This window comes from Bactrocera tryoni, chromosome 3, assembly GCF_016617805.1.
Source record: "Bactrocera tryoni isolate S06 chromosome 3, CSIRO_BtryS06_freeze2, whole genome shotgun sequence".
NCBI classification, from domain to species: Eukaryota; Metazoa; Arthropoda; class Insecta; order Diptera; family Tephritidae; genus Bactrocera; species Bactrocera tryoni.
The window spans coordinates 2,984,894-3,212,832 of NC_052501.1; the positions used below are offsets into that span (position 1 = coordinate 2,984,894).

The 227,939-nt window shown below is 38.8% G+C and overlaps 6 protein-coding genes across 12 annotated transcripts; 2 read left to right on the forward strand and 4 right to left on the reverse strand.

The window, feature by feature from the left end:
* Positions 1–61,839: 61,839 nt before the first annotated feature.
* LOC120771793 lies at positions 61,840–208,821 on the reverse strand. 2 transcript variants are annotated; one of them, XM_040099991.1, is made up of 4 exons: positions 208,757–208,821; positions 66,814–67,225; positions 64,631–66,703; positions 61,840–63,376 (listed from the first exon to the last, which is right to left on the reverse strand). In XM_040099991.1, the coding sequence occupies exons 2-4, from the start codon at positions 67,162–67,164 to the stop codon at positions 62,816–62,818; spliced, it is 2,985 nt and encodes a 994-aa protein (XP_039955925.1). In that variant the 5' UTR covers positions 67,165–67,225; positions 208,757–208,821; the 3' UTR covers positions 61,840–62,815. The 2 variants fall into 2 exon arrangements, with proteins under 2 accessions (XP_039955925.1, XP_039955924.1); XM_040099990.1 differs by lacking the exon at positions 208,757–208,821 and adding an exon at positions 94,959–95,604.
* Positions 77,815–212,114, forward strand: LOC120771796 (inositol-pentakisphosphate 2-kinase). 4 transcript variants are annotated; one of them, XM_040099996.1, is made up of 12 exons: positions 77,815–77,887; positions 88,980–89,034; positions 93,622–93,939; positions 196,813–197,809; positions 198,294–198,440; positions 200,719–200,819; positions 204,539–204,781; positions 205,368–205,426; positions 205,666–205,806; positions 209,561–210,050; positions 211,453–211,676; positions 211,762–212,114. In XM_040099996.1, exons 4-12 carry the CDS (start codon positions 197,179–197,181, stop codon positions 211,937–211,939), a joined length of 2,214 nt encoding a protein of 737 aa, XP_039955930.1. In that variant the 5' UTR covers positions 77,815–77,887; positions 88,980–89,034; positions 93,622–93,939; positions 196,813–197,178; the 3' UTR covers positions 211,940–212,114. The 4 variants fall into 4 exon arrangements, with proteins under 4 accessions (XP_039955930.1, XP_039955928.1, XP_039955931.1 ...); XM_040099994.1 differs by lacking the exons at positions 77,815–77,887; positions 88,980–89,034; positions 93,622–93,939 and adding exons at positions 195,520–195,735; positions 195,922–196,664; XM_040099997.1 differs by lacking the exons at positions 77,815–77,887; positions 88,980–89,034; positions 93,622–93,939 and adding an exon at positions 195,520–195,735 and having other exon boundaries at positions 196,800–197,809.
* LOC120771794 (phosphatidylinositol 4-phosphate 5-kinase type-1 alpha) lies at positions 80,950–86,545 on the reverse strand. 2 transcript variants are annotated; one of them, XM_040099993.1, is made up of 3 exons: positions 86,439–86,545; positions 86,106–86,376; positions 80,950–84,271 (listed from the first exon to the last, which is right to left on the reverse strand). In XM_040099993.1, the coding sequence occupies exon 3, from the start codon at positions 84,197–84,199 to the stop codon at positions 81,866–81,868; it is 2,334 nt and encodes a 777-aa protein (XP_039955927.1). In that variant the 5' UTR covers positions 84,200–84,271; positions 86,106–86,376; positions 86,439–86,545; the 3' UTR covers positions 80,950–81,865. The 2 variants fall into 2 exon arrangements, with proteins under 2 accessions (XP_039955927.1, XP_039955926.1); XM_040099992.1 differs by having other exon boundaries at positions 86,106–86,545.
* LOC120771799 lies at positions 116,821–117,414 on the reverse strand (the record flags this gene model as incomplete). Its single annotated transcript, XM_040100002.1, has 1 exon — positions 116,821–117,414. A coding segment is annotated over one exon (594 nt), but the record flags the coding sequence as incomplete, so codon positions are not given.
* Positions 118,291–118,849, reverse strand: LOC120771798. The gene has a single exon (XM_040100001.1). It carries the CDS (start codon positions 118,840–118,842, stop codon positions 118,291–118,293), a length of 552 nt encoding a protein of 183 aa, XP_039955935.1. The 5' UTR covers positions 118,843–118,849.
* On the forward strand, positions 211,942–224,906 carry LOC120771797 (calcium and integrin-binding family member 2). 2 transcript variants are annotated; one of them, XM_040099999.1, is made up of 4 exons: positions 211,942–212,056; positions 214,816–214,850; positions 217,762–218,027; positions 224,631–224,906. In XM_040099999.1, the coding sequence occupies exons 1-4, from the start codon at positions 211,964–211,966 to the stop codon at positions 224,846–224,848; spliced, it is 612 nt and encodes a 203-aa protein (XP_039955933.1). In that variant the 5' UTR covers positions 211,942–211,963; the 3' UTR covers positions 224,849–224,906. The 2 variants fall into 2 exon arrangements, with proteins under 2 accessions (XP_039955933.1, XP_039955934.1); XM_040100000.1 differs by lacking the exon at positions 211,942–212,056 and adding an exon at positions 214,495–214,719.
* Positions 224,907–227,939: the final 3,033 nt, after the last annotated feature.

Here is a 227,939-nt window from a genome sequence, read left to right on the forward strand (position 1 = left end):
CAAGAATACGACTGGAACAATGCAGAATAGTGAATTATTATTTATACACAACACTTTTTTTTCAATTGTCTTTCAAAAAATCATTGAAGACGGGCAACTCTTTTTCACGACAATCCGAGCAGTTGTTGACGTTGTTAAAACGGTTGTCTGGTCCTTGTTAGAGTCATCAAACGGTAGGCTCAGTAAACGTGCTGTTTCAACGGCGGAAACTCGTTGCATGCTGGATATATATTTGATATGTCGGTGTTGAGGCCAGATAAGTAGAAGTTACCCTTCTACGAAGCTGTGTAAGAGTCAGTCTCGATTCTCGCGGCAACTTAAGCTATACGTCCAAAAAGGGTGATGGCTTGATTTCAAGCACGCCAATCACTGAGAGGTAGTCGATGAAGGTGTTTATAGCGCCACTGTGCTTGGCTGAAGTAACTTGCGTCCGAAGTCTGGTGTTTTCGACGTAGATGAGGAAGAACATCTAGAAGGCGGTTCCATTTCAAGCAGGTGACTGCAGGGATAATTGGTACTAAAACATGGCAGCAGAAACTGCTTGGAGAGCAGTTTATTATGCTCCTTAGCTGGGAGCATTCGGGCCTCACTGTAAAGATGTTCTATAGAAGACATCAAGAGGCAATTCCCACTGCTGCCGGTTCTACGGAATTGAGCGCATTTTATTCGGCCAAGGGCAGTTTTTTCGGCTGAAACACTTGCATTTTTGAGCACTTTTCGACTTTTTTCATTCCAGTATTAAGAGATCAACGTTTTTCGGCACTCGAAGAGGCGGTTGATGCATTCAGAAAGCACAGCTTTGGAGATACCTCAATGGGGGTGGCAAAAGTGCTATTGTCGAATATATTTCATGTATATTCCATGCCTGAAAACTATTCTTTGCTATATTTATTTCCTTTTCAAATGGGTTTTGTCCCATTATGTAGCTCTTTGTTATGAAATGCAATATATCTTTCTATATGTTCTTTATGAGACATAATAATTTTTAAAATGAAAGAAGCAGTTTTAATGTCAATATCAGATTCGGCGGACATTCCATGTTATGGGCAATAAAAATCGAAGTTGCACGCCGCTGATATTCCCACAACGGACGTGTGTCACAGTTAAAACTGACAAAGAACAAACACAACGCGATAAGGCGGCAGTAAAACTTGCGGATGTGCTCGGACATAAATGTGGCGGAGAGTGGCGTAGAAAAAAGCGATGGATATATTTAGGAATTTAGTTAAAAATACGCAAATGAATATGTGCTCATCTGTTTTTGGAACCGAAAATAGGGAAAAATGCGAGAAAAATTTGTTGATTAAAAGCTCAGCGGCGCATTTTTGCAAATATTTACAAAATGGCATTTTTAGCGATTTTAAAGCGATGCAATCTACGCCCTAAATAAAATAGCAAAATAGGCGCAAGTGAGTTGCATGCGAAGTGCATATGTGTGCGTGACAGTGTGTGGGTATGTGTATGCGGCAGAGATTTCTAATAATCTTTTCAGTTGTCATTTGCATTCCAACCGAAGGGCAAAAACGAAGCAACAGGACACTACGCCACATGCGAACACCCACACACGCACAGGCATATGTGCATGTAAACGCTGCTGCACTGGTCATGAAATATCAGTTGCTGGCTAATAAAACACTCACAAGAACAACAAAACATTTAGTTACGAAACCATCAATAAAATTGCCAGGCCTCGCTCTCGCATTCATTGGCATAAAGGGCGAGTTAAAGCGGGAGGAGCAGGCGCGCTGGACTTGGCGCAACACAAACTATAAACACATGACATCAAACCAGTTATATCTACAACGGCTAGCTCACGCACACGCGCACACACACACACACAAAGAATTGCGGACATGGCCGAGGCTGCTTTCGTGTGCGCTTCTCTGACTTGAAAATGGCGTAAAATGATGTGACAGTAGCCGCTTGCTGGCGCACAAACAAAAACAACAAGAGGCTGAAGGTGGCGCTCCACCAGGTTGGTGGATGTTACAGTGTGGTCGCTCACCAGTGGGCCACAGCGAACATTATGCTACCAATGTGCAGGCATTTACAACGAAACACTAAAAATACAAGCATTTTACTGTATGCGCCTCTTTGTGTGCGTGCGAGCGTGTGTGTGAATTTGCTCGTCAGTCTGGCGTGGGCTAAATTGATTTGTGAAGTACACACACGTGTATATATTTGGCAAACACACAAGCACACATTCTCTTTGTGCTAAACTGGCCGGTGAACAGCATTTAATGGCAGACAATCATGGCAGTCGGTGGAATATGATGCGATGCATGAACATTGATGAAGATTGGCATTGACTTTGCAGTTGTGAGTCTCACAATATGATATAGAGCGGCACGGTATTCATGGGAAATGTTGTAACATGTCGATAATATTGAAATAATCGATTACAGGCATTGGCTTTTTAATGGATTTAGTTGTTCGTAATGTTGACCAGAACTGGCCTTCTGCAGAAAATCAAACGTTGGAGTCAGTTTTAATGACCGGTGTTTCTGGAACAAAAAATTCTGGCAAGTCGGAACACATCCTACTCAATGAGATAAGTTGTTTTGTTTATGTAACGGAATCGAAATATTGGGTAGCCGAAAAAGGCGTTTTGTATTTTATCAATAGATGTCGTTGCAGTCGTATATCTACAGTGCTACCAATAACATTGTAAGTGTTGATAAATAAGGGAAGAATGCCACGCAAACCACCAACAAAATTTAAGAATTTTACGGAGACAATGTTGCTCGTGTCGCATAACAATGGTTCGATCGCTTCAGTTCTGGAAATTTCGATGTGAAAGATGCACTTCGCTCTGGCCGACCTATCGTTGAAAAAATCGATGAATTTATGGAAAAGATTGACCAGAACCTTCACATAAGCAGCCATGACATCGCTAAGGAACTTAACATTCACCACCAAACGGTCTTCAACATTTTAAGATAGGCTGGCTACAAAAATAAGCTCGATATTTGGGTACCACATGAATTGTCTGTGAAAAATTCCGAAGCGAATGTTAACAGGAGACGAAAAGTGGAACAAATCCGACAATAATGTGCGAAAAAGATCAAGGTCCAAGCATGGTGAGGCTCAACAAATGGTCGCAAAGCCAGGATTGACGCCTCGAAGAGTTATGCTGAGTGTTTTGTGGGATTGGAAAGGAATCATCCACTATGAGCTGCTCCACCCTGGTCGAACGATTCATTCTACATTTTACTGTCAACAACTGATGAGATTGTAGCAAGCAGTCAACAGAAAGGGCTACGTCTTCCATCAGGACAACGCTAGACCACACACATCTTTGATGACTCGGCAAAAACTGGGAGAGCTTGGCTGGGAAGTTTTGATGCATCCACCATATAGCCTTGACCTAGCCCCATTGGACTATCATTTGTTTCAATCAATGCAGAACTCCCTTAATGGAGTAAAGTTGGCTTCAAGAGAAGCCCGTATAAATTACTTACTCGGCGCAGTTTTTCGCCGAGAAACCAAAAAAGTCATACGCTGACGGAATAATGACTCTAGCCGAAAAATGGCAAAAAGAAGTCGACGAAAATGGCATATATTTGGTTCATTAAAGTTCATTATAAATATAAAAAACAATATGTTGAATGAAAGAACAAGGTATCTTAAAAGCTAGCTCATTACCAAACTCTGGTGCCGCTAAGTAAGCCAACCGACATTATTTTACCTAAGACCGTCGCGTATTCAAAGCATGCAGAAGTGCGTGTAAGTATGTAAAAAAACATATAAATTAGCGGTACTTTATTAGTTTAGGGCTACATTTAAAAATAAATAACGGTGTCAATTACTGAAATATTGGATTGCACGCAAAATGCGATAATGAGAAAGCCCAATTTAAGCAATATTTAACAATGCCGCGGTTGCCTATCAACTGCCATGGATATAGCCAATAAAGAAAAGCTCCTAAAAGTATGCTCTTCCTGTTTGGTATTTGTATATTATGTTTCAGTTTACTTACGCAGGATTACATCCCTCCCACATTACATCATAATGTATTTTTAAAAGGTTCCGCACATAAAAAGTTTCATAAATATGCCGAAAGAGGCTTGTTCTAAGCTATTTGATGTTGTATTTTTGAGGAAGTAATGATAACGGTAATATCTCGCAAATATTTTCTGTATAGTGGTACGTGAGTTTATTTATTATAAATCAGCCGGCGAATACGAGAAAAAGAAATTAAAAAATATTTACACTCGCACCTTTCTGCAGCAATAGGCTCTTAGGCACTCGCTTGTTGCAATTTGTTTACTTGAATAAGGAAGTTGCCCTCATTTAACCCTTTTGGTAATCAATGAGTTTCAAGAAATTATATTTGAATTTGCTTGAATAAAGACGTTGCTGCACAGTATCAAAATTAAAAAAAATATTTACTTATGAAAATTAGAGTTCGGAAATGGTTTTTTTGGTAATTGTAGGATGATACCCATTAGAAAAGGAAAATAATGTAACAAAACTGAAAGGAGAAATGGAAGAAAAAAGAATTATTTTTCGGAAAACTGCAAGTCCGAAGAAAAAAAAATTACTTGCCAAATTTGTAGGCGATAAAAAATTCTACCACTTTTGAGGTAACATTTCTTTAACATAATCTCTTAACGAAATTTGGGGCAAAATAGGGGTATCAAACACATTGTAACTTTCCTTACCCTTACTTTGACTTAATATTAAAATATACCCTATTTTTCGGAAATTCTCAAAACATCAATATTTTTAAGTCGGAAGGCTTTTTTGACAGCTGCTTCTAAGAAATATCAGATGAGTGAAATAAAGAAGCAGCTTTGGAGCTATTCGTGGGCTATTTTTCCCTTTTTTTGGATTTACAGAAACCATTGTTAGGTTTAGTTCTTTCAGCATCAAAGAGATTTCAACCAAGAAAAATGGTTTTTAATGTTGAAATTTTGTTGCTGCATTTTCACAACAGTTTTCTCAAGAAAAATTAAGGAATATTCATCGAAAATAGAAAGTGGGATCTTATCTCATTACCATTTTACCTACAACTACGACATCTTGCCGACGGTGTGTGTGCTTCATAATATTTGGTCGGTGCTCTTCAATCATCATTATTTCAACACACACGCATACATACGTTGGTGTGAGAATACTGCTATTCCCAGTTAGTCATATCCAACGTCAATGCCGAATATTGTCAGTCGCTCGTTTGTTCCAGGCGCTTCCCTGCATTTGGTAACGAGCCATTTAAGCTCATCTATCAGCAACTACGCACGTTAAGTCACTTTCGCCCGTTTTGTGCAATATCGGCCATGGGCCAAGAGCTCTGCGGTTCAAGTCCGAAGGCATTAAAACACAAATACAAGCATACACTTGTAAATATTTCATATATCCCCAAGATCCCTACAGTCAAGTGAACTACTTAGTTATGAACAACTTTGTAACTAGTAGATAGTTACAGAGATAGGAACTAGACTGCTTAAGAGTTGGAAGTAGTAAGATTTTGGAGAGAAATTTAACAATATGACAGTACCCACTATTTACAAAGAAAAAGGTTTTTGAAACGATTATGGTGTAATTGATATAAAGTAGCACTCCTTATAGAATATATTTATGCATAATTAAAGAAGATCTAGTAATTTTTCAGTCTAGTTTAATTTTTTAAAACTGGTAAATCTTTCGACAAGTTTGAGGTTTCACTATGTATACACGAATAGTTTACTCCTAGTTTCTATGGTTGATCGTCAAAATTGCAGAAAAAGAGCTAAGGATCGTTTTTTGTGTAATTAGGAAGCTGCTGCAATTCGAGTCATTTATCGAAAAAGCGCCTTAAACAGCACAAACCCGATTATAATAAATACTGAACCATAGTTTTAGATGCGGATTCGAAGAAAATGGGCTTCTATTATTTTTATGTCCTCGTAGATCAAGAGTAATTAACGAGTGGTGAATCAATTGTCGCTTTGAGCGCGGCTGTTCAGTGTTTGGCTATTTTTATTTTGTTACTTGTTGGAAAACCTCTTTATAACCGGAAATTGAAAGCTTTCAACTATTTGAGTTTCCTCTTCACCACTTCTTGTCTAAGGTTTCGTAGTGGCGACCTCATAGTTTTGTAATCTCACAAGGCATTTGATCTTGGAATGTGGCAGTGCTCACAGGTAAGGTTTAATGCCTAATATTGGGTAGTAAAAAAAGTCTTTTCGTATTTCTAATCAAATTTCAAGCTCTTTTTTTATATTTATAATGAACTTTATTGAACCAAATATGTACTATATGTACTTTTTGCCATTTTTCCGCTAGAGACATTATTCCATAAGTGTAAAACGTTTCAGGTTTCTCGGCGAAAAACTGTGACAAGTAGTTTTCACAGGCTTCTCTTGAAGCCAATTTTACTCCAAAGAGGGAGTTTTGCATTGATCGAAACAAAGGGTAGTTCGATGGCGCAAGGTCAGGGCTATGTGGTGGATGCATCAAAGGTTCCCGGCCAAGCTCTCCCAGTTTTTGCCGAGTCATCAAGGATGTGAGTGGTCTAGCGTTGTCCTGATGAAAGACGAACGCCTTTCTATTGATCAGTTCTGCCCGTTTTTTTTCGATTGCTTCCTTCAAACTCTCCTCAGTTGTTGACAAAAAAATAAAATGTAGAATCAATTGTTCAACCAGACTAGAGCAGCTCATAGTAAATCCCACCAAACACTCAGCATAAGATTTCGAGGCGTCAATCCTGGCTTTACGACCATTTGTTGAGCATTACCACCCTTCGATCATGATCTTTTCGCCACATGATTGTCATATTTGATCCACTTTTCGCCTCCGGTTACCGTTCGCTTCAGCAATGGTTCAATTTCATTTCGTTTCAGCAAATAATTGCAGATGTTGAGCTTCTTTTTGTAGCCAGCCTATGTTAAATGGTTGAAAACCGTTTGATGGTGAATGTTATGTTCCTTAGCGATGTCATGGCTGCTTATGTAGCGGTCCTGGTCCATCTTTTCCATAGTTTCATCGACGTTTTCAACGATAGGCGACCAGAGCGGGGTGCATCCTTCTCATCATAATTTTCAGAACGGAAGCAACCGAAACATTGTTGTGCTACACGAACTGATACAGTATCGTCTCCGTAAACTTCTTCCCTTTTCTTTACAAAGTTTCAAAATATATCGAATTTCTTCTATATTTTCACTCACTTTTAAACAGTTTTTCTTCAACCTCCCCGAATTTAAAGCTTAAAATCTTACCTTTCCAAGTATATGGTATGGTGCAATGCGATTGGTAGCACTGGAGATATATGACTGCAACGACATCTATTGACAAAATACGAAAAGACTTTTTCGACTACCCATTGTTTTCCGTGGAGACTTCAGACAACTAGTCTAAGACACATCTTTAAAAGGTCGGATATTACGGATATTATTAAAAACTGATGGTTCCAGCATATCAAATAAATCCTCTTCAATTTTAAATTGTAATGGAGCTATGCATCTCTAACATAGCAATCAAATATCTTCGTATGAAATTCTCTGCATTTTAAATATCAGCAAAAGTACTCCTCCGGGGCATTAGTCGGCGACAGCTTTTGCACTTGTTGTTATTATTAAATCGAAGGCGTTGTTTATTTACTTTAACAGCGCCAACGGGTAGCTCTGCTGCTGTCCTTGTGTTCGGCTCATTTCCTTATTTGCGCTTCGGCCTTTGCTTTCACTTATTACGCATTTTTCCTTCATTTCGCTGCTGGCAGATAAACAGCAGACCATTTGCTTTCGCTTCATTTCGTTATCAAAAGCTCGAGCTTCGCATCAGTTAAGCCAACAGCTACGCAATACCATGTTGCTATCACATAGCATTTGAACGAGCGGTGCAGACACACTCACATATATATTCACTCATATATTCATAGAAAGCTAGCAGGGAAAGGATAATATTTTTGGGAGTGATTTTGCTCGAGTCTACTTGGAGCGTTTGCTTCCTTAGCCACGTGCTCGTTGCGGCATATATATGCATATGTGACATGTTTATGATCCATTCTGTATGCCGGCAACGGGTTCCACGTCGCGTCTACCATATTTCACGGTCACTGCCGCCTTCATTACCGTGGGCTTGTTAAATAAATGTAGCATGTAATGAGGGTTAATGCCACTTACCAATCGCATGTTGCATGTTGCGTGTCAGCTTAAGCTTTTTCTCATGTTTCTGTACCCATCTACACGCGGCCATTTAACGCTTCTCACTTCTTGAGCTCGAATTTCCTCAGACATATATCGCTTCCTGTTCCTGCTCCTTTCTTCAACTCGCTTTTTGGCATTAACTACGCCAATAAAATTTCTGTTACTCACCCTTTAAACTTTTGGCCACGTGGACATTGCCTTGCTTTTCTTGTGGCATTCAGGCCCCGCACGCTTATCGGCTAGCAAATCTAAGTCCACAAACCAGCTGTCAATTAAAAGGGATAATTTCCATGATACTCATCATTCAGACGGCAACAAAATCAGATGCGGAAAGGCACACGCCGCACAGAGCAGAGACAAATGTACGAGCCACCCGACACCCGCACACCGCAACCCTTCGTCACACACTACTGCTGGACACGGCACGCCCACAACGAACGCACGCACAAACATACACGCATTTGGAGCTGCCTTATGGTTGCCTCATTTATTCTTCTTACCTCTCCACCCTCCCACCCCGCGCTGTCAGATTAAACCGGCTGTGAGTTATGGCAGACAAATTAAAGTGGATTAGCGCCGCTGAGTGTGAATTAAATTCATGAGGATTTTATAAATTTTTCGCTTCGTTTAAGGGGATTCGCCGCGAGCCACTGCGTAGCTGGCCTGCCTGCTGTTGGGCAACTTACTTTCGTGATGTGTCGAGCTTGGTTCGAATAGCTGTCTCCTGTCCGTTACACTTACATAGAGGGCAGGACAAGAGTGAGGTGTGAATTATGCTAAGTTGCTTTGGAATATTTCCGTATATTTACAAGTCAGACACATAAGAAGTGATTTGGTCTTAATTTGACGTAATTTCACGCAAATTGAAAGGAACAGCTTTCAACTAGGAATATTTGAAGAAAATTTGAGAGAATGTCTTTTTGTTGTATGTAGATATGTTTTTCAGGCAGTATAAAGAGAGGTAAAAGTGCTATATCGTTATTCAAATATAAAAATCTCGATTAGAGATTTAGTTGCTTTCTAGAGTGGTGTTAAGATGAAATTTTTTATGAAATATTATTCACAGTTTTACTTATACATTTGAATTATTAGACGACGTTATTATGTCGATCCTAACAGGAATCACACTTGGGCAGCTTATAACGCCGTTTCCATTGTCTTACCCAAAACTCCTATATCTATAACAGACCATAAGACACTTATAAATCGAAAATCGTCAGTTCATGCTACGTCCCCTGGTTCATCGTTGGAAAGACTACCGTAATGCTTCAACCTCAGTCCTATGAAGGCTGGACAATGGAATAGAAAATGTCAATACGGCAAGATGAATTTTGCTAATGCCGTAGATTAATCGAAACCTGTGGATGTGGCCGTTCGATGTATATGTCGAATTTCTATCTACCACAACCTTCACAGGCTGCTATTAATTGCTATATCCGCCGAATGGCTTGAATGCGTTGCGTATTTGCACATACGATGTTACTCATACGCCTCAGTGAGCACCATATAATGTATTATGATGACATCCTTTATATTGGGTAGTCGAAAAACTCTGATCTATATCGTATATCACCAGTGTCACATTGTATGGTAGACACAGTGATAGTGTGAGAAAGTTGAAAAAAAGTTGCAGCTGTTCAAAAATGACTGAAAATAATGAAGAAATTCGATATATTTTGAAATTTTTGTATAAAAAAGGGAAGAATGCCACGCAATCGCCAATGAAGTTTGTGACGGAGACGATGCTGTGTCAGCTCGTGTAGCTCAACAATGGTTTGCTCGTTTCCGTTCTGGAAGTTTCGATGTGAAAGATGCACCTCGCTCAGGGTTTTGAACCATTTAAAAAAGGCTGGTTACCAAAAGAAGCTCGATGTTTGGGTTCCACATGAATTGTCTGTGAAAAATTTGATGGACCGCATTGACATCTGCGATTTTTTGCTGAAACGAAATCAAATCGAACCATTTCTGAAGCGAATGGTAACAGGGGGCGAAAAGTGGATCAAATACGACAATAATGTGTGTAAAAGATCATGGTCCAAATGTGGTGAAGCTCAACAAATGGCGGCAAAAGCACGATTGATGCCTCGCAAGGTTTATGCCGAGTGTTGGTGGGATCGGAAAGTAATCATTCACTGTGAGCTGCTCTAATCTAGTTAAAGGATTGATTCTACATTTTACTGTCAACAACTGAGGAGAGTTTGAAGCAAGCAATCGAAAAAAATGGCCAAAACTGATCAACAGAAAGGGCTTCGTCTTCCATCAGGACAACGCCAGATCACACACATCTTTGATAACTCGGCAAAAGTTTTGATACATACACCATATAGCCTTGACCTTGCCCCATTGGACTACCATTTGTTTCAATCAATGCACAACTCCCTTAATGGAGTAAAATTGGCTTCAAGAGAAGCCTGTGAAAATTAATTGTCGCAGTTTTTCGCCGAGAAACCAGAAAAGTTTTACACTGATTGAATAATGTCTCTAGCGGAAAAATGCCAAAAAAATGGTCCACCAAAATGGTACGTATTTGACTCATTAAAGAAATAAGTTGAAGTTTGATTAGAAATATGAAAATACTACCAACAGTACTCACGTCGGAAGGCAATAAGAGAATTCCGAACACACTTATGTCATCAAAGAAGCTTCATAACTCTTCCAAATTGGTACCAATAAAGTCGAGCACCACTGTTTATGCCAATATTCCATAATCATAGGTGTGTTTTTTAGTAATATAAGATAATACTAATACGTGCGTCTTCATATTTGAGGGTAAATCAAGTCAAATACGCACTTTCTTTTACTGGGGTGTGTTTGCGGCCAAACTCAAGTGAGTTGAACTAAAGTATCCGATTCTTAAGACATGAGCAAATTGCTAAAAACTACTACTGTGGTGCCGCAAGCAGTTTCCAACACAACTGCTTTCGCCAGCTGCCGCCCGCCCGCCCAACTTCAGCATATTCTCTTCATTATGTTTCGTTGCACATCTCTGCGCTCATCTGTTTTATGGCGCCGCGTGCAGACACTTAAAAGGTTCTAAAATTTCCAGCGCACATTTACGCGTTGTGAATACTTCATGCGCAGCGCCAGCACATTGCGCGAGCGTTTTTGCTCCTAACTATCCTTACTAGGAGTCCAACAGCACGCATTTTTTGCTTTCGTTCGCTATGTTGCAAGCGCATGTTTTTCTGTATGCTGGTATGTGTCTGTGTAAAAAAGGCGAACAAATCAGGGAGCAAGTATCAGGAACAACATAGCACGCTTAGGACTGCCAGCTTTCGCTTGCTTCTTGTGTTCATTTTCGCTCCAGCTTAATGTTCTGCGAAACAATAGATTCTTGTTGCTTTGTAGTTTTTGCAGCAATTTGCAACATGAAAAATATTTTCCAATTAAGCTTAATTGAAAATGGATTATTGCTACCACGCTAACAGTGTTTTTGTAGAAAATTTGTCGCAGCGCAGAAATTCGCAAGCAAAACTGCTGCAGGCACCGGGTTGCATGCAACAATGCAATAATAGGTATATTAGTGGAGAGATGCCACGAAATTAATTAGTGATTTGTTTTACAATGAACCTACTTGTAGAACATAGACGGTCTTAGACAAAAATAATGCCAAAGAAATTAGATCGACGAGAGTTTATTAAAGCATTCGGATTGCTTCGATCTGATTAATTAAACTTAAGCGATATACTCACTATTTATACCCTGAACTTGGGACAGTTTACCACGAAGATTTTAACACCCAAAAATAAACGTCAGACACCCTATGAAGTATACCTTTATATATAAAAAGTACGTGTCACGTTGTTTGTCCGCGATGGACTCCGAAACTGCTGAACCGATTTTAGTAAAAATTTAGCACACTATGTCCAGTTTGAAGCAACTTGGAGGATAGAATAGTCAAAACTATTCATAAATAAGAAATGCAGTGAAAGCTGTACTAAATGGACGTCCCTATTATTGTTGCCGCTCTATTAAGCGGACAACTCCAATAACTGGACAGAAAGGCTGGTTAGTCAGTATCTATATATGGGAGATTTCACTATATATATTTCTAAATAAACGCATGTGTTCACAATGCCCGAATATATTACAGTTGAACTTCCATAACTCAAACTTCTTTCTTTCTATTCTCAAAGTTCAATTTTCATTTTATTGAATAGATTATTATCCAAATAATAGTATAAAATGTATAGTAAAATAATATGTATACCGTGCTGTGGTATAATATGTCTACCACACAAACCCGTGGTCGGATCCACTAGTATACATATATATGAATGATCAACGTGACGAGCCGATCTGATTGCATGAACCCCGTCCTTCTGTATACAAGCGAACTACTCCTAGTCTAGTTTTAGAGATAACGATCTGATATTTTGCATACTTACTTTTCTCTCCAAGAAGCTGCTTATTTGTTGTTTTAGAACCGCTGATATCGGACCACTTTAGGATATAGCTAACATACAAATTGATCGGTTAAACTCAGGATAAAGATTTTTTATATCTTAACCGTAAGAAAATACCTTGTGCGGGGTATTATAACTTCTATGCATCCGAATTTTCTTTCGGGCTTACTTTATATTCTGCTTATTTGTCAATTATCTGCCCACGTCTTCTCTCAAATAAAAGGTCCTTTCGTTCTCTTTGGTATCACAAAATGTAAAGGTAACCCAATTTGATATTGTTTGAGCTTCAGGTATTATTGCCAATCTCATACCATCATTTAAAACTAATTTTGCTTTGGTCTTGCCTATTCTATTAATTAAAAATCTTTACTATATAGTCCAAAGTTCTTATAACAGAGGTCGTTTGCCACTTAACAAATAATTCCTTGTGATTTAACCTCATTTAGTTATTAATAAACTGATCTGAATAAGAATTGGTGCCAAAATTTTGATATGGGTAAAATTATGTTACTCATACGCACCAACGGTCACTTTTTGTACATTCTTTTGTATTGACTGATATTAATGAACATTTATTTTTTTCTTTACGAAATTTTCAATTATGATGTAATATGCAGTTAGAAGCCCGAAAATAAGCGATTTTTTTTAAGAAAACTGTTAAATTTATTGAACCAAAAATTTGCACACACATTAAAAACCAAATAGATTTCGTTAATTTGAAGGAATAAGCAAAATAAAAGTTTTTAACAAAATTGCAGTTTCACAAAAAAAAATTGCATTTTGACCAAAATTTCGCCCTTAAATTGTTTAGAAAAAATATTTATCGGTGAAAAAATATCTTCTATATTTACTAAAAAATATATTTGAAAGTTCGTGCTTAAATTTAAAATGCTATTTTGAGGGTAACGTGCTTACAGTTTGGAATGCTCTTCCAAGCACTCACCTCAATATTCACCTAAACGATATGAAATGTTCTGTGTGTATTTTTAAATATACGTACATTAAGAAAATGAAATAAAAAATTATATTTTTTTTAATTTTATTTGTATATAAGCCCTTAAGCTGTTTTAGTACACGAGAGATTTGTGTTTGAGCAACTGATTTAAAACTATTCTGATTTTCTATTTTTCGAACCTTTTATATACCGTTTCAATTGCAAACTCTCGATATTTAAATATAAAGTCGAATATGATTAAAATATGAGCAACAGAGAACAAAATCCGATGCAAACATTTCACATAAAACTCTGGTGGGAGGCATTGTATATAAACCTAACTGTCCATACTTTAAATTTCACCGAATGCCTATGAAATAACATGTCCAAATCAATTGCTACTTCACCAAACCGCACATTATGCTCTAAGTAACTACAAATACAACATAAATAGCATTGTGCGACCAACAGTGAATTGTGGAAAAGTTCACACACGAATTAGGAGCACAAATAAAACGAAATGCAATTTCGAGAATTCCACAAAAGTTGTGCTAAAATGTTTTGTAAATGAGGGAGCGTCCAAAAGCGAAACATAATTTTCCAATTTGACAAAACACAAAAACAAAAAAAATACAAACAAACAGACACTCAAATAAAAAAGCAAATAAAACACGTTAATGCAAAACTTTTAAATGAGGATACATAATTATGAAGAAGGTCAGCGCATGGGCCGCAAATAAGCGCCACGCAAGAAGAGAAGCGAAAGTACAAAAACAAGACAACACAGTCATTACTACAACAACTGCGGCGCGCTGTGGCGCCACATGCCGCATACGCTTCCGGCTGCCAGCGCCGCCGTCGCTAATGTGGGCCGCGCTCGCCGAACATTACCGCTATGTCTGTTACTACATGCCGCATTTTTGCTGTTTTTCGCTTATTTCCATTCAAATTATTTTGCTCTTTTAATGATGAAAGTTTTTATTTTTTTACTCATCCCCACCGTTTGTTGTTTGTTCACTTTTATGCTACATCGCTCGCACATCGCCGCCGGCTGCTGGCTTAAGTCTGCCCTGCTGTAAATTGAACAAGTTGGCGGTCGGCGATAGATTTGCTATAACTATTCTACTTCCTAAAGTGACTTACTTCATTGAATCGGAATCGGTTTGGACTAAGACCTAAAAGTGGCAACGAATAACTTTTTTGTGGGGGTCAACCAGTTGCGATATATATTACATATATACACATATATCAGCAGAGCTCTACTGATGAGCGCTCCATAATCAAGTATTCATCTTGAGAGGTTCAAGAAAATAATCCAGATTTTCTCAAACATCCATATACATATATGCTGCTGACATTCTGGCTTATTTCATAAGTTGTTCTTTGTTAGGTTTTGGTGGATCTGAAAAAGCAGTATGAGAGGAAGTGAAGTCAAAAAGAGTTTTATTTTTTGTTTCTTTTTTTTGTTTTTCCAAAGATCTATTAATTCTTTTAGATTAACTAAGTAAGGCATTAGGTAAGAATGCTTTATGCTATGCCAGAGACGAGCTTCAAAATTTAAGAAAAAACACTTTTCTTCTATAGAGCTTCAACTAAGCTAAGCGGCCTTGTTCCTACATGAACACATCTTCTTTCCCGTATATATGAGTGTGTGTGCACTATAATTCACATTTTAAATATGCTAAATTCATAGGGAAACTCGGAAAGTTTTGCGGCGCTAATGCTCTGTGGTCCGCCGCTGTTGGTACTGATTGCAACAATTGCTGCCGTCGCTATAGCCCCAGTGGTGCTGGCGCGGCGCTTTGTTGCGCGCACTTGCTGCTGGTTGCCAACATCATTACGTCCAACCACACGCACAAATTAAGTTATATACTTTGCGAGCGGCAAATGTGGGAAAACGTGCCAACAAGTATTACAATTTTATTATAAATATGAGAAAATCATAAAATTATGCAATGAGTAAGGACGCTGCGGAACGGCTCGGACTTTGTTAATATATACAACTACATACAGAAGAATTTCTCATAAATCAAACAAGAACAAACGTTAGCTTCGGTTGCACCAAAGCATAAGATGAGAACTATAATCGGTCAGTTTATACGGCAGCTATATGCTATAGTGACTTGATCTGAATAATTTCATGGGAGATTGCAGCGTAGCCTTGGACATTAATCCCTACCAAATTTCTTGAAGATATCTCATCAAATGAAAAAGCTCCGATACCGGCTGTACCGACAAATTTGCAGCTTCTTAAAGAAAAGAGGTCGGTTAGATGCATAAAGTTATAATACCATTGTGCAACATGTTGCTCGTGACCACAACAAGCGGCATTTGGCTGTCCCTTCGGACAAACACTAATGCAAAAATAGTATATACTCATATATAAGCACACATCAGATTTGACTGAGCAGCTCTGGGCACACGTGCCTTCATAGACCCATCTACACATGCTCACACAGGCGCGAGTTGGAACTTGTTGCATTTTAGTTTCCCAAAAATAAAGTCGCACTTGAAATTGTCTATGCAAATGCACGAAGCGCCGAGGCACTAACAAGTTTTTCCACTTAAAATGACGCCTACGAGCAAACATAACGAATTAAAATAAAACTTTTGGGTTTTTTTTGGTCTATTAAGCTCCTCAAACACACGCACATACACACACACACAGGCAGGCCTATATGATTCGCCTTACATTTGCTTAGTTGGTTTATTTTTGTTGTTGTTCTCATTCGCATTTATAAATGTGCTGTCCGCTACCTGTTTTATGGTGTTCATAAATCATGCAACAAGCATTCATTTGTTTTCACGTTGCTTGCCACATCCAATAATCAAATGCGGCATTGACTGAATAGTCAACTGTATTTGTGTTTGTTTGTTTGTGTGTGTTTGGCCGCACTTTTCTATTTTATTGACCTCTCCTCCGTGCGCAGTCATCAGCATTTCATGATCTCCTTTCAATTTTTGATTTTGATTAGTTAACATTTTTCGTGTGTTAGTGCTGCGAGCGTGCGGCATGTTCATTTTTTCGCTGCCTAGCTTGTTTAGTAGCGATGTAATATTTCAATTTCACAAATCGATTTCCCACCAAAGCGTCCATCCATCAATTTTCGGTGCGTGCAACAGCGGCCAGTAGCCAGTTGCCAGCCGCGAACCCCGACAAATCGATGTATATGTATATTGGTACGTACGTATGTATGTGTGTGAGACTTTATGGTATGTATTTCAGACTCTTTCCTTTGATCCTTCTTGATTTCCTCCTGATGTAGGCGTGAATGGGTTGTGTGGAAAGTTTGCACAAATTTGATTAAATCCAGTAAATAAGCGGTCCGCTGCGATAAATTTTTATATAGATGCATTCAACTAGAATCGAACCTCTACTTTTTCCTCAAATTTTATTTTGGTTTAAAAAAAGATATTTGCACCAATGTAAGCCAGATTTTCTGAAGTAAGTAACCAAAACTTTAATCTCCCCTTTACTATGTTACAGTCTGCCGCATATGCTAATTTAACGCATCATTGGTGCTCTTCATCGACTGACAGACACTTCGCACGGGTTCCGAACTGTGACGAGCTTAGCAAAGAATGAATTTAACGAACTCAATGGAATTTTGGCAAACTTCTATAAATCCAAGAAATCATATGATATTTACCGCACATCTGCCGAACCAGAGCGGACAAGTGCACTTTAACTAGAAACATCTACCACTGGCTGAATGAGCAGAATCGTTGAAATCGGCTAAAATTGACAAAAATGTCATATGAACTCATGTACCATCTGATCAAATTTGACTCGGACCAGTCCATTTCAACTATGCGCGCTAAACGACTCCATTAAAATTTGTTCCCGACCCCTGGTAATGAGGACAACATCGAAAAACTTAAAGAAACAGTGCTTGAAAATCTCCGGGTTGTTATCAGAGTAATAGTGGAAGATCTCAACAACACTTATTACTCGACTCAACATATTTCGGAAAACGTTTTAGGTAAAAAGAGTTAGAGTTAGCCTCGCAACAAAAGACCTAAATCTTAAAAAAAATACGTCAAGTAGAGATCTTCATCAAACGCATCATTTCTGGTGAGGCGACGTTGGCTTATGCACATATCGTCGAAATTGTCAAACCAAAATTCAATGAAGGCTCTGAGGACTATCTCAGACAAGTTGGCTCAGAGGCCATTTTGAAGGCGATATTAAGGGGTTGTATCAAATTACGTGAAAATGTACTTTTTTCTCAGTCCAAGGCAAGTTTCATCATATTTTTCCACCTAATCAATCAGTGTCACTCTTTGCAGCTGCAGTCGAGCATAAGCTTTACTTCCTAAGTTTGTTGTTATTGTCCTGTTCAGACATGTTAATCTCCGAAACTTCTCACTCCGAAGCAACTTTTCATACCTAACCATTTGACAAACCATGTCCAGGACCACCAAGGGAGGATCAACAAGTAAATAAAGGAATTGGTGCTTGAGAATCGGCGGTTAACAGTAAGAAATCAGATCTTATTGGCATCGTTGGAATATCGGAAGAATCGTGAAAACCATTTTGAAAGATCACTTGGGCCTCAGAAAAGTAAAAGCACGATTGGTTCCAAAATCACTAAATTTTTTCGAAAAACAGCGTCGCTTAATGTCTATGAAACAATGATTTCCGACTTCCACAATGTCATGAAACGTATTATTACTGCCGATGAGTCTTGGATCTAGGCTTATAATTGGAAAAGCGGCGATTAATCCGCCAAATTTCGTAGTAAAGGTGAGCCGAAACCGAAAATACCACGTCAAAGCAGGTCAAAAATCAAGATAATCTTGACAGCTTTTTTAGAATATCGTGTCGTATTGATGTGCGTCGTTTGCGCGAAGCTATTCGTCAAATGATGGCGGAATTATGAGCTGAGAACTTTTGGGTTTTGTGCCACGATAATGCACCGTTGGACGCTGCATTGATTCTTCGTGAGTTGTTCGCCAAATTTCGAACCAATATCCTGCCGCAACCATCGTATTCAGCTAATTTAGCTCTGCGAGACTTCTGGCATATCAGCAAACTCAGACGACCGCTACGAGAAACCGTTTTGAGTCTATTCAAGACATTAAACGTGAATAACTGCGCGCATTGTAGATTGGAAACAACGTTGACACAAGTGTCTTAAGGTAAAGGGGGATGGACTTAGAAGAATAGATCTTACTATTTCTTGCTCATGGTAGTATTTGTATAGGTATACATATTAAAGCTCTCTTAAGTTCAGGGTCACTTAAGACGGTTAATAAACCGAAACCGAAACCGATTCCACTCAGTGCCATCTTAACCTTTCTACAATTACTTAATAGAGACTCAACTTCCTCGGCAAACAACATTTTAAGTGCAAATGATTTTATTACCTAATCGAATATCCATAAGCAGTACCACTGTCTCAACATTAAAGACTGCCAACGCTGCTCTATGACCTTGAAATTCAACACCAGCACCATAACCCAGCAACATAATAATACAGTGGAGTCACATGCCACGCACTTTTCCATAAGCAGCTCGACTTGAGTGCCAATCAATTCAGTTGCTTATGTACACACATGCTTATAGATGGTGTCAGACAAACACATGCATGCTTGTAAGTGGCTTAGTGAAATATAAGCAAGAATAAACGTGGCAATGTCAATCTATCAGCAACTTGATTGCGGCAATTCAGAATGAGCATCATACACAGACAACACACCACCAGCATAACGGTAAAATACAAATTTTCCATTTACGTTTAGGAACACTCATATTTGCGAAGATATCACATGACCTCGACAAATTATTAGAAGCGAACCTTAACGGCAACTCGTTTTTCATAGCCAAGTAAACTTAACTCTACACACACACATATACAAAAATATAGATATATGTTCATATATAAGCATCTGACTGCTCATTGAAATCGGAATGTCTGTGTGTCGGCGTGTATGTGTAAATTTGGAGAAGATAGAAAATATTGCATGACGAAAAATTGAAAGAGGCTGAACAAATCTTTCTTTCTTTTGCGCAAAGTGATGAAGAAAAGTAGACGGAGCTTGTATTTGTTGTAGGTTTTCTTTATATGAAAGCATATACGGCGCACTGCTGCAACAACAATGCCAACATAATTTATAGAAGAGTTTTACAAATTGCCCAAATAAATTTTACACACGCCACATTTACCTAAGGCTTGCAAATACATGCAACAACAACCGCTACAACAACAGCAATGAGCAGCAAAAGAGGTAACAAGCAACAGCAACACTTTAGGAAACATTGGCAAACAGGAAGAGCAGCAGTAACATTAACAGGAGCATGTATGCGGATGCGAGCAAAAGTGCGCGTGTGTGTGTGTGAGCGTGCAAGTGCATGCTCAAATGTCAAAGCAGTTAACTGTTTGTTTACTGCTTGAACACCGTATTCATAAGCCACTTGGCAGCAGAACACAGTATAAGAGAGGCATAGAGAGAGAGAGCGCGCAAAAGCATAGCGGAGTGCCAATTCACCACGAAAACGTCAAACTGCAAAGAGCGTTGAAAAACACGAGCGGCCAGCAAGAGCACGCTTCTTACAGCTAGTGTTGCTCTGAATCACAAGAAGCGTGTCAGATTGTCCACACAGCAAAGCCGGAAGGTAAATTCGTCCTGCGAATGCTAACGAAGCAAGCAACTCACTCTCTTTGTACCCTACATTTGCTCTTTGTTACTTCGAAGGCTCTTCGCGGCTCATCTGCAGCGCTTTTCCAACAGCGAATTATCGCTGCAAGGCCAGTGAAAACACCTAAACAGTTCGTTAAAGTGTTGCGTGCCAACGATTAGAGACGATGACAGCGACGGCGGTGTTGCGGCGCACAAGCGTGAAGGGTGACTGTTTGTAATGACTGTAATACCCTTGAAAAGGTGTAGTGCAACTAATCTTAATTACAATTAAAATGAAGTGTTGCAAAGTAATTTAAAATAGACATAAATTAGCCGCGCGCCACGGCAACTGCCACAGAGCCGCAGTTGAGTACAATCATTTTGCGGTTTTGGCGATTTGTAAGCGCCGCGGTCGGCCCAACCACAAGCATATATACATATATATATATTTTTTCTATTCTGTAAGGTGAGTTCAACAGCTTTCAAGTACATAGGCTCAGTAAGAGACAACTGAACTGACATTAGTTACTTGTGGTATCTGCAGCAAAAGAAGGTTAAGGGAGGCGCCCATACCAACGCTAGTGGACAGGAAATAATAAAAAAATTACCGAAATCCGAAACAATTGTCTTAACAGTCGAATAAGCAATGCTGTCCATATAATCTGAAGCTTTTGCTCATAATCCGTGCCTGAGAAAAGAAGGTTCATATGGCTTATAGTTCGAGGAATTCTTATAATGAATATGAAAACAAAATTTTTCTCTTTCATTAGTAACCAGAAAATTGTAATTCCTCCGGGCGAATGAATCACTTTCCTTCTTTGACACGTGAAAGAAGCTTCCTCTCTCTTAGTCTGAGTTTTTTCCTAATGTCTTCATCTTTAAAGATTGGCTTATCAATTAACTGTAATATATATTATAATCTGTCTATGAGTCATAACAAAGCTTAAAACTACTTTCAACTAGCTGCGATTGACATCTGATCAAATTTGATCCAGACTGACAACAAAACTACATTTTCAAGTTAACACTAATATTTATCATCGCCTGCAAAGTGGCTTCTGAGCCAATAAAAGCATTCCAACGCTAAATCTAACTTATTCATTTCATTTTTGCGGCGCCATTCGCCCGACTGTTTGACAGTTTCGACGTCATATTCATAAACCTGCGTCTCTCATCACCAGTATTGCTGCGTTTGAAGAATGTAAGGTCTCAGGTACATTATCAAGCACATCTTTTATTACTTCTACTCGAAGTATTTTTGCAAGGGTTCAGATCTTAGGTGTGAGCTTAGCATTGACTCACTTCATTCCTAAAACATGAACCACAATGTGTTGAGTCGCTTCCTCATAGATGTTGGGGTCCTTTGCTATCTCGGCGGTAGAAGAACGACTCAAATTAGGCAAGTTGAAATGGGCCAGTCCGGGTCAAATTTGATCAGATGTTATTTTTAAGAAATTTTGTCAAATCTGACTTGCTAGTGGAAATATAGCCTAATAAAAGACGTTTCTGCCCTCTTTTTCGCAAGACTTATCTAAAATATTTGTAAGCTATTAAATCAGATTTTTTTCTTGAAAAAACTGAAGAAAAGATAATTTTGTGTAAATTTCTTCGATCATCAAAATCGACTTCAAAATGGAAATTGATGTGAACTTCGAAAAGTAATTGCTATTCGTATAACGAGCTTTCCTCTCTCTCTCACTCCCTCTTTTATACTCACTACTACTAACTTGACAAAAGATTAAGTTTTATACGCCCTGTATGTCATTTAATTACAGTTCTTTATAAAGCTTAGTACGCAGCTCCCAAGAAACGTAAAAACTTCATATAAAAAATGCTTAAGAAACGGACAAGAAACTTTCCTGCGATAAATTTACTTGTGCTAGTACGCAGCTCTCAAGAAATCTAGTACTAATTTTTGATACTTTTTTTCAGTAAAATGTGAATATGGCAAACCTGGTTTTGCGAAGAAACATCAAATCAACAATTGTTTCTTGAAGGAAATTCGAAGTAATCGTCAAATTCATCCTAAATTAGTTGAAATCATTATTATGAAGTATATTCCATTTTGAAATGTTGTATAAAACCTACCAATCATCAACAACATTTCTTAAATCTCAATGAAAATATTTATGTTACCATACACATACATATTACGCACAAAGTTTGTTTTCTTTGTTTATTCTCTCTTGCTCTTTTAATGTAGATCATTCACAATGCGTAACCAGCTGTCAAAATTACTTGAGAAATAATGTATTTTTTTTCTTGAGCAATTACTTGAGAGCTGCGTACCAACCTTAAGAGTGAAGACAATTATTTTATCTATAATTCGAAATCGAACATATTTTCATGTTGGAAACGCTCGACCCAAATATTTATCACCTGCGTTATTTAAAATATCCTTATAAAATTGGAATTTTATGTTCTACACGAGTGAAGCCTGTCAATGGACAAATAAGTTCTACGAAGCCGTTCAAAGTAAGTATCACACAAGAACTATTCACTCAAAATTACAGCGAAAACTTGTGGTAGTTCGAAAAGTTCGACACTTACAGCAGCCGACTTGCGAGGTCACCAAATGGCCACATGCGGTCGACTGAAGGTGTTGGCATTTAATTGCCGTTGGCTTCTTCCGTTGCGCGTAAATTTAAATTAACGGACCTGCGGCCATTTGGCGCTGTGTGTGAGCATGAATATACATGTATGCATACAGACACACACTCACATACAGCGACACATATGACACAGCTACTGCCGCTGCGCCTTTTGACCTTAAACGTTAATTCATTTTAGCAGTTTTTGTAATTCGTGCAGCGAACTTTTCCCGGCCGGGTCCCTCACAGCTGCCGCGCCCACCCCGGTTCCAGCCAAACTTTATTAGCCATTCTCACTTTTTCACTCTTGTAAAATTGCAAAAACGTGCACCGCACACACTCACCCGCACACACCAGGCTGCCACCACAAAAATGCTGAAAACTATGCGAAAGCAAGGTAACAGAATTTTGAAAATAAATTAAAACAAAAATCGAAAAAATAAAAATCAAAAGAGAAATTATTAAAAAACACAGAAAAAATCGCACGAAACATTCGAAACGTGTCCTTTTAATGAGTTCCACACCAACGAACCAACACACACACACACCGACTTTTAGCTTTGAAATATATTAATTTCGGTTATGAGGCAAATACACATCGATTGGTTGTTTTTGCTTTTGCTTTTCCTAGTCGCTCCATAAGTCGGTCAGCGCTTCGACTTGTTGGTGTGTGTGTGTGTGTGTGTGCGCCCTGCATTTAGTTGCACGAGTGCTTTTAATACCTCGCATGATTTATGTAACGAATTTTTAATCAATGTACAATGTTCAGGTACATTTCTTGTTTCAAACTTATTTCTCATAATTTGTTTTATACTTTTTTCTATTTTCTTTTTACTTTTTAAAGTCTCACCAAACTGTTGGCCGGCTCAGTTCGAAGGATATTCATTGAACTGCTGTGGCAAACGGCAGTTATGTCAGTGTGGCCAAGTTGTGCAAATTGTGAAATATTGCGAAAGATTGTAACGGCTACGTGGTCGTCTTTCTGATGGCTGTTGAAAAGCGTAAATTTACTTTGAATCCATGCAGGTGCAGCGACTGCTTAATTGCAATCATTTATTGCTGCTATTTGAAAGGGAAAATGAAAGCAGAAGGGTTTGGAGGAATTAATCTCTCTACTATTACATATTTTTAATAACTAAACACAGCTATTAACCAAAATCGTCAATTTTTTCGGTAACTTGAAAACTTTTCCTGCAAAAGGGTTCCAAAACGGACATTCAACAACCATCTCAAAGACCAAAAACATCCCCCAAACCCAATGAAGCGTACTCACTAGAGACCGAAATGGTTCCAAGAACCTTAAAAAATACCGAAATTATGTTGAATGACAATTTTCAGTTTATAGTTTTCACTAGCCTGTTCGAAGTTTTTCAAGCTGCGCCAACGTTCAAACCCTTAAAAGTTCATGTAGTTATATGTCACATATCATGTATATACATAAGATCTATTTGCTTGTGCAAATTTGTAGTTTTTCTATCACAAATAATATTCTCGCCGACCACAAGTTACTCCGTGACCAAAACAAAAAGAAATAACTTCACCAATAATTACAGATTGATTTTCACTTAGAAACTAATCTCTTGAGGGTTGTCGTTCATAAAGATTTTTTTCTTTTATTGGAATTTCCAAGCCATTGTTAACTTTCCAAACTGCTTCTGCAATGTTTTCCAATAAAATTATATGATTTCTTAAAAAACGCACTAATTGTTAAGGAAATTCAAATGGCTTTTAGTTAATGTGAAGTACAATCAATACAATTCAGTCTTGAACATAACATCATCCACAATTTCTTTTTCAGAAACGAATTTGATGAACCCATTTCTCGAGTACCTTTTTCCCTTAATTAAGTCACATGTCAGGAATTGCAAGTTCAATATTTACTTCTAAGGCTTGAAGAGAGTCTGGTTTACTCCTAAAGGCCAATGACTTCAAATAGTTCTATAGGAAGTAGTCTAATGGTGTTAAATCATAACTTCTTGTAGGCCATTAAATGTCAAATAATCGAATCTCCAAACCTTTCCAGCAATAATTCGGTTGTTGTACGCGCTGTGTTGCAAGTAAACTCATTTAGTTGGAAACAGATGTTATCAAGATCAACTCCTTCCAATTGCAGCCATAAAAAGTTGGTTATTATCCATATGTACCGCTCTTTATTGACAGTAACGCTTTTATCAGCAATATTTAAGTAAGAAGTACGAGCCGATGATTCCACCAAGACCAAAAACTACACCAAATTGTCAATTTCGGTGAATGTAATAGTTGTACGTGAATAATTTGTGGACTTTCTTCGCATTAGAATCGATCATTTTGCTTATTTATCGCAATACTTTGATAAAAGTGAACTTCATCGGAGATAATTATTATTCTTTTTTAAATTTTTATCGTTTTCAAGTAGTTCTACGACAAAATAAACAAATTTACGACCTTTATAGCGGTTCAATGGCTTCAGTTCTTGAGTGAGAAAATTGTATAAGGATACAAGCCCAAATCATTTCTCAAAATCCGCCAGGTTGTGGTTTGAAGCAGCCTCAATTCTTGAGAACGTTTTGGAATCGATAAATTGAGAACTTCTGCAACACTTGCCTGAACGGCAGACATATTTTCATACTGCGAGCGGTTCTTTGTCATATTGGCGCTTGAACATTATGTATAGAAAATTTTTCAACAACTCGACGAAAAGCGAGAACAGGCGGGCGGTTTTTATGACTTTAAAGTGGCAAAATCACGCAAAAAATTGCAATTGAAGAGCGATTATTTGACAATAACATTTAACAATTTTTAAAAGTTGTAAAAGTTGTTCTTGCGTATATCTTCACATTTAAATTTTAAACATTACTGAATACAAAGAAACAAAATTACAGATCATGACATATTAAAAATGACCGAAACGACACTTAGAAATCATATCATTAACTATTAGAAATCCCGGTATAACAAATCTTTTTGACTTGATACAATTTCAATTATTTTCCTTGTAGCATGATAGAATTTCCCAACATGTCCAGGTAACCCAAACTCATAGAATTTTGTATATAAAAAATTAATATCGAAAAAAAAACATACCAATTTCCATAATAAACTCTCGCGTCGAAATTTCAGTTTTTTGAAGATCAGTAGGCTCCTCTCCGTTTAAATCTCTACATGATGATATGATGATATGATGATATAAGGAAGGTAGGTAGGAGGCTGCCTTCATGGGCCCAATTACTTTTAGATGCGCCATTTTGATGTGCTAGTATTTCAAAATATGCATTTTCACAAATACCAAACTAAGGGATTTAAAGCTACTTTTCCAAAGAGTTTTTTCTTCTTATAACTTTTTTACCATTTTAAAACGTTTCAATTTTGTTCAATAAATTGAAAATACTCAGAGTATTCTATGCACTCTGTATACGTTAGACAGTACGGACTAAGGCCGTGATGGAACCGGAACAGATAGCTTCTAAAGCATCCATGTTCATGTTGGGCTAGATGTTGTCTATTTATCTACGAATGGATGTTGAGATTAGATTGTGGGTCCACCGTCCTTTGGGTGAAATTTACTACCGTTGCTGCCACATTGTGATGCTTTTGGTTCTCTCCTGTTTTTTGTATACCTACAGACGGCTTTGACAGCTGGTCCAATCGCTTGTCTCCCTAGGTGTCAATGAGCGGCATACTAGCTAGAACTGTAAAATTAACCTTCTATGCCTAATTTTATTCTCGATAAGCCACTTCACCGAAGACTTTAAATTCTAAAACAGCATTCTCCTCCGGTATTCCTCCTGTTTTTTTGCCGTTAGTAACTTTGTACCTGCCAAATTTTGAGAAGTCAATGAGGTCAAGAAATTTAAAGTAACAAATTTTAAAGTGACAAATTGGCACGCTTCATAATTCCGTGTCCTTGTTTTCAATGAAATTTTCCATTGCTTACAGAGCGTTCATCTTAAAACTTTCCACACGCACTATTTATATACCAGTTAGGCTTCACTACACTCACCAGCTGAAAATAACACTTCTCTCTTATGAGATTAGGATGCGTTATTTAGCCGAGCGGATTTTAACACCCAAATTAGGTATCATTGAAGGAAGGTCAAATGCACAATACAATCCAATTTACAATTGTCATTTTCCGTATGAAAGCCGACACTTCCTGCATACCTCCACACAAACAGATGGGCTCATAACAATATAGACAGCTGCTATTGCTTCATTTCCAAAATAAGGTACAAAAATAACATTATCATAAACGCATTACTATGCCCAAGGTACGGCCGAGTAGATAGTTGGCAGGACGACGACAGTGACAAAAGTCAACGATCAAAGAGGAAGAACAAAACACAGAATATCGAAAAGCCAGCAGCGGGCACAAAAATGCGGGCAGGTGGGCAAAATAGACGACAATCAGCGCCAAATCAAAATCGATAAAGCCAATCGTCAACGAATAATGTAGAGCAAACTCAAGAGGTCTAAGGAAAAAGTGGACACATTCATGCTTGTGCCGTTATGTGCAGTGCGCTTTGGGTAGAAACGGTGGAAGTCATTTGGATAGCAACAGCACTCAACCTTTATTAGTGTCAAACGAAAAAGGGCGCGCAACCTTCGACCCTCATCTTGAGAGTACACTTGTAGATTTGTGCATAATGTCTTAATATTGAAAAATAGATATGACATACAATTTTGGTAGGGATTGGGTACATTTGGTATATACTTCAGTTGTTGTGTGCAGAAGTTGAAGTGGTGTATAAAGTAGTGATCAGTGTCATATTAGCAAGTGATTTTACTTTTATGCCTTTTTTGTTTTTGGTCTTTTGTCTGCCCACTCACTTGGTTGACATGAAATATTAAGTGAAAATTAACAACATTTTTAACAGCAAATTTCTGAAAAGCTGGGAGGAAGTCCTTATGAAGTGTTCTCACTGTTCTTTAACTGAAGATCCCGTGCAACTATCGGAACGCATCAAAAACATTTGTGATTTGTACCAAGATTTCTTATGCTCAAGCTGAAACACTTACTTTCGTAGCCTTAAATCCAAATACTTGGAAAATCCGAAATATCTGACAAATGCTGGGTTATTGCAGTGCTTCCAAAGAAAGTTTCTGAAAAAAATTACGGGGTTATAAAGGAAAACTTTTCTACTCCTATGAAAGGTACTCCCTATTGATATCAAGCAAATCGATGGAGAAGTTCTCGAGTTAGGTGAGGTAGGTTTTGAGAAGGACAAACGCGTATTTATTATTTAAAGTTCTACTGCCCTTGCCAAATTCAACATTATAATACCTTGAGTTTTATAAAATCACCTTAGAAGATGTAGCCGAGCCAAGCAACTAACGGACCATTACCCTCAGACAACTGTAAAGTCTTGAAACTTTTACATTTTGCAATTTACTCAAAGATTTTGGTCTAAGTTATGATTCCTGTGCAGTTGTATGCCTCGTTTCTTCGCCTATTTGCGCACATTCAAATTTATGCGCCAAATATTATGCAACAAATTTTTCCCACTTAACTCTATTTGAGCAACTGCCGCTGGAGCTCGTGAATTTTGCATTTCACTACGTTCATAACTGCGCTTAGGTACGTACATATGTACGTCCCGCTACATATTTATGTAATCGTCGTACGGCTAAGTAGGTATGCGAGAGTTTTTATTATGCAAATATCGTGATATCAAGTATTTCGCTCGTCGATTCGACAATAAAATGAGTAAAATGTACAAAGAAAAATTTTACCTTTGCTGCAGTGCCCACACGGCCCAAAAAAGCTTTGCGCCACACCTGATCGCCCCTTGCTTACCTAGCAGCGCCGCTAGATGACTCACTCGTGCCGCCAATGGCAGATTTAGCACAGCAACTCAGCTAGTGCTAGTACTTCTGCACGAACTATTCATAATGTGACTTACTTAGTTACCCACTAAGCTGCCACTTTCGGCCGCCTTTTGTGGCTCCAGCGTCGGCTGCTGCGCGCGCTTACCTTTTTCAGTCATTTTATTTACCCTGCGGAATTCACTAAGCAGCTGAGAAAGGGAAATATTTGCAATAGTCGAAAAAAATTCTAGAAAAATGGTGAAGCCAAGTTGTAGGTGCCAACACTTTGATATGAAATATGCATGTGTATTGGTAATAATGGTGCAGTTGTGCGTGTGCCGTGGCATTTTTCCACTTTTATGTACTTTTTCACTTACTCGCTCACGGTCGCTTTCGAAAATTTCTTGAATAACATAGATTTTCAAGTCAATGAAAGACACAGACGCACACACACACTAGTTGATATGCATATTTCTTCTTTAATATATGTGTGTGCATACATCTCGCTTAGGTATGATATAGATATAGGCGGATGCTTACCAGCCAGCCAACTTTACGACTATTTCATAGTGCTGACAAAAATGAGATTCTCTCCCTTTTTTATTTCTACCATTTCTTTACGAGTGTGCGTGCGTGTATGTGTGTTCCAGGTATAGCTGTAAGTCTTACTTTGCCGGGCGACGGAAGAAGTTGGAATTTGTGCTAGAAATTTGCATACGGCTTGCCTCAGCCGCTGCACGAGGCAGCCTTTGAGGCGCGCGCACTTGCTACGCCCACTGGCATCTTAGAGCGAGTATTGCCCGTATTATTGCGCAAGTATATATCCAATTTAGCTGTCGCCCCTTCCCTGCGCACGTATGTGTGTGCACTCACACATGCATGCACTCCCCATCAATTGTGTATATATTTACGAATTATTTGCATTTTATTTGTGCATAGTTTCTTTGCTTTGGCCTCGTGCAACATATTTGCATGCCTGCAACGCCTACATTTTCACACCGAGCATGGTGCCCAGTGAGCATGAAGTGTCTGTATGAGCCCTTATGCTTAAGAGTGCAGTATCAGCCCTTATGCTTTCTTGTCTCACAATGTTGCCACAAATAACGGAGAGTAATGATTTTGGGCGCTTTTCATAAATTCCAAAACCTCAAAATCAATCAGATGCTTAACCAGAAACAAAACAAGAAAAACCGTTGACCTCGGCTGCACCGAAGCTTACCCTTCACGGGAGCGTTTGAGAGTATTACAAGTTTTTATATTAATTTTGATCGGACAGTTTATATGGCATAATCGTAGTACATATGTATATGACCCCTTGGTGATATTATAACAAGAATATGAAACGTTCCAAGAAGATCCGACGTTTTCGAGCCAAGTTTTGTTTCCGCGCTGAGACCCATTTCTGCTCAATGGATATGAAAACAAGCAAAATTTACACATTTGAGACAAAAAGCAACCTGAAAAGATCCAAGAACTGTCATTTCATCCAGAAAACAAACACTTTGGTTTTGTTTTTGAGCCGGTGGAGTTCTTTAAAAACTTTCAAAATAGGCTCCTTCTGCGAAATGCAGCGATTTCCAAGCATTGAAGGCGTCACGGAAGACATTCTCCTGAATAGCCTTGAGAGCCGAGGTGCATGCTGCTTGTATCCCCTTTGTCGTCTCAAAATTCTTGCCTTTCCGATTTTCCGACAAGGTAATAAAAAAGGGCAGAGGGTCAACATCTGGGCTGTAGACGTCCGGCTCTCCAAAAAGGCCTGATGCCACCGAAACACACCACCTCTTGCTAAAGCAACATCTGGGTAAGCCTGCTTGATCATATCAAAAGTCTCTGTGAGCCGGGGCTTTGTCCTGGTGCAATTTCCAATCGGCTGCGATGTCTTGCCAGACCACATTGACCCTCGAAAATGTTTATCCTGACTCTCCAGGTGCTCGGAGACTTGCTGCTCGTTCATTAGCAAGGAACGCTCTCTACCGAATCCAGTCGGTGCGTGCATCCTCCGAAGTACAGTAGTGGCTGAAGAAAATCAGTCCTATTACTTTTCGGACAAACCGTGTGTACTATATGTTACAAGCTTCGTGACAAAGAGAAAAGCTGAACATTTCGGTTTGCTGGGTGATCCGCACTGCACCGCCCTACTAGTCTAATGCAAAATTTATGCACATCCGAAACTTTCGACATGAAATTCGATATATTTTTCTTTGCTGAGATATATGCGATATTCAACTTCCACTTCAAGCTACAACAACAACAAAAACAGCAATGACAAGCATATAACTCAACGGTCCTGCCAATACTTGCCAGAAGTCGTACTCGCAACTTTGCCCTTCCCCACTACTTTAATCGACTTTTCGTTTTATGAGTTGGCGCTGGCGCTTGCTTCGGCTGCACAGCATCAATACTCAGTTTTATTTCATTAAATCCACTGGCTCGTGTTGTCGTTGTTAGTTTGTCGCAACTAATTTGCATTTCTTCATTTGCGCCGTGCAACAATTAGAACAGCGCTGCAACAACTAAAATCAGCAACTACTTGGCGTGGCACGGCAACCAATTACACACGCATTACCCAGTACTTGCTTGCAGTTGGTGATGAATGCTGCAAGTTCGCCTGCAGTTGGTGGCCGGGCGGCAGCAGAATAAGCTGCGTTCGGGAAGTGTAGCGCGCCGCGACAGTTGACTGTATTGAAAAGTAACAGTTAATTTCATGGGAAAATTTCTGCTGCAACTTTTCGCTCGCATCAAATAATTACAATTAAAATAAATGCTATTCCAGAACTTTGACTGGGTTTGCGCACATTTCAGATATTCGCGGGCGTCTCGAGAGTCCAGAGGTAGGTGAAAATACGGCTGTGCAGGATGTTGCAAGTTTTATAACTAATTTATTGCTGTGAATTTATTTACTTGCAGCAATAAAATACATGTAATTGGCTAAATATTTGTTGGTAAGTACTCGAACTAATAAAACAAAACTAAAGGGGGAGACGTGGACACCTGCTAGAGTGAAGGAGCAAGGATAAGTGTGGACCACGTACAAGCAGATATAAGCCTTAAATTTCTAAAGTTCTGTGGTTAAGCAAAATAATAACAAGATAGCAATGTGTCTGGAAATGGTTGTTCAGTGTAAACTAAACTTCCCACCACCAAAGTCAGCCAATTTTTTCTAAACAGTTTGAAAGCACTTTGAGAATTATAGAGAAGGCAAGATTTTTTCAAATAGCCAGGCGTGCAAGTAATACTGCTTCACAAGCAGCAAAGGGATGGAAAATACTGTTTGTTTCAATAAATGGCTCCAGCAGTTAGTGGTGACCGATTTTGATACATCTAAAACGTGAAAAACTTAATCTCTTATTTTTCTTTACTGGTGTAGACGCCGCTTACCCGGTTATAGCCGAGTTAACAATAGCACGCCAGTCGTTTCTTCTTTGCATAAGGTGGCGCCAATTGGAAATTCCAAACGAAACCAGGGGGCTTCTCTGTAACTCGATTCGAAAAAAAATTTACTCAAATTCGGAATTTTTATTTTCTATAACTCGATTTTCGGATTTTCAAGCCAATTTTCGAATAACTAATAGCTAACGAATATAGCTTCTGAGTTGTAGAAAGCAAAAACGAAAATTGTACGTATTTATTCTGGCACAGGGTGGTACAGCTTTCGCATAATGATAAAATAGATCCGAATTTCGAATAGAATACATTCACGAATTGAGATACAGAATAGGGCCCCAGGTCCTGCTTCACCGGACCTTTCCAACGGAATGAAAGTCTTCCTCTTTCTCCGCTCCTTCTGGCGGATATTGCGTCGAATACTTTCAGAGCTGGTTGTGCCAAAGATATCTTCCATGCCCATCCCATCCATCGCCAAGCACGATTTTGATATCGCGGCGGGGGAACTCTCATTAGTGCACTCCAAGCGCTCATAGAAAGCATCTTTGGTCATATCGTACTTCTCTTACGTCGGGGAGTGGGCAATATCAGTCAGTCAGAAATCAAATCAGTGATATGTTGAAGAACTTCGCTTTGATGTAGACGTTCATCCATCGGGGTGAATCACAGTACTTGGCGGCGGAGTCTATCTCCCACCACAAATCCCACACCGAAGTAGCGCTCTTTTATGTGGTCCCTGCAATAAATGCCACAAGGACCTATTCGCCTTAGTCCTTGTCCCATCCATTGCATTTCTTGGACGGCGGTTATGACAGCCTTTATTCTCACAGGTACATCAACCAGCTGGGCAGCGGCACCTGCCCAATCAAAGGACCGGGTCGTCTTCAAAGGGGAGGTCTCTCATCCGAGGCTGTTTATGCTTTTTAATTGGTATTGTTTTTTTACGTGGAGGGTCCAAACCCAGCGCACAACCCTGTGGAGGGGATGTTTCGCCTTCCAACTTTAGCTCGCCTTCAAACGGATTTTAACGGCTACAAAGAATACTTGGTCAAAGATCGAAAGTTGTGAGCTGCTTAAGTCATATGTAATCATAAAACATGACTCCATCCTCCATAAACTTAACCTAACCATATGAAAAAGAAACTGCATTTCCACATAAGAGACTTTGTTTATGTGTCATTTTAGTTGTGCGAATATACACAAGACGAACTGGCTTTAACTTTGGGAGTCAATCCATTTCAAAGTGACTACCCACACTGGGATTGTTTTAGAAACTAGGAATTTCGCATTATATTTAGGACATTCATATTAGGAAAGGCACGAAAAAGTGAGTCTGCTGTATGACAACACTCGGCGTCACGTTGCCGAACCCGTTAAAACATACCTGGAAAAGTTTAAATGGGAAGTTCTACTGCACCCCGACATTGATCGATATATTACTATTTTTATGTATTCCGTTCGATGCAGTTGGTCTGGCTCCTAAGTAGCTCTACTCACAAGACGACATTGAAAAATGGCTTGATTCTTTAATAGCATCACAAGATGAGTAGTTTCACCGTAATGACATCCGAGCTCTGCCAGACATATGTTAAAAAGTTGTGACTGATGATGGACAATATTCTGAATAACTCACTTGTAACCATTTCAGTCATCCATGCAGCCATCTTTACGCGGTAAGAGCAACTTACGTTATATTCAATACTTTCTCTTTTGAAAAATACTTCATGAAAAGACCTATACTTTCAAAATCCCAGCCCACCGTTATATCTCTGAGACATCTTTGTTAACAACTCTCCTTATAACCGACAAAACTTAACAAGTTCTTCCTTACAAACTCCACTGCGAGTCCCACACAGCTCTACTAGCAAACCAAACAAAGTCAACTGTAATTGTAATTTCAATTACTCTACTAGAGCACTCAACTCGACTCCACCGTCGCGCACTTCATTACAAATCCGATAATACCAGTGAGCGAGCTTTAGCTGAGCTGAGCAAACAGCGCCGGTGAGCCTCAATACTCCAGCCTGTCGCCTACAAAGCTGGATTATTAGACGATGCAGCACCCGCTTACCTTCGGCTCACCCCGAGGCATGGGGGCATTGTCGCTGTCTGTCATTAATTTCAATTCAATTTATCTTCGTCGGTGTGTCCTTTATACTCCGGATACTGCAAATGTTGTTGCTACCCAAAAAAACACAAGCAACGGCAGTGGTAACGGCAATTGTTGCTTTGCATTTGCTGTTGCTCGCTCGCTTCTTTGCCTTTTGCAAACCGAATGAGCAATCGTCTGTTCCGGGTGCCGTTATATGCGAACGCAGACGCGTGCAATCGCCGGCATTGATTCGCTTCCGACGCCAAAGGTGACTGTGTTCGATGCAGTTTGGCGAGGTGGATGGGCAGCTGCAGCCAAGTGGAAATCGCATTGTGTGTGCGGCTGAGATTTTCGACGTGACTAAGCAGCAGGTGGCGGCAACTCTAGTTTTGGCAAACTTGGCCGCTGCGCACTTCGCTTCACGCTGCTCACTACAGCTGACTGCTCATTGTCCATTGCTCATTGCTGTCTGCTCAAAACCAAAGTCAATTGTGTACAGCGCAAACATGCGAACAATTAATCAAGTCAACCTTTGCCCCAAACACTTCAACATTTCCACTGCCAATTTCAAAGCGACCAACCAGCATTCCGACCCGGCAACCAAGCAACCAACTCGCCGACCGACCGAGCAGACAGCCAGACAAGCAGTCAGACAGGGGAGCAAGCAAACGAAATCGGGCACTTTAACTCTGCTCGCTCGCCTGTTTGTCTTGCTGTGAACTACTTCCATCTCTCTCGCTCTTTTCACCTTTCACTATGTCTCTACTTGTACTTCGCTCCTTCATTGCTCAGACCGCAGCGGAAGTGCGAGTGTGGCGCTCTGCTAAGGCAATGATTTGAATCGCCTTTACGATTCGATCAGCTGCAGAAGTGCTTTGTGTTGTTGTTGTCACTATTGTTTTTGTGTTTGTTAAGTAGCACTTAGTTCTAGTTGTTGTTATTACAATTAAAACATACAACAAACACTCAACATGACAGCTAACAGCAAATTCAAATAATGCAACGGCGATGGAGTTGAAAACTGTACGGAGGACCATAGAAGGTAAAGACAGTTAGAGTTACCAAATCGATAGAACGTTTTTCATGTATAGATTTTGCCAAGCACTTAATGCTTTCACCTAAAGCCACTGCTGGAACCGTAAGTGGTACACGTCTAGCTTGACAACGTAGGTTTAAGAGGTCGATCCTAGCAGCGATCTCACTTTGACAACTTCGAGCTCTTATGACTGTGGCAAGATGAACAAGTGGCGTCAAAAAAGCAACTCGATCTTCTGATCCCGTTATGACCGGGTACCCAAACGAGTCTGATGATGGACTAGCTCGATGCTGTTTCTAGACAAGGCGGACACTGTTCGATACGCTTTGAGAGCACAGTTAGCGAGCTCTGCGTCACTCTACTGTAGGAGAGAATGCTCACCTCCATGTTTAATATCATCTTATTGGCACACTTCTGCCTGAAAAACACTAGAGTGGTCAAAGCTAAGATTGAAGGAGAGCTTCTTACAGAAAGCCTAAACAAACGGTGACTTTTAATACTAAAAAGACACTGTCTCAATCGTTTTAAATTTTGGGAGCACATTTATTTCAGGAATAAGCAGAAACGGAAATTACACGCTATCTCTGGCGGCGCAAAAAAAAGACCTTAAGTATTCAGGAAAAATTGTATACTAATCGAATCATTAATCACCGATTAATTACTCAACGATATTTAAAAAATATAGTCTGAGAGAAAGGACTTTAAAGATAAGCTGATGAATCTGATTGAAATAAGAGGTTTCACTTAAGATATCACATAACCCAGCATGATCCCCTTAAGCACAGCAAAAGGTGAAACTTATTTTTGGTTCTTTAGCATAACGGGATAAGTTATAACAAACGATAAAAGAGAGGGTACCAGGATGGCTAAAATCTCATATGCCCAGCGTATAAGTTTTTAGTGCACGAAATAAATTAAAATAAATGAGTCTAACAGTTTTTTGACAACAATTATTTTCAGCTATTTAGCCACTCCAGACTTCTCTTGTAGTCATACAGAGTTTTTCAGACACTCTGTCAACCCTGCTAACGACACAGTTAGTGTTCGGGCCCAATCGTCCCACGCACAATCATTAATTTGTTAGCAAATTGTGTGCGTATCTGTTCGATTGCAACTCGAGATTTCCATTGTTTTTCCGAGCAACCAACTCAACTAACCGACGGCACGTGTACGCTTGTATTGAACGTTGGGAGCTACAACTACTATACACTCGCACACATAACTGCAGGCATGAGCGCGTGGTGTGTGCTAGCGTGCAATCAGCTTTGCTCGCCTTACCGCAAAACCCGAACGCCAGAATGCCCGAGCTGCAAGTGTGCATGTGTGTATGTGACGGAGTTTCTCTGCAAGAAGGTCTTAGTTTTTATTTGCCCTCACATTGTTTTTGCCGTTCTCCCTCGGGCGCCTTGCAAAGGCATTTGGTGAAGTGATTTTCCTTGTTTACTATCAACTCGCTTTTGTTTATTCTTTGCCGTATTTGTTGCAATGTACTTAAGTGTTTGCTGCGCGCTCGCCACATTTATAAGCATAATTGACAATTGAAATTAATTAGTTCGTTTTTGTTGCAGCTTATATTGTACTTCAGCTGCATTCTCCCCGCAGCATCGCTCTAGAGCTGGAGTCGCACTTTTTGTTGCCTACTTTTAAGCGCCTTAACTCCGTACTCTGTGCTGGGGTTTCCGCTGAGACTGAAGTTTTTGTTTATTGCTCTGCTTTAACCGGCTTTGTTTTTCGTGTTGAATTTTTCTGGTTTTTATTGCCGTCGCTTTGTCGTTTTTGGTCTTCTGCCACTCCCCTAGAGGTTTCGCATTGTTAATCATTTATAACGTCTGCATGTCTTCTCACTAATAGCTAAGCACTCATTAGATAAAACTAAAGAAAGAAATTAATTGAGAAAATGGTGCAGATTCTTTCTTCTTCTGTTATTTTTTTCATTTCAACGGAACCCGCATATTTTTCATTAATTAACTCATAAGAAAAAAGCTTTCAAATAAATGAAGTAAAGATGCACACGCTTTTTGCACAGTTATTTATAATTTGGCAACTCTTTTTACTAAAAGTGTGAGATAAACTTTTCAGCAGACTAACAAAGCCAACTTCCCTTAATCCATACTATTATGATATCTTTAAAAATAAGCAGTTTCCACTTGCCCCGATTCTTCGAAGATCATCGAGTTGACTCCCTCAGCCAGAGAACCAATTTAAATTTTTTTTCCTAAGAAGATGCTCGAAGTTTTCTTCATGAGCTCATTGAGAGGTAAGAAGATGTTTAGATATTTATTTATTAACGTGAACGTTTATTTAAAAATGTCTATCTTTCTTCAAGTATTTCCAATATGAAGCTTTAAAATTGTCCCATCTTTCAGGCAGTTTGCGGGTTCTATATCAAAAGAACTACGTCGACTTGGTGGCCAAGATTATCAAGGCAATCTTTGCTACGCTGTTCTGATGACCGCTTTTCCAGAGAGGGCGCTCTGCATCGACCGAAGTAAATGGTAGTTATAAAATGCATGGTTACAGTTTGCTTCACTCTCCAGCATGACGCTGATAAAATTATCTACATTTATTGGGTCAACCAGGTCTTCTACGAATTCAAAGAATGAGTCACCTCTTCGACTTTTCCCATTCTGTGATGGTACTTTTGAAGTACCCGTGACCGGATAACAGCTGGGTTGTATTAAATTCGACTTCTGCGAAGTTACAGCTTGTCTTCTACTTTGGTACAGCAATTTTCTGTTATTACGATAGCTTCGCACCACAGCTCTGAGGTAGTCGGGGATTTTAAAGCTTTTTTTGAGAGCGTCGATCATATTCACCCATTTAGCGCTGTTGAAGGTGTTTCAGACATTTAAAGTCACAACACTTTAATTTGTACTTATGCTATTTACGCTGTACGGCTTCTATACTTTCAATGACGCATTTTATAGCTGCTAGAGTTGAGCTGCCGGGTCTAAAGACGTGTTGTTAAGGTTTGTTTGGTTAAGTAGCCTTTCATAGAGTTTTCCCGCTGTGTAAAGCATACATAGTGGACGGTATGCTGATGGTGATCTTCTTGTCACTTACTGATCAGCACCAGCCGTTGCTTTTACATGGGTTCAGGGTACATTTCGGCTTCGATTCAGGCGTTGTAGATATTCAATAGTACCACCGAACGCTCTGAACCGATTATTTTCAGAATATCTGCTGGGATCACACCCGGAAATCTTAAACTCTGTTCTGGATCACTGACCCTCTTTTCGTGTGTGGAAAAGAGTGCGTTTACAATGTGATCCATTTTGGCAATAATTAATTCAGGTGGCTTCGCTCGAAGACCGAGTTTCTTCACCACTATTTTATACCCAAGTCCCCAACAGTTTTTGCTCGCGTAATTCCTACAATTTTTTCTTTTTGCTAGCATCGATGGCATGCTTCAGCTCCTTTTTAACTGCTTGGTATTGCTCGGCTAGTCTCCGCACGTTCTCCATAAACTTCCATCAAAAAAACAGATTGTTGTTTAGGCATCAATTAATGACTTATACTGAAAAAGACACAGAAGGAAAGTAACTTTATAAACAATGTTGGAAATGTTGAAAGGAAAGGACGAATATAATTATAGACGTTGTAGATGCAAGAAGCAGCTATGGGTAAAGGGGATCTCAACCATGCCAAGCCCAGGCTGCTTGGAAAACTATGTATCCAAATGCACATGTTGCTTCATCTAATCTACCCAAATTTACTTTCGAGCATTTTATTTAGAAAAATAAGAAATGGATCGACTTACCGGTCGAGGCTGTCTTACATTACCAGATTTGGGACTTATTTTTTATTACTGATGCTCACTACAAATCTTATGATGTTATGGAATGGGAGAATCTTAAGTGTCATACTTCATAATCTGGTTATTTTAATTTGTATTTAAGAAGGTTCTCTTTTACAAACGATTGTATCTTAAACATGTGCCCCAAGCGCTTAGCCTCAAGCATATGTGCTGACTTAAGTTTATACTCCCACACCACTAGTAACTCAGATAACTCATACGTCACGTTGTACTTATACTATTTGCATGTACATACATACATGCAAATGAGGAAAAACTTTCCAATGCTTGCAAATCATTTCGGTGCTCACGTGTAACTGAGCCGTGCGTGAGTCACGTGAGCACAAAACTTCCACTCAAACACTCCTCACAGAATTAATACCCAAAGCGTGACTAAACATACAAATGGAGTAGAAGTACAGGTGTTCACACACACACACACATACACACACACGAACAAAGGTATGTTTTGCTAAATATATGCGTATGTGTGTGTGACAGCAGCAGCCAGAGCCCGACAACGAGCAGAATTAAATTATACTTGAAGTAATTCGCTTGCAAAGATAAATTTTGTATATCACCTCCCATTTGTTGAGCACCTTCCGGCGGATATTAGCAAATACAACATTTATTTAATCAAATTTAGAAGCGTCGTCTCTGCCAAGTCAACTTCGTTTGTCAAACAGCATGCAGCATTCGAGTACACTTGCCGCACAAGTGTGTGTTAGCACTTGGAAACACACACACGCACACTAGTATTAGACGTATGCATGACATATGTGCCACTAACAGACTACATATGCTTGTGTGTATGTGTATGTGCGTTTGTAGGGAGCAGCCTTACAGAGAGTTCGACACTTGAATATCGTGATTTGCTCTTTCAGCTTGCAGTTGAAGCTGTGTCTTATGGAAAATCAAGCATAAAGCGAAATTAAGTGTGGAAGCTGTCTTCAAAGACTTTCTTTGCAAGGAAAGAATGCTTTCAAAATAACAGTTAAGCCCTTAAGCGCCCATTTGTAGAGACCATTTTGGCATGAGAGCACACGCTAGTAACAAAATCTTAGAATTTTCCTACATGGTTTCAAATAAATGATGCATTTGTGTTGATGTGTGTATATGTGTGAGTGTTTGTGAGCTGCCGATGTAAGTTATTTGCATTTGCATTCGATTTGAACACGCCTTTCAATTTGAGAATCACTCAGACGTGTCCTGTCACCCAATCGTTGACTCTGCCACTACGTGCATCACAGTCGTAGAGTAGCTGCCATAACAACAACAACAATAACAATAACAATACCGACATTAATAATACGAATTGCAGCGAAAACATCGTGCATACCAATGCAAAATGCAAAAACACTCCGCACACACACATGCTTAACACAGCAAGGCTTCCCTGCCACTCACACACACACAGACAAGAGTTGCACAGCCAAACACACCATCACGTTCCCCTAACTGTGTTTGCATGCAAATTTGTTTGCGATATTGCGAGTGCGGCAGTCATTATCAGTAAAGTTATGAATTCTCTCCAGCATTTCGCTCTTCTTTGCCGGAGTTACAGCTATTTGTCCTCTAAAGCCGCTCTCATATACAAGCATGTTGTGTGTGACGCCATCTTTTGAATATTTTGTGCCTGTATCGATATCGGCTTGCCTGCTGTCAGCGATAATGATTGCTCCTGCCGAAATTTAATGATTTCGCGCGAAACGTGCAACATTATGAGGCACTAAAAGTAATTCGAACGCACACGCACACACATGCACGCACATTCACTGTAGGCATAAAACACTCATTATACTAAATACTTAATGGCCGGCGGTGTAATTTCTTTGTTGCCAACCCCAGAGTTGATTCTCAAATGACGCACGAAAGTCATAAAAAGCATCTAAGAATTTATGGAAATATTGCTGAATGCAGGCGCATACCGGGCGCTGAAGAGCCCACACCCTCGAAAGTGTGCGCTCATTTAAATAGCTGCTCTCACGTCGAAAGCGCGCCGCTGGCGTATAAATAAGTGCAGTAATGCCACATAATGTTGGCACTGACCGTTAAATTGCAAATTATTGACGATTAATGGTTGTGACTACACACAAACACACACACACGCATAGATGGATTGTGCTGTTGTGTGGTTGTTAATTCGCCGCATTTCATACTAAGGCCGATTGTGTGGTCCATTAAGCGACCTCCAACGCTTAGCCGAGTATCGCATTTTGGGCTCCACACACACATAAATATTATTAGTTGTAATTGTTAGTCGTTAAAAATTTGGAATGTGAAATCGCTAAAAATGCGCTATTAAGAAATTTTTAATGGCACTTGCCACATAAATGACGTTCCACAAAATGTATGCGGGCATTCACTACACGGCTGCCACCTTGATTGTCTTTGCATAAACCGCGGTAACAGCTGGAGTAATTTGGAAAGCGAGAAGCGTAGTAAATAATATTATTTTATACACAAGCAGGCGACTTTTATTTCCAAGCACTTGGAAAATAATTAAATTTTAACAGAATTGTCTGTTAAAATGTTGCAAAGAATTAATTAAGCATACCGTTAATTTCCCAGCATTCAATTGAATATCATGTGGCGAAAATATTAAGCGCACTATATTTTATATTCAACGCATTTTGCCTTTTCAAGGTTCGCCATAACGGAAGCCACATAAATCTTCACTGCTGTGTGTTAACCTTCGTGTTTGTTGGTAGACACGAAGACAGATAGAGACGCCCATAAGCGCGCTGAGAACAGTGGACGCGCTCAAGATAAAGTTTGAAACTTTAAAAGAGATATTCTAATTCTTTCTATATATGCATGAAGGAACTTGCTTTCAGCATGAGAGTCTTAGAGAGTGGAGAATATATAATTAATTATTTTATGTAGTAAATGAGTTAATTCATTACAACTTTGGAGCATATAAAGGCGCTACGCTTGAGTAATGTTTTGTCAAATTTTCATATATTTTTTTTTTAGAAATTCATACATTCAAAAACGTCTGCTTAAACTTCATAGATACGTAGATGAGATTAGCCGTGATTAATCCAAGGATTTAAAAAAAAAATAAAACGAATTTTTGTTAATATGCAACTAAAAAATTGCCTTGAAAAAATTAGTTGTAATCGAAAAAAAATCCTTTGATCAATCATGAGGTCATATTTAGAAGAACCGTGCAAGTTTTCAGTAAGAGCGCTTCACTAGTTTCTGAGGAATCGTGACTACGAGCTTTGAAAAGGGTGTTTCAGAAAAACACGATCAAAGATTGAAGTCGCCGACCGGTTTAGTCTGACGGGTCGCTGTTCCAAAGACTCTATCTCCCACATTTTATTGCGATTGCCTTGAGACTTATGTTCCAGACATATCATAGCATTAAGAATAGAATAAAAAATCTAAAAGCCACGTTAAAGGGTTTCGTTGTATTTACCTTCAAAAAGTGCTTCTAAAACGGTATCCAATTCAAAATTTTTTCACTGGAAACATGAGCGTTTCTATTACAATTCCGCAAGAAAGTTTCCAGCCTGCAAAGAGTCGAAAACGATCTTTCACTAGATGTACCTGATAATGGTAAAGTTGCAGCGATTCGCAGACACCGATGCACATATTCATCATTAAAATAAAATATGCGTCTAACTTGTCGAATGGACGAGAGCCGAGGCGTTCGAGTAACGTTTTGCAGGAAGGAAAGCACAGAAGATAAGATTGAATTCACGACAGTCATCATTTCAGTGTCAGAATGACAATTCTATAATATCTTCAGAATAATAGTTGTCTCGATTAGCCACATTTTATAGTTGTCCAAAATCAATTTGTGGAGATCGTCATTCATCTCCTCCGGTATTTTTATAACTTGCTGTCGGTTCGTCTGGAGGGGAGTTTTTGCGATACTCAATAAGCTTCCTTTAAGCAAATCAAATGTGCAAAAAAATAGTGCGACTTTCTTCATAATTTTAGAATTCTTAATTTATTCGTTAAAATCTATGCAGTCTCCCTTGACTACAATACACTTGCGCCAACCTTTTTTACAATCCTTGAAACAGTTGTTAAAGTCAATTTCCGGAATAGTCTTCAAAGCGCGTAGCGATTCAGGTTTAATGTCTTCAACAGACAAAAAAGGGTTTCCCCGAAATGGTCGTTTGAATTTTCTGAATAGCCACAAGTCATACGAAGCTAAATCAGGCAAATACGGTGGTTACGCACTATACGAGTATTAGTTCACAATTTGGCGAAAAACTCACAAAGAATCAAAGCAGTAGGCGACGGTGTATTATCGTGGTGCAAAACCAAGAGTTGTCGGCCCATAGTTTCGACCTCTTTTTACATATAGCTTCACGAAAATGACGCATGACACTCTAATAGTATTCCTTGCTGACAGTTTGGCTGGTCGGAACGAATTCGGAGTGCACCACATCTCGTTAATCGAAGAAAATTGTCAACATACCTTGATTTTTGACCTACTCTGACGTAGCTTTTTCGGCTTCGGCTCAGCTTCGCCACGATATTCGTCCGATTGATCATCTGTTTCTAGGTCGTAAACAAAGATCCAAGACTCACCGCCAGCTATAATATATTTCATGACATCCTAGTGGTCAGAAAACATTGTTTCACAGACGTTAACGCGACGCTGTTTCTCCAAAAAAACATTAGTAATTTTGAAACCAATCGTGCTTTCACTTTTCGTAGGCCCAAATGATCTTTCAAACAGGCTTCCACTGTTCCTTCCGATATTACAACGATGCCAGTAAGATCTCTGACTATTAATCGTCAATCCTCAAGCATCATAGACGTGGTTCGTCGTCAACGCGTTCTCGACCCTCTTTAAATAATTTGTACTAATCAAAAACACTTACTCGGGAGAAACAATTACCACCGAAGGCCTTTTCCAACATTCTGAATGTTTCGACATCATAAATTTAATTCCGCACACAAAATTTAATGGAACTTCTTTCCTGAATAATTTCACTCATCGTGTACTCCAGAAAGACAAGCGTATACTAAACACTAATGATTATTTTGATGTGACATTTGGCACAGATGCCACTAACAGTCAAACCAATGTAGACCATTTCTTAAACCATCTTTGTGAAGTACCTTTTTCAATTGAAAATTAGGTTCCTCTTTTAATATTACATCGAAATAAGATAAAAACAAATATTCCCATATTCCGTTTAATTTGTTTTCGTTTGCTGTTCGCCTTGAGCCCACTGTGCAGCGCGTTTAAACATAACATTGCTGTTGCAATAAAGGAGCTGATGTGCCAGCAAATTTATATTCTAACGAAACGCAACTCAATTTAGCAGAACCTTCGCCAAATAAGACACACAACATTCTTCGCAAAAACACACAAACGCTACACATACACAAACACACACGCGCGCGGCAGCATGTGTGCGTGCAACATCGACAAAGACCAACGAAATAAGAATAGAAATTAAGCTGCAACTGCACATGCAACGGTAAATTTGGCTACTTTGCTTGCTTTGTCGGTGTACCTTGGAGATTTTCATTTCAGCGAGCAAATGAAATGCGATGTGCAGGCGAAGTAAGAAAGCGACCAAGAAGACTGGAGGTAGTCTTTGTGGGATTTAACGGTAAAGCACGAAATTTATTTGAGCAAATCCTTATCGCAGTTTGTATCAATGAAACCACGCTCCTCAGCAGAGTTCAGCAAATAATCGGGAGACGCAAAAAAGTCGCCATCAGTGGAGCGTGAAAATAATTGTGAAACCTTTTGTTTTGCTTCTGCCGGCATGAGCTCAAGGAGACCAAACGAAAGCGCCAATAAAATATCACAAAGTGTTACTGTTAACGATATTTCTGCTGAAAAAAAGAGTTCACATTGACCTTCGCGTTATTGTTTCATTTTCCTTTTGAAATTTCTGTCTTCGCTTTCATTTTTATCTGCAGCTGTTGGGTGTTGCAGGCGATTATGGCGGCAGCGAACTCTGTGGTAGGTGTTAAGCAGCTTGGTGCAAGGGTGTATCAGCAAGTGTGAGCTTGAAGGCCACAAATCGAAGCGTTTGATTTATGATGCGCGGCGAATTAAGCGCATCATTGCACGAAAGTAATGCAATAAGGACTTAGCGCCTTGGAAGCAAAAGCTGCATTGTGCCCTTGGGTTCAGTTGATACAACAGCGATAGTTTGTAGACTCATTTTTATAGCAAAATACCACTGCAAAAGACATTCGCTTAAACAATAAACGTAAACAGGATAAACTTTTTTTGTGATCGAAAATGGAATGGCGGGCCCAGAATATATTTGGTGGTATTTAGTATGATTTTTTATTAAATGATTGCTATACCTTCGTGATCTCATTTTTACAAATATATGCCCAAACTTTTCAACGAAGACAACTATATACCATTAGCTCAAATTTGACATGGGAGAAAATGCATTTACAGTATTTTAGAACAAATCTTTATTATCGCCTTCAAAATAGGCTACTTTTGAGCTACTACAAACACACCAATGCTTAATCCAATTTTACGTACACCTGTTATAAGCCTATTGTTATTGTTGTAACGGTTATCTAGTTATCGGTTATTTATCGGTTACCTTGTTATAAGCCTCGGTTGGGACGGCATTCAGTGTCTTCAGCGCATTACGGTTCACATGTGCTAGTTTTTAGATCTTATAAATGAGGTCTAGCAACACCTGAACCTTTCTACATATATCTAAACACACCAAAACTGAAAATCGAAATTCAGAAGAATTTACGAAGTAAGATCAATATTAAGGGCGTTCTCTGGTCTAGAAGTATGATCTTCAGGTAATTTTTAAAAAGTCGTAAAAAAAGGCAATTAATATTTTTAGTATCCATTTTTTTATGAGTTATTTGTTAATTTTAGAAGAGTACAGAAAAAAATTAAAAACTAAAAAAGTAAAAAATTCCAAAAATTATGAGCTGACGAAGTGGAGGGTCTCTAAAAATTTCCACGTGACCATACCCATGTTCTCAACCCTTCTAGTTATCTGAAACCAAAAAAAAAGATTATTAATCTAGAATAATGTCGCAATGGCCGGAACTACGGAAATGTGGAAAAACAATTTTTTCACAAAATGGTGACTGCCTGAAAAAAAAAAGTTGTTTTGGATCAATTTTTCTGACTATTTCGAATTTTTTAAAAATAATAGAAATAAAAATTTGGGGATGGGGCTAGTTCCAACCATAGACAAGCCTATAAAGAAGACTCTGTAAAACTTTCAAGTTAATCGGTCCAGTAGAACCTGAGAAATCGTGGGTATCGTTCCGAAAAAGTCAGTTTTGAGAAAAACGCGTTTAAAGTTTCGCATAAAGTCTTTTGTTCGATTCGAATTAATAATAATAATTTGAATTTTGAAAAATCCTCTTGTACACATATTCTTGAATAGTTAAGTTTTGAAAATATAAAAAAAAAATCGATTTTTTTAAATTTCTAGACCAGAATACCCCCTTAAAAATATGTTTGGAAGAAAAAACTTCCCAGAAACAATTTATGTAATATCCATCACCGGTGTCATGGTCATGAAAGGATTTAACCTTAATTTTGATCGGTAAGATAGTAGTAGTGTATACTATAGTGCCTCGTTCTGAACAAATTCTTGGCAGATTGTAACTCTGCCTTAAAGAAAAATATATGCCGAACTTCGTGAGTATATTTTGGCAAATATAAGAGTTGATCAAGAACTTCATTTTGAACAATCAGTTAGTATATGCTATAATGGTTCGATATCGGTGATTCCAACAAGCGAGCATCTTCAATTTGGGGAGCAATGTGTACAAAATTTCAGAGCGATATCTCAAGAACTGAAGGGTTTGTTCGCGTATATACAGACAGACAAACAGACAAATGTGAAGACGGGCATGAGTAAATCGGCTCAGCTTTTTACACTTAGCAATTATATATTTACTTTATAGGGTCTCCGGCGTTAACTTCTGTATATTTAAAATTTGGTAGTAAACTTAATACTCCTTATATAGAGTACAAATTTAGAGTGTTTTTGGACTATGCTCTATGATTTCAACCTATCCTACCATTTTATTTAATCGAATAATACTCTGAGCACAGAGGGCGTGCTTACAGTGAGTCTAAAAAAATGTAAATAGGCAAAGGCAATTTGCCCCCTTTCTTTATCGAAATATCGAATATATAAGATTCGCAGTACAATTTATTATTTTCGATTGTGTGGAACCCTAATTAAAATTAATTTCCACCGATTAGACACAAAATCACGCCAATCAGCCATTAGGTGAATCAACCAGAAACTTACACACACACACACAAATGTAGACAAAGGAACGCCCTTGCGTATTAGTAACCGCGACCATCTTACTTAGCAAGGCAACGAGCTTCTCTTGGCAAAAATGCAAAAAATAAACGGAATTAACGGTGGAAAAGGTGAAAGAAAATAAATTCTCGTCCACCTTCGCTGTAAGAAACTTGCTTAGTAATGGCCAAATAACATGGGATAATGTGTGCTCATATTTATAAGGCTGTTGCATATGTATGTGTGCTAAGATATACACACCCTCGTATGTGCCGAGCGAGAGCGAAATAAAATACTGCTTAATAATAACCACAATTCACCGAACAGTTCATACTTTCGAAACAAATACTACATATTTGGGCCATTGATTGTGCAATAAACAAATTTTAAGCAGTTCAAGCATAGATACAAACGTATTTGTGTGTGTGGAAATGTGACAGCACATGTATGAACATATGTGTATGGCAGCTTTAGCAGCTAAATGTGGCACCGTGATATCCTTGCTCCGTGCAGCAACGTCTTGTCGTACTGCATTATTTACTGCTGCTGCCACTGTTGCTCCCACACACACACACACAACCCTACGTAGGCACACAGATACACAAACACACACAAGTTCACTAGAAAACCGAAATAACAGCAGTAAGTTGTTACTGGTGGTTAGTAGTATTATGCAGACGTTGGCGTTTGTCGGCTCCTCTGTGTAACGGTGTGTGTGGCAACAATCCACACGCAATGTGGCCATTATATGCTCATTTTATACGTCTTATTACATACGATTATGCCGCAATGGCGCTGGCAAGACAAAACGGACGCAGTTATATAACATCATTTGGGGGCCAAGGGATGACCAATAAGGCTTATGATGACGCTGCAAATGGATTTCGGTAAGCACTGCCCCAACAAACATACAAACACCTAAACACATACACTTACACATGCACATGTGGCAAGTAGCAAAGTCTAGAGTGCAAGCGCATAATCCTTGTGTGGCCGCCATCCTTCCCTTGGCTTTCCCCATTTGGGTCGTTCGCAAGATGCCCAATAAATAATCCTTTTGCGGCTAAATGGCGCTACTGCCTCCGCCCCCCACCCGCACGCCAGTCACATACGCCACTGTGTGTCACAGCTGCCGTTCGCCCTGCTTTCGATTTCTTTCGGTGAAATTCGTTTTACGCATTTTTCGATCATTTCAGTATTGATACGACAATTGTTATGGTTGTTGTTACTGTTGTATTATTATGCGATTATTGCGTGCGGGTGGCTATGAGCTGTAACATCTCGCACAGCCAAACCAACACTTGCTCACACACACATTTGCACATCCGCAATATTTTTTCGCTGCAACTACGCTTGTTTGTTTGTGTGTATGAGTGAGCTCTGAAGATTCTTAGCACAAGCATTTGCCGTATTTGCAGCTCTTGCGTAATAAATTTTTATTTTTACACAAATGTCCTTGTTAATCCGCTTGCCAAAGAGCATGTGACTCTCGACTTTGTGTATGCGTACATGAGTGTGTGTGTATGCATGTATTTATATGTGTGTGTGTTAGTGTAGTTTTGGGTACGTTCATGGTATCAACTGATTTTTATTTCGCCACACACACATTTGCAGCAACAGCTGGTTATGCCACTACTTTGTCGCTGACTCAGTTAACTTAGTGCGTACGTGGGTGTGTACTGTATGCTATGTATCTATGTTGGAGCCAAATTAACTAGTATTCCACGTCATAAATTTACATTATATTTTTATAACCCGAACAGATTAGTTTTTAACTCTCAGAATAAACTTCGGAGACCCTACATATACATAGATGTAGGGTCTCCGCGCAATGTGATGAGCTGAGTCGATTTAGACATGTTCATCTGTCCGTCTGTACATATGCAAACTACTCCCTCTGTCTTCGAGATGTCGAACAGAAAACATGCACGCGTTCTTTTTTTACCAAGATGCTGATCATTTGTCGGAGCCCCCGATATCGGATGACTACAGCAAATAGATTAGGTAAAGCTAAACTGGTAAGCCAATAATCCACGCATTGCCAGTTTTGGTTCTTTGGAATACCAGATGGAGTTCGGTCCCTAGGTCCAAGAGAGGTAGTCGTCCTTTAGGACCTCTCTTTTGCTTTCAACCCCTCCTAGCTTGGCTTCTTCCGGGGACTTCTCTTGCTGTTCGAGTTGGAACCATCGCTCGCCTGCACAGGAGAGCGAAGGCTTAGAGGGCTTTTTTATTCCGAGTCTTAGTGAACAGTGGCACCTGTGCGCTGTAAAGCTGGTTTGGTAGTAATACTACAACCATCGCAACCTGCTCCCGTTACAGTGGAGATGTGGTCGCTGGCGACCTAGCTCCTAAATTCGCTATGCCCGCCAGTGGTAGCAGCTTCGTCTCCCACCGACTTTTGGACTGATACTCGAATCCGCTTCGTTCCTTTTTAGTCCTCCATGCTGAGTTATATATTCCGGGGTCTCTACCTCTAGCGTTTTATACCTACCGCTAGGTAACTCATTAGCAATGGCCATTGTATTACCCATTCTCCTACTTCTGAGGATGCATGTAAAGCACTCCAATATAAGGGTTTGACTGGGTCTGATTGATCGTCTGCCTACAATGTAATAACTCTGCTAGGAGCCAGCTTGAGATCATTACATTGTAAGCCGCGACCCCAATTGCCCAATCGACACCCGCGCGCAGGATACAATTTCATGCATATCAATACCAAGCTTTTCAAAGTACCCAGAAATGTCTGTATCAAGTTTCATCTGGCTACTTTGATTTCTTATGAATTAAGTCAATCTTCTACAAATAACCGGTATGTAAAAAATATTACAAATAACTCAGCGAAACTTCGCACTCAAAATTAGTTGAACAGCGTCTCACCAATGAGTGCAACGTGCGTTTAGCAGCGCTCACAAAAACCATAAACGCGCCGCCACATCTTAGGAGTGTTTAGGAAGTAACCCTAAACGCCGAGTATCAATGGTGGTAGTTGCAGTGCCAAAAACAGCAAAGCTGCTGACCGCAACATCAAAACATTTCACAGCGATACAAGCCAAACCAGCGCCGCTGACAAAGCCAAGCCACCAACCAAGTCAGCGTGGCGTATACGTAACCTCAGTTTTCTTGTGGAATCGCCGTTGCTGTCACCAGCACTTGGACGCACACAAACACACACGCGCGTCACACATTCATTCGGCTGTGTAGAGCGTAGTGCGAACGCATTTGGGTCCTTCCCGCACACGCACACACACACGCGTGCAGTTGGCAATGGCGCGCACGCAAAAAGGAAAGTGCGCAGACGGCATTCCGCACTTGGGCCGAGTTAGATGAGCAGCTGAGCGCGCGCCATTTGTTGCAGCTGTCAACGCTGTGCAGACTGCGAGCATTCCCATGCGGTTTACAGCTGTGGTGATCGTGCATATGTGTGCCGCCGTATTGCTGTTGGCAAAATCATGAGGTCAAGAATGCCATCAAACATGGCACTTACACATGCACCTATGTGTGTTTGTGTACATGGATTTATTTGGTAAACATTGTGCGCATGTTTGTACATCACCGCACGCTTACATCCACACCAACAACACTAAAACACACATATGCCATAAATTCTTGAAAGTGTCAACATGCCGTGTGTCTGTGCAGTTGTTGCTGTTTTACGAAGGATTTTATTAAGCTGCAACAACACGCCTTGTTTCTTGTTTAATGTTTCTGTTGCTTCGGTGCACCGCTATTACAAACGGACTTGTCACTTCGCCATTATATCTTGAGTTTTATTCGCGTGCAGTTACATAATTCTTCCTGGAACCCGTTGGTGCTGCGCGGCCCTTCTCAATATAAAATATTTTTCCTCTACAACAAATGTTGTGAGTTTAATTTCTAGCTAGCACAGAATTTTACTTTCTGATCCAATCCTTTCTTACACATTAAAGGACATTCTCTATATCCACCTCCTCAAATGAAGACACCGAAACAAGCTTGGTTAAGCCCAGAACCCTGCGCTTTCGTTCTATTATCGCTTAGATATGGTGGAAGTAGATTCCATACTACGACTGAATGGTTTTGAGTAGCTTGTCTTCTCAGACCAATTTATATTCAGTCGAAAAATATTTCTACACAATGTAGTCCGGTTATCTTACCTCTAAAATAAGTGGTAACAATATATATCAGCAATAGGTCAATTCAAAACACACATGCCTACCATAATAAAACACTTTGCTTTTATTTAACATAGCTTCCTTCAAGGGTCATGCACTCCTTATAGCGACTCTGCGACTTTCGATACCATTTTTCTACTACGATTTGTCCTTTGCTTCAAAGTAGACCTCAGTTTCGGCGTTCACCTCTTTATTATTTTTTCCCAGCTAGCATTGTTTTGGGATCTGAGGACAAGGAATACTCGCTGTGAGCTAGATCTGAAGAACACGATGAACGCGGAAGCAAATCGAAGCCTAACTCATGAATTTCTTTTTCTTAAAATGCGCCTGTGTAACAGTTTCATCTTTCAAGGGGACCAACAATGCTATGTAATAGTCGCTGTTTATAGTCCTTCCCTTTTTATGATAATCGATAAAAAATGTTTCATAGGCATCCCAAAATACAGACATCATAGTCTTGTCAGCGGACAGTTGCGTTTTTCAACTCTTTGGAACGGGTTCAACGTGTGTACTTCACTCGGATGGCTGTCGGTTGGACTTTCAAAATTGGTGAAATTTTGCACCCATGTTTCTTCGATTGTCACATAGCGATGCAAAAGGTTGGGTTTATTGCGTTTTAACATCACCAAACGCTACTCCGAATATTCAACTCGTCATTATTTTTGGTCAAAAATGAGCTTACACGGCGTCCACTTTGCACCGAACTTTCGCATACCCAAATATTCATAAACAATAAATTAAATAAATTTCTTTGGTATCTTTAGAGTCTCAGCTCTCTCGGAGAACTGCTCTATATGGGCATCCCAAATGATTTTACGAACTTTTTTGATATTTTCCTTATTATTAACCTCTTTTGGGCGTCCACTGCCTTCATCAATTTCATCGTTTTTTATAGCAGGAGGAAGCATCAAAAGCCAAAGTCCGCTAAACCTAACACCTATTACATGTCTCTGCCACGAGGCCACTGGATAAAGTAAGGATTACCTCATGCAAGAGAAGGAGCCATTGGGGTCTCTTCTATTCTACGGACTAAATGACGCCTAATCTATTGTAAAAGTCTCAATATTGTCATAATTAGAGCTGCCGCTTCGCTATCAGCTTTCTATTTTACAGAGGACTCGCTCAAATTATCCATCCTGAGGCTATTTCCAAGGGTGATTTTCGGTTTTTCTTTTCTACTTGAACAACGAGGGCAATAAAAGAGTACGTGTTCAGAGTCTTCTAGTCACTTTGAGTTCGTCGGTCAATATGGACTAAAATCATAACACTAGACTAAAGTCCACAGCACCCATGCCCACTGAGTATTTGGGTCAGGTGGAAATCCAAGTCCTCATGTTGTCTATCTATCCACGAATGTATGTCCGGAATAGATTTAATAGATAAGACAGCTTCGCACCTGTCCTGAACGCAATAAAAGTTGAGCTAAAGCGGTAGGGTGAACAATATACGAAGAGCTATGGGAGCAGGTTGATATTTAATTATAGTTGGCAGCTCATCTAAGTTTTCCCGCCGAACTATCGCAAAATGCATTACTAATTATTCCCCTGTTCAATATAATAAGTTTATTAATATACTAAATATATGGATGTATAAACTTCACGTCAAAGCCTCTTTGCCTTCAGATGTCGTCTCCAATTGTCGCCACAAAAAGTTCTACAGATTTTACGGACACATCGTACTGGTTCATTTTGAATGCGCGCTGAAAAGCAGACAACAACTTTTTGTGTCAGTACTTGTTACTTCCGAGAATATGTAATCATTATGCATTCACTCGAGTGAACAAAAAAGTCGCTGCTACAAGCAAATTAGAGTAGCCTCTTAAAACACATCCACATGTATGAAAATATAAAAACCTGTAATGCGACAAATGAACGGAAAATTTTGAGATGATATCTAAAAGGCTTTCACTTTAAAAATGAGTAGAACTTCAGTAACTGAAATAAGTCTTAACACCGCTCTCGGCAGGCGCTTCGGCAGTGCGTGCATCAAATGACCAAGAGCTTAAAAGTCAAAATTGACTGTCAACATGTAAACTCTTTTAAAACTTTAACACTTTGCTTTCTGCCAAAAGCAAAAATGTGACAAGCAAAACTAAAGCGAAGAGGAAAGCGAAAGTGATTGTGAGCATGGAATGTCACACCCAAGCCAAATTCGACAAAAGCAAACGAGAGTACTTGCCTGAAGGTCACAGAAGCTTGCGAGGAGTGAAGAAAGCAAGTGAATTTTTGAAATATCAAACGAACTAATCACTTTATCGAAAAGTTTTGCTCTTAAAGCGTATCACAAACAAGTCCATAAACAAGCACAGAAAAGGAGCACACGCAAAACGAGCAAGAGAGGCGTAGACAACAAGTTGTTAGTGTGAATTTGACTTTTAGTCGTTTCGAAAGTAAGGTGAGAGGAGACAACAACAGCGGAAATACTATCACCTTACTTTCGAAACGGAGTAAACGGACTATAAAACAAGCTCAGAATATACAGAAGTGGATAATGCTGGAGATTTAGGATATTCGTAAAATTCTAGAATAAATAAACTCACCAACCGCTGAGAAGGTACAAACGTTAGGTGCATGAAGTTCTTTAGACACCGTCAGGTCTCAAAATAGAAATGAGTATACCTTGAAATGCTCAAATGAACTCAATTCTTATAAGGTATTTTCTGACTGGTGTGTAAACTCTTTCAAAAAATTACTGCCAACACAATCGAGCAAAGTTTTCAAAGCAACGGAAGCCATCTTTCCACATGCAATGCCGTCTACAATATAAAAACCCTTTTCAAACGAACAGCCGACCATGCCTCGGGCCTGCTACCTCATATGACCTATGAACCGCTTTGTCGTCGCCACGCAAATGTACTTTTAAGTGGTATAGTAACTCAAGCAAAAGGCAACAAAAATGTGACACATGAAATAAGCAGAAAAGAACAGAGCATATGAGCCCACAACAGCCGACGGCCACTGTTTTTGCTTTGCATTATTTGCTCTGAATTACTCGCCGAGGAAATTAAAAGTAAAACACATAAACATAGTCCCACAATTGGTGGGAGGTGTGTAAGCCGGCAGGGGCGTGTGAAGGTCAAGCGAGATATGATTTCGTGCGATTGTGTGCGTGCGTAACACGCGCTGATGGGTCACAGCTGATGCAGACGCTGATGACGGACGTGACATTCGCAAAATGAACGAAAATGAAAGCACGACCTCTTCAGCGCCGACCAGCAACCGAATAATTGGGTTGCAGACAAATACTTGTGATGTACTGCATGTAAGGGTGCATCGCTTTGGACTTCTAAAAAGGAATTTGTGGACGTACTCGAATGCTTTTGGGCACATGCGAAGTTGCATTTCTATGGCATGGAAAATGAGTCCATCGATTTCGGAAGTACATAATTGACCAAGTCAAAAACTACAGGTGCTACCAGTTTATACAATTATAATCGGTATTTGTTTTGGCTTCCACTACCCGCTCTCTATCAACTTCAGTTCCAGACTTCTTAAGTATTGCAGTATTTTTCGAGCCGAGGTTGCTGCCATTAAAGGCAGCTCCTTCAAGGAAGTGTCGAGCTCGTTTGAACTCACTAACCGTGCGATCAAGGGTGGTTAAGGAACGCCTAATCTCGGAATCGAAGGACCGCCGGCAGTAGAATGGAAACGTATCGGTTCTTTCTTGTCCTCTTTATTTCGAGAACAAGATAGCTGGGCTTCGCGAAACTTGAACAAGACTGGGCTGCCATCAGTTCATGTGCCATCGCAAGATCCTTTTGGCCCAATATCTATCGTAAGCAATCTATAGTGGTTCTAACAGGTCCTTACCATAATGCAGTCCATGCTGTAGGGTTGAGTATCTTACCCGACGCCAGCTGCAGGATCTTTAGAAGAACATCTCAACATTTTATTCTTGATTGTCCCGAGTTTGCGAGATCAAGACTTAAATTCTTGTGAGCTTCACCTTCACATCACCTTCAGATGTCCCACTGGACTGATGGGAATAGAAATTGTGCAAATTTTTATTGGTCATTAGTTCGAAGGAGGAGTTCTAATTTTATGACATCACCAAGGACTGACATCAAAGGTAACCTAAAATAAACCGCTTGTTCTAATATCTCTAAGTTTAGATACGATTAGAGGGGCGACGAAATGGAAAGAAAATAAGATTTTTCTGCGCACAATGAGAATTATCGGCAAACCCTGAGAATACTGCATTTAACACCCTCGACATATCTAAGTATATACCTACCATTTTATCGACGGAATTGGTAGTAGAACCCTGCGATTTGACGAAAGACTGCGGCGTATGGTAGGCAGCAGTTGCCGGTAGTGGTTAACCAAATGATTTTATTTGAATGTGATACACCACTCGCCGAATGTTGTTGGATCTCGGCTTGTGCGCTCTCATTATATACATATGGCACTTTTGTTGACTGCGTGCGTACATCCGTTTGCCCCGTTCCTATTCCCCACTTCGTACTTTTTGTACTTTTTCCCTTTCTACACCCAACATCGGCTGGACAGTGTAACACATTTCGTGTGAGTTAACTTTTCCCGAGCAACGGCAGGTTCACAGTTTTTTTCGTTTTTCGTTTCGCATGTTTTCGGTGTGGCCCATTTGAAGTTTTTGCCCTGTGCAAGGACCACAGGTGGTCATGGCGAATTGATGTCAAGAATTACAATTACCGAAAGTCAAGACCGTACAGTGGAAATTAATGAAAACGGCACATGAGCACAGTGCATGATTAATGAAATTCCCGCTGGAAGGGGCGTTGGTGTTTCGCTGTGGAACGAATTTGACAGGTTATGCAAGGCAAATCATGTTTCACGTTTCAAGAGCAAACAAGCAAATGGCGAAGTGTGTTTTTGCATTCTGACAGCCGTCGTTTGTCTAACGACATTTAAATCTTTTTTTCATAATTTCTAAAATATGGAAGGACATAACCAAATGACTATAATATTAAGTCGTAGATGCTCACACACCTGTTTTGATTGCCGTTATTATTTTCTAGTTTTTAAGAGCTTACGACTTTTTAATTCACGTGCACTTGAGAAGGGAGAGAACGGAAGGAAGTTTAATGTGTTTTTAAACTAGACAAGAGTGGCTTTCAATTACAGCTGTATATATTTACACACATACACGTGCACTGGCAGCTGTCCTTGGATCAACAGCCTGTAAAAAACCTTTTGGATCTGCAGCTTGTAAAATATTTTCGTATTTTAACGAGTGAAGAGCATTTCATTGTCGGAGATCCAATCAAAGTTTGTTCGTCTACAGTATGTTGGTTAAAGTGATGCGTGTGAAATTGCCTTGAGAAACAAGTGGGTCATCTTGCCGATAACATGTTTAAAAATGAGCTAGCAATGTGTTGAGGACCTCGAACATAAAGGAACAGTGTGAAACCTGAAAATATGTAACCACGAAAATGTTATTGTCATCTTTCCACTGTGATATTACAATATTTAAAAACCACCGCCACTGATTGGAACTTAGTTGTACTATTCTGCATTCCCAACCAACTGATTGGACTTAATCAAGCTAGTTTTAGACAATTAATTCAATATCATCAGCTCAATCATAATCATATCAACTCTGCTGCTCGACTGCTCTCCGTATGAGTCTAAAGTAGTCAAATTTTGCAAACAAACTATTAATCGTTAGATTGAATACAAATAATTGTAAAAAAATAAGACCTGCAACTTCAACAAACACCGACAATGTGACTCGTGTCCGCAAAGTTTTGAACACTGACCGTCGACTAAGCATTCGTTTGTTTGCCCAGATGTTAAATTTATCAAAATCTGTGGTTCATGAAATTGCGACGGAGCACTTGAACATATGCAAGGTGTGTGTGAAAATGGTCGCAAAAGTGCTCACTGACGACCACAAAGGTGTGAAGTGTGCCAAGAAAAGTTAAACGTGTGTGAAAGTGATCCCAAATTTATGAGTAAAGCCACCGTACAGCCCAGATGTAGCCCCTCACCTTTGGTTTATTTCCTCGCTTGAACAGGCCGATGAAAGACAAACATTTTGAGATGACAGCGGAGATCCAATCAGCATGCACCACGGCTCTCAAGGCTATTCCGGAGAATGCCTTCCGTGACGCCTTAAATGCTTGGAAATCGCGCTGGCAGCGCTGCATCGGCGCCGAAGGAGCCTATTTTGAAAGTTTTTAAAAAATTTTAAAGATTGGTTCAATAATTTTTTTAATCGACTCAATCCTACTACTTTCCGGACAAATCTGTAAGATCATTAGTTTGTGAATTAAATCATTTATGTGAAGCAACCTTTGTTATTGTGAAAACAAGGGATTAAAAAAAATTTAGCGTGTTGATAAAACTTTTCTAAAGAATAATCAACCATCAAGATTTGATATCCTAAGTTTAGGCGTGGTCAAACGAGAATCGAAGGCGGGGAACGTAATGGACATTCACAAAATTATTTTGAATAACCGGAAAGTGAAGTATTCGAGATAGCAGACACTGTAAAGATATCAACTGAACTTCTACAATTTATGATTCACGAACACTTGGGTATGAGAATGCTCTATGCAAAGGGGTGGGACTAATAAACCCAAGCTTTTACGTCGATATGTGAAACTGGATGAAACATAGCGACAGTCATCCGAGTGAACTTCACATGATGAACACGGTCCATAACGTGGAACACAACAATCGGCTGACAAGATTATATTCTCTGCATTTTGATATATGCTGGAATAATTTTTATTGACTATCTTGAAAAGTGAAGAAGGATCAACAGCGACTATTTCATAGCGTTATTAGGCACTTTGAAGGACGAAATTGTCAAAAAACGACTTCACTTAAAGAAAAAGAAAAAGCTGTTTGACCAAGTCAATACACCGTGTCACAAATCCGTGAAAACCATGACAAAAATTCATGTATTGAGCTTCGAGTTGTTTCCGCATCTAACGTATCCTTAAGATCTGGCCTCCAGTGGCTATTTCCTGCTCGCAGATCTCAAAAAATGATCGCCGAAACTGAGGTCTATTTCGAAGCAAAGAACGAATTTTGCTACAAAAATGGCATTGAACAGTTGAAGGTCGCTATAATCAGTATATCACCCTTGAAAAGAACTATGTTGGCCAAAAAAAATGATTGATAAAAAGTGTTTAACTATGGTAGGCCGGGGCTTTTCAATTGCGCTGTTATTTACATATGTTTCTGTCATTGATTTTCGCATTTATATTCCGCTATGTACATACTGTTATTTAAACTCGTCACTTAGCCGATTATTTAGTTTGATTGCAGCATTATTAAAAATGTGGAAAATTGCCAGTGTTTCATTGAATGATAAGCGTATAAATTTGTATGTATGTAGATATGTACGATATTCTATTAAAATGGTCGTATAACCCAAAAGCTATAACACGAGTGGCTAATTGTTTTTAATATTTTCATTTATTTTAATTTTTGGTTCATATGCTAATCTGTACTGGTCCATATTTTTTATTTATTGGCTGTTATTAATCAATAAAGATAACTGTATGTTTAGCTGTGACGCGTATTTATTAATAAAAATAACTGTCATTTTTAAATGAAAGTGAGTTATCACAATAATTATTTTTTTTGTAAAAAAACTGCAAAGATTTGCACTGTAAATTTACTTTTTAAGAAACTTTCTTTGACAACCCATTATTTTGGGTAGTGCGTTAACTTCTGTGCGAGTTTCACTCTTCTCAGTTTCGTCAGGATATTTCGGGACGGTTGTGAGCCAATTTATCTTTGTATCTGGAGAGATTTGGGCCTTTTTTTAAATCATTTCGATACTGTTTCACGGGCCACTTTGTTTATTATTAATATTTTATCTTAATTAGAAGTTTTAAAATTTCATTCCGCCACCGTGTAATATTTTCCAACAAAACACGATTCTTAAACTGAGAGTGATCTCAGCTGGACCGTTAGCTCTAACTTTAATAGCTATTAGCGCCGTAGCAAATATTTTCCACCATTAAATGGAATTATAGATACATACATATCAGATATTACAAAGTATCATTTCAGCAAGTCAGACATATGGTTAGGTAATAGTTTTCACTCCGAAAATGTGGTCACTTTTCGAAATTCACATGCTCATAACAACTTTCTTGCGAGGCGAACTTCCATTCGCTTTAAATAAATTCTCGATTTATCTCGTTTAATGACATAAATTGCGCTTTATTTTCGCTTTCACTTACCAAATATGAAAACACACACATTTACGACACCTATGTAATTGTGTGTTTGCACCAACATGTGTGGATATGTCGATTTCACTGGCATCAAATTTCTTCACAACGCGTTATTTAAGAAAAAATGCAATCGTTCGATTTTTCTACTTCTAAAAAACTCCTTTCGCTCCCCGCCTCCAAACTGACTTCGTATTTTGTGCCAGTGTGTGCAATGTAAATTGATGTGGTGCCCATTTGGCGCACTGCAGCCATTAGTCACCAGCCACACGCGCATGCAAATAACCCTTCCATATACATATGTAGGCAAGTAGTTTAGCACCCACACACACATACGCGAGGGATTTTGCCAACGTGTTAGAGCTGCTTTTCTGCTCCGCACACGTCTGGCCGGCTGAGCGCAAGCAAATTCAAACGCTAATATTTCAACTCAGCAACCACAAATCGACTGAGTGCCGATGTCTGATAGAAGTAGTATTTTCGGAAATTGGGAAAGTACTTAGGAGTGACAACAGCCATTTCGACTGTTTGGCTCAATAAAGGATTTGCGAATAAATACGAATCTATTTCATATGTTTTCCTTTTCTCTGCGAGTCATCAGAATATTTACTTTCGAGATGTAACTTAAATTTTTTTTGACAAAAAATATGGCTTTATCCTGCGACAGATTATGTCCATACACGAGTAGAAGAATGCTTTTGTTTCAAAAGAAAGACTAAAATATAGACAACGTTTCTGAAGTGCTTACTTCGAGGCTTTCAAAATAAGTGTTTAGATAAAGATGGAATTATCTCCTAATTTGATTGAAGCCACAAATTCAAGTTACTAATCTTGGCGGTATGAACTCCAACGTTTTCTTAAAAATGGTGCTTGTATCCCCTCTTCTGTGTCGAATTTTTTAGCATTATAGTGGTTATGTTTCTAAGCCAATTCCACCTTCTAAGGCGTTTCCAAAGTACACAGAGTAAATTATTGTTTGACGAGGAACAAGACCTTTTTGATTGCGGGAAAAGGCCTTCGAACGAGTGCCTTACGAAGAGGCGACGCAAACCTTTATTTCAGTTTATTAGCTCGGCTACTATCCACATTCTTTTGCAAAGGGTGTTCGCTCCAAGAAATACAAATATTTTCAGTTATGTTGTATTAAGCATAACAGGAGCTGTAAGAACCACTCAAATGATGACTCTTGATCTAGTGCTAAACCCGCCACCTATAGATCTCTTTATTGAAAGCTGAGCAGCAAAATCGGTGGGCAATTATCGGCTGTAGGAGAATTTACACATAGAACCTTCAGGCATAGCTCAGTGGGTAATGGCGGTTCGGCAAGCAGAGACTATACTATATGTTTCCACATTTCAAATGTAAAGGAAGTTTCAGAGTAAACATAGAAAAAGGTGCTTGGCGTAAAGGCATGTTAGCTGCGCACAACAAATTAAACTGTTATACGGACGGCTCGAAAATGGCGGACAGAGTTGATGCGGAGATATACTATCGGGAGTTAGGCATAATGCTTCCTTTTAAGCAGCCGGATCACTACAATATATTTCAAGCGAAGGTGTTTGCTGTTAGGAAATCCGCAGATCTAACACTAATGCATCAGCAGACAAGTCTAAAGCTAACTTGACATCGTCATCGACAGCCAAGCAGTAGTTAAAGCTTTAACCTCGTTTCGCATTTCAGCCTGAAGTGTCTTGGAAAGAAGAGCAACAGCGAAAGTGTTGCCAGAACCAAGCAAAATCGCTTCTACTGGACGGCAGGTCACGAAGGCATCCAAGACAATGTCTGACAATGTGTCAAGACGAAATTGCCAAGAGACATGTACTGCTGTCACCCGAAAACATATTCTGCATAGGAAAACCCATGCAATGTCTCAGGTCTGGACGGCAGCCTGACAAGGAAACTCAAAACGCGATGGAACGATCTATCTGGGTGCAAAACTGCAAAGTCATGTGTAAAGCGATTGATCGATAATATACAAAATTTCTACTGGCACTCGAATACTCACTGGTTACACATTGGCGGTGGCACATCCCTCAGCATAAGGCTAAAAGGCCGAGAAGATTGCAGGAAATGTCAAGAGCAAGGCATTTGTAACGCATAAGCAAGGCTACGATTTAAGAATTTGGGGTCCTCACGGTAGACGGCCAATGAGTGTGCTGAAATAAGCGTCAAGCGCAGGCATTCTAAGGATTTACTACACCTCATGGACTTCGTAACGGAACTTTATCTGACATCGCAATGGACAAAATCGGTCTGTGCGTGGCTCATTTGTCTACCAAACTAGCCTAACCTAACCTAGTATTATGTCTGTGATTCGAACCCAAAATCAACTGAGTGTTATTAACGCACTCGGCTACCTTGAGTTTCGTTTACTTACGTGAATTATTTATTTCAAAAATATTAGAACACCAAACTGACTCATAATTTGTATTTGATTTGTTTTTTTTTATTACATTCTTTCAATAATAATGCGAAAAAAGACAAAGCTACGAAAAAACTTAATTGTATGAATAAAGTTCGTGAATTAATTATTAATAAATTTGTCTGCATAAAACAGGACGCTATAAATATTATATACAAATATATAAACATAAATATATGTATTACATTTTTTGAGTAGCAAAATTATTGCGTGTCATTTGTGATTTATAAAGCGAGAGCAGCAAGCAGCAAAAAAACGGCTCACACGCAATTAATACAAACACACACACTCGTTGCCATTCTATAGTGATAATATCGGTCACACAGCGACACACATAAATTTTAACGATTTTTGGCACATAACTGACTACGTTACTCCGTTGAGTTCGCACATTCGATGTGGAAATGGTTTGTACATAATTAATTTAATTACAAGCGCTGTCAAAAAGCAATGCGCGAATTATGGCATGTTTTCAAAATCACGCGTAAATCATTAGCGCACTACATACATACATGCTTACTAGTTTATATTTAATTTTTAATTAATAAAAAAATTATGCTAATTTATAAACATTTTTACAGATTAATTTATTTACAACATTTTTCGCTCAAAAGCGCGCTTTTCGACGCACACAACAAAAATAAAACCATAAAGTAATATATGCATATATTTACTTTTAAATAAATAATACACATATACACAAAAATATCAATTTTATTTTTCAAATTCTTAAAGAGTCTTTGCGCACACTTTTAGCAAGTAAAAGTGGCAAAAACTCGTTTACACTGCGAGCGTCAGCGGCAGTTCCTTTTTTATGCCGGAAAGCGCCTCATGTCAGCCCCACGATGAGCGCATACGCGACGCAACAAGCGCGACTGGCTGGTAAGTAAGTCTGAGGCGAGAGAAAACAAGCGGTAATCGTATTTACGGGACTAGCAGCTGACTGACCGCCGTGACGACGATTGCAGAAATCTAATGACCCAAGGCGCTCAACGCACAACGCGCAACATACATTTGCAGCTGTGTTGCATGCCATCCAGCAACAGCCACTCAGACGAAACTCTCCTGACGCGTCAAATTGAATTTGAAATTGCCTCTGCCACTGCCACTGCCACTACCACTGCCGCTACCGCCAACTGCGCCCGCCATCGCTTGCGCGCCAACACCATTTCCAGTAGCGGTAGTCAGCGCGCCATCACAGCCGGCCTGCGCGGCAGTTTGCTCCTGTTTTTGCGCCTGCAGCAATTGGCGCGCCAACGCCGAAATGTCTCTGCCATGGCTACCGTCCAGGGACCATACCTCCATGCCAGCACCAGCGCCACCACCACCACCAGCGCTGCCAATTGACAGCGCCTGCCGGAAGAAGGCGGGCACGCGATGCTGCTCCAGCAGTTCAATGCCCAGACTGGACTCGTGCACCAAGTGTGTCAATGTATGCAGAATCGCTTTAATAGTTCGGCGCTGTGCATCGCTCTCGGCGCGCGATTCGTAGCACTTGTAGAATTCCGTTTGGTATGCGCACGTGATGAAATTTATGATGCTGCCATTGGCCAAGTGACTGTGGCATTTCTTGTTCATCGACATATTGTGCAACATCGCAACGATTTGTTCCTACAATGGAGAAGAAAAAAACAGGCTACGAATTAGCATAAGTCGAAATTTGATTGCTAATATTCCGAAATGAATGTGCCTCATGGCAATTGAATAGGCATACGCTTTCACACACACACACACGCACAGAAGGCTCGGTGCCTCTGTCGCAGAAACACAGAAAGTGAAGAATTAGGTTGTGCCACTAAAACAAAATGAGAAATACATTTTACTCTAAAAGAAACAGAAAAGAGAAAAATTGCTTTACAAATTTGGAAATAAATTTCACCAGCTCTCATCCCCTCCCCGCACAGATTTGGCAACCGGAAGTAGCTGCCGCCAACCACCAAACTGCTTTAGTGCTCATAGACGTCCGTACAAAGCTTAAGCATTTTGTCATTTGAAAACCCTGTCATGGGATGAGTGCATTTGCTTACCAACTCGTGCATTCATCCCTCTCGCCCACAGTCGTTTGCTTTTGGTTGCTCTCTTCATCCAACAGCCACTTTAATATACCATTTGAGCGAATGTTACTTGAAAAGCTTTCAATAAAATTAGAAATTGCTTTTTAGTAGCGATTGACTGAGTGATTTATATACTCCAGCGGCCATCCGGCGCAGCCTACAGCAGTACCCCTCAAATACTCAAAATGGCTCGGCATCGATTCATGTCATTCGTCAGTTCAATGTCCACACACAGCACAGTTGGCTCGGAGTGTTGGTCGATTTACGAGATTTTTAGTTCCTTCTTGTATGCCATTTCTCATTCGGATCTCACACTACTCTCCTTTCTTATGGCATTTGGGCCGCATACTCATCCCTACTTACATCAGTTTAGTGGCTCATAAAATACACATTCTAATATAAAATTGATTTTCCTTTCTGGTTTAGGTTTAGTTTTACTTTGAACTTGTGTTCTTTCTGAAGATAATATATGATGGCTTGTCCTGTTGAATTGGGTGTTTTATAAGTCACTTCGTGCCTTCGAAATTGGGACAGTTGGGGGAAAGAGACTTAGAATGGCTATTTATTTTTCAATTGACAATTGAATCTCAAATATTTCTTACTAATGGGAATGAAGAATATCCTTTTACGTTAGAACTCTATTAGAAGGTTGCCTTAGAGAAACTTTTCTTTTTCGAAAATATCGAATGAGATCTGGAAATGAAATATATAGAGACACAGTCTCCTTTCAAGTAACAAACAACCAAATCTTTTCACATAAAACACATACACACACACATAAAGGTACTTTGGTTGTTATGTATGTACTTACGTAGAGAAAAATAGATGCCTCTTCGCCACGCGTCTGCACCACCTCGATCAATTTGAAGATTGCCTCATTTGACATTATCGAGTAATGTGACGTCACCTCGATGCGACTCAGATTATTCAAAGCAGCTGCACACAAGAGCAGTGTCTGCGCGCACGCAGTACTCGTTATCAACTGCGTCAGCCCTTCCACTATGATCTCTGCACACGCCTTCAGGCCATCAACACGATGCTCAGGACCATGCCAAGCAGCAGTGATTTGCGTCAGCAGTGATACTGCCTCGCGGCGCTCAATATCGCCGCGCTTAAATTCGCCTTTCCGCTCTTTACCCGGCACTTGTATAATGTCGCGTACGATTTCGATGCCACCACAAGCGCCCAGCTGCGCAATGGCCGCTGGTGAGCAGCAAACCGTAGCAAGTGCACGCAGTGCTTGCGCGCGCACTGAGGACAGCTTATTCTCGAGGCAGACGATGAATAGGGCGCGCACGGCCTCATTCTGCACAAATGCGTCGGTGAGCGAAGCGAAGCCCTCGTAATCGATGTTCATCAGCGTCGCAATCATGTTGATGTTGGCACGCAGCATGAGATCACAGTGACCTTGTTCGACGCTTTGTACAATAACGCGCACCATTTTCTCGAACAGTTGCCGCAGACTAATCAGCAGGTAGCGCTTCAGCACGTGCACATCATCTAACAACGACTCTAGATTGATGTAGTGTTGGCGCTCGAGTGAGTAGCGTGTGTCCTTGGTTATGATATGTATTTGCTGAATATTTTCGTCATAACGCTTGCGATCGGCGCGCGACTCATTGAAGAAGACAGCGCGTCGTTCGAGCACCTGTGTAAATTCGGCGACATTCTCCACCAGCTGTTCAGCGCCAGAGAGCGCCTCGTGTAGTGTGGCCTCCTGCGCGCCGGACAATATGCGCTCCACTCGCTCGAAATCCGATTGCATATAAAGAGCGCGCTGCTGCAACTGCCGTATCAATTTGGCCACGGTATTCGTCGTTATCGTCAGATTCTTAAAGGCTTCTTGCGCTATAGACTTAGTTTGTAGTGTAGACATCACTTCGTGTTCGTATGATGAACGCAAGTCATGCAACCAATGCTGCAGATCCGGTGCATGTCCGTTTAACAATGGATTATCATACTCATGTGTGACATGGCGGAAAGACATCTGCGTCCACGGCTTCGCACTGCTAAGTTGTGCGGCTTTCGGTGTGCTCGTACTAGCCAAAAAGCGCTGTTCGGTTGCTTTCAGTGGCGACAACGTGTCGTCCATATCGAGCGCTTCGTACTTAAGCGTATTGTTGTTGCTATCTTCCTGGGGCGCGCTCGTAATTTCACCACCGGCGCCCAGTACTACCGTTTCATTGTTGTACGGCTTTGCGTTGGGAGTTGTGGCAACCACACCAAGATAGACAGTTTCATTGTTGTAATCTGGCACAACATGCAAACGCGTACGTGAGCGATTATGTTCCGCTGAACGATCAAGCTCATCAAATGAATTGCTGTCTTTCACCTCGCTGCCGGCATCGCGTTCCTCATCACTATTATCTGCATCCTCGACTAAGGTGCGGCGCTTTGTGGGCGACATGGGTTTCGTGGGCTGACGTATGATACGGCGTCGTCGTTTCGGTAGCTGTTGTGGCGCTTGCTGCGGTCCGGCAACGGCCAGTCCACCGCTCGCATTAGCATCGTCGAAATTCAATTTCTTCGCAGCACTCACAGCCTCGTCCATCAACAGCTCATCAGCAGTCAAGCATTGCGGCAAATGTGACTTTGAGTCCTGCTTCGCGGCTAAGGCGGCATCCAGCGTGACCGTTGTGGCAGGTGAACCGGAAAATGATATACGACGCGATACGTTCACCAGCGGTGAATAGAATTCCGATTTGCCTACGCGTCTGATAACTGTGGGTGGCGTCTCAACCGCCGCTGAGCGCACTGAACTCGGCGAACTGGCCACACTGCGTGCACTGCCCGTCGATTTGGCGCTGGGTGAGGAGGGTTTCGACGAACGTCCGCCGAGACTGCGACCGCTGTGCGACTCATCATTGTCAGAGAAGCCCGAGTCCTGCAAATATTCGCGGAGCAATGAAATTTATTCTGATTAGTAACAATGCAATGTGAAGTACAAGAGAATTATATTCAATGACTGTCGCCTTATGATGTAATATCACTCACCTGGCTGCGCAGACTGCCGGGACTGTCACGTTTGCCCCACGACAACTTCGAGTGGTTGTGCTCGTCATCGACTTCCTGTATACGCGACAAATTGCCCACGTGCGAACGAAAGCTGCCCGAATCCAGCGAATGATATCCGCCACTGTGGTTGTAGTAATGTGTACGCTGCGCATTCGGTTGTTGTGTCTTTTGTGTGAAGTAAGAGCCGTAGTAGAAACCGCCGCTTGTGAAACTGCTGCCGTCGCCGATGGAGGATGCGCCACCCGCCGCAGAGGACAGCGCCAAAGAGGAGGGTAACTGTTGATTATCGGAGCCCCACCACACTTTGCTGTAGCTGCGTTGGAAGGCCATTGCTTTTGTTTTTATTGTTTTGTGATAACACTGAGCTGGAGAATTCGTTAAAGGAGGTGATCTGTAAGCAAGAGAGTAAAAAAACTTTAGAATGAACCTAATAATTTAAGTTGAAAATTTATAGATTTTTAGAACGACTAAGAAGTAGTAAAAAGCACATCGTAATGTCTGGTTCTAATTTAAATTAATTAAGAATGAAAATAAAATTAATAAAAAATTTAAAATTAAAACTAAAATTAAAATTAAATTTAAAACCAAAATAAAAATTAAAATTAATGTTAAAATTAAAATTAAATCCAATGCATGCGTTTAAAATGCATGAAATTAAATTTTTAATTAAAATTAAAATTAAAATTAAAAAGAAAAAACAAAAAAGAAGAAGAAAACAAAATTAAAATTTTAAGCAAAACTAAAAAAATAAAACGAAAAATTTTAAGCAATAATTTTGTTATTGATTTGGTAGTGTATAAACGAACAAGAGTTAGCATAAAATTGGCTCTCCCTATATGAATATATATAACGGAGCTTGCAATTAAATGTGCAAATATACCGTTATTTGTAGAAGTACTTATAAGCGCATTTGTAATACACAAGCAAACCTGTGCCCTGAGTGCATTTACGAGTACAAATACCCTCGTTCCACATGAATGACCGTAACAACTATGCACATACGCACACACACACATACACTCTCAGTTGTAACGTACAGTTACACTTCTGATGTTGCAACAGTTTTACAAGTACTCCACAACACTGTACTGCACTTAACTTCGATTCCAGGTAACTGGGCACTCACACAGGCTCACAACACATACACACACACACATCGATATCGCAAACGTCAACAGCCACAGCAATCGAACTTATTTAACGAGAATTACAGCAAAAATTGGCATTTTATTGGTTTCCTCTATGCACCGTTTCGCATGCATTGGATGAGGCGGAAGTGGAGGCAAACCACTGGGCGAGCAATAGGTGTGTCGACACAACCACAAACGACTGCGGCTGTACGGCATGACATGGAAGGGTAATATTTGTGTGTGAATGTGTGTGAATGTGTCTGTGTGCTATTACGCATTAGGAATCACACATTGATTGCTGCCATTTATGAGCAGTTGAAATGGGTCAACTCAGGTGTTTGACTTCTAACGGTGGTTTATAACCGTATTACCCGAGTGTGCTCGTTATAAGTGCAGTGTGCTGCTGCTTTTTTGTTGATTGTTGGCAACGTGACGAGTAAATATGTGTGGTACAAAGCTGCCCGTTGTTGCATAATATGACTGGTCAGTATTTTCGTACTTTGAACTTTTTGGAGGGTGAGTAAGTTATGAGTCGAGTAGTAATATTCTCATTGTTGAGAAGTTCGCTGAAATTAATACATTTCAAATTAAAATAAGACAACAAAACTTTAAAATGGTAACAAATCGCAGAGGTTTCAGAAAAATTTTAAAATTTGTTTGGATGGTTGCAGCCTATTTAAATTTTTAATCAATTTTATATATGAAAAAAATGTATATTATATTTAAAAATATCAAACTAAATATGTAGTACATATGCTTCAGAAAAATTTTTGGTGTAAAGCGTTGCCACTTACTAGAAATTATTGTTAATTTTGTTGATACAAATTTTCAAAATTTTTTATGAATATCAAAATGCTTAACAAATATTTGTTGTGTCAAAAGTTGCCACCTGTATTAAATTTTTAATTAATTTTATTAATGAAAAAATTATTATCAACTAACAAAATATACTTCAGAAATATTTCTTGTGTAAAGAGTTGCCACTTATTTTATATGTTTCTTTATTTTATTTATAAAATACTATGTATGTATGTACATGTAAGTATTTTTTAATAATATTAGGCAAAGCTTTAAAAATATTTGTTGTGTAAATAGTTGCCAGCTGTTTTTAATTTTTATTTTGAAAATTAAATATTTCTTTAAAAATATTCTCTTTTAACTCTTTTAAATTTTTACGTAATTTTTTTGTATAAAATTTAATATTGTTTTAAAAATATCAGACTGAATATGCTTTATGAAAATTTTTTATTTGAAGAATTGCCACCTGTTTCAATTTTTTACTTAATTTTATTTATAAAATTTTATATTTCTTCAAAAATTTCAAAATAAATATGCTTTATGAATATTTTTTGTGTGAAGAGTTGCCACCTGTTTGAATTTTTTACTAAATTTTATTTATAAAATTTCATATTTCTTAAAAAATAGCAAACTAAATGTGCTATATGAACATTTTTAATTCGAGAGTTGCCACCTGTTTAAAATGTTTACATAATTTTATTTGTAAAATTCCATATTTCTTTAAAAATAACAAACTGTATAATGATTTGGAAATATTTTTTGTTTAAGGGCTGCCGCCTGTTTCGAACTTTAAAGAAAATAGAGTTACATAACCTCTACTACTAAAAACTACTTTTAAAGGGATACATTAAAACGCTTCTAATAAGAAATGATTTTTGGAGACGCCACTTGTCCGTATTTCACCATTTTTCGAATTTTGTTACTTGAAAAAAAAATGGCAATATCTTGAAATTTAAAATGCGTGTTAAAATCCTAACTATGTCTATGCAGCATTAAATTGTCCATTTCACAATTTAATAATTCCAATTTCTCTCACTTCCTTAGCTTTGTATACATTTCATTTAAGCTACAGAATATAAACAAATCCGATGAAAAGAAACTGCACAGCAAACAATCAAACAATAACAATATCAATTTTATTATATTATACACATTTTTATGCATTGCATCGTATTTTATTTACCAAGGATATGGGCAAAGAGCTTAAGCGCTTTTTTCGCCCGCTCGCCCGCTCGCCCCCTCCGCACAACACGTGTGCATTCAATATACTTTTCAATTTGTAATATATTTTAAGCAACATTGAATGTAGCAATGTAACAATGCAACAATGCATAACCGCATAAACAAACAACGGTTTATGTGCACACCCATTACACACGTACAAATAATTCCCACTTGCTTCGCGGAAAAACACCGAAACATCGAAATGATAGTTGGTCGCAAGCGAACACAATTGCACGAAGATGGACTAGTGTGATGGCGACCAGTTACTGGAGCAGTTAAAAATGGAGCAACTTCGGATGTTGCAAAGCGCAATTTCATTGAAGATAAAATATATTTATTAACAATATTGAAAAGGGTGACTCGTAACAAATAATTTTTTTCATAATAAAACATTAGGATCCCAAAATTTAAAATTGTATTAAAAAAAAATTATATATAAAACTATTAACACAAACTGTCCTACAAGGCAAATAGGTGTCAGTTACTACCGAGTTACGTATACGCCATGACACACACACACACGCGATTTTAAGAGGTTGGCTGCCATAAAGGCACACACATACACATGCACACAGCCACACAAAGCCGAAATAGAGCAACACAAATAACAATGATGCTGTGTGTTTGTGTACAACAACAAATGTACGCTGATTGTTGCCATATTGAAATATGACACAATTTTAATTTCCGCAAGAAAAAATTAAATTTCCGCTTTTACGCTGGCATTTTTGTCCCTTTTATAATATGAATAAATAATAAAATTATTTTAAAGTGTAAGCAATAAGCAAAAAGCAGCAAGCATTGCATGCGCTATACAGTAAAAGCATTAAGCGTAATCAATGAACAATGCGCCAGTGTTTATATGGACTTTTATTAGTCTTTTGTGCGAACACGCAAAGGTCGCGCGTGCACTCACACACACATAGGCAAAGTATGTGAGGTCAACACTAAAGCTTTTTGCTCCAGCTAATGCACGTACATGTGGCGCTCGCTTATTTGTTGTTTGCAAATATGAAAATGTTTCATATTTAAATACGAAATCAATGTCGGTCAGCGCGTATAAAAGGAAAATGTCAATGAGCTGAAACATAATTTCGCTTTGGGCCGTATGGCGTGAGTCACTGTATGCGTTTGTGTGTGTGTGTACAAAAATTTATTTAATAAATATTTCCGAGCGATTGCAGTGGCTCACAAGCGTGCTACTGTGCATATGTGCTCCGAGCTTAAATCCAATGACAACTAAATTTACACAGTTCAGTTGCTGTTGTTTTTTTATGAGAGTGTCAAATATAAATATAATAAAATCGTGCAATAATACGTGTTGCTTTAAAAATAACATTTTTAAACTTTTTTTAGCACAATTGTAAATTTTTTATATTTAACTGTAAATTGTTTTCTATATCGGAATACAAATTTTTAAAACTTCAAATTTAATTATAACTGTACAATTTTTTCAAACCAAAATTTTTTGTAACTATTTTTTGTATTTTTATGTTATTGTTAATTTTTTGTAACTGCAAATTATTTTCACATAATTGTATTTTTTTCTAAAATTGGATTTTTTTTAAATTTAATTGAATTAAAATTTTTTTTTGTGGAACTAAATTTTTTAATATGAAATTTTGAAATTTTTATAACAGTAAATTTTTTAAACTGCGAATTTCTTCTTAAATTAAAAGTTTTTTTTAGCTGAAATTTTTTATAAGTTTAAATAAATTTTATCTCTAACTGAACACTTATTCGAAAATGTAAGTTTTTTTTTAAATTTTTATGTTTTTTTAATAACTCTTTTGTTCATTCCATAATTGAAATTTTTTTTAACTGTATATTATTTTAATATCTAATCAAATCTAACTTCTCTATAAATTTAACTTTCTCTAATACTAATTTTTTTATAACTCCAATATTTTTATTTAATTTAAATTTTTCTTTGAAAACTGAAATTTTTTTTAATTTAAAATTTGACAGTAAAATTTTTTTTAGTTTTAAAAAATTTGCCATTAGACAAAATTTGTTAAAACTAAAAACTGTTTAATATTAAATTTTGTATCACAGTAAATTTGTTTGCCTCTAACGGTAAATTTTTCATTCCTAACACCTGCAAATCAAAACGTATTTAACACAAATTGTAATAATTGAGTACAGCTTGATTGTCAAAGAATACATAAAATCAGCAAAGCAAGGTTTAAGTGCAACACGGCGTATACGTAACATTACGGAGGCATGCCACTCTGATGTTCATATGTTTGATAAAATGCAAATCGACAAGCATGCAGACCAGCACTCGCATAATCTTGTAAACACTGACATAAAATATGCGAAATATAAACGCTGTAAATATGTATGCATTTATTTATTTGACTGCACTTGTCTACAGCACTTCTGTGGCAGTAATGCGGATGGATGCTTATGTAAGCGTATAAGTGTGTGTGCGTGTGACGGTATTAAGTTACCGCAAATTCGAAAGGCACTCAATGAATTTTTGAAATGTCGGCAAGACAAACAAATACCAGCAAAGTCACTGTGGCGAAATTGTGTGAAAATCTCGGCAAAGCAACTACTCATAAGCAGCTTAAAGCGCAAATAGACGAGGCACGCTTACTAAGTAGGTAATATTTTAGAATAAATTATATTCTCGTTTGCATAATTTTCAGTTTGGGGAATGTGAAAATATTTGCAAAAATACTAAATATCGAAACTCATAAATTTTCAATGAAAACGAAAATAAAATAAAGAAAGAAAAACGAAAAAAAATAAACAAATAAAATTTTAAATACTCTATAAATGATTTAGGCAAAATTAATCAAAAAAATAATATTTTTTGAGCGAAATGGTTAATTATAACAAAACTCTTAGCACATATCTCGGCAAACCGCTCTTGTTTACAATATCCCAACTCGCCTTTAAACTGAGCTGTCCTCTTATATCAATGTGTGTATAAGTCACAATTACATTCAGTTGGCATTTAAATGGCAACCGACATTTCACAACAAAATTTCACTGATTTCATTTTAAATAAACAAAATAATTTCAAATGTAACAAATCGAATTAACGCCAAGTATAGGAAAGCATTTAATTTTCATTTGAAACACATGCAGCTTTATACTTTACTTTATATTTATAAGCAGGAATTATTGCGTAATATGAGCTGCTTGTGTGTGCGTGTGTGTGTGTGGTGGAAATTTGAGAAATTAATTTCATTTTGAATTTAAGCTGGCGACCGCAAGAGTTCAACTGCTTTTCTGGAAGCCACTTTAAAATGCCTACAAACTTATGTACACACATTTATATATGATATGTGTGTGTGAGTGCAAAGTGTATAATTCAAAGTCACTTTGACTGAGCATGGCCAGCTTGTAAATTTAGTTGTTGTTTTATTGTTTGTTTAATATTTGATTAGGCTTAATGCGGCTTAAGACACAAATTTCGGCATGTTCATGTAATTTGGCACAATCTAATAAGACATTTTCATAACTAATGTGAGCAGCCGACTAATCAACATACATACAAAGACAAAACAAACACGCACCTATATACAAACACACACATAGCTATATCTTACAACAGATATATGCTTTTAAAATGGTATATATACAGGTATACATATGTATGTGTATTGTATGTGCATATGTGTTGATGTATCTATGTATGTTTCTTCTTATTGATTTAGTTTAGACTTTATGTAAGATTCCACAAATTGAATTACGGTAAAGTATTTAAAGTTTGTGCACAACAATTTGTATATATGCATACATGTGTCCATATGCGTTAAGTTAATAAATTTGCCTTTGGTTGCGCTTAAATATTTGTGAATATTTACATTCACGATGAAGAGCTTCAACTGAAATTTTCACTTTTTGGATGGAAAGTAATTATAAATGCCGCACGAAATTCCAGCAGAAAAAAGTGTTTGAATTAATTAATTATTATTAAATAAGAAATTAAGTTATTAAATAGTAAATACCGAATACCGGGTACCGGGTACCAGCTACCGATTACAAAATACCAAATTATGATAACCGAATTTCTTATATCAATACCGAATACTAAATATCTAATAAAAAGTTCCGAATAGTCAATACGCAGTATTACATACCGAATATCAAATACTAAATACTCAGTATTACACATCGAATATGAAAAACCGAATATCAAAATACCAAATATAATTTACTGAGTACTACAAATCATATGCCAAATACCCAGTATAAAATTTGTGTACATATGTATGTATATATGTATATATACAAGTATATCAAATACCGAAAGCCCAGTATAAATACCAAGTACCGTATATCAAATACCAAGTATCCATCATTACATATGCATATAATACAAAAAACGTCATATCCAATATAAAATAATGACTATAAAGTACTCAGTATTAAATACCGAATAACCAGTTTTATATACTAAATATCAAGTACCAAATACTGAATTCAGAATACCACAAACCCTGCGTTAAATACTGTGTATAAAATACCAAATATCAAATAAGAAATAGTATTGCACGTCGAGCACAAAAAACCGATCTTCAAAAATTAAATACCAAGTACTCAGTATTAAATAACAAACATAATTTACCGAGTACCGAATACCAGAAATTAAATATCAAATGCTTAATACTCAGTATACTGAATATTAAGCACCAAATTCCCAATATTAAAAACCGAATATCCAGTATAAAATACCAAATACCGAATAACAAATACTAAATACCGAATACCACTTACCCTGTATTAAATACCATGTATAAAATAACAAGTACGAAATATCAAATACCAAAAACGGAGTATCAAATATGAAATACCGAATACTCAGTATTAAAAACCGAATATCTAATACCGAATTCAGAGTAAAAATATCGAATATCAAATACGCTGTACCGGATACCAATACCAAAAACCGAATACCCGGTTATACAATTTCATATTTCTTCAAAATTTATGCTTGCTAATAACGGAAAGGTCACAAAAATTTATCCGATAGGTTTTAAATTTAAGCACAATCTTTTTGAATGTTAAGGCAACTTCAACTGTGAAAAAAAAATATTTGTTTTTGTTTACAAACGTACAGTTACAATTAACGTGGCAATGTGAGGACAGCGCCACAGCCAACAGGCAATCAGCATTTTTCCAACATTTCAGAACATTTTTCATTCAATATCTTAATTTTTCGGCAGCAGCAAGGCGGAACGGACACAAAATTTCAACAAACGGCAAAAGTTTTTGCAAACAGTGATTAAAACATATTGAAAAAATTAAGCATATATTTATTTATACGCGATGTGTGCGTAAAGATAAACCGGTATGTGGCAGACAGTGAAATGTTACATGCCGTTGACATATGTACCGTTAACATAAAAAGCCGCCAAAAGCAATCAAATTACTTTACATGTGTACAAACCCTAAATGGGGTACAACTGTCAGGTGGAAAAAATATAGATGTACCGTTACATGGATATTTGGCACCATAGCGTGCTGCATGTGTGCTGGGAAGGGCAATTGTTATTGTTTTTATAGGCCAAAATGTCAAGCCTCATTCGCTATTAATTGACAGCCGAAGCGCAAAATATTGCCAACAACCAGCCAACTAGCGAGGGGGGCCAAAAATATTGAAACCAGTGGCGGCGATATCGGCTTTTTGCTAACACATTTCCATCTTTTTCGCTAATTTATTAACGCAGAGGTAAATGCGTGCAAAGAGTCACATGCGACGATAATAAAGTTGATTGCAGCGAGTAAACAAGCACAGGGTGGGTGCCGGCGGCGCGCTGTGAAAAAAGTAACAGCTCAAGCTGGTGTGTGTGTGTGCAAATAGTGGATTTTCATTTGTTTATTTCATTTGTTTTTTTTTACTTTTTCATCAATTTCCATTTCCGATATTTTCAAATTTTTTCAACGGCTTTCATGAATTGTAGAAGAGCGTAAAGCATATTCCATGAGAATATTTCAATTATGTGCAAAATGCCGAGCTTAATGCAATTATAGCGACAGCAGACAATAAAAAACATATTTTTTAATGGAAAGTATAGACGTACAGCTCTATATACTCCAGCCCTCAAGTGCTAATTAAAGAAAACATTTTTTTTTAAATTTATTCTATTTTATTTTTATAATCTATCTGAATACCTACAAACCGAAACAAATCAAAATATTCGATTCCCACTCGCCAGATATGCCAATCTGCCGTAACAAACAAAGAATAACAACACCAACAACGAATTTGCGAAGATTTCCTTTATTTCAACAATCAAATAAATATGATAAATCTATTTTGTTACTGAGTTTGTGTAGGAAATTGCTGTTTTCTTTTATTTTGTTGCAGTTTGCATTCAACCAAATCGAATTGCATATCAGCCACACATAGCAAATACCAATTCAATGCAGAGTTGTATTTTTAAAAGCACTTTGTTGTGCATATTTGTATGTGCTTGCTTAAGCATGTGCGCTCTTAAATTTAAACAAATTTTCTGAAAAAATAAATATTTTCCATTTACTGCACTAGTCAATGAGCACGAAAGGTAGGAGTTGGGAGTTTTGCTACTCGTCAACCACACTCAACAGTGGGACGCATTAGCATGCATTTTTGTGCGAATGTGTGCAGCAAATTTGGGTTAAAACGAGCAATGTTGGAATGTTATTCAAAATATTTTTTTTCCAATAATATTCGGATATGTTGTAAACAACTGCATATTAATTATAGAAAAAAAAGCATTTAAAACATATTGCAAGCCTAACTCAGCTATAAAAGTAGCTGCCAAGCTACTACTCAACACTAATGTGCAGCCTAAAGGTATGCTAAGGTTGTACTGCAAACGTGGCATTTGTTATTGAAGTATTAACTTATTTTGTAATATGCTTAGTTTTCATTCCACAATAAAAAGTAAGAAAATTGAACTAAACTCTTAAAAATTAAATATCAAAATATAAAAAAAAATTGTTAATGATTTTAATGTCATTATTGCTATATGTAAGTCTGCTAATGATTAAGGGCCCATTTGGTTATTTCTCAAATAACGAATTTTCTCAATATTTGCTTCAAATATGGCAGCTTCAAGTCCACAAATCTGAAGCATACAGTTTATCAAATACCGAATACCCAATATTAAAAACCGAATACCGAATACACAGTATTAATTAGCGAATGCTAAACACGCAGTATTTAATATTGAATACCAAATGCTAAATATCGAGTAACAAGTACCAATTTTAACTACCCAAAACCAAATACCAGATATTAAATGCTGTATATCGAATGTCAAATAACGAATATCAAGAATCAAGTAACCAATATTAAAACCGAATACTCTATGTCAAATACCGAATACTATACATCCAATATTAACTTCCTAATATCTAATACTGAATGCCAAGAACAAAATGCCAGTATTAACTGCCGACTGAAAACCGAATATCAATTACCGCATACCAAAGATCAAATAGCCAATCTTAAAACTGGTTAATTTATGTCAACATAGTATTAAAAACCGAATATCAAATAATACGAAGGATGAAATGGCCAATATTAAAACCGAATACTTTATATCTAACACAGTATTAAATTCTAAAAATCAAATACTAAAGTACGAAGTAACCAAATACCAAATACCGCATACCAAAAGTCAAGTACTCAATATTAAAACCGAATACCATATGTCAAGCACCGAATACCAATTACCGAATATATCGATTGGATTTACCCGGCTTTTGCTCTTAGCAATCAAAATAACTTAAAATCACGTGAATTCATTGTAGTTTCCTCATTTTCTCAAAACTTAAGCGCCACATTATTAATTAAAAACATAAAATATGTTTGAGGCTTCTAAGAAGGTTAAGGGGAAGTGCGATCCGCAAAAATTGTAAACTAATATTTCAATTAGGTTTTGAGGTTCAAACAAGTATGTATAAATATTTCAATTAAATTTATTTAAATAATTGATATAGTAGTAATTCACACATATGTGTATGAAATAAGTAGAGTCCACTACCTGCCACCTCAGCTTTCTCATCCATAAACTAATTAGCCATAATGTCTTTGTAGCCTGCTGGCTGAAAAGAGCGCTGCAATTAAAAACGAGGTTGTTGAATTAAATTTGTGCAACAATTAAAATGAACATACTCGTACAGGATACGCGGAGGGCAAAGGCACAGAAAGGCAGCGCTCATAAAATCCCACAAGCGGCGTAAATCATATCGAAACAATGAAGTCAATGGGCCATTTCATCGAGCAACCGAGCAGCGCACGCGGGAAGATTAATTAAGATTTCAACACTGCTATTGGCATGTGTTAAATTGTAGCCGAAATGCGCCAGTGCTCGGTGCAGTGTAATCGCGAAGCGTTTGTTTGCATTCGGATGTGTCTGCCGCAGCATAAGATAGGCGAACTCGTGGTAAAGCAGAAGCATGCACCATAAATAAGGCAGCGAGCGCACTAATACTAGCGCAATTGCTTGAGTGTATATATATATGTGTGTATGTGTGTGCATGTTGTTTTTGTACGCTTTAACGGCAGTTGTTTTTGGTTGCACGTGCCCCACACATATTTGTGGCTACTACACACACACATACACATACCAGTAGAGCCAATCACCCAAAACAACAACAACACGCACCATCAGCGGCAACAAAAACAACACACATGCTGCAAGGAAGCTCATAACGACATACCAATACATGCGGCGCGCCCAAAATACAGTATAACGGATTTTATTATCGAAGAAAAATTAAATGGCAAAAGGGAAATGCGAAAAAGAGGCCGCGCACTTGATCATTGCTGTTGTTGTGTTTGCTGCAGTAACTTGTGGCGGCAAAATCAAGATTTTATCGCAGCAACTACAACAACAACAACAATAGTAGTAGCCATTACACATTGACACGCACACACACACACACAGACGCATGCAGGTATTACTTTCTGCTTTACCACTTTTCAATTAATATTTACAGCTCTATTATGTTTAATGATTATTGCGCTGGCAACCAGTTGTACAAAAGTAATATCAATCGACTGCCCCCGCCACCGCCGCCGCCAAACGCATGTTGCACGAGCATGTGTGGCTGTGTGCGGGCGCAAGAGATGTAGAAAACCCCATTAATTTCGTTGATCTCGCGCAAAAATCAGCTCATATTATGTGCCGCAAAATGTTTAAGCGCCGCTGCATGTGTGTGTGTGGGAGCATGAGCGAGTGTATTGGTATGTGTGGCATGCAAAATTCACGCGCTGTCAGCAACTCACGGCAAAGTACCGACTGCACGCGTTGCCATTGTGTTGGAATATGGCGTGTGCTGGCATGCAAGGGGTCGTGCGACGGGGCGTATGAGTAATATATTAATTTATGCGCGCCCAACACAGAGACGCCACGCACACGCATGCAGCCATGCAATTTGCCACTGGCGGCCCGCATAATATTTTTCACTTTTCGCCCATGTTTCAACACAATACTACTTATTATTGAGTTTCCTCAATTAATCGGGGAAAAATTTGAACAAAACGAAAATGCCGTGGAGCGAGTCAAAGGGAAATAAAATAGTTTCGATGAATGTGGTTGATCGCTTTGCACCAGCAATCACACACACGCTCGTGCTTACACAGCCTTGTGGCATATACCCTACATTCTTACATATGTATGTACATGTGTATGTACTTGTATTTATGGCTGGGGCGTATAAAAGCGCTTAAGCGCAAGCGTAAGCGTCGCAAAATCCTGCCGCTGCAATATGGCTTTGCCGGATATGCGGCAATAATATTTTTTTAAAATTCACTGTAAACAATTGCATAAGAAATAATGCAATAATAATAAAATAATAACGCCACACAATTGATGAAAACAAACTGTGGCGCACAATGAGCGCTGAAAGCTGGCGAATGTGTTCATAACTCAACTGAGAAATATACATTAGGGTGGGTCAAAAAAATTGGAAATTTTTCTTAGAAAGAACAAATATTTTAAAGGATTTAAAAAAATGCTCAAAAGTATTAACAAATCTAAAGTATTAAAGCTTTAAATAATATATACAACAAAGTAATGTTAAAAAATATAAAAAAAACAAAAAATTAAAAAAAAAAATATTCAAAAGAATTAAAAAAAAGTTATAAAAAAATATTAAAAAAAAGTTTAAAAAATACTTTAAAAAATAGTTAAATTTAAAAAATTTAAAGAGTATTTTAAAAAATATAAAAAAAGAATAGTTTAAAACAATTAGTTTTGAAAAAAATTATTTAAAAAAAATTAAAAACATTAAAAAAAAGAAATATTAAAAAAACGTAAAAAAATATTTAAAAAAACTAAAAAATAAAATTAAAAAAACGAAAACATAAAAAAATAAACAATTTTAAAACTTTCAGTTTTAAAAAATATTAGCAAAAATTAGTTTAAAAAAAAATATTCAGAAAGAAATAGTTTACAAAAATTATTTAAAAATATAAAAAAAAAGATTTGAAAAAAAATTTGAAAACATTGAAAAAGAAATATTAAACGAAAAAAGAATCCAAACAAATTAAGAAAATATTTCTGTAAACTTCTCTTCTTCGTCTCCGGACGATATTTTCACGGTGGTCAAGGAGAGCAAGAAAAAATATTAATTCGGTTGCACTTGGTCAGTTTGTATGGCAGCTATATGCTATAGTGGACTGATCTTAACAAATTCTTCGGAGGTTGTACCGTTGCTTTAAATAGTAGTGCGCGCCAAATTTCGTGAAGACACATTGTCAAATAACAAAGTTGTACATACAAGAAAAAAATATTTACCTATCAGTTTCAGGCAGCCAAATACATACATATATGTATGTATATATGCTAAAAGTTTTGTTTGGCCCAACCTACTGTACGCACTCGTATACATATGTATACATACATATGTTTATGTGCAATTGCGACCACACAATAGCAAAAAACGAATGGTTTATTTTTTATATTTTTTTGTTGAAAAATTACATTCATTTATTTATAGCATATGTATGTACATAAAAATATAAAGATTGCCTTTTATGTCGGTTCGCTGTGTAATACTATGATTATAGTAGACTCTTAATCTTGCTTTACAATCAGTAGGATAAATACGTTATAAATAATTAATATTAGAGCTAAAAGTTATAATAGCAAGTTAGATTATTACTAATACCAGTGGTTAATCCGTTAGCCAACTTTACCGAACGCCTTACCAGCGAGAATAGCTGTGTAAATTTCCAGATGAAAACGTTTTCTAACAACAAAAATCTGTATCACCGAAACGCTTAAAAATTATATAATGTTTTTTCTAATATACGCAGTTCCACTGCGCCTGTGCATAAATATGTAAGTGTGTATGTAGGCATATGAATATTTAATTATCATTATAATCGCACATTGGTCAATTAATTTAAGATAGTCAACGAAAAGTAAACTTTTAAATAATATCGATGATAGCCACAAATAAGCATAAAGTAAATAAAGCAGATATCGAAAGAAAATAATACTCAAGGAAACATAAAGCTTAAAAGTAGATTTCGTTTTTCGATTCGGAAGGCAGCAAGCACCAGCGCAGCAACACTTTTCATAACCGAAATGACTCAGGCACTAATCAGGCGATTTGCATGCAAATAAAAACAACCGTTATTGCATCGGATTACTCGCGCTTTCAACAAGCACGACAACCGCAGACTTCGAGTACTTTTAACAGCTAATATTATTTCTAATAAATAAGCGATTGCTTAGTGTAGTATTAAGCGCACTTGGTATATGATGGCTGGCACTCGCACAGACGACGTTCAACTTTTCGTTTATTTAAATAATATGTATATTAGCCCATCACACGATCACTTTCCTTACTATATGTACTTGTTCTTCTGCTAGCCCCGCACAAACGCCGCCCGAAGCGCTACAGACGTTGCTTTGCACTCATCTGACATCGTTCAGCACCAAAGTGGTTGTGTAGGTTTGCGATTGCACCGCCTTCACAAGTGTTGTTTTACGCTGGATACCGTTGGAGTTGATTTCCTCGGTACTGTTCATGAGTACACCCGACTTGGTGTTGACCACGATGCCGTTGTTGTCGACGTCGTGCACATGCACCGGCGCGTCTTCAATGCAGCCGATGGTGGTCACCTGCACATCGGTTTTGGAGAGCCGTGGCGAACGTGCACGGCGAGTGGGCGAGCGTGCGCCACTGCTGGAGGCTACCTCATCGTCGCTGTAGTCGTCGGTGGCGCTGCTTATGGCGCTGCGATTGGAACTCAGGTAAGAGCGTTGCGGCGCCAAGTGTGGGCGACCGCCATTAACCGCCGAGTTGCGGTACATGCCGCCTGTGGTGGAGGGTGTAGCTGTAATATCTTCTTCGGAGATATCGTCGAAGGCTGGTGGCGGCGTCGATGAACCGGATAACAGCGGTGGGCGTGTATGCGAGGCCAAGTTCTGTGATGGCGTGCGTTGCGGTGTGCGCAGCGTTGTCGAGCTCTTTCGCTTCGACGGGGAATGTTTCAGCGGAAAGGTGGGCGTCTTCTTGAACACAGTTTTACCCATGAAATTTTGGAAACGTTGCGCATAGAAGGATGGTCGGCACACCGAGACCGTGTCGCCGTTGTAAATGATGCTCTTGAACGTGTGCTCGAGCTTCTTCTCCAAACGGTACGATTGCAAGATATCGATTATACCGATGTACAGGATCAGACGTTCATCGTTCTCGGAACGTGCTGGTATGCCACCCGCGGGCACATCTTCGTCTTCCTCCATAGGTATGTCCATGTCGGCGGTGATCGATTCGAGTGCCGTAGAATGTGCCACCAAGCGCTGACGATTCATGCTGCGCGAGCGATTCAATGCGGTGCCAGCCGATTGCAGCGCAGTGGTTGAACCAGCATTCATCGTTTGATCAAAATCTGGTGGCTCTGGTGCCTCGCGCACCTCTTCGGAGCGTTGCAGTTTGGCACGTGCATTTCGTATGCGCTCCTCACGTTTTCCTTTTTGCGCCAAGTCCAGATTGTGTATGCCCACGAGCAGCGAGTAGTCCATTATCTGGAAGCTCTCAAGCACCATACAATCTCGCTGAATTGTCTTTATGAGTGCGTTATATTTATCTGTTTCGAGAAAAATACCATTTGGATGATGTTCCATGAAGTCTAAATCTTTAAAAGTAGGACTGGCTTTCTGCCGTTCGGTTTTCGATGCCTTACGACGAAATGTGGAGCCTTTCAAATCGTATTTCGCGTGCATTTTGATATCAGAGGGCAATAGATTGTTCATCGCCACCAAACGCACATTCTTCGCATTGTAGTGGAAGCAGTAGAGCCCGAAGAATTTTGGCAGTAGAGTGCGCGGATTCTGTGACAAGTTCATGTAGTAGCCCGGCAGTAGTTTTTGTAAAAATTCACATTCCTTCTTCTGCACTGTCTTTATGATAAACTCATCGTCGTCGGTCAAATAGAATATCGAACCGGATGCGCCTGGATTCGATAGTTGACGCAGCGGTGAAGCACACATGGACATGAGAAAATCATCGGGTGCTATGCCGAACAAGTCGCGAAAGTACCGAAAAGCAATGGGCGCATAAACTTTGAAACGAAATTCGCTATAATGATGAGCTGGCGTTATCGATGAACCGTCTGGCGGAAAAGCTATTGTTTCCATTTCCCAAAAGTCTTTCATGAGCAAGTCCCGTTTGGGTTTGCTGGCCAAACTGCCAACCGTGTGCTGTATGCCCAACTGAATGGAGCCCATTATTTGCTTAGATTGTATGCGTTTATATGTCACCTCGCCACCTTCGTCAACGCGCCGATGTCCAATTTTCTTCTCATGCTTACCGGCCGCTGACGGGTTTCTCGATACACTGGCGTCTAATGTCGAACTGGCACTACGTAAACGCTGTTGCTGCGCCGCACTTATTTCCATTTCAGCTTGCATGAGCCGTGTAGACTCATCGCCACCGTGTGCCGCAGCTGCCTCACTATAAAAGTTGCGTGACGTCGATGGCGCAGCAGGTAATATACTATTTACGGCATTCGTACTTTGATGTACGTCCTGTAATTGTGCTAAGGTTTCATCACTAGATAATCTCTTCTCCGACGTGACATGCGGTGTTATGGTGACGGTGTTGACAACCAGTGGTGGCGATGGTGTGGACGGCTTCGAAGTTGCAGGCGGGATGTTGGCAATATTGTCAACTTTCGCCTGCTCATTTGAGTTTTGTCGGTTAACCGTTTCCATTTCAATGGCATCCGCTGTCTCACCAGTTGCCATTATGACTGAGTATATGTTTGTGTTTTACACGTGTTGCTGGTCTCTGTACGCTACAGAGCGTAAGTTAAAGGTCTGAAAGTTGGTAAGAGAAAGTCAAAATTGGCAAACCTACTTTGCAGAAAATTCAAAAGCAGGAAAAAAGTTGCAACATTTATATAAAATTTCGTTTTACTAAAATTTTTGGAGTTTAATTTTTTAAGACTTCTCAAAATTAAAAATTATCCAGTTACTCAAAAAAACTAAACTAGTTGTATAAAGAAACTACTGACTGAGCAGCAAAACATTTGGATATTATCTGCTAGTGGAAAGGTCACGTATTCAGCCAAGCACACATGTATTCATCGACACACAGTCGTGCGCTGGCCTGTCACCAGACAAGCCAATGAAGCATCTAAACTATTGTTGTGCATTTCTCTTTCAACTCGAAAGCGCACCAGAGAGTACATGGGCAGCAACCAAATTACAAAGCAAAATGTTCAGCATTAAAATTCCAGACGCGTACAAGTGCAATGTCGTTGCACCGTTTATGGGTGTATGGCAAGGTGTGGTCGACGCATTGTCAATCTCATGCGCACTCACCCACTTCATGGCCCGTCTGTTGGATGAGCAACCGGCTGAAATCTCAATTGAAATCGATAATGTATCATCCTAAGCACTATAAGCAAAAATTGCTAACGATTTCAGCAAATCATTTAAAATCATGCTCAGAATTCGATTTGGAACTTTATGAGAGTAAGGCTTAAGTGAAAAGGTATGAAAATAAGCAAATGATTTTGTAAAAACAAATACAAAGGTACTCTATATACTTATAACGCTTTCGAAGCAAGCACAAATTAGGGTTAATGACAGTTTATGTGCTGCCACTTTAAACATCTGTACATACATCACTTGTTATGGAGTATAAGTATAGCTAGCATAATTTGAAATGTTTATTTTCATTGCTTTTGTCAAACCAGACCGCGAGCAATATACTTGGAAACAGACTTTTGCTACGTATGAGCACAAAAGCTATTTTTATGCACAGTTGGCGAGTCAAGTGGTCAGTATTCTGAATGTGCTGTGTATCACATGGAGAAATTTCATAAATTATATAAAAACAAAAATCGAAAACAAAACTGTTTATTTGCTTTTGATAGCCAGTGGTTGGCGGGGGATTTATGTAAGACATAACGAAAACGTGCTACTTAGTAGCTTCACTATTCAACGGAAAGAAGAATAAATTGCTGCCAATTAGTGTTGTATAAATATATGATTGTTAGAGCAAATGTGTATCACCATTTTTATTGAAAATTATTTTTATAATTGCGGCGAAGAGACAGTCGTACGGCAGTGGAATGTAATCTATTTTCCTGCTTGACTTATCAGCATTTTATGAGCTCGCCTCTTACGTAGCTGATATTTTATCTTTAATAACTTGTCGCTTATCTGACGTATGGCAAACGTCGACTATGCATCATGGGCAGCGGCGCTGTTTGGATTTTTAGACACTTAAAACACCTTTTTAATTTCCAATTAAAATAAGAATATTTAATAGTAATTAAAAAAGCTTATGATGTATAATTGTTTTAGTTTTTCTATATAGTGAGCTACAAATATTTGAGCTTTCGATAAACTTGATTTAGCAACAATTTAGCTCAGTACATACTTTGGCATTGGAAGTATGTCGTCATTTCGTCGCGTTTTTATGGAATTCACAACTTTTCACCTTGAATAGCGCATAGTCTATTGACACAAAAGCAAACAGCTGATATGATTTTTAGCCTAAGCGTTTACAACACAAACATATGTTGTAAAGATAATGATTAAATGAAATATCTGTTGTATTAATCATCCGTCAAAAATATGTTCGAAGATCAAGAAAACGTGATGATTAACTGTTGCAACTTTTTTCGTACGGTTTACTCACAATGGGATAATTTGCCAAAAATTTCCAAAACTTCAACTTCAAAGTAGTTCTCCAAATGAAAAAATCGCACTTGCTGACGCCCACAAATGAAGTTTGGAAAGCGTACTATTGAAAATCGTTTTACTATATCATTTAAAACTTTCCGGCCTCGTACAACAGAAAAATCTGCGTAATGCACGTATCACCAGCTGCTCCAACACGTACTCAGCTAACTCTTGAGGTTGTGCTCCAGCATCAGTTCCGTATTTAGTACGAAAATTACCCGACTTCGCTACACATTAATAATTCTAACTATAATTTTTGCAATTAAAAATTAGAAGAATTTTTCTCCACCTGATTTGCATATAAACTTATCCGCAAATTTAACTCAACACTTATTCACTGCTTATTCTATTTGAAAGTCGTCTGCGCTGATAAATTTTCACACAATTGTCAACGCCAATGGCTAAAAACCGAAGTGCAACTGAAATGGCAGCACTAACTTACGCATTGCCGAACGAAGCGGGAACGAAAGAGCTAGCAGCACATACATGACAGTATTATGAATCATACGCGCAACTACTGTGTAGGGCGACCTCACACGGCCACAATAAGCGATCAAGTTGCATTTGTAGACAGGGTGATGACCTTAAAAATATTCAATTATTTTCGACGATAATGTTGTCGACTCCAGTAATATTTAATCAATTATTTGCGATGATATTGTTGTCGACTTAGGCAAGCACAAATATTTTGAGTTTCTTGAAAATGAAGTATACTGCTTTTGGTAGTATATTAAACGTGTTTAATATGTTTTCATCATTTTTCACTTGGATGCTGGCGCTTGTCTACAGTATATGAGTAATGAGGCAACATTACGCATACTCTTAGTTAGCGGAACTTCCGTACAAAAATCCTTTTTATACCGAGTGGCAGCATCCTCCTACGACCATATTTTGAAGTCCGCAAATTTGTAATTTTTCTCGCGATTGTGTAGCTATTATTAAATAACTTTAAATTTGTGTAAACCTAAAGTGCAATATTAGTTAGTCGTACATTCATCCTAATCAGATTGTCATCATTCAATTAGCAAAAGAAAAATGGCTTCATACACAAGAACCGTAAACTAATATTGTAAGTCCAACTGTCGGCCAACACTAGAAATTTCATTTTATGGATTTTTTTTTATTTTTCTAAAGAAGGTATAGAATAAGCGTCGAGCAAAAGCAATTAGAAAATAAGAAGGTGCTGAATGACCTTTCTAAATTACGCCATACTCGTATTGGTGTCATTAGTAACCACGCCTGAGTGTTGTTTTCTGCGGCCGTTTGTGGTTTAATGACTCGCTGACCATAATAAGCCTGCAGCGCTGAACAGTTAGTACTTACAACTAACAAGGCGGACAGCGCTAGCTACCGTTACCGCCGACACTGCATACTGCGGCAGCGCCAGCTTTAGTACCATGAGCGAATATTAATTGGATATTGGCAAGCACGTGAAGCTACATCGAACGTCTTTAGCTCGGTAATCCACAAAGCCGCTAAGGAACAGACGACCTAAATACTCAAGTGTTTGCTAGTTGGGCGAAGAAACTTCTTAATTAAAATTCGATAGACATGCGCATTAACCAAATTAGTTATATTTTGTGCTTAAGTGTACTTGAATCGCGACAAAAAAAAAATCTACTGGATTTTAATATTTGTTGCCTTTTTTAATTTTTGCTTTCAGCGTTTTTAATTTCCTCAGCTAAGTACGCAATTACTGCAAAAAAAATCATTTGACCATGTTTACTTGTGTTGTAGTTGTTGCTTGCCCTCGGCACGTTATTAAAATTGTTGTCATTGACCACTCGAATCTCTTCCAGCTCATCTACACGACAAGTGCGTAAATTCGCAATTATGGCCGGCTAATTTGCAAATATTCGTATTTTTAAATTAGTTACAAAAATATAAAATTCAATTATTTCAGTTCCTCATTGCCCCACACCTCAAACCGGTTCTAGGTATATGGAAAGAATTTTGTACATCACCGCGCAGTGAAGCACATCTCCGTCGGCGAATATTATGGCGGCTGCGATGATTAAGCTACACTTGATTGGAAACAAGTGGTTGTTGTAACCGCACAGATATGCAATGAGGGTATACGAGGGTTGCTACTTATTGAGCGACGGGAGGGGAGCAAGTGATTGCAGCCGAGTGACCGCGTTCAATACACCGAGTGTGTCATCTACTATTGAAGCGCAGAGAAAATATGTACATACATACATATATACATATTTATATTGAATGTTTACATAATTGCTAACACTGTCCTCACCTCCAATCGCCTTGTTTCGCTAATTCTATGCATTTTCATTCCGTTCTCGTTCACTTGCTCATACAAACATACACATTGGCGATCCGATCACGTTTGCCGCAAAGGCGTAAGATATTTATTGCTGCAAAGCTGACTACTGATGCTACTTCTGCCATTGTTGTTGTCATTTATCTCCTTTTTGCGCTGTTGCCATCATTGTTTATAGCTTGTTGCTTGAATGTGTGTCTGTGTTAGTAAGGCTTTACATTTACATAAATTGTTTTGCGCTTGAATGACTGAATTATATTAAGTCTCAATTGCGCTTCGACTGGAATTTTGTTAAATATTGAGCTTTAATTGTCGGCAATGCACAGCAGCGCTGCAAGCATTGAAAACAGCAGCGAAATTAGCTGTCATATATTTATGGAAAATCCTACTTAGTGATTGTCGCAGGTGTGCTCATGCAAAATGTGCTTAGACACATACATACATACATACATATGTACATGTATTACTGAGTAATCTGTGTATAAACCCAATTAGAAACATTTAATCTATCATAAGAATTTATTGTTATTTATAATTTTTTCTTTATTCCAGATAAATTCAATTACACAAAGTTACTCACATCTTGAAAACAAGCAAGCAGTCTGGAGTAAGTAAATACAGTACAAAGATACCGTTAAGTTTAAGTAGAATCATTTAAAAAGATTTTCCATTAGATTTATCTAATAACAAATTTAATGCTTTATTGAGTCATAAGCGCGTAAGTACACTATACTCCTTTGTAAGTAAGTATGTATCTAACAGTTCAACATTCAATATAAACGCATCTATTTGGCGCCGAGTGCAATATAGAAACACGTGCTTAACCGAAATAGCAGTGAGAATAACAAAAACAAAATTGAAGTGGATAAAGTTAATATAAAGTGCAGCTGATAAAACAAAAATACAAGAAATAAAAAGAAAAAAATGTATATTTCGGAAGTAAGTACCCAGCCGGAAGTTGTCACTTAAAGGTAAGAAAGCATTAGACATTATTTTTATCTTCTTTAGTTTCAAACAAAAAAATTTTCCATACAAGAACTTGATTTTGTTCTTCAGTTTATATGAATATCTCAAAAAACGAGGAAGCTAATGTGTATACAGACGGGCAAACGAACAGGCAGACGTAGTACTGTGATCAAATTGAAAGGTGAATTTTGTCCATTTCGCCTCCTTCAAAGTAATCCGCTCCCGCTGCAATACACATGCCAACGAATTTTCAAGTCATCATAGCACTTTTAAAAATTCTCCGTCGTCAGAGCCTTCTTCGATTCAGCTTTTATATCTTCAATTGAGTCAAAATGGTGTCCTCGGAGTGGTCATGTGACTTTGTTGAATAGCCATAAGTTATTAGTTGAAAATGTGGCGAAATGATCACGAATAACCAATGCAGTATGAGATGGTGCATTATCGCATTTCTTTGTTTAATAAATTCAGACATAGTAAAAATCGATTAATTCACTTTTAGAGCCTCACAAAACGACGCGTATCTCAAATACGAATATTTTGACGTGAAATTTAGCATACTTAGATGTCACTAACGGTACTACGGTAACTTACAAAAAAAAAAATTAAATTACCCATTTGAAAAACTCGCGAAGTATAAATTAAAAATTCACCTTTCAATTTGATCACAGTAGTACAAGCCCAGTTCGTCACACTGATCATTCATAAATATACATATATTTTAGAGGGAAAAACTTTTCATTCTGGTTTGCCCTTAAATACATATGTATATAGTATATTTACGTATGTACATATGTATTTTTTACCATTCATATTAACTAGAATAGAATATTATTTATTTATTTTTAATGGAATGGTGTGAACTTATAAAAATATTTTCAGTTTAGACATTCTCTACATAATAAAATTGCTGCTGGATCAGATTGTGGTTTAGGCTGTTATAGAAAAGCTTAGCTGAATATTTTAAATATTTTATTTTATTTTCCGTAACACATTCCATAGGACGTATAGTTCACTGCTGCGCTTGAATTGTGTTTTCTTTTATTCATCTTTTTGTCCGACACACACACACACACATTCAGCAAATGGCCGAAATGACCGAAATGGATACACAAATGTGTTCATTTGAATTGCTTTGGACTTTTGGTCAGCAACAATTTCAAACTATCGGTTGGAGTACGTAAATGTCATTTAAGCTCAGCAAAAAGAAAGACAAAATACCTCAGAGCAATTAGTTTATATTTTATTACTTGCAGATAACTAAAATAGACACATTTCAAAGTACGAAAATTTGTTGCGATAAATTGGATACGGTATACTTATTTCAGAAATAACAAAAACTGACATAGAACTATAACGAAAGCGGTAGAGAAGAAAGTGACAAAGCGAGTAAAAATGCTTTCCAACGCCACAATAATGGAGCTTCATGTAAAAAAAGAAAAATTCTCGGCCGTTGGGTCATTGGCTTCTGGTGGTGCACTGCTGAACAGCCAACATTCGAGTTATACAAAAATTAGCAACAAAAGCTCAGTTTCCATACGCCGAACTGTCAGCGATATTTGAGCTCGCACTGATTGGTGGCACTGACCGTGCGCTGTCAAACGTCAGCTGCATAGAGTGCCGTTACATGTAGCCATGGCATGTGTCTATCAGTCCGCGTTCTACCGCTGCTGCATTTCCAACAATTATGCGTTAACTGTATTACGTTCGGGCACATAATGACACTAATCATAATGACAATAGCTTGTCAAGACGACGATAATAAAGCCATAGCAACTGATGTTGACTGCTGTCTGATGCATCAGCTGTTGATGATGCGTCCATTGAAGTGCGAGGCGTGATAATAGAGCCAAGAGTAAGCAGCTTGTTTGAACTACTTAGAAGGAAGACTACAGCAAGCTTGCTAAACACGTTTTACGGTGGCGAAGCACTGCTTCAGACACGCTTAGCGTTAGGGTGGCACGCATGTAACGGTATCACCAGCACTGAGTACGAAGAGGCTAAGCTGTGAGGGAAATCCCACGTATCGCCCACATTCATCAGCTCCGCATTTGGTAGCGAGACGATGGTCAGCGGTGACAGTTATGGCCAATCGTCACTGCAATTGTCGTGCTCGTAAATGCGCATCAGTGCGCACACAATTGACAATTAACTTTAGTTGCTGTCATAAGTCTAATTGAATTGAAATAGCATTTGCGCTTGTAAATCTCTACAAAATGATCGCCACTTCGCCATAAATGCAGCTCAATGAGTCAATGAGTCGCTTAAACGCTACCGAAATGGTCACTATAATGTAAACGCTGTCGCATTCAACTTGCCAAATTTCGTACAATTCACAATGGAAAACTAAATGGCGGTTGAATTTTATAAAATTATTATTTTTTTCTGATTTGACTTTTACTGTTATTGTTTTGTGTGTGTGTTTGGATTTTCAGGAAATCGTTTTTATTTATTAGTTGGTATTTGTTGAGGCCATTTGAGTAATACTTAATGTTGCGCACGCTGTTGTTGTTGTTGTTGCTTGGTATAAAATAAGTGTTGCAATAATTGTGTCAATCGTTAACACTTTTCCGCGCTTTATGGCACTTATGTTAGCACGCAACTATGCATATTAGGGTGGTCATTAAATAACACATAAAAGATTTTTTTATTTAGCGCGTATAATGATAATACATACATATGTTTAAGGTAAAGGTAGATCGTAGGGTTGGTCATATCGATGGACCTCACTTGGCCAGCTGTAAGAGTTGGTCATTGTGATACCCAAAGACTAATAGAAATAGATCACAAGCTCCTCTTTGATCATCGAAGCTTTTTGAGCTTTTAAAAATTTATTGAGGCTTTTTGTTTTAAGCCCAATCATTTCGAGGGACCTAAGACGTGTCTATCGAGATATTTCAATGCCACTCTGGCAAGAGCTGGGCAAAAGAGAAGAAAGTGACAAAATGATACAACTTTGGTAAAATTACATACAGCGTCAGTAAAAGAGTGGAGAGTGTCCAGTCAGAACACCTACAATAGCGCAAGATTGACTTTAGCAAGTAGCTCAGACGATCTGTTACAGATCACTCTAGCCCAGAACAATTTCGCAGCCGCAAAAGTTCTGGTTGATGACCAGCGCTTGCTGTGAGCATGAAAGGGCTAGTGCAAGAATGCAAGGGGATAATGAACTCGCTTCCAATCGGATGAAATTGGAGTAAGGGTGCCCTCTCTAGCAAGTTCATAAGTTTTGCAGTTTTACCGGCGATTCTGCTGTGACTGGGACAGGAAAAAGTCTAATACAGAAGAAGCTTGATGTTATTGCTAAGAGGTCATGCACTCCTTGACTAGTTTTGAGCGCACAGTCAGACATGATTATAAGTTTTGGTTGACTTTGTAGACGGTAAAGCGCGTTACATTGGGTTTAAGTTTAGATTTTTGTTTGCCGACTCAAGAACTGGCTACATTTGCGTCTAATTTCAGCTCTTCTTCTGCAGACTCACATAAATACAAAAAACAAATAATTGTTGAAACGCATCGCTGCAGCCTCCTCTTCAAAAATAATTTGGTTATTCAAATGATGGCGTGAAAAAATACTTTTAATATTTCGAGTCTATATAGAAATCAGAATTTGTCACCCTTGCGCCGCGCCCTAACATTTAAGTGTCACTTTAGCGCGCACGTAAACGCTTACATTAGTTCAAGTGTTGTGCTTGATTTTTACAATTTTGCTTTCATTATTAAATATGCTGCATTATTTACCGCATAATTATGGCTTAATTGCGCTGCCTATTTCATTCCAATAATTAATAACGGTATTGTTGTATTGCGCAATTTTAATACCGCATTTCTCAATATTTTCCAATTAGTTAAAAGTACGAGTATGTATTTATTTTTATAGCCCAATAAGTCTAATAAACTTAATGCAGCGATAAAGGAGGATAATGCCGGGATTAAGTAGCTGTATTTCGAAATCACGAGATTAATTCGCCCCTCTGACTTTTAATTCCTTTTTTTTTAATTTCTCACACAAATCAAAATAAAGCGTTTTCAGTCAACTCACATATAAAAAAATTATGTATAAGTGGAATAATTAACATTTTTATAATAAAAATTCGAGAAAACATACATATAAAGTAAGTCACTACATTAAAAAACAGCAAATTATTTTTCTGCTGCCTCCAGCTATAAAATATGCTCTAATTTGTTACATATTAAATAATCAAAGATTTCTTTGTCTTTCATCCTGCAGCTGTTTTGAGCACGCTTACGTGTTGGAGTCATGTATGAGTAAAGTACAAATGGACGGAGAATACGCATAGCTACATACATATGGTATTTCCAGCGAACTCCGGAGTGAGTCACAAGCGATAGCGCGAATCCAAAAGTCAGGAAAGCATAGAAAAGTAAACAACTTCCAGTTGCACAAAGAACCTAAGGAACCGCATAGACCCCAACGCATAAACGCATAAAGGAAATTACAGAGCTAAATTTTAGCGCATAATTACCAGTAATTACTTAGTCTAACAAGGCTAGCAAAAGTGTGGCCGCAATTGTCGTCACTCAACAAGTAAGTAGAACAATTTTGATTATTATTGTGCTTCGACAAATTGGCAGTGCAAATTAAGCAGTAAATTATAGTCAAGCTGCAGTAAACAGGTAGTTATCGTTTGACATATGTATGTCTGGGTGCATTTAATACAATCAAGGCCTTAGGAATTTCATAATTTTATCACGCACGCTAAGAAAAGCGACTTTTTTTTCAAAAACTTTCTCAATTAGCACTCTCTTTTGTTTGTTTTTGAAGCACTCAGAATTGTAGGAAGAGATAAGCAAATTAAAGCTTAAAACAAAGGGCGCACACACACGCGGGCAATTGCAGACGAATTGATAAGGTTCCGTAGTAAGTATTTATTGGCGGCATTTGTCATATATTTTCACAGTGGCGGGCACAAAAATGAGGTTGTATAATGGGCGAGATTTTTCATGTTTGCGTAATTATTTAATTGTTTATTTTATTTTTATAAGACGATAATGATATAAAGTAAGAGGTGTTTAATAAGTAAATTTAGCTTTCAAATATTATTTCTGACTCAGAAGATCTCAGCATCTAGATACGAAAAAATACTTGGGAAAGACAGAGTATATGGTCTGTAAACTTTAACTCAGGACAGCAAAAAATAAATAAGATAGCGTCTCAAAATAATTCTCAAAAACTCCATAAAATGCATTTTCGGATAGAACAAGCTTTAAGGGTGTAATTTTACGCCTAAATATGCTTAAAACAAGTTTTAGCTTTCAATTCTCGATTTAAAATAATATTTATGAACACTCAGATATAAAATCGCAGCAAATCTATCAAGGTAAAGCTTTTACGATTTTTAAGCCTAAATCTTTGTCGCCTTAACGATCTTATATCTCTCATATTTCCTGGCCTTTCAGCGATCCACATAGCGCTACTTTACATGCTGTTTGCCTGCAATGCTTTTTTGACACACTTTTAAATTTTTCGTTTTTTTTTTGTGCAGTCAGTTATTTCCGCTGTCTTTAACCCGTTAACAGCCAATTTGTACATCAAAGCTTACTTACCAGTATTGCCTCCAGAGCTGTTGCACGCTTTTAGAACAGTGGAAAGGTATCGAATACGCGTAATCCAAATATGTTTGTGCTTAAAATCGACGTAGCGGTCCGTAAAAGGCGGCGTGTATCCGTTGAAGCAATGACAGTAGCCAAAGTTATTGACAATCGTGTTTACAACGGCGAGCACTTAAGAGTGTGTGACGACGTTACAAAGTCAAAGTTTTTTTTTTTACTTTAGTAGACTTTTTCGTAAACTTTCGTGTGTTTGTTTTTTTTAAGAATTCCACTCACTTCTTTGTAGTACATATTTTGCTTCGAATTTGTTTTGAACTTTTTGTTTTTGTTTTGTGTGTGGCTTTCTTATTCAAAACACGCACCAAACGAATTGTTGTCAACTGCGATTTTCTGTTGTTGCGCGCAAGATTATTGTTGTTTTCTCATGCCACCACAATTACTACTCTTGTTAGTAACAATTAGCAAGTTCTACTTCGACTCGGAACTTTTGTGGGTGAGACACTGCTTTTGTGTAAATATTTTATGCTTTTCCGACACAAAACAAAGCCACTTTTCGGTTCACCAAATTTTTAGTCTAGCAAATAAACTTTTTTGACGCTTTGTAGTTTAGCGCGCGAAAATATTTTTTAGTAAATGAAACACTGTTATATAAAAAATATCCAAATAAGCACTTTTTCAACACTTTTTTATTTTCTTTCCAAAAATGTTTTTTATTCCTTTTTTTGTTTTTTTTTTTATTATCTTCTTAGTGTCCAGTTTTCTTTGCAAAATCACATATCAGTTACTTGCATTTGTTTACTTCGTTAACCCCCACACATCATCTGTTCGCGCCCGTCTCTGCCCAACTACTGCCAATAACTGATATTCACGTCTTAAACGCTACGATCATTCCGAGTCGCTGCCTACCGTCTTTCGTAGCCTTTGCCGAATGCGCACACGTTGTCTTCGTTGTGGTGCGAGTCAATCGCGTTTGTTGTCAACAATTCAAAAAAGACTGTTAATGGGCTACAGGTAAACAACTCACAGTCGCACTCTCCCTGAGCGCGCTCTTATGAGTCAAAGCAGTAAAATGAGTCAAACTGGTCAAAGTATGTTTGCATTGAGTTGTCGAGAACTTACGTGCTATCGCATGACTCATGGCGCGCTTCTAGTGACTAAGCCGGCAGCCAGGCAGTTAGCATTCCTCACTCGAGTCTCCCAGTGCGCGCTACGCCCGTGCACTCAATGAGTCTCTTGGCCTCTCTTGGTTACTTAGTAACCACTTTAAGTGCCGGCTTTATCAGCAAAGTTAGCAGCTAGCACAGTTGAGTCTTCAGCACGTAAAACAGCTGTGCACGAATAACCGAAAGAGAAGCAGAAGAAACAATACGACACACCGGTCGCTCCAGTTGGACTAGCGGTAAGTGGCACGTTTGTTATCGGCTGAGTCTTCGGGCGTTATTGGTAGGTGCTGTATGTGCTAGTTTCTATGTCGTGTGCTCAAAGTCGTGCAGCTGTCGTTTTCGGCTGTCAGATGTTAATGCGCTTCCTACTCGCCGCGCTGCAACCCCCTTATGCCTCTACCATCGTCGTTGTTGTTCTTCTGTATTTTTGTACATTTACCCATAAGTGACTCGTTCCACATAATGCACCGCATTGTTACAGCGTGTTATATTTATTATACGTATATTTCTATGTGAGTGTGTGTGCGCGCATAAATTCCATTTAGTCGCGTACATTTTTATTGCTCTTTCATCCGAGTAATGTTGTTGTTTGATAGTTGGGACCGCGCAGTAGCGCCAAATAACACAACTGCCGTTTTACGCTTGTTTGTTTTGGGATTGTTGAGTTTGCGCACGCGCTCTTCCCAAACATCCCTCGTGGAGAGAGCGTTGCACTGCGCGCCAATTGACACCTTTGACGCAGCGCCGCACAGCGCGTTATGGCTAAGCGGCGCTAGCCCGCATCTGCTGCAAACTGTAACGTTCACCAGATGCACACTCATCAAAGTCATTATCCACACATGTGTGTATGTGTGTGTATGCATTGCGCAGACTATTTGATAGCCATCGGCGCGCATGCGTCATTACCATTACTTTGTTGGGTGTCGGAGACAAAGCAGGGGTAGCTCATGCCGGTGATGACGAGCACCGGTGGGCACTACACACACATACATATATAATTATATCTTGCTGCGAAGGGTGATTTGTAAGTAACGTTTATTTTGCTTTTGCGGCGACGCAGATGAATATGTGGCTGCCATAATCCAACTTCTGGTGTGCTGCTGGAAAGTTGTGGACGATTTTTATACATGTATGTACATACATATGTTTGTGACTTATGAAAATAAATATAATTTAATAGTTTAATTGAGCATAGCTAGTGTTAGAATGCTAGTACTCTCCGACAGGCATACAAGCTTTGCTCTTAAATTCTACCAACATTTTTTAAGAATTCAAAAATTAGGAAACCTCAGCTCACTTGCTACTTGCTTCACTGCTTACTTTGTTTAGCGGAATTTGCATAACTTGTCCTTAATTTATTCATAAATGCAACTCCAGCAAACTTCTTAAACACAGATTTGTCTGAAAAAACTACCCTTAAGTCCAATAACAGCTTTTGAAGCTACTTGACCAGACCTGACCTTCTCGACAGACCTGCTTTTTTTCGTCTCAAGATAGGGTATTTTAAGGCAGTCTTTTCATCTTATTTGTATGGTAAGACGAGAAGACCGATGGCCCGATTTATACATAAAGTTTGAATTTTATCAAAAATACACTACAACGGTTTGCTGCTCTCTGCAAAAGTCAGCAAAACTGCTAAAAATTCTGTCTGTGTAATTTTCCTGAAGTTTCTTAGTTAAAATGAATTGTTTGCTCTTTCATCGGGGATTTTGTTTGCTGCCATTCGTTTAGTTCCAAACTTTAACCAACATCCAAGGAGCATTGGTTCTCAGCGTATTTAGGTAAGGTTAGGTAAATCTGGTAGGCCAATACCTACGCATAGACCAGTTTGCCATACCAGATGGAGTTCAGTTGCCAAGTCCAAGAGAAGTAGTCATCGTTTAGGATGCCTGCGCTTGACGCGAATTTTAACAGACTCTGCGGTCTCTCTATCGATTCCTCCTACAGTGCATCATACAGTAGGGACCCCAAATGCTCGTAAACAAAATATGTTAAGTCGATCCATAAGGGATACTAAGGTCCTCTGCTATATTTCTGATGCCAACATGATTATTTGCAAAGACTTGTCTTTAACTTTTTCGATGTTATCGTTATTAACAGAGCTGAATGGACAACTCTTTTGAGGAAGGTTTTCGATGACTTCACGACCTTTACAGAATATTTTTTGCCACTCAAAAAACTTGTGTTCATGATTAAATAGATCCTCATGACTCTTCTGCTGCGCTTTCAATGATGCCGTAGCCGTGATAACAATGAAATTGTAAAAATTCGAGCGAACTCGTTGTACAACTTTTTCCATGGTAAAAATTGGCAGATAAACCTTTCGAATCATAGACAAACAACTGCAAAACGCACACTAATTGTGGCGATCAAACTGCACACGAACTTAAAAATGGTTGTATCAATCTAAAAAATATATTTTCCGATTCAACAAGTCCCCACAAAATTTTATATAATTTTATACGAAATAAGCTCTAAGGCCAAATATAGAGACTATGTAGAAAGATTCGAAAGTGAATTCTATTTTCATCTTGATCCTTTAACCATTCAATTACTGTCTATGCAGCTTGTTTGGGAACAAAAAAGACTCATACTAAGACCTTTTTAACCCTTTGGTACTTGAACTTTTTGTAACCGCCCAACTTCAATTCAGCAAATCAATTTAACTAGAAATCACACTATTTATCTTTTCGTAAATAAAACATTTCCTTTGCTTATCATATTCATTTGGAGTTAACAGTTTGGCATTGACCTAAAATAGAGCCCTTTCTGTGTGGTTGCTTTGATGAACTTATCGGTTTTTGTCACTGGTTGGTGGTATAGAAGTAAAAGTCGATAGCGGTGTTTCATCACCCCAGTGGAATTTTGGTTTGATGCATTTTTGTTTTCGAAAAAGATAACCAACGAAGTTGAGCAACTTACACTTGGGTAAATAGAAACAGTTATGCGTCTATTTGCATTGCGATAAGATAACTGTTTGTATTGAGATAGTGCGAGTGTCAATTCACAAAAGCTCAGATAGGTGTTGGGGGGTTTAAAACGAATTATTGATTTGGATAAATTGACGGAAGTGAGTTGTGGATAATTTCAAACGAATTGCTCGTTATATGCAACGATAAGACAGGAAAATCATATTTTTTTTTTATAGTTTTGGACATGGCAATGTTCACTTTCGTCATATTCAAGTATGTACCATTTTGGTCGACCCCTTTTTGTCATTTTTCCGCTGGAGACATTATTCCGTCGGTGTAAAACTTTTCTGGTATCTTGGCGAAAAACTGCGACATGTAATTTTCACAGGCTTCTCTTGAAGCCAACTTTACTCTATTAATGGAGTCCTGCATGACCGAAATAATTAGTATTCCGATGGTGCAAGGTTAGGGCTATATGGTCGATGCATCAAAACTTCCCAGCCAAGCTCTCCCAGTTTTTGCCGAGACATCAAAGATGTGTGTGGTCTAGCGTTGTCCTAATAGAAAACGAAGCCCTTTCTGTTGATCAGTTCTGGGCGTTCGAGCAATCGACTTGCTTTAATCTCTTCAGTTTTTGACAGTAAAATGTAAAGTCAATCATTCGACCAGGCTGGAGCAGCTCATAGTGGATGATTCCTTTCCAATCCCACCAAACACTCAGCATAACTTTTCGAGGCGTTAATCCTGGCTTTGCAACCATTTGTTGAGCTTCCCCATGCTTGGACCATGATATTTTCGGCACATTATTGCCGTCTACTTTTCGTCTCCTGTTACCAGAAATGGTTCGATTTAATTTCGTTTCAGCAAAAATTCGCAGATGTTAGTCCGGTCCATTAAATTTTTCACAGACAATTCATGTGGTACCCAAACATGGAGCTTCTTTTTGTAGCCGGCCTTTTTTAAAAGGTTCAAAACCTTTTTTAACGATATGTCGACCAGAGTGTGGTGCATCTTTCACATCGAAGTTTTCAGAATGGAAGCGAGCGAACCATTGTTGTGCTACATGTACTGATACAGCATCGTCTCCGCAAACTTCACAAATTTCATTGGTGGTTTGCGTGGCATTCTTCACTTTTTATACAAAACTTTCAAAATAAATCGAATTTCTTCGTGATTTTCACTCATTTTTGAACAACTGTTACATTTTTCAACTTCTCCAAATTTAATTAATTATTTTTTTTAGTTAAATGAAGCTTAAAATCTCACCTTTCCAACACTTTATTGTATGACACAATATAACTAGTAGCACTGGAGATATACGACTGCAACGACATCTATTGACAAAATACGAAGAGACTTTTTCGACTACCCAATATATATAGGGAGTGTAATCACTAAGCGCCAAATTCTTTCGAAAATGATTTAGAGAATTTATTTTTTGCCTTTACGGCCATAACGAGCCATTAATTTACGTATTACATGCTTCACAGCGGAAAACTTTAATGGCATACATTTAACATAACACATGAATAAATTCTGACTTTAATTCACAAAAATGCCTTGGTATTTAACCAAAAATTCAAATATGCAATAATTGAGGTAAATAATATTGCAACCAACAACTAACCAAAATTTGGTTGAAATAAATTTGTACACATGTAATTAAGATAGCATCAACTTGTCGTTTATGGTGGATTTAACCAACAACAGCAAATGATATAACTGCATTTAGCATATTTTAAGGCGTTCGAGCACATAGGTCGTCCACTTTGCTGTGATTGCCACTGCATTTGACAATTTTGCACATAAATATAAATATATATACATATATATTTGTGTGTGTGCATGTTATGCTTAAATAATTTTGCATTTAAATAACATTGTGGAGCCCAGAATCGATGATGAATGAGCGGATTTGTCGACTGTGCCGGGTGAATTATCCTCTGAGCGGAGCGAGCATAAATCTACAAAAATCGCTCCGGCTTCCCAGTTGTGCATGCAGAGCATTACAAGTCAGCAAATCATTGTGAACACTAAAGTGTTTGTACATTGATGCACTGCTTTAATCCTGCCAAACATTCCACATTCATGCACACACCAACACACACACACGCTTCGTTGCACCGGATCTGTGCCACACACAGCCGTATTGATGACATGATGCGCTCATACATATATATTTGGAAGCCACGCCACCGAATGTGATGCTTCAGCATGATTCAAACCGCACGGAGTAACACATAAAAGCCATAAAAGTGAAAATAAAAAATGATTTATGTAGTTCAAGTGTTAGGCAGTCGGTTAGCCAACATGCCAGAGTAAATCACTGGTTGACAATCGGTGCGCTCTGAGTGAAGTTAGGCCATCATTGGTTTGCGTTGGCTTGCTTTTAGTAAATAATTAAATATACGCCTTCAAAAGCTGGTACAATTTGATTGTCTTCACTAACTATGAAAATGGAATATTATTTCAATATTTTTTCACTAGAAAAATATATAAATTATTTAAAACTCATCATCGATGATATTGATATCATTGGCTTCAACAACCGCGCGTTTAGTTCTGCTTTCTCCAGACTTAATAAGGAAGCAAGGCGTATGGGTCTGGTTGTGAACGAGAAAAAGACAAAATACTATCTCCTGTCATCAAACAAACAGTCGTCGTACTCGTGACTTGGCTGCCACGCCACTGTTGATGGTTATAACTGCGAAGTCGTGGATAATTTCGACTATCAGTTTCGAAATCCAACGCAGAATAACTCTTGCTACTTCGAACTGAGTAGGCAATTGAGAAGTAAAGTCCTCTCTCGACGAACAAAGACCAAACTTTACAAGTCAGTCATTATTCCCGTTCTGCTATATGGCGCAGAGGCAAGGACGATGACAACATCTTATAAGTCGGCGTTACGAGCTTTCGAGAGAAAGGTTTGGCGAAATATTTATGGTCCTTTGCGCATTGGCAAAGGAGAGTATCGCATTCGACGGAACGAAGAGCTGTACGAGATATATGATGACATTGACATAGTTCCGGAAATGAAGAGTCAGCTATGCTGACTAGGTCATGTCATCCGAAAGGATGAAAACACCAGCTCTGATGGTATTCACCACAGTACCCGCTAGTGGGAAGTAGAGGAAGAGGAAGACCTCCACTCCGTTGGAAGGGCCAGGTGACGAAGTACCTGGCTATGCTTGGAATTTCCAATTGAATCCAAACAGCGTTAAAGAAGTTGGTAGAAAACTCGGTTATAAACACGTAAGCGGTGTCTACGCCAGCAAAGAAGAAGCAGATGGCAAAATGTAGTGTTTCGGAATTGAAAATGGCCAAAGTTGTTAATAAATGATGAAAACTTTCCAAAATAAGTGTGCTGTGAAGACTTTTTAAACTACCGATTTGCAAAGAGGAACTCCGCAGTTCGATTTCAGTTAACTAATTATTAATAAAAATAGATGTTTTTTGAGATTTGAAGTGCCGTACTCTTAGTCTCGAGATTCTCTCCGATGATTACGTATCACAAGCGAATGCTTCGGTGAAAAATCTCGCCAAGAGACACCACAATGACTACTTGAGTCACTTTGTGGTTTTACAATATGAAGAAGCGGTTATTTTTGGAGTGGTCGGTGGACCAGAGTCTTTCGGGTGCAATATTTCATCTGCATTCCTTTGCTAGTCATATTCGCATTTTCTCTGCAAAAGAGACAACCATTTAGCAAGCATGTTTTTATGTGTGGCTGTGCTATATTTGAGGTATCCACTCAGATGCATTCAAATCGGGCATTGCTGCGACAGCTTTCGTGAAGCTAGCAACCGGATTGACACAGTTAAACTGCCGCACACGCACTCACACACACACACGCAGGCACACAGGCACGCATTCGCAGCTATTTGCAACCGAGGCGAGTAGTTGGCTGTGGTAAGTGAGTATAAATAAATAGAGAATGCGAACACGTACGATTGCATATTTGTAAAAACCATAAATACGAATTTTGTAAGAGATATAAGGATATCAGATAAACAGCAGCAGCAGCAGCATCAGCATCAGCAGCAGCGGCAAGTCCAAGAGGCAGTGCGGCTCATATGTATATGAATTTGTGCCGGCATGTTGCACGAGAAGTGAATTGTGCCACAACAAAGTGCAATGCATGCAAACTCATTGCTGATATGTCAGCGCAATAAATCCATATAGCGAACGAGCAGACTAATGGACACCGAAGTAAATGAAAACTCGCAAACATTTGTAAAACAAATGTCGTCACACAGACGTCGAACGCCAAGCATGCCACATGCAACCAGCCGCGCTACTTGTTGTTGCACACATTAAGCTTCAAATAAAATATAACGACTGAAGAGTCATAAAAATAGACGAATAAAATAAATGCACTAAAAGGATATGAAATAAATATAACGGCGCACAGTGGCACAGCAGCGCTGACGAGCAGGGCGCTCACGGAGCGGTAGCGCTGATAGCTGGCTCATAGGTATTCATAGACGACGACAGGAATTATGTGCCCGCAAACACACGTATTTGGTGCGCAAGTGTGTGTGTGCGCGCACTTGGCGCAGCTGTGGCAGCGTGACGACAAGAAATACGGGCGCGCAAGTCGTGATTGGACGCGACTGGCATTCCTAATTTCTAAGTGGCGCTCGATATTAAGCGAACAAGCAGCAATTTACCGACATGCAGCTACTGTTCTCATTGTTGTTGTTGCTGTTGTTGTCGACAACATTCATTGCAATGCGGATAAGGACAAGGCCGGGCGCAGACCGAGCAGACGTCGCCGAACTGAATGCACCTATGCTTGCACACACACACACACACACATACACAAATGATGTGAGATGTATACAGTTATGCGCTGACAACAAAAGCGCCAGATCAACAGACTAATGAAAAAGCCGAAAGGACGCTGGCAAAGCAGCTGCACTCAGCATTCCAGCGCCTGCAAGGAGATGCCAAGGAAAAAGTGGCATTTCTTCACATGTGAGTTGTCAGACTGCCGGCATGAATGCATGAGTGAATGCCTGCATGTGTGTGTGAGTGAGTGAGTGGCTGGCTGACGGGGTGGCTTATTTGACTGGCTGCTTGCCGTTGCAGGCATTTCTTCAGCACCGTTGCCAAGCAGCGGTGGCGGCGGCAGCAACAGAAATCACGATTGCTAAGTAAGCCGTCCTTTGATATGAATTCGAGTTCCACAATGCTCAAATGCTTCCTCTTGCCGTTTCTTATTCGATACTTCGCGCTGACTGCCTGCCAACAAGGGACAAGTACATAAATAGGCAACCGCGGCAAAAAGTGAGGCATAATTTATGTGTTACGCGAGACACGTCGGAGACGTTGATGATGACGACGCGTCGGCCGGAAGCGCCGGGCGCTGAAATGGAGGCAAAGCCGCGCTGTCGCTTTGACTCTCAGTTGGTTAGTAGTGGCAGCGAAATTTGTGGCACTGCTGTGAATGACAATGGCAGCGCGATTTTTCCCATGTAATTGCATACCTTTGCACATGCAGACAAATCTACAAACATAGTTCTCTCACACATACATACATATGTACATATTTACATGAGTTTTATTTACAAGACGTTCGTAATTTAAGAACACGAAGCTCGAAATTGCCAACAATTTGAGTATGGAAAAATATACTAAATCCAGCATGCTTGTTTACAATGACACAACGCTGAGGTCATTCAACTAATAAAGTCGCGTTTCACCCTGTGATCAGCGTAATAACAGTTTTCCATTATGAATATTACTGTGTGACAGTTTTAATATTTTAAATTGCGCTTTTAGCATTGCAAATAAGTGATGATTTATGATTTAAAAAATGAGCAAGCGTAAACGAAAATATCTGTCTACATTCATAGTTGTACAGGATGAGTCAGAATATAAACACAGAACAATTCTGACATTAATATTTGTTAAAAATTTGAGTTGGGATGATATTTTAGGGGCGATGAAAATTGCTATCAATGTATTATATATTGGCCGACAGCAAACTCTTTCGAAGCTCTTGCGTTCTCTCTCGCTATAAATGAAACTATTCGGTGTCTGGTACAACAATTCCCTGGACGTTTCATGATCAAAAGTGGCGACATTTCCACGCCATCCAAAGCTATAATAGCTCTAAATAAAGCTCCGATTAACATAAAGGAGAAATGTTGTATTCAAAAATAGTCTACATAAATATTAAGAAGTCAAAATAAATCAATTATAAAAGACTAAGACTTTTTTTTTAAAACTATGCAATATTTTCAGACATAAAATATGTCTCATCCCACAGCTTTATATACCATCTAGTGAACGCTGACCCGCACTGGTCTATTAAAACTGCGGCGCCTACCGAATCATTACAAAATTATTTCCTAGACACTTAGGTGCAACCTTTTCTACATATATTCGTGTGAAGTTTGGTCTTCATATGTCAATTAATGTGTATGTGGCAGCTATTTGATTAAAATCCAAAAAGTTTGTCGGCCATTTTTCATAGAAATAATAAAGAGTTTGAAACTTCGTGTTTCAAAAGGAAATCGACTAGAGAAACGTTGAAAATGTTGCATAAGTGTTTTTGGAAGTCCACTTTATGACAAGTACGAGTATTTAAGTGGCACAGAGTATACAGTGAAGGTCGTGGGATTATAGAACACGTATCTTATCCTAGTTGTCTCTCCAACTCTCTTAATGACAATTACATCGAAAAAGTTAAAGAAACAGTGCATGAAAATCAACATTTTTTGGTCAATGTTTTGAGTATGCAATGTGTCAATTCTAAACTCGACGTTGAGTAGAAGTGTTTGGCATCTTAGCTTACTACCTGTCATTAATCTAAAACGTACCAGCTCTTGGATAGATAAAATCTGGTTCAATTCCGATTACGTAGAACCGGCTGTCGTGGAAATTGACATTTGTTCTGAATACTGTAGCAGATTAAACTCTTCTTTATCCCGAATCGACATACCAAATAGTTGTCCAGCATGCAAAAAATCCCTGCGCGAATCAAACCACCTCTTTGTATGCCCAGCTAACTCTAAAAATCTGACACCCCTCCCCTATGGTCCGACTGCGTCGAAACAGCACGTTTCCTGAACCTACCGTTGGATGACCTCGTTGACAACTTATCTGAAACTTACCACCCTAACGGGGATTAGATAATCGTTACAACAACAACAACTTGCAACTGTCCAGCAATCTAATGAATGGCGTTCCTAAAATGAGTCGAGATCGATAAAATCAAAATGAAGGCACTTTGGGTCATCCCAGCCGAGGTTACAAGTGTAACGTAAATGGATCAAGTGTTGTCTGAAAGCCTATTTTGAAGTCCATAATAATGATTAAATTATAATACGTGAAAATGTGTTTTCGTTTCCAGTTGGGGTCAAATTTATTGGTATACAAGTAGTCCACATAATATAATATGTTCTTCTGACATAAGTACGAAAATATCAAACATGACATGAGAACATTTGAATCGGAGGTAAGAAACTTTATACTCTCGCATGATAAAGTGATAATCGAGATACTGTTATTAGCAACTTTTTTGCGAGAGTATAAAAATGATGCCCTCTGAATTACATGAAAATGTCTGAGAGATTTACCGATATTTTCGGTGAAAAATTAGGTTATGTTAGGTTAGGCACTGAGTTCTTCGTGTTCGATATCAGGTACCTTGAAAAGTTATAGTCCGATCACGACAATTTTTCTACAAGGGTTACCTCAGCTCAAATACCATATTTGTGTAAAGTTTTATTCCGCTATCATCATTGGTTCCTAATGTATATATTATACAGAGAAGGCATCAGATGGAATTCAAAATAGCGTTATATTGGCAGAAGGCGTAGTTGTGAACCGATTTCACCCATATTTCTTACATGTCATCAGGATGTAAAGAAAATATTATATACCGAATTTAATTGAAATCGGTCGAGTAGTTCCTGATATATGGTTTTTGGTTCATAAGTGGGCGACGCCACACCCATTTTCAATTTTTAAAAAAAGCCTGGGTGCAGCTTTCTTCTGCCATTTCTTTTGTAAAATTTAGTGTTTCTGACGTGTTTTGTTAGTCGGTTAAGGCACTCTTAGTGATTTTCAACATAACCTTTGTATGGGAGGTGGGCCTGGTTATTATCCGATTTCTTCCATTTTTGAACTGTATATGGAAATGCCTTAAGCAAACGACTCTATAGAGTTTGGTTGACATAGCTATAGTAGTTTCCGAGATATGTACAAAAAACTTAGTAGGGGACGGGGTCACACCCAATTTTCAAAAAAATTTACGTCGAAATATGCCCCTTCCTAATGCGATCCTTTGTGCCAAAATTCACTTTAATATCTTTATTTATGGCTGAGTTATGACACTTTATAGATTTTCGGTTTCTGCCATTTTGTGGGCGTTGCAGTGGGCCGATTTTGCCCATCTTCGAACTTAACCTTCTTATGGAGCCAAAAAATACGTGTACCAAGTTTCATCATGATATCTCAATTTTTACTCAAGTTACAGCTTGCACGGACAGACGGACAGACAGACATCCGGATTTCAACTCTACTCGTCACCCTGATCACTTTGGTATACATAACCCTATATCTGACTCTTTTAGTTTTAGGACTTACAAACAACCGTTATGTGAACAAAACTATAATACTCTCTTTGGCAACTTTGTTGCGAGAGTATAAAAACTGACTTAGAAATGATCTGGAATAGTATTAATCTGTAAATGCTATTAGCGATCTTTTTAGGTAAAACTTCATATTGTTATCAAATCACAAGACCATCGATATCTTTGTCGATTTGATAATCTTCGCCATTGTCAATGCTTTTCTCCACATTCTTAGATTGAATTCTAACATACTCAACTGCGAAATGTGACTAGAACGTTAACACACACATCAATGAAAGCGATAAAAAACAATATTTCTTTCAAAAAAAAAAAATAGAAATTAATAAAAATGCATTTTCCCGTAATTTATAGCAGTTATATATGTTATGTAAGATTTGTATGTATATATAGTAAATATGGTATGCATTTCACTTAATTTCAAAGCATTCCGCCAATCATAGTCGCCTACTGTGAGTCAGCCAAAAAAGTGCACAGGAAGTGTTGCTGATTGGATTTATTGCCGCGTTTTAATTTATTTGCAATTCAGCAATTTATGTAATACATACGTGCATATACACATAGATTTACAGACATAAGCAGAATGCACTCATAAAAACGTATTTGCCAAAGAGGCTCGCAGATATTTATTTGTTAGTAAATATTTATGCAACTGAACTTGACACCTTTTTTATGGGCCGCTTTTTACCATATGTAGCGTTATCAATTTAACTTTACAGAGAATGCAAAAAAATCAATTAAATTCGCGTTCAGCAATTTTCAGCACTAACGAATACGGCACCTAAACCATTTCACTTCCAATTTAGAGCTACCAATTTTGGAGTTGCCGTCAATTGCTTGAACGCTTTTGCCCAAATAAAGCTATGTAGCTTCAAAAGCTGCCCACAGCCAATGTCAGGTGCTTAGAGACGCTGGAAAACATTTAACTTTGTTTTTATTTTCTCCTTCCTACTTTTACTCTGCACTTGTTCGTCGAAAAAATAGACATGAGAAATGTCGGGAAGTAATGAGAAAATAAATTCATGAGGTAAGGCCAGAGACATCAATATTAAAACTCTATATACATGCAAGTATATATGAGAATATAGTACCACTAATTCTTACTTTAGTCAGAGTTCGACTAGTTAGAAGTGTCCAGTATTTTTAAATTTTCGTCAATATGACTTTTCCAATACATATTTCCACCTCTATAAGGGGGGGGAAATGGTTTCAAATTGACCACGGTGGCATTATATTCCTCTTATTTTTTTCTATCCAATGCAATACAGTTGTATCTACTATCTAAAAAAAACTTATATTCAAGATTCCAAAAATTTAAAGAATCGCATTAGTCAAAAGTTTTCGCGACATACCTTACCGAAATACTCTTCCTGACAGTCTACAATCAGATAAATATTTATCCACAGCCAAAGCGAAATTTTTATTTTTCAAGTGATAATTGCCTTTGTAGGCTTGACAATCTTGACTCAGATCTCAAATGTCCGCTCTAAAAGCAACAAATAAATCACTTTTATTTTACTTTAGTTTATTTCTCGTTTGTTTATCTTCGATATAATATTCATAAGCATTCTTAAAGCCACACGGGATTTATACTGCTTTTCTAGTAGGCTTGCGGATGGAGGAATAGAGAGCATGCAAGAGAGGTAGTGTTTATTTCGTTTAGCTTTTTTTTGTGGCATCATAATTCATTATTCATCAGCGGTAGCGGCGAGCGATTACGCGTCATAGCTTATATATTTAACTGACACACCGCAAAAGAAATGAGAAAATCCATGAAAAGAGATAAAATGTTATGCTTGGTAGGAAAAGAATGAGGTGATGCGCACGAAATGAAAGTAAGAGTAAAATTTATACAGATAAGAAGAAGGAGAATAGGAAATAGCAATATAAGTAATTATATTGAGCAGTATGTAGTTATATTAAGGAGAGCCAAAAACTAAAAAATAGATTTCATGGGATGGAATGAATCTACGTACTGTATATACTATGTAAGGGGAAAACAGCTCTGCAAGGAAAATTTTTTAGCTTTAAAGTCTAGCTTATCAAAACTTGCAATGTACGAATTTTTTAACTGAAAAAATCTCACTCTATTTTTTATCTCGGTATCTTTTTTAGATAGTTTTAATGTCTTAAAAAATCTGCGTAATGAATAATTTTATGCTAAACGGTTAAAAAATTATAACATTTTTAATAAAATTAGATTCTTTTACGAGTTTTTTTATATATGAACCGAGACCTTTCAAGAATAAATTTTATTTCACAGGGATATTTTTTTTCTTTATATAAGCTCATTATAATGATGAATACGATAGGTAAATTTTTGACTCACCCTAATATACAAATTGAAGATATGTATATGTCTTATATTGCATAAGTATTCGCTACTGTGTATGAATCACATTTCTTGCCAATAATCTGAGGTTGAAAGTCATCTGAGGTCTAGTAATATGCTGAGATCCAAATTTTCAGAATCACAAAGCGTATTGACTTCACAAAGTGCTAGAGGTCCCTACCCATTAAAACTGATACATACATACACAGTTATGGAACGTAGGTAAAGGATAATATTTTGATCGAAAGTACTAAAACGGCGCTAACCAAACAAAAAAATATACATATTGGGTAGTCGAAAAAGTCTTTTCGTATTTCTAATCAAACTTCAACATATTTGTTTTTATATATAATGAACTTTAAAAAACCAAATATATACCATTTTGGTCGACCACCTTCCTCCAGAGACATTAAATCTCAAGAGAATTATTCCGTCCGTGTAAAACTTTTCTGGTTTCTTGGCGAAGAACTGCGTCAAGTAATTTTCACAGGCTTCTCTTGAAGCCAACTTTACTCCATTAAAGGGTTTTGCATTGAGCGAAACAAATTGTGTCGTTCGAGCAGGCTGGAGTGGTTCATAGAGGATGATTCTTTTCCGGCGTAAGTCCCGGCTTTGCGACCATTTTTTAAATCTTTTTCACACATTATTGTCGTATTTAATCCACTTTTCATCTCCTGTTCTATTTCTATCGAATCACTTCTTAATAATTAACTAAACTCATTATGTTGGGCCAGCCATCGATAAAAATTTAATTCAAACTATTGCAGAATAAAAAATTTAAAAATTTATTTTGTGCTTCAACAGTCACTTGAAAAATCGAACTCGACTAAAAGTTAACAGATATGCACTTGTGTAATGTATCACTTTTGCATTCGAAATTTTTGAATAAGTTTCATGTTGCACGATATTGAATATCTCACTGCTCAAAATATTTTACGGTTGTCAACAAGTTCTTTGTGAAATTGCAAAGGAAACCGCCAAGCAAGTCGCAGCATTATCATTCGATATTTGCTTGCAATCACTGGTGAATGGCTAAAATTCGACAGAAACAATAACAACTAAAAAGGGAATTACGCCGCACACATATAGTTTACATGCAAGTGTTGCAAATAGAAGACCTAGCAGAGCGGCCCACCACAGACGACTTTGAGTTGTTGTTCGCCTTTTATTATTTCTAACGGCAACAAGTCCGCTCGCGCACCTACCGACCGAAGCCAACGCAGTGGAATCCAGTGAGTAGCCGTCAAACGCCATTCACCTCTAAAATGGAAACAAAAACACGAAAATAGCAAAGCGCAGACAAAGATAGCCGACAATGTGGCAAAAATGACAGACAGCTTCCACCCGCGCAGTTCACTTTTATTTTTCGCCCTTTTTTCGCTTGTGTTACACAAAACGCGCCAATGTCCGAAGTGCGAAGATGCTTTCTGTGCAGTCGACACAGCAAGGGCGAGTCGTGGCTGGCTGACGGTGAGGCGCAAGAAGGCCAAGCGCGTCAAATTAAATAAAAAATACCTGAGTGCTGTTGCTGTCGAGAAGTGGCCACCGACACTTGTGCGAGTTAAGCTGGCGCTTTGGCAGCATCACTCAAAGTTAACAAATTGGGCTTGAATGCTGGTGATTAGGCTGACTCGCAACGGTCAGTGGTTTAAAGAAAATGCAATTCATTTTGCGTTGTTCTTGATTCACCGACTCTGATGCAGTCACAATTTAAATGCCAAAATCGAGGGGAATTTCTTAAAAAAGGTTTCTACTTTATCCATGAATTCACTAATTTCTAGCCCCTTTTTCGCGGAATGTTTATGAGTTAACTGTCTTAAATTTAATCCATTTGAAATTATCATAAAATTTTGGTGGTTGTTTAAAGTTAGCTCTTCTCAGAAAACCCATCCATTATTTTTTATAATTTTTCTAATCCTTGTATATAAAAATAACGTGTCACGTTGTTTGTCCGCGATGGACTCCTAAACCACTGAACCGATTTTAGTAAAATTTAGTACATTGTGACCAGTTCGAACCAACTTAGAAGACAGAATAGTAAAAACCATTCCTAAATAAAAAAATACAGTGAAAGCTCTATTAAGCGGACAACTCTATTCACTGGACAGAAAAGCTGTAAACGAGATATTGAAAAAGCAGCCTTAAATTCGTTATTTTTTCCAATGAAATTTATTTGTAAGAACATTTTCTAAATTAAACCTCAAGTACAATCCCTTGGATTCTTATACCAGCAAAAACATTTTCGTCTTTATTCGGAAATAAAGTTTTCACTGGATTGAATAGTTTATTATATGAATAATAGTATAAAATGAATACCACAGCAACGCGTGGCCAGATCCACTAGTAGATTTATGGAATATAAGTTCAAAGATAAGTTTAAGAAAGTCACAGCAGATTTAAATAAAGTTTTTTTGGTATGTACTATATATCCATATTCTCGACTTTTCATACGTCTTCGCTAAAATATGAAATCTTTACTGGAATAAGTAAAAAAAAAGAAAAAAAATACTTAATTTTATAATCCATAGAGCCACTCCTTTGGTCCCCGTTCGTAATGGACAATGTGGTACATTCAACTCTAGACAATTGCTCCCTGACGATTGGACGAAAAAATACTGCATTAGGGCAGCTGGGGGTAGACATATTGGCCAACTGTCTGTTTTTTAATTTCGTGCCTTGTATCTAAGTAGATACGATTAAGATAGAATACTTCCAGTAAACCGTTCACAGTACACAAGTAATTTTCTAAAACTCTCTCTTCCATCGCAGCGCAATTTGCTACGGAATAAAATGAGCACTTCAAGCGCTTTACCTTTTTTTCTAAGAGAGAACCCAACAGCCTGCTAATTGCTGGCATTTTTCTCCATTTTCCACTTGCACGCTTTTGCACGAATTTACGCTTTGCTGAATGCTTTAAGTTTAAGGCTTTTGTGGATTCTCAGTTCTCAGCATTGCTCATTGTTATGGCCAAGGCTGTATGCTAACTTAATTGGTTAAATAACCGAGACGCAGTCATGGAAGTTCACATGTGCGAAAATGTCAGAACAAGTCGACGTACGAGTATATGTTATTCATAGATATAAAGCATGTGTATATAATTATTTTTTTACGCTATATATGTATATTTATGTAAATATGGTTGAAGACAGGTCAAGAATGTAAAAATTCTCTTGGAGGAGCTTTAATGTTTCCTGAAAACACAGGGAGTGTGTTGTTTACTGGAAGCGAAGCACACGATGTGGAAAGTATGTCAGTAAGAAAATATCTCAAAGCCCATGCGCGTTACCTTAGATGTCTATAATTATAATTTTTATTTTTTTATTTTAAGAAAATCTGTATAATTCCTTGGAATTGCAAATGTTTTCTTGAAAAGATACGACTACTGTTGTTTTTGAAGCGACATAAAATTGCTTCCACATTACCTTGAATAGTGCTTCGACTTCAGCAGCGGATAAGGTTTACTTCTGTTCCAGTTCTGTAAGCTCGCGCTGAGCGTAAATGCTTTAGACATCTCCCCTGTGGGCACCCTAAGTCTGACTTTTAACAGGCGCTCACATAATTCACCACAAATTTACTTTTTCTGGTATTGGCTGATTTCTAACGGATGATCCAAGCAGATGCTTCGCTCTATAGGGCCTGGAACAGTTTTTAAAAGATCCGACGTTTTCGAGCCAAATTTTATTCAAAGACGAGGTCCATTTCTAGCTCAGAGGGTATGTATACAAGCAAAATTGGCGCATTTGCGACGAAGAGTAACTTGAAAAGATTCAAGAGCTGATATTTCGTCCAGAAAACACAACGGGTTGGTGTGGTTTTTGGGCCAGTGGAATCATCGGTTCATATTTCTGACGCCGGTGAGATCGTAACCGTCAATGGCGACTTTTATCGAGCCATGATAACCAGCTATTATATTTATATCTGAAGCTAATTAACTCGGTGGCATTTGATTTCAATAAGACGACGGCACTTCCCACACAGCGCATGAATCAATGGATTTATTGAGAGATCACTTCGGTGAGCAGATAATTTCTCGGTCTTTTCCTGTGGGGATATGTAAAGTTTTCTTCCCGCTTCGATTCAGACCTTGGAGCAAAAGATCACGGTTGTCATTCGCCAGTTACTAGTCGAAATTCTCGAATGAGTCATCGAAAATTGAACGCAATAGATGGACCATTTGAGTCGTATTCGCGATCAATATTTAAAATAGATAATTTAAAAAAATTAAGGCCAAAGAATATTCTTTCGAATGATAATAAACATTCCCCATTAAATTTGAAGTTTCTGTGTCAAAACCAGCTGTCAAAGTGAACACAGGCATTTGAAATCTATGTTGAACATACTCTGAATCAATTGTGAAGAGATTCTCCAAAGATGGTTATTGCCTGATGTTGTTTACCTTCTGAAAGCTTTGGCTGCATGCCAAAGGTTTTTTTTTGTTAATTTTTAACACTGAATATGGAGCCAACTTTGTCGTGAGTGATTAGCTCTAGAGACAAATGACAAATGTCATCTGACTAATTTTCGTTAGACTCCAACTAGGTCTAGTCTGGTAAGGCGGAGCTTGTATTTATAAACTTTCAAGCTCTTACACTGAAAAAGTAGCAGAAAAATGTTGTTCATAAGTCGCAGTGCCGGCGAACATTAACCCAATATTTCATTCAAGCATTTAATGCCATCGTATTTTCGAACTTGTAAGGCCAAAATATTGAACATTTTATTTACTTTTCTATGTTTTTATTTAAGCGAAAGTTCTGCACATCCAAAAAGCAGCGCTCCAATAATTTCCAGGCATAGCCTAGAATTATGTTGCCTCTTCCTGCTTTTCTAAGAAGAAAACTTAGCACGTGGCTTACTATATTTTAAAGAGGCATTAGCAAGCTGCCGTAATGTCAAAATGGAACTTTATGTATACATATATGTACATACATAACTATATACTATATATTAGAATATAATAAGAATACGTTTGTAAATGCCTCCAAGTGCAGCCCGCATGCCTGCAACTTTCGGCGAGTCAGCTGTATTTACCCCGCTTCATAGCGCTGCCTTGTAAGACGCCAGGAGTAAATGTGGCACATACATACACACAAGCATATGCACATGCATTTGCAGCAAGAAAGCAAGAAAACTAACATACCAGCAGCAGAAGTCAAAGAAGTTCGTTGTAGCATTTTAAGACTTCTGCATAAGTATTCTTACAATTTCAGCGCGCTGGCACGGCTTTCACAGTTGATTGCACCGCATTCCTGGGTTGCATTGAGACAAGACTAACGGCAGTTAGCCGGGCGCATGTGCTGTCTGGCATATTGTTGCGCGTTGAGGCCAACCACCCCATAATTTCATTTAATTTATGGCGCGAAGAAGTAAATGTCGACACAACTCGAGGAGCTGCTTTAAGGGATGTACATTTACTGTTACATTATTACGATAAAATATTTGTGTGTGAGTGAGAATGTACGAACATTATGGTATATAAATGCATTTGAGCCCGCGGCGGTTAGAAAACTTCACTTCACCGTGTTGCTGCCGTAATGCCAAGTCACACATATGAATAACTGTATATATACATATGTATATGTAGTATATTACAAGCAACGTATACGTTTAAATGTGTGTGTAATTGCTTTCTACCTGGCGGACAACTTAAAAAGCTACATTTAATTTCATTCTCATAATTTTTGCCAAAGCTTGCGAAGTGAACGGAACGCTTTCTATGGCTACATCGTCATACCTTCATACAAGTATACAGCGTGTATAGGCAAACCAGCTTTGGTTAATGCAATATTATTGGGAGTACTACTGAATGTTTTTATGGTAACCCATCTTGACCAACAAAACCACAATAACTTCTCGAGCATTCAGAGATCGTTTATGGTCAACATAATGGATCTACTGAACGTACTATTCACAACAGCATCAGCCAACTTGAGACCCCGCATTCATTACTAAATAATATTCGACCGAATATACCACGTCCAGCATGCAGTGAAGAAAATATAGCAGCCATAGATGAGCGTGTACATGAAGGCCGGGGGAAGTCGATTCGGCGCCGTACGCAGCAACTCGGACTGATGTATGAAACGACTTGGCGCGTTTTACGTCTAGATCTTAAATTAGCGTACAAAATACAGCTTATGCCAGAACGGAAATCGCTAGACCTTTCCAAGCGACATCGCTCCGTTTTATGAGCTTTTGAAAACTTCCAAGAAGATCCGACGTTTTCGAACCAAATTTTGTTCAGCAAGGAGGTCCATTTCTGGATCAATGGCTATGAAAACAAGTAAAATGGCCGCATTTGAGACAAAGAGCAACCCGAGGAGATTCAAAAACTGCTGTTTTATCCAGAAAAAACAACAGTTTTGTGTGGCTTGTGGGCCGGTGGAATCATCGGACCATATTTCTTCAAAAATTATGCCGCAACCGTCAATGGCGACCTTTATCTCGACATGGTAACCGACTATTTGATGTCTGAAAGGGAAGCACGTGATCTCGGCGGCATTTGGTTTCAACAATATGGCGCTACTTTCCACAAATCTTATCCATCAATAGATTTATTGGGAGAATATTTTGGTGAACAGATAATTTCACGGTTGATTGGCCACCAAGATCGTATATCACACCGTTAGACTTTGGAGCAAAACATCACATGTGTCATTCGCCAGTTACCGATTAAAATGCTCGAACGAGTCATAGAAAATCGCATTAAAAGAATGAACCATCTGAGACATAGCCATGATCAATATTTGAAAGAACGTTCTTTCGAATAATAATACACAAACCTCATTTCCGTGCATAAATTATTTTTAAATTTTTTTACAATTAATCATACCGCTTCTTAATTTTATTCATAAATGATTTCTGTTCATTTGAATTAAGCTCATAAACAAAGCTACTAGCATAAAAACAACAGCGAAGGCGCTATCGGCATTCAAACGAACTTGTGCCGAAACCAGCGGTGGCATGTAGCTATAATGCAGTACCGTATATAAACAATGGCATTTCAGTTTTGCCAAAGTATCAGCTTGGTCGAAACACAGATTCAGTAAATCAGACATATATTCCAGGCCGAAATTGAAGCAATAAAACATCTTTGGTTTCATTTTGATCTCCTTGCTTCTCGCTAATGTAATCGTCATATTTTTATTGATTGCGATCCAAGTGCTATTCTGTATTTCCGAATCGAAGAAGGTGATCAGGGAAGCTTCGCCTTGCTTTGCCAAGGTCATAATCTTATAAGGTGTACCGACTGTGGTCAACTGATCTTTATATTTGATTTTTATTTCTTTTGTTATAACGCCATTGCACAGATGTATCCAAGTTGAGTTCAGGAGCGGCTCACAGCTTTCCCTCAGCTTTGCTGCATCTGTCACAGTGCACAGACTGCAGATAAAAAGCACAAAATTTGCGAAACTACTAATCATTTGACCGTTGAGTCTTCTTTTCACAGCAAAAAAATAAAGGAAAAAAATAAAGTTTCACAACGAAAAAAATATACAAATGAATATTTCGTATTCGAGTTCGATCTTTCGATATGGAAATTCAATGATTTGCATGAATGATTTGAAACAAACAAATATGGCTAGGGGAAACCGGATTTATAGAAAGGATTATTTGTCAATAGAGAGCAAGCTATTTAACCAAATGCTGATGGAAGTCATAAACTGACTGACTGAGTTATGTACCATATGTTTCCTTATGTCCTTCCAACACCTCTCCGGTTTTTCTACCATTTCTAGTTCAGATTTCTTCAATCCATATATGTGAGAAAGCTAAAATAGCTAATGTTTCACACAGTTGGAAACCTTGGTGTTATCCAATTTCGATTGGAAGAACCAATTTTAGCTTAGATCGCTGGTTCCCGAAAGCTTTATGTTGCTAGAACCTTAGGTGTCAGCATTCGCTGAATATCTGGGTATAAAGCTTATGTTCGAAGGTCCTAAAACCTAAATTTCAGTTTTGTATCTCAAGTAAGACATGAGTAACCTGTTTGCTTCAAGGTGCTGAAGAAGAGAAACTAAAATAGTTCCTGAGTGGGGTGTTTAAAAATTAAGACAAAAATGTTAAGATCAAAGTCGACTGGTTTAATGTCTTATCTTTTAAAGAAACCAAAAACAAAATCATACCAAAAACTGGCGTATAAAGACCACTAAACGGGCTGAATAGTACCGTGTTCTCCCAAAACGTTGCATCAACATTTCAACACTCTGAATAGCAACCACCCTGAATATTTACCGAACGTCCGTGCAATATGACATGTTCATATAATATTTTAATGCAGATCATTAGTTTATATATACACATGTAATCATGTCTGTTTACATTATCCACACCAGAATAGCGGCGATTAACCAAAATACCCATTTCATTCCTATATCTAAGCGAGCTTGACCTGCTTCAATCGGTGGTTTGTATGCATAATGAAGTGCTGTAAATCGAATTGGGGGTGCTTGTCGCGTCTTCGAATCAGCCGGATCGTAGCATATTCGCGTCAATTCATCTGCATAAAAGAGATAAAATTCAAAACAGTGAATCATAGATCTCTTTATCGTATAGTTCCCCTTATTTTCGCACATGGCCACCGAATTACTGTCGACACGCAGCGAGCTACAATTTCGTAGATACGAATCATAGAAAGTCACCAGAAAGCCCACGTCTGCATTTTCGGAGATCATTATTTTGAAGGGTGTGCCAATGTTTGTCAATTGATCTTTGTATTTAAGTTTCATCTCGTTCGTTATAGTTCCGTGGCACACATCAACCCATTTTACGGTTGTCATAAGCAAACAGGTACGATCGATCGTTTCACTCGCGCCCAAAGTCAGCACATTTAAGAATATTATAATGTTAAACGTAATTGTGTTTACCATTTCTTTCTAAAACACATTTTGCTGCCTTTTACGATATCGAAAACAAATTTTCAAATGAAAAGCAATGACAAACTGATTTGCTGGGGTTACGTGGTTTCGTAAAGTTTTCGGCTAATTAACCGGTTTTCGGTTTTTGTCCTTGGTTCTGATTGGAAACGAAGATGGTTGGCAACATGATGAAAACGCTAGGTAAGTACAAGCTGTTGACCTAATTTTCTGCTACTGGAAGGGTTGGGGCGTACATGAATACTTAGTTGTGATACTAGGTGGAAGCTTGAGATTTTGTAGAATTCAAGAATGCAAGAGGTCACCTCGTATAGCCCGTTGCCGATGTATGGCATATTTAACAAATTGGCTTTACGCTGTACCATGTACTCGTATGTGACGAGTAGCTGACCGAACGTGTAACACCTTCTGAAAGAGTGATTGTTTCAAAGGCTACTAAAATAGTCTTATCATATGCTGAATGGATAATCATTGTAGATAAAAAATATGGAATCCAAAAACACAAATACAACAATTGCAGTATGGGTCGCTGTTGTCGGTAAAGCAGCCTAAGCTAGGCTTGGTAGAGTGGTTGTCCTGCGATGCACCTAGGCCTTTAGGATACCACCGGGACTGCTAGAGCTCTTATTACAGCAGCCTAAGTCAAATCCAAAACGTAAAACATTCCATGTTTTCTATTGACGGGGCTTTCTCGTTGGGTATTGCCAAAAGTTCTGAAAAACTTAAGGAAAATTCTTCAGACACCCAAAGTAGATTTGGTGTCAAGAAACCCACCATTAATTGGAGAATATTTATGGCAAAAGGGTATTATTTTTTAGGCAGAGTACTATGTATATTTTTCGGTAGCATGCTTACTTCAAAGTGACAATTGTTGGCTATTGATTAGCACGAATCAGTAAATCTTTGGATAGATAAGTGCCACATTTGTTTAAAACCTATTATTCTTCAAAAAACATGACAGAAAGTTAGCGTTTTCCCTTCTATGAAGAGAATCGCTAGCTCTGATAGTTTTCGGTAAAAATGCTGGCTCTTAAATAGTCTGTCGCGACAGACACAAGACAAGGTGGACAAACAAAAGCTTGATTGTTCCGCTTGTATGTACACATATCAATACGTGTGGAACAATCCAGACCGGCACATAAACGTGGAGCAAAATATTTGCCAGACGTAGCATGTGTTGTCAGTGGCATGCCACAATGTGCTGCTCACATTTTCTGGTCGTGCAGATAGCAAAGGAAAACGCACATCTGCCGAGCGTCCACATAGACTTGCACTGCACGGTTGAGTCTGAACATGCCAAAGCGCCCATTTGTGATCTAGGTGTGGTTGGGTACCGGCTGTTATGCGCTCTGTTCATTGCCTGCTTACAAATGCCACACGCATATATCGTGAAAAAGCCTTATGAATGAGTACGTGCACATGTGTGTGTGTGTGCGTTTATGTGCCAACAGAGCAATGCTTTGGCCGACATTCCTTTACTGCATTCGCTTGCCAGCGTTTTGCTTCTGTTTTGCTTTTTCACTTCATATCTTAACGCTGCTTCGTAAGTTTATGCGCTTTCGCTTTGCTTGCTTGCTTTTTGGCGCGCGTTTTTATAAAATGTTACTCTAGCGGTTTTGTTCGCTAACTTACACACAGCCACACATAGCAGCGGCAGCAAAGACATTGAAAATGGCGCAAGTAATGCGTGTAAAATAGTAAATTATGACGTTGAGCAAGCTTAACATGTAAGCATACTTTTGTGGGCCATGCGAAAGCCACATGTGTAAACAAGTAAGCCAACCAGCAAGTGTGTGTGTACATGTATACATGTGTATATGTAGGTAAGTAGATGTTTTTATCTACCAAACATAGTCGTTGTTGCGCCTTAAAGTGGGACATACCCAGCTGGCTGCCAACAAAATTTCAGGACCACTATTTTGCCACTCGTGAGTAGTTAGCGCAAAGCAAGGTCTATCACTGGGTAATAGAGGGTGTTATATTATAATATATTCATACTCAATTTTGGGAAACGTCAAAACTAAACTTAAATTTTTTATTAAGTATTGAGGTTAGGAAAATTGTCTTACTTAGCAAATACTTCGATATTAACAAGTACTTAATCCAATCAAATACTTCAAGCTAACACTGGGTAGCCCCACAATTCCACAAGTTTATAGTAAAGTCGCTAATTTGCAACTGCGATAACTTGTACTTTGCTTAACTTTCACGCAACCCCAGCAGCACGCCGCAGCGTTGCGCTTTCACCTCCCGAAAACTTAGAGTTCCTTACCCGAATGCCAGACTTACTTATGCTCATATTTGCGCAACATAAACAAATGGGCAAAACAGCTTTGCTTGTTAGTTAGCAAATAAGCATGAAATGCCATTATTATAGTGAAATATGTAGTACCAAGTGCTGTGGTTATAGCGCCTAAATGCATGCTATGCGCTCGCAATAAAACGCAAAATTCATAACTTAAAATGTAAATTCTATCAAATGTGCCATGGAACTACATCCGATTTAAGCAACCGACAACGCGGACTCCACCTCGCACATCCACACAAATATACATATGTGAGTGTGTTTATAGAGTGCTGTGTCCGCGAACGTGAATAAGCTCAAAACGAATGCACAAATCCAGCAGAAATGCAATTTCGGTGCGCTCATATGTTAAATTAGTGTAAGCGCTTTAACGGAGATACGGATGTGAAAAATGGCACCGACACGCATTATCCCTTGGCAGTGAAGTGGCAGGAATTTCTCAGCGAGGAGCGTATTAGAAGTTGATCGTAATTTTCGACCGAGGACGCATAACTGCGTACTCTCTTTCACTCATTTCGTGTCTGGCTTCAAAATGACGCTATTGAAGATCTGATGTGATCACGTGTTCTGTGCTGAATTCAGTCCAAATTTAAACATGATTTCTTCCATCGAAAACACATTATGGAAAGCTTAAGTTTTTAGTAAGCTCTCGAAACATTTCCGAAGCGAATGGTAACAGGAGACGAAAAGTGGATCAAATGCGACAATAATGTGCGTAGTGAAGCTCAACAAATAGTCGCAAAGCCAGCATTGATGCCTCGAAAGGTTATGCTGAGTGTTTGCTGGAATTGGAAAGGAATCATCCACTATGAGCTGCTCCAGCCTGGTCGAATGATTGTTTCTACATTTAACTGTCAACAACTGATGAGGTTGAAGTAAGCAATCGAAAAAAGGCCATAACTGATCAACAGAAAGGGCTTCGTCTTTCTTCAGGAATACGCTAGACCACACACATCTTTGATGACTCAACAAAAACTGGGAGAGCTTGGCTGCGAAGTTTTGATATATCCAACATATAACCCTGACCTTGCGCCAACGGACTACCATTTGTTTCGGTCAATGCAAAAACTCCCTTAATGGAGTAAAATTGGCTTTAAGAGTAGACTGTTGCTGTTTTTCGCCGAGAAACCAGAAAAGTTTTACCCTGATGAAATAATGCCTCTAGCTCAAAAATGGCAAAGAGTGGTCTACCAAAATCTTACATACTTGGTTCAATAAAGTTAATTTTAAATGTAAGAAACTAAATTGAATATTGATTAGAAATGCGAAAAGACTTTTTCGACTACCCAATATTTTTTGATATTCCGATTTTGCACTTATCATGCAATTATTCGAAAAATTATGGAAATAAAGTAACATGAAGAGCTCGTAAGCTTTCCATAGTCTCTTAAAATATCCGTTATGGTGATTCGATGTAAATTCTCTGGCTTTGGAATCTACCTTTAGTGTGCCTAAACGATCCGAAGTAGTGACTGGGCGATTTTGCAGAAAAAAACTCCCAAAAATCGAATAACAGTTGAGCCAATCTGTATATAGACCGAGGTCTAGTTATCCACCAGATGCTCTTAATTTATTCTACGACACTTTTGACCCCCTCAATAGCCCTGATATACGTCTGTTTGCCTTAGAACACATCCTGATTTTGTGGTTTGTGGAAATCCGCTTTCTCCTCATATTATTAACAAAAACAGCTGAAGCTTATGCTACCGCTAACTGCCATGTATACTATGTGACCACAGGTCCTAAACGCAAAAATGTGCTTACATATGTGTGTGCGTGATGGTGTGCACCGTATGTCCTACATTGTCCGTGCAGTCGGACCCCTTAATGTATTTGCAACTGTGTGTGTCGCATGCACTGCAGTCCTGTCGGAGCGTTGCCTTACATTTCATTGCGCAGATTATCAACTTCCTCCTTTCGGCTCTGCACTCAGTTTGTGCAAATTAGTGTGTGGAAAATGTAAGTAAATTCATTAGAAATTTTGCTAAAATGTGAAATTATCCCCAGCATTTACAAATTGTACAAACGATTATAGTTTCCCTGGCTGTCGTAATATGTGGGGAAGTCATGTATACTTACTCACACACACATACACTTCCACAGCACAAGCGCTTTGCAGCCATAGAAATGCTAAGTTTATTTGCTACCATGTGACATCATGTTGGTTGGCAAAAGTTGCATTTACCTAACGAAAATACATTAAAGTTCGTGCGACTTTGTTGACGTGGAAAGGTCTGCTAACTGAATTAGTGTGTTAGGCCATTTTTGTGGCGAGGCAGGGTATGAAAAAGACTACCATTGGATTTGCAGTTTAAAATTTAAAAAGCTGGCAGTAAGAATGACAAATGAGCCGTTTGAAAATGCCTGGGGAAGATAAATACATAGTTTAAGCTGTAGAACGAGGAAGCGTTGCTATACCATTCGAAGCGGTCTCTCTCCGGCCTTGTACTATATACAAGTATATTCGTATATGTATTTGTTCCTAAGTTCAGTCTTAACTACAGCAGTGTTCCACTCATTGAATAATAGGAAGATTCGAGTGGGAGACGTGGTTATGTGCGAGAAAAACAAATAATAATGAAAGCCCCTTATTACCTTTACAATAGAACTACTAATGCTTTTAGGGAGAAGGAAGCAAGATATTTCCAAATTATATACCCTATAGAGGAAGACACTATTGCATATATAAATGATCAGATTGACGAGCTATAGCAATGCTCATCTATATCTCCAACATACATCAGTTTATGAAATATCGATCTTAATTTTCGCACATGGATTTTTTCCCAAAAAACTGCTCATTTGTCGGTTTCGCTGTTATAGGAACACTATAAGATATCGCAGCCATACAAATTGATCGATCAAGCTTAAGTTCCTTTATGGAAATCTTTGAAGTGATAATCAGTTTCAGATAGATCAAAGTAGATATAAAAATCGAGATAAAAATCTTTTCATACCCATTTCTAGTAAAAAAATGCACCTGTGAGGGATATTATATCTTCGGTGCAACCGAAGCACAAACAAGCACACTTTTTTTACTTTTCGGTGTAACTGTCGTTCAGAGAACCGAGATATCCAATAAGCCAGAACTTAAAATGAGAGTTCAAACTTTGGAAAAATGTCACAGAAGCTTTTATCAAGTTAGAGAAGCAATTAGAATTCAAATAAAGTGAAGATATCTTAAATTTTATCGTTTAAGATATTAAGAACATGAAGTCTCATAGACTTTAAAGCCGATCTATTAATCGTTCAAACCTCGGATTTTCCAGCTTTAAGTTCAGCGCTGGCAAAACTCACAGACATATCATTGATCAATGGCGTGTCTACCTTCCCCTCTCAAATGTTATTGTCATGTGATATTTTAAGTTAGCTTTCCCACATTCACGCAAATAAAAGTACTGTTAATATATTATTGAAAGCTGCAAAATGGCAACAAAAGCAAGCATTTTCATATTCAGCTCTCCATATATGAGTACATATGTACGTACACATATATATATATATACATGTTGTAATGCAGATATGCTTATTTGTAATCAAATATTGTAATAAATTCTTCGATTCCCCCACAACAGGAGACCAATGTGAGCAAGATAAGAAAGTCGAGCTTATCTTTCCAGGTAACTGAACTTCCCGCTTTAGTTTTCAAGTGACAATAATAACATTACGTATTCAAACAACAACAATAAAAACAACAACGAAGGAAATGGCATGAGAAAATATTTATAAACTTTTGTGCCACAAAATATTTGATTTGTCGTCGTCGGTTGTATGGTGGTTGAGGGAAACAGAACGTAGTAGAATGAGAGCGTGTAAGAGTGTGTGGTGTGCACGTGCTCTTTTGTTCAGTTTTAGATATCACACTGAAAAGTTTAGTTTACATTCTAATTCCATTGCGGTTGGGAACCAAAAACTTAGGTGTGGATTATTTGTACCGAAACTTGGTTGGTCAAATGAATGCAATTTTTGTAATAAAATATGTTTACAGTTAGCGAATGTGCCCTCTCCACAAGTTCCAGAAATGTATACGGTGTGGAGAAATGAAAAATGAGAGTGGAATTTCTCAATCGATTTAAAGGGTGTGCTCATGCATTTACTTATTTACGGAAAGGTAAGGACTCTTGCTCAAAATTACGGGTAATTATTAATTTGGGTAATACAAAATGATTGAGTTACGTTAATTTGCATTTATGGGAGGGTCTATACTGGAAAGTGATATCATTTCAGAAACAACTTATAAAAATTCTCGTTATTCTGAAAACAGCGCAATAGTCGTTTTTCGTTTTCGCTGTTTGGCGCCAATTGGAGATTCCAAGCAAAGCCAGGTCCTTCTCCACCTGTTATATCCAACGGAGTGGAGGTCTTCCTCTGCTTCTGCTTCCTGGCTTTCAGAGCAGGAGTGCTTTCGTCCACGACATGACCTAGCCAGCGTAGCCGCTGTCTTTCAATTCGCTGAACTATGTCAATGTCTCATATAGCTCATCGTTCCATCGATTGCGATGTCTTGCCCTCGTTCACTACCAAACCCATTTTCTTCGCTTCCTTTTCCAGTCCATAGAAAGCAGACCTAACGGAAGCAGCTCTGCAGCTCGAATTATTTTCTCCAGCAGCAGGTTGAAGAAGTCGCACGATAGGGAGTCGCCTTGTCTTAAACCCCGTTTGGTATCGAACGGCTTGGAGAGGTCCCGATCCCGGCGGAGCTTCTGGTATTGCTCAATGTCAGTTTACATAGCCGTATTAGTCTTGCGGGGATACCAAATTCAGATTCATAACGGCAGCTCCTTTTTATACTGCCAAAAGCAGCTTTAAAATCGACGAAGAGGTGGTGTGTATCGATTCTCGCAGACATTCTACGGTGTGTGGTGTGTATCGATTCTCTTTTCACGGGTCTTTTCCAAGATTTGGCGCATGGTGAATATCTGGTCAGTTGTCGATTTGCCAGGCCTACGTGTAAAGCCACACTGATAAGGTCCAACCAGTTTATTGACGGCAGGCCTTAACCTTTCACACAATACGCTCGATTGAACCTTATATGTTGAGGAGACTTACTGACTGATAATGTTGTCAATTCCAGAAGAAGTGGTCCCATGTATGTAAGAGCAAGGCCTCCTTAAGCTGCTGTGAGAGTTTCTCCATATTTTATTCTTAGAAAAAGAGAAGAAGTTACACAAGCTTTCTACCCTGCACAACGGATTTATAAAATTTGGGAATATTTAAATCTTATTAAATCTTTGATTAAACGAACAAAATTGATTGAAAACCCCGTAAATTTCGACGAATGCTTCAGGCATTGCAGCTTTAATTGCAATATTAAAGAGTCATATTTGGATTTTAAAAATACATTAGAAAGGAGGCCAGAAGCCAATAAATTTTTTTTTTTTTTTGTTAATATCATTGGTTCACTCAAACTTACAAATAAACATTACGATGGTAGATACATATTTGTATCTCATTCGAGCAAATATGAAGCTAAATTTGTTATTATTATAATGTGTGAAAACGCATGGGACGCAACACTTACAAAACTCAGTAACTGTCAAATTTCAATTCACAAAACTGAGCAAACTCTTCCTTTTGACAGACCAAATATCGATAATCCCGAGTATGGTATTAAAACGGAAACTTGAAGAGAGCAACATTTCACGGATAAATGTCAAAAGCGTCTATATAAAGCACTATACTGAGCTTACATGGGTTCGTGCATATAAACATTCACACACACACACACACATACACACAGATCTAAGTAAGGAGTTTACCCTTTGGCAGGAATGTCCATATGTGGCAAAACGGACGATGTGGGCTCACAAAGAATTTTTATTAGTTACCCAAACATGGCTCATTATGGAATTCAATAAAATGGAAGCTTCTTTAAATTTATTTCATATTTCCCTATTCATTATTATCGAACACCCTCGTCTTTTTAACTTGTGCACTATTTACTTGTATACTCACGTGCCATAAAGGCAACGCCGAGCCATACGGAGACCGTCATTATTGCGGTGGACGCATAATCATGTGCAACACTATGTGGCACACCGTGTGGCACACACATTGACACATTCATTCATCAAACAGCATAAAACGCACGCACACACTCACTCATACATACATAAGCAATTGAAGAAGCAACACTTCTACTGCCGCTTTGGTCATCCTGTGCCACAGCTCCTTGCCTCGCTCCTTGTTGCTTGGTTTTTCATTATTATTATTATTCGATGGCCACGCAGGGAGCCTAAACGCACGCAGCCGACGCAACAAAGCAGGCAGGGTAAACGGCATACATTAGAAGGACGACAAGCACATGTGTTGCAAGTGTATACGTGTGTGTGTGTATGAGTGCCGCTTCGCATAGTTCACTTTTCATTTCCCTTCGTTTTTTTTCTTACACTGTCGTCCTTTTGCGAGGCACTCTGATGAATTACAGCGATAGCAAAGTAACTTAACAACAACAACAGCGCAATATTGTATGAAAAAACGCACCGCCATTAAACACAAAAAGGACAGACGCGCTGTCTGATTGAGCGCGCTGAACGAGCGCAGGTTGAGTGGCCGAATCGAGTTGAGTTTATTAATATTTATACACTGTGTGGTATGTGCCACATGATGTTCGCAGCAAGCATACTACACACACGCACTCGCTCATTCATGGCCGGAAAATTGCTGCGGTGAGTGCCGAGCGACAACAAAAGGACATTACAAATAAAATTAAAATACTTGGCTGTCCGAAAAAGGGACCACTGGCGCTAAAAAAGAAGAGCCAATAAAGATTCAGGTGTGTGTGCATGTGTGTGGAAAGGCAAACCGCTTTCATGAAACCGTGCATGCAAAAAGTTGGAAAGTTTTTCCTTCTGACCCCCATCACCGGCAGACCGCAGCTTTTTGTTGTCGTGGCTTAGCGGTAATGCCGAAAATCAACTCGAGTGCGAGCGCCAACAGTGCATTAAAATGAGTGAAAAGCTGCAACTTCAAAGTAGCTAAATTAATAAATGAAAGCGAGTAGAACGCGTAAGAAGACAAGTGCTGTCCGCGTGCTGCTAAAGAGTAATGAAAGCTTTTTTTCTTTGCTGCAGAATTCATCATGCGAATGAAGTGGTGTTGAGTGCATTAAGAGCACGTGACTATATCTGTATGTGTGTTGAATAGCCGTTGGAAGAGAGGGGCATTAGGCTTTTTTACGTATGAGTCAAAGCTTGCAGGGAAGGTTGGTCGAGGAGTTTATTGTCAGGAGCCCTTTATCAACTCCAGCTTCAGACTTCCTGACTTTTGCAGCGTCTTCCAGACCGAGGTTGCAGTCATAAAGGTAGCAGTAGACTTATGCTCCGGCGTGCAGCTCCTTCAAAGAAGTAACCATCCACTCAGACAGCAGCGCTGCGATACTAGCCTTGAACTCATTAACAGTACGTTCAGGGTTGGTCAAAGAGTGCCTAATATCGGTATCAATACCATCAAGGGTTTTTGTGATAAGACTGGTATGGGTGGCAGGTCACAGCGTAATCGGAGGAAACTTTTAAGCTGATGAGCTAGCATGAAAAGGCATCCTAGAACCTCTATCGGTAGAATGATTGTGTTGTACTACTAGATAGCTGGACTCCGCGGAAGCTTGGAGCGCTGGAATACCATCGGTACATGCGCTGTCACAAAATCCTCTTGGCTCAAGATCGATTGCAAGAGATAGGCCTCAGTAAAACTAGCTTCACCCTAGTTTTGGCGCTTTTGACGGCCATTCTCGCCATTTGGCGTCCACACAGTAAGGCTGTGAATCCTACCAAACGCCATCTACAGCAGCTGTCTGCAAGAAAACGAGGCGGAAACAACTCAACACTTTCTTCTTGATTGTCCCGCGTTTGGGGGGTCAAGACTTAAATACTTAGGCGCGAATTCCTTCAGAAATCCCACCGAGCTGGCTCGAATGGAAATTAAACGCCTCGGCAAATTTGTATTAGTTACTAAGTGGTTTGCTAATTATAAGTTCGGTCACAGGAGTTCCTCTTTTCTATGGCCTCACAAAGGACTACATATAGTAGTCCACGTACGATATTTGATCAACCATCTAACCTAACCAAACTCTCTAATCACCAAAGACCCCTATTTAGCAGTTTGTACATTAAAAGAGAAGAGAGATTGGAAATTGTCGTCTTATTGGACACGCATTCAAGATAAATTGTAAATATGCGAATCTTTTTAGAGTGAGTTATGAGTTTGCAGAAAAGAAGCATCTTACATGAAACATGAATCAAAATGCGGAACTGATAAATTATGCATTTCTATGGAACGGACTAGCTTTTACAGCACCATTATTCATAAAATTATTTTAATTATCATCATGATGAGCCCTCGTTAGAGAATCTAAAACCCCCTTTACTGTTATCTGTGGCACAAATAGTTATCGATTTATAACTTCACCTTTAGGTCATTCATTTCTTTTTTTTTACCACTTGCGCATTCTCTATAGAATGTTACATACGATGTGCACTCGAATGACCTTTAATCTCTTTGTTTATGACATTATCTAAATGAGTTGTAAAAAGCTTTGGCTAAATGTGTTGACTGTCAGTGGCTATCAACGTGCTTACCACTAATGGCACCGACCTCAGTAAGTTCATCTACTACACTATATTAGTGGGCTTATTGCCTGCTTTTAGGCGTAGTGGCTTTCAATTTTTAATGAACAGCAGGCGGTTGTGATTGGCTTGTTGCATTCTGGTTAAGAGACTATTCTCATTGTTTATTAAACTTTAATAAACCGTAGAATGTCTGCGTTAGGGAATATTAGAATAATATAATACACGCTCCTAAATGTATGCAATGTAATGTGAGGTTGTGCGTTTGAGCTTTTCGCTTAATCGTATGCGGGTCACTTGTGGCTTTCGCCAACTCACGCCTTTTTTGTTTTATGTACACTTTATACAAGTAAAAGCTGTGGAAACCGAAGCCGAGTTGTCCGAGTTCGTTACTATCAGTCGGTGAATTGTGGTTCGCGGCCTGATTCAAAATGACAGAAGTTAATATGAAGCTACTTAAAGAGCTTCTGACATAAGCGAGTTTTTCTTGATGGCACTGCAAATGTCCATATTTACTAACAAGTTGTTGGAGTCCTCATTTCTCGGAAGGCAAAGTTCGCGCACCACAAATTCGAAGAAAAGCTCGGTCTAGGAGCTGCCAGCTGCAAGCGCCATTTAAATATTTATTTATAAGTATGTGCGTTTATTCATACATTTATTTTGTATCCCTTTCGATACAAAAAGACTACGTAAAAGGTGCTTTTTGTATTTCTGTGTCCGCTTTGCTGTTATCACATGCAGTTTCGCTTGCTTTAGTTTGTTGTTGCTTGCGCGTTATCTTTATACCTCGACTTTCTTTTTGTTCTGCTATTTATCTATTATTTGCAAAGTTCAAAGCTCTGCACCTAACCGTGCCAACAGCCCCCGCTCCTCCGCAACACACCCCCGTCAGCCACCTCTTTCAAGCGCCGCCAGGTTGTGGTCGGTTGTGTGGAGCCTCTAATGCACACTGTGTTATTTACGCATGAGTACCTGCATACATATGCATACCGTTATATTATTCATGGCACAATTCGCAGCCGAATGAGCGCGCCTTTATTGTGGCAAATCCGTCGGCTTTTTGGCTGTTGCTGGCAATGCGGCCTAATCGGGCGTGGCCGGGCGCTGTCAATGAGGCAGAAATTTTTGATTTTACACTTTTGATTAATGGTAACGGTGAACTGTGCTTTCTTCTCCATGTTTTCAATGTACTTGTTGTTTTTGCATCCTTATTATCATCGCTTGCTTGTTATTGTAAATAATTTTGCATTTTCCAACGTACAAACAGGCTTTCAATGGCTTTTCTCGGCCTTTGAGCGGCGTATTGTTCACGATTTAGTTAAAGGATTATTTATAAGGGTCGAACATGGCCGCATAGATGGGAAGACGTGACTTCGACTAGATAATCCCGCACTTGATTGAGCATTTAAAATGCCAATTATTCAGCATTCAAGTTCATTTGCCTGAAATGATGGATTTCGCTGATAAGTGCACCTGAATAGCGGTTAAATTGTGGAAGAAGAGAAAGATTTTATGGCAATGTTATGTGAGAGTTCTTTAAAATGTAGCTTTCATGTTTCAATAATTGACTTCACAGGAGTTCAAGGGCACCCAATGTAATTCTAGTTTTCATAAATAACGTTTAACAGTTTGTTATGATATTTCTTTCGATTAAAGATATTTTTTTTTATGAAAGACCGCTGCTAAATCCTTTAAAAATGGTATGAAAGGAAAAAATAATCATATCATAATGAAAGGAAAAATACTTTTTTTTTTATTCATTGATTTTTCTTTGTCAATGTTTTTAAAACATATCTTTCCTTTCAGCTTTGAAATTTTAATTTCGCTTTCAAACTGGTTTGATCTTCTGTTATTTTTTGCTTTCAAAAATTATTAGCCCTTGTCTATTAGTTCTATCTAAAATGTGAGATTTTCAATTTTGGATACAATAGGTAGAGATCAAGACAAGTTCTTAGAAGTTTCTTACCAAAATTCTATGAATAATCTTCTTTTGTTTCGATTTAGTAAACTTTCTGGTAAATTCATTGTATCTGACAAAGAATCGCATATGTTAATTCGATCCATACAATTTTTTACGGACAATTCATGTGGTATCCAAATGGTGGTTTGATGATGAGTGTTAAGTTCCTTAGCGATGTCACGGCTGCTGATGTACTGGTTCTGGTCAATCTTTTCCATAATTTAAACGACTTTTGCCACGGCAGGTCGACCAAAGCGAGGTACATCTTTCAAAATTTCAAAATATAGCGAATTTATTCATCATTTTCACTCATTGTTGACGACTGTAGCCTTTTTTCAATTTCCACATATTTAATTTTACATTTAACAGTTATTTTCTTAAATTAGTTTTGTCGCTTGAAAGGTTTTATTGTAAAGACATATGGAGACTCGCTATAAAACGAGAAATGAAAGAGATCTTAAAGGTCTTCTACCTTGAATAACTCTAATTGAGCTCCACATTGAAGGATATTCTTATTGTTCGTCTTTTAGAGAAACATTTTTTTAAGGCTTGGTATTACATACTTAGATCTGCTGAAAGGGTTTTGGTATAGTCCTCCTATATATATCCTAGATGAGATTCCAAATCGAACTATGAACACTGCTTGATTTTTCCAAGACGGAAATATAACCTGTTCTTCTGTCATCTGTCAATGGTGTCTTATGATGAACTTTCAAGATGGAGAGTTACATTCCTTAAAGATCCATGCCGTGTGGGTTTTCTCGGCACTCGGACTCAAATATAAAAAAATAACAGTCTGAATATCCTATATACTTATGTATATAGGTATATCCAGATATATTAACAAATGTCTGCAAACATATTAAATATTTATTCAGCCTATCAAAACATATTCCTGTTGCCACCCTATCGCTTCGTTTCAATATGAAAATACACGTTTTATCCAAAAGCAATTACGCTTCAGTAACGTCTTCCCAGCTGCGCCGTGCGCTTTAATTGAGGAGCGCAAACAACTCTAACGAACGTTATGAATTTATCGGCACAGCCGGCTTCAAGCTAAATGCTAAACATGCTATGAGTTTATAAATACACATACAAGCGTTCTATTTCACCCCTCGCAGCTAGAGCGAGCACATTTCAAACCCAACGTTTCCTGGCGCAGCGAATCTACAGAGCAGCTGTGTGTGCCAGCAATGTGATGTCGCGTCATGAACAACAACACATTTCAGACATTACTGAGGCGCTTCGCTCGTAACAACAACATTTGATAGTAATACGCCAACAACAAATGCCGGCGCACCAAGTGAAACACGCAGCTCAATCAGCGCGCATTATGCTCTTGTATAAAAATAATTATTGCATATCCTGTGTAAAGGAAAAGTGCGCCTGCTCACCAGCACACACCAACACACACCACCGCACGCATGCACGCAAATGTGTCTAAACGCGTATTCCCGAACACATACAGACATGCACTTTAATTGTGCGCTTCAGCTGTGCAAGGAGAGCTGTACTCTCGCCCTCGCTACCCCTCCTCGCTGATGTGCTGCTATGCCTATAGAAGAGTGTGTGTGATTTTTAGTTGCCGGTTCGCCACCCTTTGGTGCGCATTCACAATGCTCCGTTGTGCCTGCTTTTGTTTTGATTTAGCGGAAGTGCAGCGATTGTGTCGTTTGTTGTTTGATTAAAGATTTGAGAGATCGGCGTGTCCTTTGAGGTCCTTTATCCACTTGCATGGCCGTTAGATATCAACACCACGCAAGCCTTGTTTCCCTTTGTTTGTCTATGCAATTAAAAGCGCGAAGGTAAATTTGCCCGGAGCGTTTACGGATATGGGAAATGTTTAGTGCATGGACCAAATTTCCGGTTGGAGTTGTTTTTGCTCGCTGCGGTTGTAGGGGAAATGCGTGGCAATTGAGTGGCACTAAGCTCGCTCGGCAATTATTATGTATTTAAAATATTTAACACTTAAGCGTAAGTATAGTTTTATTCCCCGAAAAATTGAAAAATTTTCCTCCAGCACAATGTAACTTTTGGATCATTCTTTAACCCTTCTGTTATGTTAATAAAAATATGATGTCAATGTCACGGAATGACCTAGTCAGTGTTTTGTAAGTGTGTCCTATAAAAACCGTATGATTTTAGTTTCCTTCTAATCCTCTAATATTTCTTAGTTTTACTGATTTCTTATTAAGTTTGATTTTAACATTTCATACATTATAATCAATAAGGGTCTTTTGGTCAATTCTGTATACTCCAGACTTTGTAGAATTATAAAAATCTTTATTTCCGACAACTTCTTGGGATGGTTTTCAATAATGCTTTTATTATGATGCAAGGTGCTCAATACAGTAACCATTTTCTACTTTTTTGGAATGTTTTCAACAATCGTGATCAAAAAAGAAAGACTGCGACTGCTTTGTACTGGTAATCGTCTTAACTCCTGGTTAGTGCCACAAACCGGCAAAAAGCTTTCTGCTGTTATATTCCGTCTTTCATACCCACTTATGGTACTAGATCCAACACTACTAGTTGGCCTTGGCTTGGCTCCGGTTGTGCTGAAACTTTTCCCAAACCGATTTGGAATTTTAGACAAAATCTTGTATACTTTAGTTTTAAATGAGCCACATTTTACATAAAATCTTAAAAGAAATTTGCCCTTTTTTAAAGCGGTTTCTCTCAATGCAAGAATTCATAAAAGGAATTTTGTGTCTTTTATGAAAAATAAGAAAAAGGAATATAAAAAGGTCCTTGAGGTGACAGAAGGGTTAACCAGCATATAAAGTCGGGTACGTTAACGGTACTGTGGGGCTGATCTTTATCAAATACTGTCAATATGTAAAGAAGTGCTAAGCTCGAGTGTAATCGAACGTTTTGCACTCTAGCAATTTCCAAAATTAAAACCGAGAGCATATTTTCAGGTGTTGATAAAAATGTTACGAGAAAATTCTAAATTCATTATTCCGCGGATTTATTAATGTATCACACCCACATTTGGTAACAAACGTAAACCTAAGGTAATATAACCATATGTTCCCATTTATTTATTATAATATTATTACAGGGGTTGTGATATAGATTTCAGTCATATTCTGCTGGTGATCAAAAAAATTTTTAATTCCATTAAAATGTCGAACAAACTCGACTAAAAAGTTGGAGACGACTATATTAGATATACATGTATGGGTGCTAGAAGAATTATAGACACGATTATAACTATTTTCAAGACAAGGACAGAAAATTGTCATGAAAAAACACTGCCTGATTTTCATTAAGATAACTCACAAATTTACCGATAGTTGTATAAGTCAACCGGAAATCCAATAAAGTTCTTACTAGATATGTACATATTTTAAGGTTAGGGGAAGTACCGACCCGATTTTACACAGTTTTGGCACAAAGGCATATTATTATAAGTAGTCTCTGAATTTCATTAATGTATCTCAAAAAATAACCGATAGTTTTGGTAATAAGTCAGACATAGGGACAGGGGTCCATATATTCGGTGTCTGAAAATGAGAAGGCTTACCTTAAAGGCACTCTTGCAAAGGTTTATCACGATAATGTCGTTGGTTCTCGATTTATATACTGTAAAGTGAAATAGTCGTTGATCAGGTACAACTACTTAACCAGTATTAACAACATTTCGACACTAGCTTCAATGAAATCTTTTTGAGTGACGTCAAATAACCGTTATATAGGGAATGGGCTTAAATATTAAACGATTTCAGCAATTTTCGCAACGTCTGCGAAAATACTCAAAATGTCTTTAAGTTTAAGTTCAGTCTTCTTAGTAGACTTTATATCCAGAATTTATCAGAGATGGAAAATTTTAAAATTAAATAACTTAATTTTGAACTAGAGAGGAACTGCAAGCATAAGGAGGCTACGTACTATGTCCTAGACTAACAGACTAAGACGACGTTGGATCTTCCATCAAACTGGGTTTTATTAAAAACTTCACTTCGGAGGATGATTTCAGAAATAATTACAGAAATAATGACACATTAGACGTCATTGACTTGCCTCATCTTCTAAGAGCGGCATTGAGGTCTCAGAATTGTTTAATAATCAAATTGAGTGCATACACACTTCCAGTTAGTTCACTAAAGCTAAAAATAGCATGCAAATATCAAACGTAACGGCATTTGGCAATAGCCATTCGTGTCATGCAACAATAACTGCACAGAGAGCTTCTGGATATTTGACAAAGTAATACAAAGTGGAAACCACAATCCAACAAACAAAAACAAATTCCCTGCAATCCCTGCGGCATAAGCCAACAAGGAGCACAGGTGCATATTCCATTGGCAGACAAAACTACAGAAACGCTCACAGCAAGCATGACGTTAGCAAGCCACTGGAAAGAGGGATTTCCTTTTGCCAACAAATTTGCATCGCTTTTCAGCTTCGACAGCTCTCCACATTGAAACATGTAAAGATAAACCGACGCCGACATTGAACAGCAGAACCATTTAATCATTAGCCACGCTGTGGCAGCAGTAGCAATTCCCACACACACACACATACTTATATGAGTTCCTTTTTGCGCAACAATGCCACACGACTGCTCACCTTAAACAAATAAAAGCGTACATATGTATGTGTGTAAATAGTAATGGGCCTATTTGTGAGTAAATATTTGGCTGTTGGCAACTCATACGCACTGCTGCGTGCTCAAGAAGCTCTTGTGTGCACATCACTTTGACTTGAAGCCATTTCGCTTGCATTTTGTGGCAACATGAGAGCAAAACTCCATAATGTTCCAGTCGAAAAATATAGAACTGCCATTCATTTGCTCCTACAATGCTGTTAATCAGCTGGCTCGACAAGTTCAGTTGTTGTGGTTGCATACCCCCAACCTTGATTTATTTTAAGATAGGCGTCTGGTTACATAAATGTTAAAAATAGGAATTACCAAGTTGAGAATAATTACATATTTATGGTGTGATACTTGATTTATATCAAAAATTATAATTTACAAAAGCGCCATTCGTCAGAATGTTAAATTTTGAATAATCGGTTTAATCATAATAATGGGTAGTCGAAAAAGTCATTTCGTATATTATCAATATATGTCATTGCATTGTGTAGTACCATATAGTGTTGGGAAGGTGAGACTTAAATTTTAAACCAAACAACTAACCAAAAACAAAATAAAATTCCGGTAAGATAAAAAAAGTTACAGCTATTTAAAAATATGTGAAAATAATGAAGAAATTCGCTATATTTTGAAATTTTTCTATAAAAAGGGAAGAATACCACACAAGTCACCAATGAAATTTGCGAAGTTTACGGAGACGATGCTGTATTTGTTCGGTACATATTTTGAAGAAATACGAAAAGACTTTTTCGACTATCCAATATTATTACTGTCAATTTAGATTTTGTAGGCATTGGTGCATTTTAAGTTTGCTCCCATCTCTGCTGTTGAAACACCGAAAAAGGACAAAAAAGTCAGTAAGCTAGTTACAGGTAGAAACCTTAAGAGCTCTATAATGTTAATCAAAGTTAATAATACTACATGTACGGCCTGGTGAAAATAAATCCATTATTTGTTTGTCATAAGGAGAAGGAAGTAATCGCTTGGTGCCTGGTGCGGAATCTATGCTGAATGTATAAGAACTATTTATCGATTTCTGAGAGCAGGCGCTGTTTTGATTGAAAACAATGCTCCTCCTATTGGCGAAAGCGAGCCGCTTTTGGACGATTACTTCCCTCAGAAGATCCACCGCATTTAGACCAGCGACCGTGTTTACTTTTGATCTTGCCGAAAAATAAAAATTCCGTCCATGAGTTTTTGTTTTTCCATTAACGTGGTACTCATACGAGGTTTGTTCATAAAGTATCGCGAATTTTGTATTTCATATATTTTGTATCCTACAAATTAATAACCCTCAGATGTGTTGCACTTTTGTTGGCGTTTTTTTTTTTAATCCTCTAAGGACTTAAAAAAAATAATTTTTTATGATCTTGTTTAGCTTCTTCTTCGATGCAGTTTTTATCTCCTCAATCGTAGCGTGGCGTCGGCCTCTTCAGTTTTGGGAACAAAAAAGTCACAGGAGCCAGGTCTGGAGAATGCGGTGGCACCATTAGTGTGTTGTCTTACACAACTCTAGGCGTTTATATTGGCTTTCTTCCCGCTAATGGCTGTTAACTTGCAGGCAATATTCTTCACTGACCATACGACCCTTTGGCGAGAACTCAGGATGTACGACGCCTCTGGAACCGAAGAAAACTGTTTGTAAAACCTTCACATTCGGACTAACTTAGCGAGCTTATTTCGGTATTGGCTCATGGGACAGCTTCCATTGAGTTGATTGAGCTTTGGTTGCCACGTTTCAATCATAAACTCATGATTCGTTCCCAGTTATGACCCATTGAATCACATTTGTGTCGTCACGAACTGAGTCCAACAACTCCTGAGCAATGCTAACGTGACGCTGATTTTGCTTGAAAATGAGCAAGTTGGCACAAACTTTGCGGTGATTCATATCCAAATCATTGATTAGAATTGAATGGCACCATGCCAAACGATACGCTTAGTTGTTGTTTTAACGGGAGGCTCAGGAAACTTGCTGTTTCGACGGGGCGGACCAAAGGGAAAAAGGTGTCAGATGAGCGGGGTTGGTGGGGTATGCAAAGAGGTGACCAGTATCATGCGGAGACTCATTGCACGCAGGACATATGTTAAATATGTCTGGGTCTACATATTCTGGACAAGTAGGAGTTTAATCTGCTACAATATCCAAAACGAAGCTGCGCAACGGTCATTCGCGTTTCTCGCGGCAACTCGAGCCCTTCGTCTGCAACGGTTTGTGATTTGACTCCAAGAACGCCATTCACTGGAAGGGAGTCGGCGAAGGTGTTGATAGCTTCACTATGAATGGCGGTCAGTACCTGTCGGAAGTTAGTTGCGTCCAAAGTCCGGTCGGCGTATTGTTCGATGTCGTCGACGTAATTGAGGAAAGACCACTTGATGTTTCTAGGAGGCGATTCCGCTCCAATCAGGTGGCTGCAGGGGTGATTTCTGCGAATACATTCCAGCAAGAACTGCTTCGAGAGGAGTTCATTGTGCTGCTTGATATATGTTTAGTTCCTCAGTGGTTGCTCCAATGGTGATTCGATCATTGGCCAATACTATTTTATTTACTTCGTTTAATAAGAGACATGAACATAACAAGCAACGCAACAAAACAATAGAAAAACGAATACACGTAGCCTGCGAAAATTCAAAACTTGCAGTTCGAAACAGTGCTTAATTGTCGGACTTCACGATTTCTGTTTTTTGTAGATATAATCAACAATTGGTCTTCTAGATTGTGGAGCATCTTCGACATCAAAACTATCGGAACGGAATCCATAAAACCGAAATTGGCTCTTACAATATCAGAATCATAAACACTATACTCAAACGATACTAAGTCAAGCAATCACAAAACTATCCATCTTACTAAAGTCATGTGTAAGAAAAGTAATAATTTAAAGGATGTGCCTAACATGTACATTGGAATGTGTGCGAAGCAAAAAAGCTTTAATTCATATCCTTCATATAATTTTCATATTAGTATTACAATTACATTACAGCAGTTCCTTGTGCGTTTATTTATTTAATAGCCAGGAAAATTTTATTTCACAAAATAATATAAAAAGCTGTTTCTCAAGGCAAACAGTAATAACTAGCAGCCAAGTTAAAAAGTTGTTCATTAACTCAACTTTGCTCAGTTTTGAAACTAATTAGCCCAAAAATCTCACTAGAGCTACTCCCTCACATATGCTCTACGGCATTAAAAGTATTTTAAGAACATCACCGTTGTACTGCAGCCGACAATGTATGCAACTGCACTCATACATCAATACACACACAGGCGTGCACATTGCTGGCGCTGCAAGTGAAGAGCGAAACGCATTAATTAATGCCATTACGCTTTGCTCGTGCAAAATTCAAGAGCCCCGAAAATACACGCACCCATACACAAACACACACGTATGTACGTGTGAGAGAGAGTGCGAAAATGTCTGCGTTCGCTGATGAAATAAACAGCCAGCGGCAAATGTGCAACCTTCAAACGCGACCGCAGCGATAGACAGACAGCCAAAAAGCACAGCTCACCAGCGCTGGCAGCGAGCAAGCAGCCACGCCATTCACGCCCGGGCCCCCTGGGCTTAACCGCAATTTACTACTTTACTTAATTAAGTCAGAATTTAAAGGAAAATACGGGAAATGGAATCAGACACTGCCCTGCCACGCCGCTGCTCCACGACTTCTCGTGTCTGTTTCCTCTCAAAGCTCATTGCTCAATCAGTGTTCTTAGTGTGAAACTGCAGCTCAGAGATGCGCTGCGCAACGAATATGCAATGTGGCGTTAGAGTGGCTTGCCACCCAACAAATGCATTCATATATGTACATATGTGTAAGTGTGTTGCGAATCTAATGAGCGGAGGCAATAATGGAACTTTCGGCCGCCGTTCTTCGAAAAACGAGTTTTATCAGACCAGCTTTCGCATTATTCGACGACTCAAAGTTCCGACACTCAATCAGAACGGGAAATCCCGAAAGCGCCTAAAGTTTTCATGTGTTCGAAGAACGTTATCAATTATAGAGGCATATGAAAGTGCATTTCCGAAGAATACAATAGTATGGGCTCACAAACTGTTTGAGATCTAGAAAAACTTATCCATTTATGTAAGTCTTCTTCTCCCTAAAAATGCCTGGAACTGATCTTTCATTGTTCCAAAATTCTACTTCGCAAAATATTTACAAGCAAGGGCCAAACTGAAGCCGCAGTTACTAACTTTAACCTCACATTTTTATGAAGCTTCACAAGGCACACTTTTGTTCCCTAATAAGCACCCACGAACCTACAGATTTCTCCACATAGATTGCGGCGCATGAAAGAGTTAAAAAGTATTAAAACTTCCGGCAGCATCATGTTTTCGACATGACACACACTCACTCACACACGCACACATGAGCTCACATTTGCGCACTCATAAAAGAGCTCCCTGTTGCAGCTCCATAACACAGCGCTGGCAGCGAATATTCTTTTGCGTGTTTTCGTAATGATTGAATTTTTAAAATTTAATTAGCTTTGCGTGCACTTTGACGCCTCCGCACAACGACTTCGGCTGTGCCTTTGTAAAATGCGTGACATAGTGTTGCCATGACATTTTTTTTAATTATTGTTGGGGGTAGGAAAATGCTGGTGGTACTCTCTAAGTTTTCTTCTTGAATTTAGTAAAGAAAAATCGCCCTGTTTCGGGGTTTTGTTTAATCTATTTGAAGGGTGCCTTTAGTTAGAAACTTAAAAACTCATATCTTATTTGTAACATGTGGTACTGACTGTTCAAAATTTTAACCCCACAAAAAGGGCGTTCGAATCTCTTCTTTCGGCTATTTTTGTTCCGAAATGATATCATTTGGAGAGCTTCTTTTTATTTCAAAATGTTTTGTAAAAACTCAGTTATATTTATTTTCAAATCAAATGGGAAATTCTTTGCTGAAAATTTTAACTTTCTTATTTTTTTTGAAAATTTGTTCTGGTGCTCCTAACCGATCGATCACAGCAACCGCATGGTTATTGGTTCGTATCTGTATGGCTAACTTCGGTAACGAGTTCTGAGATTTAACGATATATTTTACCTTGTCGAGTGACTTGAGCTCGGTTGTTTTGTTCGATTATACACGAACTTAATAAATATTCCTCTAAAATCTATTTCTTCCAAGCAAAATTAATTTATGATAATTTTTGTAAAAACAAATGGTAAGTGCAAATTCCTGGGACAATAACACGACATTTCTAAAGGTCGACTCTACCTGCGCAATCTTTTGCAATTGCGTTCCTTTTCCTGGTAAATATGTACATAAGTATAAAGTATAGTTTCTAAGTACGTTATGAAGAAAGTCCAATAACGACAGCGGTTTTTGATAGTGATTGGACTAGCCAGTCATCCCTTATGCGTTATACGCTGTTAACACTCCCGCAAATGACAAAATTTAATCCAAACCGCATGCATAGAGTAGCACGAACGAAAAAACTTTTTTTTCGACACATATTAACTGGTATGCATGGCAACTCTGCACGATAATTACTTAATAAGCGAAAAACGAAGGTGATGCTGCTCCCGAGCACCGCAACGCTTCAGCTTCCAGCAATGTTAAAATACTTCAGAAGCAGTATTTACCAAAAACTGTATACTTCTTTGAGCTTAAAAACCGATGTTCCACCTTGCCGAAGGGCAGATTTGTTGGTTGCACAGTGGCAGGCAATCGCATTTACGAATTATATTGGCTTTTAGCAAGGCTTAAATAACACTATTTATAGGAAGTGGCTAATGAAAGAGGGAGAAAGCGATGTTTACCAAGTATCCTTAAACGGATATTTATAAAATATCTTCTTCTTCCTATTTACTGCCACCGTATACGCGGTTATAGCTGAGTTAAGGTTAGCGATCCAGTCGTTTCTCCTTTTCGCTATTTGGCGCCAATTCGAGATATCAAGTTCAGCCAGGTCCTTCTCAGTTTGAGCTCTCCAACGGAGGGGGGGTCTTTCTCTTCTTGTGCTTTCACCGTGCGGTTACTGAATCGAAAACCTCGAAAGCTGGAGTGTTCTCTTCAATCCGGACAAAATGACCCAGCCAGGGCAGTCGCCGTCTCTTAATTCGCTGAATTACTATGTCAATGTCATCGTATATCTCGTACAGCTCATCGTTCCATTGACTGCGGTACTCGCCGTTACCAATGTGCGAAGAACCATACATCTTTGTAAAACTTTTCTCTCGAATACTGCTAATGCCGACTCATACGATGATGTCATCGTCCATGCTTCTCCACCATATAGTCGTACGGGAATGATGACTTGTAAAGTGTGGTCTTCGTTTGTCGGGAGAGGACTAAACTTTTCAATTGCTTACTCAGTCCGAAGTAGCACCTGTTGGAAAGGGTAAGTGCGTTGGATTTCAAGGCTCATATTATTGTTGGTTCCAAGATAGGTGAAATTATCTTTAACTTCAAAGTAAGGACCGTCAACGGCGACGTGGGACCCATGTCGCGAATGGTCCCCCTTTTGAAGATTGGGTTGAGAACACTTAGGTTCTAATCGTCGGATATGCTTTTATCCGGGCATATTTGCCATATTTGAACTGCTCGGCTGGTAATCCATCGGTCTCTGTCGCTTTATTGTCCTTCAGGAGGGTAATTTCTGTTCGAACTTCATCAAATTCGGGCAATGGAACGTGTATTCCATCGTCATGGATTGGAGAATCGGATTTGCCATATTAAAATTTTACACTTTCACTGCCGTTCAGCAGGCTGGAAAAGTGTTCCCTTCATTACTTCTGTATGCTCTGATCATCAGCCACTAGATAACCACATTGGGTCCTACAAGAGGATGCTACGGTCTTGAAACCTTCCGTTAGTCGCCGCACATTTTAGTTGAATTTTCGAGCATTACCCTTGCCGGCCAGCTTCTCAAGCTCTTCATACTCACGCATTTCGGTCTCCTTCTTTTTATGTCTGCATATGCAGAAATATTAGATAATAAAGTTTTCTTGAATTGTTGATTTCAGTTCAAACGATTTCTGAAATGTGAAAAGAGTGATCCATTTCGTGGTTCCTACTTTTTAAAGACAAAAATAACATGACAGCTTGATACGTTTCACGTCTGTCAAAAAAAGGCTATTGAAAAAGGTGCCTCCACTTGGATCACCCGCTACGACTACTATTAAAATTATACCGTGGTTAGATGGATTGGATTAGGATGTTCTCAGTTCTGACCTACTAAATTAATATTATCTATGCCTAATTGTTATTTAAGTGAATTGATTTAAATTGTCTCCCTGATGTCTAAGTTGTAGCATATATTTTCAACGGAGAATTACTATTCCCCCAGCACTTGTATAAATCACAAGCAAAAAGTGCTTTCAACTTCTGATTTTTTCCAATTCATTACAGTTTCGGCGAATAATGCAAATATTAATTAATTGAATATGTAATTGACAGCGTAAATTGAGCGCCATGCGCCGCCTGCTGCGACGTTAAAGTCCGACATTAATCACCAATTCAATTTGTAGATTTCAGTGCGAGAATAAATCATAAATTTCAATTTAATTGTCTCAAATCGCTTGAGTGGACGCACAACGCATAATTCATGCGGAGCGACCGTGCAACAAGTGCGAGAGCGCCGCCGTGCACTTCCACCGAAGGCGAGTGACCGCACACACCACACACTCACACACACGGACACTGCTTGCTAAACAATTCATTGCCGTCGTGTTGGCAGTCGAAAATTGGTTTGAATTACTTTCTATGTACGCTCCGGTCAACTACACGAGCTTCCATTTGTCTCTCTGGGCATTTGTCATCCAGCGAATGCTGTGTTGCATTGCATTTCGTGAAGGCCGTTCGTGCCGCACAGCTTAATTACCAAACGATGGAAAGTCGCCGCGTCACATGTGGTAAGGTGGTGGTGGTGGAATGGGAATTTGGTATGAAGGTACATACATATGTGGCATGTGGCAACCTCATGCCGGGATATGCTTGTATGTGTGGCACGAGTGCCACCTCTGCGTACCTAGTACACGTGGCGCGTTGCTCGAAGTTATGAGTTAATTAAAATCCACTTACTGGGAACACTTGCAAATAATAAATGACGCAGATTTCTAGAACGCGGGCTTGTATGTGGCAGCTACTGCTCATATGTTACGTGCACTTACATACAGACAGGCAGACCTTCTTTCATGCCAGATTTGTCAAAAGGTATTCGGATTTGTTGTGAGTATTCTAGGAACGACAGCCGAGCCCATATATCGTAGACGATTAAAAGATTACGAGCTTGAACCTCACAAAATATGACTTAAGTCAATTGTTAGACCATTTTTCGCACTCAAAGTAAAATTTTGGAAATAAAAAATTATTATTAGTTGTTTATAATGACAGAAGGGAAATTGTGGTTCAATCTTAAGCTTTCTAGCTAACAGATCTTATTATATGCTTTGGATAGGGTAACGTCATATGGCTCCTCTTCGGCACTTTATTCTTTATACTTTATAAAGACAGTTGATCGCTCCGTCGTTCAGTCTACATACATATAAAAATTATTTGAGTGCTATAAAAGAGGTTCTTATTTCGTTCTTTCATTCAGTTCGACTCATATGCGATTAAAACACGACTTGTTTTCTGAATATTTCCGTTTGAGCAATTTGTAGGTCACAGCGCCTCTTATGTGCTTCTCCAAGGCGCAGCACGCATATACGAAGGGCAGATCAGTAGAAACTGAACTCCATACACTGGTATTTAATATCGAAAGGGCTTTGGAATATAAGGAATACGCTCTTGGAGTATTCCTGAATATTTCTGGAATATATTCTGAACAGTATCCAGTCCAGTATGCAGAAGCCTTTTGACTTTTAGACGGATAAAAGCAGAATGGAACGACGGTAAAATGAGAAAGGAAGTCTGTAGAAGTATTCGCCAAGGTGAAGCGGTATCTCCGCTTCTATGGACACTAATGGTGAATAAACTGCTATGGAATCTGAGAGGCAAAGCCCCTAAGATAGTGGCTTATGCAGACGACATTGCCATCTTAATAACGGGAAGGTGTCTACTGACCATTACCAGTATTATGACCACACCTCTCAATACAGTCCAGAACTGTAACGAAAATCCACCTACCAGAAGTTAAAGGAAAGCGTTCAGAGGTTCGCTGCGCTGCGCATAACGGGGCTTTGAGAATAACTCCAACAGCGGCTCTTGAATCTTCACTAAACCTGCTACCTAGAGACCTTTTCGCTGAAGAAGAATGTACATATAGAACGTTCGGGCAGAGTTCGGGTAATGGTGGTTGGGCAAACATCGACTATGTGACCCAACTTTTCAACTGGGTTTGGCATAAGGCAATCTTTTAAGTTGCCGGACTACTGCAGTATATTTCAGTCTGAGGTCTTTGCTATTGCGAAAGCAGCGGAGCTGGCCTCTAATGCACCTGCAGATAATTCCAGAGGCAACATCCGTTTAGACAGCCAAGCTAACATCCGAAAACGTGAACCACATTGGGAAACCCATGCGTTGTTTATACGACGACAAAAGCATGGTAAAGAAAATCAAAACCCGATGAAACGAACTACCAGGGTGCAAAACCCCAAAACAGTAGATCGGAAGTTTACAGCATTACTATTGGCACTCGATAGAAGATACTATAGGAGCGTGATTTGAATACTAATTGGCAATTTTCGGGTGGCGACACATGCCTACAAGATGGGGGTGACAGATCGAGAAGACTGCAAGAAATGCCTAGAGAAAGGCACCAGGGAAACAATGGATCATCTCTTGTGCACTTGCCCCGCGTTGGCTAGACTACGCTGAAAGCATCTGGGGTCCGCACAATAGCAAGTGAAGTGAAGGTATCGCAAAGGACCAAACTGGTCTATGCGTGGTTTATTGGCCTACCAGATTATATTAGAATTAGAGGGTGACCTTTGTTCCAGTACTCTTTAAATATTGATTATTCATTCAAGGATTTAATAAAATGAAAACGGCATTATTTTGTTCTGAAACTTTTTAGTATTCTCCTTTTGCGATAGTCAACACTTAATTACCAGCTACTAAATATATCACATTCTAATCAAAGTTCTGCAATCTCACGTTGCCACATCGCGTAAACAGATTTCATAGCCATCCGACGACGCTTAGCACATATCCCGGATGCCATAAAAATTTAATTAATTAGCCAACTCAAATTGCGTGCTCTCGTACAAACTAGTTGGAGAAACTCCCGAAAGTACTTATGTACTTTGCCGAAGTGCAAACACAAAATGCAAAGCCATCAAAGATATGCGCCAAAAACAAAAATAAAAAGACACAAATGAGAACAAAAACAATAACGATTATAATTAAATAAGTGAAATGGCAAGGCGAGTGTGTGCGGGTGCGGGGATGTGAAAAACTTTTTAGCAACTTTTATTCGACCGGTTTACGAGCTCGTTAAACACCGCGTAATCTCCGCCAGAAACTATGCGCAAATCTCCGCAATTAACAATGAAATCTAGCGAATGCTCATGCGGCGTCTGCGATTACGCCACGGCAGACAACGACACGAGGGTGAGTAACAAGTGAAATAGTTAAGATGCGACAATCTGGAATGCGCTGGACTACTGAACCGCGGCGTTCTCCCGAAGGCGCCGCAGCTGCGCCTGGTATGAATATAAACATCGTGTCACGCTTTTCCGCCCAAAGCGGAGCTATAATTAACCGCAATTACACAAGCGTGCAACCAAACAGCCACACACACACACACATAGTAGTCCTTGCGGCGATCTGACCCACTAACCGAGCTAACGAATGAAGTTGATTGTGCGGAGCGCTGCTTTTTGGCCAACTCAACTCAGGCGCAGCGGCGTTCGGTGGCCGAAAGTGTTCTTGTGACGTTGTGGTTAGCGTCGCGTGAAAGGTTTAACATCCGTTTCCGTTTCCGGTTTTCTACGAAGCCGGAAGTAGCGCAGCGGGTGTTGAGCGCTGGTTTGTGGCTTACTCACTCACACAACAACACTCACAAAAGTGCACATTTTGAATTTGCTGATGGCCGTGCGCCTGTTGGTCAGCGCCACGCCGTGCGGCAACTGGGAAAACTTTCACTACCGGCCAGAGCAGCGAGGCGGCAAAAAATTACTTAATTAAAATGATTGACTGACAGCAAAGTTTTTAGCTGCGGTGGTGGCCATTTTTCGCAATGCTGAATATTTTTCCTCTCCACTCTACATTGCCCTAACGTCTTTTTTATCTGCATGCCTCATCGTGGTCACACTCATCGGTGTCGGATATTTTAATTCTTCACGCCTGGAGTGTAATTCCTTTATTTATAATTATTTTCGCTGTTGTTGGACGTTGCGTGTAAGTAGTTGTTTACAAATTAGCTGCAACAGCGGGTGGCAAATACTTTTACTTTCATTTTTCACTTACTTTTACTTTTTGCCAAATTAGTTTTCGTGGGTTGTTGCTGATAAAATAAATAAAAAAAAAATAGTTATATTTATTTTGTTGGCTATTGGCGATTATCCTCAATCGAATAACACTCTGACTAGTAGGGCTTTATTATATTATGGTAGTGCGAATATATACTACTAGGAGTAAAAAATAATAAGACTTTGTTCTTAATTTTTAAATTTTTAATTAATTATTTAAAATCTATATTGTTTACCCCAAAGTAATCTCCCTTGGCCCAAAACACTTGTGCCAACGTTTTTTCCAATCCTCGAAACAGGTGTTGATTCACGTTTATTGCATACAATTGGCTCCAAACAACTTCCCCTGTGCGGTCGTATGAGTTTGCTGAATAGCTAAAGTCACTCCGAGCTAAATCAGGCGAATACGGTGGTTGCGGGACGATATTGGTTGAGAACTTGACTAAAAACTCACGAAGAATCAATGCAGTAGCTTCGCGTAAACGACAAACAACACTCAAATATTATTCCTTCTTGGCAGTTTGACCGGTCGAATGGAATTCGGAGTGCTTCACACCTCGATAATCGAAGAAAACTATCAACATTACCTTACTTTTGACCCTCTTTGGCGTAGTTTTTTCAGCTTCAGCGCATCTTTGCCACGATATTCCGCCAACTGATCGTCTGTTTCTGGTTCGTCATGATAGATGCAAGACTCATCGCTGGTAATAATATGTTTCATGATATCATGGTAGTCGTAAACCATTGTTTCACATCCGTTAACGCGTCGCTGTTTTTCGAAAAAAATTAGTGGTTTTTTGGAACCAATCGTGATTTCACATTTCTTAGGACCAAAAGATCTTTCAAAATGGTTTTAACTGATCCTTCCGATATTCCAACGACATAAGATCTCTGACTGTTAATCATCGATTGTCAAGCACTAATTCCTTTATTCCATTGACATAGTGATCATCAGTAGATGTTGATGGTCGCCCTGGACGTAGTTCGTCGTCAACGCGTTTTCGACCCTCTTTGAATAATTTTTACCAATCAAAAACTCGATCGCAACAAACAATTATCACCGAAGGTCTTTTCCAACATTCTGATTTGACGTTCTGGTTTCGTAAATCTGTTAACTTTATGTCGCATATAGTGCTAACGGTATCTTAGGTACCATACCTTAATGAAACTCGGAGAGCATCTTTTTATGTTAATACTATTCAGCAATGAAAAAAATAAATTAAATAAATGTACACTATTAGTGACATCCGACTTCCTACCTGTCTTTAAGCCGTCTACGTTGATCAAAATGTGTGATAGTTTTGTAAAATTAAGTGGACAAAGTTTAGCCCTTTCGATTGCATAATGTCAGATAGATCTTATTTGAGAATGATTTTAATATAATTTTTGCTAACGGCAAGTGTAATATGGCCATAAAACCAATTTAACCTATGTCCTATAATACACGTTAGTAAGATACTAATTCGATTGTTATTCATTCACGACTTCTTCGAATAATGAATGTTGGATTGCTGGAAAATTTTTTTAAACAAAGTTTCGCAACACGTGTAGGTACTTCTTCGACTTTGTTCGTTGCAAATTACAAAAGCATGAAATGTTCGGTTACAACCAAACTTTGCTTTCCTCACTTGTTTTGCTTAGTTTTGGTCTGAATTCATTCCTTTCGTTTTAAGGCTTGTAAAGTTCATTATTTTCATAAAAGTTGGTATATATGGTTGGTACTTCTTCTCTAGGTTCTTTACTTTCTTTTAATCAAACTTATCGTGTTTAACCTACTTTACTGGAAATTGCATACAATTTTAATGAATTTCTTTAAGTAACTTTAATGTGCTTTCTTTAAATCTCACAGTGAAAACTTTCGCAGGGTTATGCAATACGCACATAACCGTTGGAACACAGCGACCGCCACAACAGTAGCGAATAACACACAAAAGGCTATCCATAACGCGATGTTAGAAAATAATGAAAACGTGCAACGCTGCCAAAGGACGAGCGTAACGTTACGTTACAGTTAGAGCGGAAAAAATTGTGAGTAAATTGTGCGGTCATTTTTGTGCGCGTATTTTTTCAGCAAAGCAAACTTTTTGCTCCACCTAGCCTTTTGCTGCTTTTTTTTTTATTTTACACTTTATTTTCATGCCTTTTTTCTGGCACTTGCCGTTCACTTCGTTCCGTGCTGTCATGTCCTGCCATGTTTTGTATGTCCACTCTAACTGTTTGCTTGTTTTCGCTGTAGTAGTTCTCGGTTAAAGTTGCGTCTCTCTTTTACTGACAACTGAAATTGTTGACTGAGCTTTTTGTTGTACGCTTCGTGTAGTTTTTGCACGACGGCACTCTTGTTGTTGTCGCTATTATGAATTAATTTATGTTTCCATTTGAAGAACAGTTTGCATAATCTTTTGAAAACTTACTCAAGTGTTTTCTAAGGAAATTAATACGTGAGAGTATGCTTTCCACTTCACTGCCGTTTTGAATAATGAAAGTTGAGCTTTAGCAGGAGGAAGCTTTACGTGCTACCTGAAAGTTGTGTAACGAAGGGAGTTTATGCATATTATGATATCAGTACCTGTGCTGACCGTAGACACTATTTAAACCTCATTTTCATGATTTTAAATTAATCAACTTAAGTATATTAGCCAAGTTCGAAGGCAAGCTAGATAATTTTCATAATAAAACACATATCTTCGAAACTCCAATCTCTATTTTTGTAAATTTTAATGAGCTTTGGTAATGAACTTTCGAGAAAACTTCATCTTAGAAAATATTTACTATTGTTCTTTAAACTAAAAAAAAATAAAAAAAAGATTTTGATTGTTGAACATTGCTGACAAGCGCTGTAATATCCTAGAAAGCATTCAAGAATACCATATTGCAGCAACCACCAATTTAACGTCTTCCACGCCACACAATAAAGCATGCTTTCATGCGCGCTTCACTCCCCACATTTATGCAGTGGCATGCTGCGCTGCCTGAAACTCCCCGCTTCTAAAGCAATGCGTTTCTTTCGTCGCCAATCACCGCTGCGGTGGTAAAAGTCGTCAGCATTCGCGGAACGTTGAATTATCGTTTGACTTTCGCAAAATCACAAAGTTGCAACATGTCCTGAATTTCAAAATTGATTCCTGAGCGCATCACGATTCCCCAACTAACATTGTAAATGAAGCGTGCAACGCGATGCAGTCAATCGCAGACGAATCACAGAAAAAACGTAAGGGAGAAATGTGAAAGCTGTCTTCGAGTACCTGGAAATTGTCACAGGTTGCGGCGTATCTGTGGCAAATACGCAATGCACGGTGTAATATTTCAGTCAGCGGCGTGTACGCGCGACCGTCTGTCGATTGAAGGCAGTCGCCCAGTAGTTTAGTCAATCAACGAAACTAATGTCAGACAAAGCGGAGTGTGGCGAATGACTAGACGAGTACAAGCGCTACGAAAGGAAATGTCTTACAAATCGCTCCGAAATGTGTGGGGAGGACAAAGTTTCTTTGCGAGCAGATGTGTGGCAAGTTTGGCCACAGATATGCACTGAAATAAGCGCTGGTTGGCAGATGATGAATGTGCTTCATTGCGTGTGCTCTCAATGTGGTATCTCATGGGAAGTACCGTTAGACAAGCACCGCCGACAAGTTGTAATGCATAAGTGAAGTTTTTGTGCGAACTTCTGCATGAAATAAAGTTTGCCACACTCAAGTGGCAAGTTATGGCATTAAAACAGTTTAACCACTAAGCATGAAAACGCGATAAGATGGATATGCGCGTTGACCTATAAACTAGCATACATCCCTGCATGCACACACTTCTTACTCAATGCGGCCAATATGATTTTATGAATTCATAAGTTTAAATTTATTGGACCGCGTAGTATATGTTGGGCTGGGGGTGTTGAATTCATTTTTGATTGAATTTTAGTATATTTTTTGAGACAAGTGAGTAACCCTATAAAGGGTCTAGAGTTCATCAAAAATGTTAAGAACAAATATTAGGAAAGTTCTCTTTGAAAGAGAAGAGTATACTGAATCTTTTGCAACTTGTTTTCAAAATAAAAAATGTATATAACCGTTTTTCAATAGGGACGCTACAAAAGTAGACCGATAGTGATTGCGAATGGCCACATTTTTCCCGCTCTTTTGACTATTCGTTTCAGTGAAGTTTGCCATTTCATCTTGGAAAGTTATACGATCGAACAATGACTTGAAATTATTAAAATTTACTACCGAAATTCGGAGTCAGTGGCCTAAACTTTAAGAGCGCTACGTCCAATTTATGGATGTCATAATCGTCCTGTCAGATCAACAATTGAGCGTCTAGCGGAAAAGTTTGAGTACATATGCACAGTACAAAATGTAACCGTGCCAGTGAGACAAAGAAATGTTCGTAGTGAAGAGAATATTGCTGCCTGTAGCGCAACATTTGAGGAAAACCCCTAATCAGTCTCTCACACGTCGTTCTCAAGCGTTGGGCAACTCTGTGACGTCGTTGTGATCACACGAGAACTGAAGCCGCTTGACCAACAGAATCGTCGTATGTTCGTGAATTGGGCTGAGCAACAATTTGAAAATTATTAGGATTTTTATCAAAAAAAATGATCTGGGTTCGTCAACAAGCAAAATATGTGTTATTGGTCAGCAGCAATTCACACGTACTCCATGAGTCACAATTACACCCCGAAAAAATTACGGATTGGTGCGGTTTATGGGCCAGCGTCGTCATTGGATTGTACTTCTTCCGTTACGATCAAGACCGGCACGTTACTGTGAATGGGAATCCGCTCAATGATAACCGAATATTTTTGGCCCAAATTTTATGATATGGACTTGGACAATATGTGTTCCAACTGGATGGCGCCAAAAGCCACAGAACGAATGTCAGAATCGACTTATTGAAAACCAAGTTTAGTGAGCGCGAAATAGCCCTGTCAATTGGTCGCCTCGGTCGTGCGCTTTGACGGCGTTAAACTATTACCTGTGGGGCTACGTCTATGCCAAAAAGCCAGCTACGATTAATGAACTTCGTACGAATATCGAACGTGAACGTGGGCCGATTTATGCTTGAAAACCGTTGAAAATTGTGTTCAGCGTCTGGACTTCTACAAGCGTACCCGTGGTGGCCATGCAAAAGAAATCGAGTTCCATACATAATGGTATCGTATGTACATTAACTGGATTAAAGAATTTCATTGATATCCCAAACCGTTTGTAGCGCTCTTACTGCAAATCCCCGCTATTTGAAAAGAGCAAAAGTTAGGTTAGATTATTTTGACAGGCTCGTGAGCCACGTTTACACTAGTTTTGGTCTTTGGAAATGTCATATGGAGTGCCGTTTCGAAGTACATGAGAAGTAGTCGTCCTTCAGGACATCACCGTAGGACCAGAATAAGTTCAATAGGTTCTTTGACCTCACTGTCTCTATCTCTTCCAGTGTCTTATACCGTTGGACCCCCAAATGTTTTAAGCGCTATCTTGCCTGTTTGAAGCAAGAACATGTCCTTAACAGTGTGGAAACCCTTTTGTATGATCTTAATATGAAGACATATTTTTCTTCATTTCTGATGCTGTCAAAGGTGCTGAAGATTTTTATATAAAAATTTTTGCTGACCACTTCAGCTTTCGTTCATTGAATATGACCTCATATGATTCAATTTCTACCAAATATATTCGACTTTTCTATGAATAGATCACAGGAATCCCTTTAAATATTTTTCCCATAGCTCGGCATCACGAATATGATCTTTAATATAGTATTCATATGCTCGAATGAAGAGGATGATCACCTATGGCACTCACTTTCCAAAAAAAAAAACAATAAACTACAACTAAGGGTTAGTTGCTTGCGCTAACAAATAATGACCATTAAAGCCGAAAACTCGACCGACCACTTTATACATTCAAAGCAAACCCCTCTAGTCTCTTCCCTCCTTCTAGCGAAAGACTTGAATTATTTTGGCGTCACGAAACCACACGCGATTAATTCGTGGTGTTATTTCACTTGCTAATTTTCCAATTTATCTGCACAAATATTTGATATGTGGCAACTATGTAGCATTATAAACACAAACCAACACAGATCTTCATCACTTATCGAGCAAAAACGTTGGCACCACTGAAACAGCATCAGCAAAAAAAATCCATCTTCGTAAAAGTACTTTAATAGAATTCCGCTTGCAGCTCGTCTGTATAAATAAGATTGTGAATTTTAGATTTTCAGACACGAACTTAATCAGAGAATGTAATGAATTTCGAACGAAATTGAAACAAAATCGCAAAATAAATGCCAACGAGCTTGCAATCGATTTGACACGGACACTTTGTGAGCGCTCACCAAAGGAATTAACGATTGTGGGTTGAGTAAATGGCTGAACGGACGGACGAACGGGCGACTGAATCGGAATTGATAAAATGTTAAATGGCTGCTGCGTGGCCAGAAGGGCACATTGTCCGCTCGAGGTTGCCACTTAGTATGCGCAGTCAATTGCATGTCGCAATAGGGGAATTGCAAGCAATTTGTTGTCCTTGACGCCACCGCCGATATCAGTCTGTACAACTGTTGCAATTCCAATACGCACAAACAGTTGGGGGGAGGAGAGAATGAGGGCAGTGTACAAAATACAGATGAATTATTGAGTAGACAGAATGTTAGAGGCGATTGTCAACCGACATAGAAGTAAATAAGTTTTTGAAGTTACACAGGGTGCTGGTTAAGTCAGTAGCTCTGTGAATTTGGAAGACAATCAAAAAATTTGTGGGCTAATTATAGAACTTCTGACCGTACAAAATTCGAAAAACAAAAATGCCAGAAATAATTAAAGGTGTATATTTTGGCGTGAAAAATACCGTTTCCTCGGTGCTGCCAAGCAGTCTTCCTTTACATAAAACCTGCGCCAAAAGCAGTCTTTTTTTTAATTTAATCTCATAATCTGCAAATACATATAACCCGGTATTACTTACACTGATTCATAATTGGTAGATAAATATATTATCTTTAAATGAAAATTACTATATTGAATAAAGGGAATATTGAATATATAGCAATAATAGATATAGCAATGACTAGATCATTAAAGGTAGCTGTACAACAACACTATTCGTGAAAATGTTTAAAAAGTTTCTTCTTTTAAACAATTCACGGATTTGTCACGCAAACCTCGTAACAACACAGTGAACATATGTATAAACACTTCACTTTTGTATGTAAAGGTTTTGAATTTTTAAAATGTAAGCAAGACCTTCAAATATATATAGATTTGCAATTAAATTGCAATCGTCAACAATTCGTGTCCTTTAATCGTTTACGTTTACGCCTACTTTACTTAAATGCGGCTTATCGGCGGATTATGTCTGCTTGAGCACACATATTCGCATGCATGGGGGAAGTGTGATGAAAAAGTTTTAATCCTTAAATCCATTTGTTTTCTCCGGCAGTTTTGTGTAACGGAACTTTCAATACAAAAATTAGTTTTTCTGCTTTCTTTACAACAAATAGTGTAGGAATTTGGAGAAATAGATTTAATGAGAGAAAGGACCAGACGAATGCTGTAGACAGCATTATTGATGAGCATTATGGTTCCAAGTCTTTGATTTGGAAGAGCTTAAAAACAACATAAGCGGTGAAGTAATATTAACCACCTTGTGTTTTAGAGGTTGCTACGGATATTTGTGGTGCAATATTGTTGAACCTGCTATTAGTGATAAAAAATAAGATTGCCATTGACCTTGTTCAACGGAAGTGGAGAGGAACGCGTAGTTTCACTAGCGTTGGGGTGTACTCATTAGTTTTTAGTATTGCCAGAGATGTGCTGTCAAGACTACAATCCTGTCGTTCGTGATAAGTAATAAAAGATTACTTCCTCTGCATACTTCTGAGCCGTGCTGGCATTGAGTCCAAATTGAATCCGTAAAACTATTTCTGCCTAGTAGCTAAAATATCTCCAGATGCTGAAATTCTGATTGAAATTTTGAGGTATTAAATATCAGATGTTAAAATAATTACTGAAAACTCTACACATTATATTTTCTATCAGCCTAAGATGGAGTCCATATAATTTAAATATGTAGATGTTTTATGATTTGGTAGTCGAAAAAGACTTTTCGTATTTTGTCAATAGATGTCGTTGCAGTCGTATATCGCCAGTGCTACCAATCACATTGTGTCATGCTACATAGTGTTGGGAAGATGAGATTTTAAGCTTCATTTAACCAAAAAAAATTTAATTCGGGGGAGTTGAAAGAAAGGTAAAGCTGTTCAAAAATGAATGAAAATAATGAAGAAATTCGCTATATTTTTGTATAAAAGAGAGAAGAATGCCACTATATAGCCTTGACCTTGCACCATCGGACCATCATTTGTTTCGGTCAATGTAGAACTCCCTTAATGGAGTAATGTTGGCTTCAAGAGAAGCCTGTGAAAATTACTTGTCGCAGTTTTTCGCCGAGAAACCAGAAACGTTTTACACTGGTGGAGTGTCTACAGCGGAAAAAATTACAAAAAGTGATCGACTAAAATGGTACATATTTGGTTCATTATAAAAATAAAAAGTAGAATTAGAAATACGAAAAGACTTTTTCGACTGCCCAATTTAAGAATAAGGTTTTAGGGAACTTTGTGCTTAGGAGTTGGCTGTCAATGTTTCTCATTGGAATTAATATATTAAAACGTACGGTCTCGAAGAATGGCTGAATTGAGATATTGCTTATCGTCAGAAAAACTATAAATCAAGCAATCACTATAACCACTTCAGTTCCCACGACAATCGGGTCGAGGTAACCGGAACGGACCCGGTTTTTACTAAGCCAAGGACTGTCAACTCAGCACCATTCCTCGAAATTACTTCATGATACGTGCCGCTACAAAAACAATAACAACTCTCCCTACCGTAGCCTTTATTAGAGGACACACAACTTACACCCTCCTAAGAGAAGGTAAACCAGTAGCAAAAACTTTAGAATTCACTGTTATTGAAATTAGACATCTTCATTGTCAAGCAGACTGTTTTTACCTTTTTTGTTTCGCATACTTACTTTGCATTTACAGCTGTTCAGTTTCTAAGGTCTATAAACTAAGACTATCCTGAAAAACTTTGGTCTGTAGTAGTATCGATTTTAGGTACAAGTCAGTTTGTTTGGCACAGTTTGTATCGTAGTTCAAAAATCTTAAAAGTAGTTAGTGCCTAACCTAAAGTTAACCATATTCAAACAAAATTCACGATTTGCCAATTTCTGAGGAAAAACGGCATTTATACTCGGATTTATTTTAATTCAAAGAATTCAATGAGTATTCAGTCATTCATGAATATTCCAATCAGCTGTTCGCACTGATTGCCAGCAAATCACTCTTCGAGTCACAGTTGAGTGTATTTTCACCGTTAGCTGCAATGCTACACCTTATCGCCCCATTACTTACCGCATTTGTGGCTTTTGTGTGTGTGTGTGTGTGTAAGAGTTCTCGAAGTTATTACAAAGGTGTCGCAAATCCAGATGAACTCATTTGAAAAGCATCACGAGTGTGAGTTTTCGCACCATTTACGCAGATGCAAACGCATTCACCGAATGCACACACACACACACACACACACACACACAACTATTGAATGAACTGCAATGGTGTTGCAACAAATGCGGTTAGTGTTGTAGCCAAAGGAGTGCTTAACCCAAATAGCAATCAGCTTAAATTAATAACGGCAACGCCTGAATACAAACGACGCCCAAGACCGAAGCAGAATGAATGGAGGAGTGCGAATTGCATATTCATGAGGCCGGCGGCAACAGCTCAACGCTGGCGGTGGCTTCAAATCAGGCGCAGCACGGGCACAACAAGAGCAAAACATTCGAGAGACACTGCAAACACGCGTCAAAAGGAATGGAACCCAAGGGAATTAATCTTCCAAGTGTCGTTCCTCCGTTTTCCATACGTCCGTCCGTCCGTCCGTTGGCCCGCTTAGCGGCAACGTTTAAGAATTTAATTTTTGTGTCAATTGAATACGAGGAAGGTGTGGCTTAGATTTGCATTCATTAACACCTAACGGGACGCTGCAATAGCCCAGCCAACAACAACAACAAAATCATTCAGCCACAGGAAGGATGCAAGGATATGCAAAATATGTGCACCTACAGCGGAGCGGTTCGCATGCAAGTGCAGGAATAAGGGCTGAATGAAGGGATGGACGGCGGGGTATGAATGAAATTAATCGCTGAATGGAAATGAAATGGAAAATAACACAATGTTCTGCAAAAATGGGTCATAGAGGAGCGAAACCGTCTTAATCCTGCTACAAACACATTTGCAACAACAACAAAAACAACAGATATGCACGTAAATGCCGTCAGTGATTAGTGTGCGACGGCACAGGGTGTCCAGGTCGTTCGGTTCGGCAAACATAAATGCATAAAACATAAGCGGCCCAAAGTGTTGGGATTAGGATAACAATAACGGCAGAGGGCGCAGTGCGGTGTGTGGCTCGATGCACAACAAATGAATAATTAAAAGCAAATATACTATGACAACAACAGCAACACTTGCTGTAGTGCCAGTAGCGGGCAGATTAAAGATAAAAAAGCAAAGCAAATGCAACAAACAAGCAACAACAACAAACAACGAACGCATTTAAATTCAAATCTTGAATGCAAATTCTGTTGAGAAAGCAAGACTAGGGACAAAAGCGGATGCAGTTAAGCGAGAAATCATTACAGTAAAACCAAGATGCAATTTTGTTTTTGTTTTTGTTCGTTTTTTATTTCTACCCATATGCATACCCTGTTGGGAAAATTATGCGAAAAGTTGGAAGAATAAGATAAGTATAATAACAAAATTTCTTCATTTCATTTATTTATTTTTTTTATTTAATTTAATAATTATTAAAAATAAAATAAAATTACTTATTAACTATTTTAAATTAATTATTAAAAATTATTTTTAATTATTTTATTTTATTTCATTTGATTTAATTATGTTTTATTTTATAAATTTAATTGTATTTAATTAAATTATTTTCTTTTAAAACATTTTTAATTTATTTAATTTAAAATAATTTAATTATTTAATTTAATGTAATGCAATTTTATTAATTATTTTATTTAATTTAATTCAATTCAATATTTTTATTTTTTAGTTTTCGTTTAGTTTTTTTTTTATATTATTTTATTTTATTTCATTTAATTTTATTTTATTTTATTTCAATAAATAGTATCATCATCAACGAGCAACCTTCATTTTCTTGCATTATTCTTTAAATTTCCTACAGGGTACTTAAACACACTTGCATAGTATTGAGGGAGCGCGTGCACTCGTAGGTGTTGCCGTGGGCCATTCTCTATTTTCCGTATTTTTAATCGATGCAAAAAGGATTGCACTAAGCAATCCTATTATCCTTTATGTTCAGTCTTTTGTCACAATAGCTCACGGGGCATGGACGTAGTGGTCAGAAAAAGTTTCTAAATTGAAAAGCAACAAAAAGTGAATTTCAGTCGGTCTTCTGGCTGCTTCTGAGTTAACTACGGCTGTGGGTAACGGTTTATTCTGTTGTTAAATGGAACTGATTTGCATGAAGTGGCAACTTGCGACTTGCAACTCGAGCTAACATGAGCTGAGACTTTTTTAGAAGGATTTTTGCACAGATTTTCATTGAAAAAAGCAATTTTTTGAAATTTCTTTCTAATATGAAAATTTCATGAAAGTTTAATTTTGTCACAACTTGTTCGAAAAATTTTTATAAAAAATCAAATTTTAAAATTTTCTATTATTAAAATTTCAATAGCATACTTTTAGGGTTATTAATAAAGTGCACCAAATAAATCCAATTTCAAAACTGAAGCGTATTTTCTCAAAATTGTTTAAAAATAAAATCTTATTTTAGTATTAAATATTTGCACCTTCTTAAGCGACACTTTTAAATTCCGTTAAAAGCAGTACCCAATATTTATTACATCTTCCGTTAGTTGCAAGTATAAGCCGATTAACGTATTGAATTTCGAAAATCAATTTAGCTCGTATGACAATGTTTGTCCTCCTTTCTCCGCATGTGCGACAAGCCGCTATGTGCGCCGACATGCATATTGCAGAGCTCCCTAAGCGTGGGTTAAATGCTGTCGTGCTTGTGCTCTGTTTGCGGCATTATCTATGCATGCATAATCCCGCCGGAGCAAACTGCTTACACATGCGAGATGCCATCGGAAAATAAATGAAATAAAATAAAATCAAAGATACAGCAACAACAACAAAAAAGGCGATTTGAATGACTTGTTGTTGTTGTTGTTGTTATAAATGCAAGCACTCCCACAATGCAACTAAGCCGAGCGTTTTATCGCAAACTCGCACACACACACACACACGCATACGCAAAAAAGCATATCAATGCACTCGCCTCCATTCAACTTCAGCCGAGCGAGGCGAAAGCGAAACCCGAAAACAATTTTTCAAATATGGATTTGCATTTTTCGCCCATTTATACGCAATTTGCATATGCCATAACCACAATCACACCAACAGCAACAACAATACTAAGGCATAACGCAATTTTCTGCTTGGCGCTGCAAGTTGTACGCTGCCAAAGGCGAACACGCACACGCGTCCATTCAAATACACATATGTATGTATGTATGCATTTACACGCACACACACACATGCATATGAACTTAAGTATGGATGGAAGTACTTGTTGTGAGTTAACAAACAAGTAAGATGATCTAGTTTTTATGCTTTTCTTCTGCACACATTTGTATTTCTTCCGGTGCTTACCTGTTACAACGGCCCGTAACACACACACACGCACTTATACTTGCCGCACGTGCAAGCCAGTATGTCTTTATTCTGCACACTTGTATACTAATGCCATAGTTAAAGACACACACACGCGCAAACACACAAATATGTATAGAGAGATATAATTTGCATATGTGAATATGTGAATATATTGGCCATGCGACACGTGTGTTGCTGCAGGTTTATTAATCCTTTTGCACATAAACAAACCTAACGGCTTCTTTACAGCGCAGCTGTAGCACGTTGTAGGCGTGTAAGTAAATTAAAATGAAGCCGAGCCATCTGGGAAATTTGCAATTTTTCATTTTCTTTTTTTCCTGTGTAGCGTAAACTATTGCAGTGTAGGTAGTTGTTGTTTTTGTTGTTTCCCGTCCATTGTTTTAGGTGATGCTGCTGCCATATTTTGCTTAACGATCGAATTGTGCACAAGTGCGTTAAGGGCGCATGCCTTCATTGATGGATATGAGCTATTGGCCAGCGGTGCGATTTCGGGATTGAAAAGTTTCAATTTCGGGATCCTGATTTTTTTTAAATGAAATGCTCTAGGTTTCATAGTTGTAAAACTTTAGCTATGTGCATTTTGCGAGCAGCACGATTTCGGGATTCAAGAGTCACAATTTCGGGATCCCCATTTTTTTATTGAAATGCTTAGTAACAATTGTATAACTTATGTATATCTGTGCAATTTGCGAGCAGCACGATTTTGGAAATAAAAATTTTAAACTACACGATCCCACTATATCCCGGGCTATAAACCATAGATTTCTGATTTTAGAACTTTTTTCTGTGCAAATGCCAAGCGGCATGATTACAGAACTGGAAATTTTTATTTTCAAGACAACTTTTTTCGGGACAACAGAAAAAAGTAGAATTTACGTATTAAATCGAAATAATCAAAATCCCGAAATTCAAAATTTTCAATAAAAATTTTATTAAGTTCTACTTTTTTATGTCGTCCCGAAATCGAAATATAAGAATCTCGAAATTCAAAATTTTCAATACGTTAATTTTACTTTCTTCGGGATGACAGAATTCGGTATTCTGATTTTTTCGATATCTAGGGTTTTATATTTCTTTGACTTTTTTTCTATGTCGATTTTCAAGCAATATTATTTTGGAATTGGAAGTTTGATTTTCGGGACCTCGGTTTTTTCGACACGAAAAACTGTAAGTTTCATAATTTTAGAACTTTCTCTCCGTGAAATAAACAAACAACAGTATTTCGGGATAATAATTTCGGGATGATAGAAAAAATTGTAATTTCGGAATTGAAAATTTTGAATTTCGGATCCCAACTTTTTCAATATGAAATGCTCTAGGTTTTAAATTTTAAAAAATCTTTCTAGATAAAATTTTTCTATTGAAGCTTTAAAATTTCGGGAAGATAGAAGAATATAATTTCGGGATTTAAAATTTTGGATTTTGGGATCCCGTTTTTATGAGAACGCGAAGTTAGATAGGTTTGGTATAACATTACAAAAAAAAATGCTTAGTGAAAAATTTTGAAATTTCAATCCCGATTTAGCGGGACTCAACATAAGATTACCAACTGCATTGCATTTTCCTATATTTACATAAACACATTCATACATATATATGTATATGCACATAAAGGCGTACTTGAATACCCTCAGCTGCACTTCATTCATATGCTAAAACTGCCGAGATCCTAGGAGCTCAGCCGTGTGTCGCACACTTCCTGCTTATCCGTCGCTTCATGAATGAATGCAAATCAATGGCATTTTTATAGTTTGCTCATGCGGTTATGTTGTGAGCCACTGTAAAAGTATTTGTGTATGCGTGTGTGTACGTGTGTGTCTGCTGTTTTTACGAATGGCTTAGTCAGAGGTTTAGTAGTTCTTAGTGTTAGTGGGATTTTCATTGCATCAGCAGTATTAGAGGAATGAAAGTGAAACCTCAGCGGCTTGCAGTTGGAGTGTTGTATTGAGCTCAACTAAGCCACACCGAGTTATTGGATATGCAAAATTGTTTATGTTTGTTACAGTAAGATTAAAAACTATCAACAGAGTAGTTGTAAGATGGAAAGCACCAAGGTTTTTTTAGAGACGCCTTGAGGTTACACACATAGAAGTGAGCCGGGGTTGAAATTTTCATAAAACAATTTTAAATTATTTCGTATAATAAGAGAAACCTATGGAAACCTAATTCAGTTCTGAGGAAAATACTAGTGTTCTGTAAAGTACATTTTTTCGTTTAAATCAAAAGCCAAAGGTTAGGATGATAAAACAAGATAGCGTACATGGATTCCTTAATTTAGATTCTAGTAATATTAAAATTATTAAGGAAGGAACTCTCTTACTGCTGCTTATATATATTAAACTCATCCTGACTTACGACTCTACAGAAAAGTCATTACTACCCCGAAAGTCTGTGCGGGTCCTCGGTCATAAAGGAATCGTCTGGAAGTCCAAAGTCGATGAGTCTGCTAAGAAGAGCACCAATTTGAAGCAGGAGTACTCAGTTGTTCTCTTTCTTCCAGCGCTGGACCTTCAGTCACCTTAACAAGCGCTGTTCAATATCCAGAACTTGTACGGCTGTGAAATCCCTTTGTCCTAGGATGAACAGCAAGACGTCCTCTGAACTTCTTGCTTTTAGCAAAGTAAATTTTGCCGGAATAGTAAGTATTCCAATAAGGCTTTACACGCGGTGCGGCTAATACTTTGTCAGACATTTTTCGCCAAAGCTGTATGGACGAAGGCGAGATGGAATCATCTTGTCTCCTGCTCTTCTATTGTCCCGCTTTTGCCCGACTGCGGTTGAACTAACTTGGTTGGCATACCTTTCGGCTATTATCGCCTTAACAACTTTGTAATAAGTTCAAAACGCTTCGTTGTCTATAAGAATACTTTGTCTTTTTCCCAACATGTTTCGCTTCTTCACTGCTGACAGCTTAAGGGGTTACCCTTACTAAGGACACAATACTTTGACATTCCTGGAAAAAAGTAAAACTTGACTTAGTGACTGAATACACCGGAAATTTTCGATGTTACATAAGACAAACAGGAGAGTCACAAACTCCACAATGGTAGTAAGGCCGTCATTTTCACATCAGATTAGCGTACTTTTGGCTAAATGTTATCCAAACAGTAACTGATGTAATCGAAAGAACGACTCCCAGGTAGACAAACCCTGAGATCAAATTGATAGGTGAATTTTGTCCATTTCATCTCCTTCAAAGTAATCCTCTCATCATAGCACTTGGAAAAATCCTCCGTCGTGATTGCCATCACGCCTTCTTCGATTCAGCTCTTATATCCTCAATTGAGTCAAAACGGTGTCTTCAGAGCGGTCGTTTGAATTTGCTGAATAGTCAGAAGTTACACGAAGGTAATTCAGACGAATGAGGTAGTTGTGGCACGATATTACTTGAAAATGTGGCGAATTAATCACGAATAACCAATGCCTTATCGCACTTCTTTGTTTAGTAAAAATCGAAGAATTCACTTTTAGAGCCACGCAATAAGACGCATATCTCAAATACTTTGACGTGAAATTTTGCAAAGATGTCACTAACAGTACTACCAACGTACAGAAAAAAAATTTACCGATTTTAAAATCACAGTAGTATATATTCATACAACTAGCTCTTTGTATGGCTACTAGCAACCGTCCATCTGACACCATCTCCCTTATATATTTCTTTAATACCCTCAAAGAGAGAAATGGTAGCTTGATATTTTCGAAACAGTTATGCTTATTGAAAAAGTTTACAAAATTTTCGAAATAAATAGCCACCGCCTTTCTGCTTTATTCATCATCTGTTCCTTTAAACACCAACTTCTAACTCCGTTCTGTATGCATTTTAAACGGCGCTGCAAATTCCCTCTTCGATTTAACCAACAAAACGTATTCCACCCGCTTCTTCCATCCGCCAAATGCTTAAAAGCCCACTTTGAAATATGTAAGTGAATTAAACACACTGCTACCACGTGTTTTGTGGCAAAGCCGCGCCAAAACGCCTGGGCATATGCAACAAGCATTGCTTCCTGCAGAGCCAACAACACCAAACTGTTTTGTATGTTATGGAAGGAGGCTATCTAACGCCTGGCGGCACTGTTTGAAGTAGTAAAGTTAAAACAATAATAAAAACAAAAACAAAGACACGGCAAAGGCAAAATAAGAGTGTATAAAAAGTGAACAGAAAAAACGGTAACAGGGGCACAAAGCTCCTGGCAATTGCAGGGAAAACTAGTAGAGGCTCAACAGCACTGACAAGGCTCGCGGCCGGCAGCTGCGTCCGAATATCATCGCGTAAAGAGCAATGCAACAGTGTCAGCCGGAAAATGGGAAACGCAACAAAAACGCACACATTTCAAAAAACCCGTTAAACGTAATGCTTTTCTGCCACCTTCTGCCCACGTTCCAGACTCGGCAGCAATAAAAAGTGGCAACAAAGGCGGCAGTGGGAGCGCGGTTTAAGCGCTGGTGAGCCCAAATGAATGAATGGGATTTTAAGTGAACCGAAAATGTTTTTTGTTTTTTCCGCTAGAAAGAATAACCTCCGAAGTCAAAGGAATAAGCGGGGCGCAGCAGATGAATGGACGCAGCAGCAGCTGCACGCATTGAGTGGGTGACAATGACAATGCGAACCCGTTTTGGGTTCGGTGCGAACTTAGTGCGAGCAACAACTGTAAAAATGTCAGTGTGCTGCGAACATTGTAATGGAACATGTGGTTTGGGCCAAATATGCCATAAAAAATGCGCGGCTAAAACAAGCAAAACAGTCAGTGCGACACGACTTCCTGATGCGCTGGATCGAGCAGTGGGCCACAGCCGTAAATTGCGATAGGCCAATGGACGAAAAACAGTTAAAAACAGTGGCAGCCTACGGGGCGCACTGGCACGACACAATTTTGTTAATGTGTATGTGACACATATGAACATTTCTAACAGACAATTATTCAACGCGAATGTGCGAATGGCCAGTGGGCTCGGTTGCTGTTATCTTGCCAGCGTTTATTGACTTTATGGCGCGTGCGCTAAGGCCATCGCAGCTGCGCTCACACCACACGATGTTATCAGGCTGCAGCCCTGGAGGAAATGCTTTTACTTTAGGAAGATACCAACTTTAGGACCGCCAACCATATTCTGCGTAGAAAACATTATGTGTCTTCAACTTCACATAAAGTTAAGAATATAATGCGAACTCAGCTAGAGCTAAATGAACCCCATTATTGTTCTGAAACATCAGAAAAAGTTTTTCCAAGATGTGAGTCCGTCCTATCCACGTATCCTCAACATGTTCTTTGTAATGGCGGCTTTTTGCAAGATCTGTTACGGTAGCTTATTTCTGGGTTTTGTGATCTCAATGTCGCTATGAACTCAGAACTCTAAGACTAGAGCTGTAAATTCCGTAGTCATGTGAGGAACCATTAACTGTCTCTAGTTTTCTCAGAATATATATATTTTTGTTCCACCAAAAATGCCAATTGGAGACTCCAAGCGAAGCCAGGCCCTTCTCCACCTCGTCCCTTCAATGGAGTGGAGGTCTTCCTCTTCCGCTGCTTCTCGCGGCACGTACTGTGTCGAATACTTTCAGAGCTGTAGTGTTTTCGTCCATGTTATCATGAATATCTATTAAAATTCTTTTTTCGTACGGGGATAACTCGCTTAATTGCTGCCGTTATGCCAACACGTGGCACACAGCCGTTGCTGACCATGTCCCGCGCGTGCTGGCGGTTTTGCCTCTACCATAGTTGCCGTACTTACCATAGTATTTGTCGCCTGACGTGTGACGATGTTAGTTTAGTGGTTGTATTGCCACTGACTCTCAGGTCTACTAATACTGTTTACCACCTGCGCCCAAAGTCGCCAACGCAGCGGTACACACCGGTCGCAACGTGCCACTCATTCGAGTCAAACTTTGTCACGCTCGACTGCGAATTGTTGTTGCAACTGCTTGCACCTCACCTGCCCCTAATATGTGTGTGTGTGCGTGGCACGTTCCGTACGCGTGGTCATGCGGGCACACATGATGGCAGTGACGGTGGCAATTTCGAGCCCGTTGGCAACGCGTCAGCAAGCGGAAGCGTCGCACGACACGTTTCTGAATTCACTTTTTAATTAATTTGTTCGAAATATTTGTATGCAGGCACTGCATTTCAGCACACAACTCAAAGAGCAACTCGCTGCACAAGCGTAATGAAGTTGTCAAGCAACAATTTTCAAATTAAATACTTTTAAACCATTACGCCAGCAATGACAATAAAGAGCAACTTTAAGCGAGCAACAAATATACGAGTACATACATGCAGACATCTGTAGTAGTTTGGTATATTTATTTGCGAGTTTCCTTGAACTTACTTTGATAGAAAAACATAAGGTGCAACTATTCATGGCCCAAGCGCAATAATTCATAGAGTGAGGTCAAAAATATGCACGCGCTTCAATGGAAATATTTCTTTGACGACAGCAACAACAATAACCGCAACAACACCCACATTCCCATATCATCAATAAAACATACAATTTTCTATGGCGAAAACACCCGAGAACAACAGATTTTTATTTTCCAACTGCGTGCTGCTTCTTCTTTTACTTGTTTACCTTTGCTCTGCTAGTTTGCTGGTTTTGCTTTTTGATATTCCAGCAAATGGCAGAATGCAAAAAAAATATTTGCACAACCTTTTGACTTCGAATACCATTTGTCACTCCCGCATTTGCACAGTGACATGTGACAAGAGGATGAATCATTTCCAAGTAGCATTGCAAAGTATGTTTTAACCTCTCCCACTGCCTCTCTCTCTCTCAGTGAGTGGCTGAAATTGATTTAAGCTATTTCCAGGTCATATTGTCAAGAATGCAGTATATGCCCGTGTATACAACTGATTGAGGTGCAAACATAAAATTCAGTAATTTTCAGAAACATTTGAAGTAAAATGTGCTTTTGTCATTTGAGTACAGATATCTAAGTCTAGTATTAAGAAAGCACCAGTTTTCGAGAAATAAGCGCTGAAATTGGGAGCTGAAGCTCCGTCTATTCCCTTTACTTAGAGCTTTCTGGTAACAAATATATTTATAAGAATATACCATCAGCACAAATATGAGCAGCATTCATCAAATACATCATTACATGGGTTTAGAAATAAGACGTCGAAACTGTGTAACGAATAAAGCTCAACAAATCAGACCAAACCGAAAAAAAGCAGTGAAGGTCATCTCAGCCAAGGCTTATAACAAGTGTATGAAATTTAATTTAAAAGGACTATTTTGAAGATGGTAACAAAGATTTGTATTAAAATATGAGAAAATGCTTTTTTGGTCAGTCCGGCTCAATTTTGGCCAGATGGTACATATTAAACAATGCAACGAAATATTAACCAAGTTGTCAATGCTCTCCTAAACTGAACTTATCACAAGTACGAAGGAAGCCAGCTCGTAATGTTAATGAAGGGTGAGATGACTAAGTCTATATATTGCGGCCAGGGAAATACAAGCACCTAATATTGGCTAGTCGAAAAAGTCTTTTCGTATTTCAAACCAAACTTCAACTTATTTTTTTTTTATTTATAATAATAATTAAATAAACAAATATGTACCATTTTGATCGACCGAAGTCGAAGTTTCGAAATTTCCAGAACGGTAGCGAGCGAACCATTGTTGTGCTACACGAACTGATACAGCGTCGTCTCCGTAAACTTCACAAATTTCATTGATGGCTTGCGTGCCATTCTTCTCTTTTTTATAAAATAATATCAAAATATAACGAATTTCTTCGTTATTTTCACTCATTTTTGAACAGCTGTAAGTTTTTTCAATTTCCTCGAATTTATTTTTTTTTAGTTAAATGAATATTAAATTCTTAAATACGAAAAGACTTTTTCGACTACCCATTACATCACTACTGGTAACGAGACATGAGCTTAGAACGATGTCTATTCTCGAAATGTTTATGAAGAATGAGATAACTTTACTCATATATTGCGGCCAGAGAAAGACATGCACCTACTATTTCGACAAGCTTTTGAAGTCTTAAAGTCTGAAGTCTTTTTTTGTGGGCACGGTAAGTTCTTATTTCCTCAATTTGTAATAACAACATACCAGTAGTACTAAGAAGATTTTTGTATTGCTTAGTTACATCAGGAAATCTATTCATTCTATCTTCCTGATCATGATTTCTTTGAAACAAAATTGATTGAGTTGTACCACATTGTGACCGTTATTAACCGGCTTTGGCGTTTTTGTTTTTTTTTTTGGGGTTTCGGCTCGTTTTATTCCCTCTATTCCGATGATTGTTGACTCTCAAACCCATGGCATGTCAAACTCTTAAACCCATGTCTCATTAGCAGTTATAATGCTCTCCATGAATGTGGGATCGGAATTTGCACGATCAAGCATGGTTAAAAGGACCTCTTTACGGTAATATTTTTAGAAAAAATTCAGCTTTATCGGTACGAGTCGAATAAGAACGCGATTCATAACCAAAATATCCACCAAAATTATTCGAACGGATTAGCCAGAGATGTTGAGCTCTCTTGCCATCTCTGCAAATTTGCCTGATGTTTCTCAAGCACCATATTCTTCACTTTTTTTTTAAGATTTTCATCACTTAAAGAGGTCGAAGGTCTCCAAAACAAGCCATGTATTCAACCATCTCTCGACCGCCTTTGAAGGCTTTGTACTACTCTTTGGCTTGTAGTTTTGGTAAAACTAAATCACTGCGAGCCTTTTCCAGCATTCAAAATGATTCCGCACACGAAATTTAGTTCGAAATACAAAATTTTATCCAAATACTTTGTTCGATATTTTTATCCATCGTAAAAATCGCAACGCACTACTGAGGTGTACCGGCTTAAACATCAGCTGTAAACAAACTGGTTGACAGATCACGCTAATATTTGGCATGGTAATTAAGAACAGTCCTACCAATCTACCAAAATATTCATATTTTTGAAATACCCGGAGAATTTAAATATGTATTCTTTTGTTACAATCTAGATTCAATACGATCGGATTGATTTTCATCAATAGATGTAAAATAGATATTGCCGAATAGGGTATGCAAGGTTATTGACTTCTTCAAGTTGTAAATCCGTATTTGTAATCTTTAAAAAGCTTGGCATTCGTTACTGAAAGCTTTTCCACATTTAATTTTCTGAGAAAATAATGATGGTTCTGCTCGGAAGTTTGATTCTAAGAAATTTTAGTCTACAGAGGTCTCGATTTTGGTTGCTAAATTAATTCGTAGTATACGATGCAAAAATTTTTCAAACTCAACATAATACTTGATAAATTGAATGCCTGGGAAATCTAAGCAAAATCCTTTAAAATCACCGTTCACAGTTCTTAAATTTAATTTGCGGCCAACTCTCCTGCCGCTTTAAGCGAAGAAATCCAACGTTTTATTAAATTTTAAATTTGAAAGAAACTAAAAACCATTGAACCTCCCCTTTGTTGTACACAAAATAACTTTGCCTCATAATAACTTTAAAAAGAATCTTTACAGCATTCCTTTCATTTTTAATGAACTTAAATGCAAGTCAATTGTCATATTTCCATTTTTACAAGTGTCTGCCGCTGATTTTGGCAGCCAAATTTCAGACTCATAAAAATGCAGCTTTATGGCTTTGTTTGTACACTTTTGGCAGTTAAAGCGACGGAGCAGGGAGTGTGGGCGGTGTCCTTATTGAAATTTGGCAAAAAAGCAACGAATTTGCATTGCTCACATACACATACTCACAAATGTATAAGTAGTAAAAGCAATAACTGTGAGAAAATATGGATATTCAAATTAAATGGGTAAAATATAGCCTTTCTTCCTGGGCGGCGACAACTGGTAATTTAGAATCTTTGTGCTTCATGTAACTTAATCGGTAACTAATCTACCGTATATAGTTATGGCCTTAAAGAAAGTTATACGCTTTCTAAAGTGTTGGTATAATAACTACTACATTCATTTATTATGTTTAATCTTAACTTTGCTTATGTTTGGTTTAGTCCTACTTTCTCCATTACCATGTAAATATAAATGTTGGTGTAGGTGATGTGGAAACTTTCTTCCATTTTTCCCCTCTGAATCCGTCACTGGAAAATATATTAAATTGGGTAATAACCACGCCCGAGAGATCAAATCGCTATTGGTGTAGGGGCGTATAGAACGGCTGAAGGGTCTATCAGATCATAAAAAGTGCACATTATCTGGGTGCCCGGTCAACGAGGTACAGCCGGGCGTGAACTGGATGATGAGCTTGCGGTTGTTCACCATACCATAAATGAGTTGCTCCGCAAGTATGAAGATGTGGGTAGAGAGGTGTATTGGCAACAACACCAAGGCATGCACCATTTCAAGTTGCGAATGGGTGGATACAACCTTAAAAGGTTTAAATATGTCGCTTTCTACTTGTCGCGTTCTACACTGGCCATTGTAAGCTCAAAAACCATTTATATAACATGGGCCTAGCTTCCTATGCAAATTGTCGGTTCTGCGACATTGAGCCCGAACTTCCAGAACCCCTTCTAAATAATTGCACAGCAGTCTGTAGGTGCAGAATAAAGACCCTTGGTTGCATGGTTTTAAATAGGGATCGCATCGCCTCAATAACACAGTGGAGTATACTGAAATGTATCAATATGATGACGCTAAGTGAGCCGTTGTGACTTAGTAGAGGCCCCAAAAGTCGCGATGCAGTCCTCATTTATTTATCTGATCTAATCTAATAACCACGCCCGTAAAGAATAATTTAAAAATGTAATTTAAATGAAATGAGTAATTCAAAAATCTCACTTATAACTTCGATAAAACTTAGGACCTAGGTTAAGTTAGATTAAAAAAATTCGATTCTAGCAGAGATCTTATCTAAAACTGGCATAAAACGGATCCTAAAAACTATCATAAATCGACAAAGCGTTTTGATCCAATCAAAAATTTGTTGAGCGAATATCAGTTCCCATGGTTCGGTGATGGTATGAGTGCCGAGATGTTTCAAGCTCAGTCTTGCAAACGCAGGACCATGAAGAAGCATATGTTGAGATGTTTCCACCTCTCTTTCTTAAATACAACTTTGATAATTGGCATCCGGCGGTATTTTTAGTCTTACCGCAAAGTCTATTGGAAAATATCCAGTAAGAACTTCTTTGATTGCAGTCAGATGAGCTCTGCTAAGGGCAAATTGTTCAGTAGATCTCTTTTGTTCTACTCTAGAGTGGAATGATCTCGCAGTCAAACAGAAGCTAGTCGTTAAACAGCGCCTGCTAAACGCAGCATAGGTCCAGTGCTTGGATGCCTGATGGCAACGGAGATCCAATTCGTTTCCACTTCTTTGTGAGACTTTTCGAGCATCCTCCATCAGACAAATACACCATAGAGTATAATTGGCTTGACGACGATTTCATAAAGCCACAACACCACTTTCGGTGGTAGTTAATAACTCTTTCCTATAATTCATTTAAAGCAGTATAAGACAACCGATGACTTCCTTACTCAATATTTGGCCGGCATGAAAGCTTTATATCAAGAATAAGCTCGAGAATTTTTTCTTATCAATAAATGAGCATCAGAATGAGAAGATTTCTGGCAACTTAAACCATTTCAGTTGGTTTGGTTTCACCGCTAAGTCGCTTCTATCGCCCAGACCAGACTATGGAATCGCAGCTATAATTTTCCAAAGCTATAATCACCGCCTTTGGCCGCACATTGTTGAAGGTCCTCTCTGAGCCCGCTAGGCTTTTTGATAAAATTTCATTTACTCTATCGAATTCAAACAAATTTTGGTTCATAAAACTCCCGTCAAAGTCTATTTTTGCAGTTTAAAACTATTCTTCAGCGGACTACTTCCAAAGATTGTTTAATATCATCAATATAAAATTTCAGGCACTAACAGAGGTATCGAAAATAAACCATAGATCATGCATGTTTGTAAAAACTCTGGATATTTATTTTCTAGTTTACTTAGGGTTGTGATTGCTACACAGTTCCATCATTCATCTACTGAGTTCCATCCTGTGATAGACACCTACTTCGCAAGGCACTTGATAAAAAATGCATGAGAGTACCGCCGCATGAAATAAAAATAAATATTACATGAGTTCTGCCTATTTACAAGCTGCAAAGGCGCAAAAAATGCACAACAATTACTCTTATTATGCCCATCAATTTATGCAAATGCCATGGCATAAATCCATGCACAGCTCTAAAATCAATTTCATGTCTAATAAATGTCCATAAACCATCCTTCAAAAACTTTTCTACTGTGAAATTGAATTTTCATATTTATTTACATGTTGCATGCAGCTTCCGCTTACAACAAACTAATTCAGGCACATGCAACAAACAGCACACATTCAGCCGAACAGGTGCACCACGAACACAACACTCGAAGCAGAGGACTGCCTAATGCAGTGAGCCATTGAATATGTGTGAGATGCTCATGTGCATGTGTGTATGTGTGTGTAATAAATTGAAATTTTCTGCATATCATCTTTGCTGTTATGATGTCATAACTTATTTGCCCCACTAGCACAACAACCACTTACTGCCACGTGTACAACGTGCTCATGTACTATTCAACGAGCAGTAATGCCGTTATATCAAAAATGTTGCAACAACTCGTATCGACGCACTTCAATTCGTAAGAAGTTGGCTGCTTGCAACTATTAGAAAACTGCTGACGGAAATTGAATTCGGAACCTGCGATGGACCAACTCAGCCACCACTTGGGCGACTAGGCGGCTGTGCAGTCTTCAGCACATGCACATATGCAACTGCAAAACTTATTCACTTTGGTAAGTGGTGCCAGAGCCATGGTTTGCATCTTCTACGTAAGCCACCGTTTCAGTAGTTGCTGCGAGGCCGACTTCTGCCACTCGGATCAAGCGCAGCGTAACGAAGTGTAAAAAGTCGTAGAAGAAACTTTCATCGCCGTCGCAGTCCAGCTGCCTTAGCTGCAAGCCTGTGTATGTGTGTGTGAGTACAGCTGAGCTGCTGCCGTGTTACCACATGTACATATGCTATGGATTAAAATTACTTTTTCCACTTTCCAACTTTTCCTTGCGATCCCTTGAAAGCTTCTACTTGACTTGGTGTTCCACTCATTTCCAGCGGAAGAGAATAAACTTTGACTTGTCACTGAGCGGGCCGTGGCTCTTACATATGGTACAAGTAAAAAATTAGCCAACACCAAAATGTAACTTAGCATTTTTACAGCAAATGTCCGAGTTGCATCATAATCGGGAAGTTAGTTTTGAGAAACTAAATATTTTCTTATTTAATTTTTGTGCACATCATTTCGTACTCCATCTTATAACCATAACCTAACGAATAACCGCCCAAAGTTTGTAACATCCAGAAAAAAAACTCGGACAGCCTAAAAAACATTCAGAGTGACGAACTGAGTTGATTTAGTCATGACCATCTGTTCGTGTACACCCGATCTCGTGCCGCAGCTTTTGAGATATCATCTCATTTTTCCGTAAGGAGTTTCTCTATTATCGGACCCTTAGACATTGGACTACTGTAATATTGTGTAGTCGAAAAAGTCTTTTCGCATATGTTTCGTCAATAGATTAGGTTGCAGATACCAATCACATTGTGTCATACCATAAATTGTTGTAAAGATGAGATTTTAAGCTTTATTTAACCAAAACATTTAATTTGCGGAAGTTGAAAAAAAGTTACAGCTGTTCAAAAACGAGTGAAAATAATGAAGAAATTCGCTATATTTTGATATTATTTTATAAAAAAGGGAAGAATGCCAAGCAAACCACCAATGAAATTTGTAAAGTTTACGTAGATGATGCTGTATCAGTTCGTGTAGCGCAACAACGGTTCGTTCGTTTCCGTTCTGGAAATGTCTATGTGATAAATGCACCTCGCTCTGGTCGACCTATCGTGGAAAAAGTCGATGAAATGATGGAAAAAATTGGCCAGAACCATCACATAAGCAGCCATAACATCGCCAAGGAACCATTTAAAAAAGACTGGCTACAAAAAAAGCTCGATATTTGGGTACCACATGAATTGTCTGTGAAAAATTTAATAGACCGAATTAACATCTGCCATTCATTACTGAAACGAAATGAAATCGAACCATTTCTGTATCGAATGGTAACAGGAGACGAAAAATGGATCAAATGTGACAATAATGTGCCAAAAAAATCATGGTCCAAGCGTGGTGAAGCTCAACAAATGGTCGCAAATCCAGGATTGACGCCTCGAAAGTGATTGAGGGATTGGTGGGATTGGAAAGGAATCATCCACTATGAGTTGTTCCAGCCTGGCCGAACGATTGATTCTACATTTTACTGTCTACAATTGATGAGATTGAAGCAACCAATTGAAAAAACCGGTCAGAACTAATCAACAGAAAGGGCTTCGTCTTCCATCAGGACAACGCTGGACCACACACATCTTTGATGGCTCGCCAAAAACCGGGAAGCTTTGAACATCCACCATATAGCCCTGTCCTTGCACTAAGGGACTACCATTTGTTTCGGTCAATGCAGAACTCTCTTAATGGAGTAAAGCTGGCTTCAAGAGAAGCCTATGAAAATTACTTGTCGCAGTTTTTCGCCGAGAAACCAGAAAAGTTTTACACTGATGGAATAATGTCTCTAGAGGAAAAATGACAAAAAGTTGTCGACCGAAATGGCGCACATTTTCATTAAAGACTTTTTGGACTACCCATATGTTATAAGTATACCTGAGTCTCGGTGGAAACAATCCCTCACTTGTACAGCAGACTAACCATCGTGAAATCCCATTCATTCAGAATGGACCGTATATGCAGACTATTAAAATTTAACCGGAATGACTTCTAGTAGGAGTAGAAACTGAAAAAAATGTCAATATAATGCCATTTAATGACTATTGCAGAAGCTGTACGGAACAGAAGAAGAGAAGACTATAAAACATAGTCTGTACGGATATAAACCTTTGTATAGGAATATAATCGTGCTGATGAACTTCTTATGAAGACTTTAGAATGAGGGGACTTTAGACCCGCTGGTATCACAACTAGCCTCCTAGACTCTAGGCGCGTTGTTAGGTAGCCAGTCTACCTACCTACCTAGGCGACAATCGCTTGTAAATTTTCGATTTCGTAAACCCGATTGTCGTGGAAGCAACCGTTCGCATTCCATCGGCATTCCGAAAGTTTATTAATTTGGTTTTTTATGTCCTATTGGTGCCAAAATCGAAGTATTTTTAAATACCACGTGTGTACGGCAATAAACCTTACAAAATCTTCTAATGGGTTTTTGGCTTATAATATTCACAGAACCCTTTACCTTGCAAAGATTTCATGCGTAAACCTGTAATATCTCTTACATTACACCAGCGCTGTTGCTCTTGGCCGGCAAAGTTTAATCGCACGTAGTCTCACCATCTCATTTTCCAAAAAGTTCTCCAAACGACCATAAAACACTTAGCGATGGATCGGAATTAAACTGCGAAGCTGGTGAAAGACAATTTAATTTGGCTGCAACGGTGACCCCGTACTACAAAAAGATTCTTTCAAATGGCGAAAAATATGTTAAAAATAAAAATTTCCAAATGTAAACTCCAACTCACGTGTCCTCCTATAAGAAGAGCGAAGACTTGTGTAGCCTCCATTACTTTCATATGATTCTTTTCATTTCCATCGGCGAATGGTTTTAATTTTCTTTATTTATCAGCCAATCAATCAGCTCATTCAATCTCAGCGACATAAAGCTGCTGTCAGCAAGTCCAACGTCCATATAAATATACTCACACACATGCAAGTACTTTTGTATTTGCACACATAGACAAGCACATTTTTAAAGAACGAACTTTTACTCTTGCATTTCCGTAAGTTTCTCATACAGGTCTGAGTGCTGCAAGAACATACTTCCTGACATAATGCAATATGTGTGTATATTTGTATGTGAATATGTATATGTATTTGTATAGGGTTTCTGCATATGTGCGCCTTGACAAGCAGCAGTAATTTACAGCGTGCGTACGTGTGTGTTCCAAGTAAGCGCTGCCGTTGCTTGGAGCGATGTATGACACCCAGCGCCGTTTCAACTTTTGCAACAAGAAAAATTAAAAAAAAAAATCGGCAGCAAATTGAAAACGACAGACTAACTTTGTCCCCTGCGAAAATCTCACAGCTTTTCGGGCAATTCAACTATTAAAAGTACATGAAGGTAATTTCTGGTAGCTCTGCTTTCACCTTCAGGTACTGCCACACTTTATTATTATTAGTTTTTCTCTCATTCCTCTTCGTCGTTTTTGTTTTGAAAAACTATCAGTTTGCTGCTTCCGACTGACCGTCCACCGTGTTCTTGTATATGTATGCATGTGTGTGTTTGCGTTTGTATGAGTGCACTTTGTTATTTCTCCTCAGCACTGACCTCTCCATTCAGGAAATGCTGCCAAGTTTGACATTTTACTTTTTGACATTCGAATTCGGTTCGGGATTAAAGTCTTGGTCCATTACTGCCAGTATACGTGTATGCGTATGTGTGTGGTGCGCTTTTGTGTTTGTTGTTGTGTGTGAACAAATATTTTCATAAGATGCTCGAGGGTAGGCAAAGAGAAGTGCACTGAAGTGCAGCTCGAGCAAATAAAGTGAAATTTTGAAGTAAAATGAAAGCATTCGTTTGCTTCTGTGCAGTTTTCGATTTCTTAACCCACTAATAGACGTCGGACACTTTTGCCACTTCACTCAAGATTAACACGTTTCGAAACGCAATGACTTAGTTTCCAGCTCATTTTTGCGACCTTTTTTACTATGTTTATCGTCCGGATGTTATCACCTCGAAAAAGCTTCAAACCCAATTTAAGATGATGTTCCTTTGAGGCGACGATTGTCTGGGTAGAATAAGTTGGCTGTTTAACAGTTACCCGAAAGACGGGACTTGAAACTATGGAGGAGCATTTAAAAAAAAATTGTTATGTATCAACTCTCGGACGTCACTCTCAATCATTTGTGAGTACCCCGGAGTTGAAAATATAATTCACCCGAATTCTCTGATTTTGGTTTTGCGAAACTTTCAAGAACCTATATTTGCTAAATAGGAAGTATGTCCGGTCAAATATCTATTTCAAATTTTAACTCGAGGTCTAATTATAAATTTCTTAAGAGGCTATTTCGAACTTCATTCTTTGTCATATTTTTCTGCAAGCTTAAGCGGTTAAATAACTGTACAACAAAGGAAGTCTTATTAAATAGGCACTTGTATATTCTTCATTCATTATGAAAAAGATCTTTCTTTGCTGCCGCTCAAAGTGAAATATACTTAAATGTAGAATTGTTGTTGTTGCCACCATATTTTTTTATTCCGTTATCTGCATTTTTAAGCTTTCTTTTTCGTATTATTCAATTGCATTTTCTTTTTTGCAGTTGGTGTGGACAGCTGATTGCGGTTTGGGGTCAGAGTTGCCAACTGCATGCAAATCAGTTAACCGCGAAGAGAGGAGAATTTTTAAATTAAATTAGTTCGGGTAGTTTTAAATTAAATCAATTCGGTGGGAGGGAACAAAGCTAAATGTGTGAAAGTTGAATGCAGTAAGGCGGGGGTTGTACATTGTGACAAAAAAGCACCCAGAAATTGTAATTTACAAGGTGCCGTCCAAAGTAAACAGGACTTAAAACAACAGAACAAATGGTTTTTTCGGCAAAATCAATTTATTTTATTGAAAATTCTCCTTCTGCTTCAATACAGCTTTTTGCACGGTCAAAAAACCTTTCGAGAGTGTTTTAGCACGTTGGCCGGTATGGCCGCCAGTATGCCGGTGCAAGCCTTTTGAATGACCTCTAAGTCTGCATAATGCTTTCCTTTCATGGAAAAATTCATTTTTCCGAAAAGGAAGAAGTCGCACGGTGCCATATCAGGTGAATACGGGTATACGGGGAGTTAAAGGTTAAAATGTGATTTTTGGTCAAATAATCGTCCTTCGAATGTAGGATTCTGAGTCGTCAGTCAATTTGTGCGAAACAAACCGTGCACATACTTTTCGTAAGCCCAAATGTTCGGTCAAAATGAGACAAATCGATGTTTTGGAGATGTGCAATTCCAATTCCAGAGCGCTAGATTCAAAAAGTTTTCTTTGGAACACACCTTGTATTCCCCGGATAAATGCTATTTCAAAACAAATTATTTTGCTATGTTGGTAGAACTATCCTTAATTAATATAGCAAATATGAGCACGATCTGTTAACTAGCTTTTTTACAGCAGCTGCTTAAGTCGATAGACCACGTTAGTGCATCGCGATTATACAATGGATAAAATTTAACGATTTTTATGTCTACAATTTTATATTTCTAATCAAATTTCAAGTGCGGGCTCTTTGAGAATGTTGGAAGGGGCTTACAGTGATTCAGTTTTATCAAAAAGACGAGCTTAAAATTGGTACAAAGCCTTCAAAGGCAACCGAGAGAACGTTGAGGAAATGCTTCCTTCTGGATGATAATCGACCTTTTCCACTGATGAAAATATTAAAAAAGTGAAGGATTTGGTGCTTCAAAATTGTCCGGCAAGTGTTAAAAGGACGACAGGAGAGCTCGACATCACTCGCGAGTCGGCTCGAATGATTTTGATGGATATTTTGAGTATGAAACGCGTTCTTGCTCGATTCGTCCTGATAATACTGAAGTTCTTTTCAAAAAGAGTACCGTAAACAGGTTTTTTTGGGCTTGCTTGATCGTGCGAATTCCGATACCACATCCATGGAGCGCATCATAAGTACCCATGAAACATAGGTTTATGAGTTTGACAAGTCAACAATCATCAGGATGTAACCCGTTTTCAGTCGATCGGTCACTGATATGATCGATTTGTGATAACATTTGTGAGTTATACAGGGTTTGTCCGGAAAGTATTAGGACTGATTTTCTTCCGCCGCGACTGTACTTCCGAGCGTGCGCGAACCGATTGGTCACTTGCCTCCGAGAACCTGGAGAGTCACGACGAAAATTTTCGCTCGACTTGTTTCTGTGTAAATCGACTTAGTTCTATTACTTTCCGGACAAACCTGGTGTACGACCCCTTGTTTCTTCTGAAAAAATATTTGTTTACTTCTTGCAACTCTTCTCAAGCACCCTGTTCGCCGTTAACCACTGCACTGGTCCGACGACTCTTCATATAGTTGAGCTTACGTTACATAATATTCCAAAAAGTTTTCGATTAGTCCAGATATTTGACATATTGATCACATACCGCAATAACCACTTTCATATAACGGTGCGGATCAAAAGTCTCAAAAATGTATCATGCTAACAGCTTACAAGTTAAACCATTCTTAATGTTCCCTCCACTTTCTACTAAAGCTACAAACTTTCAAACAAAATTAATCACATTTCACTACTTGACTCCTGAAATTGCAAAATAACACGAGCTTCCACAAAGTCTCAATTTCATTTTGTAAATAATCGGACCGCAAACTGTCGGTAACCTCAAAACTTAAACTTTTTACATTCGAAATATTTTCATTACCGGCATTACTCGAAGAGCATGCGTAAGTAGCAAAAAGTGTACGCGAGACATTTGAAAGTACGAAGCAAAAGCACTCCTCTGCCGCTCGGCGAAAAGTTCTCATGGCCGCGCTTATTGAGGCAGCCGAAAGTGTGGAATTTTAATCTAAGTTCCTTCCAAGCCATTCAACTCTAAAACACATTCACGAAATGCATTTACCGAAATCACAAACTTTTTCGCATTCACCCAGTCAACTGCTCGAAACTATGAAGTCGCATCAAGCTATCAAGCAGCGCGCAACTAACTTTTCCATCACGCAGTCGTTGACTAATGTCACAACCACTCAGCGAGCACAGCGCTTCAACATGCTTTCCGCGCGCTGCAGTGGGCGGACGGCAGTGAGAGCGGGTCCGCGCGCAGCAGCAAGGGTCGGGTGGTCGTGGTAGAACAACTATTATGCAAATATCAAAAATAATTTCTTTTCAATTTCCTCAAAGTAAATAGCTGAAAGCATAAATATCCAATTCTGCATTTCACTCGAAGGTTCATAGCTCCAGCTCCAGCGCTGGGCCGTGGCAGCAACTGGTAAGGTTTTGAGCTTTGAGCGCAGCATGTTGCAAACGGACACCGGCCATAATGCAGGCGCAGCTCAGCCGCGCCACCCCGGCTTATTACGCCGGAGCCGCAGGGGTATTCAATTCGACTTAAGCAACAACAGCAATAAGCGATGTGAAAACAGTTGTGAAACGGCTGCAACGCAAATAATAAATTTGCATAATTCTGTACAAACAAGCAATTTGTAGTTATCCGCACAGGCATACACACACACACATACACAAATAACTGCATAATCGCGTCGCCATTCGCGTCCTTGGGCTGACAGTGGGCCCTCCCATCCGGCAGCAGCGCTTCGAAAATGTCGAGTGCATGTCGCACACTCTGCAATTGCACGGTGTGGCATGGCGTGTTGCAAGCCATTGTGATTACACTCGCCAAGTGGTACGTGCTGCTAACCCGCGCGCCGCCAACTCCGCGGCGCACTTACCCATTGCCCGTGATGCTGTGATGTTGGCAGCCTTAAAATGTCATTTTCGTGCAAATTTCTGCTCAAACAACAAACAAAAAACAACAACAGCGACAGCGACAAAGCTGCGTCCAATGCGAGTCGCTAATTCAATTACGAGATTACGAATTTTCCAAAAATTTTCAATAAATGTTGCACGCAAAGTCGTTACAACTATGTATTTATGTATGTGCGTCGCGGGGTAAATTGTTACTCGTTTGTCATTAAAAATCACGTCCGACATTTCAACATCAAAATGCAAATTGCTCTTGAGGGAGCGAGCACAGCAGTCAAATGCATTTTGCTCGCTTGTTCGTGAGTTGTTGGTAAAAGTGTTGCAAATGAAATGTCGGAGCAAATATTTTGAAGCGCTTAGCAAATTTCCCGTTACGTTGCGGGCATTAATTATCGAAACAAGACAAAATATTTGCCATAAACACAAAAAGCTGAAGTCCTGAAATCCACTTATTTTTTTTTTTTTAATAAATTTAACTAATAAGATAGCACGAGCGCCATCTATTTTTGGATAATTTTCCGTAATCGAAGGTAGTCCCAGAGTTCCAAGAGCAATACAAATTTCAATAATTAGGTGCTTTCACAAGCTCTTCAATGTTCTGCAAAGCTAAAACTCAATATGAGCCGTGTTTCATAAGCATGTTTATAAGAATAGGGATCACTTTCAGCAATGAATCAGCTCATATCTTATTGGAAATTCTTCCCGCATTCTTAAGCTTCCTAGGAACTAACAAACCAAAGCAGACGTCGGTTTAAGACTTATATAATTTGGCAATTCCCTTCATCTCTTTTTGCTTTATCTGCCACAATGGACCAAAAAGAAAATTTCCATCAAATAAATGAGAGCCAAACTTGGAAAGTCCTTTCCAAGCCGCACTGTGTTCTATTATTATCACTTTTTATTGCTCTTTTAGAAAGTGGTAATCATTAACCTCCTCATCTAAATCATGTTCACATAATACAAAGTCTACTAAAGAGTAATATAAATAGGGAAATTGGTCATAATCCTAAATTTAGAAAATCCTTTGCTATAAAATCATCAAGTTTAATTAAACTCATGCAAAATATGACCCGTTATTTATATTTTAGTAAGTCAAGCGCTTTTGTTTTGGACGCATGAGTTAATGTTAGCAGCTTAAATAAATGTACAACCCAAAATTGTCTATTTAATCCCAGCAATCTAACGACCCTGCTGGAAATTCATGCGTGCGTTGTTTGATGGGTCATAGCAAAAGGTACCGAGATAAGAAATAGGAAAAGTTTTAATTACATAACAGTAATACACACACTGATTCTTAGTAGCAATGACGCGACTAGTCTAGATTATTGAGTCATGATCAAGAAATTTCTTTGGGATTGGAGAGGTCATCTATAGTAGTACCAAAAAAATATGCATCAGGTCTGGAAAATGGAAATTTCGGTACAGAAGCTAGTTACAACCATTTCAATAAGCCAGGATTGACTATTAGAAAGGATTTGCTGTGTGTTTTTGATGTGATTTCCTGGGAATCACCCACTATAAGCTATCTCCTTAAGACCAAACTCTTAATGCGAGACTGTACTATCAACAAATTAACAATAGTCAAGAAGCGACAGCTTTAGCCAATAGGAGAGGAATTGTGTTCCTAAAGGACATGGTCAGGTCACTCACCGCCAGAAACTGCTTGACTCGGATATTTTTATGCATTGACCATATATTTTGGACCTAACACCATGTGCCTGTGTCATATTTTGATAGTAAAGTTTCGCTTGTAAAGAAGCTTGTGACAATCGACTGTCCCAGATTTTATCAATACAGACAAAGGTATAGAACCAAATGGTGTATATTAGACCTAAATCTTAAATCGACACTCCGCCATAACGTCTATGTTGAACATAGGACATTGGCATTATACAGGGTTTGTCCGGAAAGTAATAGGACTGATTTTCTTCCGCTGCGACTGTACTTCAAGGCGTGCGCGCACCGACTGGATTTGGTAGAGGGCGTTCCTAGCTAACGAACGAGCGGTGGAGTGGTCAGTTGTCTCCGAGCATCTAGAGAGTCAGGAGTCATTTTCGCGCGACGTGTTTCTGTGAGTGGTGCAAGCCGAAAATGCAGCGTTCGTTAGAGCAGAAGTACGTGATCAAATTCTGTGTGAAACTGCGACAGAGACCTTTAATATGATCAAGCAGGCTTACCCAGATGTTGCTTTGGCAAGAAGTTGTTGTTGTTGTTTTAACGGAAATCTAAAAACCTAAGAAGTGGTGTGTTTCGGTGGCACTAGGCCTTTTTGGAGGGCTGGGAAGAGATCGGTGATGAATGAGCAAATCTAAAGTAAAATCGATGCTCAATATCTTTTTTGACATCAAAGGCATCGTCCACAATGAATTTGTTCTTCCTGGACAAACGGTCAACGCCAAGTTTTACGTGGAAGTCCTCAAAGGACTCAAAGGAAGGGTCAATCGGGACCGACAAGACAATGCAGCCGATTGGAAGTTGCACCACGACAACGCCCCGGCTCACACTGCCTTTCTTGTGAGCAGCTACCTAACCAAGACCGGCATCCCAACGCTTCCGCAGCTGCCAGGCCAGATGTGGCCCCGGACTTTTTTGTTTCTTTGTGTGAAAAGAGGGGGTTGAAGCAGCATGCACCTCGGCTCTCATGGCTATTCCGGAGAATGCCTTTCGTGACGCCTTCAATGCTTGGAAATCGCGCTGGCAGTGCTGCATCAACACACTCTTATTACTTTCCGGATAAACCCTGTAATATGACATTATTATACATTTCTCCACATTCCTAATTTAAACCACACTAAGCGAATATTATTTCTGTTATAATTTTCGTTTGTTCTTTCTTCATGGGTATTATTTAAAGTCAGTACAAATTCTAAATACATGCAACAGTTTTTCATTAGGGTGAGCCATCACATTATAAAATTGGTATTAAGATTTTTAAGGGAGTTAAATTATAAATTGTATTGATTATAATTACTTGATATTTACAGATAATAAAAATTTATTCTTATTAGAGTAGAGACAGACTATTCAACAGTACCTGTTTTATGGTTAACCTTACATACTTCATTCTTGACTGAAATGGTTCATCCATAAGAACTTGTCACTTTACTTTAAACTACTTCTACTAACTTAAACTCCAATTCAGAGTAAAATATAGGACATTTTTTAAAATAAAAATATTTATACAAAAAGTCGGACCACCCCAGTGTTTACAAAACAGACAAACTAATCGCCTAAGCGAGAGTGATCAGTCCAAAACTCGAGTGCTGCTAACAAAATCTGTTTAATGCGAAATACTAAATATTTTTTTGGCAACTCTGCACCATCAAGTGGGCGTTTAAATAGGACCATTAATCGAAAGCGCATAAAATCGGCTCAAATTGTGTTGACACACCAGAGTAATCGGCAGAAATATATGTACGAGGTTTTTATGACAGCTCACTAAATATTTATGGAAAAATGAGGTGAACTACTCTCACACACACACACACATAAACATATATGCAAGTGAAAGCCACTCACTGAGTGGCATTTAGTAAACACACACATATGCATATATGTATGTATACTCTTTATATAAAATTTAGCGCTGGTTAGATGAGCCCACGCGCGTCTCGCACATCGTAAAACCAACAATGTTGTGGCCCTCAAAACCCAATAAAATATACCAGAGAGCATCCCCACTTCCGAACGCCACAAACGCCCACCGAAATGCCACTACATTACAACCTATGCGCCGCGTAGCCACTTTCTGTGTATATGTGTGTGCGTGTGTGAGTCCGAGTGTGTGTGGTGTATACCGTCCGCCGTCTGTCGCTCGTCAGCTGTTGGCTGGCGCTTATTAAAATAGCAATGCATATTTATAAATTATGAAGTGCCCCATCCGGCTCGTGCCCTTCAACGCCTGTCGGCTAACTGTGCATATTAGTTGAATATTCATATTAGAAACAACCAAAGTGCACAGACATGAGAACGAGAACGAGTGGGTGTGTGTGTGCGCTGCTTTGTCTATGAAAATGAGAGCATTAGGGAGTTCTGTCTATTGAGCCAAGCATTTACATATGCAGTTATGCGTCTGTGTGTGTGTGAGTGTGAGGTGTGGTCTGGTGCTAAATTTCGTAAATAATATTCATATGTAATTACGTAACGAACTCAAGCTGGGGCTTTAAATTTATTAGGGACCATTAAAAGTTTTGGCAAACAATGCACGCGCCACACACACTGACACACGCCTGCAAATGTGGCACTGGTGTACGAATTTGGGTGGACCCCTGTATAGGTGTCAGTAAAAATATGCTTTGGTCAGAATTACTTATTTTCTTACGTTTATATTTATAGCGTATATGTGTATGTTTATTTAGGGCAATAAAGTTCGCCTTATAAATAATTAAAAAATACTCAAACGCTCGCCTTTGATCCGAAAGTGAAAATTTCTAAGAGAACGGTAGCCCAAGCGGAGAATAAAAAAAGGATACCATCTTACCTCGAGTCTCAAACAGTATAGAACAGAAAAGTAGTTCCACAATCGCGGATGTGTTGGCTTAAAGCTCCCAAACCTTAGGCTTTCCCATGAGTTGATCGGAGAGAGCTTTGAGTATTTCTTTAGTAGCAAAAGAGAAGTTTGGCTCAATATGAATGGATCCAGTTGAATACTCGACTTGAAACTCTATAGCTTTCATTTAAATAATGAATTAAGTCATAGTTCCTGAGGCATTCTCCGTAATAGCCTTGAGAGTCGAGGTGCATGCTGCTTGGATCCCCTTTCATCAGCTTTTCAGGCAAGGGAACAAAAAAATTCAAGAGGCCCACATCTGGGCTGTAGGGCGGCTGCGGAAGCGTTGGGATGTCGGCTTTGGTTAGGTACCTGTTCACAAGAACAGCCCGATTGACCTTTCGTTTTAGTCTCTTGAGTACTTCCGCGTAAAACTTGGCGTTGACGGTTTGTCCAGAAGGAAACAATTCATGGTGGACAATGCCTTTGATGCCAAAAAAGGCAATGAGCATCGTTTTCATTTTGGAAATGCTTGTCTGACTCTACAGCTGTTCGGAGACAACTGGCAAACCACTCGTTCCTCTACCGCATCCGGTCGGTGCGTGCACGTTCCGAAGTACAGTTGCGGCGGAAGAAAAATACGAGTACTTCACATTTTGCTTATGGTAATCCTTTCTGAAAGCTACTTAACAAATAATTCTTGCCAATTAAGAGCTTTCTTCCATTCTATTATAATCCGAAACATTTGGAGCTTTAAATCTTTTCCGCTTCGGCAGTTTTAGTTAATAATAACAGTATAATTTCGCCCGTTGCAAGCACATGCCCCTAATTTGCTTCCACCAGACGCAATTCACAGCAGTCAGTCCACTGCAATTGCGAGTTGGCTTCCTACAAAGAGGCTCCCAACGGCTTCTTCCGTAGACCAAAGCAAGCAAAGGAGCTTTGTGAACGCATGCTGTGGCTCTTGAGCTGTTGGTAGCTGAATTTGGGCCAACGAAAACAAGCATTACTTATACTTGGTCACCAACATAAGAACACGTGAACGCTGGGCATTTGCATTGTGGCTGTGGCAACGGCAACGACTTGGCCAATATTTTTTCAACACGATTTCTTGGCGCGAAACACACATATTTTCGCACGACACCATGAAAGAAACAATACACAACAGCTGCGGCAACAACACTTTCCTGGTAACCATAAATTGAGGTACACGACGGCTTGCAACGGTTTTGTAAGTATGGTGTATGCAATAATAGTGTCAACTACCGACAATATTCCGCGCTGCAGCAAGGATGCAGTGTTGCCGCGCCAAATGCTGCAGCCCGTTGACTATGGCCCCCTCCCGTAACAGGTGGCTGTGTTGGCTTCTACCCGCTGCGAACATTACCATTATAACCAGCAGCTTCCGCAGTGCCACAAACAACGACAGCAACAACAGCGGCTACAGCGCCGCCACAATACAGCATTAAACTAGCTGGAAATTAAATTAAAATCCCCCCGAAAATAAAAAGCTGTAGGAAAATATGAGCTGTCAAAAGTTAATTTATAGTAACAGGCGGTCAGTCGATGTATCGCACCCAACCGCCCGCGAGTGGTGCCCGTACCGAGGTGTGTTTGTGGCCAAAGCGGCCAGCTCGTAGCGGTTCGGTTGGTCGTTCACCCGTTGCATCTGGCGAGTGGGCAATGGCCCCAAAATTTGTGTGAACTTAAATTGCTTTTTGTGCATGAAATAATCACGGGGCTGTTTGCGAGAGTTGGGCGTGGAATGCCAAAGGGTAAAACTAAAATGGCAACCAAATTAGTGAGATGAGTGTCACATGTTGCTACAGTATATAACAGTTTTGTTCACCTAACGGTTGTATGTGTCACCAAAAAATGGTCGAGATAGATATCGGGTTTTATAAATATAAATGATCGGGCTTACGAGACGAGTTGAAATCCGGATATCGTCTGTCTGTCCATACAAGATGTAACTGGAGTAAACTTGAGATATCTTGATGAAACTTGACATTAAATTTTAATTTCGTGATGGTATCGAATATTTGGATCCCAGTACCTATAGTTGACCTTTGACCGAAAATATTGGTCAATGTGTCAGATTTACCAAGGGAACGCTATTCCATTTAATTCTATCTGAGAGAGAATCGATAAAAAATATTAGTTAGTGGCAAGGGCAAGCAGGGCAGTCATGGACAGTAGTTTTTCAAATACTAGCCATATCAATAGACATTTCCGAAGTTGGAATTTGTAACTGTAATTACTGGAAATTTTCTGATGTCGATCGAGAGGAACAATGTCTATGAAATACCATAAAGCTGAAAGTGCTATCGTGGCTTTGCCAACGAGTCGCTACTCAGCAGTGCTTTTGCGCTCTAAGTTTGGATCTATAAATCTCCTTTGGGCTTGACAAGCGCCGATCAAGAACCAGAACTTGTTTAGAGTCAAAACTGCAACCCAAGAGGTTCTCTGAACTATTTGCTCTTATCAAACTCGATATCGCCGCAATGACCTGTTCTAACCCGACGCTGTCCAATAAGCTCATAGATGTTGAGGTTACATAACCTGTGTCATACAAGTTTCCAAATCTGTATTGAAGAAAGCGGGGATACTTCCTTCTCAACTGTTTTGCTTATGCTAGTATGGGGTTTTCTTTATACACATGTACTTTCAGCGAACTTGTTGAAGATGCTGAGATTGTTCTTAATCGCCTTAACAAATTTGTGGTAGGACCAAAGCGCTTCATCGATCTATAACGCCTGATGAACCATATCTAGCAGTTTTGGTAATTATAAGCACCAGCGGTGACAGCTCCTTAAGTGAGATCCTGTGTGACCTTTGGTACGAGGACCATCCTTAGCTCCTAACCTAACGATTGTCTAACTTTTTGATATGATATTTCTCGTACAAATGGTTTTTTAACCCAAAATAGGTCTCAGTCTCGGCAATTTATTTTTCTGTATTCAGGGCTGAGAAGCACCAAAGGACTCTCGGTGCCATATTAATATAATACTGTGAATGTTTAGCAATTTCGTATCCAATTCATACAGTTTTCCGTTGAGCCCGGCTTTGCACAAATGTGATTGGTAGCACTGGAGATATACGACTGCAACGACATCTATTGACAAAATATGAAAAGACGTTTTCGACTACCCAATATATATTTTTAGGGCCTACGACGCTTCCTTCTGGGTGTTACAAACTTTGTTGCAAACTGTTCAGGGTAAATATATAGGGATATATTTTTCTCTGTGTGCTACATTTCACGATTCTGGCTCCACTGCCAGCTCATGGCCAAAATTCACACATCGTTCTTATTATACAATGGAATGTCACTTGGAATCAAACAAAGAAGGAAAACTCTCGCCTGCAAGTTCGAACTGTAAATATTTTACGGCTATAGAAATATCAATACTTCAATCTTCCGGCGCACAAAGATTTGATGGACAGCAAAGGGAACAACAACACCAAGACGGATGTGGCACGTCAACGCCGTCGCCATTAGTTCGGCGCCAACGTCCACAAAGCAACACAAGTGAAGGGCATGGGAATTCAGGACAGCGAGGCGATGCAGTTGATTGAGTGAAAGTCAAGTCGTGTTGTGTCAAAGCCTGTGCACAGCCCAGCCCGCCGTATCCTTTTACAAGTGCGAAAACAGCTGGCTTCCGCTCCCAGCAAAAATATACAGCTGGCGTGGGTATGCGCGCGTGTGTGTGTGCGTGTTGGTGTTTATTGGTTTGTGTGCGGATGACACCACAAAGTGCCAATTCTAACACTTTAATGACTTTCTAATATGCAACACGAGAAGTACATAATTTAGTTGCACGTGGCAAGGCTGCACATTCCATTTTGCCCTCAAACTCTGGCTCCTCCATCTTTTTTAGTAACTTATTTACCGAACCAAAGTCCCAGTGTGTTAGTCAACACCGAAAGACGTGATGAGAATTGCTATGCCCCATATGCCTTTGTTGCAGTTGCATTCTACAGAGGCCTCTCTCACCGGGCAGCGGCAAATGTACAGTGTGCCTGTGTGTGTGTGTGTGTGTGTGTACTTTCATTTATTGGCATTTATATGTGTGTGTAGATTCCAACATTGTCCGTCCGAGTGCTGCCATGGGGAATTGCAAAGTGCGACACGAGCGTCAAGTTACTGCCCCGTAACAGAGCACGTAAAGCTGGACAGCCAATACCTTTAGAGGCCGTACGCAACTGTGGGTCCACTAACAAAACTGTGCACTCGTTTCTCTGTGTGTGTATGGTAGTGTATTGGTGCGGCGTCTGGTGACTATAATGAATAATTTACAAAGGTGTTTGGTGTTAATTTGTTAATTGCTTAAACGTCTCTGTTAAATGTGGAGACTGCCATATTGTATGCCTCTCATTGTTTACTAAACGCCAGCAATCTCATATATTTGCATTAGCACAAAGAATCCTTTCATTTCTGCGTTATGAGATTTTATTGACAAAATACTATACTTGCCACAAACTGGGTCAAGTAATGTCAATGAAGGGGCTGCATATCCTTTTGTGTCTATGTTAAGGGCCATTTTGTAATTGGAACTTAATGGAAGAGGCACTTTGCAAAACTTTATGACTCCTTAAGTTCTTTAGAAGATGAACAAAGTATATGACTCTCAAAAAATATACCAAAACTTAAAAAAATATAACCAGAACTTTGAACTACTTTATTTTTCCATAATATTGTTCTGTAATCTGGTTATTAATGGGTTATAATACTTAGACTTTGTTCATACTATGTAATAACACTGCGAGAATCACTTGAGAATCAATGATTAACAATCGTAGATCTCACCGGCATTTTTGGAATATCAATAGGATCAGTAAAAGCCATTTTGAAAGATCATTTGGGCCTAAGAAAAGTGAAAGAACGATTGGTTCAAAAATCATTATATTTTTTCGAAAAACTGCGTCGCGTTAACGTCTATGAAACAATGCTTTTCGACTACCATAATATCATGAAACGTATAAATACTGGCGATGAGTCCTGAATCTATGCATACGACCCGGTAACAGAGATCAATCAGCCGAATATCGTGGCGAAGGTGAGCCTAAGTCGAAGAACCAACGTCAGAGCAGGTCAAAAACCAAAGATATGTTGATAGTTTTCTTCGATTATAGAGGTGAGGTGCACTCTGAATTCCTTCCTAGATTTTGCAGAATAATCTAAAAATTTTAAAATTATGAACAAAGTCTTACTATTTTTTGCTCGTAGAGTATGTAGTCGTAGAAGTTCTCTAACGCTCTCTCACCCTCTCTCTCATTATTAATTGTTGTGTAAGCCCTGAAAGAGTCCAGTTCAGACTTAACAGTCGAACAAGTACTCTCAGTCTTGCAAATGTGGAATTTCCAGGATTTCAAAATGTATAATTCCTAGTCCTATCTATAGAAGTTGACGAAATCGGCTATGTGGACAAATCGAGGATAGTTTACTATAATGCCGAGAGTCTACGAGAATGTATAACTTTATAATAAGCTTGAAGTTACGGACCAGATTTATCGTTATGTATGTATTTTGCAATCTCTACATAAAAAGAATCGCCATTATGCAGAGCTGCAAAGAAACAGAGGGAGAGAGAAAGGGAAGGGACAGAGACAGAGAGAGAATAGAAACACTTTAAGTGCTAACAGCGTGATATTTTATTTTCACTTAATATATTTATTATTAATAACTTGCATATAAATGACCGCAATAAGATTGAGATTGCAAGCTGAATGCGCACACACATCAGGACACCGCAGCGCCACAAGTGAAAAAATAATAAAAACCGAGCGATATCGATGCAAATAGGTTCCACTCAATTAACCACAAGAAGGAACAGCAATAAAAGACTTCGAATGCACTTCAAAAGTATCTGAACGATGCGACTGTCACACTCCACCGGAGCGCAGGATACAAAGCAGCGAGCCATGCAGAAGAAGAGATGAGGAGACCCAAAGCTGTGATGTGGCGAGCGCCTGCAGCGAAGAACAACAATGTCTTTGACACTCAGCAAGAGTGCAAAAAGCAATATACACACGATGTACGGACGTGTTCATGTGCTTGACACCACTATAAACGCCACAATCGTGCAACGTGATTTGTATTACTACTTAGTTACGCTGCATACGCATGCGCATCCTGTCTAGCTTCAGCACTGGGACACAGTAACCCGGCTAGGCGCTCGTTGGCTTGTGAGGGTATTGTGTTTACATTTCAAGCTTCGTTTCCCAGCGCAAACACACAGCTTTCCAAGCATACTTACAGGCGCAGCCGCTGCCTTTTGCTTTGTAAGTCGGTACAATGCACGCGTGCGCATGTGTGTGTGTGTGTCTAGCGAACACGTCACTATTTAAATGCAACGTTAAATTTGCAATTGAAATGAAATTGTTCGCATGCATCTTCAGCGCGCTCCAGAGTATGTACACAATCGTGCCAATGTCAAAGACGCTTTCGGCATTTTCTTATTGCCAGGCGTCTCTGTGCTCGAAATCGACGTTGACAAAAGACTTTCGATTACTTCTGATTGCCTGCACTCAAGGTGACATCCAGCATTGTTGTGCGCCGGGGGTGGACGTTAAGCGGGCGACGTGCGATATAGACGTCTTTTTGTAGGAAAGAAGCAGGAGAAATATAAAACTAGACGAAGCTAAAGGTCATAGGGTTAAGACGATATTGAATTTGATGTTTCTGAACTGCAGACAGCACATTTTTTAAGCATTAAAATGGAGCTGCAGTCGCTGAGCGCGAACATGCTAACCTGCAACGTCGACTCGCCCTTGAGCTCGAAATTTTCATTTGTCTAAGACACATGACCGTCGCCTTCGTTATAAATTACTGTGACACATAATTTTCAATTACGCGATTAAAGCCCAGTTAACAACAGCGCACCAGTCGTTTTTTCTTTTCGCAACGTGGCGCCAATTGGAGATTCCATAGAGCTCATCATTCCACCGAATGCAATATTCGCCGTGGCCAACGCGCAAAGGACCATAAATCTTCCGCAGAACCTTTCTTTCGAAAACTCGTAACGTCGACTCATCAGATGTTGCCATCGTCTATGACTCTGAATCATGTAGTAGGACGGAAATAATAAGTGCCTTATAGAGTTTGGTTTTTTTCGTCGAGCGAGCACTTAACTTCTCAATTGCTTAATCAACCCAAAGTAGCACCTAGTGGCATTCCGCGTTGGATTTCGAGGTTGGAGGATGGAGTTATGTGTAGAAGTTCACGCAAGTGAGGAAAATTCTCTGATTGCCATTTACTTGGGAGTGGCCAGAAATTATTATTTTAAATATGGATCAAGCAGCTCATGACTTCCGGTTCTAGATCAAGTATCCTCTGGGTAGCCAAAAAACACCCGTTTGAAGGCGAGTTTAAGTGAGAAGGCGAAATATCCCCTCCACAGGATTGTGCGCTTGGATTGGGACCCGATTTTTCTTTCGTGGCAGTGGCTTGAAATGCTATAATGTTGCCATGGCAGTCTTTTCGTGATCAGCAAATGAAGATATGGGCGTGGACTTTTACAGGTTCCATAAAAGGAAAGGAAGGAAGGAGGCTTTCTTAACTAAAGTTAGTATCTCTGCACTCACCGACTGCATTGGACTCTCTTTATTTTTTTAGCAGGTAATACCGATAGATTGCGAATTAGTTTTTGAAAACAGTCTTCACTATGCTGAAGTTCCTCACAATTTATTTCCGAAGCCAAGAAAACTTATTGTTCTGTTCACTATATTAAATTTTTGTATTTTAGTAGACCCCATGTTAACACCTATAATCTTCAACTGCGTCTGATCTTCTTCTTCTTTTTTTTATCGTAAACACCGCTTACGCGGTTATGCCCGAGTTAACAACAACGCGCCATTCGTTCTTCCTTTTCGCTGTTTGGCACCAATTGAAGATTCCTAGTGTAGCCAGGTGCTCCTCCACCTAGTCTTTCCAACGGAGTGGAGATCTTCCTCTTCCTCTGCTTCCCCCGGCAGGTACTGCGTTGAATACTTTCAGAGCATGAGTGTTTTCGTCCATTCGAACGACCTAGCCAGCGCAGCCGCTGTCTCTTAATTCGCTGAACTACTTCAAACTCGTCGTATAACTCGTACAGCTCATCGAATGCGATATTCGTCGTTGAATATGAGCAAAGGATCATAAATCTTCCGCAGAACCTTTCTCTCGAAAACTCGTAACGTCGACTCATCAGATGTTGTTATCAACCATGCCTCTACAACATATAGAGGATGGGAATAATGAGTAATTTGTAAAGCTTGGTCTTTTTTTGTCATCTGATGAATACACCAGTTTATGTTCAAAATTTGTTAGAAATTGGATTAATTCATTGTTGTTGTGCTGGCGTTCAAAATTACTCCCATTCGAAGCGCTTGCAGCCAAATCGTTAATTATCTTTCCATAACAATGAACGAATTTACTACTACAAACATACTTTTAATAATCTCTTAAACGGGAGTTTATCTACAATATTACTGTTGAATGCATAAATTTCTCGAACAAAAATTGGCTTCTGAAATATGAGTGTTTTTGAATAAAAGCAATAACCTTTAAACCGGTCTTGAGGCCAAGCACAAGCAATAAAACTCGGAGCGCACACACAAACATAAAGTGTTTCAACGGAAAACAACGAGATTGCATAACAAATCGCAGCGGCAGATTAAAAACAAAAAATGCTTGAAATTCGCGCGTTCCACAAGCGAACATTTCTGTTTTGGCCTTTGATTTCCCAGCTGCTTTGATAAATACTTCAAAGGATTAAAAGTAGGCTGGCGCATGGCTGGAGTGGGCGAGGGTGGACGGCGGTAGGAGGATGTGCGATGCGCGATGAAAACAATGAACTTGCCCCACAGCCACAAAATAAATTTCCACGTGGCTTCTGGTTGGCAAAGTCATGGACGTCGACTCAGCCAACTAAGTGGCCAATGTCTTCCCAACAACACGGACTCCTTCACAGCGGCCTGGCGTCTTGTTTCAGCGCTCTGAGGGAGATAGGCCAAAGCGGAAACGTTGCAGACACATTTTGAAAAGGAATTTGTGGCCGAGCACAAAAGACTCGTGCCGACAAACCGTCTTTTGCAGAAGAGGTGTGGCTGAGTGAAGGAGTTATTTCGCGGTGCCTGTGCAATATCTGTTATTCTCGGTTTTGTATTAGCTTAAAATGTAGTATTGCCATCGCAACCGCAACACAAGTCATCGATCAGAGGCGGCTGACCAGTCTGAGGGGTTGGCAAGCCAAATTATCTAAATTAGACAAGAAATACAGAAGATATTCGAGCTATGATTTATTTCTCTAATCGCAAACCACTTACTAATCCAAATAGTTCGACTATGGCTATAATTAGATTGCTCTTGTCAAAATGGCAGCTTGCAAGGAAATTTAAATTTAAATTCTCAAGCAATATTTTTCACAATGTCTGCGCCCCTGATATAACTTGAGGAGACGCCTCTGTAAAACCGAGTTGCATACCTCCCACATACCAAAACTTTGCAATAACAGTTGTTTTAATACAGCATTCCTTGGCTGCGACGTGAAGTTAGAACTGAAACAGGATGAAGAAATTCATTGAGAACTAGAATTCGTTGTAAAATTGAATTGGCAGCGGTGTTAATGTCGAAAGGAAATACACCAGACACAAGTCTGGCTAACGTTTATATCTGGTCAAAGAAAAGAAACGAAAGTCAGCGTTGAAGCAATGGAAAAGTTTGTTTGCAGTTTCAGGAAGGGTAAACTTTACAACTTCATATTTGAAGAACAAAGAAAAATTGAGTACTGGTAATCTATTGTTTGGAATCAATAGAGCATTTGAACATTAACTTCTAGAATTTGCAAGTTTTGAATGAATTAGTAACACTCAACTTGCTTAGGTTATGTCATATTAAACAGATCATAATTTCATAAATTTAACTGAAATAATTATAATCGTTTTATATCGACGCTTAATGCACATATGTATATATACCTAATTCATTAACGTTTGACATATACCCTCAATCACCCTCACCCCTTAAATAAATAACAAATTACCCTAATAGTATGGTATTTCCTCTATTACCTTGCATATGCAACACATATGGCCTTAAAAGAATGAAATGTAAACACTGGTAGAAATCCACCTCCAAATTCACCACGATATGTGAACGCCGGAGTGCCGCTAAACAGCTGATAGAACGTAAACAAAATAAAGCAGCTGCAGCCCAAATTGATTTGTTAACAAATTACGAATTGGAACCAAAGAAATATAAATTTAGTGCTAAATAATCGGAAATAACAATACGATTGCGTTTGATAAAAATGCACAATGAGTTCAGTATAATATCTTAAGTTGTCAATAAATTTATCCCACGGATACATGATAAATCAATTCGTGAAACTACAACTTGTTGCCGGTAATGAATAAATAGTACAAGTGTTTATTTTAAAACGATTAATATATTATGTAGTATTTAAAACGAAATCGTGTACATTTATAAGTCTAAAAAAGTTAAACTTTTCAATACTACGTCATTTAAATCAATTAAAATTAGAAATTTGATATTTAGCACGCTCAGTCATTAAATTATTAACAAACGTAGATGCTGCAGCTACCCGTTCCCTTTTGGATAAAGTCCTCGATTTAATTCAAGTTATTATTCGTACATTGCCCTACTAGTAGTTGAAGTGGCAAATAAAAAGTTGCACAAAAATTGGAAAAACTGTTCCTTAATTTACAAACCACATTAACCAATACAGCGGCCACCACGGGCGTCAATGCCACAGCCAATGTGAAGCAGTTACGTCAACAAAAGCGCTTCAAAAGTTTATAACTTTCCTGCAATAGCAAATTGTAACGCTATACCAGTATATCGCTTTGTTCATTTGGAGCAAAAACTTTTGTAAAATAGCTATAAAAAATAGTAAATAAAGGACAAGTGCATCGCAAGCGCAACTGCAACTATAATAGAACTTGTGTATATTGGTACATTTATCGTACATATGTATATACTAGCTGCATAAACTTTAGCTGGTTTAGCCATAAAATACGAGTAAAATGCAATTTGTAGGAAAGCTAAAAACTTTTATTTTGAATTAAACAAAATGGAGTTCACAAATATTATGCCATATACAATCTGCGGAGTAGATTCCACAAGTGAGTTTCAGTCAGTTAACCAGACAGCAGTTGACATCGTATGGACAACTTTCAAGCAACTAACTATTTACTTGCATAATTTCAACTTTTATGTGTTGAATTTAAATTACTTCTCAGAAAACTGTTGTGCGGGTTATTGTTGACCGTTTCCTTACATATACATATAAATTTAAAATTTAAATTCTACAGGTAAAATACTTCTTTAAATTCTTAATTTGTATTAATATTAAAAAATATTTTAGTACAAATTTCAATGTTATATTAAATTATTGGCAACATGATTATTTTGAAGAGCGAATACAAATCGCCTGTAATTTTCAAAAGTTTTAAATTTCAGCCAACATTCGCTTCGTGGTATGCAATTCGAAGGGCACTTAACATAATTTGTCGACGGACATGGATGCGCATTGCACACCATGTCCACCTAATCTGTTTATCTACAAGATAAGCTCTGGCTATGAATGTGACGCTTAATACAACAGAGTATAACAAGCCATACGAAAAATAACAAGAATTACACAAAAAAAAGTAGCAATAACAAAATTAAAACTTTTCAATCCACACACAGACGAGTTGTTTTTTGACAAGTGATATAACTGCGGTTGCAGTTGACCAGCTTCTCCCTACTGTTCCGGCTATATGCTTATCAACGGACATTCAGCTGGACAACTTTAACCGAGAACAGGGTGAAGAGCAACAAAAGATGGCAGCAAACACCAACATTGCCACAACCGACATCAACAAGCAAGGCGAGCAGCCACGGGACAGCACCCGCATGGCGTTTGTTGCCGCATCGCCAGCGCTAGCTCCATCGTCAACATCAGCCTCGCCACAACAAAAGCGACATCAAGAACAATGCTCAACGAAAATATTGCAAGCACTACTGGGTATTGCAGCGCAACCGCAAGGGGAGACACAATCGGACGAGCCGGAATCAGTGGCAACGCTAAAGCAGCAGTGGCATATGGAATTGAGCCAAATTGAGTTGATCTATCGCGCGGAGGGTAATGCAAATTTGGTGCTAGCATTGCCGCAATTTAAAAAAGTTTTGCGTCTGCCAAAAACGTCGAGACTGCCGACAACTAGCCACAGCAACAGCTCCAAATATAACGAAATGAAAATTGGTAATACACAACAGCAAACGGATGCGAATGTGGCGAAGGGGCGGCAAGTGCCCGACAAAGAGTGGCAGCAACATCAACAGCATCAACAACAACAACAAACACAACAACGGCAAACTCAAGAAATGCAATTGCAACATCAGCCAGAGCAGCAAAAACATCAGGAGGTAGTCCAAAGTGCTTCCGACCCGGCTGTAAATCAAAATGCAAAAGGTTAGTTTTTGTGGCAGGATATTATGTGGTGCGCTGTTGTGTCCTGATGGTGGCGTTATCGACCCGCACAACCAGCAAAGCGCCATCAACACTATGCGCATTATTGTTGTGCTAGCAATATTGTTTGGGCAGCGAAGACACACTCACACAAACATTCATGCATTTAGAGGCATAAACAGCTTAGCATTACACCGTGCTGTGGCATTTGCTGCTGCTGCATTGTTATTTCTGTAGTGGCGTGGATATGCTTGTTGGCAAAACTTGGCACGAATCTCTGACGAAATGTGTTTATTTCATTTATTTGTTATAAAATTCCATTGGCTTCGCCGCTTGCAATCGCCACTGGTAGCAGCTGTTCTCCGTGCCAGATTTTGCCGTGCACTAAGCCATCTACATAAATACTTTGACTGCTGCTGCGCATAGTTTTCATTGCTGGTCATTTTATTGTTGGCTAATTTATTTCAAATTGTAACCGCAATTGCAGACTTGACAATGGAGGATTTTGTAGCTTACATCGAGGTAATACGAAAACTACTTGGTAGCGAGTTTGTATTCGAGACCGAGATTGTGCGGATAACGGCGGAGAAGGACATACGGTGGATAAATGAACGGATTCGTGCGGATCGACCAGGTGAGTTGACGGGCGGGTTAGCAATTGAGTAGAGACAAATGGAAAGGTAATAAATTTTATGGAGATTTGCTATGTATACGTAATATTAAACATTTCTATGCCTTACTTTTATGTACATAAGTATATGTGTACAACGTTGTAAATTTATGAGGATGAGTCGATTTGCGTGCTAATTTAACTTTAATTTCTAAGAGTTTTATATTGCAAACTTTGCGGAGTAAAGCTTTGACCAAGGGGTTAATGCGGAAGAGATGCGGAAATTCTCTTTTAATTTAATTTCGAAAAAATGTCTATAATATATTTAAAGCATAAAACAAATTTAAACTTTGTTCGTCTCGAAATTGCTAATCTCAGCAGTTCTGATAGGATCTTACTAAATTGTCATGTTGAATATACATATTTGCTGGAATGGTAAGTAAGTAGCTGTAGGCCTTTAGAAAGCTCTCTCTATCGGCTCTTCTGTGAACCACGTCGTGCTTCTTATGAAGTTTATTAGTCGACAAAGTTTTATCTGTGCAACCTCTGAAATATCGTCAAAATACCCTCGGCCGGTAGTTGCGACTCTTTCCCTATCCCCCATGATACTGATCACCTCTTTGCATGCCCCGCGAACCTCACTCATCTAATACCCCTTTCCCTTTGGTCCGACTCGGTCGAAACAGCACGTTTCCTGGGCCTCCCGCTAGATGACGTCGACGACAACCTGGATAACCCTTACCATCCTAACGGGGATTGATACTCCGTTAAAACAACAACAACAACAAATCTTTCCCTATCCGTTCCCCCCACAGTCGGAACGGACCTGGATTTTTATCCAGCCAAGGACTGTCAACTTGGCACCATTCCTCGAAATTACTTCAAAAATGTTTTCTGCCACTACAACAACAACTCTTTCTCTATTGAATCCTTGCTTACGTCTTGCCACCCAAACAGGGTTTGGATAACGGTTACAACAACTACAACACCAAGCTATAGCGCCTATAACTATGCAAACTTAAAAGAATGTAAGCTCATTGTTGTTGTTTTGCTAAGGACTAATCTCTCTTTAATACCCGTTGCCCTGCATACAAATACACTTCATGTGCAGTTTGTTTTTGCTAGTATGAACTTTCTAAAAAAATAAAACATGTCCACATAGTTTGCACATACGCCATTTGTTATTGTTGGATTTTTGCTGCATCATTCCAAAGCAATACTCTTTTCAATTTCCACAGAATTGTTATATAGCAGCAAGCTGTAATGGGACCACACCACCGCCTTAGTGTTGCATGAATTTTGCTGCACTTGCACATTTTATTGTGCGTCACTTGCCACACAGCCCGCCTTCTGCCTCACCGACCGCCCGCCTGCTGCTTTCTGACAGTCATTGGATTTCGGCCATTATTGCTGCCACAACCTTGCTGCCCAACATCCCGTGCCTGCAACAGCGCATGCAATCGATCATAAAATTCCTCTATGCACTTCGGCACACCGACGGGCTTCTGGATCATAAGCGCTCAATGCAGTGGAGTCACAGTGTGAATGATTGTGGCATTATTGCAGCTGCACATTGTAGCTTATTGTTGCCTCCCATTCGTTTCAATTTCATAAGGCATTCTTTACGACACACCAAACTCACCGGGAGATAAAGGGCCATGATGCAAAAGAGAGGGAGATATAGAGCGGGAGAGGTGATAATGTTAGGTGCTGTTTGGGAGGCGTTTGGGGCATTCCCAGCTGACTTATTAAGCGTTTTAGTACACGCCAACCGAACAATGACAACTAACAGCTGGTGCAAAATGCCGCACGCTGGCGGCTGGGGTGGCGCTTGAGATGGATGGCGGTGGTGTGGTGAAGCAGGCGGTCATGTGGTGTGCGGGTGAAGCGCTGGCGCGCGGCTGAGTGACACACGTGGTTGCTGCAAACCTAATATTTCAACAATGTTAACTTTGTTGTGCATGCTGCCTCAGCTAATGCCACGCTGTGTAAATAGTACACATTCAGTGGGTTTAGCTGTAGCCATAAAGTAAATGCGTCCATATTGTGCAATATCGTAGTAAAATGCCCATTTCCTTAGAAATGCTGCACTCCACTCAACACTCACACCAGTACGTTCTTTTCAGCATTTTCATCAATTGCATTTTTTACTATATTCTCTCTTTTATTTTCTTTTCTCTTTCATTTCGATTTTCATGTGCTTTTTTATCGGTGCTTCCGTTTGCGACGTCTTCCCTCGGCACCTCGGCGCTGGAACTACCCACACATCGACTCGTTGGCGCTGGCGCTGGCGCTTTTGCAGCTTATCGTCGTGATAAAGAATTTTGTGGGGAATTCGGTTTGCTGCTGCCAGATGCTACACGCTTACCAATAGCATTCGATATTTTACTTTCCAATTTGCAGGTGAGTTTGGCAGCGCTGCCGTTAGATGAATTATGATGGTGTTCAGCTGTAATGCTGTTGCATGGAATTCCTCACACAGACACACACCCATACACATCTATGTAAATCCCTGTTACCAGCGCACCTCGATTATATCAGCGTTCCGGTGTTTGTTGGTGCTAGATCCACTCTCGGTGGGTATTGATTATAAATACTGTTTTCTGATATATTTTTTGTTTGTTTTGGTGTTCATAGAACTACACCAATTTCGGCTTCTTTATTGCGCCATCGGTGCAACGTGGCCATGCAACAGTGGCAATAAATCATCGCACTTGTTTTTCTCTTTAAACCGGAGTACAGCGGACCCAGTGGTTTATAGTTCGAACTAAAAAAAAAACAAAAAAACACATAGAAGGCAAGATTTTTGTGCACAAAAGTGATCGTTAACCTGGTTTAGGAGCATATTTCGGTGCAACGAGCATTTTAGCAAATTTTTAATGGCTGTGCCGTGGAATGACTTGGCATTTTATTACACTGGCTTAAATTTTTTTACATAGTTTGGTGAAAACAAAAATTCGCTTTATTGAGCGTTTATATGTCGAAATCTATAAAGTGGCAATTTATGGGCAAAAACAGCAATTTTCTAAAATTCCAGGTAAAGAATATTTGCGTACGATAGTTTAGGTAATGAAAGTTGTGATCAGTTTCTACGTTTTTCGGAAAATGTCCCGGCAAATACATATACAATAACAACTTCAAGACTAAGTATTACTGTCACTTACTTCCAATATTTAATTGATTATCAACAAATAAGGAAGGACTTAGTTCGGATACAACCCAACAGTTTATACTCTCGTAATTGTCAAAGATCAAAACCAGCGACATATTTCTCGCTGAGAGCAGGAATTAGTAAAAATGGTTACGAAAGTATTTTTTATTCGACGAAATAATGAACAAATCGCGATCATAATTGGCACCTAGCTAAAATCATAGGCCATGTCCGATGTATCAATATTAATATTATATTAAGGGTTGGAGCTTGGACTGAATTCATTCATATAAATATCGCAATACATTGGGACAAAAAAGCACCCGGAAATTGTAATTAAATTCCCCTTAATTGACCTTAATTACTAATCCAAATATGAGCGCGATCTGTCAACCAGTTTGTTTACATCAGCTGCTTAAGTCGGTACACTTCAGTAGTGCGTTGTGATTTTTAAAATGGGTAAAAATATTAAACCTTGAATTTGTCTCAAATTTTGTATTTCTAACCGTAATATCGTGTGGGAATCGTTGCAAATGTTAGAAAAGGCTTAAGGTGATTCGTTATAGTAGAAATACAAGCCTACGAGTAGCACAAAGCCTTCAAAGACAGTCGAGAGATCGTTGAAGACATGCCTCGATTTGGAGGAACTTCGAGCTTTCAACTGAGGAAAATACTAAAAAAGTAAAGGATATGATGCTTAAAAATCATGAGGCAAGTGTTAGAGAGATGGCAAGGGAGCTCGACATCTCTTGCGAGTCCGTTCGAATGATTTTGGTAGATACAAGTATTTTGGGTATGAAAGCTTCTTGCTCTTCTTGCCCGAGTCATCCCGATAAAGCTGAATTAAAAAAAAGCATTGTAAACATGTATTTTTAGACATGCGTGATCTTCTAAATTTCGATTCCACATTCATGAAGAGCATTATAACTGCCCATAAGGCATTAGTTTATGAATTTGACATGCAAACATGTCAACATGTCTTCGGAATGGAACCCGCTTTCAGTCGATCGAAGAGATAGAACAAAATTCGCTGAAGGAACTGAAGGCCATCCCAAAAAGTGCTAATAAAAAGTGTTTCGAGGATTGGATTGGATCGTTGGCAAACATGTTTTACATCTGATGGGTATAATAATTATGGGGTTATAGGCCGATAAAATGAATGTATCGAATAAAATATAAAATAAGTAGGCGTGGAAGTAGTCCAAAATCGCCTATTTTCACACGGTAACATAAATATACTAGGGTAGTATTGTCTACCGAATTTGGTTGCAATTGGTCGAGTCGTTACTGATATTTAAGATACTATCATCTTAAAGTCATGCCCTTTGTCCAATTTTGGTACTGGTTCCTTTAAAGAATTTTATGCCGGTATTCTGCTTGTCACGATTGTCTCATGTCTCTAATTGTTACACTCGCAATTTAGTCTCTGTTAGTCAGGAGTCTCATTTTGGTATTCTGGCAGATACAGTATACTACTATACTATACTATTAACAGGCTGTTCTACACACTTATAGTTCTCGTCGGTACTAACGAGAATTTTTTTCACTCCTAACTTTTTATTTTACAACCCTTTCTTTGCTAAAATAAAAGACTTTTTTCCGCCATTTTGTTATTTTCCCTTGAAATTTAACTTCAGTAGTTCCGACCAGAATGATATGTCTATAGATTAAGAATAATCAAGAATATTTGAATTCGGATAACCTCAAGAGCCAAAATCACCCGGCCACCCACGTGCATTTTTTTGAGGTTCCCACTTCGAGTGACAATAATAATTGTAATAAAGTATTAAAATTTTACAAATAAATATTTTTTTTTTATATTTTCAATATGTAAATAAAAACACTCTAAATATTCGAGATAATTAATTTTTATTTTCCTATAAAAAACCACCCTCCAAAGAAGTCATGAAAATAGGCATAAGTTACCTTAAAAAATTCTGATGTGTAGCACGAAAGCCGTAAAGGCCACCTTGAAAAAGAGTATTAAAGTATTAAAGTAGCACATACTCAAAAAAGCTTGGAAGAAAATAATTCGATTTCATAGCTCTAAACATTGAATCTCCCTTAATATTTAGGTTACGTGGGAGCTTTAAACTGGTTACCCTTAACTTGCTCCTCGAACAAAGCTTACAATGCCTTAGCAACTAAATTTTTACAATGAACTAGAGGGCGAGAGTTTATATCTATCCACCCTAAATTTAACTTTTAGTTTACCAGTTTACAGGCTGTTTCTTACTAGTTTTGGGTTGCTAAAACCGAAAATGCCAGAAGAAATTTCCTAACACGTAGGATTTTTTTTTTATTGTAATCAAGAAATTTGGGGTTAAATCACCATCATTTTCTAAAATTTTTTCCTCAGATTTGTCGCGTAGTGTTATTTGTAATTGAAGAGATCGTGCTGAATATGAAAAAGAGGGTTAATATTCTAGTAGAGAATATCAAAAGTAGTGAATGATAAATGAAAACCCATAACAATCAACAGTTGCTCATAAAAATTATAATTATGGAACCGCTGCTATAATTTTTATATCCCTCCAATATGCATATCATCTGGTTTAAGCGCTTACATACTTCCTTTATGCGACTTTTGTATGTTCTTTTCAATTGCACAATAACATTTTTAACGCCACCATCGTGTGCAGCCAATTGAAAGCACAATAATTATTTCCAATTTGAACTTGCTTGCACCGTTATGCACCGACTGCCATTCGTATATTTCATATTTATGCGATAACTGGAATTTACGCCATTTACAACCACATATTTCTGTGTGTGTGTGTGTGCGCTCGTTTACTTTATGCACTTTATTGTTGATGCTTTCCAGCAGCAATTTCACAATGCGCGACAATTAACAATATGTTGTTTATTCTTCTCTTTCCATAAAACGCATAACGGAACACATGGCAAACAACAACACCCAAACAACAAATACGGCAATAAAAATGGCGTAAAATAAAAAATGCAATCGAAGGCGGAATTGATCGGCGACACATACGCCATCGAAATAAAACCGAAGCAGGGCTGGCTGCTACCCACCGAGGTCGTCAGCAATTTATGCGAATTGAAGAAAGGGCCAGCGCTGGCCACTGCAACAGCAGCAGCGACGGCGGAGCAGCAGCAAGAAGCCAAAGGAGCGGAGCAAGTGGAGGGAATGGAAGCGCCAGCGCGCAGCCACGTCGCAAGGTGTCGCTTCTGTGCGATGCAATTTCTGAAGGTAAGGCGGGAGAGCGCGCGGTAAACGCCCGCGACAATGGCATAAAAAGCGCTGACGAAGCCACAACGCCAACAACGGCCGAAAGTGCAAAGGCGGTGGAAGAAAAATAATAACGGTTCGACAAAACACCGGCATACCGCAGCATTGCCGGCAAACAATTCCGTTTATTTCGCTTATTCCGTTTTTCATTGCGCGCACTTGCAATTGCCCGGAACGTCACGTGGTGCGCCACGTGGTATGAGCAACATTGCTGCCCGCGGCCGCGATGCGCCGAGCGAGCGAAATTGTCATTGAATGCGCCGTGCTTTATTGCGCCACTGCTACGGTGATTCTACGCTTCTGCTTGGCTGCTGAAAAGCATTTCTTATGCAAATTCAGTCGTTGAACCGCAAACAGATTCCTGCTTTTTACTTCACGCTTCCGCCATACATTTTTATGCGCTCGGCGGTTGCTGGTGTGTGCGTTTGTGTGTATGTATATTTGCGTGTTGTGCTTTTAATATTGCTTTTGTTTACGACGCTTTGCTGCTCGTTTTTACTTCCGTCACTTTTTTCCTGCTCTTATTCGTTTGCTCTCTTCCCTGCAGCTGCACACGGGCAAAATCAACAGGCGAACTTCTTATTGCCCGCTGGCGTTGTTTTCCGGGTAAGTTGTGCGGCATCTGTTGGATCTATTTTTTGAAATTTTTATGAGCACTGTGCGGAAGTTCCGAAGTATGTGCGTAAGCGGCTTTTGATTGTTGAATTATGCCGCAAAGTTTTTGTAGCGCAAACTCCTCATGTATATTTAGTTTGCGTAGTTTGGTATTTCTTATAATTGTTTTGCAACTGATTTCATTTCTGGTTTGCTTACTAATTCTTGTTTGTTGTCTTGTTTTCCTTAAGTGTTCCAGCGCAAATGGTTACCGCCATCGATGCCCTACTGCGGTGTCCGCAAAATAATTTACGAATATTTCGTAACGGTATTTTAGTGTATGATGGCGAAAAGCATTGCTACGAAGATTTGGCGCAGACTATATTTCCAGGGTAAGTGTGCTGATTTTGATTACCTATAATCACATCATCATACATTATTATTATTATTATGGAATATGATCCTGCAAATACGTGAACAAATTTATTGAACGATATTTGGAGAATAAAAAAGGTGATCCATTTCGAGGTTCTCTATGTCATTTAAGAAAAAACACAGCAACTTCAAATTTAATGGGGAATGTTAATTATCATTCGAAATAGCATTTTTTGGCATTCATTTTTTGAAGATTATCTCTTTCAAATGTTGGCCGCGGCTACGTCTCAGATGTTCCATCCGTTGAGTCGAATTTTCGAGGACTCGTTCCAGTATTTCGACTGGTAAATATCGAATGACACGCGTGATATGTTGCTCCAAGGTCTGAATCGAAGCGAGATTGTCCGCATAGACCTTAGACTATACATATCCCCATAGGAAAAAGTCTAAAGGAGTGATATCACACGATCTTGGTGCCCAATTGACAGGCCCAAAATGTGAAATTACCTGTTCACCAAAGTGTTCTCTCGGTCTATTGATTGATGCGATATGTGGAAAGTGGCGCCAAATGTCGCCGAGATCAGGAGCTTCAGTTTCAGGCATCAAATGGTCGGTTATCTTACTGCGATAAAGATCGCCATTGACGGTTACGTTCTCACGGGCATTCTCTTCGAAGAAATGTGGACCGGTGATTCCACCGGCCTGCAAACCACATCAAACCGTTTTTTTTCTGGATGAAATGACAGCTCTTGAATCCTTTCAGGTTGCTGTTCGTCCCAAATGCGGCATAGATCTCATCGCTGAACAAAATTTGGCTCAAAAACGTCGGATCTTCTTGGAACTTTTCAAGAGCTCATAGAGCGAAGCGCTGTCGCTTGGGAAATACCTAAAATGCGCCAAGTCGTTCCATACGTCAGCCGAGTCGCTGCGAACGGCGCCAAAACGATTCTCCACGGTCTTCGTGTGCACTCTCAGTTACGGCTGCTTTATTTTCCTCACTGCGTGTTGGACATGGTCCTTTCGGTCGAATATTATCCCATAATGAATGCTTGGTCTAAAGATGGTTGAGTGTTGCGAATGGTACAGCGATAAGCTTTAAGTACCCTTTGCTGTCCTAGATGGGCAACACCTTAACTAATCTTATGTTATTTCTTAAAGTAATAATTTCTGAGAGAACATATAAGGTACAATTGCCTGACTCAACCAACGATGGAATGATATGATAAACCAAAGTTAAAAACAATCATCTAATATTGGTGATGCCGGTTTGAGCAGCACAAAACCCGTTAATTTTGTTAACCTTTTTTTAAATATATATATGATAGGCTGAACCATATTTGTATAGCATTTTCGAACAACCAAATTAACTTAGTACATTGAGATTATAACTGTGTGTGAAATCGGTTTTTGTCTTTCGCCCAGGTGGCTACTCGATTAACGATCTAAGCAATCCAAATAATTGTTATCTAGCTTGGGATGGTAAGGTTCAGTTAAGTTGTCATCGAGGTCATCCAACGGTAAGCCCAGTAAACCTGCCGTTTCGAAGGGTTCGGACCATAGGAGAGGGGTGTCAGATGTGTAAGGTTAGCTGGAAATGCAAATTGGTGGTTAAAGTCATGCGCACGATGGACATACATATATGTATGTATTTTATATGTCGGAATCGATTCTGTATAAGTAGGAGTTCAACCTGCTACAGTATCCAAAACAAAGGTGCGCAAGAAGATTCTAGATTCTCGCGGCAACTCGAGGTCGCCGTCTGCAATGGGTGGTGGTTTGACTCCAAGTACGCCATTCACTAAGAGGGAGTCGATTAAGGTGTTTATGGCTCCACTGTGAATGGCGGTCAGTGCATGTATGAAGTTAGTTGCGTCGTCGAAGTAGTTGAGGAAAGATCTCTTGATGCACATGAAGCGGTTGCGTTTCAAGTAGGTGACTGTAGAGATGATTTCTACGAAAACGCCCCACCAGAAACTGCTTGGAGAGGAGGCACATTGTGTAAATATTCGATAGAAGACATCAAGAGGCATCCCGTTATTATCCGGAGTGCAGTTTTTGACACGCCTGAAGCTTCCTCGTCTGTATTTAACTACATCCAGGCGACCACTTGGGTGCAGCGTAGTAGACCGGTATGCCAATTGCCTTATATGTTGCCAAGAACGTTTCTTTGTCTTTTCCCCATGTGCTGCCTGCTAGCGACGCTTACACCTTAAAGATATTGACAGTTGGAATTTTAACGCCATCGACTGCAATATTAAAGTTAAGTCTGTACTCCTTCGTCCAGTTTGTCAATATGGTCGCGGTGGTTTTAATGGAAGAGAGTGTTATTACTCATATGTTCAGCCAACTGGCTTGCGGTTTCGTTTTTATCAAAACACAACTGTTAAATATGGAGTATTTCCTCTTTTGCTGGCAACCATCTTCGACGAGGGTTCAAAAAATACTGGGTCAAGCAATCTCAAAACTATATGAAAGAATTTTTTTGGATGAATTGTTATTTTCTAACGCCATATTGCGTAATTCGATCGCGAGATTCAGATTATTAAATCCGTTTATGGGAAAGGATGGATATCACCAGGTTTGCGCATAAAAAATTGGATAGTGGCTTTAGCAAACTAAAAGTAGTAAATAATCTCGACAGTATCATATTAAAGTTCAAAAAATTGACACATTAATGACCTTGTGTAATTATTTTTTCACTTGGCAATACAGACAGACAGTGGCTTCCAAGTTTGGCCTTTTTTATTTTATCTGCTCAAGTCAGTTCTTATCACTGACTCTTTATCAAAAATCTCGGTCAATGCAATATTATTCCTGATAATAAGTACATAGTCTAGAGTTAAAAATGAATGAAATGAGTTCAGTGTGTTTTCTTCCCTGTAAATTAGGTGAACATGTTTCAGAGTAATCTCGCGATTTTAAGTGTCATAGATCAAAAACTTTACGATTAGTTTAAAACATACTTACTCTTGAGTTCCCAATTACACTTTTTTCCTTTTCTTCATAATGATTTTTATACTCCCCACTTTCTAGTCCATTGGGTTTCTGAACATTTGTTCGAAAATAGTTAGAAGTTGAGCATTTTTTATATCTTAAAATCAGTATAAGTTCGAGGCTTTTTATTTTTTCCGCTAAAATGTGCGAAACGCCATCAATCAGAGCAATATATTTTTACTGGCTGCACACATTTTGACGCACATCGACACATTTTTGGTCTTTTTTCGTATTTAAGCTGCAAATAAATGGGACAACCATGGCTGCACAATTACATTTGCAGTTGAGTGCGCCCACAATGGACCGACTGCACACACACACACACATTCGTTGACCACTTTGGTTAGGTCCTCCACTTTTCCATTTGCGCTCACTCGCCACTGTGTCCCAGAAAAAATTCAATAAATAACACAAACTAAACAATTCATTTATTTATTCAACCATTTTTCCTCTCTACTGTAAATAAATATTTTACAACATTTTTCGCTTTTGTACACTTCTACACACTCTTTTCGTTTGTATATATGTATACAACATGCACTTCACACGCGACCCCCCGCCCACTCGTGCAACATCCGCTGCTGCCCTCGATGGAATGACGACACCTTTTCGCGCACTGGACCGGCGCTGGTCGTCAACGTGCCACATCCATAACATAACATGACATTGCAATGAAAACTGCAATTCTGCAACAATAACAACAACGTTGACAAAAATGAAAAAACGGCAATAAAATGTGAAAAATGCCGAAAAATGGCGAAAAATGTCCAACAACAGGCAAATAGAGCTTTTAAAAGATTTGGTGGTGGCGTGCCTGCTGAGGGACTACACGGCCAACGACAACAGCAGCGACGGCGCCGGCGGTGGCGAAGGTAGCAGCAGCAGCGTTGCAACCAACGACGAACCCGCTGACATTGTTGAAGTGGCCAAAGCTGCTTCTGGTCAGCCGCACTTAAGCGCGGCGTCAGAACAAAGCGCCATGGCAGAGGAGAAACAAAGAGCGGACGAGATGTGGAGGACGACGGAAGAAAGTAGCGTGATGCCAGCACATCTAACGGATGGTGCCCGAGGGGCGACGGAGCCGGCAGCACGAGTGGCTTCTAGAGGTGCGCCGACTCCGCCCCGTCCACGGACCAAGACGACGACAAGGACTGACACTGTTGCACTGGAGACAACTTCGCAAGCACAAATCACCGAAGTGGAAACGCTGTGCTTACCGGCAAATTGTGTGCTGCAAAAAATTTTGCATCTGCAATTGTTGGCCAAGGTGAGGAAACCTTCACTTTAAGTGTATGCAAGTGTATGGCTGTGTGTGTGTGACTTACTTTATTTAAATGTGCTTTTGTTGTGTGTGTTTGGTCGAGGGCCGCGTCGAGGAAGACGAGCGACAACATGGCTAACCGGTGTGGGATTTACACAGAACGAGTTGCAAACCAAGAAATAAAAACAATGTGGGAAAGGCGAAAAGCAAAATAAAATTAAAAATGCCACCGAAATGAAGTCCAACAATAAAACCGACAACGCTTGCCGAATAAGAGACGAAAATATAAATAAAAATTAAAATGCGACATTGTATGTGGACAGTTTAACAGTTAAGTTACACAAGCATACAGGTCGGCATTAGGGGCATGACCTCTCTGTAAAGAGAATAGAAATAAACCAAAAGTCACCGGCTCCTTTAGCTTCCCAATCCTTTGTGATGTCGAATACCCGCTGTTAGCCCAAAGTGTAGGGAATTTCTTTAAGGCTACCTAACAGACCAATTTACAACCTATCAACCTACCAATTTACAACCTCTGGAACGTAGAAGACCCTTATACAATTACAGAGTTTGTCCGGAAGGTAATAGAACTGATTTTCTTCCGCCGCGACTGTACCTCGGAGCGAGCGCGCACCGACTGGATTCGATAGAGGGTGTTCCTAGCTAACGAACGACCGGCAGGTCAGAATGTTTTGGTGGCACCAGGCCTTTTTCTAATGCCCGGAAGAGGTCGCTGAAGAAGAAAAAGAGGAAAGATGAGCAAACACTGAGAAACTAGTTTTGGTTTATACAGACAGACTGACGGACAGACGGACAGACGGACATGGCTGAATCAACCCAACTCGTCTTATACAAGTATATACATGTTTTATGGTCTCCGATGTTCCTTTTCGGGACGTACACCCTACTCAGGATATAAAATCCATATTTGCTTTTAGGATGGTCATACCCCAACAAAGCGCACTTGTTTACCTGAGTTGGTCGCAAAACGGCAAACTGCCACTCAAGTGGTTGGCCGAAAAGTGTGCAGCTAGTAATTTCCACTTGGATGCCGGCCAAGGTAATGGGAAATGAAAAGCCGCCACGACTCTGAGGCCACCACGAGCAAACAAAACAAATGCTGGCACAGGCTTCCCTTGTACATGTGTGTGCCGGGAAGTAATTGTCAGTACAGTCAGCTTATTCGGCGCTTTCGCGCAGTCCGCGTTTGTTTGGATGGCTTGTCAGCTTCGTCTTCTCGCGGTCGGTGGTCAGTGGACGGTTGTTGGCTGGCTGCCGTCGCCTTTGTTTAAGTTATATTTAAGAGTGTCGTCAATACTTCCTTTTGCTTTCAAGTGACATTTTTATCGCATTTCTCACTCAATCCATCTTCCGTTCTCTACAACTTCGCCGCGCTCGCATTCCGCAGCACCACATGCCCGCTCTGCATGCGGCCGGTTATGCGCGTAAATCGGAAAAATCATACAACGCCTTAAAAGCCTTGTTGCAGCATTCGTGCCAACAACAAATTGGCGATGCATTGCAGCCCGTGGAAGCATACATGCTGGGCGCCACAGCGCTTGACTGCTCGGTAATGGTGGCGTTTCAGGAAATATCCACGCACAATACAGAGCTCGCGCATCCACGTTCGCCGTAAGTAGAATGATAATCGTATGCAGCTGCCACCGCGTAATTAATGACATATTTAATTCACTTTTTTTTTGCTCGTTTCTTTCAGTGAAATGACAACAGCGACTGCGCTGCCGAGGCATTGCGTCGTTTTGCCGCGCTATAAAAGAACCTTCCTCACCAAAGTCACGCTGGTCGACCTGGATCCAAAGCCTGATAGTCACTTGTGTAAATACATTAAACAGACGTCTCAAGCCCTCAACTTATTTATGGATAGCAGTTCGTGATGGCCAGCTTGTTTGTCTTGGCGCATGTGTGTGTGCTTACAAGGCGAAAGAGTCGGTAAAAGCCTTGAAAAGGAAGTACAGCATAACATTAACGCTCCGGAATGTAAATATAAACATGTAAATACATCTCTTTTTTTGTTAATATATTCTTCGTAATAAATGCAGTGTTAAATTAAAAAATGCACTCAGCCTCAATGTGAAGACTTTCTTGCATATATACTATGTATACATATGTCTATTTCAACTGCATTTCAATATCCTATTCATATAAAATATGCTATAAAGATAGGTTTAAATTCCTTGAGTTAGTGCTGAAAAGTTTGTGGAAGTGTATATATAAGCTCACGACAACTCAGAAGCGATCTATCAGTCCAGCTACATATGTGAAAGTTATAGGTTGTGTGTCACAAAACCCCTGATAACTCTGATAAAAAACCGAGCAAAAAGTCGCCACAATCTTCCTATCAGATGGGATAAATAAGGTCGGTAGGTCGTGCGACTTTATTAATCTAATCTTGGAGAAAATAATTCGAGCTGCAGAACTAAAAAGAGAAGGTTCCATCTTCTATAAGAGTATACTGCTGCGGGCGTATGCAGATAGCCTTAACAACCGCGCCGTCAGTTCTGATTTCTCCAGACTGGATAAGGAAGCGAAGCAAATGGGTCTGAAAGTGAGAGGGGCCAAGATGTCGCACTCGCGACTTGACTCCCATATCTCTGTTGCCAATCACAGCTTCGAAGTCGTAGGTAATTTCAACCAAAATGTCAGTCTTGAAATCCAACGCAGAAGGTGCTAGGTCATGTTGTCCGAATGGACGAAAACACTCCAGCTCTGAAAGTATTCAACGTAGTACCCGCCGAGGGAAGCAGAGGAAGATCTCAACTCCGTTGGAAATACAAGGTGGAGAAGGGCGTGGTTACACTAGTAATCTCCAATTGGCGCTAAACAGCGAAAAGGAAGAACGACTGGCGTACTGTTGTAAACTGGGCTTTAACCGCATAAGCGTTGTCTACGCCAATAAAGAAGAAGAAGTCACTTAACCTTCCATCCATAATAGACATCGTCGATGTGTTTTTATCCTTAGGAATGGCATTTAAACTCATCATAGTTCTGAGCTCACTTTCGACTTCAATAATGGTAATTTTGTGGATTTCGTCCCGAAAGTACTTCGCTGTTTCGACGGCCAAGAATTAATGAATTCAATTTTTGAAGGAATTACAGTAAGGGCGTTCGGCATCGACAAGAGTTAGATGTGGTAAGGTCTGGTTTTTAGGCAGTTGAGATTAAACTACGCAGCCACTCTTTTCAAAAAAAGTCTTAAAGTCTTGTCATGATCGAAAATTATTGTCTCGCGTCTAGTCGCAAACTACGGACGTTTCTCGGCAATCCATCACTACAATTCGATGAGTTGTTATCAGTCGTTCCCCTTGGTCATGGATAACCGGTATTGCCGTTGATTTGGCTGGTTAACTAGGTTTCACATATGATTTCTTTGCGTTTAGGGTTGTAATGGATCCATTTTTCATCATCCTGTAGTGTGGAAAGAGCATTTCTGGCATGAAAAATTGCTTTTCAACGTCTCGGCTTGGCTTTATATGACATTGAATTAACTTGCCCAGGACGTTTTTCGTCTTCCAAGCCAAAATCACTCAGTTAGAGCAAGTTCTCCATAAACTTTCACCAAATTCCAACTACTTTTGGCTAAGTTTTCTTCTTCTTAGAGTAATGAAAAGAACTCCCTGCAAAAGCACTTGTTCAGACTCAAAGTTCGACATATATGATTATCCTGACGCTTCCAATGAAGAGTTTCTACTGAAAATGATACAATAACAGTACCTTTCCCTATTGGAGCCTTACGAATATAGTTAATGACACAGCCGGACTTCAAATATTTTTTTCATTCTGCTCCTTAAAAAAAAGTAACTGCGTTTTGAACCACCGTGCTCTTGAAATGAATGTTCGCGGTGATGCGGTTGTCAATAAGAAACGACTGACTGGTAGCGTCTGGGCGCACCCTTAAACAAAAATGCAAGCGAAGTAAATTCGCTTTTCATAAGAAATCAGTAAAATATTTCACACTTACGTTCAACACGAATTTTTAGTACCCTTTAATTTACTATTCATTTATTAATATCAAAATGTGTGAATACCGATTGTAAAAAAATAGCAAAAGATACCGACCTTCAAGCTTGTTTTCCCATTTCGACGAGCAAACTTTCACCGCTACTAAGTGGGATCAACACAAAACAGTTTTGCTTTTTCAATTACTGACTGAATGTAGGGTACAATACACATTTGCTAAAGCTAACCTAAAAAAAGAACACATTCACAGACTTACACACCACAGCCCGGCAGCAGGGCACTCCTTAATTAATTTACATGTGCCTTCTGAGCTAAAAAAAGAGCATAAATAACATGAAAACCGAATGCCATGCAAAGTGTGAAGGTGCCGGGCCGTGCCCTGACAGGACAACACCAGGAAGTGGAGCAGCCAACAGACAACAGTCGCTCGTTTGCTGAAGAGTTCACGCGCGTGGAAAAATGCTGAGTTTGGAAAAATGTTTAGAAACTTTTACCATTCAGTCAGACAGTGGAAGTCAGCGTAGAAAGTTAAAATTGGACTGAGCGATAGTTGTGAGTTTCGAGATTTTGTTTTTCAAACGGCTGAGTTTACTACACACACACACACACCCACACACATTGAAATCGGAGACAATAAAAAGACACTATGGGTAATAAAGTTGCCACATTCACAGAACAACAATTGGATGACTACCAGGTGCAACTCTCTGAAATTGATAATAAATGTTAGAAAGAGAAAACTGTTTATTTAACTTCTTCTTTTCATTATCTGCTTGCTCACTGGAACCCGAAGGACTGCACATTTTTTACGCGGAAGGAAATTTTACGGTGAGTTTGCTTGATTTTGAAGAAAAAGTTGGAGAAAAGGTCATTGCTGAAATAGTTGAGGTTAGCTTCTCACTTTTATTGAAAGCTTGTACTTACCTCAATAGGTGACGGAGAAAGTGGAAGTTACTGGAAGGCGCAATCTTAACCCCGAGTGGTGACGATTCAGTCAATACCTCCAAATGTCAATTATGGAAACCTGTGCAGAGTTCTTTTGAAACCGATTTCAAACTTCTTAACGATGACGCTGTCTTTGAGATTCTACATTAACTAGTGTTATAATTTTTATAGTGGAATCATTGAGTGAGATGATGCCATGAGGCATCCAATAAACTCAAGTAACTATCTAGATCAGGCGTCTAGTTACCCAATATAGTATCAACTAGTGACTAGGGCACGGGTTTTAAAAATCAAACTTTGAAAAGTGGTCCATATAAGAACAACACCAGGTCTTTGTGCGTCTGCTACAAGGGACGAAGAAGGGGGAAACCATTTTAAAGTAGCTGAGTTAATAGGTTAAATTAGTCTGATAGGCTAATGAGCCACGGATAGACCAGTTCTTATCCTTAGCGAAACCAGATAGAGTGCCGTTACGTGATCCATGAGGAGCGCTTGAAGAGTTGTCGTGCCAGTGCGAGCCGAGCGCATACGAGATGATTCGTTGTTTCCCTAGTACGTTGTTCTTGACAATTCCGCAGTCTTCTTGATCTTTTAGTCCCATTCTGTAGGCGATGCCACCAGCCTAACCAGTGAAAATTCTAATCATGTTTCTCAGTTTCGGTCAGTTTTATCGACTGTCAGTAGGAACTTTGCGTATTTTTGATGTACCTCTTTACACATACTTTTGCAGTTTTGTACTCCGATAAATCGTTTCATCTAGTTTTTCATACCTCGTTATGCTGCTTTCCAAATCGTCGTTTAGACATTATACCAATGTCGGTCACGTATTCGGATGACAGTCGTACATTACATTTGGCAATCTCGTCCACTATCTCATTACTCTCAATGAATTTGTGACATGGCACCCAGTAGAAATGAAGTCCCAAGACACTTCTGGCCGAGATATGAAGCGAAGTTATTGCCCACGTAGATGTTAACTCAAGTCAAATATTTACCCTAACTTAGCAAAAAGAAGTCTATAGGGAGAACTTCTTCTTCTTTATTGACGTAGACACCGTTATGCGGTTATAGCCAAGTTAACAACAGCGCGCCAGTCGTTTATTTTTCTCGCAATTTGGTGCCAGGTCCATCTCCACCTAATCTCTCAGCTCCTGTCAAAAGCAGTTTTGAAATTGACGAACAGGTGGTGGATGTATGTCGATCCTTTTTTTCACGGGACCTTTCCAAGATTTTCCAGACCTAAAGCCACATTGATAAGGGTCAATCAGTTCGTTTGTTTGGTGGTTTTAATTTTTCACACAGTATGCTCGACACCTTATATATGATGTTGAGGAGGCTTATCCCATGGTAGATAGCACTGATTGTGGGGTCTCCCTTTTTGTGGATCACTTAAATTCCAGTCATTTGGCATTCTTTCGTCCGAACATTTTCTGCAAAGAAGGTGATGCATGCTCCTTATCATTCCTTTGCCACCGTATTTGAATAGCTCGGCCGGCAATCCATCGGTCCCACTGCTTTGTCGTTCTTCAGTCTGGTAATTGCTATTCGCACTTCATATGGTCAACCATTAGAACGTTCGCTCCATCGTCATCAATTGGGAAACCGGGTTCACCATCTCCTGGTGTTATACTTTCACTGCTTTCTACTACTTTCACCAGGAGGCTGGAGAAGTATTCCTCCATAATTTTAGGATGCTCTTAGCAACGAGATCATCTACAATAGTAGTAGTAGAGAGAACTTGCGGCTAAGTTTTTCTCTCCGAGTTATAGGTTCGACTGATATCCAAACGGAATATTTTCCGAAATAGTCAATTCTTAGGGCTTAGTTAAGGTCAGAGTATTACACAATTGGCCTCTTAGTGTAAGAAACTGGGTATTCCTTATGGTGGCTTAACTAAAAGTTTTTCGTCGTTATATAAGGACCTCAACTGAATGTCTTCATGAAGACAGAATTAAAATGCGGTACCGGTTGGTGGAGATTACTATTCTCCTATTAGTTTTGAAAGAAAAACGGGAACAAGATTGCAGATAAGTTGTCCGGTGCTCCACTCCACACCAAATTAAGACATCAAATTCAGTTAAGAGTTTCAATAACTGTGCATTCTTAGACCTTGGTCTAATTATCACAAAATCTTCAGAGAAAACTCATAGATTTTGGGCACAATTCTTCTTTATGATTCAGTGCCGTATACATATGTAACTGCCTGCAAGACGCCACCGCACGTCGTCCATAAACTGTCAGCGTTAAATTTAAAGAGATCACTTCTAAAATGTTGTGGCCGCTTGCAGCCTTGGCCGCTTACTTGCAACTCCTTCTATTACTCGGTAAGGATAATTTCACACTGACCTCAGCCATTGACAGCGAACTGCGCTCATAATTTTCACATTCGCCATTGTTGTCGTTGCGCTTCATTGTGTGCCTTGCAACATTACGAACAACTCCTTTGTTGTGCACATTCTACTTGTGCGCTTTGTTGTTCGTGCGTTTTTATGTGCAACATTTTGCATGCATTTACGTTTCCGTGCCAGAAGTATCGCTTACATTCCCGAACATGCCATCATTATGGTCTTTAGCCGTGGCATGCTTATCGATTGCGTAGGCGACGACCGAGTGGCGAGGGCAACGCCGCACCAACACATTAAAGACGACAACACGAAAACTATTCGCCTGAAACGCAGTGCTGTGGACTAACGGAATGTTGCCAAAATCGGAATGTTTATTGTGGTGTATAAATATCCGCTAACTAATCCTTACATACGCTTTTTTCGTTTTTTGCGCCTTCCTTTTGTCATAGCGTTCACAAGCGTTTTCGCGAGCTGCGTCCGGATTTGGTGCCACGCCAAATGACGGAGGGCCAGGCGTCCAGTGTCAAGGTGCCGTGCGAGTGCATTGAGAAGATGCCCGAACTGCGCGAGAACCCCTTCCGGCGGCGCATCTGTGAGGCCTTCTCGCGCGATGGCCAAGGCAATTTATCCTTCGAAGATTTCCTGGACGCATTGTCCGTGTTCAGCGAGCAGGCGCCGAGGGACATTAAAGTTTTTTATGCCTTCAAAATTTACGGTGAGTACGTGAAATTGCGCGCGTCTTTTGTGTGCTGCTGTTGTTGTTGTTGCATTGTTGTTTATTGTTTACGTTTGTGGCTTTGTTGCGCTAATGGTTAATGCTTTTGTGCTTGCTTGCCAGTGTATGTGTATGTGTATGTGTGTGTGGCAGCGAATTGTGGACAACAAAGAAGATTGTTGCTGTTGTTGTAGTTGCCATTTTGGCGTATTTGGCTTAACCGCCATATTTGTGTTCGACCGTGCTTGTGGCCATTGTCTATCGCTTACACAGACGTACTTGTGCTTTTTTAAATACATCCACATGTGTGCGTGTGTGAGCTTTTGAGTCGCGCTGTTTATTGTCATTTGCATTTTTTGTCTAAAATTTGGTCACCACTACTTGCTTACCTCACACGCTGTGCAGTCAAGTGGGCGCGACGCGTCAGATTTTGGCAGTCCGCCTCACACACACACACACACACACATGCGCGCTATATGTTTTTCCGAGAATGAGTGTTTTTGACATTTGAATGCGCTTTGTTTGAAAGTCACAATTCACCGTTATTTTTTTTCTTTATTTTTGTGTTGCTGTTTTAGTTGCGTCTTTCGTGCGGCAACTTTATCACAACCACGACCAGCACTAATATTTACCGCTCTAATTTCTTTTTTCTGTGTGTGATGCTTTGTAATAAACAGAAACACACATTTATGATTGCAATTGTGGAATTGTTTATAACATATATACGCATGCACAAACACACCTACACACATTCACATGTACATATATACATGCTGGTATAAGCAATTTCCCTTTTGTCTGAGTTCAAGGATATTCTGCATATGCTTCAACTGAGCAAGACCATGCAACACAATTTTTCTACTAAATACGTAGAATTTAGCTTCCTAACCAATATAGGAGCGAGAATGCAAAGCAATTTCTCTTTATCTAGTAGAGCACGTTCGCCATGGCGTATGATGAACAAAATGAGCGTTCGAAATTGTAGTGTTTACATAACCGGAACGAAATCGGATTCAGCTTAGAAGCCAAAATCATGTATAATTTTATTGTAAAAAAAATTGTAGAGCTTACGTAACCGGAGTCAGCTTAGATTTTTAATGTCATATTAAAATAAAGTGATGACTTCTGTTCTAAGAAAGCTGCTCCAGTCTCAAATCTGTCACAAGTGTATATAAAAAATATAGCTAATCTCATTCTTTACTTTTTTTCTCACAAACGATTTACATTTTCTTTCAACATAGATTTTCTGAGTCATACGGCTTAGCTCTAAGACTTAGCACCGTTAAATATACCATTAGTCACACCATTAGATCAAATTTATAGGAGTGACATAAAAGAACAACATTTTCATGTCTTTATTATCGGCTTCAAAATAGGCTTTTGAGTCAATAAAACCATATTAATGTTTAACGCGATTTCCCATATACTTGTCATAAGCCTCAGCTGGGATGGCCTTCAGCGAATGACTTAAATCTTAAATGGCGCCCCAAAGCGGATTTTTCAGTTTCCAAAACGGGTAAAAGTCACATGAAGGCAATCTGGCGAATACGGTTTCTGAGCGATGACTCTCATTTCGTGTTTAGCCTAAGGGTCAGTTACAACCATACTAGAACATGATAGCGCATTATCGTGGTGACAAATCCATGAATTATCCGCCCACAAATCCAGTCGTTGACGAGGAATTGCTTCTCGTAGACGCTTCATAACGGCCAAGAAGTATGCCTTATATACCGTTCGATCCTTTGGAACTAATTTATAGTAAACCACACCATTATAATCAAGGAAAATGGTAAGCATCAACTTGATTTTAATAGACTTAGACGTGGTTGTTTCGGCTCGGTCCCGTTTTCAGGGCGCCATTCCCGAATTTGTTGAATTTACAACTCGTCAGCAGTAATGATGCGTCGTGAACAAGCAACTGTCAAATATATACAGATGTAACACTTATGCCAACGATTTGTACAGTCCTTGAAAGACTTTTCGTAAGCACTTTTTGAAATGGCCTTCAGCTCTTTCAGCGAATTTGGTTTTATCTTTTCGATCGACTGAAAACGGGTTCCATGGAGCGGATACTACACAAAAAAAATCACATGGGGTCTAATCTGGCATATACGGTAGTTGATAGATGTAATTTTTGGTTTTGAATTCGGTCACAATCGTGGCTCGATGAGATGATGCATTATCATCGTGTAAAATCCATGAATTTGTCTTCCATAATTCCGGCCGTGTTCGAGAGATTTTCTTACGCAAACGCCTCATAGAGCTGCTTATTGACTGTTTGATGCACCAAACCACAAATGTCGAGAAAAAAATTAGCATCCCCTTAATATTTGAGCGACTTTGGCGTGTTTTTTTTGGTTTCAGCTCGTTTTATTCCCTCCATTCCGATGGTTGTTGACTTGTTTGCATATTAAATTCATAAACCCATGGCTCATCGGCAGTTATAATGCTCGCCGTGAACGTGGGATCGGAATTCGCACGATCCAGTATATCTAGAGAGACCTGTTAACGGTACACTAGTTGAAGAAAATTAATCTTTATCGGGACGGATCGAGCGAGAACGTGTTTCATACCGACTATATCCACCAAAATCATTTGAGCGGACTTGTGAGAGATGTCGAATTCTTCTGTCATCTTTCTACTTCATAAAAACAAATAATATCAGTTGAAATTTGTAGCACAGTGTTGCATGACATGCAGCTGTGCCCATAACATTTGTGCTCTTGCATATATTCAGTTATGACCATTCAGTTGGTCATTCTGAGGACTATAAAAGAAAATAATATCTTTTGTAACAAGTGCAGTCGCTTCTTTTTCAGTGTCTTTTTTTGCTTTCCATGTATATTCTGGAGCAAGTGTTGTTGTAGTGAGTTGAATTGGAATGAAAAATATACTAGTTGCGTTGCAAATTCATAAGACAATCTGTGTCGCTAGAATAAATATTTCATTGCAAAACAAAGTGCAAGTGAATTCGAAAACAAAAGTTATCCAAACGCACAACTGCATTCCGGAGCGTGTGGCAACATATTTGTGCCGTGCAACAAAGTTGTGTTTTGCATATTTCAGAGATTTTAAAGATTAAATAGCTACTTAGTTTTAGCACAGATTTGTGTTAGTCTTTTGCTTTTAAAAATTGTTTGCAGATTTTTTGTTACAAATTTAAAATGAACTATTTGAGGTTAACAAGTTTTGGGAGTGTTCGAGAAAAAGCGCAACAAAATGAACAGTTTGTAAATATTGGAACAAAGAGAAATGCGTTTGAACTCTTTAAAAAGGTTAAATATCGAAATTAGTCTCAGTTTCTTTATTGATATGGTTGTGGGTATGATATGTAGTGTTGGTAGCGGCAGAAAATATTCTTGAACTATTTTTGAGGCATGGTGCCGGTTGAAAGTGCTGACCGGTGAAAAATCCGGTTCCGTTCCGGTTACTTAGTTTCGTTGCCGAAAATGTTGCTGTGACCTGGAATTGTGCATATGAAGTTCAATCAATATTTTCTTACTCCCATTTTTGGTGTAAAAATTATTTATACCAGTACTTTTTCCATCTGTGCCTTTTAAGTAATATTCAGAAAACTGCCTGCGTCTTCGACTAGGATCAACAGCACGCTCTCATTTAAGCAAATCTAAAGTTCTTAGAATACATGAACGAAATAACCAACAAAAAGCTGAATTCAAAACACATTCAATTTTATGTTAATTTAACTCTTGATGAGGTGCTCTTTACGAATAGTTTCCAAAAAGTAAAAATTCCGAAAGCGACAACAATTGTAATCATAAAAATCTCTTTTCTTGTTCCTGAGATAAATTTGTTTTATATAAAGCATTTATATTTAATACACTAACACCCGCTAATCATTAAAAATTTGTGTAAACTTCCCATTCCATGCATTTTTAGCTCAACTCTACTTTACTTACTCTCATTGCCTCTCACGCAGCTCCTTCGCCATCGAAATTTCATTGAAGCATTTAGCAAATCGGAAACAACAAATTATTTATGCAGCTTGCTAAAAGCAATCAGTTTGGGATTTGTTTTTGTTTAGTTTTAATCTGCTTATGCACTGATGGTATCTATGTATAAGTGGAATTGGAATTTTCAATTTCCTCTTGTAATCACACCGTAAATAAATGCCGACAGAATCTATGCATTTTTAATATTAAACGCCTAAAACAATATGCAGCAAAGCACAGTCAAACCTTTTTACGGACTTATCGAACAAAAGCCACAATTAAATGGAAATCAAAGCCGACAACTCACACATCGATAATGCCGGCAGACTAAGGCATAACAGCTTAGGCTGAAGGCAAGTTTAAAGCTCGAATGCATATTTCCCTGTGTATTTTTGTAGGTTTGAATGTTCATACGGTCAATATTAATAATAATAAATTTTATTATTTTGGTGTCTGCGTGTCTACGTTTGTGTGTAGGTGTTTGAAAAATATACTCGCTCTCATATTTGCGTCGATTTTGAAAGTCTTTTAAATGCACTTTTTACTTACGTATATACATATATTTATGTATCTTTTCTGAGTTTGCATCGGCAAAATCAGTAATTCCTTTGTCAACGCCAAATTAATTTCTTGTTGTATTTTGTTGCATATTATCTCAAATATAATGATGATTGCTGAAAGCGGCTACCCGTTGATAAATTCATTGTACACGTGTTGGATTCCTTCCTGCATTTTGCTTAAAAGGTGTATTCATATCATGTATTTCATATTTAGGTTAGTCTTCATTTGCCAATAAAAAAAAAGAAATATTGAAGAGTCAGCTCAATAAACAAACTTAGTAATCAGTGATAATTATGCTTTAATATGGACGTTGAAAACGCTTTCATAACTGCCATGTTGCAGAAATTGTATTTAACGAAAATTATATTCTAGGTTATCACAGTTCAGAAACCAGAAAGTTGACTTTATCCGAACCCTGAACCATGGCAAATTGATACCCCAAGCCAGAAATGCGTCATTATCCATATACAAAATATTAAAAATTCTAAATTCACGTAAATATCTATTTTAGATTTTCGATTTTAATTACAATTAACATACCATTTTACTTAATTTTGACTAGTTCGAAACTAGTGACATAAGGACCAGTTAAAAATGCACATGTCAGGATTTAGAATTACGAAACATTTTTCAATTTTAAGTAAATTAAAAAAAAAATTCACATTATTTCGACAAGTCGGAAACTAGTGACATCCAGGCCAGTTAAAAAATGCATATGTACGGATTAAGAATAACCAAAAAAGTAATTATATTCTAGAATGCCACAATTCAGAAACCGCAAAGTGCACTTTATCCGAACCCTGAACCAAATAAGCATGTCAAGTTGATACCATCAAGGCCAGAAATGCGACACTATCACTATAAAATAAACCAAAAATTTAAAATCACTTAAATATATATTTTAGAGTCTCGATTTTAAGTACTCTTAACATATAACCTCACTTTATTTCGACTAATCGCTAACTAGTGACATCAGGATCAGTTCAAAAATGCACATGTCAGGATTTGGAATTACCAAACAAGTAATTAAATTCATATTTTTAAATTGTCTAAGCAAGAGAATGCAGCTTGTGTACTTGAAGGGCACGAAAACTTCCAAGTGTCTTTGTAATTTATTGCGAAAATAATTCGATTTCCTCAATGTGATGTCGTGCATTTCGAAAATGTCTGTGCTTATTTTAGATCATATATAATAGGCATTCATATATGTATGTATATAACTCTATATGTAATTATATGTACATAAGCTCATTTGTTTGTATTTCTCCATAAGATATTAGAGTCTTATAAAATATGCACTTTATGCGGTAATGCAATTAAATAAAATTGAATAAACTTCCCTAAGACATACCCGAACGACGGACATGCGCCTAAATGTAGACTACACTTCAAGCTTACACACACACATATATATATACATATATATATATGTAGATGGGGGTCTACGATGTTGGTGCGAGGACTGAGCGCAATAAAATTTCATTGCTGCAGGTAATCACTACAAATTGTAATGCATTATAGGGGCAAGAAATGAAGAAAATTTTAATGAAAACGACGTTGCAGCTTCAATCTGCCACTTTCCGCCTGTGCGGCACGGCACTCATGCAGCAGAGCAAATTACTTTGGCTACCAAAACCCCACAGGTCGATGAGCCGCTATGAGACCTACATAGCTGTGCACAACACTCACAAACACATGCATACTATCAACATCACCTTGTGCTATCACGCACCAAATAGCATACACACACACATTCATGCTTTGTATTGTAACTTAGACACACATAAGTATGTAAGTTTGTATGTATGCATGTATGTATGTATATCTGTATGTCTGTATGTATGTACGTGTCTGTGTCGTTGCTTGTTGTCTCACATTGGCATTTGCATGCACGTCCTGCTCGGCTGTTAAGCTCCTCACTACTTAACTCCACTCCTGAACAAACACGCACACGCACGGGCACATACACATGTACAAACATATATCTAGGCACACACACATACATAAATAGGTGCATGTATAGCTTCACATTTATCTGAGCACAATTTAACCTGTTTGTTCGTTCAATTCCATTCTCTGGTTGCCTCAACAGATTTTGATCAGGATGGCTTCATTGGTCACGGCGACCTCATGTCTTGCCTCACCACCATGACGAGGAACGAGCTGAGTCCAGAGGAGCATCAACAGATTGCCGATAAGGTAATGGAGGAGGCGGACGTGGACGGTGATGGGAAATTGTCATTTCTAGAATTCGAGCATGTCATACTGCGTGCCCCGGACTTTCTCTCCACCTTTCGCATACGCATCTAATGTACCATGATATACTAATATGCAGATATGACTCTGAGACGTTTTTTTTTTAATACAAATAAACACATGCACACAATTGTGTATATAATTTGTATACGTGTTGTTTATACTGCAATTTTCAGCATGCTGCATGTATATACATATATATGTATATACAAAAAGATAAAACTTTATGTGTCGATGCTCTCAATTGAATTCGAGTACAATATGTGGAATTTCGGATTGAATGATTGACTTCGATTGGAAATGCAATTGCTTAGGTAATATTTATGAGGGATTTCAATATGCAAGAACAAGAACAAGAGCGTAGAACACATACCTATGCTCATTTAATTTACTATGAAAATGTGTTTATTTACACATGAATCAATACTTCGGAGACTTCTTGAGGCCGGCAGAAAATTTCATTTATTTGAAGTTGTTCTTGGAATGAAGCGCAGCAGTATAGAGAAGCAACTTCCAGCTGCTATTATATGTATATAATATTAAATTAAATAATAAATAAATAATTAATAATTTAAATATTAATAAACATTCATAAATTCATACACAACGGAATTTAACCCTCTACTCACTGAAGATAATGACTCTACATTAATCGCACCAGTACCTTTGAAATTAAAACATATTAGAACTTAAGAGAATTCCCAGGCCAGATCAATCACCATAAATAATGCTGCCCTATACATCCAGGACTTTCACGAGTGACTATGACTAGTTGCTTTCGGTTGAATATACTTTTATACCGTTCGTTAATTTTATAACTTAACTTATAACATCATACTGAGATGCTTGAAGAATTCTAATTCATGAGTTCAACAACAAATATGAGATGTTTCCTTAAGACTTTGTTTGCTTCATCAAAGAATTTAAAGACAAATATCCGGAGCAGCTCTTATCCAGCTGAAATGATAAGTTTCGATGAAACTTACACTTTTTGGGTGCGGGTAACTGTACAAAATTTCTCGGCAAATAAGCTTGCTTAAAAAAGTTGGACGAGAGGCAATCTTCCGAGTGACACACGCCGCCGTCTCCTCGCCCAAAAAAGGAAAAATGAACAAATCCAAAGTGAAGACGACATTTTTGACATTAAAGGCGTCGTCCACCAAGAATTTGTTCCTCCTGGACAAACCGTCAACGCCAAGATACTTAAACGACAAAACATCGCAGCCGATTGAAAGTTGCACCACGACAACGCCACGACTCACCACTGCAGCTACTTCACCAAGGCCGGCATCCCAACGCTTCCGCAGCCGCCCTACAGCCCAAATGTGGCCACTTCTCTGAATCGGCTGGAAGTTTTTACATGATGCTCTTAGATATATGGTTAGATATTGATCGAAGGCATAATGTTTTTAATGATAATTTCGATTTTTTAAACCAATCTGAAATGTTACTTTTTGTCTGAAAATACGTTTTTTTGAGAATCCCGCAAACACCAAAAGACTTGTAATAATCTATAGTAATAATGTCTTTTTTGTTTTTGGATTTGAGATAGCTTTAAGTCGAAAAATATTCCTCACAGCGAAACATCTTTCTGGAGCTCGACACCGAAAAACAGGTACTCCAGCACTCAACAAATCTGAAAAAAAAAATTGCGACTGATGTGCTAAAAGGTCTGTGAGGTATTTAAGATGTCCTGATTACGAATTTAAGTTCATAAATTTTGTATCATAATGATGATGGTTTGACTCCTTCAGCCCTTCCCTACAACATAAAAAAATCTTTCGAAATTTTTACTACTACTACTACTTTTTAATTTTTACACAAAGCTAGAAACAGCCTCTTACATCACAGTCACAAAATAAATGTATGGCCGTAAACTAGTATTATTAAAATATAAAAAAATTCTTTAAAAAACATTTGTTTATTTTTTATAAACTAAAATGTCTATAAAAAGTTCAGAAAACAGTTTTTTCTCATTTTAGTGATTTTAAATTGGTTGTATGGTGAACGAAGCTTATTATATATGTGATTTAGGGAGAGGTAAGGTGATCTTTAAACTCCGCATGTGGAACTTGGATAATATGAATCGCTTTGATCACTTTTAGATTATAATTTCTGATTGTCGGAAATACTACTGTCACAAGTGTGAATGTCACACTAATTCTCCCATTTTATCACTCTCGATCTATATCCATTTCATTAAGTTTTCAGTATTACAAGCAATAGACAATATATTATATCCTGTACAGGATGCTCTGAGAGCGTAAATATCGGATCAATACTGTTAACAAATCGTTCTTTATGGTTCTAGCACTTATCCTTCAAATTTCATTCATAATGAACGTAACTCAGTCATAGTTGAGAGGTAAATTCGATTAGATAATTTTCTTAATTGTATCAAGTGCTCAATTGCATACACAATAAAAGAAACAATTTTAATTATTAATCCATAAGTACGCATTTATTTATTTACAAGTACATATTCTTAATTCTCCTCACACATTACTGTTATACATATGCTATTATTTTTCATTCATTTAATTTAATAATTGTTTATGGTTTTTTGTTTTTGTTCTAATTTAAGCAGCAATGCAGTATTTAGTTATTGTATAGAGTTTACATTTATCCGTAGCTATCTTAAATATTAAAGTATACGTATGCATTAAAGCCTATAACAATATTATCTCCCTCCGATTAGCACATGTATGTATGTATCTCTTAATGCGGTTTTGCTTTAACTTTTTTTTGCTCTTATTCTTTAAGAGAACTGAAGCACAGTGGGAATGTGTACATCTGCGGTCGTTAGAATTTTAGGTGTCGTAATGGAATAACTTGTCATGTGTGTGGATAGGAGAAGAAGAAATGAAAACACAAACTAATTAATCAAAAATCTGAGACAAATTTTCGATATAAAAAAGATAAAACACTCAATTTCGAAAAGCAACAAGCTTATAATAACAATTTTTGTTGTAAATAGTAAAAATATAAATTTTTGGCAACGCTGTTGTTTACAGATATTGAAAGCAGTGAAAATTCTGATCTGCCGCAAAAAATTTTGTAATATTCTACACTTCCTTTCTACGAAAAATATTCATTTTATGTTGCCTTCCAATTTCTTTAGTTTAATCAATCAAATATCTCAACA

Coding starts and splice junctions, on each gene's coding strand:
- LOC120771793 (XM_040099991.1), bottom strand. CDS start 67,164: ATGGCCTTCCAACGCAGCTACAGCAAAGTGTGGTGGGGCTCCGATAAT. Junction 66,704..66,813: donor CCGGCAGTCTGCGCAGCCAG/GTGAGTGATATT, acceptor GAATATTTGCAG/GACTCGGGCTTCTCTGACAA. Junction 63,377..64,630: donor AGGCATCTATTTTTCTCTAC/GTAAGTACATAC, acceptor TCTCCATTGTAG/GAACAAATCGTTGCGATGTT.
- LOC120771794 (XM_040099993.1), bottom strand. CDS start 84,199: ATGGCAACTGGTGAGACAGCGGATGCCATTGAAATGGAAACGGTTAAC.
- LOC120771798 (XM_040100001.1), bottom strand. CDS start 118,842: ATGGTAAACACAATTACGTTTAACATTATAATATTCTTAAATGTGCTG.
- LOC120771796 (XM_040099996.1), top strand. CDS start 197,179: ATGGCAGCAAACACCAACATTGCCACAACCGACATCAACAAGCAAGGC. Junction 197,810..198,293: donor TGTAAATCAAAATGCAAAAG/GTTAGTTTTTGT, acceptor CCGCAATTGCAG/ACTTGACAATGGAGGATTTT. Junction 200,820..204,538: donor TTTTACTTTCCAATTTGCAG/GTGAGTTTGGCA, acceptor ATGCAATCGAAG/GCGGAATTGATCGGCGACAC.
- LOC120771797 (XM_040099999.1), top strand. CDS start 211,964: ATGTGTGTGTGCTTACAAGGCGAAAGAGTCGGTAAAAGCCTTGAAAAG. Junction 212,057..214,815: donor CGGAATGTAAATATAAACAT/GTAAATACATCT, acceptor TGGAACCCGAAG/GACTGCACATTTTTTACGCG. Junction 218,028..224,630: donor TTATGCCTTCAAAATTTACG/GTGAGTACGTGA, acceptor TTGCCTCAACAG/ATTTTGATCAGGATGGCTTC.